The sequence below is a fragment of the Notolabrus celidotus genome, chromosome 10 (assembly GCF_009762535.1).
Source record: "Notolabrus celidotus isolate fNotCel1 chromosome 10, fNotCel1.pri, whole genome shotgun sequence".
Taxonomy (NCBI): domain Eukaryota; kingdom Metazoa; phylum Chordata; class Actinopteri; order Labriformes; family Labridae; genus Notolabrus; species Notolabrus celidotus.
The window spans coordinates 13909015-14186935 of NC_048281.1; the positions used below are offsets into that span (position 1 = coordinate 13909015).

The following is a 277921-nucleotide window of genomic DNA, read 5'->3' on the forward strand; positions in this document are numbered from 1 at the left end:
TGTTAAGACTGATACCGCTCTCATGTCCGTATGTTAGCTAAACAGGCTATGAAGTTTCAAGCATCCTTATGCAAGCTGAGCTTACACAAAGACAACATGGAAAATCAACTCCTTCTGACACTTTCTTTTGTGCTCACAAATCAACACAGCTTTATTTCAAGAGGAGCGGCTGTTGTGTGTGTCACATTATGAGAAAATTAAGCTATTTAGTGTTTCCAGTATTTAGACCAAACAAAGCTAACTGGCTGCTAGCTTTGCATTTGAATTAGTGTACAGACATGAAAGTGGTATCAATCTTCTAGTCTGTTTATCAGCTAAAAAGCAGAGCATCACATTTTCACAAGTCAAGCTAATGCTTTTATTATTAGTCAATTATTTTTGAAAACCATATAACCTTTTTCAAATCATGTCAAGCATAGGTTCAGCTGATTTTATAAGACATTTTAAGCTTGTAACAGAATATCAGCTGATAATTTAAAATGTATTTAACCAGATGAGACCCATTGAGATCAAGACCTCATTTACATGGGCGACCTGACCAAGAGATCAGCAGCACATGTCAAAATAAATTGCACAACTCAACAGCATGGGGCATATATACAGACAGTATGTAGAAACAATCAATAATTGTCAATCATGGATCGGCTAATAATGATTAACCGATCCATGTTTATCATGCCAGATCTTCCTGACCTTTGTTTGGGTTATGATTCCAGAGAAATAGAACCTATAAACAGTGTGTCTTTCTTGTATGTTTAAACATAGCTGCTATGTTGGATGGTCGAAAAAGCACCAGCTTTCCTCACAAAGATAATTGAGCTGTCATGTGACTAAACTAAGAATGTAGCTAGTCAAAGGACACAACTCCAAAACCCTTATGAAAACACTTGGAATGGAATAGTAGTTAACTAAACTGATTAATGTGTTGTTAAATTTCTATTAAGCGCAGCGACAGAGAAATAAATCTTAATGCCATCTTTCAGTATTTGGTAATGATTTCCTTAATTTGGATTCCGAGTAGCACTGTAAGATATTCATGTGTTGAAGCAACGCTACTTTCACAATTTATTTTCCCTTTGTGTCTGAAGACAGACTTGACAGGGCAGTCTGGGAGCCTTTTGCAAAAACGCTGTCCTTTAAACATTGTTCTGCTCCCTTTTGCGTAGCCGTGTGACAGTGCTGACTGCATTTAGTTTTTATGCAGACCCACAGGAATTAACACTCCTTTTATTGACCCCGTCTGACAGAAAAATTCCAGACTACACAGACATTTTATTTTGAGTGCTTGTTAAAAAGGTGTTACTTATGGCATTCTCCTTCGGGAGCAGTTCAAATGCACGCCAATCTGTCAATCACGATTGATGTTTCACGCCATGAGAGGGATATAGCATGAGGGACTGATCCGGCAGGACTTCACACAGGTTTCACTTTGTGTTACTGGGTCATGACACACTTTCCACACTTTGAATTGAGCAAAAATAGTCCTCTGCACGCCTTTTTAGTGACAAAGTGGGCCAGTATCTGCATAAAGTGGGAAAGCTAATGCGCTCTGTCATATGCTCAAAAGTCCTACGTCTAAAAAGCTTCCCCCTTTAAGTGCTTTTGTCTGCCATCACAAATAAGATGGAATGTTTAAAGGTGAGACAGAGAGGGAAAGGAGCAGCAGACAGTGAGTATAGAAGCATGGCCAGCCTTTTAGAATCGATAGACAGTTTATTGAATCAATACACAGTTTGGTGTTGTGTGAAACCTGTCTGTCTGACAGTAACGGTAGATGTTGAATAGGATGGCCGATTAAGTGTCATGCACCATCCTTCGGCTTTTCAGACACAACAGGCCTCCACACTGTTCAGCTGTTCCACGCTGTGAAGGGAACGGAAAAGGTAAGAATGTGAGAAAGCTTGTGTATAGAGCACATTGAATGTTAAGCTTTATATTTTGTATCCCTGTGAAAAAGAGGAGTTCTCGCTTACTGTCAGTTCTGCCGTTAATAAAGCAGAACATTTAGTGAAAGTTGTTTTCAGAGTTGATTAGTTTTTTGAGTTTGTCTTAACTAGAGAATTAGTGACCTGCATAATTATTATGCAGTGTTATTTTGCCACAAGAAGCCGTTGGTGCCTGTCAAATTAAATTCATTATCCAAATCAACTCCCAGAAACATCTTTGCGATGTCGATCTACAATGTCACAATTCACAGGGGTTTTGTTTGTTAGAGTTACTCATCCTTGTGATGTACTGCAGTTGTGACTGTACAAAACCTCCCTACTTTGCATTCAAAAACATTCCAAAATTCTCGATTTCAGTCTCAAAATGTTGCATTTGTGACAAACGTCGTCAAAACCCACAAGACACAAAATACACCAGAAAGTGACAAAGTTGTTATTCTGAAATTTCACATATTGCAGCAGCTCTTCTAACATTAAAGCCCTTATATACCCATGGTCCACCCAGGTGTTTTCACATTCACATTCTGGCTGATTAAAGCCCGCCTGAGGACTGTGTGGGTGTGAGCAGACGAGTGCTCAGCTGACATCTCTCTCACTCTGCTGTCAGTTTTATTGCACCTGTTAGGGTCAGTCAATTTACACCTTTATGAATATTAGTACACCCAGTTTGGAGACCTCACAAAATTCACAGCAAAGGTCCACCCAACAGAGATCTGCTGCACTAAAATAACTGAAAACACCTGTGCTGGGACTTTTGGATCAGGGGTGTCTGGGCAGCAATGACAGCACCATGTATGTAAACAGAATGTGTTAACTCTTAAGCTCTCGTTTTATGGTGAATTTAGCACCGTTGTTTGATGGTATGCCTTGTGTTATAATAGTGTTGAGCTGCATTTATTTTACATGCAACATCTTTCTAATACTAGTTGTTTCTGTTGTTGTTGTTGTTGTTGTTGTTGTTGTTGTTGTTGTTGTTTTTGTTTTTGTTGTTGTTTCTATCAGCTCCTGGCTATATAAAGTTTCCAAATTTTGGATTCCTTTGCAAATGCCATTACTATACAAAATGGCTATTTTTATAGCAATTTATAATGTGACGCCTCAGTAATAACTGACCAACAACAGGATAGAGCTCTGTGGGGAAACTAACATGAGTGTTACATTGTGAGTCAGTATATGGTAATTCTAGGTATCAGCACTTATATTGAACTCTTTACTGAAAGCATAAGGTTGAAGTAAGCTCTACTATTACTTCAACCTTACTGCATCACCAAGGCAGCCATTACTGAACAATAATGATGGATTATTTTCATATGACTACTGACTACTTCAACAACAATGGCATTGATGTCACAGTTCATTCTAACTTCACATTAGCTAGCGAACATACAGTTTTTACAGTTGTGTTTGTGTGCGTGCTTGTCTTGGATATTCTCAGTTACTCTCTGATGATGGGGCTTATTAGGTTGAATTATGAAGAGAAAGAAGAAAGTGAGAAAATATATTATATATTTATAAATATATTATATTTACTTGAAATATGGCCAGATATTCTCGTTTATTTTCACTATCCATTGTTTTATTGATGTCTTATTAAGCAGGGAGTGGTGAAATATCAAATTCTCAATGTTTACTTCCTGCAGGTTGTAAATGACATGGTAACGTTTCAGTTTCTCACACTGAGCTTGTTATCACAGGGAAATTGCCATCACAGGGAAATAGTCTATTGGCAATAGAGGACAAATTTAAGATAGTTTCCTGTCCAAAAATGTGTGGCCAAGGTCCATGTCTGCAGTCCCTTCTCAAATTCCAATCCACTTGCTGATCCTGCCAATATGCATGCATTTGATTCTAGGATGAAAAAAACTTGTCCTGCTTACTCTGAACTGTCCAACATAGAACTCAGTGCAAACATACGCATCAACATTGGGTTTCAATTTGTTTTTGTGGGTCATAAAAAAAGCATTCTCAGTGTACCAACACTGTTTCACAGCCAGTTTAAAACTACTCACAGTTTGTTTTAGCTTACTAGAAACTTTCTTATATTTTATTTATAACACAGACTCTATATAGATATCTCAGGACTGCTATGGGTAAATAAACAAACACACTAATAATTTATGATATTGATCGGTCCATTGTTATTAAGTTTCCCACCTCTAAATTAGCACTGAAACTCAAATTACTCCTGAGATGCCTTTGTTTCTGTCTTTAACACTTCTCCATAACAAAGAGCTTTTTGCAGTCGTGCAGTGTTTTGCAGTAATTGGATATTTTGATGTGTTTACTGTTACTCTGTTTAAACATGCTACATATGGATTTTCCCCATTCTACTGATGTGCTTCAGTTTCGGCTGCATTGAAACGCTTGAAGAAGAATGTTTATTAAGGTAGCCAGGGATGACTAAGCCGCAGTGTTATCATTGCATTACACAGATCAGTCAATAAATGTTGAATGTGTCTCACTGTGACTTGGAATGAAGTAGACTCGGACATCTGCTGGTTACAAATCAGCAAAGGTAGCAAACAGCAATAGACGCTTAAGGTTCGCTGGTTGTATCAGCTGATAGAAAGGGAAATTCCAAGTCTCTCTTTTTTTTCTGTGCTGAAAATCTTTAATCTTAGTTTGGGTACATAGGTTAAGCTGTTTGCATGAAACTTTGATACCCGCCTCAAATGAGAAGCACTGTCATCATAAATAAAGCATTTAAGAGAATATCCTTATCCACCTATCATGCTTTTCCCCTACGGATAGATCAGTCCGTTGGCATAAAAGTATGAAAAGCAGCTGCCAGCCACCCCCCTCCCCTTCTCTGAATGAGGAAAAGTAGGTTAACCATAACACTGAGGGAGACGGGTAAATATCACAGCAAGCCAAGCTTCTTACCCTCATAATGAATGCTTTGTCTATAGGCACTGTTGTAGACATTTCATAGCAGCTCCATACATTGACCCAGAAGACTGGTTAACTCAGTAAAGAATGAGATTTAATAGCCACTGATGGCTTATACAGCCATTCATCAGCTGTTTACCACATTGTGAGTGTTATTATGGTGTCCATGACTACCAAAAGCACTTGAATTTATGTACAAGTGTGTATTACTGTTGCTACTGTTCTCATTTCCCCAGCAGCTGCTCGATGAAGCCATCTTGAAAATGAATTTATCAACAACAATGCAATTTTAAAACCCAGCGACTTGACACAGATGTCCCATGGTGCTGTTGTTCCTCAATCACAGTGCATTTATAGATGTGCGATGGATCCATTATGAATGCCCAGTTAAGGTATATTTCCACCAGAGCAGACTGCAATGTTTTAAGAAGTGGTGCCAACTCTAATAATTTTGGCATCCACAGATAGGCATGTAAATAGCATGACCTTACGCCAAGATAAAAATACGATTTGTTTTAAGAAGTGCATGACAAGGTGCCATGGCACTTGAGTGGATTAGCACAACCCCCTGGGAAATCATCAATTTTCAGCTCTTGCATGGGTCTGAATCTAATTGCACGCAGTGGTATTATATCTCACTACACAATCCTGCTCATCGTCACTGTACCTCCTGAAAGCCAGACTAAAAAGATGAGGACCGAGGAGTGTTTCTGTAAAAGCCTTCATGCCCTTGGATGTTTCTATAAATGAACAATAATCGCCCTTTCATTCAGAGTTTTCTACTCATTCCGATCCTGTTTTACAACTTTATACCATACAGGCTGTTGAGCTTTTGAGTGCGCGCGGATAATCATAAAATGTGAGATTGAAAGATGCTTTGCTCTGGGTAACCTCACAGAGTACATTAGTCTAAGCTGAGAACAAAGAAGGAACTGCGAGGGCCAATTTGCAAAGATCCAGTGACCTCTGTGTTCATCCCACAATGATAATAAAAGTCCATAATTAAAGTCAGAAAACTCAGCCTTTGCAAGGCGATACATCTATGCTGATTACAGGTTAAATAGGTCTCAAATTTGACCTGAATGTTAAATACACATCAGCTGGGGCGCTGAATGAAAGCGATAAAACACAATCAAAAAGCTAGTTGACAGGCTACAATGTCGAATGCTAAGCTATCAATCATTTGGCACATCTTTCAACAGCATCCATGCTCTGCTGGGCAAAGGCCTACTTTGTCTTTCCAGGCAATAACTGCAAGTAAATCTGGATGAGTAAATGTTTGGATCAGCGGGAGCCCTAGGATCAAAACTGTTTGTGTTGGAGACGAAACACTGTTTGCAATATTGACCCCAGAGCTGCGCCACTACAGTGAGATCCATCTCTGACAGCTCTGCTTCTTGTCCATCTGGCTGCTCTCCTCCCCAGAATTTGTCACAGTAAAATGTAACATTCTTCAATTAAGTTCTGCAAATATTCATTTCTGGGAAATAATTACGCTGTCAGGCATCCAAAGCCAGATCATGTAAGGTCTGTTTTCTGTTTACCTAAAGCCTAAGCAAAGCCAAAAAGAGGGGAAAAACAGAGGCAGAAAAAACTTAAATGAAGTGCATCTCCATTTCAAAACCTGCTCGCTTTAACTGGCACAGACTGTAGACTCCACATTAGACTCTGATGCAATACTGCCTGTCCAATCCACTCTCATTTCAATTCTCATTGCGGCCTGTCTGCAACAAGGACGCAGAATCTGACCCAGAAAAAAAAACAAAAACACACTATGAGTCTAATTGTTCTGACTGTAATAACCTCTACGAGACGTCTACCTCCTCAAAGTCACTTATTTTACTGCAGATAAAACAAGTTTTAACAGCATCAATTGAAAGCCTCCCTGACAGACTGTGTGGCTCTCTCCAAGCCCCGAATCCTTATCACCAAATCCCTGGCAGGATTTCATGCAATTTATGAAGGCAAATGTGTTCTTTTCACTCTTCCCATTCCTGAAAACTCCACATGTGTGGCTGAAAATGGCAGCCAAAGTGGAGTTTCATTCTGGCTTAGATGAGGTGAGGGAGCATTTACATTCCCTTGATCCCTTATTTTTTCTCCCTTTAGTGAGGGATATGAAACGTAACCATCCGGCATGACGCTCAAATCCCGCAATCCTGCCGCTCTATGAACCTCCCTGCTGATTTAAACAAACAAATCATGTCGCTGATTAAACCCAAATCAAATTAAATTAATATTCACTTAATTTAATGTATAATTTATCTGTATTGAATTAAATTGGGAGGCATGTCAGAGGGGTTGGAAATTATTACAACCATGGCAGAGGCAGCAAACCTGTTTCCAGGATTTTTGATTGGTCGACATGCTACCACAGCGCTGCACTGGATATGCACCCGAGGTACAATAAATGAGAAGCTGAACACATTTTGAGCAGCCTTGAACAAACTGAATGTTTATGAGGAGTTTCCTTTGGGGATTTAGTTCTTGCACCAGAGGGTGGAGTGATTGCGTGGGCTCTCGTCATCTTTTTTTTTTTCTTTTTCTCAATCCATTATAAAGACTTTTCCGTCATGTGTGATCCTTTTCCTCCGTCATCTTGAGAAGGGAGATTAGAGCTGGATGTGAATACTCCAAAGTACCACTTTGTTGCATTTTCTTCCCCTTTTTTCATAAACGCTTCCCCTTGCCCTTGATGGAAACGCATCATGAGGTCAAGAAAATGTGCAGTACAGGAATAGTAAGCGAAGAAGAGAGAGAGAGAGAGAAACCACGGTGCTGGAATAATTGGGCTAAAAGTAAACTTGGCTTCAAAAAGAAGTGACAATGGTTGGAAGTGACACCTGAATTGAGTGTCATCTTTAAAATACAGCGGGAGAAAGGACATGTGGGGACAGCAATATCTCCCTTCTTTCAGGACAGTGTGTTTTTCTCCGGCTGAAGGAAATAAAAAGGAGCAGAGAAGACCCTTACAGTCTGTGGGAGTTTCACTACTGACTTCTGACAGACACTGTAAGAACTTTATCTCAAGGCAGTTTTGCATAAAGTGCAGATGTCTCACCCTTTTTCAATGCTAGCCTTTGTTCTAATGGCCTCGGCTCCACAACACATTTCCTCACACAGACTCTCTTTTATCATGAAAAGCTGTAATATGGTAATGTTTTTTCTTACCCAATATGCTAGGCTAAATTTAGCGTTGCACTTTCCACTGAGCCTTGATCACCTCCTCTTCCCAAAAATAAAATAAAAAAGCAATTATTTTGTCAGCATTCAAAAACTACTAGTCGGCAGAAAGCTCAGATAGCACTCTGATCCCTGAAACTCTTGCCTTGCTTCACCTTCTCAGGCTGGAAACTGATAGGAATCAGCTCTGCAGTGCAAGGGGAAATTGGCCATTTCAGAGGAAGAAAACTACAGTAATAACCTTGTATCTTTTGACAAACAGTGGGGAGCAGAATTATAGAGAATTTATCAAAACAGGACCTTGATAGAAATTCAAGTTTACAGCTGTTGGGTGAGATTTATATATATATAAGTATGTTTGTGTTTGTGTGTGTGTGTGTGCAAGCTTTTTCATTCTATTCACACAGAATGGCACAAACATGTTAATACACCTGACCGACAAATATGCAAAATATCACACAAAACACCTTCCCCCACACCTAATTCATCCTCTCATCCACCCACACCACCTCGCTCACCACTTTTACAGCTTCTCAACCTAACAATTATCACCTCCAAGCGGTCTCTGCCCAGAATCCACACACACCATGTACATTTATGACAAAATAATAATCCTTTGCATTGTTGTGTGATGGCTTAGCCCCAAACTTCATTTGGTTTGCATTTCCTACCCCTTGTGGAGAGGAAGAAAAAACAGAGCGAAACAAAGGAGAATAAATTATCTGACGTCTGAGACAACTTCTTACAGAATTTTATTTTATTTAGCTGTCGCACGACATGTGGGAATTTTTGGAGATCCCCCCAACTGATTCAAAGGAGGACTACATCCAGAGGAAAGTGTTTAACATGAATGAAACACAGCATCGCTGGCAGACAGAGAGAGAGTAACTCATCATCTGGAAGTTCCTATGACATGACAAGAAGTTGTAAATAGAGAAATATAAGACAGGTATAGATTCATAGTCTCAAGATTCATGCTGTGAAGGAGCTGTGAAGTATTTGAAATCAAAAGTCATAGACTGTACATTAGAAGTGGCTGTAGCCTCAGGTTTTTAAAGTGAAGCCATCACAGGTAAGCCTAACTCCTGTAGTCTTTGCTCTGACCAGCAGAGACTCAACTCTCAACTTGTGCCACAAGACGACTGCTTGTATTAAACCAAATGATAAAATGAGTCTACTTCCCAGCACCTCAGTAAACATTTCCCTATTGACTTTAAGGCCTAAGGGGTTGTGTTCATTAACACCTTTTTTGTGTGTTGGCAGTGCCCACAACCTCAATTTCAGAGTGCCTCTCACAGGGTTGCAAATGTTGTTCTATGGCACCTCTGCTTTCCTCGGTAGTGACCATAAAGTCTGTTTTTAAATGCTCTGCATGTTGCATATTTGGTTTCTTTCAATGGCATTTTACAAAGGGGACATACAACTGATGAAAATCATTAGCATTAGCAACAGCTTTAAACCTGAGATATCATACCCCCAAAAAACAAGAGTTGATCAGGACCTTTGGCTTTGTTATTGACAAAATTGATATCAGAAGTCCCGCCCATTCTTAATTTTGATTGGTTGATGATGGGTAAGTGACACTGTCAAGCGTGGCAGTGTTCCAAGAATCGAATCAGCCAATCAATTAAGCAATCAATCTTTATTTGTATAGCACCAAGTCACAACAAACGTTATCTCAAGATGCTTTTACAGAGCAGGTCTAGACCGTTATTTTTGTCAAATTATTAACAAAGACCCAACATCAAGACAGGATAAGATCCAGTCCCCTCTCACAGACAGGACTCAGTCTTATCTCATCTTTATCCACCATGAGCATTGCACCATGCAGTATTTAGCTAGTTTCAGCGACAAGGAAAAACTTCCTTTTAACAGGCAGAAACCTCGAGCAGAACCGGACTCATGTTAGACAGCCATCTGCCTCGACCAAGTTGGGGTTGGAAAAAAGGAAAGAGGAGAATAAGAGAGAGAGAGATGATAGTGATAAGATGGATAGTAGTCAGTAATTGGTGGATGCAGGCACTTAAGTCACCTTCAAGATAGCATGATGTTCATATTTTGAATAAAGTCTCATTTAGAGTACATTGTTAAGAAAGTAGGGTATGTTTTGGGGCGCGGCCACCTGTGTTTGACCTACCATGGTCGTTGATAGTAAGTAGAATGGTTATCCAACCTTTCGTCCAAATATGATCAGACGTATGGTTCCTAAAAACATAGAAAACAACGGCCTAAATGCTAAACTCAAGGCTTCACAAGGCAAAGTTTCTGACTGACAAGTTGCTACAATGGACACTTGTGACTGAGGATAAAGAGGCAAGAAAGTGCATACCATCTATTGTCCAAATCTGAGACCTTTCTCAAACCAAACTTCCAACTTCCACTCTGTTACCAAGGGAACCCCAATTGGAGCTACTGAGTGTCTTCCATGACAAACACAACCAGGTGTTCCACATGGTCGGTTAGAGAGTGTCTGACATGCTTTTGGAGGGTTTAGCAACCCATTCTAACGCCAGGTTTTGAGCAGCACTCAATGCGACAGACCCTCCAAGTGAGCGTGCAAACAGAGGGGAAGTATGTTAGGAGAGGGAGTAAGGGGCGACTTGCAAGAAGGCCATTGGTCACTTATGGTTCCAAAAAAACAAGATGGCGACCACAAACATGTTAAGCTTGCTGTTTTATAAACTAATAGGCTGAGTCATGGTGGGTAAAGTTGCTTCCTTTGTACAGTCTGTGGTTTCAAAGCAGCTGTATCTCTCAGCTATCAACCCATCATACAGTATCACACAGATTTTGTATTCTCAACGACTGTGTGTGATCTGGAAATTATTATTTTCTCTAAAATGTATTTAAAGATCCAGGTAGGTAGAGTTTGTGTGCAAACGCTGTCGGTCATTTACCGAAACCATGTCTCAGTGTATCACCACTCAGGAAGTCAAAAAGTTAACAAGCAACACAGAGACCACATCTCCTGTGTGTGACCTTGCTCAGTCAGAACAACCTCTGCTGACAAACCTGATGTGACATTTGGAGTGTCTTGGGTTATTCTGTGAATGAGAGTTCAATCATGGCATCATTAATGGGTTTGGAGTGGGGCCAGTCATTCATGACACTGCGCTTTTAGAGCTTTGCCAGAAATCTCTGTGCTGAAATGAGAAGGTTGTAGATATTTTCCATGGAGCTTTTTTTCCTCTGACCAGAGGGGGCTTTTGATTAATGGCTTTCACCCTGCAAAGCCATTTCAGTAATCCAAAAGAATAATCTTCTCATGTCTTTGAAACCTTAAACTGAGCAGGTTGACGGTGCCCTCCTGGTCAATTACTGCGCTAATTAGTATTTATGGTTTTTTGTCAGCTAAGAATTTCCAACTCAATTGATTTGCCTTTTTTCTTTCTATTTGTTTTTGGGCACAAGTTTTTTTAGTGTTTTGTTTCAGTCCATCTCTGCTTATGCAATAAGAACCACATGTATGAATAGGCTGTAGATCTAGAGAGGCTATTTTGCATGATTATATTTACTTGGGTCTAGTGGCGCCTTATCCAACAAAAGCAATTTACAGGCATATTGATCATAGGCTGTTTTATTAGTCAACAAAATCACTTTTTATTATCCAAGGATTTCTTCAACTCCGGGGAGCTGCAGTGTTGACTGATCCTGATTTGTGTGTGCTCAATATATTGTTTTCTGTTTTTATTTCTTTTGAACTTCATGTCTCCCAAAACCCTCTCCAGACTCTTGTACGGCTTTATAAAAAATACCCCCCAAAATCCATCTCAGTAAGTAAATATAACTGCTTCCCTTCAAAGCCTGTAGAGTGCCTCTCTTGACTCGCATTGACTGGGCATCGCCTCCGAGACTCAGCCCTGGCGCTTTACACCGCCAGTGTTAACGCCAATTAAACCCCTGGCATCCCCAACCCAACCTCACCCCACCCCTGTCATTCCTCACATTCTGTGACATATGAGTGATAACACAGACCCTTACCTTCAGCTCTCATCTGACGCACATTAAATGGCACTAGACCCTGGCGTTTCCTGACATTTTGCAGCAATCGATTGCAATTTAATCAGTGTGAGCATGCTTCTATCAGCCACGCTTGCACCAGCTGTTTTTCAGTGTTACCTGGCCGGAGCAGTGCATAGTATGGGGGCAAAATAACATTAACAGCAATTTCAAGAGCTAACAATGTGAGGGAAAAAAAAACAAGACAAAATCACAGCATCAGAGTTGACAATAATAATCACAGACTTGATGTTCCTGTGGAAGCATATTTCCATTCAATTTGCACGGTGTTAGATTTATTGTCTGTTCATAACACTCATTACTTCCTCTCTCCCTCCCTCCTTCTCTGTCTGTCGGTCTCAGTGTGTGTATCTCTCTCTTCCCCTCTGGTGGTAAGTGCAATAATTATCCCATTATTCTTTGAAGTCTTGGTAAAATCCAAGGCCCCTAAACAATCCCCAAACATATGAATACATGGTCCTTTTAAGTATCTGGGGTCCTATGAGGTGGCCCACAGCTAGAATATTCTCTCTTTGAATTTCCAACAGGTCAAAATAAACCCCCAAAAGAATAATGTTTTAAGGAAGTTAAAAAGTGTACAGCGTGTCATTTCCAGGAGCTTAAACGACACACAAACCTCTTCTTTGAGCAAAGGTGTACTGAGGCCAACTTCCAATCATTATCTCTGAACTGGAAGCGATGTGTGACTATTGAATTCTCACAACACCACCGCCGCTTGCTTTAGGAAGTCTTTAAGCGACCGCACAAACACACACAGATGCCTCAAGGTAACCATAAATAAAGTCGGTGGAGCTGAGCTCTCAGATGAACAGACCGAGGGATTCAAGAGAGTGCCTGGCACCAATTTCTAAATGAATTAATAGGGTGATAATGTGTTAAAATGAAAATTTGTCTCTATTTTCGGAAGACGTCGAGGAGTTGTATCGCCGTTTTGCAGATTCTCACACATTCACACGTGTGAGCACACAGACACAAGTTATTATCCCCTCATCCTTTGAATATGCAATTAAGTATGCAGCAGACTGTCATCTTGTACAGCGTACTGAGGCAAAAATGAATACACCGGCATGTGTTCCTATTTCTATGCATATCCAGATGAAGTATTGATTATGAATGGCAGCAAGAAACCCGAGCTATTAGGTGGAATAACATTTCGCAAACATGCACTCTCACCTTAATTGACTTGAGACATTAATACGTCAGTGATGTACAACGCAGAGAGTACTGGCTGCCACTAGGTATTACTCTGGGTTACTGCCTAAGGCTATACAAATATGAGCTGAAAATGAAAGCAACTCCATAACAGTTTGGATGGTGGATGGTCTGATGAACGTGATAGAAATACTCAAGCTGTTTATGTCGTCTCAGCTGCTGCTCTTCCTTCCTTTTGCATTATAACTAAATCCACATGGGAGCCGACAGAGAGGTGATGGTCAGCTGAATGATCACAACTGGTGCGTAACAGGGACATAACACACAACAGGCTGCAGCAACGCATGTCGATGCATGCGTGCAAACACTTACAAACTCTTAAACATGCAGAGGCGCATGCATGGCAAAACACACATGCACACGCATGCACACCGAGGGCTAATTATGATATGTAAACAAACATGTGTCCTATCATTAAATGCAAGCTAAATGAGTCAAACACATGCAGCACCATAACTTATTCAACACAGAGAATCAGTGTGAGTAGGATGCTATCATGGCTGCAAATGATCACCCAAAAGATGTGAGCAGAGGGGTGTCATTAAAGGCACAATGTGTGTTACCGTGGCAACATCATAGAGGCCTCCATTTTTTTAATGCCATGGTTGTGAACAATCAACATTGCACCCAATCCCCCTGAGAATTAAAGGCACACAGCTAAATAAAGCTTGAGTACCCTGCTGCCGCGCTTTTTACAATCCCACTGTTTGCCTCTTCTCTGTGGGGAATTCGGTAACAACCTGTATCTGTGGGGAGAAGTAGCAACACTCCACAATCAAAGTAGCCCGGTGTTAGCCAGAATTTTAATTTTAAAACAATTACTCCAAAAACAAAACGGCAAAACTGTCACATTTGGATCGCAGCACATGTAGGTCACTGTAAATGACTGACAACAAACTGCTGCTGTGTCCCTGCTCACTTGCGTCCTGATTTAACTCAATCACAAAGCTAACATATTCTTACTCCTCTTCCAATTTCATTACATGTCCTTTCTCAAGCTTGGTTAAATGTAACCAAGTTGAACTCCCCACACAGTTACTTTTCCATTATGTTCCACAACGACCTCTCTGACCAAGGTAATTACCTCTGCTCTTGAGTCATCGGGAGTCAAAGATAAAGCCCGCAGAGATCTTTCGGCATCAGATTAGCACTGTGGTTTTTGCAATCCTCGGAGAGCTAACGGCTAACGGGTTGTTCGTTCTTGGCTGCGCACGGCGATCTGGCCTTGTTTGTTTGTTCATTAGCATTTGATCTGTCAGCCGGAGAAAAGATGTCTTTAGTTTTGCAAGAGAGTCTTGTCAGCATGAGGAACAGAGATAAGGTGAATGTAGTATTTAATTAAGAAGGGAAGGAAGCCCGCCGGGTATCTGGGAACATACAGACACCTCACAGCAATTGACCTTAGTGAACATGTCAAGACTTTATCTTGCTCCCATCAGCCTCGAGCAGGAGTTGTGAAGACAGTAAATAGCTTTCAGACAGCACTCTGATTTCAACAACCCGAGCGTGCAGCATCTTTAACTGATATTTGTCAGCCCAGTGAGGCTACATGATTTCACTCTCAGTGTTTCTAAAACACTTGAACGCTAATTAATGTGCGTCTTGCTTTTCCCCTGCACAACCAATTGAACTTTTTGCTGTTTTCTTTCAAGATTGCACAGGATGCATCATCAAATTAGCAGAAAAAATATTTCCTGGAGCTGTGCTGCTAGCATTAGGCAGACTTTAAAGGGGGAGTGCACTCTGAACAGAATCCACAACCTGAAATGATTGAACAATAAAGCTGTTGATATCAAACACAAATTGTCATGCCAAGCTGCAAAATTTAAAACAAGCACTGAGGATTAAATGGCATGATGGTTTGTTGGTGAGTTTTTTGGGAGTTTTATTTGACATTTTCAGCTTGAATTAATTTTATATTTACTCCAGCTGTGAGTCCTTTAATGTCCCAGTGTCACAGTGAAAGGAAGGAACAAAGGAGGGAGGAGTGGAGGTAAACTAACATGATTCTTGCGCAAGTCAGCAGTGACACCTAGAGGTTTGCTGTAGAACTACACCTTCTTTTCTGAAAGTCAGGTTAACAAAGGTAACTGCAGATTACAGACAAAACAACACCTGACTAGATTATTGATGCAAGTTTTCTGTTAATACATCTTTTATTGAATTTATGGGATTTTCATAAAAATGTTGCAGCTGTTAAAGATAAAAAATATTTTCCCCAGTGTGTGTGTGTGTGTGTGTGTGTCAAAGATCAAGTGGAAGCAAATGGAAGTCACTGCAAGCAATTTCACTGTGGTTCCTTCGAACTGTATGAAACAGAAATGAATCTGTCGGACTCAAGGATAAACCAATAGCTTTTCAATTTTGTCCATGACTGCGAGTGATAATTGTTTCTCAGTTCTTGTTGACCTTAGACAACAAGTCGCAGCCTGCATGAGTCACCCTCAGATGTTCATTCACCTCTTCAGTCTCAAGTCAACCAGTAACAAGGTTTATCAACTTAAAAGCAGTCCAGCCTTTCTTTTGTCAGTTTCTAACCTCTTTAGAAAACATGGAGCGCATTCTCATTTGACCCGACCTGAGAGGAAAATAATGATTTTTACTTTTTTTTATGTTTTCACCTTGTACCTCTCTTTCCATCCAATTACGCAGAGACACAGCTCGAGCGGAGGCTGACTATTCTTTGCCAACTGCCATGTCCTTGTCATCTGCATAGCTGAAACTCTTTTAAAAACTAGTCTGTAATTTGAATATTGTGGGAAATAAAAAATACTCATGACATTCTTCCTTGTATTCTTCAAAACTCTAAGCTGTGTCAGACAGCCCCATTGTGTTCAAACATCTTAAGACTGGCATCATTAACCAAACATCACAATCCTCAATGCCTCTTTAATCAACTATTTGCTAATTTTCTTTTATATCCCTTTCTCCCTTTGTGATTCATGAATCCGACCAACAGGTGGTGCCAGAGCAGCTGCATAAAAACAAAGCACTCTGATGTTGATGTTTTGAGCAGTATCCACACTAGGGTTTATGGACCACAGTTGGTCTTCGAAATTTTTTCAAGAGGTCTGGTGTTTGTTACTGAAACTTCACCAACTGGAGGGAATGAATGACTTCAAAGCCAGAAGTGCAACCCAGCTCTTAACCAGACACTTCAAAGGACTAAGTGTACACCCAAAGTAGAGTATGACGACAGTGCATTGATAGGACCTTTATTTAATCTCATTTTACTTTATGCTACTGAGCATGTGGGATTATGCTCACTTGGACTACTTATTTTAGTATTTCAAATCTTATATGGGTTCAACAGACTTATATTACTTCTTGATTTAGCTCTTTAAAAGCACAAGTAAACAAACACAACTAAGACTTTGGGAAAATAAATCTAAGACACCACAGGAGCTGGTTTAAAAAGAGATCCACCTCTGCAGGTTGTTGAGCGTTTGACAGGAGATGTGTTTGGTCAAATGTCAATTCTAACAATGGGAAGTCTGCTGAAGGTCAAACAGAATACGCCCGGCAGAGAAGTTCAATATCAGTTCAGGGTGCCAAGTGGGAGGTGTTAAGAGGAATGTCTGGGGTTTGGATGAAGAGCGTGCAGTTTGTTGGAGTCATGTTGGGTGAAAAAGGTTGCAGGGGGAGCTTGAAAGATGAAGAAGCAGCATGTTGCTTCTAAACAGGCAAGAGGAGAAGAGTGGCCAGATAGAAACTACAGAAAATAAAGTTTGAGTGATTTCAAGAAAGTTTGTGTCATATCTAAACTTGTTAAAAGAAAATAAAGTTTGGCCTTTACAGAGTGTGAAGACATGGCAGAAGTCACAGAGGTGTCACCAACTTGTCTCTGAACAGTGGCGCCTCCAAGGGGGTGCCAATGCCACCCCTGAAATATCACTGATCCCCCCTGTGGCCACCCCAGATCTGATAGGTACGTGGTTCATTAATTGAATCTCTGACATCAAAGTGTCAGCGAAAGCAGCATAAGATGATACGTTTCACTGTGCACCACCAAAGTTTGCTGCCCTGGAGATAACAGCAGGGAGGCGATGTTAAATATTAAATTACATCAAATTACAGAAAATATTCCTTCTTGTGCCCACCCACCTCTCCTCTTTATCCATCTGTCTGCCCCTTTTTCTGCTCAGCTGGTGTCAGTGTTAAGAAACCCTTTTTTAATCTAAACAATATTGTGTCCAGATAAGATCAACACCCGAAGGCTGAAGGCATCCTCTGAGAATTAACGTATAGAATGGAGTCATTGTAGGCTTTAAGTAAATGATTTCACTGATTAAATAACATCAGGTTACGTCAGATAAATTCCATTATGATCTCTCTCTCTCTCTCTCTCTCTCTCTCTCTCTCTCTCTCTCTCTCTCTCTCTCTCTCTCTCTCTCTCTCTCTCTCTCTCTCTCTCTAACGCAGTTACTGGTATTTGAAAATGAAGCCTTACGGACCCATTTCTAATGTAAGATCACTCTCTTAAACCTTACCCTGAAATAACTCCTCTTCTATAGACATAGCAAACAGTCTGTTAAATGGTGATTAATTTATTATATTGACGTATATATCAATGTATAATTCACAGTAGATCACACATCTCTTCACCCATTCCACTGAAGATTCGATCCATATAACTTTTATAAAGCGTACACATTATAATACAAGAGAGTTCATGGCCTTAATTTGGATCAAACCTGTGGTAGAGACAAGGCTGACAGCAGCATCTAAGCCTTTGTGAATGTGATGTCGGAAATGTCATGCAGACGTCTTGTTTCTTGTGTGAAGCGAGCGTAATACAACAGCATAACAGAGTTCATGAAATTCATTGATGGATTTTGGTTTTGGTGTGCCACATCAAGATTGTCAGTGGCACCATCTGGCCACCCCTATAGAAAATTTCAGGGGGCGTCACTGTCTCTGAAGAGGCACCGGCTGTTTTCGAAACCACCTGCTACATACTACCTATGAATGTAGTATGCAGTATTTACTGCACACTGCATACTGTGGGTTTGTAGCAAGTAAGTAGTATGACTGTTCTGTTGGATCTGTTTTACAGTACGCTGGATTAAGCCTTGCTGTATTTCCGGTTTCAGACAGCGGAAGTAAAAAACGACCAAGCTGGTAGCGAAACTGCTTCTTTAGCATCCACTTATAATTTAAAAAGTTAAGAAGTGGTTTAGAGTGAATTTAATAATTTTCACAGCACCTAAACACTGAGTGCCCCCTGTCAAATACATAAAAAAGAGGCGGTACATCAGTGCTGTGCATTGTGGGAAACAGTACGCGAGGGAGACTGGTCTGCTGCATACTGAGAAATGTTCCTGAATCAGTACGACATCTGTTTTGGCATACTGCAGATTTTGCTCTTGTTCACATACTGCATACTACATACTGAGTTTTGGCCAAATCAGTACATACTACTAGTATAGTCAGTCACCATATTGGAAATTCTGACTCAACCTGACCTCCAACTTATCTAAAATCCACCAAAGAGTTGGAGTTCAGGACATACACTCGCCACCTGGCAAACAACTGCAATGCACCCATCTTCAGTCAAATTAGCCACGCCTCCTACTATGCCAAATTTTGTGTAACCCTTATCCATAATTTAATCAAAAACAGATGAGATACAAGAAAAAAAAGTGGTCACAAATGTAGAAGTGAGGTAAAGAGATTAAAAACGGTGATTGAACCAGGCTGTAAACATGGGCACTCTTACATGGGCTCAAATGGGGTTTTCTTGGCTTTAGAGCAAGCCCCAAGTGGACACTAAAGGAACAGCAGTTTATTTGCACTTCTACATTTACACCTTGTTTTGTCAGCAAAGGTTTTGCATGAAGGAAACAAACATGAAGTATCACTGAAGTGAAAAAAATTGTTACCCAGCTGTGCAAAATAGTAATTTCTTATTGGTCCAAAGCCCATAACGATAGTAATTATTTTTCAATACGCTAGGGGACAGCCTGATCACACACTTCCTATCCAATCAATCTGTGGAAAGGAGTCAGACACATTTCACCTCTGCCTGTCAACACTGCCCAGAAAAAGTTAGCTTGTTGGCTTTCTAAATCGGTAACATTGTGGCCAAAGTGTTAGTTTCTGTCTCCAGCTGATTTTGAGAGTGAGGAGGTAATGACAGCTACTGGGCACAGATTTCAGATCACCCGAGGAGCTACTGGACCCCAGCCATCTCTAAAAGGGAAAAGTGGAGCAAAATCCTGTCCTGCAGTGGGGGACAGGCAACAGCAGCATAGCTGGTGAGTGCATCTCTAAGCTGCTGTAACTTACTCCAGAAGCAGTAGTGTTAACAGCAACAAGGTTAAAAGTTGTGACATTTGCCTCTGTACCTTTTAAAAGTGTGTCAACGGCAAAGCTCAGAGAAGGAGAGCTGAATGAGGACGGAAATGTCAACATTAATATTCATACGGCCGTCCCATTCACTTCATTTAACTTGACCTCCAATAGTACTGTTCTGTTTAAGGTGAATTCCGACAAATAGGATGACAAATGTTTTAAGCTCCAGTGTAAGTTGAAAAGTTCAGTTTGATGTTCATTTGTCCTGCAAAGAGGCTGATAAGAATCTGACACCATGGAGGCCTTACTAACAGTTGGTTTTGAGGGACTGATTATTCTAGCTGCATAAATAAATCATTTTTATATCAATAAAATCATCTATTTATTTGTATTCTGTGTCAACTTGTTTACGTCTTCATTAATGTATAGTGAGCAGGTGGTTATTCAAATTACAATCACTTCAGGGACAGTCAAGCACCTTGGGGTGTTGCTCACCCTGTCTGGGTTCTAATTTGCATATCCACCAGTTCACCATTATTCCTTAATGTATATCACCTGTACTCATGTGATGTCAGTATCTTATTAAATAATTTATCACTTAGGAAGTACATGTAAGATCGCTCTATAGTTGAAACAATGACTCAAAAAGTCAGTTGTTTCTTCCTATCTGTCCAAGCTTAAAGACTTAACTCTGTTTAGTCAGTCACTCAGTTATGCAAAAACATTGTAAACACCACAAACCTTTAGAAAAACTTCCCAGTTCATGAAATGTACCATCTCATGAGCACATGCATGCAGCATCATATGATAATGGGCAAATGATAAGCCCAATATTATATTCTGAATTAAAAAATGCATTCAAATTAATAAGGCATATAAGGCAAATACATTGCGCTGGATAATAAAGGATTCAACAGCCGCGAGTACGGAAAATTACATTTAATTATCTTGGGATTATTACTGCAGAGCTTCTGTGCAGCAGAGATGAAAACCATGTTGCATTCTGCTTTTATTTATGGAGCTGCCTGCTGTGAAGGAAGCTGCCCTGGGCACTCAGGGATCCAAGTGGGGGGGGTGAGGTGGCTGATAATGTGGCCATCATCTTTTTCTCCCCGCTCCTCCTTGGGGGGAGCACAGATACCCGGGGAGGTATGTTCTCAGACTGCCCGCTGTTACATTTCTTGTATCTAAAGATGTTTTTCATGCTCCTACAAACTCCCTCGCATTTCTCTGCTGTAGCCTGTCCTCAGCCTTCCTCGTGTAACAGTCTTTTTTTCTTTTAACCTTCCTGATCTTCCTCTCCAGCTTCTTCTGTACCCACCGCAGTTGCTCTTACAGTCCCTGACATAAAGTACCTCTTTTTGCCGTTCAGTGGAGCCTACAGTTTAGGGGGGATCTTGGACTTGTTGGAGAAACACAGCACCTCCCTGGTGGATACTGAGTTCTGAGAGATTATGCATGATGCAGTGTGTCTGGGCTCTCTTCAATGTCGTCCCCTTTCGTTTTCCTGGTTAAATTCTTTAAAGTAGCTGTTTAAAGTCTCACCTGACCTTCTTTTTACTGTCAGTGCAGATACTTCTACACAGGCCTGGAAATTCATTTTTAACTCCTTTGCAAGGTGCAAGCAAGGAAACAATGATCAAAGGAGTTTTCCTTTTCTTTTGCAATCTATAAATAGGTCACTTGTGCAAATATTCACAAGGACAGTAGCTTTAGAGTTGTAAAGACTAAGATCAGACTTAAAAAAAACATGCATAATGTTCTGACTTGAAGGTCTTAAAAGGCTCTGTGTTGTCTTGTTGTGTGCTGTGTAACATCCACTCTGATGCAACAAAGGCTTGTGGGAGCCCCTGACAGCTATGTTCCTGCCAGACTACGGTAGAACAGTTCACTTGGATGCCGAGTGTTCTTGTAAGCTCCAGCTGGACACAGTTGACAAAGTGAGGACGCACCATCTGCAAGGAACATATATCAGAGGCACTACCCATCATCCTCGGCTCCAGCTTCATTTGTGTATTCCTGACCTTGGAGCACATAATTGTTAGTCATCATCATTTTCTTGCAGTCATTTGTTATTCTGATTCCTCAGGTGCATGTGTGAGCGTGAGTCTGTGTTTGTGTGTATGTGTGTTAAGAGAGTGCCATCCCCTCCTCCCAGTTGGTGAAGATTATGTTCAGTGTCGTGAAAGACTCCGTGAGACATTAAATGAGGCTCGTATCATGCATCGCCTGCATGTGCCTCATGGTCCCTCTGCTCATTGTGACCAGAGATAAACATGGATTATCATACTGCACAGCTGCAAACATGTGTGCGCACATACACAAAGTGTTAACACGCAAAATCATGCGACATAATCTGAAAGAATATTTGATTAAAATTAAAAATTGTTCTCACTCAGACACTGGCGGCGGCTGCTATTTTGGTCAAAATAAGATATAAACCAGCTGCACAATTTGCATCAAACATCAATGCTAATATATGCAGAAATAGTGGTGTAATGATGGGGTTTATCCAATGCTAAGGCTCTAGCCCAATATGCAGCGCAAACCTCTGAAGGCAGGGGAAACAGAAGCACAAATGAATTGCATGCAGCATGAATACAGTCCTCATACTCTTTAATATGAGCCACAGGCAGTGTCCCTGATGTGCCTGCTCTCGTCCCATGTGAGCCAGAGCCAAGTGGAGAGGATGATGGATACGACTCCACGAGGACACCACCGTATACAACGATACTTGACATGTTTCTTCATGAGTGATGGTACATTGGGTTGAGATGGGACATGGCTGATATTTTACTCTACCTTTTGCTCTGTGACTAAACCTCCACCACGCTTTGTATGTGACATACGCACCGCAGGTTCAGATGCCACAGCTGATATATTAAAATGAAGGAGCTGAATAATGCACTCTAATTATACCTCTGTGAACTCATAACAGTGCTGTTTGGTTTTCATTAAGATTAGGTGGAAATGCACTCTGAGTGACTCCAGTCTTGGTTTTTAATTTGAATAAACCAACAGGCAGATATTTCCACGTTTTGGGAGGTTTTATTTCAATGTTTTTCTACAGTAGAAGTTGATCAATACACAGCTTTCTGCTGGGAAATTCCTGGTGGGTTCAGGTAGTGGGTGACAATATTATTAAGGGTGTACTGCACAGGATATATCAGCACTGACATGCTGCTTTTGAAGGGTTGAAATAGGATCAGTGTGACAGTTCACTGAGAGGTTTACTGTCACATGGATTTTGACTGAACACTGACCGAGTATTAAAAAACCTGACCTTTGACCTGCAGGATAGATTTGGAAAGAGAAATGCACTGTGACCAGATCAACAGTTTAACCTACTGTTTTTTTTAATCTTTTTTTTTAAAGGTGAGAAGTCTAAAAATAGCACTGATGTTGCGTTCAAACCCGCACTCCCAGTGTGATGTTGCACGGATGTAATGAGTTCACATCAGGTCAAAACTCATGCTCATTGTCACCCATTTTTAAGTCTGTTTGACTCTCTCCCCAGCTACCTAACAACACAGGATAGACAGATTATGTTTGTTCTCTCAGAGGATGAATAACATGATAAGCGGTTTAAGAGACCGCTTGAGATGCGCGCGCCTACTCCGGTGAATTATTGATTTTTTTTTTTTCGGGTACTGTTTCCAGAAGGTAGGTCAACATCTTTTGAGGGGGATGTATCTCTGTAGGATGCTCCAGTGAGCTGATTCTTTGTGCATGAAATGACTTGACAACCTCCCGACCGCCGAGTTGTGCGTGCGTGCCTACGTGCGTGCGTGAGAGGGAGATAGAGAGAGAAAGAGAGAGCGTCCACACAGGGAGAGAGAGAGAGAAAGAGAGACAGGGGGAGTAAGCAACTTTGTTACCAGGCATAGCTGTGTCTCCTCCGGCGCAGCGTGGCTAAAAGAGAAGCATTTGGCAGTTATGGTTGATCAGCGATTCTTGCATCCTCTCCGGTGCGTTAGAGAAGTATGCGAACGCGCTCGCGTTAAATAGATCCTGTTTCCTCTTTCGCCTTCACGGATTAAGAGATGAGAGACGCGCCGAAACACCTAACGAGCCTACATCTTCATCAATGTGCGTGAGGTATGTGTTTGTACCAGGAGTTAGACAGAAATTATGCAGGCTGTCTCCTGTCAGACAAGGCGTGCTCTGTGATGCACAATCCCCAGCTAACATTGTGTTAATTTGCAAAGCTTTCTATTCAAACTAGTGTCTAATTGCATTTTTAATGTCTTAACTAGCAAACACTGTGAGGCTTCCTTCCCGCTCACAGCAGATTGAGAGCATTGTTTTGTGCTTATGTCTCGCTTTGACCTTGCTTTTTGTTATTTTTATAGCTCGAAGGAGTTGCTTTCTGCCCTGCTTTGTTTGAGCCATTTTATATCAGCAGCCAACAAAGCCAGAAGTTACCTCTGGGTAACAGCAAATGAAGCTTTGACTCATGCAGGCTGCAGCTTGCTCTGTGAGTGTATGCGTGTGTGTGCGTGTGTGTGTGTGTGTGTTTGTGTGGAAGTTGCTTTCACTGCCTACTGTTTTGACATCACCATGTGTGTGTCTTTTATTTCTAGATGACATTGAGGATTTCTTAGCCGGACTGTGAGCTTGGCCATCATTTTCGCAGGAAAATGCATCTTTGGATTACGTTTGTTTTGCTAAGTGCAACGTCAGTGTGCACTGTGGAGATGTTTGGCAGCTATGGAGAGATTTGTCAAAGACTGTGTGCCTGTGAGGAGAGAGAGGGGATACTGACAGTGAGCTGTGAAAACAGAGGAATTGAAAGTCTCTCAGACATAAGCCCAGTGTACTTCCCCCAGTATCATCTGCTGCTTACAGGGAACAGGCTGAAAAAGCTGTCTGCCAATGATTTTGTCGACTACAAAGGACTTACAATACTACATCTTGGAAATAACGACATATTTGAGGTTGAAGCAGGAGCTTTTAATGGACTTCAGGGATTAAAACGATTACATCTCAACAATAACAAAATCGATGCCTTGAGGGAAGAGTTTTTCTTCGGACTTGAAAGTCTGGAGTATCTTCAAATTGATTATAATTCTATCACTCATGTGGCGACTAATGCCTTCAGCAGACTTCGACAACTGGAGGTCCTGATCCTAAATGACAACTTAATATCGACTCTGCCTGTGAACATTTTCCAGTATGTGCCGTTGACTCATTTGGACTTGCGGGGGAATCAACTGAAAGTGCTTCCATACTCGGGTCTGCTGGAGCACATGAACAGTGTCGTGGAGCTGCAGCTGGAGGAGAACCCATGGAACTGCTCCTGCGAGTTAATTGCTCTGAAAACCTGGCTGGAGAGCATTTCTTACACAGCTTTGGTCGGCGATGTTGTTTGCGAGTTCCCTTTCCGGCTTCATGGGAGAGATCTCGATGAGGTATCAAAACAGGAGTTATGCCCGAGGAGAGCCATCGCTGAATACGAGATGCCACCACTGCCACATCTGAGCACCGATGCATACCATAGGACACCGCCATCTTTAGTCACGGCTTCCTTAACCTCATCTGGGATTGCACGGTCCTCATCAAGACCCACAAAGGGACCACGCCAGTCAGGAAAATTAAAATCAAGACCGACTGCTCGTAGCCCGTCGAACAAACCACAAAATTATGGCCAGATCATTTCATATCAAACCAAATCCCCTGTGCCTTTAGACTGTCCAGCTGCCTGTACCTGCAATCTCCAAATTTCAGATCTAGGTTTGAATGTGAACTGTCAGGAGCGGAAGATTGAGCATATCTCTGACTTAGAACCCAAACCTTATAATCCCAAAAAGATGTACCTTACAGGGAATTACATCCCGGTGGTTCGTCGGTCAGATTTCATTGAGGCAACTGGATTAGATTTGCTTCATCTTGGTAACAATCGGATTTCTCGGATCCACGACAGAGCTTTTGGTGATTTGACACATTTAAGGAGACTTTACCTAAACGGGAATCTGATCGACCATCTTACAGCTGGTATGTTCTACGGTTTGGAGAGCCTGCAGTTCCTATATTTAGAATACAACGTCATTAAAGAGGTTACTGCTGACACCTTTCAGAATGTGCCCAAACTTCAGCTTCTTTTTCTGAACAACAACCTTTTAAAAACACTTCCAGTAGGATCATTTATTGGCCTGACGTTAGCCAGACTAAATCTTCGGAACAACCATCTGAGGTATCTGCCGGTTAGTGGGGTCTTAGATCAGCTTACAGCCCTGGTGCAGGTCGATTTGTACGAGAATCCTTGGGATTGCTCTTGCAGCATACTGGAGCTGAAGATGTGGCTTGAGCAGCTTAGCACAGGCACAGTTGTAAACAATGTCATCTGTGGCTCCCCTAAGAAGCTAGCTGGGGAGGATATGAGATACATCAAGACAGCTAATTTCTGCCCTAATAACTCTGATGTACTTGCCTCCATGATCCCACCCTCAGAAGAATCTTTTCCTGGCAGCACTATCACCATAGAAACATCCTTGGACTCAGACACACAATACAGCACCATCCCTTTATCTGTGATGATTCTTGCCCTTCTCCTCATGTTCATTGTGTCCGTGTTTGTGGCTGCGGGAATGTTCGTGGCAATGAAAAAGAGACGACAAAAGAGTCAAAACAAGCATAATAACTCGATGAATGCTTGCATCAGCTCACTTAACATTGAGTATGGCCTCTACAAAAAGGGAGCCATTCCCAAAGTCAGGACATCTGCTGGGCATGTATATGAGTACATCCCACCTCCTGCAGACTCCACATGTAGAACTGCTGCCCACACCCCCACAAGCAGCAAGTCCGTGGATGGACTCAGAGACTTCGACGAGTTGAGCGGCCCTTTTCTGAGTAACTTGGATGAAGAGGCAGCCAGTAATGTGATAAGCTCAGAATACAGTGCCGCTACTCCAGAGCCTCTTAATAAGCCCTCCACCCCCCACCAAGATGATCTGTGTTACTACAGGGACGTACTAGAGCCTGACAAGCACACACGCTACAGCAATACATTACCATGCAAGCATACGGCGCCCTCGTCGAGTCAGTATACCTCAGACTTTGATGCAAGGCATCAGTATGTCCCCCCGGACAGAGTGCAACAGACAATACTGTATTGTACAGCACCAAGTACTGTATATGTGGAGCCCAACAGGAGTGAGTACTGGGAACTGAAAGCAAAGCTTCACATTGATCCAGATTATCTTGAGGTTCTAGAAAAACGAACAACTTTTACACAGTTTTGAAAGACTGAGCCACAGGATGGCCTGCATGGATGCACTGATGTAATGTGTCCATCTTAATCAGGAAACAGACCATGTTGAAACAGACTCTGAGAGCTGCAGTTTGCATTTCTTAGTATCACGCCATACAGGATTGAATATTAAAGTGGAACACTACTCATCGGAGAATCACTTAACCCTTGATCCCTGTGGTGTTACACAGTGTGTTTGAATTCTGTAAATATGAACAAGCAACCAGAGATTCAGGGCTCTTCTGACTCACCGCGCCATAAAAATACACCCTGAGGCTGCGTCATTGACAATAATGAGAGTCAGAGATTTCACCTCAGATTAGCTACAGTCCATGGGTGTTAATGAATCGAGCATATCTCCTCTAATCCCAAAATAAATCAGGATTTTCTTACAGTTATATTTTCTCCTAGTTCTGTCTTTTCAGATTTATTCAAACCGAAACTCATACATGAGACTAAATTGAATTAATTCCGCAACTTGAACCTTGGTGTAGGTGTTTAAAAAAAAAGGTCACGTGGCCTTCACATCTGTTTTGGAAAGTGTGCATCAGTGAAAAATGACAGATTTAGTGAGGTGGTTTGTCTCCCAGAATGCACAGCTCTGGGATGATCATATTAAATGCATGAGGTTATAAAATGAATTTGGATGTAATACCATAAATCATAGATTATGAAGCCAGTAAATCTCTGCTCTCTCTCTCTTGTATGCAGATTTTGGGGAGAATAACTCATGTATCCTGCAACTAAACTGACCCAGTGCTCAAACTGTAATCTGGTGGTTGTGGTGAAACTGCAGAGCCTCCCCCAACTCCCAAACCACTGCACTTGTGGATTGTGGACACATATTGCACTTTTATTGAGTTAAATATTTATGTATTGAAACTGTACTCCGAAATGTAACTAAGACACTATAATCCCCACTGTGTCCAGATGGATTGCAACTGAAGCAGGGTTAGATGCAGGTCTATATCATTAGTCACAAATTGGTCACACAGCTTGAAAACATGTTGTTGAAAACTGGTGAAATGGTCCTTTTTTTTGCACCACAACCAAAGCTCTTGAGACATAAAGATCAGATAATAATATATGCAAAATTTGACCCTCAGATGAAACACATTAAAGCACATTGTGCTTTAATTTTTTCTACCTTTACATCCTCTTAATCATTTGTTTTCAAATGCCCTCACTTATTGTCCCAGTTGCAATGCATTTGAGTAGATGTGCAATATAACAAGAGTCTATATTACATCCCCATATACCCATAACAACTCAAATCTGTCCACATGATACATTTTAAATCACTATTTTTATACAAATATGTCTTTTATTTCAGTTTTTCTGTTACGACAAATGCACTATTGACTTCTCCAGGTCAACAATGATGTCACTTTCTGAAATGCACCGTATGGAAACACAGGCACATAGCCATAAAAGTAGGTTTGATAACCGCATATATCAAAGTTACACATGCTACAGAATCTAGCACTATGCATAGATAAAGAGTTAACATGGACAATCTGTACAAAAGCCAACAGTTCATCCCTGTCTGTCACTATTCATAATGCTCATAAATAAGGTATTTTATGATGTGATCACAACCCATAACTGCTTATTAGAGGTGGAACTTTCAGAGGTACTTTGTACCTAATTAAGGATGTTTTTTAATTTTTCTAAAGCTTCATATGTTTGAAATAACAGCCGCTTTAAGGGGAACTGAGTGGATTCATGTGTATTGCATAAGAGTGATAAACACTGTCTCATTAGCTGGCTTTGTTTGTTTCATCTATTTGGCGTGGGTATGAAATGTTTGAAGTGTGGCAACTTCACTGCAATCAGCAAGTCTCACTTTCTCCCTTTTAAGTCTGAGGTTGATGGGTAATGTAACAAAAGGTGCAAAAGGTCTTTATCAGCTTTCGCTGTTACATGAAAAGCACAACGAATGAATGCTGTAGTTGAATGAATAGAGTGGTTTTTATGCATAAATATGTTCTATGCTCTATACTAATCCTAACACATCATCCAGCCATAATGCAGTCTGAACAATTTCTGGGTCAATAGTGTAAGCCCAGAGATCTGACTTCCCTTCAGAGTTTAATACACAGAGTAAATGCACATCATATGCAGTATTATGCACTAAACCTGTCATCTTAAGTCAGCTAATTAGAGGATACGGTGCATCTGGATCCTGTCTGCATGTCATCATGTATTACACTGCAGTATTAGTCATTCTTTTTACCCAGAATGCAGGCAGGGTTCTTGCCTTTTACATGTTCAGAGTCATTTTGTGATTATTTTGTCACTTGACCTGTGACCGCTCTTCGGGAAGTCATCAGAACAAATGAAACAACACTATATGTGAAGGGGTTTCTTGTGGTAAACAGGATGTTGCTGTGAAATCAACGGTGGAAACAGGAAACACTTAAGCCTAAACGCATGCACAGATGGAAACACCTAAAATGTTTTTAATGTAAACAGTGGCCAAATTTGTGTTAATCATTTCAGTTCTAAGCTGATATAGGTTTTAAATTTTGTACAGCCAATTCAACAAATTAGAAGATAACACGTCACAGCAAGGCGAATAAATGAGTTTGCCTGGGGACAAAAAGCCAACTGTTTTCACTTGTATTTGTCATGATGAGTCTTTCTACCAATTTTGCAAAGGTGGCTGTGTATTGCAACAGTTTTTACTGTAAATAACAGAAATTTGTACAATGTTGTCCTCTTTGAGCTTTTTGTAATCAATGACCAAATGCAGATTTCTGTCACATAAAATAATACAAATACTGCTAATCCAAAAATGTGTTCAATTAAAATGTAACTGTCCTGTGTTTATGTGCAAAGAACAGGTCCAGTCAGTGTCTTATTCTTATTCTCATGGTTGCTTTGTTTTGATTTTCATATAAAACAGTACTTTTCTATGTCAAACTCTGATTGTAAATAGAACACTTCATCAGCATTTCAATGCAAACTTGCATCGGCACTGAAAAGCAAAAACTGGTCTCCTATTGCAAAAACACAGTGCGACTCTGAATATGTGGGGTAAATATATCAACAATGTGCTGTTTCTTTAGTTGTTAGCTGATGAATAAAAGATATGCATTCATTTGGTATAACCTTGTTTTTGTGTTCCCTTCAAAACATGGCGTGTGCAGTAAATGTCAGAGTGCACAGGGATTGAAACAGAGTTTCAAATGTTGTACAAAACCCCAAAGGCATTTGTCAGAATATTATGAAAATTGCAATATCCTGCTCAAATGTTCAGATGAACCAATTTTCATGGTTTCAATTAGGCAAATGGGAAATAAGAGAGAGGGCTGAGTTTTATAATCAACATGGTGGAGTAGTAGGTACTTAATGCTTAATTTTTAGTCAGACTCACCCGAAGACATTTTGACTCAGAGCTTAAACAATCAATTCTGTCTGAACAAATCAGCTGATTATCCGATGCCCAAAGTGTTCAAACAGCAGCACAAATAGCAGCTTCAGAACGGGCCTGGGGCAGTATTACTAAATGAACTTAACCAAATCTGAGTGTCTTGTACATGTTTGAACTCAAAGTGTTTGATCCCCAGCTTCACAAAGTGTTAGTGTTGATGTGCATGATGCTGGCATAAGGAGATCTGAATACATCCTTATAAACACATCTGTAGATGCTAGCCAAAAAAAACAAACCTGTAGTCTTAGCAGAGGTAGCTTTCTGGAAGCCCAGTATCCATGGTAACATCCAATTACCGCACCTGACACAGAAAACACTCCAGAGAGGGGATATTAAGCTGAAAAGAGGGGGAAATAATTTGTTACTCAGCTTTTTGACCCTTATGTTATAAGTAGATGTTTCACTGGTATAAACTGGACATTTGAAAAGAGAAACTACAACTTGCATGGAATAGATCTCCCTGCATTGCATTAGTCAGGACTGACTCATACAGAATCTGTGTCTGAAAAGTGCCAATTTTTATTTTGAAAAAAATAACCACTCAAACAATAAGGCAAGTAACCACTGTTAATCACCTTTGACTCGTGTGTTTGTCAGACTGATGGTGTTATGTTGCTTAGATGCTTGAATTCTGATGGGGAGCAGGAAATTAGGGCAGATCTACATTATGTAAGCTTGAAGAGATGTGTCAGGCTGTGTGAAGACAGCATATGACTGTTAGCATCCACCAAAGGAAAAAAACCTTTACTATCTGCTTACATGAGGCAAGCCCACTCATTAGAAATACCAGTGACTCAACCCCTCTTGATATGTCTCTCTTTTCTTTTATTAGCAGAGAGCAGAATCTCACATCTGTCGACACGTGTATGGCTTCCAGTTGTTCATGTCAGACTCTGTGTGTCTTTCCCTCAAGCTTTTTCAGTCTTCTGTTTCCCTGTTCGGCAATGCCCCGTTTTTCTCCTTCTCACTTTGTATGTGTGTTCGCGTGTGTGTGTATGTGTGTGTCTGGCTGCATAAATTATTGACTCAGAGTGTTTTCATGCCTGCCTCAAGACTCCAACCACCCAGTGTAGCAAGACCTTTATCCTCTCTTTTCGACTTTCAACATTTTTGATTCAAAACATTCACGCAGCTCAGCAGCAAGGTAAAGGATTCAGAAATAATTGATGCATTACATCCAGGAACATAAACTGTCATTTAACTGTTTCCGGTGTGCTTAGGTGTATTAGTGTAAGGGATGAAGCCTAACAAGGTGTCTGTTTACAGGACAACAGATGGTCCTGACCTAATTTTTTGTTTGACAACAAGGCCATAATCCTAATTACACCACTGTCACTTGCTAAATAGTGAAAATATTGCTTTGTTTTGACATGCAGTTTGCTATTTTTTAACACATATCAGAGGGAGTGATAGCACTGCTGCAATTTGGTTATTAAAGATGACCAGCATGCTGATATTCAGTATAACATATTAAGTAAGAATATAATTGAATACAAAATAATTGGTGATTCATTTTTGTTTCATATTGGAACTTGTTTAGATCTGAACTGTCTCTAGACAACGCAAACATTTTCCTACACTCTTACTAGTAGGCTAACAGATTCCATGCAACAACTATCAGAGTGCTGACTCCCAAAGCTGGAAATCTCATAACATTTCTCACAGTCTAATGTTTAAAAAAAAAAACATGTGGGACTACAGGACGCTAGTCAAGCGAAACTTTGCTAGCAGCTTAGTAAATCCATCTTTTCTATTTAAAGATTTTTTTAAAAACTGGCCACAAATAGCTGCTGATAATTTTAGGTTACAGAAATAATGGTTGGTGGTATGGCTAACTATGCATTCCCAAGCTATTGCTTATCAAACCACTTAGTTACTGTGGTGCACGCATGCTAGTTTGCATGTTAGCTAGCGCTAGCTTGAACCTCCACGGACTCAATACTGAGCATATGTTAGCTTTAACTTACACACGTGTTAGGTAAATACAGTCACAATACAGTCACACAGGAACTGAGGCAGATAAGCTGACAGATAGCAAAAAATCTCTCAAACTGCTGTGCTGGGCACAAACACAGGAACCCTCTGTTAGACATTAGAAGTTCCCTTGCTGTTGTTTTGACTAAAAGTAACTACTGTTGAACTAAGTTTATCTGTGGAAAAGAGTCATGAAGGTCGTACATGCACTTAAGCTGTGTAAAGTGGTCTGTTGTCAGACATTAGCATACTTTATTCACTAAACATCTGCCAAAATAAATGTGCTTATGTTGAGGAAAGGGAGGAGCAAGCTGCTACTCAAGTACCAGACTTATTCTGCTTATCTAACCATCTTATCTGTACTGAACTGTGCTAACATTGTGTGACTGTGTTACATACAGTGGCATGGTAACGGTAATGGCAAATTTGTGTGCATAATTTTCCAACATTGTAAACACCAGATTTGTAATTGAAATCTGCTAAAATTATTAACAGCCTTAAGGTTTCATCAAAGATTTAAAATATTTGTTCAAGGAGATCGGTTCTTATCTTATTATTTTCTAATTCACTGGAGTCGTAGCTCACTACTCCAGGAAACAGCACAGGTCTAAGCTACAACTAAGCGGCAACCTCCGGTCTCAAACTATGAAGCCCATGTGGAAGTGTTATAAACAGCAGTTCATTGAGAATCCGCTTGAGGCTGGCTGCAGAAACACTGGAAACTACATAGACACCAATTCAAAAAAGAAGATCTTTACAGCATTAATAAACATGTTTACAGGCTGGTTCAAAAAACAGCTTGGCTACAGTAGCTAATTTCTCTACTGGCACACACTGTATGGGGTGAATTTTTTCTAACGCAACGGTTCAGAAGATATTAAGATTATGAGTTTTTGCCCAAATAAGGACATGACTGACTTGACTCCCGGATGGGAACACATAGCTGTTGGCTAAGAGGCTCAAACTCTGCCTCTTTACGTCACACTCTGCCTGGTTGTGTTCCGCATTTCCAACATGGCTGCCGCCAATGATTGGCTTCAAAATAGCACTTCAGGAACAGATTGGTGACACTACGTCCATTATTTATACAGTCTAAGGCTACAACTTAGCAACTGGAGATATTTTAGTTCTCAGAGCAGCTCATTTCAGGACTTTGTCTCAGCTGTTAGCTGCAAAGCTAGTACTATGCTAGCAAGATTAAAAGTCAATTACAATTAAATAAATGTAATTGGACAGTATTTTCAACAACAAATCTAGCTAGCTAGTGAGCCAGCCATGTCGTATTCCCCAATCAATTGTATGAAGAAATTACACGTTATGTTTGCTGTTGGTTGCAGCATGAAGTGGAGATTGTAACAGTAAATGTCATATGATAACTGGGTATACTTCCTATTTGTTGTACTTAGCTGTTCCAGTGTAAATGAGGAATATAAGTTATTGCAATTGTTTATCATATTAGAGACAGGCTGATACGTAGCCAGTGTATTCATTTTTAAACAGTGAACAGACAGTTTACAGATACGACTTCATTACTGTTCAATTTTCTGGAAATAATTGCACCCTGCAGTCAATCAGAATCCGGTATCCTCCCACACTGTGGTATAAGTTCGGGTAATATATTTTTCCTGAGATTGATTTGAAGAGAAATAACATGCTACTGGGCTAGAATGGTATTAACACACCCAGAGAGGGGGATTTGGATTTGCGATGTGCTAAACTTTGCCAGTATATTAACAACAACTGGAAACAGAACGTGTGAGACAGACTAATATTTATGAGGGCTTATCCAGGCTTATGACTGCCAACCTGAAAAAAGTGACAAAATCCCTCTTCATCCTCCCATTTTTAGTTCTCTCTACACTAAACACGAAAATGATATTTCACATCCAGAAAAAAGAAAAGCTTCAGCAGAAAAGAGAGATGTTGTGTTGAGAATACAGTGAATTGATGTTTATAAGAGGCTTTCACAGCTCTTGAACGCTCTGTAATACAATGTCATGCATAATATCATTCTCTGAGATTTCCTGCCAGTATACACACAAATTAACAATATTCTCCAAATTCGAATGATCCACTCTGAATATCATGTTTTCCCTCCTTCAGCCACCAGCATACTGTGCAGCTTTTCTGCTGCCCTGAGTCGCTCGTCTCGCATTAACCTCGGTGCATGACCGTTATCCGCCCTCTTTTTATCAGCCACTTTTCCTCATGGCTCTTCAGCACATCAAGGGCACGTCCTTCTCTGTATTCTAGCCTGAAGTGTCTCTATAGCAGGCTGCCAGGCTTGAAGGCCTGTAATATATACTGGAAACAAACAGGGCACAATGTACAACACACTATGTCTGTGAATATGGTGTGAAATATGTGTTTAACATCCACATACTGAACCTGTTTTTTGTCTCATGTTGGGGTTTCTTTTTCTTTCTGAGCCCACCAGCATGATTCACTGCAGCAGTGTCTCCTCCTGATTTGAAATAGATGTGACCTGAAAGGGCCCTGTTTGCATCTTCCTCTCTCACTTCCTTATTCAATGATGAAGCTGACCTAACTAAACAATAATGCTACACTGGAGATTAGACACAGTAAAAAACAAAAAAAGGCAGGATTTTCCTCGGAAGCAATGGCTGCCGATCAAAAATTGTAGGACACGAATATACATTTACGTTTAAAGTCTGGTAATAAAGTAAGCACTTACAAAAGAAAGCAGCTGCAACAATTATAGATTTGATTTGTACTGTTTCATACAATCCCTTCTTTAGTAGCATGATTCTTCGACACAGAGTTAATTCTGCCTTGCCTGTAAAGCTTTTTGAATCAAGTGCTGTGATGTGTAAGTGAACTCGTACAGATTGCTCGTGTACTTTGGCAGCCTTGAATTTAAATGCAGCTACTGCAGCACAAAGGCACATTCCCTCCTTCTCATCCTGACCATTTCATAAAACCAAACCGACAGCTAGAGGAAGGCAGCTCACCGCTCGCCTTTGTTCAAATGTTTGTTCATTCTGACGTGTAGCAGTTCGTCTGACCAAACCTCTCTGTAGCTGGAGAGACTAACTTTAATAATTTCATGAGTACTTCTTCAAAATGTCAAAAGTGACAGAAGAAGTTTTACTTTTTAGCTTCATTGATTCAACCCTACATTCCCTCTGTTGGGCTTGTATTCAAGCCATATCATACATTTTGTGGTTCTGAGTTTTTAGTGTTGTATTTATTATAATTTGATAGCTGTCACTTCACATGATGATGTATAGGCACTGAAAAGTATAAAGTGCCAGAAAGTATAAGCCTCTGCTTTCTAGAATTTTAGGAAAGTGCTTATTTTTTTACTTTTTTTATTTATTTCAAGTTCTGGGTGAACGTGTTTGATGCCCTATCTTCTCACCGGCGTCGTGTTATGGCTGAATGAAACCATATGTCGATAATAGAAGCAAAATCCTTTAACAAGTTCCTCTTTTTTTAGAAGTGCAAGGATACTTTTCTCGCCCTGGCACAGTGTCAGTTTAATGATGCGACACCTTCTGAGCTAATAAAGGTTGCAGTACCTTGCTCAAGGACACAGCAGCAGAATAAACACTTCAGGTGACAGGCAGACCTACTGTGACCCATGTCATCACGACCACACATACTTTCAGCCTCTGGCATGGTATTTTCGTGGCATAGGACTTGTTTTATAAAAGTGCAAGCCTAACACACCACACACAGGCTACTGTCACCTTAAATCATTGTTTTCATAGAGTTGTCTCTTACAAAACTGTAAATAACTTCCAGTGATTCTTTATTTTCCTTCTTTTTTTTTTATCCCCCTGCTGTCTTTCTTTGGCTACCAGCACTTAACAGAGTTTCTTGGTCCAAAGAGATGGGCTGTTTTAGCAGCACTCTATATTTAAAACTTTAAAGTCATTGGCCATTAGATTCATTTATTTCAGACAGGAAATTTGATTGGATAAGAGGCATTCCATGTGTCCAGATATAGATTACACCATTACAAGAACTTTTAATTAATGTATTATGACAAATGGTCAGAATATATCAATTAATCAATCTGTATTTGTATAGCGCCAAATCACAACAAACGTTATCTCAAGACGCTTTTACAAACATAGAAGATCTAGACCATACTCTATGTTAAATTATTAACAAAGACCCAACATCAAGACAGGGTAAGACTCAGTCTTATCTCATCTTGATCCACCATGAGCATTGCACCTCACAGTATTTAGCTAGTTACAGCGGCAAAGAAAAACTTCCTTTTAACAGGCAGAAACCTCCACCAGACTCAGCCATCTGCCTCAACCGAGTTGGGTTTTTGAAAGAGGGATAGAGGAGACTCTATGAAGTAGCTGCTCTGCTGTTAACAAGTGTTGGTGTTAAAAATGAAGCCAATGTGAAAGTGCAAAATTTTCATTTCTTTGAGTGTCCACTTAGGACCGGCTCTAAACGTCAAAAGCCTCATTTGGCCCCATATAAAAATACCTATTTTTACAGCCAGCTGTTTTTGCGTTGTTGGTGTATTTTCCAAATAAAAAATGGACAAATAATACAGCTTGCTTTGTGGTAAATGGCACAAACAGGCCGTCTGAGATTTTTTTTTCATTCTGTATATTTATAGTATTACTGTGATAATGTTTTTCACTAGGTAGCTTGTGGACTGCACTTGGCGTACCTGGCTTTTGCTTGTTTAATTTTACATGCACTTAGCATACACTCATTCATTTGTTGACCAGACATTAGGAGCCAGGGTTGTTGCTGGCTTTTCCCTGGAGAGATTATGACAGATGGTAGTGACGAGAAGACTGACTGATTGAAGTAACATGGTATGTGTCAATCACCTTCCACACTTTACTAGGAGCTGGGTGAACAAGTGGCAAATATACTGCGTACCACAAGATCTCTTATTCTTTTGTCTGATAACCAACAATTGTAGTCAGGCACCACACACTAATAGAATCTCACTTTATGGGAAACAAAACAGTAAACAAGCTCATTCATCAGCTAATGAGTTAGCCGTGGGTGTTGACTGTTCAGCTGAAAAACTTGGCATTTGCCAACCCCTCGCTCCTCTCCAGCTCCACCCTCTCCTCCCCATATGGTCACATTTGGCTCTAGAAAACAAACAAGGCAGCAGCAAATTCCCAATATCAAAGCTATGCTGAATATACATAACAGTTAAATCAGATACAAAATATTCAATTTAAATAGTACCTTTAAAACAGGGGTTTACAAAGTACTTTGACATCCAAGCAAAATTAAACACAGTGACAACAAGAGGTGACGCCAAAGTGGCTTGGTCCATCATTTATACAGTCTGTTATAGACCATATCAAAAATGAGTGTAAGCTCTGTGGCATCAAAAATCTTTTTCTGAAGAGGCCGTTTACATAGCCCAACAATTATGGGCGCCATATTGGAAATTCCGAATCAAGCTAAACTTCAATAAACTTGTAAAACAGGCAAAAAGGTGGAGCTGAGGTGGGCTTTTAAGCTTGATTTATACTTTGTGATCCCCACACATCAGCCGTACATCGGCTGTGTATTTCATCTCCTCGGACGTCTACTCTCTATTCTTCCCTGGAATCATTGCTGTATGATAAACAGCAACATGTATCAGCTGTAAATTAACATAATACGCTCGGAATGGCTGTGAAAAAGTAACCGGAGAACGAAGCGGCCTCCTGGTGAGCAGTTACAGTCATTCCTCTAGTAATGCAAATGAATGTGTAACTCTTAGCCGTTATATCATCTTACCCAATGTGTTATAAAAAATGTATGTTCTGTGTAAACGAATATAGAAATGAACTACCCTAAAAATGAACCAGGCAGTAGGCATGTTTAATTTTGCTGAGAAAATGAGCATTTAAAGACGGGACCTAATGGGAATTCCTTGGCTTTTGCAGCCAGTCTAAAGTGAGCCCTAGAGTTAATGCAGTTTTTTGTACTTCTGCATTGGCTCCAATTCTCATCACCAGAGGTATCTGCTTGGTAGACGTGCACAACGTGGCAAGGCTGCAGGAAAATGTATGTATTGTTTGGCAAAAGTCCATTTTGAATGAAGTTGTGGGAGTTCTGTTGGCAGGCCTTAATGAATAATTAAGTTAACACAAAATGATCAGATTTTGCTTTTTTGAGTGAACTACTATAAGCATCCAGAAGAGCTATATATGAGCAGTATCACACTCCAGGCTATGTTGTTGTACTTGATATCAACACCAAAAATTTGACGTTCTAATATTCAGTACAAGGCAGAACCTCCGGTGTAATATTGCTAAAGTTTAACCTCGCCTTTCAGAGCATGTCAGAATATTCAAACTCAGACATTTATGTAGCTTAACCCCAAAAGAAAAACTTTCCTCCTGGTTGGGCTGGTGGAAACTCAGACGCTGTTATACTTAAACTTGAGGGTAACTTTTCACAGTCTATAGTTCAAGGCATAGTGAGACTCTCATGTCATACTCAGCTGTCATGACAGCCCGAGCGTGTGCTGCGGTTCCTAAAAGCACTTTTCTGTGTTTCTGTCTCTCTTGAGCATCCTTGTGGGATTTACAACAAGCTACAATGGATCCAGACAGATGGCAAGGTGGGGGTGTTGGGTAAGCATCCTATGAACCCAAGGGAGAGCTGCCATATACAAGCTGTCAAACAAATGTCTTCACCCGCAGTTTCATTTGTTTAAATATAATGAGATCCTGACTTTGATTTTAATTTACAAAATTGTTCAGACATCCAAAAGAAAACCGCAGATACAGCATTAAAGCTAAAAGTATTTGGTTCTTGTTAAGAAGTGTATGCATACACTCCCTTATTAATTAAATAGTTTTTGTGCCGACAGCATCATCACATCCTCCATGAAAGCATAAGGGCAGCAAGGCCATCAGGAATTTACATAAAGTGAAGTAGCAAATAGGTCATGAATATCATTAATATTCAAAAAGCTGCACTTCAAAGAGTGGTATCTCAATGCCTCAGCATTAACTACATTTGACCATTCATGTATTTCCTCATTAAGCACACTGGGAAGCATTATTTGCTGAAGGCTGTGTACTGCACGCTGGTGGCAACTGCATCAAAACAGTTCTTTTAAGCCCCCCCTCTTTGTGTTAAGTATCGGGCTGCTATACACAACTCCTAACAAGGCAAAAGACTAAGATGAGCCGCCAGTGTGTGTCAGCTTTCATAATGCTGATGAAGCTCACAGCGATTTATGTAAGACACCACTTCACTCGTTCACTCTTGACTGGATAATTGACAGGCTATTGTTGGTTGACAGCCAACATTTCCCAGATTTCCTAAAAGAAGTGTCAAATTTATCCAGCCAACCACTAAAAGACTTCGGCACTTTTGACAAGGAGTGTTGATTTTTGTACAAACAAATGCGTATGCCTTTAGAATAACAAAAAGAAGATGCCCTAACAAGATAGAAAATACTCAAAATGCAGCTTTTAAATTTGCCCTCGTCTTTTGAATGCTTCACTATGTTGATGAAACATAGCTTAAGTTCTTTGGAGATTGTGAATATTTTGAATGATACAGGAAGATCTTTTTACAGACCTTTATTTGACCTCAGATACAAGGCAACTTAGAAAACGTGGCAGTTAATATGTTGAATCATTTCATTCAAGTGTTTTTGAAAAGAAACGTTGTCATATTACATCCTTTTAAAATGTGACAGATGACTCTTGAACTAAATGGATTTAGATTTCAACATAATGAGTGTATACGTGTCTCTGCTGAGGCAAAACTCATTTGTATTTCTGAATAGCCTACCTCTCATTTCTCCTGTATCAGCTCTCTGGATGTCAGTGTTTGTATGCCTTTAACCAGTTTAATTCTAGTCTTACATATCTCAGCTACTACATTAATCTGATTAGATGCTTTACAAAAACGTGTTCATCTTTGGTAATTCCTTGATTTTTCCCTGTGTACCACCAGAAGCAACTCTGTGATCCCTAACTGGGAGTTTGAATGATTCTGTTGACCTGACTTCTCCTTTAGTGCCTCCATGAAGTTGGCATTTTGTGATTTTAAGTGACAGGTGTCAAAATCTATTTAAATGGATTGCAATAAAATGGTAAAGACCTTCATATCCCCTTCAAGACTGTCATCACTTTGCTGAAGAGTATATGTTAGTATGTCAAGTGGCTGCGTTTAGATGATACTTGACAAACATTGTAGCCTACATACGAAGCGTCACCTGGCTAGTGTGAGGATTATGTTGCCATGTCAGTATTATGCTCACCAGTGTTCCTACTCACTCATGCATCAAGGAGCCAGGGGTGTGTTCAGAGGGGGGCCAGGGTGGTGTGTCCCCCCCAATTAAAATTGGATTTACTAGCCCAGGTGCTACACCAAAATTCAGAACTATGATTTGGTATTTGCCCTAGCAGAGGGGGGACAATCATCTAGTTTGTATATCTCACACAAGCACCAACCAGAGAGCTTTCTGTTTTTATGTACCTAAACTGTGGAACTATCTGCCTGTCTGAACTTCAGAATGGCGAGCTCTCTGGGTGTTTTTAAAAGTAAACTTAAGACTTTTTAATCTAGCTTTTTAACTTGGAGGGATTTATTTATAGCTCTGGACTGCATTATTATAATGATTGTTTTATTTCTTTTTTTTTCTTGTACCTATCTGATATTTTTAATTTGAACTTTTTTTCCTACTCCTTCCCATTTTATGAATTTTCAAGTATTTGATTTTAGATTATTTTTAAGTATTTTATTTATGATCATGTCTTTTTTTATTCTACCATTTTTGTTGTTTTCTGTCTCTCTGCCTCTTTGTGGAGCGATTTGGCTGCATGCTTGTATGTATGTGTTGGAGCCATGAAGGGATTCAAGTGTTTATATAATGTTATTTTGAGGTTTAGGGTAGGATTTTGTTTGTATACTTTTTGCTGTGTTATTTTTGTTGTTTGTTTACAATATGGTTTATTGTGGGATCAGTTAATTAGGTTATTTACTGGTCATGTGTTAGGGGCAGGGATATTGAGTTCATTTAGGCCACCTGTGTTCTTTTGTTTGCAGGTAGAGAGAGGGGGTGAGCTGGGTCTCTGTACTTTTTGTTGCAGCTATTTACTCTATCTCTTAGTTTACGCTTATTCTCGCTATTTTCTGTTTGTGCACTTTATCATGAGTTGATTATCATTTTTTGTTAATAAAAGGTTAAACTTACTTTTTTGTGCAATAGGGATTTTTGCTTTTAGCGCGTATGACAATAACTAGGCCCAACATCAGCCTCTCAGCGGCTTTTGGCTCTGTGTAGTCGCTACAATATGAAAGGTGCTATATAAAAAAAGTTGATTTTAGTTGACTAGTGTGACTGTGTTTCAACTGGCTGCTAGAAGCTTTCTTTACATGTAAATGTGGCATCTGTCCTTTTTGGGTACTTAGAGTTCTAGAAAAATACTTCACATCTATTTCACAGGGGAGAAATCAGTCCATCAAAAATTGCAGTTGCAATTGTTTCTTTTTTGCAATTTGACCATGTGCATGAGTTTGCATGTACTTTTTTTAACACTTCTGTGAGGAAATTCTGGTTTGTGTTGATTGTAGCGCCCCCACTGTGGAAAAATATGTACTTCTCCTTGACGATTTTGTCCTATACATGCCAAAGCAGCATTTTCTGACCAAAGTTTCCTCCGGCTTTCTTTCGAAAGTCAAACATATCCCTCATAGTGAATATGTGCTGTTCAAAAGGCTGATCATTTAGCATGCTGTCTATCCTGGTGTGATACCTACCCCCTTGCAGAGGTAACAGGCATTAAAAAATACAATATTTTCAATACAATGATTAAAAATGTTCAATCTTATACACCTGTGATCCAAAAAGAGTGGTGTCATTATTAAGTAAGGCCACAGAATTACAACTGCCCTGAAACCAACTTTTCACTACTATATATAAAAATTAATGTATGACATGCAGGCATAACACTAGGTTCAAAGAGAAAAATAAGCAGAAAAAGAGCCCTGCTTACACTAAACATAAAAGTGTCATATGGCTGACGTTAGCACTAAAAATCTTCAGCACACATCCAAAGAGAACACTGCCAATCCCTGATGAACCCTGAACACAGCTGCATGTGCAACTGCAGCATCAGCTATTATTATTTAGGTGACTGCAGGCCTGACAACCTCCATACAGATCACTTAACACAATATACAGACTGAGCAAGAAAGACAGAGGAAGAAACATCCTTCACATGCAGGCTTGTTGAAGCATTGGGGATGTGATGGTCTTTTCTGATGAAAAAAAAGAAAGATATTCCTTGTTATGACTGAGGGGTAATCTGGTTGCAGATGTGTTTGTTTACTGTCACAGAGCTTATCAGCACAGGCACAGAGGCCCCTTAAAAATACAGCTTTCTTGCGAGGACACACTCAGGTGTAAACTTGGTGATCACCCTTGTGGAAAGCGTGAGGGAAGGTATTTGCATCTACTTTGTAGCACCACCAAGCAAAGCCACCTGCTGCAGCTGAGCTCACAGAGAGTCCTCGGAGCAGTTTGGAGTTGACAGCTGAAAGCAAACAAACTAAAAGGTAATAGATTTAAAGTGACGCTAAAATTATTACAAATTCCCAAACAATGTGTGATATCAAATCAGTCTCCACTGTGGTTTGCAATATGCAAGTCAGAAGAATGTCAGATGAATTATTCACGGACACTATTTTAGATTTCACAATGCCTGTTAATAATTCATCACATATCCTGCATATTTGAAAACACCTGGGTTTGTGGGCGGTTTACATACATATTTATAGTTTCTTTTAATTCAAAAATTTCAAATTCAACACCTAACCCTCAGTCTAGACAAGCACGCCTGCACAAAAATAAAAACATGTAAGAAAAACTAGACCAAAGATCCAGTCTTCTTTTTATCCCTGTCCTTTAAAAAGTCATGCAGTGAAGTACACCAGACCTTTATAAGCTTGCAATCGATTCCTGGAAGATTATAAAACTCAAACGAGCAGATTACAACACATTTCTTCCTCTATAATCCCAGTGTTGATTGCAATCTTGATGGGTTTCTTTTTTCCCACAGGGAGAGTCCTTGCGCTGGTTACGACGCAGTTAAACTCCTCACCTAGCCACTGGCTAGCAGATCAAAGCAGCATCCACTCACAGGAAAACAGTCGAGCTGGGAAAAAAAGGTTGGTTGCTATGGCAACTTAAACCACTTCTTGTATGGTCTCTCGCTACAATTTTATTATTAGGACAGGAGCGTATTAACTACATTAATCAGGCGGGTGTTTATAGTGCAACAACACCTGCTGTGCTGATTGCAGATGGCAGAGCAGGTTCTGTTTATGGATTCTTTGTGATTCACAGATATTACAGACACTATTATGCACCTAAAGACACTATGAAATGTATTTTAGTGAGATTGCATCGAAAAAGAAAAACATTCGACACAGCATGTGTATCATTATTTGGGTCAGGTTATATGTAAACACATGGTTTTTCATGCATGTATGTATGACTCACATGCATGCATGTATGTCCTCCTGGCCTTCCCAGGAGACAGCATGTCCATGGCACAGGAAGCTGGCAACATCAAATATTCACTCATTGGATTTTCCACACTTGGACTAAGAGTGTCCTTGGAAGTCTGAAATCTCCTGTATAATTAAGTTGTCCGGATTAAAGCAGGAATGCGGCCTAATCAGCGGCAGGATACGTTGATAAGCATTAAGCCATGGAGGCAGAAATTATTAAGAACCACTCCTGATCGCAAGGTCCCATAATGCATCAATCCTGGAAAATGAGGTCACCCACATACAGTCTCCATACAGTCAAATACATTAAATATGTGGTCTTGACAGCTGTGGAAACATGTATTAGCTTAGGATGGTGGATGTACATAACAGGAGGAATGAAGACAATAAAAATGCCCTTAGTCCAAAAAAACGTCATCAATGTTTGTTGGTTTTATTCCTGGAAATGTAAAAGACTATGCCGGTATAACACAAGCCAGTTGGAACTGCAGCTTCCAAGAGGTTTGACATTTCCTGGGAACTTAAAATAGCTCCTATTTCCCACTCTCTGTTTTAAATGTGAAGCTTCCTCACTGTGTTTTTGTTATCCTGCCCTGACATTTGTCCTCTACCTTTGGGTAGATGCTCTTATTTACTTTCCTTCCTGGCCTTTTGAAATCTAAGCACCCATCTCAAATGCTCCTTTCAGTGTGATAGCTACACTTTGCCACCTTCTGCAGCACAGAAGAAAATGTCCCTCTTGAACACCTCTCCTATCAGAATGGCTATTAGTCATTATTTGTCATGAGGTGGGTATGACTCAGGACAGCATGGTACTCCTGTTCGAGTCCACTCTGGAAGTGAACTACATAGACGCTACAACACAGCTGCTATTTCCATTTCTCTTTCTCCCCCGCCTCTGCCACGGTCATGAAATGGAAATGTTCGACAATAATGTGCAGCAGAGCACAATGTTTTGCAATGTCAAAGCAATATGAATGTACTGTAAGATCCATCCATTATTTATATAGAGAAGTTGGAACATTGGAAAGATTTTAAATTTCTCCAGCTCCTTCATCCAGTGTCTTTCCCAGCATGCCTGGTAACCCTGATGATATAATGTTGTAAGGACAGACCTCATTTACAAACAGCACCGGGGGAAGAGTCTTTTTTTTTCTTACTTGTGGGCTTTGTCAAGAGTGTCTGTCTCTGGATTCACCCTCCTACACGTCTTAATACCTGGTGCGTGTGTGTTGGAGATAATGGAATTAATCATTGCGTAATCACTAACACAGGCAAAGCTTTCGAGGGTCTAATTACAGACTAAAATATAGATTCCCATTAAGCAGAAGATAGGTTCCATTGATGTGGACGGGTTTAATTCATGCTCAGGGGTTAGCTGTGCATCAGCATTAACATTTAATACACTTCTTAAATGAATGAGTCACATCCTGAACACGGATACATCCCACTTTCGCAATCCTGTAAACTGTAATTTTATCTTACATTAACTGCAAAGTTGAGACCAAGAATCTGAAGTGGATTTCATTAAATATGAAACGTTGTTTTTTACATCATGTAGGAATCAACTTTCATGTCTGGATGTTCGTTCCCACTCCTGATGTTGCAACTGCTGCATCACCTCTCTGTAACACTGCACACACACATTACAGAAACACAATACGATTGTCAAAGAGAAGGACCACATGTCCTCAATCTGCCTTATTCAAGCCATGTTTTAACTGCCAGCATTATATATAGTCACATATTGATACCAACCTGGAGGCTACATGTCTGTTTACTTGATGAGCTCTTAGAGTGGGAGACGGGAAACAGGGAGAAAAAGGCAGGATAAACATAAGCATGATGAGAGGAGCCGCTCAGTGCTCCACTTCCTCCATTGGGAATCCGATTTTAGTTTGAGGACAAAGTCGCTTAAGCATTTCAAGAATTCATGGATAACTAAGATGTTCCAGTAGCAAGTGGATTTTCAACTCAAAGCCAGACTATAGAACTGATTAAACTCAATAAAACACGTCTGGGACCTAAATAATGCTGCTGTGTCATCATCAAGCCGGCATCTTACACACATTAATGATTTTCCTTCACTTCTTTGCCAAGAGAGAGCTGATTGTGCCAGAATACAACATTATAAACCCATTCTTTAAAGGTCTGAACATACTTAAAGGTCTTTTACTGACAAATACCTAATCCTCTTGACTATACAAGTGCATTTCAACCTCAGCAAGTGCACTGTGTCTTTAATGCTTTAATATATGCTTCTGGTGCGCTGAGCTTGTGCTAAAGTTGCCCAAATAAGGATGTCATTGATCCATGAAAAAATTGAAACTCCTGCTCTGTCAGATGCAGTTGTTTCTCATCTTCACTCATCCTGCAGAGTAAGATAGCTAAACACTGATATGAGTCAGACTGAAGTTCCACAGAAGTGACGTCGCTGTCCTGAACATCTCTTTGTCTTAATAACAGAAAGAGAACAACTTGTTTCATATCCAAGTAAGAAGTAAAATCTTTCTTACATCCCTCTGTAGCTTAAAAAAAACTCATTAGATCCTTCTTCTGTATCTCTGTAACATTTTACATCTTAATATTGTTATCAAAATACAAATTGAATATCTAGAAGTCAACAATTATTGATCATCTGCCGCTCTTCTCTCACTCTATGGCTCTCCGTGTCCTTGAAGCATTTGTTTTGGTTTAGCTTCAGCTGTTATCAACTCTGTAACCTTGTTATCAGCACAAACAGGCAGCTGTGTGCTCCCTGCCCAGCGCCAAGTGGCAGACACAGTCTATTGCTCTCTTAACGTTGTCTGCTTAAGACAGGACTGTCAAACTTCTGCTGTGCCTAGCCAACACAGTAAATGGTAGAATAGTGCGGCGAAATCGTTCTGCCACTGAGCGGACATCGGAAGTGGTCAAAGAGACGTAAGAGAATCAAAACAACGCCACTGTGAACATCAGAGCCGGTAGGAAGGGACAATGCTCTGTGGGTGTGTGCCTGCATGGTTGTGTGTGAGGCTCGCACTGCTTGATTACACCCTCTGCGTGGATTTTTATGCTGTATAAAATCATAATTATTATAAGAAGTACAAGGGCACAATGATGGCAGGGTCTCTACCAACCCTTCATACTGTAGAGGGCTGGATAAGCCCAAAACAGAATTTAATGCAGCTGCCAAATTCTTTTAGTGCCTTTTTTCAGCTGGTTGCCCTCCCTTAAGTTGGCTGAAAATTCAATTAATGCTGGTTTAAAGCTCCTGTGACGACTTTTTTTTGCTGTTATGATATACAATAGAATAAATAACTTCGACCAGAGGAACTTTACCTTGGAACTAGGGACTTTACCCCTGAACTGCGTGCGTTTCGACCGGTGGACCCAAGGTGTAAATTTAGTTCAGGGGTAGATAATCTCCCCCTTAAAAAGCCCCTGCTAGGAGGGTAGTACTTTTCAAAGGCCCTGGTGCTTTGGGGGGCAGGGCCTGCAATGCTGAACATGTCTGATTGGTAGATTACCTGCAGTGTTTTTATTCCACCCGCCGTCCACGATAACATCACACACATCTGTGATTTACTTGATTTCTCTTTCTTTCATTAGTTTTTATTTGTTCTATCTTTTTTGTATGTGTGTGTACTTTTCAAAAGAAGAAGCTGTGATTCACTTGATTTAGCAGCTTGTAACAGTAGTCTTCTCACAGCCCACCGTGAATGCGTCTCTCCTGGTGTTACGGTTTTAAAAGTGACCCTGTAAACTGGAGACCTTTAGCTGAACAAGTCAGTGTTTGTGGAGTTTACACAGTTGTTGAAACACAGAGGGAGTTCCTGGGAATGCAAATTAGTTTAGTTTTTATTAAGTTTTCAAAATATCCTCATCAGATATTTAATGATCGTCTAAAGACGTTTATGAGGGATGTATCCGGCTGAAAGTCTGCAAGGTTGCTGTTTAAACCAAAACACCGGCCAATCTCTGCCACGGCTTTTTGAATTAAATAGGATTTTAAAGCCGCGTTATAACGTCTTTGCTACTCGCGTTTATCTCCTCTCACGTGTTGATTTTAGTGAATCCATCTGTGATGAAATATAGCGCCATATAAAACAGCACGAGTTGAGTCTCTTCATGCTAACATGCTAAATATTGTGTTGCTCATAATGATACCTGCCTGTCCGTCTGCTTTTATGGTGTCATCTGTGATGAATGGCATTCGTCTTTGTTTTACTGCCCTCTACTGGTCTGGTGGTGTAGTGCATTTACTTTTATTTTTTCTCTATACATCACTGGCCTGATTTGCACAATCTACCTGGGACTTCAGCCCCCGGTCGAAACAGTGGGGGGCACAGGGACCTTTTAGTTCAGGGTAAAGTAGTTTTAGGGGCTAAAAGACGCCAGGACTCTTGGTCGAAATGCACCTTGACTGATCTTGTGTAAGATGCTTAATTCTGATTGGTCAAAACCCCTTGATAACCCCTTGACAACGGTTATTAACTTTCACAATGCCAGAGACAAACTGATCACACGTCATGTCAAATCAATCCGCGTAAAAGAGTTCCAGCACATTTTGCTTCTGCTTGTTGATACCATAGACCATAAGGCCATCAAAACAATGTGGCCAAAACATTAGTTTTCGGTTCGCATGCTAAATCGGCAAGCTACGACCATTTCGTTTCGGATCCTGTCCAGCAATATTAACAACAGCAGTGGTCGCTACAAAGAAAGTTAAATCCTGAATCATGAGTGACGGTGATGTTAGCTGCAGTGTTTACAGTTGTGACATTTGCCTCGTTTATTTTTAAAGGTGTGTGAACCGCAGAGCTCAGAGAAGAAGGAGAGCTGAATGAGGACAGTTTCATGTTAAACCGACCACAACAGGCAGATAAGAATTCATCACCATGGAACGCTAACTGCCGAGGAATCACAGGGACTATTTTTTTTTAAACTGTTTACATATATAATTTTGATCAATAAAATAATGTTTTAGTCAATGTCTTTTGCAAACGTATCTAAGTTAGTAGCCGGATAATAAGCAGGATAATGTATGATTAGCAGGTAGTAATGGCAAAAATAGAATCCGGACAGGGTGAGACAAGACCCTGACGCAAAGCGGCTTCTGATAACCATACATTTTCCCTTACTTAATGACTACACTGATAACTTTTCTGCATTGTTTTTGCGTCTGTAAGCAAACCACAGAGAGGAAAGATGTACTGCTTTGTCCACAGGAGGTGTCTAAATTCACACAAACCAAAAGTTCCTCACAGGACCTTTAAAGTAAAAATCTCAAGATTTTTATGTTTCAAGACTGAGTGACATCTGTTCTTACTTGTTGTAATGGAAAGTATGTTTTATAAACACAGGATCCAATCCTAAAGTTTGAAACACAGCATAGACCAGCAGGGCAGCGAACACATGTTGAGCCGTTCCTCTGTCAGAAAGACAACACAAGTTGTAAATCTGACAGGGATCTCATAAAAACTTCAAGCTGTGCTTTATCTTTTTAAGAAAAGAAGACAGTTAGCACTGTTCCCTGACACCAGCTTTTGTCTTCCTCATCACGTCCAAATTCATGTCCATCATTTCCTGTGATACCCTTGTGCACCGGTTGCAAATTTGAAACCCAGAGCGAGGAAAACTCAGGCAATTACAGCAGGAAATGACAGAATGGCTTCCAGTGCCAAAATGACATCTTAAAATGAATGTCATTTACATATAAATATGGGATTTGATTAAATGACAAAGCTTAATGTTAGAAATGTAAGATGGGTCACAGTCCTGTCAAGCAATAAACCTAAACTGACCTTGAAATGCCACCAGATATAGCAGCCGGAATCTACACGATTACAGCCTTTAATAACAGCATGAAGCTGCTGCAAACACTATAGCAGAACAGCATTACAGAGTCTCTGCTTTACAATGCCACTCTGGTTAGTGAGCTCACATCAATCCTGCTTTGAGCTGTACTGATCTGTGTCGCTAAGTGATGAGTGTGGAGGGACAGCAGTGTGGTTATGCAACACAATACAGCTTGCAAAAGTGTCATCTTGAACTTGGGGGACACATAATGTTAATTAGCTTGTAAAAAACACACAACTTTTTCTTTTCAATAGCTTTTATCTTTTACAAGCTCACTAAAAAATAATCCCTGCAGTGTGATCAAGGGGATATTTTAATTACCAAAGTATATGCTTTAATTACTGGAATTTTTCCATTGCAAATGTTTATCTCTGCTGAACTTTTGAACTGAGCATCCGAGCTGCATGTTATTAATATTTCTGTTGTTTCTGTTCATCCGTCTCTCTTTAATGTGCCTTGAGGTTATGGGAGATTTTTTCATGGGCCGATTGCTCGTATTTCCGTGGAGGATAAGACTAAGAAAAGCAAGACTTGTACACGGATATCTATGTCATGTGTAATTCATTAATGGATTTTAAATGTGTCTGTTAGATGGTTATATATGTTTCTCTACATTTGAGACTACATTTTGAGTAAAAGTGCCTGAAGTTCTTCTAAAACATCCTTTTACTTTTTGTTTTAAAGGCGGCAGAAATACTGCACCAATTATCCAAATCCAGCCAAATCCTCTGCGCTCTCGAGGTGAAGAGGTTTATCCCCTAATAACTGAGGAACCAGGGAAATCTTGAACCTGGTTAACTTAATAAAAGTCTATCAATAGCGGCTAAGACAAGCCCTGAATGCAAACACCCCTATCAGCCGTGCCCCTGCAGCAGTTGGTTTAGCAGGGAGTGTGTGTTTGGAATCTTAACGGCGAGGATCCAGACGCATTATTGAATGCCACTGAAGGGGTCAGAGAGAAAGGTGCACTGGTGGGGAGTGATACAGACACACTGAGCGCGCTAGCAGCACCATCATCGTGCACAATTGTGATCAGGATCATTCGCCATCACTCTCCAGGGAAATTTGCATTCCTCTAGTTAATCCGTACCTGTTTTCTGACCCCACAGTAACAAGTCCATGAAGTGTTGCAGTCTGTGACGTGCTATTAGAACTGTTGCATTGACTCTTAAAGAATATGAGACATAAGGATTTGTCTGCTCCATACAAAACGTTAAATTAAGGCATTAGAGCAAGCAGACAGTAATATCTCTATGTTTGAGATAACTTTAGAAATGTTGATTCAAGTTTAGCCCACATTCACAACGCACTGGATTAGCTCGCCGGCTGAGGAAAGCACAAGAATTGAAATGCAAATAAGACGAGGATTACTGAGAGAGCATTCAGCCTAGCAGAGCCTCCTCCATTAACGGGTGAAGAACTGGCCACATCTGAAAATAGCGTCTAAGCCTAATGATTATTTTTGTTTAGAGAAGTTAATAACTCTTGTCATCAGTGATTCAGAAAAAAATAAGAAAATGTTTCACACCTTGCTGGCTCTAAATACATTATAACTACAGCATAATGATGCAATCTGAGCCAGTAATCCTCCTCCCTATTACTCCACACAATAATAAAAGTGCTGCACTGTGCGGGTAGTCTCTATTCCCTACACTTGCTTCCTCTTGTTAGAACTTGAAAATATATGAAGGCAGATGTAACAATGATGAGATGGAATACTGGATTTATTTTGCAAGTCAAGGAGTTGCATCTGGATCCAAAGAAAATGGAGCTAAATGAGAAACTGAATCATCTCAACTTCAAAAGCTTGCTTCCTGCACACCGAGAAGTGTGAAATTTGTAGCTGCAGGGGTGGCACCGACTTGAAAGTAACCAAATATGAATTCTCTTTTATAGTTTTTCAGATCTGAGAAGAACAAGAGGAGTGTTTACTGACTTTTGTCTGCTATAATAAAAATGCAATTACAGACTCCCAATGTGTTTCAGTCTCTTTTGTTGGGTCTGCAGATGAATTATTTAAGCATTATTGAAAGCGTTGTGTAATATTGACAAAATGTAAAACTCTATCCCTTTTGATTCATTTTTTCCAGACTTGTTAAAATTTTTCTTTCATTGATGCACTCATTGATTTTACATACATAAAAAGTTACATAAAGATATTCTCCTAACATACTGAGGACTACTTCATTGGTCAGTGTGCAGTTCCCAAAGTCTGGAGCGCCCTCTGCTGGCAGAAAGCAAATACAGCACAACATCTCTCTATCATTTCAGCCTCTTTTTATCCATCCTGATTGAGACGCAATGGCAACAGAGCAACCAGCGCGTCCCCCTTTCCCAGCAGCTTCCTCCAAATCCTCCTGGGGGAAAATCTAGTACTCCCACGCACGCTGGCAGATATCATGTTGTTGACTGAATTTGTATTTCCTACTGCTCCATTCCTTCCTGCCTTCCTCTGCTTTTCTCGACTCCCTTCAGGGAGCAACTCCAAGAAAGTGAAGTTCAGGGACAGGAGTGGAAACATTTAGATTTTATTATAAAAAGTCTCTGAACATTACTGATGTGATGCTAACTGAAGTTTTCGGTCCAATAACCAATTATAAAACCAAGCAATCAAGTTCTGTTTCAGTTCTACATTTTATGAAGTGGATGGGGTGAGTCATAGGCCAGACAAATGTTTGTACTTTCCTTGTTTACTGGAGGACATTCTGTTTAATTCTCTCAGTGGGGAAAATTCAGATGATCAAATCAGATATTCATCTAGTGTCGGCTAAAACAGACATGGCATTGAAAAGAGCGATCCCTGTAGGATGTCTTTGCCTTTCTTTCAGACAAATCTATCCCAATAGGATACCTTAAAGCTGTTTTTGTTTTCCAACAGCACAAACATCAGTTTCTGGGTCACTGAGAGGAAGTAGGGAAAGAAGAAACATTTTAAGAGAAACACAACACACCTGTCGTCTCTCCTGCGTGTCCTCACAGCGAGGTCTCATCACAGTTTTGTCTTCAAGGAGTGAAAAGGATATCCTGCTCACGGATGCTTTAGAAACCTTGATACGGAGGTCTAAAACACACAAAGATTTTCACATAGAATTTTTGTTTTTTGCAGATTTGATATCAATTTGTTTGGCACCAAATCACAAAAAACGTCATCTCATGACGTTTTTACAAACACAGCAGGTCTAGTCCATACTCAGAGACCCAACACCAAGACAGGATAAGACTCAGTCTTATCTCATCTTAATCCACCATGAGCATTGCAACTCGCAGTATTTAACTAGTTATAGCGGCAAGGAAAAACTTCCCCTTAACAGGCAGAAACCTTGAGCAGAACCAGACTCATGTTAGACAGCCATCTGCCTCGACCGAAGATGTTGTGCATTAAAAACACAACTTACCCTAAATTCTTTTGAAAGGTGTGGGTCATTTTAGACTTGTATATTTCTAGTTGTGAATTCTGAAGCATAAAACATGGCCATAAATGTCCTTTCTTGTCAAAAAAACATAAATCTCAAGTTCTAATAAAAACCATCGTGCATATAACACACCCATGCTTGGTATTAGGTCTCAATGAAAACTAATATCTTGTGAAATGTGTTCCTACTTTGGAAAAATGTACCTGATTTATTGCGTGCTTCTGAGAGCCGGGCTGTCCACCTGCAATATTTTTAAAAGCTGTTAGAATAATATAAAACCCAGAAACTTATTAAAAACTTTACTTGATTTAAATGTGACAGCTCTTAACTGCAAAAAAAATATTTGATGTCGTTTCAATTTTCTTACTCTAAACCATGTTTGCACAAGCTCATTGAATGACATCCTGAAAATAACCTGTCAAAGAAGTTCTTTCTACCTCCAAATTGAAATTCTAAAACAATCTGTGGACATTTCTTATTTTGTAAGAAAAGAAGAATGACAGACTGACAGGTGATTAATTCAGCAGATCTCTTCGGTTCAGTATCTTGGAATCACTCAGGTACTTAATGATCCTGTTTCTTTTTCCAATCAGGTAATTAAACATAACTTAAAACAGAATATCAGGGATGTACTGTCAATTAAAGCTTATACAAGAGAAGGAATCCACACACTTTGAACAATATTTATTTTATGTTAGACATCTTCAGTCTTCTGATTGTGAAAGCAGTATGCAATTCTTAAAACTTAACATCAGTATTATATTGGCAGCAGATTCTTCTTAAACACCCAGCAAAACATTTTGTTCCCCACTCATTGAAAGGAAGAACAATGAAATGTGCATTTTTAGATAAAGACTTCAGGAGTGTTGTGAACAAATCCTGCAGATATGAAGCACTGCATCCATCTGCTTTGTGATAACATCTGCTACAGATGCTGAAATTAAATAGTGACCATTCACTATGGTTCATCATTCTCTTCTTTTATACTGAAATGAAGCAGGAAGTTTAAGACTTTCATTCAAACTCTCAAAGCAGACGGAGGAGCAGCCAAAATACCAAAAATCCGACAAAATAGAAGAAGTCCGCTTCAGTTGAGAAGATCGAGTTTGGCCTTTGATGTGCAAAGTGGCCAGTAATCTCATAACTCCCCAGATAGATGCACTGACCTCTGAGGGCCATCGTGCATGAGTGAATGTGATACCAAAACAATGTTTTTTTTATGCTCTTACAAAAGGCACAAGAAAAACTATGCAGCAAGTCTGAAAACATGACATGAGGGAAATTCCTGCCTCAGATTATGATAAAGTACCAAAAAGTTGACCCAAACAGATTTTTCTCAAATGTCCTGAAATGTCACATATCTGAAAAAGTAAACCTCTATCCTTCTCAACAGAGCGTTTTCTGTGCTTGGCACAAATAAAATAAACAACAGATTTTCCAGAGGCCAAAAGGCCTCAGTGAGTTCATTATAGTAATAGCACAGTATAGTATTGACTCAGTGGTCAGAGTTTGCTGATATTTCTTTTGGCTCTTGGAGGTGTCAGGCTGTCGTAGACTTTGCAGTGCAGGTACGCCAGTTTCTCTGCCCTGCTTTTCCTCAGCATGGGAGACCACTCCCGATGGCCGAGCTCTACAACCTGGTATCCTGCCAGCTTCAACTGCCTCCTCTTCATCACATGGAGCCCCAACAACTGCTGGGATTGGTAGCAGTAGTGGTTTCTGCTGGGGACTTGGATAGCAACTTTGACTGTGCTTTTGGAGTCCTGAGAGGCTAAACCCTGACTGCTGGGTTTGATAAGAGCCTCTGTAATGTCACTGGTGAGTTGTAGTCCTGTATTAAAGAGTTTCTCGCTCTCATCTGGCTCTTCTCTGTGGAGAGGTATTGGCTTTAATGTCGGAGACGGGGTTAAAGGATCTGAAGTCATTTTGGTATTCATTAGCTGTGCTAATAGATTGTCTGTTAAAGTCACTCCTGTGAAATGCTTCTTTCCCCAACCCTGGTCAGAAGGAAATTTAGATGGATCTCTCTCTGGGGATGGAGTGTATAAGTGGGATTCTGAGTTCACAGGTATAGGCTGTCCTGTGGAGTCGAGGTGTATTTCCAGGTCGATGGACCGAGTGTGGGGCAGAATCATTCTCTTGTGTACGTATGTCTCTCCTCCAAGTAGATCCTGCAGAGACGATTCTGCCTCCTGCACCTCTGGTTTCTGGCAAACATCTGACTGAGCAAACTTCCACAGCTTCTGCGCCACCCCCTCTCTCAGTTCACTGCTCAGCCGAGGCCCAGTCCAGTGAGGTAGCTCCAGAGCAACAGCTCCATCTAAAGTCAACAAGTCTTTTTTCAGATCTACTTGTTTGGATTTAAGTGCTAAGTTGACAAATTCAGGACTCAAAGCTAGCTCAATAAGGTCTTGTGGGAACTGAGAGACAAAGATTAGTCCTAGAAGACCAGTAAGAAGATGCTCTGGGTATCGCTGGAATTCCACTTTCCTCTGCCTCAGGGTATCTGTTAGACTCGAATAGAAGCCTGGGCTCTGATGGGGGAGAAACTGTAATGTCCCAAAGGCCCACAACAGTTTGCAGGAGTCTTTAATCCTGCAGTGCGGCGCAACAGAGGGAACCCTCTGAGCAATCGCCATGAGGATGTTATCATTGCGATAGTGCAGCGCTGAGCAGGTGAGTGCCACATGCATCAGACCCTGGACACCCATCTTGGGGGCTTGACGGGGTACTTCCTGGGCAATCGCCTCCATCCATTGCCTATGATACAAGTAGCTAAAACGCATGTATTTCAGCACATTCACCATGGCGAACGCACTCATGTCCTCCACAAAAGAGTGCGCCTTATCAACAACACAAGTCACTGCACTCTCAGACAGCGAAGTCTGGGATTTGAAGAGCCCAAGGCAGACAGTACCGACCTCCTCTGGGTACAGTTGTGGTAAATGACGCATGAGAAGCTGCTCCAGAGGACGGATCAAGTCTTTTGGGCACTCTCTGCCCTCTCCCATTATATACAACAGTTGTACCAGCTCAGGGACTCCAATTTGCCCCAGATTCAGAAGCACTGAATCATACAGGTGTGCTAAGAACTGGGGGACTTGTTTCCCAATGCAGCGCAATAAGTCAGCGGCAAACAACAGCTGGTGTAAAGTCATCCAAGTGGCCCGGCGGCTCAGCTCAGCCTCGTACAGACTGAGAACAGTGTGGGCTGAGGGTATGTCTAGCCATACCAACGACTGCAGCACCTCCAGCAGCTCGGCCTCAGTAAAGAGGCGAAGATTCTCCACAGAATATCGAAGTAGCATGATGAAGCGCTGGTCGCCCCTCACTAATGACACCCAGTCTGGGTGCAAGCCGCTGAGCTCTGTAAAAATCTGAGACACATTAGCTGGTTTCATGCTGCCCTTTAAAACAGCCACTTTCTTCAGCAGCAGCACAGCCTCTTCCCATTTGATGCTGCAAGGCCTCTGGGTAAGGTCAAGGGTGGTGGAGGCATACGCTGCCCTACATTTGAGGAAGGCACGTGGATCTACTTTAACATCTGTTGGTGTGGGTTTTCTGTGGTGCGGTGACACTGACGGGATCCCCTTTTCAGGGCTTTTGTTGAAGGCCAAGTCAAGGAGTGTGTTTTTAGAGCTGGAGAGATACCGCGAGCAACTCACGCTGTAGCGATTGCTCTGTTGCCAGAAGGAAGGTGGGAGGGCAGAAAGACACTGCTCATCCTCCTCGTTATCCGTGTGGCTCCAGGAGGCTGCAGAGTTCCACGCAGAGTGATGATACGATGTAGGGTTGTAATGTAGCCTATATCCTTCAAGTATAGAGGATTCCTGGAGTAGCGATACTGCTTCCTTTCCCTCATGATCATCAGTCTCATCCACTCGTTTGACTTGCACGTGCCGAGCCTGGACGAAGTCCTTCCTCAACCCTGGGAGACAGCGCAGCCTGGGCACCCGTCGACACAGCACACAGGCAGCCATCAATCGTCCAGACTAATTAGAGAAAGGAGAGACATTAAAAAAAAGCCGTCACATGCCAACACAGATTTTTGAAAAGTCTAATTAGGCCGTTTCACGTCCTAATAGAAAGAAGTTTGGGACATTTTTATTTATTTTGTTTATACTCTATTTCAGAAAAACAAAAAAGTCATGTAAAATACTCTGGCTGAACTTGGAGAATGAATAACTAACCACTGGGAAAGTCATTCTGCCCTCTAAAGGATGCCTCAGACTGGAAGCCATCTAACAGTCAAAAATCTCCAGACATGTGACTCCTTGAGCCATGAAACTTGGCAGGAGCAGAGAGAAAATAGTGCAAAATAGATCCAAATGACCAAAAGGCAACAGCTGGTCTGTTATTTTTTTAAATCACTTAAAAACCAAAAATAAATAGCAAAATGGGGCCCGACACAACAGTCACCTAAAGTTTATGCAAACCCTTTAAGGATGTCGCTGTGGTTTAGCTTCTATAGTGTAGTGCATTCAGCTTTATAACAACATTGTGAGAGATATGTGCTTTATAGTGATAATGCACTATTGTGTAGTTGTTTTTTATAGTGTATTCGTTTAGCTTTAAATATTTTAATATTGTACTGTTCATTTCACTGAGAAGGTACCCATGTTGTTGTATAGTGGTTATGTATTTTTGTGTAGCTGTTTGTACGACGTACTGTTTGTTTGTTTGTTTGTTTTTTGGGGGGGGGTTAAGTTATATTTTGGGGGGGCATTTTCGCCTTTAATGGACAGGACAGCTGAAGAGAGACAGGAAATATGGGGAGCAGAGAGTGGGAGAAGATTTGCAGGGAGTTGAACCTGCAACCTCTGCGACTATAGCCTCTGTATATGGGGCTACAGATGCAAATTAGCTCATAGCTAACTCATGTACAGCTTAATGTATGTACACTGTCCCTGTCGAAATACACAAATATAGAAAATTTGAAAAAAAGGTTCATAAAGTTGTAGTTTTCTGTCAAATACAGAATCTCAATGTGAACTTTTAAAGTTTTTTAAGAGAGTCGACGGGTACTTTATGTGGCATTTTTGTGTTTTCAGTTCTTCCCACTTTCTCCTCATGTTTAATTTATAGGATATGAGACTTGCTTTACCATGTTTTTCTGGGATTGTGATTCCACCACAATTTTTTTTTCTGGGATGTCCAAAACCACTAGCTATAAAAAATAATACAAGAGTACAGATTTGAGGCACTTCATTCTGATTTAGTTGTACACTATTATGTTTGAATGAAATGCATAAACCTGTAGTCAAGTATATGAATAATAGTAGACTTACATCATCTGACACTAGCATTAAAGATGTGTGTGTTGGACTGAATAATTTGTGCAGTAACAGTGACAATAAAGCACAGCAGATGTAAAAACAAAGTTAATGACAAATAAAAGACTCTAAACATTCAGTGTAGGTTGCTACTTACAAAAATTAATATAGCCTAGTCATTAAAAATATTATCACTGATCAAGATGAATCCCAATGACTGATGTTGGTAAAGATAATATGCAACACCAAGTTTTTTTAATTTGAAACAAACAAAAAAGTTAACCAGGCAAGGACATGACACTATAAACTCATCATTCAGCCCTTTCATGCCTTTATCATCATCTTTCTCTACTGCTGTTTTGTCTGCTTTGTAGCACCTATTACAACTCTCCCTGTAGTTTCTTCTTCTTTCTTCTACCTTCTTAACATCCTAATGAATCTGTCTTATCAGAATTCATTTTGGTTCAACTGCTCATTGCATGTTTTGTATATTATTGTCCACTGGTTTTAAAATGCCATTAAATGTTTATGTCTGCCTTTCAACAACACTTTAAAATGCATCTGTGTTTGCTGTTTCATGATTGAAACTACCTTGACTTGACTAGAATCTACACCCTGACTAAAGGTACATACTGCAATTTCAAATAATCACTCTGATGGTCATACAAGACGACTGTAGCTTGATATCCAAGCCAAAATTCAAGCAAATGCTGTTTGTTGTGCTGATAGTCCTTGATATCAGAGATCCCTCGTTCAACTGGCTTTAAGTTCATATTTTTGACAGAGAGAAAATTCATGGTATGGTAATTGTTCAAGGTTTTTCTCTACTATGCATATTGACATTAACCCTGTTTGCACTCCACAACAGGGAAATGACACATTTCAGAATGTAAATGTGGTTTCAGCCAGCAGCTAACGTTCACGAGGATTTAGGCTTAAGTTGCTAGAAGATCGCTACAAAAAATAATAATAATTGTCATTTCTAAATGACTTCCCTGAATCCAGACAGTTCTACTCACCTTCTACTCTCCAGCATCTATCCGGACCAGTTATTTACAGTGAGTATACCTATGGAACATATGAAGTTTAACCGAGGGAAGTGGGGCAGCAAACAGGCATGCTGCAATCACACCAGAAGTCAAGTATTACAGCCTTCAAAATAAAATCAACTTCATCATCATGTGACCAACAACGCCGTAAAAATAGCTTACACGTGAAGATGCGATGTAACAATTATAAAAAAAGGTAATGAAAATGTAGTTATTACCATTGTTTAGTGAGATTAACTGTCATAACGGATTATATAATGTACGTTGTATTACATTATTTTGATAGGTTGCTTTCACTTCCGTAGAGAGAAGCCAGAAGCGTTCAGGGCATGACCTACGGTCCCCGGGTAGGCTCAAAAGTGGCGACGACGAAATGCAAAACTTAATACAGAAAATATCATTCAAATAAGTCGGAAGGGTTCTACTACAGTGAATGTTAAAAAAAACCGACAACCCTTTTTTTTTTAAACAAATTGAATTATTTTTAAAAATAAATTACAAAAACGCAAGCTCCGTTTTTTTTATTATTATACGAGCACATTGAGATAACCCTCACACCATGTTTTATTTTTTATGCATAAGATAAGATAGGATAAGATAAGATAAGATATTCCTTTATTCGTCCCACAACGGGGAAATTTAAAGTGTTACAACAGCGAAGTACATATTGCAAAGCAGTATAAAGTAAACAAGAGCATATATGGCAATTATTAAAAAGTTATTAGCAATTCAAATTAGAGAAGTAAAAATAAGCATATCATACAAGGTGAAAATGTGCACAGACTTGTAGCATAGGTATAAAACAATTGCTTTATATTATTATTGTTGTATATTTTTCTTTACATTAATGTACAGAACAGAACTATTTGGATAATGGCACTCCCTGCCACTGAAAATTAGACAGTCCACAACCTTAACAGCTTTTAAATCCTCACTGAAAACATTTTCATATAAGAAGGCATATCTCCACCCCTAATTCTTGAATTTGCTCTGCATTCAGATGTCTTATTTTGCTGTCTTTTTTCTGCCCGTTTTTTCTGCTTTTTAATTGTCTGCTTTTTGTTGTGAAGCATTTTGTAACCTTTTAAGAAAAGTTCTATATAAATAAAGTGTATTATTATATTATTATAACTGAGAAAATGAGTAGAACAAAAGTATTGCACATGTAAGAAAAGAGGGATGAGTAATTATTGCACGTTATTAAATAGACGGGGAGATATTGCACATGAATCCGTTTTGGTGAGGTTATTGTTGTTGATTGTAGAGTCTGACCACTGCAGGAAGAAAAGACAGCATAGTCCTTGTATTTTGGAAACATGAGTACTACAGGACAATAGTATGGGACATTTCAGCTGAACAATTCATTCAGCGCAACCACATGCTAATCTTTTTCAAATAGTAGTGGTACCTGTTATGATTTTAGAGTTACAGTCCCATTAAACCTCACTACACTAATAAAGTTACGCCTTGAATCTGTTTCAATCTGAGAATTGTGATAGTCAATCATTTTGATTATTTTTTGTTTTTTCTGTACAAATGGGATTTAAACTTTAAAAAGCAATGATACTGTGATCAAAGTACTTATTCACTGTTATAATGAACCCTGACAACATATCAGCGTCTGTGTTAAAAGTGATTGATTGTTTCGTTATGGTACCTAATTCAAATAAATTCTGCACAGAGATGTAAGAGAACTGATGTTAAATGTACTCTTACTCAAACAAAGTCTTAAAAGTAAAGACTGATGAACCCTAATTAAGACTTATCATTAAATAGTAAACTATCTTATGTTTCTCTCAGCACTAACCTTTTTTTATTTACCAGTGACAGCATGCTATTTTATGTTAAATCTCCACAGTGTTTTTTTTGTAACAGTAACATATCTAAAAACTGTTTAAATTTTCAGTTGGAAGCAACAGCTGAGCATGCCTGCACTATTGTGAACTTTCAGATGCATCTGTTTTCTATTTCATCAAAGTCAATTTCGTTATACAATGATGGAAACTAATTTCTAACCACTGCTGTCTTTGCATTAAGAATATTTCAAACCATATACTCTTTATTTTGAATTGCATTTTGTATCTTCAATCATCTCAGAATTCTTCTTGGTAATAGCTCCGGCAACAAAACATTCCTTTAAAAGATAAACACTCTCTTCATAGTTTTTTTCTTTTGTTTCCCTCCCTGTGGACAAATTAATGTCCAGGCTCCATCTAAGAAAAAAGTTAAGGGTTCTTAAATGTTACATTTATGTTAGATTATGCATGAAGTGAAAGAAACTACCATGTGCTACATAAATTAATACATGAATAAAATCAAAACTCAAACAGCATCAGAAAATCAATTGTTTGCCATTCCTGCTTCCTTAATATTTCACTGTTAGTCATTGCTTCAGCTCTCAAACAAAGGTGAAGATTTTAAGTTGAGATGCCTCATACTTGACAATATCACTTCTTTTGATTAAGGTGTTAAAAGTTGTAAACTTATGTATAAATTATTTCAATTTTGCTGTCAGTAAATTTCCCCATAGTTTAAACAAAACTAAAAGAGCAGTGTTTTACTTTTTTAAATCCAATGTTAATCTTAAGCACAACTTTAAAATGCTATTTTAAATCTGTTTGAACAGCAGGGAAACTTTGAATGCTGTGCCCCCATTGTTTGATTTTACACATGACTGAATCCAGGGGTGAAAGGTGAACTAGCTGGAGCCACAGTCCTAAGAAAGACAATTCCCCGCATTTCTGCTTTAAGGGAAGAAAATTCCTCACATCCATTCAGTGGGAGGAGCCTTAGCTAAAGACACTTCGGTGGCAGAAACATTCATTTATTTTTGTCTCTGCTTGAATCTATTAGTTCCTCTTCTTACCGACTTGTTCAAAGTGGATATAATAAAGTTTTAAAACGATTCTATCACAGTTAGGGATTGATTCATAGAATAAATGCTCTAATGTGGCTTGTGGTTAGAGTGTAATTTGTTGGCTCAAAGAAACACAAAGCTGGCTGGATACAGAAACGGCTTTCATTTAAATTTAAATTACACATTTGAATACTTCTTGTTTGAAAATGTTAATACAAAGATGATGAAACGAATAACATTTTGCTTTCACCGAGAAGAGAGATGCTTCTGCAAAGGCTGGAGAAAATATAAGGAATGTTTGTGTTCAATTAAAAGTATATACCAACACTTTATAATTACATTTTTAAACAGCTGATGATTATGTTTTTGAAATTAGGCATTTTTTCATTTCGTTTTTTTCCCCATCAGAACTTTTTTCCTCTCTGGATGAACTTTTCTTTGACATTTTGAAACTCTTATATTACTGATATTTTTGTTTGTTTCTTTTTGTATATGTTTAGTTTAGTTTTGTAAGTGTTAAGATAATTCAAAGCTTGATATGTCCCACAGCTACAAATAAGAAAAAACGATTACAACTCATGAAACTTTTGATGCTAAATTTTGAAAAAAAAAAAATTCTGTTTGCCATAACAAAGATCAAAATAATGCAGCTGAAATATTAAATACAGATCATTCCTTTGGAAAGATAAATCAGATTGAAATCATATTTTCCAAAGAGAAATTATAGACTATTTATTAAAGTGCAATAATTACCAATCCCTCTTTTCTTACATGTGCAATACGTTTTTTCTACTCATCTTCTCAGTTCTGTTCTGTACATTGTTTTATACAATGCTACAAGTCTGTGCACATTTTTCACCTTGTCACTGGTTTTGTAAATATTTGTAAATTGACTTATTTAGTTTTGTATATATGTTGTAAGATATGCTTATTTTTACTTCTTTAATTCTAATTGCTAATAACTTTTTAATAACTGCTATATATGCTCTTGTTTGCTTTATACTGTTTTGCACCATCTACGTTGCTTCTGTAACACTTAAATTTCCCTATTGTGGGACGAATAAAGGATTATCTTATCTTATCTCTTGTATAATATGAGATCATAAAAAATATTTGAGAGTAATCTTCGTTAGTATTATTTGTCTATTTATTTCATATTTTTTGTACATATTAAAGCTATTTAATCAAACATCACGTAAAAGAAAATTAGGAATCAATTTGAAAAACTCCATAACTCTTGAGTTGTGTAACTTTTATGTTGTCCCCCCCCCCCTAGATTAAAACATATTTGAGTCTTTGCTTTTATCTCTGTATCGTTTGGGGTTATTTTATTTATGAAAACTAACTTCTTAGTAAAAACATTTCACTACCCCTGCTTGTTAATCAACAGTGTAAATCCAGTGAAACTTGAGAGTCTCACTTGGAGAGGAAGTAGTTGATTTATGCTAATGAAGGAGTTGGGGTTTAGCTACGCTGGCTGGGAGCCGCCCTTCATTCACCACATGGTTGAACCCAGACTCCACTCGCGCCACTTTCGCAATCTTACTACGATTCCCAAACTCCTTGCAAATCAAAATAGGAGCACATGGTTGGGTTTTCTGGATTATGCGTCCTACCTGTGACACTATTTGTACAGTCTTTTTTTCTTTTCTCAGTTTTGCAGATACCCATGAAACAGTGTGAGTAAACGGTAAGTCTGATCAAGTGAGTGAAGATGGTGGATTTTTTAGAAGCTAGTGTCTTATTACGCGCATGTTATTGGCAAGAAACCTGTTGTTAGCTTTCGCGGGAGATGTGGTAAACGGCAGGAAAGTGAAAAGCTCTGCATTGTATGCGACACATGAGCCACACGTTCGTGTTTTCTGTGGGGAAGAAGGTTTAATTCGTCAGTTTCCGCATTTGAAAACAATGTTGTAAGGGGCGCATGGCAACCTCTCCTCCATGGTTGGAGAATGAGGGAGATTTGAAAAGCATGTGTTGCTGCTGCTGCAGCTCTTACTCGGTACCTCGGGGAAGTGAAAATTAGGCGTCACACACTTTATTTGTAGCTTTAACTTATAGACTCTTGACAGAGCCTGTATGTTGGTAGGATTTGTAAGTTTGCTGTGTGTTTGTGCGCTGCAGTGTACACTTAGAAAGTGCCTGTAGAACAAAGCAACAGCACATGGGGTTGAAGCAGGCCGCGCGCCTTTGCGTTAGCCTGCTGCTAACTCTTCACACTCCGAACGGGACGATACATTAAGTTAACATTTTTAACATTGGCTCGACTGTCCATGTACTATGCTTAAGTTAAGTGGGAATCCCCATGTTTACAAGCACTCTGTAGCACATTGGGGTGAAATAGGAGCTAGCCTGTGTAAAAAAAGCGTTAGCAATGCGGCTATTTAGCTAGATAAGATAATGTTCCGAAGTGGACAGAGTGTTTCAGTCCACGCTCTTAGTGTGTCTTTTAGGTATTTTACCATCCTTTAATATGACTGATGCGTGGCAGCACACTTGTCTCTTGAGTTATCGTATTTCTCTGAAAGCTAACCGTACTCACAGGTTACACGCGCTAGCCGCTTTTGCTAGCACATGCTCGCCTTTGGAGTGTTTTGATGGAGCCCTCATCGGGTACAGTCTTTGGGTTCTACTAGCTTGTTGTGTGCTGGATTCTGAGTTTGCAGTAGCTCGTATCATACGCTTGGTGCGCCTGGTGACACAAATGAGCGCACGCCTCACATGCACCTGATGATAGTGTTCGTGTGTATATATTATCTCGTCTTAATGAAGATGTGTGTGTGTGAGGAGAATCTCTACGCCATGGAAAGAGATTTATTAAACGCTCAAAATGCGGACTCCTGGGCGCCATGTTAGTGCGTGGGGGAGGGGTATAGCAATGTGACTGGAGCGCAAGTGTTGCTTTCCGCAAACGTTACTAGTCCCTGCTTTTACTCGGGGTTACCATTGAACTTTGTCAGTACATTGCGACATGTGGTAGTGTGTTGTTTTTATTTCATGAACCCAAGCTTTCTAGCAGACATGCGCTCTTATCACTTCTTTCTGCATCAAAGTACTCTGAGATGAGCAATTAGGCGGGTTGGAGGATGCCACCGTCCTCCATACATGAGGGCTTTGTGCAAAGGCGGGTGTACCAGATTGTTTAATAAGTTGCAAGACGACCAAACATGACTGTATAAAACATATATTGCTTTAGCGTCACTTTTAAGTAACATGCTCAAAAGATTTGCCGCCACAACTTAAAGTGTTCTGATGCAATGTTCCGAATTACATAAGAAAATAAGGTGCTTTGACAAACACATGAAGGAAAACTTGGAGAAACTCTTTCTGCATCTCTAGATGATTTGTTTTTGAAAATTCCTGACATGTTTGTGGTGGAGAGGACTTGTTTCCCAACAGGTGAACATTTACTATTAACCCCACTTCTTGTGTTTACAAAACAGGAACAACATGGCAGAAGTCCTTCTGAGTTGAATAAACCACTAAGCCTTACTGCATACACATGATCAAGTTACTAGCAATTTGAAGTAGTGCATTAGTAATTCACAAGTTAAATTTAAAGATGAGCAGTCTTCTTTTCAATCCATGTGTTATCATTTATCAGACAAAATGCTTTAGACTCTCTGTTTTCAGCGTATCTAGTTGTTTGCCTGTAAGATTGAGTACATTCAAAACGGAAATTGGTCATATCACCAACAAGCATCTTCTGTTTTATGATGTTAATATTCATTTTATACAATTTCTTGAAATCCTGTATTATTGCTGACATACTATTAAAACTGTCTCCTTTATGTTTGCAGACCCCGGTGCACATCTACCTCATCTGGAAAGACCCTCATTGTGGATATACAGACACCCCTATTTGTTCTCTGAATGCAATCCTCCCTGAGAACAGCTTGGAATCACTGTAGTGTCAAAGTGCTTACAGTGCAGGTAGTTTAATAAAATCTACTGCAGTGAAGGCACTTTCAGCACTATTCTGATGATGGCAAGTAAAAGCAGGTTTATTCACATACACAAACAGCTTATCCAGGATTGACACATGTTGGAGGACCTCATCTCCATGCTGCTGATGGTTTTGGCGCCCTACAGTTCCTGTTGCATGAAAATATCTCTAGCCCGACCCTTTTTATGAAACATGCTTGATGTTTGTAAAGCATCATACATGCTGTCACTGACATTTCAGCAAAAATACAAGACATGCACAAATCATTGATGAACCAGGTATCCAGCATCACATCAACTAGTGCTTATGCTAAGGTGCATCTAGTGCAGATAGTGAAGTAGACTAGCACCTACTGCCCTAAGTGCTCCTTCTGGCATAAAGAGCTGGGACTCTCATCTGCTGTGTGTTTATGTTTATACAGTCTGTGTGTCTATTAATGCAGTACACTGCATACTGTAATTGTGGCAGTTCTCTGTTAGTTTTGCATAGTTGCGCTGCGAGAAAAAAAACAAGTTGTGCAAATCTATGCAAAACTGATGGTGGCCTGTGTTTCCATCTAAATCCTCTTGGTGAACATATTTTCCTCCTTAATGGTCCAACAGGTCTCAATGCGGCCGTTTTGAAAAGGTTTCAGTAGTACTAAAGTGCTTATAGTGCAGGTAGTTTTATGAAATTCTACTGCAATGTGAGCACTTAAAGTACTCCTAGACTTATGTTCTTCCCAGAAAACTGCAGAAGTATCTCACGCACATGGGTCTCTGGTTAGTTTTGCTGGTTTGCTTTCAGCTTTTCACTGTACTGCTGTGCAAATCCATGCAAAACTGATCATAGAACTGAAAAAAATCCAGCAGAGGTGATCCCTTTCTGTGCAGGTTGGGAGAGGTAGCAATGCTGTATGTGAGTGTGGTATTGCACTTGTCCCGGCCTGTTGAGGAAATGGGGAATTATTCTGCACAGGTTGTCCCTCATCTCCATCTAGAACTGACACATCCTAGCTGTCTGTATGCTGAACATAATTGGATGGTGACAAGGATTATTACCCGTTTGTCACCAACTTTTCCCAGTTGCTTACTGTCTGATGTAATCAAATGGTTACATCTAATAACTTTATTTACTTAAAACAATTGAAATCATGTTATTTTAATACAATTCTTTCTTACTGTAGCAAAAAGTGTGTAAACCATGCACTATTTTTGTTTTTGATGAATCTTAAATTGAAATAAAATTGTGCAATTGGCTAAATCATTTGTTTATTTTCATTTCGGAACAACACACAACAGTTTGAAAGAGAATTGTTGCACCCCGTATCTATATTACCCTCAATTCACTGTAAGCTCTTTTGTAATTGTCAAAAGCCCTTCATTATTAATATATTCCTGCTTTTGATGGTCTAACTGTTTTTCAAGACAAGTTGAAACACTTCAGAAAGATGTTAGACTTTTTCATACCCTCATTTTTTAATAAACCTGATCTGCAGAGTTCAGTTTTCACATTATACCTGCATGAAAATATAAAATCAAAGCAACACAATACATGCCCAAAAAAAGGAAAACCAAATTACACACCAATGTGTTAGATACTACATGCCAAAAAATGTCCATATCTTAATGCAGATTAGAATAAATAATTAAACCTGTGTCATCAATGAGATAAGAACTGATGATTGAAACTGTTGAACAGTCAAACTATTGGGAACTCGCCTTTACTTCTTTATTCAGATCCCCATTAGCTGCCATTAACGCAGCAGCTACTCTTCCTGGGGTCCACATAAAACAAACACAACATAATAAGTATACATGAAATAAAATACAGAAAATGCTACAAACATGAAATACAAAAACAGACAATGGTTGGAAGTTGCACGGGCTGCAACAAAGTGGAGGGAAGACAGCTTTAGTTGCACCTCGAAACAACTATAACCTCTGGTGTCAGTAATGCTTAGACATTAATATAAGGTTGACAAGCATCAATTGTGTCTAAATGATTTTTTTCTGCATACACATTGTACCTTTTGAGTGAAGTTGCAGTTTTCAGAATGCAATTGAGCCTTCAACCAGCAGAGGGAGGTATCTGTACACTTAATGAAGTCTGCTCATTCCAGTTAAGTGCTGTACATACTGCATTTAATAAAAGGTCAATGAAATATGAGTGCAAACTGAATGAAACTGAACACAGTGTGTCTTAAATATTTCAACTTGAGAATATTTCATGTGTAAGTGAGCAGCGTGACTGTTGTCTTTTGAATTAGCACTTCAGTCAACAAGGGGAAAAGAAACATTAAAAATGAATTGCATCTCCAAGTGTTGAACTTTTTTAAATAGGATAAAAGATGTGATGTATTGTGGGTTTCTCTTATTCAAAATACCTCAGCCTCTGTGTCTTCAGCTGTGCCATTTTTAGAACTGATACTTTGTTTTCTGTTGTTTTCTGTTCCTCCAACCTATATATCACTCTCACAAGCAGAGATGTGCCACTACATAACTAGAACACTCCACCTAACCCACACACTACACACAATCACACTAACACATCCACTAACCAGCCAACCTCTGTCCACTGAGCAGAGTTTTCATTATTTGGCATTGTATGGTAGTCTGGCAGACAGAGAGCGTTCACTGAAGTGTTCACCTTTCATTATCATGTTCGCCTTACTTGACAGTCAAGATAAATGAGAAGCATCCAGAAAGGACATGAACTCAAAGATGCAGTTCTGTGTGTCAGCCTATGCTGATTGCACTAGCAACCCCTATTTACTGTGATGTCTGGAAAAGCGTATGCCTTTATTAGACAAAGTGCTGCGTGATTGCCAGTTGACAGGTAGATGGCACCTACAGGGGCGTCACAAGTAATTCTAGGCCCCATTAAAAGACACCACATTGGCCCCACCTACACAGAGGGACCAAAATTCAGGATCAATGATATTTCCAAGCAACAACTGCATTCAAATTTAATTTTACAAACACCTAACATTTACACATCAACATGTGGATAGGAAGATAAAAATGAATGCACACCACTTCAGTTGCAATAAAACATACAGAGTGCTTTATGCTCCCTGCTAAACTTGTCTCTAACTTACTTATAACTCTTGTCACTCAAGGCATGACAGCAAGTTTCTGTTTCAAAGCCACAACAAACCTTTACTATGGGGAAAAATATGTTTTAAATGTTGTTTAGATGAAACAATAAAGATTGAATAAACCATCCTGGCACAAACTCCTCTGATTCCCTAGGGGAGAGTGCAGCATGCTGAAAGACATGAAACACTTGAAGAATCAAGGCACATCAGTGAAGATGTGTCCACATAGGTCATCAGATGTAGGTTCACACTGTATATGACTGTGTGGTGTATGTTAGAAGCATGTATGTTCGTATGTACGTACAATTGCAAACAATAACTATATCTTCATTTCAGGCCTACCAAGGGCTCCTTCTGTCATTGAGGCCCTGGGTAAGTTTTTCCCTTCACCATGATGCCTATCAACACCAAGTATCTAAGGTTTAGTAGTACTAATAAGGCGCTATTCCATGTTTCAAAGGCAGAGACTTCAAATCAAACACACAGAAGAAGATCGTCTTTTTCCCATTCATTTCTATGTGGTTTCCAGTGTTTCTGCATCCAGCCTCAAGCGGATTTTCAGTCCCTGTCAATACTGTGATTGACAGTATTGACAGACTTTAGCTTTAAGTGCTATTGCACAATCTCAGGGTTTATTGCTGAAGACTGTCCATCTTGTTTGAATAAAAACATTATTTTTCAATCAGGGGTCACACATTCAGTTCATGAAGTAAACATTTAAAAGGTCTTAAAATATTCTAATTTGATCTCCTATGAAATCATACCCTGCCAATGATGAATCATGCTGAACGGATGACTGCACGTGCAGGTTATTAAATACTTCAATATGTTGTTTGGGACATGCTGTCATATTACATTTTGCTCTGAGATGGTGATAAGAGAATATGTGATGAGCTATTAGTAATAGCCATGGGAAATGAACACCTGTCTCTTTGCAGATGCCATTTGTCTCAAGTCATTCAAAGGGAGACTCTAATTAAGACACAATCCTCTCAGCACAAAAGTGCTCTTTGCTGGATGTGTTGGGCTTTCTGCCTTCTGCCTGATTGCGCTGTTCATCTCATAAAAGTATTCCTCCCTAATCTGTATTCAGAGTTCAGCCCCTCTCTTTTGCTCTCCCTCTCTCTTTCTAGCCTTTTCTCTTTCATCCATGGGCAGAAATGATAGAATCTTTACTAGCCCCTTAACCCCTGGCTGGTATTTTTCAGCTCAGGCTTATGCAAAAGTGACCTTTTATTGTGAACAGTTATTGCCCTCACTCTCCCTGAATTAGAGGGGATGATATAGTGCACACTCACCAGATAAACAAGGCTGTACATTCACTCTCTGGTTGTTGTGTGCTCTCCTTTCTTCCCAGTAATAACTATAAATCTAGCACCAAAAAGGGAATGCAATATTTTGTGATTTCTCAATTATTGGACTTATGGGAGTCTGTTTGGTCATGTTTGTTTGGTTTTCTGGTGTAATAAATGATGGGATTTCATCCAAAATGATACAGAAAGTGGGTGAATGATTTGAAATCTGCAGGGAGTTTTGATAAACATTTGATAGCCAAGATTCTCTTCATACGGCCTCAAACACTTAATCAGCATAAGTCCTGAACAAACACACTTGTCATAATAGTAATTACCCACCACCAGCTGCGTCTGCTTATATCTACAGATTAATATGAAGCACTCATAATGGTCACACTTAATGTGCTACCAATTTGTTTTCTCCACTTTAACCCACAGAGCTCTATCTGTACAAGCGCTTTCATGGTTAACTGGGTGTGACTGATTTAAGACAAACCTGGTTAGCTCCTCGTAGCACTTGTAGGCCTGATTAAATATTCAGAGGGGACCTTGTGTGTGTTGATGTTGTGTCTCAGGGGATTGTTTAATTCTGCTAACAGACACAAAAAAGGCCTGTGTCAGCCGTGCTGCTGAGGCTGCATTTCACTGCTGGCATCCACTGTGATGGGGGTCTGATCCTTCAGCCGACCTCTGCGAGTTAACCGGCGCTCCTACTCCAGGATGGTGCCCGACCGTAGAGTGAACTCCACTTTTACGTATGCATATGGCACGCCGCAGCTGTCAATTTATGCTAATACACTTTTGAATTAGCCATGAAAAACAATTAATTTTCTGAGCAGGTTGATGAGGAGTTTTCACCAGGAGCTTAATCACAATCTTTTGTGCTGCAACACTTGCTGACTGTGTGGCTCGTGGAGCAAGACACGGACAGAATTCAAAGAATGTCCACTCGAGATTAGGAAACATACTCTTGCCTGCTTAATATACTGCTCACACACACTGCATGCATTGTGATGTCAAGCTGGACCCTTGTGATTTATTTGCTTTTGTAATAATCATATCAGTTACTTTAAGTAGGCGATTCTTGCTTGTTATACAGACTTACACATCTTACAAAATAAAGGATTTCTCACGGGTTACAATATTTGACAACCACAGTAGATAATATGCATATTAAAGTACTCAAACTTCTTTTAGACCTTGACTGAGCTTATGTATTATTTATGATACAGTATTTCAGCTAAACTTAGAAACCAGACATTATCTCACTATCTGTTTTCAGAAGACACAATGATGTTTCATCCGTATACATTTTTTCTTACAAGAAATACTATTACAGTGTAATAACTCCTGTATAATAGGACACAGATGTTGAATTTAGGTAATAAACGACACTTGTGAGTGATGTTTGGAGCTCACAGAAAAAAAAAGACCATGTAACATAAAAAATATGGGTCAGTGTGAGGATAATTGTTGTAAGCTAAAGGGCCCCAGAGGCACTGTGCTCAAGAGACAGCACTGCTGTGGTTATAGACTGGCCTGCTAAATCACACAAAATGTCTTTGACCACTCTTTTTCACAGCCACCAATCTGTGTCCTATTTTCACTCAGCCCTACTGTCACCTGTCCCTCATTTCCTCTCCTTGGGGAGTCAAAGTTCCCTTTGGCTTAAAAACCTCTCCAATCTTTTTTTCATCTACTCATTTCCACTAGAGGCCAGGCAGTGAGATGGCTCTGGCAGAGGTTTCAAGCACTGCAGATGTTGAAGCACCGAGTGCTTCTCCATTTCCTGGCCCTGCAGTTCATGAGACTGTCACAGGGTTGTAACTGGGATGAGAGCAAATTCTAGTCCAGTGATAAACTGAATTTTTGATTGTGAAGCAGCATTTTATCGAACAAATGAAATGATGCTGCTCACAACATTCCTTTGGTGTAGCAGCTGTCTCTCCTTTTTTTCTAATTTCTGCCCCAATTACACAACTGAGGAAAAAAACCAAAATGAATGTTGATTATGGGTATGGGTGCTACAAAGGTCACATGACAATAGTCACTCATCGTATCATAGTATGGTGTAAACCATCAACAAAGGGCTTGTGATTCCATTTTGACCATTGGCACTGCAACACTTTCCTCTGCTATCCAGTATTCCTCGGGTAGTTTCATGCAATATTTAAGTCTCATATATTTTTAAAATTTGATTTGATTATATGTATTCTATTATGCATAGTGAGACATCCATCTGCCTCACATTTTTAGATTGTACGATATTTACATGTGTTGAAATATTTTCAAATGAAACCAGGGATATTATTTGATATTGGTAAAGACTATCACATACTGATTAATTCAGTAATGATGACACTAACATTGGGGGGGCTGCGTGTTGCCTAAGATGAAGGATAATGACAACAATGAGGAGGAGGGTGACAAAGGGGGCTGTCTAAACAAGCTCCATCAAAAATGGTATAGCACTTTTCTAGTCTTTCTGACCACTCAAAGCGCTTTTACACTACTCGTCACATTCACCCATTCACACCACATTCACTCACTGATGGTAGAGGCTTCTATACAGTAGGGACCATCAGTATTAGCTAATCTCATAAACAGCAATTTGGGGTTCAGTGTCTTGCCCAAGAACACTTCAGCATGTGACTGTCAGAGATGGGATCGAACCACCAACCTTCCAATTGATAGACAACCGACTCTACCCACTGAGCCAAAGCCGCAAGTGTAGTGACCGAAAAATTAACTACTTCTGTCATATAGTGTTAGCCTTACTAACATTATCTACAGCTGGTGGGCAGCTGCTAACAAGCAGACGTAACATGTTGCCACTGCCAGAGTAAAAGAGACAAAAGTGGTAATCATAATCTTATCTGTGCCACAGTAGCTTTTGTATATGGTAACCAACTGTCCAGTATAAGCCAGGACATCCTGTATTCCTGACTAAATTGATTTGTCCCAAACTGGACGCCCATTGTCGCAAATGTTGATGTTACATCTCTGCAATCACTGAACAACACTTTACTGAGCCTAGATCAGATCTGACACAGACAGTGGTCCATTATGTACTTATCATGTCTATCATGTAGCAACTGTCATCCAATCACAGCCCCCCACAGGTGCATATATACCAGCTGAAAGAAGTTTCTTTTATGAATAGTGCTGTTAAAGTGACTTGTGGCACATAAGTATGCATAAAAATATGGATAAAACAGCAAAAAAAGAAAAGACTTTGCAACCACAACAAGCATAGGAAGCAAAGATGAGTTAAGTCGGTCAGTAGCAACTCAACAAACGCCTTTTGCACTTTATGCTGCGGGGTGTTTTCAATGAGCCTTGGAGATGAGCATGACCTAACACAGCATACTGCTGCAGAGATGCTCCAGAAGGCCACGCTCGCCAAAGGTGCAAGCAATAATGGTGCACTTTTTGGGGCACAAGACTGCCTGAAGCTGGCAAGAGCAGTAGCCTAAGAAGTATGCATGGAAAAAGTAAACTTGGTGAGTCATGCTTTTCTTTTGGGAGCGAGGCATGTCACCCTCTTTGTTGACCTGCCAGAGGTCAAGACTGGGGTGACTTGTGGTGTTTGTTGACACATTTTGTATGCATTGGATTGTCCACTCAAAAGTTACAGAATGTATTTTGCTTGTGTAGTTTACTCAGTCATTTTTATTTCTTTTCAGCAAAACTGAGATTTATTGGGTGATATTGTTTGTTGTTTTATTTTCCTTCCAAAATCATTATTAACAATCACAGTTTCTCAGCAATGCATCTGATCAGAAAACACCTGACACCTATCAAAGCTTTTGTGTGACCTATTTAACGTCTTCAGTAGAGATATCTGCCTGCTGCTGTAAACGGGTTGATAAGAGCAATGGGACTGAACTAAATAGTAGAGATGTGAGCTATAAAACTGAGAAAGCAGACGGCTGAGAGACACTTAGATTTACTGAGGAGCTGAGTAACTCTGAGAGTGCAGTGGTACATTTCTGTGCACAAATTGAAATACCTACAACCCTTATTTTTCTTTCACTTAACAGCACATTTGTGGTCAGGCTTTGCAAATCCTTGACCATGGTGGCATATGAGAAAATAGAGATATTTTAATTATTTTATAACAATCATTGCCAGCAGTTTCAGAGAGATATGAAACACCTTTTTCTGTTAGATCAAAAATTGAAGCCTTTTATATAATTACATTTGTAAGTCTTACTGAATATAATGAATCTCCATCATGTTTTCAGCAGTTACGTTTGTAGTGAATTTATAAAGTCAATTTTTCCCTCAGTAATACAGCACAGCAAGGCTGGTTCAACTTTCATGGATCACAGCCATTACTGTGAAATTCAGCCATACCTCACTGCAAAATAAAATGACTTTACTGGATTATCTGTTTTATGGGAAAGCTCTCAAAATGTAGCATTTTAGCTTCCAGACTGAGTTCTTTTGGGGAAGTCTACTGGATTCTGTCTAACATTGAGGCAGGATGTTTTCAGAACAAATACAGCCAACGTCTTCAGAAGGCTTCTGAATGGCAGATGGCGGATCAAGTGAGAATCAATACAGAAATCCTTTTGATGTATGTCCTCTTTAGAACAGCGAGGGAGAACACTTTGATGTGAAGATCTTAATTAAACCTAAAAGTAAATTGGTTTACGGTAAACATGGTCTTACATTTGACTGACTTTTACCACGATGATAAAATGGAAGCCACAGCTTCTTATCTGTTTACCGTGAGAACGTCACCATTACATGATTACATACCACATTTTCTGTTCCACTTCAACCTACTGTGAGAGCTGAAGGCATATTCACACATTCACAAGAATAGCACACATACTGACACAGCCTCATGCATGGTGTCTCATGTTTCTGTCACCTTACGCTTTGTCCTCAGTTGCACCACTTGTCATGGCCAACAGCAACATAGAAATGTTAGAAAAAAGAATGACAGAACATTGCATGCCACTTTGACAGTGTGCCTGTTAGACACACACCACATTCTTGGAGAAATATGTATTTATTTTCCAGCAGACAAAGAAGAGGAAAGAGCCTTTTCAGCCAGTTCTTATGTTTTATAATGGTAACATGAAACATTGGCTTAGCCTTATCTCATTTAAGGCATTCCACGGCGAGAGTTATGTTCAGTCGAAGAGAGGCAAAGCTTTCTTTTTTGTCCTGAGCATAACTCATTTCACCTCAAAGAGCTTCTCCTCTCGCAGCACGTACTTGAAGAGAAACTCCATATTAATCTTGTAACTTCGCCATTCATGGACCATAATATATCCACAAGAATGCCACATTGACAACAGATCAACCAAAAGCACTCCTCTGTTTTTATCGTTGGCTGCGGTATAAATGCACTGTGTAAATTAAATTTGCTTACAGTGGTTGTAGCTGTGTGTTTTAGCCTCCCTCTCTGGCTCTCGTCCTGAGCTCTGCCTGCTGGGGCTTTGCAGGAATGTTGTGAAGCCAGGTCACCCAAGGTAACATGCATTGACCCACTGTCAGGCCAGGGTTTGTCTGCCTTAATGAGTACTGACAGATGTTGCACCACGCACATTAATTGTTGCCTGTACCATTAAGGGATAAAGTTAAAAGCTGCGTGCAAAGCAGTTGCGGGTTCTTCAACACATGTGCCCTGAACCTGGACCATCTGTGGTGGGGACATCGTCTCATCTGCTGATTTTTTTTCCTTTGTCTTTCTGCACATAATATGAAATGTGTGATGCAGAGGTTCGTGTGAAATCAGACTTGGTTGCAGCGGAGATTTATTGACAGTTCAAATGGCACATTGATTTTCTCAGAGGAAACTGACTGAGAGGAGAAAGACATGAGCCTCTTAGCGGTGTCTCATTAATTAATAATTAGACTCAGAGGGGGAGGGAAGTGGTCTTGTAGCTGTGAATCTTATGAGCTGTTGCGGGCACTGTGGGTGAGAGTCATGAATCCTCAGTGAATTATAATACATGACTGTTTGTCAGATATAGTTAAGCAACAATTTGATAACAGACACATGCACCTTTGGTGTGCTTTGGAATGCAATTGCATGTGGTAAAAAACAACCCCTTTGCTCTGTTGAATGAACAAAACTGGCACCACTGTTGTTACTTCTAGATGCATAATGCTGAAAAAACATAAGAGCATTTGCAATCTTCCTCCCATCTCACTCAGAGAAAATATGTTTACCCATCCACTGTGGCCAATGAATTATATATTTTGTCATCAAACAGCGATTCCCCTCTGAGCTACTATTAGATTACTGTGTTTCCTAATTACTCAGCCTGTATTAGCATATTTTTTTTCACTTCCATCCTCTGAAAGTTTTACAAAGTAAAGCTGCGAGCGATTATCTGTCACCATCTTCCGTCTGGAGGATTGACGCTTTGACCCCACTTGTCTGAAAATCACACTTGACACTTGTACTCCTGCAGGCAATGTCAAATGAGACAGCTGGGGCCGACTGTGGATGACACGCACCACTGACGGCTGCTAAAGATGTACCATTTGTCTGAAAAACTAATATTTCCATTCAGCATCGGCACCCTGTTCCACTACATTTCATATTTGCTGCAAGGCAGATCTGAATGCAGGCTGGTTTGGGAAGATCTCCTTGGTACTGACATGCCCTTTGTCCTAGATATAAGAACCAGCTTTTCTGCTAATGTGATCCAAAGAGAGCTCATGGAGTCAGCTTGAGATTTAGGGTTTGCAGGCATTTTGACAAGAAAACTGGCAATGCTGCAAGGCTAAATCTAGAAGAGGACGTCTGTGGTTTGCCCAGCAGAGAGAGACAGCCATCACAGTGCATCAGGCCAGACATTGTGAAGACAGTAAAGTTTATGATGGCTTACTACCCTGGCCAAAACCTGCAACCATTTCACGACATACCAGAAATTAAACTGCATTCTTTTACACAATTTACTTTTCAATATATGGCCTGTAATTGTAAGGATCCAAATTGCTTTGTGCATGCATTTCATTGTAACAGAAGAGAGGAAATCAAAGAATCCCAACAGTAGCCATGCGTGGGACTACATAAAAACAGGAGGCTTGAGGAGCTTATTGATGAATTAGTGGGTGGATTGTATTCCAGGCATATCTAAACCTGAGGTGGCTCTAAAATGTTTTGTTTCAGGTTGGTTTTTAACACAAAAAACAAAAATCTATATCATCCAAAGAAACTTTCATCTCAAGGAATGGCTAAAAAAAAAAAGCTTCATTTTGAGTAAATGTCCCTTTAATCAGCCATTTTGGATTCTACCTAAAGACTAGAGCATCTCTAATGAGGCCTATCTGTTGTTCTGCAAAGGAATAGCCTCTGTCTTAACCTCCATCATCTGCAGTAAAAGTAATACAGGCTGTGACTTAATGAGCTGTAACCTCTGCAGCAACGCCATATTGGTAATGGAGCATGGACGGAGCAAGTTCACATCATCTCACTGTGACTGAGCAAAAGTCCCAGAGAAGCCAGGTTAGTTTGTAAATGAAGAATGATGTGGATTTTAGTTTGGGATGGGCAAATGCATCGGCCTGCCTGGCTTCAGAACAAGAGTCTTGATTACAGATGTTACACTCGAAGCGGGATAAGAAAGACTACGCTTTAGTTTGCACAGTGTGTATTAGATTGCACTTTACGAGCAGTGGGAATAATAAAATGAAGCCACAAATATAATTAGTACTTGCTTGTAACCATTCTCCTGCATTGTTATGCTTTAGCAGCACTTCTACTCCTTGTTATAACTGACCAGGTATTGTGTAAGTTACAGAAAAAATCCTCTCTCTGCATTGACCTAACATTTTTTTACTTCCCCCAGCCCATACATATTTGTCTTGAAACAGGTACAACTAAATCTATTTTTATACTAAATAATTTGACTTTAATCTGCAGGCTGTAATCTGAAGCATTACTAAATCCTACACAGCAAGCCAACAATTACTTTTGGTCAGTGCTGGTATTACATAAAAAGTATAAATATCCCCACATAAACTAAAAAATCTGGCATCCATCAGCTGGACCTTGTGGTTACCAAGGAAAAGGCAAGGAAACTGGAAGCCATAGGACCACCACACACATACACACACATACACACACGCACAAGGGCATACACCCAGCAAGCCAAACTTGACTACCACCAAATGCAGGGTATAGAAAACGTGCACACTTAAATGAACTCAGTGACATCCACCCTAGAATTTTTGAAGTATTTGACCAGGAGTCAGCAGGACAACACTACGACTGGATGAAACCAACTGAAAGTTAATTTTGTAAAGGTTCAGAATAAAACATTGTGAAAGAATAAAGGCAAAAGACGAGGGCTGTTTCTGAGTCCTTTAATGGGAACAGAGATTAAGTTGAATTGAGGTCAAACACACTCTTTAGGAGGCTAACAAAAAGACCCACAGACTATGTTTTATGTTTTAGTGAGATTAGTGGTCTTAATAGATGTAAGAATGACTTAATGCGGCATTAAAACATAATAACAATAACAGTTGTTAGGAAAAAGGATAACTGTCATAGGTTCTGTGTGACGTCCAAGTGATTAGAACTGCCTTCCATATTTAAATAAATCAGAAATATCCAAAAATACAAGTCAAGTGATTCACAGATACTTCCTCATAGCCACTGTGTACTTACTGAATGCCAATGACTATCGAAAAATGTGTCTCACTGCTTTGTTATATTCTCCAGAAAGGACAGACTGCCTGCAGAGGAGATACAGAGGAGGTAGGGCTGTATGCGAGAGCTTTCAGGGCTATCACATAACCAGCTTTTAATGATGGGAAATAACACACATCCTCAAGTCTATGCTGTAATTTTAAGAATTACTTGACCCATCTTCCATCTCAGCCTCAATTAAAGGGTATGATGAGGTTACTTCTGCCTTATAGTGAGCCAAATTGTAGTAATAAGTATACTCATAGGTATAAGTTGCTTAGGGCTTCAAACCTAACTTTCCCCCCCAAAAAAACAGACCGGAAAATGTTCTAAATTCCCATCAAGTTGTACATATCTTCTTCATTAGATCTCTGCCCTGATCCATTGATCCTCTCTTTTAATTAGCTGGTTTACTGGCTGGCTTATTTATTTTAATTACAGGCCAAAGGAAAATGCCGGAAACCTGTCGATTGCTGATGCAACTTTCTTGGCTACAGACAGAAGTCAATTAAAAGGTCATTAATTCTCTAATTCCATTTCTTCTTGCCCTTGAATTACATCATGTTTTGTCTTTGACTGCAGCAGGATTGATTCAACTACAGTGTGGAATTACACAACTCTGCTGCAAGTTATCTTCATTTACCAAATAATCTGTAACCTCAACCAACCCTATATGGATGTCAGATAGAGTCAATTGGCTTTTTAGATCAAATACTTTAGCGGCATTCACAATATAATTGTGCAAAAAAAGCCATTGCCAAGAAAGTTTGCTAACCCCCCAAAAACACACTAAAAGTCAAACCAAATAAATAAAGACATGATAAATCTATGAGCAGCCTTTAATTATCCTTCAGATATTTGTGTGTGGCCCATAATGTGCTTTGCTAGTTTAAACACAGTGACACTAAGACTCACAATGGCTTAATTATTGCACTTCAAATCACTTATCATTCCATCTCTATGTTATTGTCTAGCATCAAATCATAGTACATCATATAATACTGTATTATTTTATATTATATTATATTATATTATATTATATTATATTATATTATATTATATTAGATAACTTTATTGATCCCCTGTGGGGGGAAATTCGTATGCCACAAGGGTCTGTTCACAGAATCAACAAACAATAAACATACAGTCACAAAACAGGATATCACATCATATCATACCATATAATTCTATACAAATCTGAATTTAAATGTTTTAAAGATAAACCCTTGGGATGCAGTATCTCATTTTTTGTATTATAATATTTCATATCGTACCATATTGTATCCTATCATATCACATCTCTTTGTGTAATATCGTATCATACACTACCAGTTTGTACTACCCAAGTCTACCGTCCTGTAACATAACATATTCCATTGTAATGTATCATAACGTAATGTATCATATATCATTTTGTGTCGTATCGTATTGTATCATATATTGTATCATGTATTGCATCATATCACATCACATCACATCACATCATATCACATCACATCACATCACATCATATCACATCAAATCATATCACATCGCATTGGATCGCATTGTAGCAGCGTATCCTCTGCTATCTGCATCATATCCTGTCCTATCTTATTGTGTCGTATTGTATTGTATTGCATCTTATTGTTTTGTATTGTATCATATCGCATCATATTGTATTGCATCGCATCGTATCATATTGCATCACATCACATATCACATCGTGTTGGATCGCTTCATAACAGCGTATCTTCTGCTATCGCATCGTATCATATCCTATCCTATCATATTGGATCCCATCGTATCATATCGTATCGTATTGTATCGTATTGTATCGAATTGTATTGCATATTATCGTATTGTATCGTATTGTATCGCATATTATCGTATTGTATCGTATCATATCGTATTGTATCGTATCATATCGTATCGCATCTTATCGTATCGTACCGTATTGTATCGTATCGTATCGTATCGTATCATATCATATCGTATCGTATCGTATCGTATCATATCGTATCGTATCGTATCGTATCATATCGTATTGTATTGTATCATATCGTATCGCATCTTATCGTATCGTACCGTATTGTATTGTATCATATCGTATCGCATCTTATCGTATCGTACCGTATTGTATCGTATCGTATCGTATCGTATCGTATCGTATCTTATCGTATCGTATTGTATCGTATCATATCTTATCGTATCACATCTTATCGCATCGTATTGCATTGTATTGTATCACATCTTATTGTTTCGTATTGTATCGTATCGCATCGTATTGTATCGCATCGCAATATCATATTGCATAGTATTGCATAAGTGTCATGTGGTATCTTATTGTATCATGTGTTGTTATGTGATGTGGTATATCATATTTATCACATCAAAACATCACCTATCATTTTATATTTTATTGTATCATGTCGTATTGTATGGTATCTAGAGTTTCTAATTTTGGCTTATTTCATCACATTGTTTCCTTTTGTGTGTAATTAATTGTATAATATTGTATCATATGGCATTATTCATATTGTACTATAATGTGTCCTATCGTATCGCATCATATCATCTTATCGTATTGTGAAGCACCATTCAGTACTACCACCCTGTACTGTACAGTAATGTACCGTATTCCGTCATATTGTACCATATCCTATCCTATCGTATAGTAGGGTAGTACATTGTGTTGCATTGTATTTTATTTTATCTCATTGTATGTTCTCCTGATATGTAAGTAAAAAAAGAACATGATAAAAAATAAAAATAAGTAGCTCTCAAAAATGTATTCAATTTCTCGACAGCATGTTCAGCATTATTCAATTTGCTGAAACTGCCACTTTGATGGCTTAGCCAAAGGAGCACATGTTGAGTGCCGCAGCACAAAGTGGCAGCCATACATTTGAGCTCAATCTCAAGTTTTTCTTTATTACTGAAATGAGGAGTTTGGAGTATAAACTTTCTGCTTGAATTAGTTTGTGACATTCAAATAAAAAGTCATCTGATTAAAAATGTGGACCCTCTGCTCAGAACACTGAAGCTGATAGTGTTTCAAACTTGTCAATTATATCAAGGATCCCTTAAAGTTTCTTCCCTTACATCCAACTTTCCTTCATTCAAAGGGTTTTTCCATTTTTGTTGCAAGTAGTTTGATGTTTGAAATTGAATGTATTCTTGATGAGGAGAGCTGGGAATTGGCTGGCTGTCAGATCAGCACCATTATCTGCCTTTTAGGTTTGAAGCAAATTAGACTTGGGGTCCCTGAGGTGCCTGGACCCTTGCATGCTTGCAGTGTGTGAATTCTCACTGCGTGTCACTTCCTTGATGGAAATTCACTTTAATCTGAAGAAGATTCATGACCCCCTCCGGACTTGTTCACAGCTCTTTTTGATTTGTTTTCAGGCCATGTAAGATAGCACGTTTTTTCACCTGAATCTGAAAAATGCTCAAGCGCATAAGTTAAATACCTGATGACATTTTTGACCAATTATTAATCTGGTGCAAGCTCACAAAAATGATGAAGCCATCACACCAAATGAAACATGAGTGCAACCTTAACACATTGCAATACTTTGATGTTGCAACATGAACCAGTAGCATGTCAGAATTTAAAATTAAGATACAAAACCTGGGAAAAATGATAACTGTAGGCTGCATGTGTGCTATCTACATTTCATTGAAAACAAAAAGATGTAATTCATACAGCAATGGAGATTTATCTTGGTGCATGAATTGGGAACACTGCATCCATATTGTGTCGCTGGCTTCTCAGGGTAATTTGATTGTGTTTATCTTCAGAGGTGTGCCAGTGCAATTTGGTGACGCACCTAGGGTAGAGACTACTATGCAAAATTCTCCAGCTGGTAAATCTGTGGAATGTACAATCCAATTTCTGTGATAGCCTAGCACATAAAGGCCACATAAAGCTGCTTTTACAAAAGAGAATACATGCTTTAAAGAATATGCTGGGGGGGGGGGGGTTCTTTAGACAACTCAGCTTACATTTTAGAAGTTGTTTTGATTGATTGCTCAGAGAAAAAGGCCACAGAATCAAGTGTAGAACTGTTATAGTTTGCTTCCCGACCCTGGTGTTGGGTTCTGTTTTGTTCAAAATGCATGATTTTTAAGTGGAGCTGAGTTATTTTTTGTTTTGGAATCTACAACTTGCCTTGGTGACAAGAAAGAACCCCAACCCCCTGAACATGCTCACACATTACCACACCCACACACAGAGTCTTTTCAAGCTGCTTCAGAAACATGCCTGTGAACTCACATGAAACACGCTTTCACCACCCTCACTTGGACATTTCAGACACAGCACAGCTCCGATCTTGCTGCTTTTCCACCGCTCCCATCCATCTTGTCTTATCTGTGTTTATAAGCCATCAGGTGCGTTGTGTCTTACCCATTCCCACAGGTAATTTGACTCACAATATATTTTCAGAACATCTTCCAGGCGCCCAGAATAGTCCAAATCATTACGCTTTCTGGCAGCAGGAGCGAAAGGATTAAACCAGAGAGGAGCCAAGGAGTGTCAGGATTTGGTTTGTTTGTCCCAGCTGTGTTGTTTACAGGCCTCTATACTATAGTCTACAGACAGCAAAGAGAAGTCTGGGTCCAGGGAGCTTTGTCAAGCCTATCTCCCCTCGCACTTATTTGCAGGCTGTGTGTGTCCGCCATCGGAGAGTGATTGACCACTAGCCTTAGATTGAAATTGATTGCATAAGGGCTGTAACAAAGAAAGAGTGTTGATATTCTGGTAGCAGCGGTGCAGGAGTGTCACAGGATGGGATGCTGCTGTCACCAGAACAACTGGGTTCTATATTAACGTATTGTCCGGTAGTCAGATCCCTAAGATCAGACTAGGCCTTTGATCCCAGAGATACTGTGTTTCTAATTGGGTTGTATTGATCGCTCCTGCTCAGACTCATGACTGCACAGTCATGATGAATGTCAGTCTGCTGTGCTGAATGAAAAAACTGAAGACTGAAGAAACCAGCCGAATGTTGCCTCCAGTTCAGCATCAGCTCGATTGTCTGAGTGATAGTTGGTGTCATGTTCTAGACGCTTTGATAAGAATTAAACTTAAGTAGCAAAAAATACGTCATCACCTTCTCTTTTAGATTTGTCTCACTGCTGTTGGAAGACTTTATATTTAACCAGTTCAAGGTCCAGAATAGAGCTATCATGACATCTAATTTTGCATTGCACAATTAACGGGCCATAAAAAAATAACAAAATTGATTACTGTGATATTTGTGGAAAACTTGGTTTGACTGGCGCTATCTGTCAAATTACGGAAAGGAAAGGAAATCATCCATTTCGAATGATATTCAAAGTTATGCTTCGTCTGCATCACCAGCCCCATGACAGAAACTTCTAATTATATTAACAACAAATTGTAAAACACTAAACACCCTGTTTGTTGACGACATGTCATGCAGAATTTCTTAGAACTTCTTTTTATGAAATCAGATCAAAAGACGAAGCGGCAACCTCCGGTCTAAAAATATGAGTCCAATGCGGAAGTGCTAAAAACTGCAGTTCATCAAGGATCCGCTTGAGGCTGGCCCCGGAAGTACCGCAAGTCAAATACACATGAATGGGAAAAGGCTGATCTTTACAGCAGAAATAAACATGTTTACAGCCTGGTACAAAAGACGAGTGTAGTCTGGATAGCTCATTTTCTCGATAGTCTCTCAGTGTGAGGGGGTGAGTTTTTTTCAAATGCGGCGATTTCGAAGATATTGAGATTACTAGTCTTCCAATGAGAGGCACAGCTGACTGCGGGAACACTGAAGCTGTTGGCTAGGAGGCTCAAACTCTGCCTCTTTACATCACAATCGCTCGACAGCAGCAATATGGCTGCCGCTGACGATTGGCCTCAAAACAACTCTTCAGAAACAAATGGGTGACGTCACGGATCCTACATCCATATCTTATACAGTCTATGATTTGCACTGCAGTAGTAACCACACACTGCAGTAAAAAGGCTAGCTAGCTAGTAACTGTGTCTTCTTCTGCTGCTGCAGCTTCCTCTTTGTATTTAATGGTTCTGGCTTCAAATCCCACTAAGGGCTGTAAATGTGAGATGGGAATGTAACTGTTTCCTCACATTGTGGTTGACCAGTGCTTTAAACTAATACAACAATAGTTTTGTGGATATGACAGCTGCCTTTCAATGCAAGGCTCCTGGGTTTCGAATCCCAAACATGGACTTAACATGGGAGATGTAAATAAAACACATACCTTACACTGTAATCAGAGCTGTTTTTTTGTAAGTGCATGGTAAAATGTGATAAGTTACATCTGTCTTAAAAAAGAAAAATCGTATTTCACACGCTAAAAGTTCGTTTTTCCTGAGGTGAATTGCCAGTTTTTCGTTTTTTTGTTTAAATCACCAACAATATTTTATAAAGAGAGTTAACTGTGCACATGTGAGTGTTCTTAATTACTGAAAGCAGCATATCTAATTTAGATAGAGCAAATAAAAGTAAATGAAGTAAATGAATAAAGCAAACACGCATTTGTTATACGAAGAAATACGCTGACAGTTTGCGCAGCTCAGCATAATTTCAAAACAGGGATTGATGCAGGTAGAGAGAAATGTAACACACATTTTAGATGTCATATCTAATTTAACGATCTTAATATTGATCTGCCACAGACAGATGTACTTGCTGCACCGCACCCCACACTGGCATGAATACTTGGGTACACAAGCTGAGACCTGGATTTGAATGTATCCTCCACCCACGTCCAGATTGATAAATGCCGACCTTCGCGTGGAAATGGTTGTACACCCAGTTTCCGGTTGTACGCACGTTTGATAAACAAGGTCCAATGTGTTTGAGCTGTGCTTTTAAACTAATACAACAAAATAGTGTATTGAAAAGACCCCATGAAGCAAGCACTTCCAAGCCGCTCTGTGGTGTTGTGGATATGACTGCTGCCTTTCAATGCGAGAATGCTGGGGTCAAATCTTAGACATGGGAGATCGAAATAAAACACTTACCTTACACTGTTATCTGAACTGTAGTTTTGAAGTACAATATCCAAATGATGGAATGAAAAAAACTACAAAAGAAATCAATTCCAATCACCTCCGGGGTGTTGAGGATAGACCTGCTACCTTTCAATCTGATACTCCTGGGTTCAAAACCCACTATGGGCTTCCAATGTGAGATGGTAATGAAACACTTTCCTCACAATGTGGCTGACCTGTTCTTTTAAACTACTACAACACAATGGGGGAATGAAAAGACCAAAGAAAACATGTACTGCCAAGCAGCTCTGCGGTGTGGTGGACAGGGCTGCTGCCTTTCAGTTTGATGGTTCTGGGTTCAAGTCAAGTGCAGAGAAAGTGGAAGGAGGGGGAAGCCCGCCTTCTCCATTCGAACAAATGTAGCTCTAGCTAAAGTTCAGACAGGAAGACTTATAAAAGCAATCACAGCAGTTGTTTAACTCTCCTCTCCCTCGTTCAACAGCTCACCCACTTCCAGCTGCATGCTCTGGAGCTGTCATTGGTTAATCAGCGGCGGCTGTCATCCAATAGCTCAGTCTATCAACTTTCTGCTGTCTTTTTAAATGTGTCTCTCTCTCCAGCTAGTTTCTTCTTGCATTGATGGTGTGCACCCCTCCACCTCCCCATAATTCTTCAATTCCTGGAATTCATCAACCACCACCACCAGTGTCTGGACTCCATGGGGGATTTCTTCTGCTGCCAAATTCAGACATCCTACGCTCACAAAATTATCCCCATAGAGTCCTTACGCCAAAGATTTCTGTCAAATTTCATTATTCATTAAGATGTACTAAGTAACCTTTAATCTTCAAACTGTCTCTCCTGATTGAAATGAAACATGGGTCAAACTCGAAAATTGAAATACACATGAAATACATATTCCTCAAATATGCTTTTTGTCTCAGCAGTTACTTGTAACCATGCTGATTTACATTTAAGTATTCATTTTTCTGAGAAGTTTAGTTTTAGTTAGTTATTTGAAAATTAAATGAGAGTATGTGATATCATAATTGACAGATCTGTTGACGAACATGAGCTCCTTCAGTGTTCTTTACCAGACGAACACAAGAACCTGTTCTACCGTGGAATGTACCGATCTGAGGGATCTCTAACAGGAAATGTGTGTTTTGGTTAGCAGAAAGGGTCAGTCAAGCAACAGCTCTGCCAGCAATATAACTTCTGCACACGCATCAGCTCCACCAGTGCGATATGTCAGTGCCCATGGAGGTCCTCTTTTGGCTCCACATCTCACAGAATGAAGAGATGGGGGTATGCTGTTAATATTAACATACGGTCAGTGGTTTTTCCTTTAAGAGACAGACATAGCTTTACTTACAATCCGTTGTTGAAATGTAAAGCCCTGACTGTATAATATGTGGCATTTATGAACAGTTGAATGAGATGTGAAGGATAAACCTAATCTGGCCCTGAAGCTCATTGATTTTACATTGCATTTGTTATTTGACATTTGTGTGTGTCTATAGATTTACACACCCCTCATTTTCCTGACATCTTGTGTGCCATTATGCCTCAGCTCCTGTGAGCAATTGACATTAACTAATCACTCAGCTTAGTGCATGTCTTAGAGAATTCATTTGACATTTAAAACAATCACCATGTTGTACATACATGCACGACATCACTTGGATCTGTACTGAAAGTTGCATGGTTCCATTGACGCTGACGCAGGCTCCATCTGAGAGTGTGTGCCACTGACTCATTATGCTGCATTAGATGCCCCAGGAGGGGGGAGGGGGCAAAGCTTGAAGGATTGCACAGCATATTAAATCTGTCTCGCTGAATATCAGTAGAATGAAACCTTCCCGTGAAGCTCCGAATGCAGATGTTAAATAACAAGGCACAAGTTGGAGAGGAATGACTTTTAACTCGCATGCAATCCAGGGACATGAAGTGCAGGCAACGAAATGAAAGATAAAGAAGCAGGTTAATGTGATGTTAATTTTAGTTTGAATGGGTGAATTTTGTCCCTTTGTGAGTCACTGTTTTGAATGCAAAAATAATTAATCGCAGAAGAAAACATATTAACTCATCATTTAATCCAATTACGAACACCTGCGTAAGTAATCAATCTTCTGATGTTTGCTAACTCTGCAGAAACACAGTGAAACGATCTTAATTTCTGCTGAGTGTTTGCACTCGAAACAACGCTTTTAAAACAACCCGCCCATAAAAGAGTCCAGACTAGACTGGGGCAGCCGAGGCCATTAGACCGAGGATAAATCATTGAAATGGTCCAGTTTAATGACAAGACACTTATCTTTATGTGCTAATCTGCCCAGCTTTATTGCTCTGGCCTGGCTGTTTGGTAGTGTTTGCAGGTTCTGTCAGGCGGAAGTCCTCCCAGTTTAAAGCGTCACATTCAGATGAGACTGAAATCTAATGTTATGAGAATGCTGATTCTCTCTTGAAATCAGCTGACTACAGGGAGGAAGAAGTTTGGGCGTTGATAGATCTGAGAGGGTACTGATCCAGAGCTGTAAATTTTGATGTTAGAATTTCTGCTTTAATGTACATTATGATACTTTTTTCATAAGCCTCTGCAACTTTCCATTCAGGCAAACGCCGGATTCATCATGGAGAAAATCAGTTGTGTTGTTTGCTGTATTTGCATAATGTAACTGTTTATTGTTCTCCATTATATAATGGATCCATTTCTCATAGTCAGCCAAAGACATGCCCCAAAGACATGTTTGTTTCGAATGCAATGAAAAATCGCTGAGGTGATGAGGACTGAGTAATGAAAATTCAGGCTTTCTTTGCCTCGGGCTGCTGGAGAATGAGTGGGACCTCTCTGGCCATGGAAACTTTATTGGTGAACCTCATCAGGAGAGGTGTGCTGACGCTGTTGAAGAAAGAAGAATTTTATCACACATGCTAGTCAAAAGTTATCTGAATATATGACTTTAAGGGAATTAATCAACACCTCACAGTTCACACAAGTTATTTTTGCACCAGATGGTGCATATGTCAAAAACATCTACTCTACAGCAGTACAGTGATCACCACTATGATCTTGAACTTAGTGGAATAGTAGTTTCATCCCTGGCACAAAGAATGTGGAAGACACAGAAAGGATAGACTCTGTCTTTAATTATATTTATTTTAAACGGCATTAGCAGCCTCAGTTAATTGCACTTACACAGCTATGACTGACGCATGCAACACTTTTCAGCCACGATGGCATCTAGTATTTTTTCCTTGTTAGCAGAGGTATGCACTCCCTAAAACGAAACTGCCATTTTAGATGCCAATCTCGAACCAGCCATCTGACAACGACATGGTCTCTGGGATCGATGGTCATTTTTTTGAAGGACTTATGATATAGCAAGCATTTTGCAATAAAAGACCTCAACCATAACTTCTGTTTTTCTGTGTTGCCTCTTTTCACAGTCTGATCACCCTGAAAAGTGAGACTGTGCATTGAGAAATGTCATTTGAGAGCACATTATTAGCTGCACTTGCATGCAAGGGTTCGTTTCAAGGTATTAATTAAAGCTAAATCAGAGTCAGATGACCATGGATGGGTTACAGGATTACATTACAGTGAATGTGTTCTCATCCTTCATTCTTCACTCACACTGTTTATGTGCATAAAGCCAAAGCCCTCTGAAGTAAGTAAGTAATTATATACTTATTATTGGACAACAAAGTACTATCTTACAACCAGAACACTTCTGATACTGAAATCTGGCCCTGTACTTTCAATCACATGACAAATGTATCCTCCCAATGTGGTTGGTTTATTCAAGCTGCTAGATTCCTGGTCCTTCTCTCTGCTCTGCCATTGCCACCACTGCCCTACATAAGTACTGTGCTCAACCTTTCAGCCCCAACACCACACCAACATCCCCCCTGCTGGCTCTGCCTAGGGGTTAAGGATATTAACCCATCATTCCTGAATTACAGCATGCAAAAAATAAAACTGCAGAAGTGTTAGGCAGCAGTGTGAATTTGTATGGTGCGCCGTTAGTACCAAAACAAAAGCTTCATAAAGCAATACGGAAATCCAATCCATAGTCTGTCAGCACTATAGACTGTATATATAATGGACAGTGTTGCTCTACCTTTTCCCATTGTACGGTTTTGAAGCCAAAATATCCTGTTCCAGAAAGCTGCCATCTTTTACATTTTCTCCAGCCAGAGTCTGCGCAGTAGGGAATTTGTGTGTTTCCACAGTAACAAGCTCCGCCCTACAGCGTACCATCCCAAGGTCCTACGGAGTTTCTTCGAAAGCTGTCAATCAAAGCAAACCCAGAAGTAAAACCCCGTTTTTTAACCTCTGATAACTAACTAAAATAACTTTTCAGAAAAAAGAGGCCTTGAACTCAAAACAGTCAAATAATAACTACATATCACCACAGCATATGGATGTGAGAAACATTTGTACGACGTGTATTTATTTTTTAAAGTTTGAACAGGAGACAGAGTTTTTGACCTATACTGCAGCCAGCCACTAGAGGGAGCAGTTTTTGTGGCAGCCTCACCTTGAGCCGAGCGACACATTTTACATACAGTCTATGGTCAGCACTGACTCCAACTGGTTACTAGCCGGACTGCCTGCTGTAAAGATATTGGAAAGGCAGTTTAGGAGGCCATAAAGAGATTTCACAACACTCCGAGACAGTACTGACCCAGTCTATGGACAAGTTAAGTTGCTATTGCTAAATCTGTATCGCTTTATGAAGCTTTTATTTTGGTATTTCTGCTAGGCTGCAGAGTGAATTTGCATATTAGCTAAATATTTAGGATCACAGAGCAACATTTAACATTCAGATTTAACAATCAACATTTCTATGTAAAATTTAACATTTAGATTTAACATTTAGATTTATATTCAACATTTATTTTAGATTTAGATTTAATAGTGATAGTAACAAATCAATTTTTCACAACCAAATTAAATGTGAAGAAGATCACAAATATTGCTCTAAATGTGACATAAAATGTGACTTTAGACTATGTCTTTATGACAATTTGGAGCTACATGTGGAGAATTGTTGCTGTTATTTTCAGTTTGCACAACTTTAAAAATGGCGCCCGATAAAGGTTATCAGGTCAGAAACTAGCCGCCAAAGACAGTCTACATTCAGCTGCTGCAATAAACATTTCAAACCATTAAAATGTGAGTCGTCTGACTCAGCTGTCTGAACTTTATCCTTATTGGTAGTATATTTGTAAGATTTACTTGTCTTTTGTCAGATTTTTTGTTCTTGGAATTGGGTGTTTTTCATGAGGAAATAATCAAGGTTTGCCACATTTCATCCAAATATTAAGGTTTCTTTTTTACTCTGTCATTTTTGAAACCAGCTAATAAACATCCCAATATTAATGAATGACAACAGCACATTATTACCAGTTCTTGAGTCTGCACTGTAAGATATGCAACAAGGAAAAACTCTCAGTGAAGCTGTAGAACACGCTGATTTAATTAGAAACACTTGATGTGATTTCAGGAGGCAGCAATTAGTTTTGTTTCATTTGTTGAATGTAATTAGTTTTTTCTAGACATGATTATGGTCCTCGTTATAGAAAAGTGTACAAGTGAAACATTTTTGCTTTCAGTTTTTTTTAAATCAAGTTAACCATGCAGGAGTACAATTTAAACTAATATTGCCATGTAATGAAATCTACATAATTTACATCAGCATTGCATCCCATTAAGATACCTTGTTATTGCAGCTTCCATGTAGAACTGAGACTCATAAAACCAAATAGATTTGACAATAAGATAAAGATAAATAAATAAATATCTATTTGCATGACATCTTTTAAGTTTATGTTGTGTATCTTTTACAGTCAAACAGCCTAACAGGAGATACAACTGTCTCAACTTACAAGTGTCGGGACTCAATCTGTCCTTAAAAGGGTTCATTAGTTCATTTTGTCAGGAAAAAGATACCTTGGTCAACCTGATCTGGGTGGATAGTTGGCAGAAAATGCGTGTTCCAGTTACACAATCTGTTGACAGTATACAAGAAGGTAGCCAGGTATGAAGCAAGACCACCAGGGCCAAAGGTTGTCTCCACCAAGCAGTGACGTTGCTGAAAGGCCATATAAAGCAGAGAAGAGTGTGTGAGGCGGGTTCTTTGGTTTAGTTTGTCTTGCAGAGATTTGAACTGTATTCTGTATCTTCAATAAACCCGCAAAGGCTGCAAGTTGATTCTGTCTCCGTGTTATTTAATTAACATCGGGAAATTTCTCAACACAAGTTTTACCAAATTAATGGCATGGCTGACTTGATTGAAAGGGGGGCACCCTGTAGCTTTTAGCATAGAGGCTAAAAAGCCCGCCTCAACTCTACGTCTTTGTGTCATACTAGATCAACCGAAATTAGGTTGGGTTAGCATTTCAATATGGCAACCGCTAATGATCTGCTTCTAAACACTGCTTCAGAAACAAATGAGTCACGTCACGTAGTATTATACAGTCTATGGTGCAATCTAATAAAGGCAGAAAATGGCCAAAAATGAAACTTAACAATATAGTTACCATTGCTACATTTTTTGTTCGTCCAGCAAGTAGGCTGATAAGAATCGGCTACACTTTAAAAAGTAGACACCAATTACATAAGGACTAGTGACATCGACCTGTCCTTCCACCCACCGTTATGGGGAATGTAAGATCTATCTACGATAAGGTGGACGAGCTAACCCAGCACCAGAGGGAATACTGGCAGAGTAGCATCATGCTAACAGAGCTAACACTGGACATGAACGCCACATTGGAAGGATTTCACCTGCTGTGGGTGGACAGGATACAGGAGAGCAAGACTGAACTAACTGGGGAAGAAGGCCAGCTCAGTCCTGGACCCTGTGGAGGTGGTGGCTGACAGGAGAATTATGGCCAAGCTGTCGTCTCTGATGGACATTTTTTTTCTATATATATTCTTGCTGAAATTCTTGTACTGTACACCTTTTTGTTTGCTGCTGTAACTCCATGAATTTCCTCATTGTGGGACGAATAAAGGAGTATCTTATCTTATCTGAACAGGTGGTTGCACAAATTAGAATCCTAACAGGGTGAGCAGGACCTTAACCTGAGGCATGACAATGTTTACCACTTAAAAAAGGTATTTATTTTAAAACGGATTATCATTGACGTGGCATAGTCCACCTGAAATTGCAGACTTGTTATGTTGAAGTAGTTTGTGAGCTTCAGTAAGCACAAGGTTGTGTACAACCTCATGCTTTTAGTAAAGACACCCAGGGTGAAGTAGTCTCAGCTGGAGGTCTAGGCAATAGCAATTCAAGAGGAGCTCTACAAGTGTTACAATAGAACAGAGTAAACCTCAGCTAGTCTTGCACACAGTGGAGGGTTTGGTGCCTGGTAACTCATTTCACTGAAGGACTGTCTAATTGTTTTGATGACTAATTTAGCTTTGTGGAAGCCGGTGTTTGTTTACTCCTCTCCCTGTGGGTCCTCTGTGTCTTTGCTGAGACACAGCAGCTTGTTTCATTGGGAGTGTATTAAGTGTCCCTGTCCTCTGAGCATCTGTTCCCTGCAGCAGGAGATGTTACATCTACCCACAGCTCCAGACTACTCATGTTTTTACATCTCAGAGAAAATCTGAATGGGGACACAGTTGCAGAAGAAATAAGCTTATACAGCAACCCATACAGACAATTTCTCCCAGGAAGCATTTCAATTTTTCGATGCAGGAAAATAAAACTAAATATAGACATCAAATGAGATTTTTTTTGGGAGAAAAACAGTAAAACTTTTTTTCATATGCACTTATTTCCCAGTCTTTAAATGTTCAGAGTACCCCCCCCCCCCCCCCCCCCCCCCAGTGAAGAGTGGGTTGGTTTGGCAGGTTTAGAAGTTCACTGCATATAGTAGTTGAAAGCAGATGATTTATAGCTCACTCTTCAGAGGCTCTCAGTTTGAAGTAGGTTGGTTTGTGGTGACTCTTAAGCTTGAAGTGGGAAGAAAAAACAGATTTAAACTTTTAAAAGGTATTCTTATTATAAATGTCCTGTTTATTGTACTTTAAGGGGGTGTTTACAAGGTCTGTGCTGTTTACTGCAGAACAAACTCTTTGGCTTGGAGATCATCATGTATTTTTAAAAATTGGAGGAAGCAGCTCTCATTCAATATATTAACTTTTTTACGCGAGTGTTTTTACAAGACATAAAACAGGCCTCCCACAACATTATAATACCAAGACAGTATATACTCTGAAATAACATTTGTCTAAATAATGATTAAAGTCAATTATACATTTTTGTGCAACTGCTGGGATTGTAAAATATTACTTGATCATACAATGCATAAATGTTGGACAACATGACCATGCTCCAAACCGAAGCCAAAACATCCGGAGCTCCCTTTACCGACTGGCTTCTGGATAGGTCATAAAGCCAATCTCCTCCATGTTGACATGGATGGACGTGGATGTGCACTCAAAGGCAAAAGTAAGCTTTGAATGCACTTCCAGTAGCATTTTCTCTGCCATTAGAGCTAGTTTTCACCATGCTTATTTATGTTCTAGTGTTCTTTTTTCTGGGAAGTTTAGTTTTGATTAGTTCTTTGATGGGGTATAACATCATGATGGACAGCGCTGTTGACAAATAGGCTTCCTGTGGCACTAGGGACTAGTAAAGGACTAGCAGTGTCGATAGAAACACATGATAGAAAGGGTTACTAAACTTTCAGTTAATCTGAGTGTGTTTGTGTTTCAGACTGACACAAAAAGCTCTTACACTGTAGACCAACCAATAGTTGTTTTGCTGTATGCTATCTTTGGTAAATGGTAAATGGACTGTGTTTATGTAGCGCTTTCTCTACCTTTTTGACCACTCAAAGCGCTCTTACATTACATTCACAACACATTCATACATTGGTGGCACATTGTATAAATAAGCTTCATGTTTGTCCAACTGGAGGAGACGCAGCAGCATAGCCCGTCTTTAGATATAGTATATTTTCTTGACAGGCTATAATAGTGGGTAGGATTATCTGGTACACTCTTCAGTTGGCTCAGATCATATCTCATAGGCAAAGACCAGGCTGTTTCCATGGTTGACCATAAATCTCAACGGATCGCCTTGACATGTGGAGTTCCCCAGGGTTCGATTCTTGTACCACTATTAATCAACCTGCGTGGTCATGCTCCCTCAAGGTCATATCATACAAGACAGTAATGGTTCTAATCACAGTGACACAGACTACACCTAGGTTCACTCAGCTCCTCTGCCAATTGAATCAGGCCCTTTAGAATATCTCCAGTGATGCTTGGATGAAGTAAAGAGCAATACAACTACCTTTAATTAAACAAAGAGAAGACAAAAATCATTGGGTTTGGTGACTTAGGGTTGAAGCTCATTTTAATTCCAGTGATATACAGAAGAAAAAGAAGTTAGAAATGTTTGAGCTGACTAAGATCAGAGGTCAAGCGTCCTCATAAAAGAAATAACTAAATCAGCATTTTGTGTGCAGTCCAGACAAGACATATAAAAACTAATCATGCCTCTGGACTGGACTTCACAAAAAGACCCACACTTAAAGCTGCTGTTGGTAGTCACAGAGTAAACATCTGTTCAAAGAGAGGGATTTTGAATGTCAACACTATCCCTCCAAACCAGATTTCCTCTTAGCCCCCCAACACAGATCGGTGTGTGCATTCATGATAGTGCTGGACTCATAACCAATCAGAGGACCTATAGGGTCCGCCCCTTAACCAATTAGGACGGAGGATTGGAGGTTAGCTATGATTGGTCCGTCATAATGGGAATGAGGGGAATAATAACATTGCTTGATACAAAGGCATTGGAAAACGCAGAGATTTCGCCATAATCTCAAATTACTTCACTTACTGACGAGTACCGATGGATATTATGACCTTTTCTCCAAACCCATCAGGAAAAAAGGAACATTTTTTACACCATTCCTACCAACAGCAGCTTAAGCATAAATTAATCCTAAGTATTTGATATGTAACTTGTATAAATCAAATCAGTCTATATTTATGTGTACAGGGTTTAAGCTACCTATTGACTTATGATATGATAACATTACATCTTTATGACCTATGGTGAGTGCTTTTTGAATTCCAAAACTGTATTTTTAAACCATCCAGATGAACTGATCTGATTGCGGGTTGCAATATGAGAGAGCATTTAGAAGAGTTAGTAAGGATGCTCATCCAAAATAGCTGAAAATGTTAATGAACCATCCACTCTGTAGTATTTTCAGTATGGTCAACAGTGGCATACTCAGGTTGTTTGAGGAACAGGAGCAAAAAAGAAAGGGCACCTCCTTTCAAACACCTGGTACTCACAGTTTAGAGTGAAATGTATTTAGGCAGCATTAACAGGAAAAGGTTTGGGGTCCTCCCCCAGAAAATTTTGAGCAGCTAACACTGAATTCCTGCATTTTGGTGAATATTTAATTAATTGAATTATGGGAAAGGAATACACAAAACTATTTATTTATTTATATATTATTGATTATAGTACAAAATTAACACAACATAATGAAGTACATAGGTATCCATAGGGCACTTTTTTTTTTTTACGTTTTATACACTTGAGGGGTATCTGGAGGGCACTTTTTTGTGTGTTATGCACTTTAGGGTTATCAAGAGGGCACTTTTTTGTGTTATGCACTTTAGGGTTATCAAGGGGCCGCACTCCCCTGACCCCTCGAGTACACCACTGGTGGTGAATTACATGAATTACAGAAATAAGTATGACTTAACATCACAGTGAATTAATAAATAATTGGTTCATGAGACTGTCTCAGTGTGCGGCTTTGGCCATAACAAATACACATTTATGATATACAAAACCTCCCAAAACTAACGTCCCCCAAGGATACTGTCTGGGTCTCCCACTGTTTAGCCATTTTACACACAACTGTGCTTCAAATTATATCAACAATGACACACTAAAGTAATAGGACTGGAAAGTGTTAAGAGGGCCTATACTGGACCGACATGGATTATCTAGCCTTGTATGGTTTAATAAAACTTTTTGTTGACTTTGGGGAGACAAGGAATTTTACTCCCCCTCCAAAGATGGGTCCCATTAGAAGGTGAAACTAAGCTTTCAGCGGATCCGGTGCTGAGATGAATCATATCATTTGACATTCATTAACACGTCAAAAAAGAACAACAACAGGAGCTTGGAGTCAGTTTAAGCAGTTGACATTATCTGCCTGGTTTTATTAGATCATGCTGTCAGCTCTGGGATCTCATCACCTCCATGTCTGACACCTTTGTCGTTGCCTTGAATAAATACGTTTTTTTTTCTCCATTATATGAGGAGGGAGCAGCTGCCACAACTACAGGCATTTCAGACTGTGGATATTGGGGAGATATCAAAGCCCTTTTTAATGCCAGCCAGACAGAGTACTTTGTTCCATCCAACAATGAATAGTTTCCATGTTTGTTTTGTCATGACTCTAAAGAGGACAAGTAATCAGGTCAGCTGATTTTAATTGCTCGTCAATATTCTTCATGGTGACCGTCAATTTTCCTTCTGAATTAAAAAACCCTTTTCTCTTTCCCCTTATTAAAACTAATTAGAACTTATTTTACTCTTCTTTTGTAGTCACACATGCATTCATTGTAAACTAATACCTTAAAAAACACATTAGGGTTGGCACAAATTTGTGAAGTCAGTCAAATATGCAATCCTTACGTGCACACAATAACATTAATTTGGTTGAGGTAATAGATCAACTTGAAATTTGACTTTATAATCTCACTTTATGTATTTTCCAAAGGTATGAGGGGCTTCATGTACTTTGCCAGGCTATATTTGAACCAACTCCACTAAGTTCAAAATATAACATGCCTCTTTTTCTTGGTTGTATATTCTTATTAAGAGGCTGTCCCTAGTATGCCTAATCATGTGTTCTTCACTGGTATTGTCAAGTGTTTGGATTAAATTCTATTTGTTGCCTCCTGCTCTGTCAAGTGTTTGCCAAAGTTATAGTTTAGTCAACTTGGTGGCTGCAGTGTTTACTCTTCTGCCAAGTTATTTTTGTGCTTTGGCCAAGATAATAAAACTCCATTTTTAAATCATCTTCAGTCCCCTGCTTTTAAACTGCACTTGAATTTCCGATTGACCATTTTTTACACCTTCCTTTGGAGCAGAAGTGGATATACGACTGGCTGGAATGAGACCCCGGATAGGCTTATAACGCACACAGAGGGAGACAGCATTTCTAGCTGGTCTGGGAGTGTCTGGGAATCCTAAAAGAGCTGGAATAAGTTGCTGGAGAAAAACATGTTTTGGCAACCCAATGTATCTGAAAATAGAAAATACATACATCACAAGAGGCATGCGCAGGCAGCACTGAAGGCAGCACATATCCCCCCCACACACACATACACTTATACTCTTACTGAAAACCTTCCTGCAGTGTCTCACAGTCTCGTTGGCGACTTGACAGTTAGCTGAGGCTTTCCCATGAAATTAATTTTTTCATTGTATTAAAAAGTTTTCATTTGAATGAAACTGTCTCTCATGTCTCAAAGTAGGATACATTAATTAACCGAGACATGTACAGGTCAAAAAGTCTCATTAAAAAAGGAGCGCAGAGGATTCATGATGGGGAGCAGTTGGATGGCTTCGACCAACACTGTCAGACTGTAAGACTACATTTGTGCCTTAGATTCATAAAAATAATGTATTCAATTAGAATATATGTGTACATATATACATTATATTAAGCTATGTTTCTGGGCATTTTGCCTTTAATGGATAGGAAAGCTGGAGAGAGACAAGAAATGTGGGGAATAGAGAGAGGGACTATGGTCTCTGTATCTAGGCCGCACTCAGACCCCTATAGGCCAACGGCGCCCCAGAATATTTCTAATATTTGCAAAGACCGTTTGAAAATTAATCTAAACAAAGAAAACCTGTTCAACACAACCCCATTGCACAATCTGCACTTATTAATTTGAATATTTGATGCAAATATATTCCCTCTGCAGCAATTCCCTCTGAAACAAGCCAATGTCACTTCAAAGAACCTCTCAAAATGTGGTGTCCCATACCAATAGGAACCCTTTGAACAGTGATGGCAGCCATGTTAATCCACTGTTGATCTACCCTTGGATCAAGCTGTTCCAAAATCAATAAAGCCCATGAAAGCTGGCCTTCTGGTCTCCATCACATCCTTTACATCCTCTAGCTAATATACTTCAATACAATGGAATGTGGAAAAAAAAACTGTTGGCATTTACATTATGTGGATTTAGTAAAATCTCCATCACTGGATACAGAATGTATCAAAACGGGGGATATTCATATGATGCTCAAGCATGAAAAAATAAGAAAATCCACTATATTCTGTTTTTTATTTATTCAGTCACTTAGATATAATATGTGCTCAAATTTGGTAGCCTAATAGTTGTGGTGCATATTCCACACTACTGGAAGGTAAAAAACAGGCTAAATTAATCTCCCCCACCATGACAGGTAGCAAAGGTATAGTTCCTATGCTTGATGTGACATCAAAATACACATAATTAGCCATAGAAAACATGGCTAAGGGCTCAGAAGCAGTAAACATGAGATATGCCTCATTCTACGGAACACACTTTAGTATCTTAATTAGGCTAATACCCTAGCTAACGTTAGCCCACTTATGAGCTTTATGCTACCAATATGTAGCTTCTGGGTTACCTTATTGCGTCCAAAACCATAGACTGTATAATAATGGACGTAGTATCTGTGACGTCACCCATCTGTTTGTGAAGCGCTGTTGAGCGATTGTGACGTAAAGAGGCAGGCTTTGAGCCTCCTCGCCAACAGCTACAATGTTCCCACCTGTCAATCAAGTCAGCTGTGCCTCTCATTGGAAGACTTGTTATTTAAATATCTTATAAATTGCTGCGTTAGAAAAAAATTCACCCCCGTACAGTGTGTGTGACGATCGAGAAATGAGCTATCCAGACTACACTCTTTTGTTCCAGGCTGTAAACATGTTTATTTCTGCTGTAAAGATCGTCTTTTTTTAATTGGTGTGTATGTGGTTTCTGGTACTTCCAGAGCCAGCCTCAAGTGGATCCTCGATGAACTGCATTTTTTAGCACTTCCGCATTGGACTCATATTTTTAGACCGGAGGTTGCCGCTTGGCTTCAACACATTTTCCAAATTTCCTTACATGTCTATTTGAATTACAGCATTGCGTTGTTTTTTTCTGCTTATGTGAAAACCCCTACAGAAATAATTTATTTTGAAACTTCCAATTCAAATAAAATATATATATCCCATATCATGCATTTGACGTGATTATTATATGATGATTATTATCTATTTTTTTATCTTTTAGTAGGTGCCAACCATAGACTGTATATTAAAGGTACCAACGTGCAGCCCCCACTGACATGGATGAGGCTTGACTCCACTCCATATTTTGTTTCTCGCTCAGCCTCGCCAGTATATCTGATCTGAACACCGCGCGCTCCTCTCCACACAGCATTTCCACTCCAGCACAGCGACCAGAAGCTTCGTCTGTCTGACAGAAGTTGAGTCAACACGCTGGGAAACGTGCCTCCTGGATTTATCTGGCACCTCCACACTCACTGTCTTTTTTTTGTGCAGCTCCGGGGGACTTTTCCTTATCATTGTCGCTTACCGTCGACCCCGTTCTGCTCTTGGACATGTGTTTATATTGGCACTAATAGTTGAGTTGCAACCATTAACCGCCCGGTCATTAAGTACCTGCAGATCTGCTGCAGGGGAGTTTCAGCAGCACGCGGGACCCTACAGAGAATAAGGATATTCTCACAACGTGAACAATGCTCAGAATACAGACTATCATTTGCACTTTTTCTGTGCTGTCTGTTGCAGCCAGAGCTGATTTTAAAGCGCGGAATTGCAGCGAGGTGAGGGAGGCTTGCACCGGGAGAGGCTTCAGCTTCGCGCATGTTCCTCTTCAGGAGATCCCAGGTAAGGCTGGACTAAATGACACCTGTCAATCAGACTCGGTAAACATAGCCAGAGTCGTGTAAATAGATGCACTTTGCAGATAGAAATATGTCTTTGAGTGGAAAAGTTAAATTTCTCAATTTATCAAGTGAAAGATTTATTATGATGCATTCTTTAACATGAGGGCTTTATAGATGTAGCATACTGTGAGCCTATCACTGCATCAGACCAACCGGTTACATCTATATCACCTGTCAAAGTTGCTTCCACTGAACTCAGCCAAAGTTTACACACAGGAGATTTCTCAATTACCCAAAATATTCCTAAATCACTTGACTGAATGTGCAACCTCCTGCACCCTTAAGCTGGCCACAGCAAAGTGACAGCCCTTCCCCTCATTTGAAACACCAGAGCACACAATCCTGAGGCTATCAGTTTATAAGAGACTACATTCATGCTGCGATAACAATATATCCCATCAGCCGGCATCAATAACTCAGTGATTGTGCTAAGACTCCCCCCAGGCAGCAGCAGATGTGGTGAGATCTGTCTGCCTGTGTCCAGTAGAGGTCTCTGACTGTGCAAACCAAGCAGAGATAATGAATGGTCAGCTCTGCAGGTTAACTCCTGCTGGCCTGTGAAAAGGAAGTGATAAGGTGAAATGCTTTGGCAGCAGTCTATAACTAGGATGAGTCACCCATTGTGCATAATTACAGAAGCTTCCCTTTTGAGCAATTAATTTAAATACCGTTTTAATAACTTATAAAGGAATTTATGCCTCTTTGCATTACGGATGCATGACTCTGGAGCCTATGAAGAAGACTGTGACTATAAAGATGCAATTCAATTTGAGTAACTGTCAGGAAATATAAACTAAAGAAAGAGTTAGAAAACTGTATGAAATTAAGATATTACAGAAGTGGACAAAACTTACTGTTGAAGCGGTTCAGGATATTTGAATAGAAAGAGAGGCCCTGTAAGTGTCAGCTATTAAATTCATATACTTTCCATAATACTTGCACGTTTGTGCAATGTAAATATGTCTAAATCTGCAGAGAAGTCAACAGGAATGAAATGTGTTTTATTCCAGATGATTCTTCTCTCTACGTCGTCATTATTATGCTCTAGAGCCAGCAGTTCTCCCTATAAAGCCATGAATCTGGCACAAGTAAAAGGCTGCATATTTGATAACAGGCGCACCTGTTCAGAGCTTGGTTGAATAACTACCTGATTAAAGTCCCTGACATCACAACTAATCTGCCAAATGAGTGCAGAATTCAATCTCTCTCATCTCCGAGTGATGTCACCCTGAATGAATGTCTTTTGATCTGCTCTATGAATGAGCCATAACCTTACATGTCTGCCGGATAGACAAGGCATTATCAACAGCTCAGCAAATTCACACACTGATGGCCGTGCCCTTCAAGACTTCGCCACTTATTGCCTCCTCTCACTCATGCAAACAACAATCGAGCTTAGACACATCATGACGAAAGTATTGAAGTACCTTTCATTTAAAGGTTAATTGAATAGCTTGCCATTTTAAGTGTCCATTCAAACCTTCTCACAACATGTTATTTAACTTTAATTAAATTGTTTCCTGTGTGCTGACAGAGGGCAGATTGACACTTTAAGTCTCTCTTAAAGCTCCAGTGAGGAATTTAAAGCTGGTTATGAAACAGAATGAAATCAGTACTGATGCCTCTTAATCATCTACAAAAGCAAACAAGACCTTCAGCTTAAAGATTGCCTTTTTCCATAAAGTTATTTTTAATGCCCTGAGTCGGCTGCTGCAGCGTAGGTGTCAGATAAAGTTATTATCGTAAAACTTGGTGTATAAGACGCACTTTTAACAACTTTTTCATCATCTAAAAAGTGAGCTACATCCTATGTACCGGTGCAGTCAATATACCAGCATAAATTGGAAAGAGGTATTCTGTTGTGCTACAGTATTTTACTCAAAAGACCGCTTCAGTTAGCAAAGCATGGACAAGGTTATGTTTTTGAGCATTTTTGCTTTTATTGGATAGGACAGCTGAAGAGAGACAGGAAATGTGGGAAGGAGAGAGTGGGGGAAGACCAAGCAGCAACCTCTAGTCTCAAAATATGAAGCCCATGTGGAAGTGTTATAAACTGCAATTCATCGAGAATCCGCTTGAGGCTGGCTGCAGAAACACTGGAAATCACATTCACCAATTCAAAAAAGACAATCTTTGCAGCATTAATAAACATGTTTACAGGCTGGTTCAAAAAACGGCTTGGCCCTTCGAAGCTAATTTCTCTATCGGCACACACTGTACGGTGGGTGATTTTTTTCTAACGTGACGGTTCAGAAGATATTAAGATTACGAGTTTTTGCCCAAATAAGGACATGACTGACTTGACTCCCGGACGGAAACACATAGCTGTTGGCTAGGAGGCTCAAACTCCGCCCCTTTACGTCACTCTATGCCTGATTGAGTTCCACATTTCCAATATGGCTGCCGCCGTCGAATGGCTTCAAAACAGCGCTCAGGAACAGATGGGTGACATCACGGATACTACGTCCATTATTTATACAGTCTATGGGGAAGACGTGCAGCAAATGGTAGAGGTCAGGAATCGAACATGCGACCGCTGCCACGAGGACTATAGCCTTTGTATATCAATCAGTCAATCAATCTTTATTTATATAGCGCCAAATCCCAACAAACGTTATCTCGACGCTTTTGCAAACATAGGAGGTCTGGACCGTACTCTATGTTAAATTATTAACAAAGACCCAACATCAAGACAGGATAAAACTCAGTCTTATCTCATGTTAATCCACCATGAGCATTGCACCTCGCAGTATGTAGCTAGTTACAGCGGCAAGGAAAAATCTCCTTTAACAGGCAGAAACCTCTGAGTGCACACTTAAACCGCATGGCCAGAGGCGTCACTATTACTGCTTTTTCCCCTTCATTAGGTTATAATCATGCATTTAAAGAAAAAGGTGGCATACTATTAAGTAAATACATCTTGTAGACTGCTGGTTTGATTAAAAAAAAACTCCTCAATTTAAGACAACAAGTGACCAGTGGAGGGGTCCGTCCGTACCTCACAACTATCAACACTACTTTAAGCTGTGTCCAACTGCTGTATGGGTAGAAGGCAGGATGGTGAAAACAGATGACACTCGGGAGAGCTGCACAGCTGCATAGAAACTGCACATTGCTGAATGCAATGGAAGTTCTTCATACAGGAACCCAGTTTAAACCCTTTTTTTGGGAGCCCCCAAAACAGACTGTCTTATCTATTAGTGCAACTTCTATTCCAAATTTTACTGTAACGGCATGCTGCAGAAACAGCCGGTTTTACATTTTCTACTGCAAAGATTCACAGTGAGTTTTATGTTCGACTGTTAAGAAAACACTACTTTACTGCACTGAACACAGGAGGCAACAGAATCCACACAAGCCAAAATTTCCTTTCAGGAGCTTTACAGTACAGTTTTACCTATACAAAAGTCAAGTAAGATAAGAAAAACATAATCATTGTTGAGATCTATGAAATCTAGAAAAAGGAACATGTTTGAGCTGATATATATTTTCATTTAATTGACATTTGCTTGAGTGCACTGTTTCCAATAAATCAATCAATTTATCACATTTTGAAACTACGTATAATCTTCCATAGCATCCATTGACAAAATGTATATGTGCTTTCCACTCCTTTAAGTGCACCCAGTCAGTATATTACCCACTCCAAGAGATTTTCTGTGTAGTCCAAGCCTTTGTGCAACATTTATATGTATTTATTCCATGCAGCAGGTTTAATATGAGCTGTTGCGGAGCTGACACTGCAGGGGTTAACAGCGCCCATGTGGCAGCCTGGGAGCATCTCCAGTGATGACATTACTTTTCAGATAATATTCCTTATACTTGTGGATTAGCAGCTCCTTGTGGGACTCTGCTTTGAGAGGCTCTCAGGCTTCTCGTGTAGCTTATTGTTTCTGTCAGCCGTATAGCTGCCATCACTCTGGTAACTCTGATTATTTGCAAGAAAAAACATCAGCCCTCATGTTAGCGGTCAGACTCGTCAAAGAAGCTTTCACTTCATCTTCATGCTGTATGTTCATGTCAGACTGCTGCTCTGTGCTGTGAGATTTCTGGAAATCTGATGCATGGTATTCAAAGTGTTCAACAGAAACATGTGTGGCTGTCGCTGCTTTTAGTGTAAGATGTCTTCAGTGACTATGTTGGACATCTGTTGAAAACAAAATGTGTGCCACTGATTTTGATCCCATCATACTGCATGTTTTGTGGCCAATATAAGATCTAAGTATACCCATTACAGATAGAGAAATATCAGGTAGTTCTGTCCTCAAATACACTCCTCAACCACTGCTGCAGGATTTCATAAAAAGCGTAGTATCCCAGTATTCTGTTGTTCCTTTTGTTTGGTCAAACAGAAGCAACCAGGTCAGGTGAAATGACTGCAGGGTTATGACAGAAATGTTGTTATGATCCGAAGCCTAAAGGCTCAGCGGGTGCAGTAATTCCACAAGACTAAGCCGATGCTTCTGCCTGCTGACCAAGCCGCACTGGAAGCTGTCAACAGCTACAAGGTGGAGGCATTTAGAGCATGAGAGCATGAACTTGTGGATTGCTCTTCAAGTCTTTGAGTGTTTGCACATCTAAAAACACCCTGATAATCTCCCCCTCCATAGCTGATTTATATTTAATTCAACTGCAAAACACATTCACGTAATTTTAGCTTTATTTGTTGCTCTAGTTAAAGATCAAACCTGCACTCAGCCTTGCCCCCCTGCTGTCTCAGTTTCACTCTAGATTACCAAACGTCTGAGACAAGATGGGAAGATATGGAAATGGAGTCACAGAGCAGACTGCTGGATTCAATGGAACTTCTTAGCATGTCACACTCTGTGCTATCGTTTGACGTCCAGCTCTGTTTACTCCCTGCCAGGAGGTGGAGGTGGGACAGAAATAACGGCGCTGATATTTTATGTGATCCTCAGCCGCCTGCACAACGATGCAAATGATCTCTGGTGGAGCGTGTGATGTGCACAGGTTCTCTGCTGTCATGTAACGGGATGGAGAGGATTAAAAAGGGCTAAATGGGAGTGCATTCAGAGGGAAGGGCCGGTTGTTACCCCCCTTCAGCATACGCCTTTATTACTGTGATGCATTGTCAGATTATTGCGACCTTCCTGTCAGTCTCATGCAGAAACAGATTGAGAAATACAGCCATGGCAGTGAATTAATGATGGCTTGATTGTTTCCATCCCATCTGCAGGCATCAAAATATTTGTGATAAAATATCTAATAATTGCCCTTTATGGAATTATTGTTTACTATATGGTAGCACTTGTATTTTAGGCTGTATCCTGCAACATAATGTAATGTGAATGTTCCCCACTGAGAGGCAGAGGGGGGAGGCACTATCAGGGGAGAATCATCCAAACAATCATCATTTTCTCCCGCTGCAGAGGGGATTTCTCAAACGCCGCCTCCATCTCTGTGTCATCAATCATGCTCATGAATGCCAAAATGGCCTTGTGATGGCTCCTCTCTGCAGGTGGTCCCTCTGAGAGCCGCAGGAAACATTGTGTCCTGCAAATGGTTGTGGAGCTGCATGGAGAGCAGAGCAACACAACACTCAAAGCATATTAGAAAGATAAAGGATGGAAATGTTTGATCGATTTAATTATTTTTATACGGTTTGTTGTTCTATATTTAAACGTAAGAGATCATTTTTGCATAATGATAAGATCTACTTTTATATATTGATTGAGAGAAAGAGAGAGAGAAACTTCTAGTCAGATTTGTAACACTTTTCTCACCTCTCATGTGTAACAGTGTCAAGCTCATTTTGAATGAAGGGCAGAGGCAAATAAAAGAAGTGAAAAGGGCACCAGCTGCATGCAGGGCAGCATACGCCAATGAAACTTGTTGTAGAATTGAGATGTAAAGCAGCCTGTAGCACAGCCTGTAATGCTCCCTATCTTGCTGTGTTCACTTGAGGCATTCCCATTTTGCCCCATAATTTTGGCTTTCTCCCTTTCAAGAGTGCCCTGTAGGGCATATTATTATGTTCTCTCAACATGAAGAGTGTCCCGGGTGCACTTGGCCAATGTAATTGCATTCCCTTTTTTATTTCTTAAAATAATTTTGTTGCTTTTAAACATATCTAGGTTTTTTATTCCTTATGTGTTTTATTAGTTTTCTGTTTTGATTTTTTCTGCTTACATGTGGTGTCAGCCTCAGAGGGTCTTATTGTTGATGTATTATATTCGGTCAATTACACAAATGGAAGTTGACATATATAGAAAGTTTGATTGATTGTTAATTGAACATCAGGTCTTAATGTTACAGATCCTGTAACACTCAAGTGTCTCTTCTTACTTGAGTTCTCCTTTTGTTCCTTCCCTAGCAAAAGTACAGAAGCTCATTTATCCGTGTTTGACTTTCAGCATGTGACCCCCTCTATCCAACGCTTTTACAAACAATCCTCTATGTTAAATTATTAACAAAGACCTCAAAATCAAGACAGGATACGATCCAGTCCCCTCTTACTGATAGGACTCGTCTCATCTCATCTCAATCTACCATGAGCATTGCACCTCGCAGTATTTAGCTAGTTACAGCGGCAAGGTAAAACTTCCTTTTAACAGACAGAAACCTCAAGCAGAACCAGACTCATGTTAGACAGCCATCTGCCTCAACCGAGTTGGGGTTGGAAAGAGGGATTGAGGGAAAAAGAGAGAGAGAGAGAGAGAGAGAGAGAGAGAGAGAGAGAGAGCGATGATAGTGATGAGACGGATAATAGTAGTAGTAGTACTAGTAGAAGCTGTTGCTGCTACTGGAGGCTGGAGAAGCTGGAGTCTGGAACCTCCACAGCAGCAGGACATCTGCAGCAAAGACTCGAATCAAAATATGAAGACGGTTAATTTTGTGTGCATATGTTGGTAACAATGTCAATCAAATGTAAACAAACTACACCCATACAGTCATTAAAAAGAAGATATTTATTGAATATGAAACTGAATAATTGAAACTCGGCTTTAACTTCACTTTCAGCATCTAGTCATAAATATGTATTGTTATTGAGAACTAAGATCTGATCACCTTAGAACATGAATAAATTTACATTTTTTTCTATAGGGTGATTGAAACAGGGCAGATTTGATAAATGTTTGGTGTAATGTTCGTTTTTGTTTTTTTTGTAGACTTTTCTCCATTTTTTGGTAGATGAAACTCTGATCTGTTGTTGAATATTTATCTCATCATCAGTTTTGCAGCAAAGCTCTGTTTCTGCTCCCAAAAGGAAGATAACATTTGAGTTTCTTTGGAAAAGTACAGAAATGTCTTCAGGGTTTCGTTTTTTTTCACAACACCAAAAGTAGCTTCTGGATAATATTTTCTAAACCTTAATCCTGTCTATGACCCAAACTTTCTATTTATTCTGTTTGTGGCCTTCAGCAGGGCTTATGTCCAACCCTCTGTTGCTCATAACCCTGGTTGCTGAAATGTGAATACAGCCTAAACAATTTAAAACATGCAGGGGCTTTGGCTGCCAATTGAGCACCTATTAGCAATGCTGTTTGTTTTGTTAATTCCCAGTGCATGTAATGTGAATAAGGGAATCATTATTCTGCTATTTTCAGTTCAATTTCCTTTATTTACACATAAAAGGCTGCTTCTAAGAGTCATTTCTGAATACATTATGTTTGGGAACACAAACACATGAAAGAGTCTCTGGTTTATTGGAGCTTGACCAAATTAAGTTAACCTGACGCGCCTTTAATTACACAGTTCATCAGCAGCGGCTGTCATACAGGTTGCTGAAGGAGCGATGCTGGAAACACAGCCATGAAGAATGAATGTTTGTCAGACTCATTGGAGATAAAACCACTGTTAAAAACAAGGAAATGGATAAGCAATTCCCCTGAGAGCACATGGCAATAGCTATTTAATGGTTGAAGAGAAATTTGAATGTCAAAGAATGAGCGTTCCTGCTGTCAACAAGAGATTGAATAGATGTAATTTTGATCTATTAGTTCCTGTCAACAACTGCCCAATTAAATTCCAACCTGGAGCCACTGAGAAGCAGCTCTTTGTTCCTTGTTTCAGAGACCACTTGAGCACACTCCTTTTTATCCCTTATCTTTTTACGTTTAGCCACTGAAGACTACAGTTAATGCAAGCTACATACCTGATTTGTTAATTAATTATAACACATCACACATAATGTAAGAGAAAATGTAGACTGACTGGATAGTTATGCAAATGAGAATCCCAACAGGGTGAGCAGGACCCTGACCTATGACATAAACAAGTTGACTCAAAATATTCATTCAAACATTAGCTTGCTTATAAATGAACAAGACTTCTGCAGGAATATAGGTTGTTGTTTCTTTCCTCATTCAGCTCTCCTTTATCTTCGGGCTTTGCAGTTTGATACATTATTTGTCTTTATTTCACGATTCTCAAGACCATCCTGAGAATGAAATTAACATTTTTGCCACAGTGTCAACAGGCAGAGATTAAATGCGCCTGACTCCTTGTCACAGACTGGTCTGATATGACGTGTGTTATCAGTTTGTCCCTGGCACAACTTGTACTGTTGAGATTTATCCCCTGGGGTGTAGGGTTTAGACCAATCAGAATCAAGTATTCCACACAGCCAGGTAATACTTTATTTATTACACACCTGTATTGAATATCCAGGTTTATTACTCTATCACTACTGCCAAAAGTCTTTCTCTATATTTCTCTGTGGCAGACGGCTGCTATCAAGAACAGACTGTTACTTGGGACAAGGCTCTGATCTAGGCTGTGATCTAGGCTCTGGAGGACTATTAATCCGTAGACAGAAGTACAGTCACATAGACATCAATCTGTTAATCATTAAAAAAAGAGATAAAAACAGAGCAGGATGGGTTCAATGACACAAAAGACTGTAGGCTCAAAGAAAATCAGGCAAAACTGAAGAAGAGAGAGTAAATAATAGATAGAATACAATGTGGAAAAGATTGCGTTTGAAGACTACTGAATAGAAGAGAAAGTCATAGGACTTCAGTTGTGGCAAACTCAATCTGGTTCTTTTAGGGATTGTCCAGACCTGTTCACCTCGTCTTAAATTGAAAGTTCAGTTTTATTTGAGTTAAAACGACAAAATAGACTTTGAAGATGGCTCTAGATATTACTGTTGCCACTATAGCAGTTACAACAGTAGGATCTGAAGGAATATATCCCTACTGGAAGAAATACCATCCCTTCAAATGAATTTCAACTTTTGCAAGTCGAAATTTCGAGTCAAGTCATTGATGTCTTGGGCAAGTAACTAAACTTGATATTATACAGTGAGCCCCAAAGTGTGAGACAAGGACCCCCAGCTGTAAAGGTTCAATTTCACTGTAACAACCCACTCACTGTACGCTATCCCTTAAGTCTTTTTCAACCTGATTCACTTGAGGCAGTAACATTGTTCCCTACTTCTAAGCTCAAAATGGAACTTTTCATTCCCTCAAATCAAACTGTAAAGTACTTCAGAGGTGTAACTTTGGATTAAGTTTGAGATTGTCTGTCATATTTCACTGTAACTCTGCCAGCAAATCCCAGACTTCTGCTTTTCTGGATGTATAAGATGATCACACGGACATATTTGGCACATGTCTGTTGGTTGATATCTGACTGCATTGTCTGATTCTATTATATTTACCAGACTTGTTTACACACTTTCACCATCTGGTCTCAAGCCTTCAGGACTGACTCTCTAGAAAACAATCCCCAGTGATCAATGTGCTTTTCTTCATTGACACGAGGATCAGTGTCATGGCTTTTAGCTGTGATGCGTATCTGGTTCTTTTCCCCGACCCCTCATCTGCCTGTCAAAACGTAGCCCATCGTGAAACAAAGCCCCCCTCCAATGCTTCTCTGCTGTCGTTGGATCTATCTTTAGCCTCACGTCTGCAACTCCTGCCTTGTTGACAACGTCTGACTAGACATGATGTGCAACTGGAGAGGATGTTTGCCTTTACACAGGACGTTTCAGTGTGCTTGGTCTCTGGAAGTGGACATGGGGAGCACATAGAGGACACTTGACTGTCGCAACGGGATCAGAGCTAATAATTGCCAATGTCAGTAAAGTGAACTGTAAATGCTGACTGAAAGGTAATGATCAGTGCAGGTCTCCAGGCACCTCCAGGTTTCCAAACCAGCTGCAACCTGTAGTGCTGCCTCTGCCATGCTCCACTTAGCAAACTTGTCGCAGAGGAGAGTGGCTTGCCTAGCTCCCGTCTCGGTCTCGGGGGCTTCCAGGCGTGCTGCCCATGTGGATCGAATATCCACACTAGTCCTCTCATGCCTCTGCTAGGCCTTTTTATTACATGCCCCTCCAATAAATATCAAAGGCAGACATAGTGCTACATGTGCTGATTATGTGCTGCTTGTCATTCTAAAATGTGCTGCACATGGTGTTAGGGAAAGCCATACATTAATCTCAGCTCTAGTGCTACTGGGGCACTTTGCAGAACGGTATGTATGGCACATGAATATTCCTCAGCTATTACCCTTGAGGTCAAACGTATTGTACTTTTTGGTCGTAAATTTATCTTGTTGGCAAAGATTTATACCAGGAACAGACTAGTCTTTGTGTTCTTATGTGTAGGGGACTGCCTCACTGTACCTTGTTGTACAGGGCCAAAACTTATTTTCGTTATTAATTCATCTGCTGATAACTTTTTCCGAAGCCAGAGGTAAAATTTTCAGTTATCTATGCTGTCTGACCATCATCCAAATGGAAAAATCTGACAGTTTATTGACCCTTTTCCCTGAACAAGCCTCAAATAAAAAAAATGGAAAGACAAAAAAGATGAGTCACATTTCTGGCTCCACAGTGTAGTCAATGGTTATCTGGATATCCAAGAATCAAGGTCAACTTTTATAGGCTAACTAGCCACCATAGACCATAGACTGTATGCAACATAGTTGTAATCTCAGTGATGTCACTCACTAATATCTGAAATGGCGTTGTGATGCCCAAAGATGGATATTGAATATCCTCATTTCAGCTATCTTCAGGCTATAGAAAAAATGAGGGACGTTCCAAAGCAACTCAGTTCCTAGTCTTTCAATGGATATAATCTGGATATAATCTGTCATCTGTGCTTCAATGGAAATCCAACTAGCCCACTAATCCTAAAGTAAGAAAACACTGAGAAAACAACCAAAATTTAGCATGATTTATTTAACATAGCTAAACATTAGATCCCAGCGGGTAAACACTGTCAAATTGGTTTGCAGAGTGTGGCTAACATTAGAAGAGCCAGCACCGCTAGCCTTTCAGTCCACCTTGCAGGTTAACATCCACATGCCTGTGCTGGTTACGCAGAGTGGTAAATGGATGTGTACTTTTTAAAAAAAAAATATTTTATTTGTAACTTTTGTAATGTAACAAGACAAAAATGGATGTGTACTTATATAGCGCTTTTCTAGGACCCTTTAGCATGTGACTGCTGTAGCTTGGATCAAACCGCCAACTTTCCAATTGATTGACAACCGACTGTACCCACTGAGCAACAGCCACCCCAGTTTAAGCGTACACACAACTTTATATCCATTTTCTAGACCACATGCTGCCACACCACAACGTGCCACTGGATGTAATCTGTCATCTGTGCTTGTTTAAATCTGGGTAGTAGAGCATTGTAGCATTTTGGCAATACTTTGTAACTTGGTGACTGTGCTACAGCTTGGATGCAACATTTGAGCAACATTTCTGGCCTACCATGATAAAAAAATATTAGTATTTCATTTAACTGACTAGTAATTCTGGTGCAGACTAGCAAGAGTGACGACATTTAATTGTTAGTCCACTAAACGTGCACGTCCGTACCATAGACTGTATATACAATGGACAGTGTTGCTTCGCCTTTTCCCGTTGTACGGTTTTGAAGCCAAAATAACCCAGTTTGAATGCGCAGCCATTGTGCAGCCAGAGTTTGCGCAGTAGAGAATTTTTGTGTTGCCATGGTAATTTCTGTGTTGCCACAGTAAGGATTCCTGCCCTACAGCGTACCGTCAAGAGATGCTATAGAGCTTCTCTCTACAGCAGCTGTCAATCAAAGTGAATCCCGAAGTAAAACCCCGTTTTTTTAAACCCTACTAACTACAAAAAAAAGAGAAACTTTTCAGAAAAAATAGGCCTTGAACACAAAACAGTCAAATAATAACTACATATCACCACAGCATACGGATGTGAGAAAAATGTGTACAACGTGTATTTATTTTTTAAAGTTTGACGGCAGCCCCATTCAAATGAATGGGGGAGACAGAGTTTTTGACCTATACTGCAGCCAGCCACTAAGGGGAGAAGCTTTTGTGGAAGCCTCACTTCCAGCCGAGCGATCGGACGTCCATTTTTTTTTTTACAGTCTATGGTCCCTACTGAAAACCAGCACCACAGTTGAGGCCATAGCATTTCTGCATTAGGATTGCAACAGTGTATGCCTTTCAAGCCTAAGAATAGGGGTCATTTTCAGCTTCAGACACAGCTTTGTAATAAAGTTTTATGATTTGGGGACCGCCCTGTGATAGGTTGGCGACCTGTCCAGGGTGTGCCCTGCCTCCCGCCCGAAGCCAGCTGGGATAGGCTCCAGCCCCCCGTGACCCCTAACGGGATAAGCGGTCAAGATTACGGATGGATGGATGGATTTGGGGACCATCAACCTGAAAGCAACATACCTCAAAACTATATTCCCACAAATACCCCTTCAAAACATTTTCCTCACAGTTACAGAGGACAGTTCTGTGTTTATATTTCACTCATCAAAGGCATTTTTTAAAATCTTACATAAATATTTCAATATAACAGTGTGCCATTGAGTCAACATTTGGCTGTTTTATCATGCATACAGCCTTGCTCATGATATGTTGCAGTGGAATATCTTGACATACTCAAAAAAAATAATACTGACACATTTGTGAAGCGCATGAAACCGTTCCAACATCTTTATTCCTGTCCTTTTTCCCTTCACGCTGACTCTCCTGAGGATGTAGAATACCATCATACCATTGTACTGCGCCGCTTTTATTGTCGACTGTTTTATGTCAGTGAGAATTCATTTCCTCTTGAACCTGTCCTCATTCACCCAAGGACATACACTCCTCTGTATCTGCATCCCCCAGTTGTTTAAAACAGGAGCCTGCCTTTCATTATGACTTCTGACATGACCCAAAATGTGATCGGAATAATGTCATTCAGTTTTTTGATTGATGCCAGCTCTCACTTGAGCTAGAAAACTTTGCTATTCTGTACACAAAACTCTCCAGAGACATTATTAAAAGTGTAAAGAAAAGACAGCGCAGAGCAGAGGTTTAAGGATTCATGCTGATCTTCATATACATTGAATCCCTCTCTTATGTACTGTAGCTCCCGAGGATATCATCTCTTTTTCATACATATAGTTTTCTTGTCAAAGTGTGATTATCCATCAGTCAGGGACTATGTCTGAGTATGCTGTAGAGTCAAGGGTGAAACACAAACTGTGAATGGCTTCAACATTTAAACCATGAAGTGCCTGAGATGACTGAAAGCATGTGACATTGAGTGAATATGACGAGTGTGAGAAAAAACAGTGATTCACAGCAACCTCTGGCAACATCGTGATTTAACAAGCAGGAGGAATAAGTGAGCAAATACAGTGTATATACAGTCAGACAGAATAAGACCCTAACAGTGTATTATAATGAGACAAGATGTGCATGAAGCCAGAATAAAAACGTGCATATTTATTTATTCACGCAGTATATCCACCCACTTATTTTGTTCCAGTTAAACTCATTAACTCATTCTTTTTTTTGCATTTGTGCACAAACTCATGGTTAGCCTGTCAATGCTCACATCATGACATAACACATTTTCCAGCATTGTTAATTTGCATCCTGTCTGCACTGTATGCTACTTTGTGCTTGTGTCACTGCAACGGGTTCAATCATGTGTTTTGGCTCCAGTCACACAGAAAAGGCTTGCCTAAATCTCTTTAGCCTGGATTGTGACAAGATCTTTATCAGGGTGAACATATGTAGGGAATCATTTAAACCCATCAGTGAGAAGCTCTAATTAGGTTATGTAGAAGCTGTCTGAACAACAGCAGAAATAAACAGCACCCATGTTAAACTCGAAATAAGTGTAGTACTTTGTTGGAGCTCTGAATAGATGAAGGCCTATCCTGTTGCCCATCTGGCAGGGCAGGAAATTAGATTAGCCTTGGATAGGCTTGGATAAGGGTTCTATTGGGTAAGAGGACTGACCCTAGTAAACTTCAACAGAGATGTTTTAGACCAGAGAGCAAAGTAAAAAACTGGATTTGATGACTTACTCCTTTTTTGTTTATTTTTGTATGTTTCCCAGTTTTACGAATTTTCTTCGTCAACTATCTGCCCGTAAAGAGCGCAACTCCAAATTCAACTGGGTGATTATGATAAAAAGATCAGTTTATACTGCTTTAAGTCATGCAAATGGAATGCCCTTGTGGAGGTTCTTGATTAGCCAAAAGGAACTTTGTTTTAATTTTGCTATGAGGGGTGGGAACATAGACTGTATAAAATATGGACATAGTATCCGTGAAGTCACCCATCTGTTCCTGAACGCTGTTTTGGAGCCAATCGACGGCAGCAGCCATATTGGAAATGTGGAACTCAACCAGGCAGAGTGTGATGTAAAGAGGCAGAGTTTGAGCCTCCTAGCCAACAGCTATGTGTTCCCGTCCGGGGGTCCAGTCAGTCATGTCCCTATTTGGGCAAAAACTCGTAATCTTAATATCTTCTGAACCGTCATGTTAGAAAAAAATTCACCCCCGTGCAGTGTGTGCCGATAGAGAAATTAGCTATGTCTTTTTTGAATTGGTGTCTATGTGGTTTCCAGTGTTTCTGCAGCCAGCCTCAAGCGGATTCTCGATGAACTGCAGTTTATAACACTTCCACATGGGCGTCATAGTTTGAGACCGGAGGTTGCCGCTTGGGTGGGAATCATGATTCAATACGATACGATACAGAACAATTCAATAGGGTACGCTGCGATGCAATGTGTTATGGTACATTATGATACGATACAATATGATATGGTAAGGTACGAAACAATACAATACAATATGATACTATACAGTTATATTAGATACGGTACGGTACAATACCATGTGATACAATATGATACTGTACGATACCATGCCATGCAATATGATACGATACGAAACAATACATTTGGTCCACAATAATGTTTATATTACAATACAGTAATACCTTGATAATTTATATTTTGCAAGACAACCATATGACTCTCCCTGCAGACTTGAATACATCATCCACTTTTCCTCTCATCTCAGCATAAAGAGCTGGAGTATCTTTTTCTTTCATCTTTTTGGTTTTAAAGGAGCTAGCCTATGTCTCAATTTACTTCCACCGCTGTCCGATATCAATCTGTCTTCTTCTTATGGTACCGCTCTCAACTTCTTTTGTAGCCAATTAACTTCGGTTCATGTCACCCTCCTTGATGACATTAGTGCCAGCAGATGGGGTCATGGGGATGTGAGGCAGTATCACACAGGTCAGGACACTGGTATTTCCATATCATTATTTCATCCCAGCCATGGCCACTATCACATGGAGCAACTATGAATCAATAAAGATAATGTTTTCAGTTTGGCTTTGTTGAATGGATGGCACATAAAACAAAGATGTGAATGCTATGGCTTGTTTGGAAATTGGGAGACACTTGGACTCACTTCACATATGATTTTCTTGAGAGTGAGTGTGTTTTTGAATAAGTGAACAAGCTGTGGACAATTTAGCTAAGTCTCCTCACTAATTTATTAATGACTGAAACAGCTTTAACACGGTGAGAGTTTTAGTTATTTAAGCCAAACATGTAAAGTCAGGAAGGGACATCTTTATCCGAAATGAAAGACTTTGCAGTTGCCTCTCGGTATTGAATTAATGTGACAAGGAAGAAGAAACTGTGTGAGTGTTGCTTCAGGTGCACAAAAAGTTTGTCGTGGGAAACTGTGGGACACAGCAGATGGCAGAGCACATATGCTGAGGGTTTTCTGGCCAGGTACACCGATGAACTCCTCTGAGAGCGGGACTACCTGTGCTGGTATTCAAAGGAACTCAAATGCACCCCCAGTGATGTCCTTTTTTGGACCCTGATAAATGATTGCACTCAGCAGATTGTATTACTGACTAATTAAACATGTCTAAAGTTATGTTACAGGTTCATCTGAAGGGACGTGAATGTGTTGAATGTGTGTCATATTTGACTACTTTGATCACAGCCTCCCTTTGTCACCTTCTCTCCGGGTTTTGTCACATTTCAGCTGCTTAATTAATGGAAATAAAGACCAAGAAGCACTGCAGTGTAATTATAACATCCACCTATTTCTGAATTATGTCACTCACAGTAGAAATACTATCGCTGTAACTTTATGTAACTTGAAATATTTTGTGTAACAGGTGGACTCTGCAGGCCTGATCTTTGTTTAGGCTTTATTTGTGTTTTTCTTACATTCTGAGTTACATATTGTACTCAATTGAATGGTCGTGGAATACCCCCCCACACATCAGGATGTAAAGTCAGGGTTCACGATATATCACTGAAATAAAAAACAACAGTATACATACATATATATATACATCTACACGGGTGCATACATGGACACACGTGTCAAAATATACACCAATAATACAAAATTGCAGGCCTGATCTTTGATGCAAGGCTGCAAGATGTTAAAGAAAAGACTCAAATGTAGTTTTACATGTGGATTTGCTACACGGGTCATTGTTTTAAGTAAGGGATAATGTCTGGTTAGCAGGTAGTTATGGGAAATTAAATTCCGACAGGGGTTCTTTTTCCCTAACTACCTGCAAACCAGGCATTATACCATTTATTACTCTGCTAATAACTTCAAATACAAACACAGTGGCAAAAGACCTTGAATAAAAGATCATTTTATTGATTAAAAATGATTTATACATATTGTTTTGAAAAGTAGTTCCTTTGATTCGACTGCAACGTTAACGTTCGATGGATTCTTCTCTGCCGGTTGCGGTCAATTTAACATGAAACTGTCCTCATTCAGCTCTCCTTCTTCTCTGAGTGCTGCGGTTCACGCACCTTTAAAAATAAACGAGGCAAATTTCACAACTTTGAACACTGCAGCTATCATCCCCACCACTCATGATTTCAGTTTCTTTGTAGCGATCGGTAACTCAAAGTTGCTCTCACCTGCTCTGCTATTCGCTAGGAATGCTGGACAGGATCCGAGGATGTAAATATCCATGTTATTTATCCAGTCGCATTAGCATACTAATCAAAACTGACGTTTTAAGATAAGATAAGATAGTCCTTTACTCGTCCCACAACGGGGAAATTCAAGTGTCACAGCAGCAAAGTAGACAGTGCAAAAAAAATATAAAGCAAACAAGAGCCTATAAAGTAACAATTATTAGTTATTAGCAATTAAAATTAAAATTAAAGAGGTAAAAGATAAGCATATCTTAAAATCACACACACACACATATATATATATATATATATATATATATATATATATATATATATTATTGTTTATATAGTCTGACCACTGCAGGAAGAAAAGACCTGCGGTATCTCTCCGTGAGACACCGCTGGTGAAGAAGTCTGTCACTGAACGAGCTACTAATTGTTGTTATGGTCTCCTGGAGGGGGTGTGACATGTTGTCCATCAGAGAAGATAGCTTTGCTATCATCCTCCTGTCAGCCACCACCTCCACAGGGTCCAGTGGGCAGCCCAGGACAGAGTTGGCCTTCTTCACCAGTCTGTTCAGCTTTAGCCACATTGTTTTGATGTGAACGGAAGCTAACGATTTTACCTCACCTTACGGTTTATGGTGTCAACAAGCAGATGCAAAAAGTGCCGGAACTCTTTACCACGGATTGATTTGACATGACGTGATCAGTTTGCCACTGGTGGTGCTCATATTAGTGAAAGTTAACAACCATTGTTAAGGGGACGTCAAGGAGTTTTGACCAATCAGAATCAAGCATCTTACACAATGGGAAGATCAGTATGAAAGCCGGGTAATAATGAATTATAAAGAGGTTCTAAAAGATCCAAATAAAGTTTGTTGAATATTCTGAACACTTACCACTGACAACTTATCCCATTGACATTGTAACTGCATTCACTAATATAATTAAGACAGAAATGCCACTATAAAATGACAGATATAGATTATAAAAATGAGAACATGTCAGCAGTGTGAAGCCAGAATTCATATATGCTTTGCAGCGCCTCATCAGCGCGGATAATAGGCAAGCTGATTTGATTGACACTCCATTTGATTACAGGGATGGAAGTGACGTGAAATAATTGCGACTTGTGATGACAGCCTGTACAGTAAAGGTGTTAATAAATCAGCGAGTGCATACATAATCAACTTCCTTCATTAACTCAGCTTTACAGATTCCACAGTGTTAGTGTTTTAAATGCGGTGACATAACATTAGTAATGTATAACCGGCTGCTTGTTTGGTTATTAGTATGCTAATGTGAGTGGCATATATTAACTTGTATGCATGTTAAACATGAGACAGTGCTATTGCTCAATGTAAACAGAGGTTATGCATCTTTCCTGGATGAAAGTAAGGAGAAGGTAAGCGTGAGGTTAGGCTGGGACAAGTCTTTCCTATCTCCTTTACAGTTTTCTTAATTCCCAATGACTTGACAAGGCCAGCTTCAATACAATGCAGCATCAGGTAGAAACTGAACTTTGGCGCCATGCCAGCTAAAAGACAAAACCCATCAGCGTAAGTCTTAGCTCAATGCACATCTAATAAGTAAAGAAATAAGTTATCCCAATGTTCCGCTATGAGATTGACACGGTAAACACATTTGCTTTCACAAGTGTTTCCACAAAGTGTTTGAAACTGTCACACTCAAACTGTTCTGCTTTTCAGTCTGAAAGCTGAGACCTGGGGTGTTAGAGCTGCTAAAACTTTGTACCTTTAGTTAAAGCAACAAAGGGAAAAATTTTTAATTATTCACAGTTATTCAGATTATTTTGTAAAAAAAAATATGCCTATTTTATGGTGTGTCTCCAACAGAGGAAGAAAACACAGAAATAGATTAGTTAATTTGACATTTAGAAAGCACAACAAGCTGTTAAACATTTCACCTCTGCCCAAAGCTACTGCAATTACAGTAGACTTTAAGTGGTAAGGTGTAGCAGTTTGCAATAAACATATATTGGAGAAACTACAGATCTGTATCAGGGCCAGTTCACACTTTATTATGATAAAGTGGCTCATTTTCACAGAAATGTTATGGAACTGTACAATGTCTCATGGAAAATCTTGCATCTCCAACACTCTTTCCTTTAAGAACCAGTTAACTTTAACTGTTAAAGTCTTCGATAAGTATTCAGAAGTGAGACTTACGACTTTTGACTTCTAGGAACATAGAGGGCAAAAGAATCATTGGCAGAGAAGTAACCATATCCTGCAGGACTGTTCAAGAAGTCCCTGCTTCATTGTACTCCTATTCTTTGGTGGTGGGTTGAAGTTTTAGTTTTAAAAATATAAGCACCAACAGCAACTGATAAGCAAGTGTTATTGACAAAAAAAAGAGCATTGTGCTTCTCCCAGATAACTCCTTATTTAGCTCCAAGATGATGCTCCAAGATGATGAATCATATAACACCAGAAAAGAGAGCTAAATACAAGATAATGTTCTCTGTAGATGCACATTCACTGGTGTTTTAGACCTGCAAAACTGTTAACTCCAAATTCCACAGTCATGTGTTTGTCCATTTGGAAGGAGATTAGTTTAACTTCCAATAATTAAAATATGCATTGGCTACCTCAAATGTTTTCTAACTAAATATTAAAATTAAATTTAGATCAACCTAAATAAATGAACCATTCTCATATTCAATGTTTTAGACATGACTAAATACAAATACTGAAGTACTGCATTGAATATGCATGAAAACTGAAGTTAATGACCCCCTTAAAAAATCTTATGTAACACACAACATCTCAGTGTCACTGCAACAATGACAAAATGAATGCAAAGCCAACCAAAAATTTTAAATCTTCAACAGGGTTGTAAATGGTATTTATATAAAAAGTGAGAAACAAAAAAAAAAAGCTATGAAGAAAAGTTAAAGAACTGGTTCAATTCTCGAGCCTGCACAGTTGGTTTATTCTTGCTTTTGTGAGAGTGCATGTCAAAATGTCACAGAAATGGTCAAAAATAGCCCCACTGTAATTAAAAGCCGTAATGGAGGGGTGGGAGTTGAAAGGGAAGCTAATCGACCATCCAACGACACTCAGCTAGCACTTCTGACAGAGCAGGCCTACAAGTAGCACTGACATGATTTTACAAATTAAAATCACTCTTTTTGGCTGTAAATTTGTAAAATCCAACAGCTATCATATTTAATCATCCCATTTAAGGCAAATAAATTGACTTTTCAAGTATTGATTACTTAGAGAGGAAAAGTTGGGTTTGATGACATATCAGAAACGCTGACTTGGATTGCATGAGGGGTATGTCCTTGTTTGATTGACAGCAGCCTTCCAACAGTCCTCTCATCGTCTACTAGCTTGGGAACCTATAAAGTACAAACAAAGAAATGAAAAAACTACTGAAAGTTGGTTCAGTGATACATGTCATGGGCAGAAAGTGTTCTTAAGAAACCATTCGAGTTGTTGAGCACAACAGCATATACAAGGACTGATGTAACATACAAGTTAGCTAGCTAGCAATCTACCAAGTAGCGTGTGCCTGCAGCCCTATCACCCTCTGCTCTGCAGGAACACAGGCTGCTTTCGAAACTGCCTCGTATACTAGTATTACGTACTGATTCGGCCAAAATTCAGTATGCAGTATGTGAACAAGAGCAAAATCTGCTGTATGCCAAAACTACCCGGATTGCGTACAGATTCGGGGACATTTCTCAGTGTGCAGTGGACCAGTCTCCCTCGCGTACTGTTTCCCACAATGCATAGCGCTAACGTTCCACTTCTTATTTTATTAATTATATGATGGGGGCACTCAGTTTTTAGGTGCAATGAAAATGATTAAATTCCATATAAATCACTTCTTAACTTTTTAAATTCTAAGTGGATTCTAGAGAAGCAGTTTCGCGATCAGGCCATTGTTTAATTCCGCTTTCCGAAACCGGAAATCCAGCAAGGCCTAACCCAGTATACTGCAGAACAGATCCAACAGAACAGTCATAATACATACTAAATTCAAATACATTATGCAGTATGTCGTATGTACTGCATACTACATTCGTAGGTTGTATGTAGCAGGCGGTTTCGAAAACAGCCATGGTTTTGGAATCTACCAAGCCTTTAACGTTAGCAACTCTCTTTTCCCCCATGAAGTGAAATAAATGTTTTTGGTTTGTTCAACAAGCTAGGTGAGATATACAGTGTGGGTTTCCTTCTTTTTACATTTAATAAAGACTTGAGGGAATTTGAGAAAAGGTAAGACTGTAGATTTGATCTGTTGTTCTTTGGTTGCTATGGTTGTACGGTTGCTTCAAAGGCGTTCTGACAGCTATTTTGGATTCCTCTGCGGTTTCTGGCATGTGTATATCTTTGCATTTTGGTGTGTCCCAGTGGTTGGCAACATGTGTTTTCATGCATGGCAAAGGGATGAGCTTTTCCCAAACAGTTCATGGCGGTAGCAGACGGAGCAGAAAAAATTTGATATATATTTCTCATGACTCAAAAATAGTTATTTGATTAATTCTGAGCTCCAGGAATTCAATTTGTAGATAGACTCCAAATAACAAACTATGCATACTGTAGTACCACTGCCATAATGTAGCATAATAATGGTGTTCCTCAGCACAAAGACTATGCTGTATCAGGGTTTCTTTTTGGCAATATTGTTGTTAGTGTGAGCTAAATATAAGATTCATGCTTTTTCCTCTGCTGTAAAGAAATGTCTGGTCCAGGGTCCATCCTGTCTCTTGCTAATGTGTGGACTGTGCTCCGGCAGAAAGATTGTCTGTGAGGCCACAGTGCTGTTTTAACCTTGGCAAGTAAGGTCAGGGCACTTTGCTGAGTGGTGAAGTCCCTTGAAAGCACCTTCCCCTATGTTGTTATATGACAGGCTTTTATTTTAAAGTGATGTTTGGCTCTGTTGAGACTGCTTCTCACACAGTAGGATTGTTGCGTCCGGATTGATTTTTCTCTTCCTGCTCTTGACATATCTGATGAAAAGTCTGCACTTAAATTGTAGTACGGCCTGAGGGACTAACCAGGGGACAGTTTATGAAATTGATGAGGATCCTACACCCATTTTTATTTATGTCTTCACTTTTTAATGAGGCATAAATAAAACAAGAATCCACGTTGTGAAGTTTAACATCTAAAAGACAAATTTCACTCTATACAAAGTAAAAGACAGTTCCTGGTAAATGCAGCCTTTCTTTTTCCACCCTGTGTTTTATTCTTTGCATTTTGAACCTAATCAAACAAAAACATTCCCTTGCTACATCCTACTTTTATGGAGTTTATTTGTCTATGGTAAAGTAAGATTAGTGTTCAATTTATTTCAGGAAAAAAAAGCTATTACTCTGTGTTTCTCTCACCACCAAAGCAGTCTTCTCAGCTTCTCTCACAGCCTCCTGGGCCAAACACACACACACACACACACACACACACACACACACACACACACACACACACACACACACACACACACACACACACACACACACACACACACACAAACACACACACTAATAAACACACAGAAGCACATCTTGCACCTACACACAGTCATTTGTATTCTTACTGAACATAATTTAATTAATGATAACAGCATTAAACTCAGTTTATCTTACATGCTTTGTCCACAGATAATAAGCCTAACAGATATACAGTATGACTTTCCTATAGCGAAACATACTGATAATATTTGTACTGAAAACCTATATTTTCTCCCTTGCAGAAAACCCACATGAATTCCTCCTGACCTCCTGTAAAATTTTCCAAACCCACATTTTAGCATGTGCAAAGTACATGTGGGTGAAGACATGTGATATTCTTGTGGTTTTGTCTTACAGCTTCATACCAGTGTTGTAGTCAGCTTGAACAGTATGTGAAAGAATAATTTATTCGATGTAGGGTATTATTTTAAGCACACTGCATGCTGAAAGTGTGTGAAAAAACAACCTCATGTTAGGTCTGCTTTTCATAGATTTCAGCCATGTCTGAACAAAATGTAAAGCTGGGTCAGGTGTCAACGTGAATACTTGCTATAACATGACCTACATCACACACTCACTTGTGAAGTGGTGCCTTCGCTGCTTCCATTTGCAGTCCGTGATTGCCAAATACGGTTGAATGAAAAGCTTCCTCTTATACATTTTGTCACACACTATGGTCGCCGTTCTGACTCTTTATCTACTGCCATCTGCTCTCATCTGCAAGACTCAGGCACAGCACATCCTCGCTCATTTGCCACAGTCTTCAGAAGTGCAACAGACTGCAGCTATAATGCACAATCTCTGCTTCTTCAACTGCATTCATGCATCATTACATGGAATTTCTACTGCTGCAAGCTTAGTCATACCCAAGGAACATATTAATAATGAATGCCTGCTTTATTGAATGCACATCAATCTAAACTACCTCTCATGCATCTGTTATTAAATACATTACATGTCAGATTCATGCGTGAAGAGCAGCCTGTAAGTCTTTTTTTTCTGCTGTCTGGGGTTGCTCAGGCAGGTTTTTTTTATTTTAACAGTTGACGCATTATGCACAAGGTTGGGGTATTCGAAGACATTGATCTGCTGTGTTATGCTATGCAATTTCCCCTCGGGGATAAACAAAGCACTCTATCTACATACTAGCTATCAAATAAATACCCTCTAATCATTGAGGTTTACATGAAACGATTATGAATCAGGTTATTTTGCTGGTCCACAGAAATGTACAGGAACTGGCATACTCACGTAGAAATGTTGCTACTATACCATGCAGGGAACAGCTGTTTTATGATCATTTGTACATATTCGTGGTCTTTTAAAAACTTCGCCCCCCTGTCACCATTTGTAAATGATCTCATACTCATGTCATATTAGCACTCACACAGCACAGTGCTCGCTAAGTGAAATCCATTTCTAGTTCGGCTGCTGTGCAGTCTATCTGTTGCTGCATGCCGGGAGAATTTCACAGCTCCCATCTGCTTACAGCTGCTTGTCTGATTGGAAGCTCACGCTCATTGTTGATGATGTACATTAGATCTGCATTTTCTGTGGGGAAACTGGTTTCATGGTGAGAAGAAATGGGATTATGATGTACGTGCAGGGGAAACAATCCAAATATGAATGAAATGGCAGAAATATCACTACATGAATGATATGACTTGCACTACATAACCAAGATACGGGTTGCTTTCTAATTTAACTTACAAAGGGAATCTTTGTGAAAGGTGCCACTGCTAACTACAATGCATATGTAAATTTCACATCACATTCATTGTGAGCAGAGTCCGATATAAGCATCCAATCCTGATCTTATGCATGTTGAGTATCTGAGTCTTCTCTTTTCATTTTCTCCTGCTTTTAGAGTACTTCAAATTGCGAGAGGTTGCTTGCTAACCACATTAGACTAGCAAGCTGCAACAGAACACCCCCAAATCAAGATGTCAGGGTTATATTTTCTCATCGTGGGCACTCTCCATCGTTTTAGGGTGTGAAATGAAGAACTTAATGCCTTAACAGACCTAGTCTGCTCTATCTATGCCTCTATTCAAATGGCTTCTAAGAAAATGGAATGATGTAGACCATTAACTTTTGATTCACTTCAGTATTTCTCCAATGTCATCAATTATTTACTGAGTGAGGGAATATTTTATCAGCTCTCTCCTATGATTTAACTTTGATAACTCCTTGTCAACTACACTTTCTAATGTCAGACCAATTGAGGAACGCCACTGTAATTCCTCATTTACACACAATCACATTCACAACACAGACAGCACAAATCACTGTTCTGCCATGTCCAATTCTGAAACCAAGATCTAATTTTCTTGCAATTAAAAAATCCTGTGAATATGCACATCTCATTTCACAAGGGTTTAAACGGCCCCTGATGAGGGTTTAACGTTGCTGACACTTTGAAAGCCAGTTGTGGTGGGGGCAACCGCTCTGAAAAGTCAAAGGTTATGTAGAGGAGCATTGACTATAATTAATCAGCATGTGGTTTATGCAGGACGTCTTTAATTCTCTCATTATTTTTGAGAGTGTTGAATGTTTTAAAGGATATGTAACCAACTGATTTCTCCCAGTGTTATGAAAGGAATAATGACAAACAATGTCCATTATCAGGAATTCGTGGTAGATGTGGAGGCCTGCACTTGCTACTTTGGGGTTACTATCATGCTACAGCAAAATGGCACTACTGAGTTAAACCAAAGACAAATCATTTATTTTTGGAGCATTTTTTAATAAATAAGCTTACGTTTTTTTCTGAGCCATAAAGTTTTAGATGAACATCAACACATTGATACCATGCCAAAAAAAACCATTACCATCCCATGAGGTGCTCCTGTAAAATAACGTTCACTTATCAAGACCTGGACTGAAGTAAGAAGTGTCAAAGCCTTGAACATAGCATGCAGTTGACAGACATTAAATACAATTTAACAGTATGTTTTCAAAAAAAATAGATGGTGTCATAGAACCCAAATCAACATCAAGGATTATTAAAAGATAGTCAGCTGTTTTGTACCAACCAAAGCTAATTCGATATGGAAAGGAATGATAGGGGATCATCACCTGTGTGATAAAATCAATAGGATGTCCCGATCTCAAACTCAACTATCAGATTGGAGCCGATCTGGATGTTTTTTAATTGATCAGTGATCGCCATTTCAGCTGCTAATCTCATCCGATCATTTAGGTCCACTGTCACTGAACACAATTTGCAGCTGAAGGCTAACACGAGTGTAATTGAGCGTTCTGTGTTCGCTTAACAGTGTATACAAAATGAGAAAATAATAAATGAGACATGGATGTAGAACTCAAGCCATGATTTAAATGTTATTGTAGAACTCATATGTGCACCGCCAGAACATAGAGCCAGACACATTACAGATAAAAACATTTGCTTTACCCACCCTACCGTAACTTTCCAGGGACATAAGGTCCCAAAAGGCGAAAACATAAACCAAACACAGGACAGTCTAAGCATTTGCATCTGCTGTGTGCGATACAGAGAGTGCACGGCAGAACTAGCGACCATATCAAGACAGAAATGCCATCCCGTCATATAACATAAATTATCGTGCGGGTTGATATTCTGCATTTTGACGCATATCGGCATCTGCCTTTTTTAAAAATCCGACGGCTGATAAGAGATCAAATTCAAAATGGGTTATTTTGGCTCAAAAGTCACTAAATCACGTGGCAGAAATTACACCGTCTGCAGAAACCGTAGCCTAGATTGCGTTCCATTTCTCCTGCAGTTTCTCATCACAGGAGACGAGCTGAGCAGCATCCGTTGTGGTCCCTACAATTACTAGTGATTTAAAACTCATACAACCCCACTTCAAAAACACTGAAATACCCCCATAAAACAAAGATAAATGAAAGATTAACATTTCAGTTATATTGACATTTTGGAAAACTTTATTTACTGTAGAAAACTTTAGAGAGCTATTTGTTTATTTGTCTAAGTTTTCATTTAACTTATAAGACATGTAGCTGAGCCTGGGAGCTCCCTGCACTTTGTGTTAGAATTTTGAAACAAAGATTTCTATTGTCTAAGATAAAAAAAAAACTTTAACATTTTGCAAATCTGAAAAGCTGTTTAATAAACATATGCTTAAAGGCATTTAAACAAAGTTAAGTGTTGGAGTTTGTATTATTCAAAATGTTGACGCCAATATTTCCCCTTTTACTGGAAATAAATATCGGCTCCAAATATCGGTTATCGGTCTCCTTGACTACTAATAATCGGTATCGGCCTTGAAAAAACCATATCGGTCTATCTCTATACAAAACCATAAGTAATGCATATCCGCACTTTAAAAACACATCACCCAGGCTAAACAACTCTGCTCTTCAACCAAATGGGACACTTGTGCTTCCCTCTCACACACACTCATACGTGAACATATGAACCCAGCCAAACGGTCGCATGGTGAAATATATATTTCCACATGAAGCACAGTTAAAACAAACGTGATGTGCTTTCAAATAGAATTTGTAGTGACAATAGCAGATGAGGCTTTCAGTGGGTGTCTAAAACAGTGTCTCCACACACTTGTCTTTTGAACCTCAGCAGCTAGTGTGGTCTCAAGGGGGCTTTGGTCCATCTCCTTCTCCTGCTTGGTCTTTGTTTCAGATTTGTAGTGTGGGTTTGTAGATTGTCTGTGATTTCCTGCTTATTGAAAATTTCATTTTTTAGCTTTGTGATACTCTCATTGTGCACATTGATAATGTGATTAGCTTCTTCTAGTTCACAGTCAAGGTCACATACTTTAAGTCATCAATACGTTCCCTTTGTTCCTTCGTCAGAGACTTGTGTTGAGCCAGCTCATTTGCTAGGACCTCATTATTATATTTCAGAAGTTCTTCATGCTCCTCCTTCTTTTGCAGTGCATGCTCGAACAACTGGATCCCTGTCTTCATCTCCTCTATAAAAGATTGAGCCTGCAACCTGTCGGTCGTGCTGATCTCCTTTGCTTCCTTCAGTTTACTCTTGAATGCACGCACTTCTTCCTGGAGAACTGTATTCTTAGATTCAAGGTTTGCAAGCTCCTCAGTCATACATTGGTTCTGGTCATTTAGAAATAACTTGTCCTGTTCTAGGTTCTTTATGAGAGCGTTTCTTTCTTCCAGGATCGTCTCTTCATCAGACAAGAGTTCCCGAGCCAGGTCCCCCTTAATGTCAGTGTTCTCACTGACCACCTCCTGTAGCCTCCTGTCCTTATCTCTTACATTGTTGTTTGTTAACTCAAAGACTCTCTCCTTTAATTGTAGAGACTCCTGCATCCTGGTGCCCTTATCCTATATTTTCAGCTTGAATCTTCGCCACCATCCATGAATACCCTTCCGTCACTCGAGTTGTTCCCAACACTACATCTTCCGTTTGTAATTCGTGTTCACTCCTTTCCTTAGCCTCTTTAAGAGGCGGTTTCCTGAAAGGGTTTGTCTCTACAAAAAGGCAAGTCCTCGAGTCTATCAACCCCAGCTGATCCTCTTGGATCTTTTTTGCACCTATTGTCCAGGTCTTTCTCGCCTTCGGTCGTCTTTCGTTGAACTGTAGGGACCTGAGCTCTGCCACACCCGCCTTGAATTGCTCATCCTGATAGTTCACAGGCTCAGGAAGTCCTCCCAGCTCTGTCAGCTTCTTGTCCTTCGGCCTCCCAGTGTACTTCTTCTTTCTCCTTCTAACAGGGTATTTCAGCTTCAACTGATCCATTTGTTCTTCTATTTTCCTGTCCATCTCCCTCATCTCTGTTTCAAGCTGCTCCTGATGGATCACATACTCAGGAATTCCTCCCAGCTCTGCCACACTGACACTGCAAGAGTCCTCTGGTGAATTATTGGCATGAGAGTTCCTTTGAGACATATTTGTATACAAGCAAAGTTACTGCTAAATAATTAAACAATAAAATAAGTTCTATTACAATGAAAGTTAAAGACAAAAGAAGTGAAATATGGAAAATTCACTGCAATAAAAAGTAATGATACCGGTCCTGTTTATACAAACCAATGTTCGTTGGTTTATAGGGTGACATTGGTGATGTCATAACCGATCAATGTTTGTCCAACACTCACCTGAGAAATCAAAGCCAAAGGAGCTTCTCGACTGCTGGCATGCCAGTCTAGTACCTGCACTCTTGTTCTACGAAGCCACGCTGTTGTAACACATGCAGAATGTGGCATGGCATTGTCTTGCTGAAATAGGCAGGGACGTCCCTGAAAAAGACGTTGCTTGGATGCAGTGTTGCTTTCGTCAATGATGTAAACATGGCTCTGAAATTTGAAATGTTGACTCGTCAGACCACGGCAAACTTTTCCACTTTGTGTCAGTCCATCTCAGATGAGCTAGGGTCCAGAGAAGCCGGACGCGTTTCTGGTTGTTGTTGATATATGGCTTTCTCTTTGCATGGTCGAGTTTTAACTCGTGTGGTGTGGTGGTTGACATTACTTTCCCGACTCTCATACAGTGCTTGTGTGTGTGTGTGTGTGTGTGTGTGTGTGTGTGTGTGTGTGTGTGTGTGTGTGTGTGTGTGTGTGTGCGCGTGTGTGTGTGTGTGTGTGTGTGTGTGTGCGTTCGTTTTAACAATGTGATGATTTAATTGGGACCTGCCAAGGGACTGCAGATGTGAATTAGCTTCAAGCTAACTCTGGATGCATCAACTGGTGACATTTATGTTAGATATTGTACATGGTTCCTTTACAAATAAATCAAATAAATAAATAAATAATTGGGATGAAATGATTCATTTGATTCATCCCAGGCTCTAAGTTGTCATACTCTCCTTGTTGGTCAAAGAAGGTTGAAGCCATTCACGGTTTTCACAAGATTGTTAACAAATATCAATACGTTGAAAACAGAGGCTCCTACCAACTCCTATTGCTATGGTTACTCAGTGTAGAGACACGCTGAAAGTATTTAGCGAGGTCAATAATTTAGAACTCTGGGCGAGCACTTTCACTGGACCTACTGAGAAAGTTTATATTGTCATGAATTTATAGATGCCCTGCAGCCAATCAGAACAGTTTCCCATCGCACCATTGATGTATGATAATGTTCCATTGATTTGTACAGAAACCTTTGACTTTACACAATGAAAATAATCACATTCTTATAAGGGCAAGGGTTAGCATATTTTTAGCAAGCAACATTATGTGGAGTTACAGGTCATGAGAAGCATAACTGGCACATATACATGTAGAAACATCTCATAGGACCTATATAAAATTGTAGATACTTCCTGTGCAAGCAAATATTTCTTCATGCAGCACACCTCCGGCGTTACTGTCCACGAAAGAGAGTCATCTCAAAACTTCTGCCTAACTTTTGCTAACTCTAAGCTGATGTTGTCATGTTGGTGAGGATGCTGATATTTTAGCAGTTAGAAATCAGAAGAGATGTTAAACTGTACATCTGCTGGGGTTAACTGTATGCCTGCCATGAAAGACAGGTACAGGCTTTGCAGCAATCACTACAGCATGGCAAGGTTTAAGGAAACCATCAATTTGAACACATACTGCAGACATCCTAGATTTAATTAGGTACACAGTAGTCCCCAGTTTCATTTAATGCTATATACTTAAGTCATGTTTCAAGTATAAACATTGTCTATTGTCACTTTCACTTTTGTTACAAGTTTTAAAATGTTGTTTTTTAATCTGTTTTTGCAGGTGAGCACCTTCGTGTGTGTCCCCAGGGAAGCACATGTTGCACCCAGGAAATGGAGGACAAATTCGGCCAACAGAGCAAACTGGACTTTGAGATTCTGGTTGATGAAATGAGCCATGAGTTACGAAGCACTTTTGTTTCCAGACATAAAAGATTTGATGGTAAGGGTTTTGTTTTTTTTACCTTCTTGCTCTTCTGCAGATTTATTCTTCTCACTTATTAATTATTTCCAACAGTGTTAATGGTCATACACCGCAGAACAAAATGCTACATTGAGTCAAATCAAAGGATGGAGACTGTATGTGTTAATTTGAAAAGGTTCACTGTTTGTTCTTCTGAAGCTGTCCTCCCCCGTGAGGAGACAAGATGTGAAAATCTCATTAATATGCCTTGGAGTGGAGAACCCTCTTGTTGGATTAGTCAAACATGGCTCCTTGCACAGCAGATTGGCAGCTTGAACAGCAGCACAGAGCCAAACTCTACATTATTAAGCTTGTTTGTTGGTCTTGTGCTGTGTGTGATCTCGCTTCAGCTCTTATTGCGACTCTCTTGACCGCCACATAGTCACTGAGCCTCTGCTGAGGAGGGGGGTGGGGTAGATGCTCTCATTACAGAGCCCAGCCTCACTCTACCTCTCCACTTTTCCCCCTTTGGTGTCCTCCTCTGTGGAGTCTGCTTCTCCTAGTTACAGTTTAATGAGAAATAATAATCCCTCCAGCTTCAGACATTACACTGTGTGGGAAGCAGTGGCTGTATCACAGTGGACAATGGTGAAGGGTTGTGGAGGTGAATATTGTTAAGCATGGCCACCTGTCAGCATTGTCTTACGATTTATTAGGAAAGCAGCATTGAACCTTTTCATGAGTCACTTAGAAACCCTTGAAAGAAACTACTTTTGTTCCCTCTTCACTCTCCTGAAGGAAAAGGCACAAAGCTTGTTTCTCATTTGTTAGATGAATTGGATTACGGTACGGCTGAGAGTGATAAGACTCATAATCAACAACTTGATTTAAAACACAAGATCAGATTTGGCTGAGGTTAATCATAGCTGGAAGTCATTATGAAGGCAAATATAGATAAAATAAAACTAAGCTGAGTCTTAAAAATAATTATTTTCCAGACAACATCTTTAAATATTGTAAAATGTTATTCCATAAAATGTTACACTCTTTACTTTGATCATTTTTTTAGCATGATGACTACATTATGACAACATAATTACATTTTTAAGTTTGATTTCTATCAGCAAAGTAAAAATCTTATAACCATGCTGAGTATTTTCTGCTCTTTATTTTAAATCCACTTACTTTACTTACCTGTAGAATCCAGATTGCTGCACGACCATCTTTCTATGAAAATACAGCAGAGGAACAGAAACCTTCTGTCTTGTATTACCTCTGTATCCCAAACTTTTATACGGTATCATAATTACACTGCTGGTTAACTGCTGGTTCATAACACAAGACCTATTACAACAGATTGAGATCACGTCCTTATATAATGTTAGATCTTTTCACTGTGGACCATAGGGCTACACATAATGACATTTTCATTGTTTAATATTGTTTGGTTGATTACTGTTTTTTTGTTTGGCCCATAAAATGTCATCCAGGTTCTCCAAAGCCCAAGACAATATTCCCAAATGTCTTGTTATGTCCACCACCTAAAGATATTCAGGTTTTGATAAATATACAAAAATGTCTCAGTAAAGAAGATGGAATCATCATACTCTGTGTCCCTAAATATTACAGTATTATGTTTCAACGCTTTTTGTCCAATTCTTTAAGTCAATTTCTCTCATCCTAAATGAAAGTTGTCAAGTTTTGCGCAAACGTCCACTCAGGTTCTAGAATATAAAAATTAGACCTTGATGGTCAAAGGTTATTTAATCTCCATCCCAGTTTTTCTCATCATCCCCCAGACACAGAAACACAGTTGTACCATGAACACGAGTGGATGCACAGCAGCTGGGCTTATTTTTTTTGTAGATGATGTAATTCTGTTTTGGAACATAACTTGAACTGGTGAATTAGTTATCAATATAGTTGGCCATTACTTAATTAATTTAAAACTAATGTATTGATAACATCATAATAAATCTTTACTGGTTTACATCATAGACTGTATAATTAATGGACATATCACCCATCTGTTTCTGAAGCACTGTTTTGAAGCAAATCATTTGTGGGAGCCATATTGGAAATGTTAAACTCAACCTAACTTCTGTTGAGCTAGTGTGAGGTAAAGAGGCAGGCTTTGAGCCTCCTCACTTACAGCTGCAGTGTTCCAGCCTGTCAATCAAGTCAGCTGTGCCTCTCATAATGAAAAACTTGTAATCTTAATATCTTTGAAAATGCCGGGATATGAAAGAATTCACCCCCTGTACAGTGTGTGCCGATCAAGAAATGAGCTATCCAGACTACACTTGTTTTTGTACCAGGCTGTAAACATGTTTATTTCTGCTGTAAAGATCAGCTCTTTTGAATTGGTATATGTATGTGGTTTCTGCTACTTCAGGAGCCAGCTTCAAGCAGACACTCGAAAAACTGCAGTTTTTAAGACTTTGGCATTGGCTTCAATTCTCGGGGCCAGAGGTTGACGCTTGGTTTTCATCCAAAATGTTAGATAAATTCATCACCATGAATAAACACTTTGTCCTGATGCCTTAATCTCCAATACTTCTATTATGAAATATTTCTACGATAAAGGCAAGAGCATAGATTGGTAGAATGGGCTGTCTGAATATGTTCAGTGTCAACAAGTGAAGAAGTTGGGATGAAAAATAGCGCAATTTAATACTCACCAGTCAATGCCTTGTCTTTCAATGCTCATCCTTTTCAATCTTTCCGACATGTTATATGAAATGAATACTCTACAGTTACAGCATGTGACTCTCAGATGATGCTCATTGCCCAGAAACTCAATGTCACAGCGCTTGGTTGATGACTGTCATCTTTTTTTTTCCTTTCCTTTTTTTCCAGGAAACTTCTTTAAGCTCACATGTGATTCCTGGAAGCTTGCATAAATAAATAAGTGTTATTTTGATCAGCTGCTGTCAGGATTGAGGATGTCAAAAGGAGGACTCCAGTGAGGGAGGAGATGGGATTTGTGCAGCAGCACTTAGATGCATGACTCCAGGCGCCCCCTCTCTCCTCTTGGGGTTTGCTGCCACTCTCCATAATTTCATCACTGTCAAAGCAGAGGCCAGATGCAGGTTCCAGGCCTGTAGCCCTCAGCTGACAAGGGACTCAGTGTCTGCTGGGGGTTTCGATTGGCCATCCGCTCAGGGATTCTGAAATATTGACTGCTCGATTTTGATGTCACCCTTAACTTTGTGGATCATTCACTAAATCAGTTGTGTGGTTATTAGTTTTCAGATGTGATTCAACCAGCAAGTTGATGTTAGGCAGAAATGCATCTTTGAAATATTACAAGTATATGTGAATTCTGCGTTTCGCTAAAAACAAAACTAGATCAGCTTTTATAAAATAACTGATGTTATTGATACTGGCTCAAAGCACAAAGATCCAAACAACTCAGAGCTATTAGTTCCTTAAGATGCTCTTTACCATCTCTTTAGCACCTGGCTCTGGAGTTCCTCCTACACAGAGTCAGTGTATCTGTGTATCTTCTTTTCGTTATGCAGAGTTTGTGTTGAGTGTTGCTGGAGCTGACAGTAGCTGGCCAGCCCACGCATACCTGACACTACAGCCTGTGTGTCACAGTGAGAGGGCACAGTCTCAACTATGCAGAGACCAGCCAAGCAGCAACACAGAAATATCCATAACAACCCATGTTATACAGTACAGCTGTGTGAATGTAAGAAAGAAAGAGCATCATCAGGAAGTATCACGTCAGGAATGCAGTCAGGCTGTGAGAGGACGTGTGTTTTTACAGTCATCATAAGGCAGAGCATTTTCAAAACTGCTCACATAAAGTGGATACATGTCCAGCACAGAGAATTCTGTTCTTTTTAGTTTAACAGTAAATCAGTGGTATTAATAGACAGTCAATTGTTGGCCTCCCTCTGACCGTGAACACCATAGTGCTGGGTTGCCTCGCAGAATATTAATGTGGTCAATCCTCCACAATTGATCTTCTGTGGATTACTGACTCACACGCTGTTATTGCTGGTCAACAGTCTCCTGGCAGTCCATTAAACATTTAGCAGCTGACATAAAATGCAAAATTAGATATACATTTTCTCACAACAAATACCGCTGAGTCATGATCGACACCAATGTTAAACCCATCATTGGAAAACCACATAAAATCCTATTGTAATTAGAAGTAGCAGTTGCAGTGTTTACCATGAAAATTTTTTTTCAATTTCTGGCAGTTCACCTCCCCTCCTTCTCATTATAGGTATTACAATCCATAAAAACAGTGGTCAGGAAACTATTGCATTAGCTCATTAGCTCCCAGGAACACATTTGAAACCTGTGCATGCAGAATGTCTTCTAGATGCACACCCAGGAGGAAAGCGCTGTCTTAGAAGACAACTTTCCAGGGAAAATAATACCTTTTGGCTGATTTGCAAGTTGCAAATGTTTGGCTTGTTGAGATGCAGGTTTGACTTTGCCTGACCTGTGGCTCTCCACTGGATTATGTTATGCATTTGTAAGCATTCTTCCGTTTTAAACACTTTTTGCTAGGGTATTTTGGAACTCCTTCAATTTGCAAGAAACGGGCTGAACTTGCATTAATTCCTGAGAATAAAAATGAAATTCCTTCAACAACTAGCTGATACCAAAGTGCTGCTTATCAAATAAAAATAACAGCCTTGCTGTTGCATGCATCTACCAACCATTCGAGGTTGCGGTCTAAATCCACGGTTCTTTTTTCTTCCTAAGAGCAGCATGAATATGGCCTGGGAGGGAGTTTTTGTAGGAATACAATACCCTAAAACAGAACGGCATAAGTATGCCTTAAGCCGGGGAGGTTACACCAAAGTTACATCATTGACTGTATAAAAAGATGGACAACATGACAGCTCCTCAAAAGTAAAGTCAAAACATCCTGATCACCCCAGTAACTTGCTGCAATATAAAGTTTGCCTCCTCCATATTAACAGATAGGACATGGGTCAGACTTTAAAGTTAGAATTGTGTCAAATACATTTTTCTCAAACATGGTCTCAAACATGGAAATTTAATTGGTTCTTATTGTGCATATTTATGTCCAAGTGTTTATTTTGAATTTAGTTTTCACTAGATATTTGATGCTATGAATGAGGGATAAAGTGTAGTGCAGTATGTACATTTGAACCCCACACGTTTTAGTTCAGTTGAAAGTGGTGCTAAAATGCATCTCCTCATTATTTTAACTATTAAGATGTTTGTTTGAAATGATCTTTCCATTAACATAAAAATCATAAGCATATTGCTAAAACCATGTAATTTAATCTTTGAGTGGAAGTAGGCTTTTGTGCCAAATTTGATGACATTTCCTCAAATTCTTTCATTAGTTATTGCAACCTCAGGAACTGGACCCTCATGAATTTCCTTGTTACTGTTTTACAGAGTAGAGCCACATGCTCACTGGAATGACATTTGTGCATGGCTTTAATTAATTTGAGTCTAGCATCTGATGTTAAGGTCAAATACCAATAAAAGAAGCCCATTGAGATGTCTATGCCAAATGAGATGTCTATGTTAAACACATATCTGCCAGCATTCAATTATCAATGAAAACCCATAATGATCTCACATAAGGATACATTATGTCCTTATCTTAGACCATGTAAGAAACTATTTGCTCTTTAACCAGCATTTGTTGAAGTGCCCTTGAGCAGAGCACTTAATTAGAAAATACTGCCATTCATAGAAAAGGCTGTGCTGTGCTTGCCAGCTACCTGGTGAGGATGTGTGTGACTAGATGAATGGGAAGCTGGGTGGTGCTGAAAAGGGCATGCCTGCTCAGCAAACCCTTCCTCTGTTTGGAAGTCCTATTGGAATAACCAGTATCCAGACTGGAAGAGAAGGTATGAGTGGATGCTCCTCTGCGGATGCAAACACTGTATGGTTTTGTTAGTGCAATAACTATTCTCTGTAAGATATCTGATGGACCAGCCTTTTGGATAAACTTGAGAACAAAATGGAATACTTTTCAAAAGAATGAGGTATTGTTACTTTCAAACAATACAGGATTTCATTAAAAAGCATTGTACTGGACCTTTTGGGGGGGATATCAATGAAGCTATTACCATTTATTCTTATCATTTGTCAGACTGCTTTTAACAGCCACTTTGCGACTCACAATAGGGAGGCCTCAGGAACTATTACAAGAAAATTTAGACGCTAAAGGTTGGCCTGTCATGTTCTCTATTGCAGCAAAGCACTAGCAGCTTTATGTAGACCGGCACTTCCTGTCAGACCAATCATGACCCAGCTTTTGATTGACATGCAGAATTAGAAGTGCTCTTTTTGGCAGCGAAATTGCCACTTCCATGTGCAGGATTGAGAGCTCAATGAGTCTGCATACAAAGTTGATGGCTTTATGCATTTTGTGCTAATGACCGAAGGAGAGATGGGTTCCTTCTCTGATTGGCCCAAGTCCTTTAGAAGAGACACAAAGTGTCTCTGTTGTAGATAACTAATTGTTAAATCTGCTGCATGAAGTCCAAACGAGTCCATTTTGCAGATCACTGAAGGAAGCTTCACACAGAAAGTACAGATTGTTTCCTAAATGTGTTTCTGGCAGGATTGTGTTTCACTAGAACACATCTGATAAATCATCAGGATATTAACACGCTTTCTGTTTGTGTATTTAGCCTCATTAGGCACTCTTTATTAGTTTTTGGCTTTGAAATCAAACGCAGAACTCAAAGTAATTAAAACAGCAGACAAAAGTCATCGCACTGGAGCTCCAAAAAACAGTCCTTAGAATGATGGAACATTGTCATGCCTCTGCACAGGGGATAGCTGTGTACAGGGTGTCTCTGCTGGAGATAACAGCGAAAATAAAGCCACTTTCTGTCAGCCCCAGTCCTGTGAAGGTAATATCAGAAGAACACCTTGAGCAAATATCTTTAAATTTGGTACACTTGGACTCAGGGACTAACTGATTAGATTTTGGTGGTCATACATCAGAGTTTATGGCCATAGCTTGGAGCTCGTGAGGAGTTTTTAGCTCATTCTAAAACAGAGTTCTACTTACAATGATGCAAGCAAGGCCATCAGTGAGAAGATCCAATCAGGAAATATGTACAGCGAGTAAAATGTGACTGTTATCAATCAATCTTAATTTGAATAGCGCCAAATCATAACACATTATCTCAAGACACTTTTAAAAACATAGCAGGTCTAAACCGTACTCTATGTTTAATTATTAACAAAGACTCAAGACCGGATAAGATCCAGTCCCCTCCTACTAACAGGACTGGATCGAATGTCATCTTAATCCACAATGAGCATTGCACCTTGCAGTATTTTGCTAGCTACAGTGGCAAGGAAGAACTTCCTTATAACAGGCAGAAACCTCAAGCAGAACCAGACTGTTAGACAGCCATCTGCTTCAATTGAGTTGGGGTTGGACAGAGGGATAGAGGGGAATAAGAAAGAGCGAGCAATGATAGTGATGTTAAAAGAAGCAGGTTTAGATTTTTTGTCAAGATTATCAAATAGATTAGAGTTATCACTTTGTCCACAGGGGGCGCCAAAAATCACACAAACAGAAAGTTCCTCTCAGGTGCAATATTGTTTTTATGCTAGTTATAACACAAATTCATACACGTTTTATGGATTCAAATTTTAACATGATACATCGAGCGGAAGTTGGTCATGATTTTAAAGCACTGCCTTGAGTTTGACTACATCTCTTACTTTTGGAAGTTTACTTTCCAAATTTTCCGAACAGACATTCTTCACTTCTATGTCCCTCCTGTAACTTTCAGTGTGATCTCTTCTTGAACACCTCCTGCATCTGCCAATGTTTAGTTTTCTGGGTAACGTAGTCTTTCAAAAACTTGACATTCAATGCAAAATGTGTGAAAGTAAATTGTTGCCTAACTGGTTTGTGAAGACATCCAACACCAGCTGGTAATTCTAGTTTTATATGCAGCACTTTAGCATTCACCAGTCCCTCAAGGAGTTTCAGATTTTAAATTTGCAGGAATGAATGCAAATTCAGCCAGTTTCCCTCACTTTTGAGCTGTTCCAAAATATTCCTGCTAACTCTATTTGAAAAGGAAAAATGCTTACAAATGCATAACATAGTCCAGTCCCGAGTCAACCTTATTAGCCTAGATCCGACAAAGTCCGCCCTGAACCCTAACAGCCCTAATACAGATATCTGTATTTGTCCACAGGACACAATTTCCTTCTCAGGCAGAGCCTCCTTCCTATGTGTGTGTTAATATGGGTTTCTGCATGCAGAGATGTCAAATGTGGTCCTGAAAGCTAATGCCATAGTTTCCTGACCACACTTTCTTTTTAATATTTAAAATCCTTAATACTCAAATGAGTAAGAGGGAATTGTGGTGGAAAAAACAGCCTCATTTACCTTCCTCAGTTATGACTGGTCACAGTTCAAAAGACTTTGCAGTAATTAATTCTGCAGGCCACGTCCCTGTGAGGCTCCTCCATAGTAAATACTATTCCATCCAAAGCTGTCTCAATCTGCCATGGCCTTACAACCAATCAAGTCATATCAAATCAAGACTGCAGAGTCTCTACTGCCTACAAAAACTTGGCTTGTCTTTTCTTCCACTAAGATTTAAAATAGAAGCGCTCTGTTTAAAGATTACTGAAAAACTTGACTGCTGACATCCCTGACATCTAGGAGAGCTTTACTCAGGAGGTATCTTTGAGAGCAACTAGCACAGAAACACAGGCTTTGTCTTTATCACAAAGAGAGCATCTCAGTATAACTTCAGCTCCGGCTCTGATTCCTCACTGCTTGCAGAGTTGTTTATATGTAATGTGATGGGGGCAAAAGACTCAGCTCTGTCCAGCTTTTAAAATCGTATCCTTCTGTTTGCAGCTCTTGTGGACAAACCTCTTAATTACCAAAATGTGTTAAGGATTTATACAAGCTTTCCTGATCATTTATAGTCTCTGACATATCACTACATTTGCTTTTGTAGATTAGTTCCCTCTTATGCATTTGCACTAATGAGATTAAGTTGTCTCTTTTAAACCAAATATCCCAGCCAGTGAATTACTGTGGTCATCCATAATGTCATTATTTATCATAATCCCACCAAAACAGAGCTTAGAGTTATATCAAATACAAACAGTTCACATTAACACTGAATTTTCCTTCATTACTTTCGATGTATTCAATTATTTTAGCAGAGGCATTGGCCTGAGAACTTGACTGCATTAAGATTTTTTTCACATTATTTTAAATGAAATTAATTAGTGCAGCAGTCATTAATCAGTGTGTCTGTTGCTCAGCACCACTGACGACTAAAAACAAGTAACTGGAGCACAAACCATGCCTGGAGCTCTGCGTGTTAAAATGTCTGCTCACTGTCGTCTTTCATTTGATAGACTCATTCCAATACAAAAAGAAAATGTATAATTACCAAACTTACTCGCAAACATCCTAAGTCCTTCATACTATATAAAAGAAAAAGTCATGCACTTTAAAGATGGCACAAAAACGCGTGAAAGTGAATCTAATTTTATCAGATCCCTGAGGAAGTTACCGCTCAGTGCTACCTGATAAGACGTGCTAATGAATGATAATTAATTGTGATAAGAATAGAGAGAGCGAGCCTTAAACAAGCATGAAGCCTATGATGAATCAAAAGCAGTTTTTGGTCTGAATAGATTAATGCAGGATTAAGATCTAGCATTTCTTCTGTTGCGAATGTGACCTTTACCCTCCAAGCCAACATCAAGTGAGCTATCATAGCTGCTGGTTGCGGCTAAAAATACATTTGTCTCAATCAGATAATAACATTATAAAGAAAACATCCTGTGTGTCCTACCACCTTGGAGATGAAGTGTTTTTATTCTTGATTTTTAAAACTCTATCCGTTTACTCACGTAGGTGCACAAAAGGGGGGCAGCTCTTGATTGAAGTAATCAGATGTAATTTTGTTTCATATCACTAACAATCACATTTTTTTTGTTTCTCTGAAGCTGTAATCAGTAACACTACCTGCATAGCTGAGCTCTTATGACCACTTCAAATCCATTACAGTTTGGGTCAGGGCCATGCTTATGTGTGATTGTACTCTGCATGGCTCAGAGAGACAGGTATGTGATGAGAGTGTGTCATATGACCTAGCTACGATTAACTGCTTTGCAAATGCAAGTACAAAACACTGATTGTGTGATATCCAAGGGCTGTAGGCAGTTACTGGAAAATGCAGTCAAGTCTTGATCGTTCATACTGTCTTAATAGTCTGCCAAGCTGATGACAGACAAGAACCACGAGTATCAATGTGGTATCAATGGCTGACATGCTGTTGCAGGAACACTCATGCAGCTCATTATTTTTAATTACCCTCACCTCTCTCTTTTACTTCTGGTCTCAGTCCACACTGCCACTGCCCTTTCCAGCAGCCTGTACCTCAGTGACACCAGAGACCATCAAGCTGCACTAATCAATTTCATATTAACAATGGGTCAAATGCTAAAGTTGATGAACCCATGTATAATTATTACCCCAGTCTTTACAGTCTATCAGTTTTATGGAGGTTTTGGAGTTCTTGTTTTTAGGATTTTTTAGCCAACATCAGCAGACTGACAAAGTTAGCAGCTAGTTGATGATCATATTGCAGCATTAAGCACAATGTGAACATAAGGCCTCAAAGGACTCACGGTGGCCAGAAATACAGCCCCAATGAATCGCTCGTCTGCGAGGTATATTTGTGTAAGTATGCAGCTGTTTGCCCACATTGTTTGCCAGATTAACTTTATGAAGTGATAATATGTCAATTTCCTGTTTACAGCTCTCTACGCTGTGGCCAAAAAAATCAATAAACGCTGCTTAAAATCTTTCGATCCGGTATGTTACCACACACGTGACAGTAACTGAAGCATAAAATATATTTGCAATCCAATTTGTGCGCTTCAGCACTCTTTATGGGATTGTAGTCTCCTCTGACTATTCTTAAACTATTTCACTTTGCAGTGAAATCTGCAGAGTTCTGATGCCTGTTCAAATTTTAATACCAGTCCTTGAAAACCAGGACTGTCATTATGGAGAGCAGATGGTCAGAATTATTAGCATCTCATCCTCAATTGCTGGGGAGTCATGGAGGTCATGAGGTGAACAACAAGTGGGGCTCGAAAAGAAGGGTGCAGAAAGGCTGCAAACCTCACAGACAAACTCCTATTGTGAAATCAATCATATTGAAAGATATTTATTGCACTTCATTTGGCAGCCTCCTGCTCCCAGCATACGGAGCAGTAGTCTGGTGTGAATCTATACATAGGGAATCTTTCAGCCATGCATCTTTCTATCAGGGAACAGAAATGTGTTTGCGGTTTACAGATGAGAAGAGGACAATGCAGACCTCATACAGTGCAAACAAAGAACTTATTGCTTTTCAGAAATATATATGGAAGGCTCCCATTGCAATGTCCAAAGAAAACTGCAGGAGATGAAAAAATCTGGAACGCTGTGAAGCTCCTTCAAAATAAAATCAACACCAAAGACTTTCATTGTTTTACTATTTTTGATTTTTTTGTCTTTGAAGGTGTGTTTGCTTGTTGGCCTCCAATCAAGCAGACTACTGTTTAAATGGCTTCCATCTCGCCACTGGACACATTTGAAGTACCATACTGATCAGATGATAAGGCTGCCTTTTTAAAAGATTTCCTTTAAATACATCTGAAAAAGTGTGATCATGTTATATTTCTGGTCTAGACTTTTTACTGCCAATATCTGTTCACAAAAAACAAGAACAGTGCTACTAATCTGCAGAGGAAGTGTATCCCTCATGACTCACGGCCAAATCCCACTGGATCCGTGTACTGTCTGTCTCCGATCCATCACAGCACAGGAGTTGATAGGTTTCTATTGTACTGTAGTCAATGTGTTAACTCCCACTGGATCCGCTCCGTTACGTTCCAGCTGCGTCTCTGATCCGGCAAGTCAAAGCCCTCCGGATCAGAGACGTAAGACTTGTATTTTTGCCAGATGCCGGAGCACATCGCGTCAATCTCAACAGAGAAGATCAAGTGGGACAGGAAGTCAGGCACCAAAACAAAATTAAACATCCGGTTAATTTTCAGAATAAAACACTCTGTGTTATCACCAGATCGTTCTTCACTGAATTATGACAACAAACTGTCATAATGAGCGAAGCCAGGCCTGGAGTCAACAGGTCAGAGGTTTTCAGAGGCCCATCAAGACAACATGAATGAGGAGAGGAGTCGGATATTCATTAATGCAGTGATTACTGCGGGAAAACCTCGGCCACATGACTCCAGCTGTTCGGCGGTCCTGCTGCGTGCTGCGTTCTGAAAACGCAACATTTGGGTGTTGACTGATGAGAGAGCACGGAGCCAGACCACAGCGTATCAGAGACAGACCAGACACGGATCCTGTGGAAGTCCCAGGTTGGGTCAGCTGTTACTCACAACCACAGCACCATGGGGATGAAAGATGGAGAGGCCCAGTGATTGTCCAAAACAAAGAGGCTCAGAAGTCAGTGAAGATGACCAACAACTGAGCTTAGAGTTAGGATGTTGATTTTATTACTGCAGAGTAATTAAACAACTATTAAGCAGCTAAGAACGATGGTGTCACAGATAACGAGAGCTGTCATCCAGCTGAAGCCTTTGAGATCACCAAAGAGGCCACATAAATCATAACTGACGACCTACAGGTCAATTAAAAATGTTTTGCCACAAGCTCTTAATTTACACGTTTTTACATTTGAATTGATTTAAACTCAAAGATACTGAGAATACTTCATTTAAAACTTTATTCAAAAACAACATACCTTGTCAAGAACCAGTATAAAAGTTGCAGCACAAGCGTCTTGATGCTGCAACTTTTGTACCGGTTCTTGACTATGGTGATCTCTTGTACATGCACATCAGTGCTCAGTGTCTTCAAATGAGTAATGCAGCTTACCATGCTTCCACGAGGTTCATTACCAATTGTAAAGCTCTGACTCACCATTGTGAGTTGTACTCCCGGGTTGGATGGCCGTCTCTGTTGACCCGTAGGTTGGTACCATATGTAAAAAATATGGACGTAGTATCCGTGACGTCACCCATCTGTTTCTGAAGAGCTGTTTTGAAGCCAATCGGGAGCGGCAGCCATATTGCTTCTGTCGAGCCAGTGTGACGTAAAGAGGCGGGCTTTGAGCCTCCTAGCCAACAGCTACAGTGTTCCTGCAGGCAGCTGAGCCTCTCATAGGAAGACTAGTAATCTCAATAACTTCGAAATTGCCGAATTAGAAAAAAATTCACCCCCCTCACAGTGAGAGGACATCGAGAAATGAGCTATTCAGACTACACTCGTCTTTTGTACCAGGCTGTAAACATGTTTATTAATGCTGCAAAGATCGTCTTTTTCCCATTCATGTGTATGTGACTTCCGGTACTTCCGGAGCAGCCTCAAGCGGATCCTCGATGAACTGCAGCTTCTAACACTTCCACATTGACTCATATTTTTAGACCGGAGGTTGCCGCTTGGTTGGTACATTGGTATATTTTCATTTATAAGGCAATTCTTGGTCTACTACCACACGTTCTCTTCACTTTTATCATACAGAAAAGTGCAAGGGAGTATTTAAAGCTGGGGTTGGCAGTCTCGGAAAACTAGCATGAATTTGAATGTAGCATTTCCTCAGGACTCCGTCTAACCCCTCCCCTCCTCCCTCAGAGCTCCTCCAAAACGACGCCCCCCCCCTCCCGCTCACATGCACGAGCAGGACGGGATTTGAATGGTTTAAAATTTTGGCACCCAAAAAAGGCTGATTGGTTGGTGTTTTCCTAGGTTTACTCTGGCTGTAGATAGCAGCTTTTTTTTGCTCTTTTTTAAGAACACATTATGTATTGATTGTCATCAGGACATAAAGATCATTTTAACCAGTATAACAAAAAGTGTATCTAAATCTGATTACCAACCCCAGCTTTAATGCGCTCCCAGGACTTTTTAATTTTTTTTGTCCCAAAAGCTCAAACAGAAATTGGGAAAAGGACTTGTAGGTATTCTGCACCCACAACCTGGAATTTATTGCAGAATAGCTTGACACTCAAGGAGTTGGTGTCACTAAATGTTTTTTAAATCTAAAATGCAAGAATAAAGTAGAATCTGTAGGATGTTGTTGTTTTTAGTGTACATTGTTATACAACGGCCTTCTAGGTAATTGTTCTTCCAGTGACAAATATTGTGCTTGTGCTGGTACTTTGTACTTTGGTTCAAGGGAACTTTGTGTTTTTCATTGCTGACTGTCTTGGCCAGGTCTCCCTCTGATCTCAATGGGACCAATCCGGTTAAAATAAGGTTGAATAAATAAAAATTAAAAAATACCTTGTTTCAATCATTGAAAACCAAGAAAACAAACAAACAAGATCTGGTCTCAAATAATTATTTTTCCAAAAGTTCAATTTAAAAAGGGAGTTGTCTTTAAATCAGAACATTACAGTAATTTGCTGCATTTCTATTGTAATACACATTTAAGGAAGGTTCCCAGTGCATCAGCTCCGTATGTGCAATGCAGGGTACCTACACAGTCACACATGAACAGAAGCCAGACATGAAGTAACCCTTTTTTTCTCTTCCTCTTTACCCAGAATTTTTCCTGGAGTTGCTGGAGAACACGGAGAGGTCCCTGAACGAGATGTTTGTGAGGACTTATGGCAAGCCTTACATGCAGAACTCAGAGGTCTTTGAGAACCTGTTTGCAGAGCTGAAGCGCTATTACACGGGAGGAAACGTTAACCTGGAGGAAATGCTTAATGACTTTTGGTCGCGGCTACTGGAGCGCATGTTCACGCTGCTCAACTCCCAGTATGTCATCACCGAGGACTATCTGGAGTGTATCAGCAAGTACACGGAAGAGCTGAAGCCCTTTGGAGACGTGCCCAGGAAGCTCAAGGCTCAGGTTACCCGGGCATTCATCGCTGCACGCACATTTGTCCAGGGGCTCTCTGTGGGCCGGGAGGTTGCCCAGAGAGTGTCTAAGGTAAAAATGCTCTTTGCATAAATAAACCTTAAATCTGACTGGATTAAAACACACAAATCAACTGCATAATGTTGTCACAGGACCACACTTCATTTACTTTCTTCTGCTTTTTCTCCTGGAAAATATTTAGCATGTGACCTCAGCTGAATATTAAAAGCTGCTCAAACATACACACATTTCAACAAGCCCAAGGTCTTGTTTGGTGATTCTACAGCAAGCACACATTCTATCCTTGTCTTTTTGCTCTGTGAACAAGTTTAACTTTTCCGCCCAGTATATGCTCTCTCGGTGCATTTCTTCAGGAAGTTTGCTGCTCGAGGCGGTTCAGGTGCTGTCTAGAAAACAGTGTTGAAGGCTATGTGGAAGGCTCAGGAGAGAAACGGCCAGACAAAGAAAAGGAGAGAAAGTTCTATCATCACTGTTTAATTCTCTTTTGTTTAATATTTGTTAAACAAGAATCCATTAATCAGGCCGTTCTGTTTGACGCAATGTTTTCTTGAACTAGCTTCTGCAGTGTAACATTCTGTCCTGGGAGGGGGTGTCATTTTGATCATGTTCAAAGTTAGATTAAAGGGAAAGTAAAAGGCTAAGGCCTGGATTAAGTTACACTCAACAACAACTAAGCTCTCTTTACACACTTTCTTACAGGGTAGAGAAAAGCACAGACACACATCATGCTGCAAATCACTGTTTTTCTCTCTACTGTACTGGCATAGCTCCGATTATCAAAACTATGAGAAATATTTATAGACCTACTGTACAGAATAGAAACAGAATGCAATGGAAATATAATAACCCTCAATCATCAGAGACGGGGAAGAAAAAAAAACAACATTTATTTTCTCGTCGTCCCACCATGTTGCACTCAGTGAACTCCAATCATGCTCCCCCCTTGCCAGTAGTAATGTCGAGGCTCATTTACAAGCAGCCGCTGAGGATGTGTTGTTAGTATGCGTTTACTGAGTTACACTCCGCGTTTCTTACAAGCCAGCATGTCCCAGCTTCACCTCTTGACATTTCAGTGAGACTTGAGATCCAGGTCATGTGTCTGGGACTGCAGCCCTTTGATCCCCAGGGTATAAACTCATCAGGAGGGATTGGGTGTAAGCATAATGGAATAAGACACCCTGCTGGAAGGTGTCTGTTGCTCGGCTCCTCTTAGATGTGACATCCATGTTTATTGCTGCTGGGATATATATTGAATTAAAGAAGATGATGTAGTACTTTATTGCTTTTCACAGCTTAGGAGACAAAACACAAAACCCGGCGGAGCTTTGACGAGACAGTAACAACTGTGAAGTCTGTGTCTCACAAAGTTTATCCCTATTCATTAACCATGCAGTACATCTGCTTCAGTTGACTGCAAGTGATTAAAAACACATTATTATCCTTCTTCTTAAGTGATACTTAAAATATTCCAAAACTAAAAATAATACTTAATCTGACAACATTCATACGCATCTCATGGAAATGAATTCACAGAGGTAAAAGTGAAAACAATATGGGTACTTTGCTGTGTCTCTATTACAGTAAAGGAGACAGTTGACTGGCTGCATCAACTTTGTAAATGAAAATGCTATGGTGTTGGACAGTTAGTTAAGTCCTCAGTACAGTGGCTGTGAAGTGCAATGCAAATTCATAAAGAATGAAACACTTTTACAAAGTTAGAGACAAATTTAAATTTTGGAAAACATTTTTACATTATATAAAACAAGGCGACATTAGCAAAACACTTTCACCAAGGCCAAAACAAATTTACATTTCAAGAAAACAAATTTACGAAATAAAAAAAAAACATCTTCTACAAGTGGTGAGAAAATTTCAGAAGTGATGGAACATTTTTGCCAGTCCTGAAACAAATTCTGACTGAAAAGGAATTTTCCAACGATTTTCAAAATAAAGGACGCCTGTAATAAAAGCCAGGGAATTAATATTTATTTGACATTAACAGCCCTGTTTCCACTAAAATATTTTGATTCAGACTGATAACCTCATAATGTGTTCCTGCCAATCAAAGCTATATCTGATTTGGAATTTCAAAATAAATGTATATGCTAAATTTCCAATGGTTTTTATTTTGAAATTCCAAATCAGATATAGCTGTGATTGGCAGGGACACATTTTGAGTTGTTGTCTTATCAGTCTGAATCAATATATTTAAGTGGAGACAGGGTTGTTAATGTCAAATATATATTTATTCCCTGGTGGTTGCACATTTTCATATTACAGACGTCCTTTATTTTGAAAATCATTGGTACATTCAATTTCCGTCAGAATCTGCCGTTTGTAATTTTGTTTGAGGACCGGTAAAAAAGTGTCTCTGATTTTGTAAAAAAAAAATTCTTGAAATATTAATCTGTTTTGGCCTTGATAAAAGTGTTTTGCTAATGTCATTTTGTTTTATAAAATGTAAAAAATTTTTCCAAAATGTAAATTTGTCTGCGTCATTGTAAAAGTGTTTCATCCTTTGTTGATTTGCATTGCACTTCTTAGCCACCATAACTTGGAAGACTGACTCTTAGAGGCTACACAAATACAGCCACTCATCTCTTTATGAGTCTTACCCCTCTACTGAGAAAGAGGTAGGGGTCCAGGCACATCTAGCATCAAAACATATCATCACACCATGTCAGTCCTATATGTTGCAGACTTTGAAAAGATCATCCGGTTTCTCTCCCCCGGGCTTGTCTACTGTAACTCACTTTATTCTGCCGTTAGTGGATAAAACGTCCACCAACTACAGCTAAGACAAAACGTTGCTGCCAGACTTCTCTCACATTCTCAACAAAATTGACCATAATAAACCAATCTTTTCTGCAGTGCACTTTCCTGTCCGTTCTCTAATTGATTTTAAGACTTTATTGCTTGTTTTTAAAAGCTTTGCTTGGTCAGACTCTTGCTCTGTGATCAGATAATTCCCTGTAAGGCTGATCGCTGTTTGAGATCTTTTGGCAAGGTTCTTTTTACCCTTTCAGAGTGTAAAGAAAGTCTGTTTGTCACAGAGATTGGCTGGATTTCTGCTGTCTCATCAGGCAGCCAAAGTTGTCTTCTTTGAAATCTTAATTTTGTTTTGTTGTTGGAACTGTCCTTTGATTGGGATCTTTATCTTATTTTTCAGACCATAAGCATTTTCTGTTAAAAGCAAACTAAAAGCCAGAGTTTGCTCAGCTATCATACAACCTTAATTCAACTGATGATATGTTGTGTTAAAAAAAAAGTCAAGGTATTATTGTGGTAGGAATAAAACCCATGTGGAACCGATTTTCTCTTATCACACAAGCCCTAAAGACTATATACACAAACTAGTAAACACTCCATCTTTTATGTTTGAACTGAATTTTCCTACCTTGATTGTAGGGATTCACAATATTATCAGCATCATATCAGTATCTACAGATAAAAGCTTAAAAGTTAATTAAGGGGCTCAGCAGATAAGAACATGTTTGCTGATATGTATGACCTTTAAATTGACGCTTTGATAATGGGCCTATTATGCCAACTTACTTGCACCAGCCATGAGCTTATGGAGGTATTTTGATGTGTCAAAAACAGACGGCATAATAGCGATCTGCAATGCTTGTGAAACACAGGTGAACACTGCCAATTTAATTGTGCATCCTCAAGCTCCTCAAGTTTCTGAAAAGTAACCTCAGTAACCTCGACTTCTTCCTCTTTATTTACACTTGAGAGATCATTGATGGCCAACCCTCATTTACAATGAGTTACAGAGGCACTTCAGTCTTTTGAAAAGATGAGGGCTTGCCTGGCTTCAGATGTACTTGGAGCTTTACTACACCAAGATGTCACTATGGATATATTTTTGAAGATTTTAAGCTTACAAGTTTTGCCTAAAATAAGGGCATGGCTGACTTGATTGACAGGTGGGCACCCTGTAGCTGTTAGCGAAGAGGCTAAATGCCCGCCTCTGTTCCCCACATTATCTTGGATGAAGTTAGGTTGAGTTCAGCATTTCCATTATGTCACCTGCTGACTATTGGATTCAAAACAACACTTCAGAAACAGATGGGTCATGTCACAGATACTAAGCCCATTTTTTATACAGTCTATGATTCTATGTTACAACGAGTGTAAGTGTTTGTCTTGTTTTATGCCTGTTTCTTAAACAAATAGTAATGCCTAAATAGTAAATAATAGTACAGAAGAGACTTTGTGTTCTTTGCATTGTAAAACAGTGTATATATATCTTGGTATAAGTCTCAGCCAATATCATTTTGAGAATATTGGCATTTTGGATTTCGGGTAAGATCCGGCATTGTGCATCCCTACTTGATTGTTTGTTGATACCAGAGGACTGTGATGTTTTGTGTCCATGTTTTGCGTACTGTAGATACATACATTTTTAATTTAAGGCAAAGCAAAAGATGACCATATGTGATAGAAATTTCCTCCCTCCAGAATCGTCTCTGAGTTTGCTGAATTGCTAAGAAACTTTTCATCCAAAACAACAATCAGCACATCCATCTGTAGGACAAGAGCTAGATGCCAGGAGTGTTTGTTCATCCTTTATATGTAAAATTACTTTTGTACAAGTGCTTAGAGTTTAATTTGCATCTTTGTAAAAGAAATGAGACATGAGTAAGTGCCTGCACGCTGTGTCTCTGTATCCTGAAAATGTAGCTTTTCAAAAGATACTTAATAAGATGCTTGCTGGTGCTTCATGTAACAGAGGAAAAAGTCCATTAGCCGCGACCCAGGAGCTTTGGCTTCAAACATCTTGACAGGTCTCCAGAGTGCGAGCCGTTGAGTGCCGGGGATAAGAATGTTGAGTACAGCACACTCTTTAGAAATCATCTAATAAAATCATTTTTACTAGGTCACGCTGTCAAGTTTGTATTTGCTATCTGAAGTATCAGTATCCTACCCTACGCATGGCACAACAGTCAATCACTGATAAGATGCTGCAACTTGGAACGCACACAGTCCACACATGTGGCCTGAATGAAAGTGGAGGATGGCTGTTCCCTCGCTATCGTAACACAAAACGCACAAAAAGATAAGACATTTGTTTATAGTGTGCCTGCAGCAGGCTGTACAAAGTCAAGTGAGTTTCATAGACAACAATAGAAACATTTTAAATTCCATCATTCAAGGCTTACTACATTATTGTTTGACAATGATCTGTTTAACCATTGAGTTTCATTCAAGGTGAGATTGAACAATGTATATCTACATCAGCACATCAGAAACCTCTTTGAAAAGCATTAAGTCAATCCAACTGAGATTTCAGGAGCTTACATTTGGATACAATGGAAAATTCTGTCAGAGAAACACACAATTAATGCTACAATAGATTTCTAAATTGACTCATTACTATGTCATTTTCCACTGTCTTTTAAATGTATGAAGGATATAATTAATGCTACCAAATTAATTACATTTTGACCAACTGAAGTAAGCCTGTTGCTTTTACCAGGTCTACTCTATTAACTGAAATACTGCACTGAGATACTTTTAATCAAAGGGCTCTTTAAAATAACTGAAACAGAAGCTGTAGCTTTTAATCAATTTTCCCGGTTGGTTTTATACAGGATTTAATATTATTTTTGATATTACTGCCCTGCATTTGTTAACAATAAACATTTTGTGATCAAATTTTTCTTTTTTTGTTTCCATATAATTAAGTAAAAAAAAATACAAAAAAATAAAGTATGAATAGACATATGGACATTACAAAAAATAGAGTGCATGTTCACATACCTATACAAAGGTTTATGTACAAATACCATGAATACACAATTAAGATAGAATAATAATGATAGTAATAATCATAATAAATTAATAGAATATACAAAAAAACCCCAAAAAAACCACACAAAACAAAACAAAACAAACCCCAAATAAAACCCTCCCATTCCCCGGATCCAGAACTACAAACCTCAGTTACATGTTACACCTGAAACCCACGGAGGCTGGTTAGAAGTAAATACCACGCCTCTTTTGTCTTTTGCTCCGTGGACTCTGGCTATAGACAACACCAGATAAACAATGTCCAAATATGTCAGAGCCCATGCTCGGAAAGAGAGTGAGTGTGGAGGTTTCCAACGTGTGGCCACTAGTTTTTTTCCAGCCGTGATTCAAGCCAACAATGCTCTTTTCTTGTCCTGGGTCAGGCCCAGCTTTGGGAAATCATTCAAAAAGAAAATAGCTGGCAAACAGGGCAACCTGATCTTAAACAAATTAGAAAGATTCGAGGCAACCATCTTCCAAAACTTGGACACTGGTGTACACTCCCAAAACATATGAAAAAAACTACTAACCACTTTGGAAGAAAAAAAAGTGCATATAGGGTCATTAATAACCTTTATCATATGAAGCTTCCTAGGAGTTAAATATCTCCTGTGTATATAATTGAAATGTATTTGCTGGTGATCAGGATTCCACTCAAATGTAGGTTTTAGATCTGGAATATCTTTCCTCCAATAAACAATAAACATTTAAAGCTCTCAGAAGCCTCTTTCTCTTTTCACATATGCACCCTGGGAATTTTCTTAAAATTATAAGGAGCTCAACTCAAAGACATTTTCCAAAATTGCTGATTTTTACACATTACACTGCAAGAGCCACAGTGTATTGTTCACAACATGATGGCAGACAAAGCAACAGAGTCCAGTGCAATGTTGACAAGTTTTTGCATTTCTATCTATCTATAGTAGATGTAAACAGAAAGGTGTTTTTCAACCTTGGATGCTGTTATTCAACCTGTTACGTGGCGCACTTCCTTACCTACTCGCTTGCTTTCAAGAATATTTCATGCTACATTCTCACGTGGAAATGTTCCAAGATGAAAGCTGTGGGGCTAGACTTTTTTTGACTGGGGTTGCCAAACTGACTTTTGAGGGGGTGGTATGAAATATTTGTTCACACAGAAATAAATGAATGGCATTTATTTAACATGTAAAACTAGTCTGCTTACACTATTGACATGGAAGTGTCCAAAATATGTAATATTCTTGTTTGTAATGTTTGAACAGTAAAAGGTAACACAGCAGAGTGGAAAGATTTACATTTTATAAAAAATCTTAAAATCTTTTAGGACTCAAAACAAATATATTTGTCACAATTCAAAGTCCTAAAAAAATTAAACGTGCTACATGTAAATAGAAAAACAGCTAGAAGCAGCCTGCTGCAACACTGCCCAAATAGTTGAGTTGATCAAAAGGACTTCCTCTGACTAGGCAAAAAGCCAATCATAGTTTAGGATTTTGGGGTGGCCGCTGTTGTGGCCAATCAGATTTGAAAAAGGTTTTAGCCACCCCCTGGATCTCCCTGACTGGAAAAATTCTGATCCAAGTCAAGGTATTAAATTCGGCCGGTCACACATGCAGCCAACCCAGAAAATGTTCTGGAGTTTTTTGTAGCCCTGTGCATGAATGTTAGCTATAAAGTAAGTAACAGAATCCAATTCTTCAAGTGTTGAAGATCAGTGAACTGTTTTTGGTGTAAAAAAAATATCACTATGTGGAAAAAGTGCACAAGCCAGACTCTTATACATCGCAATTCCTGTCAAATTTATTTACCAATCAACAAAATTATATATTCCTTTGTGTTTTTGAGCTTTTTGAGGCCGGCCGGCTTGTGAAGTGTTTTTACTTGTAAGTATCAAAAGATAGAGTGAAGTGCCAAACACGTTTTATCACACATCTCAGATGTGGGGAGATAATCTGTGAAAACACACTTAGGGAATATTGCCAGTGATATTTATGCGTATCTTGTTTGTACTGTGTTATTTATAAGTCGGGTTTTGTTTCTATGGACTTAGACATGATGCAACTTTACAGTCCTCTTCAAACTGCACCTGTCACACACCAACAAAACATGTTTTTTTACATTTGAACTTCTTCAAATGAAAAATACAAACATGGATAACTGAAATATAAAGTGCTAGACAGCAGATAAATATTTCTCTTTGCTTAATATTTGATATTTAAATGCGGGTTGAATTGGGCTTCGAGTATCAACACACACTGGTTGACGATGCTCAGAAACCTTCACAACACTTTGGTCAACATCCAACATCTGTCTAAACTCTGTGTCTGAGTGTTTCTTTCTTTACCTGATGAACTGACAGCAGCATCCTGATAAGACTGCTGTTTTCAAAGTTTTCAAACTATAACAAGAAATGGCTCACTATTAATAACTGACAAGCAAGTGAATTCAGATGGAGTTAAATACAGTCCAAAGAAAATTGACTTGATGTTAACATTAAAACACAAAATGTGGTTCAAGTTGTTTCTGATTTTGAAGAAGTTGTGCTAATGACATCTGTCACACTGTTCTTGCAGGTAAGCAGCACTCCAGCATGTATCCGAGCACTGACCAAGCTGCTGTACTGCCCCTTTTGTCAGGGCATGCCAGCAGTTAAATCCTGTAAGAACTACTGCCTGAACGTCATGAAGGGCTGCTTAGCCAATCAAGCTGATCTGGACCCTGAGTGGAACCTGTACATTGGTAAGTCTTCTCAAAGCAAAACTCCGACCTTTATTTATCTGGATCCTGCTGTTCTGTTATTTCCTGTGAAGCATTGCTGCATGACTCCACAATATGGTTGAAGGAAACCAGTGTTTTCGGAAGAAAAGCATAAAAGCTTGTCTAATACAGTCCCTCCAGGAAGTTGTGATTTCGCGATTGCAACTATCAACGCAAATTCAACCAATCAGCGCGATTTTTTCGTGGCCATGCAATTTTATACAATCACCGCAACTTTCCCGCAAATTTGACCAATTACCTTAATCTCAGCCCCTGTACGTTATTGATTATGTCATCAATTTGACTTCCTTGGAACATAAGTCCTCACTTGATCAGCACTTTCCAACAACAAAACATGTACAGAGAACGGGTGAAAAGAGGAGACAGCAGGCAGGACAAGTGACGATGACAACGTTGTTATTTATAGATTGAGGGGCTCAGTGTTCGCTTGGTCACCTACCTGTAGCAGGTGTGCTTTATGAACCAGCTCTCCCTCCTCCATGCGTCTGTCTCATCTTCATTGAGGATTTTTACCCCCAGTGTGTGTTAGTGACAAAGACATAACCGGGGGACGTCTGTTTAATATTTGATGTTTGACGTTGTTGCCGTGGTTACCATAAAAAGCTCTGTGTGTCTACAGCTTGATTTAATCCAGTTTGGTGAAACATCAGACACATTTAGTAAGTTTGGATTAACTCCTTGTCATCAAAGATGCAGATTCATTTTAGAGTGCCGTGAACTGACTGTGCCTCAGTCGCTGCGAGGTGCATTCAGGGACCGTCGTAAATGTGCAATACATGTGCATTTTTCTGTGAATCAAGAGAATCAAAATACAGTCACAGTGGCCACATCAAGAATGTTTTCTAAAAACAACTGTAATTTAGCATATTTACTTGCCCCTGAGATGTTATTGGGGGAAAAAAGCAAAAAAAGAAAATCACAACTCTCACCGCAATTTTTACAAAAAGCTTTTGCAAAATCAGGCTTTTTGGGCCGCAACAATCACAAAAAAATCCCGCGAAATCCTGGAGGGACTGCTTATAGCGCTCGTGATAAAGACACATTTTGTGTTCAATCATCTTCATCAGCTAGCACTTTTTTTCTTAACACAGCAGTAAATGTTCAGAGAAAGCTAAAGCTTCTAAATGTGTTTGAAGCTGCAAATTACAATTTGGAAATGTGCAAAGCTGCAGACTGTGATGTTGATTGAAAGAGATCTACATTAGCTGCAAGCAACACTTATAAGGTGTGACCGGAATAAAAGTAATCACGCAAATTTAGCAGAATTAGCTTTGCAACAGTTTTCCTTTGGGTTCATGAAGGAGTAGAGAATCATAGTGATAATAAATGGATACTCAGGGTACTTTGAAGCTGATGTGTTCTGGATGTGAGCAAAGGAAATATGAATAACTGAAAACCTAGTGGAGCCTGCTGAATACTTGCAGTAATGTTGGATTTTGGATTCCAAGGAAATATATTTACTTACCTTACCATCCATCTGAATTTATGTGGTTCAAGTGTCATTATCTGACATTTACAAGAGGTTAATTTTCCCCGATAGTCAAGTTTCTTATATGATTAAATGTATTATGAAAAGATAATGTATAGTGAATGGGTTGTTCATTATTGCGACTGGGTGAGCAGGACCACAGCACAATGGAGGAGTTGTTTCCCACTAACACTTATGGTGTTGGTGTGGTTGACAAGTCTTCATCTCTCTCTCTCTCTCTGTCTCTCTCTCTCTCTCTCTCTCTCTCTCTCTCTCTCTGACATGACATGAGCACTACATATTTGTGCGTCGATGTGTCTGTGACACGCAGCAATTCTCCCTCGAAATGCTTGAAGGCAGTGCGGTCTCTCTGATAGTTGGTCGCCTGCTTCTGGCCCCGCTACGATCTCTGTTTACTTTTCCACAGCGATTCAGAGCATGTTATGTTAATCTACAGCTGCTACATGTTGCTGTTTATCATTCAGACATAATTACAGGGAAGAATAGAGAGGAGGAGATGAAATACACGGCCGATGTGGATTGTAGGACAGGATCTTGCTTTACTTTCCCCTCTCAGAGATGGTATGGGCTCAGTAGCTCCTCAGGCTTCTCTCACATGTGTGACCTTTAACTGTATTTATTTCTGACTGATAGACCAGCTTTAGACAGAATCCTGCATTTGTGCCACAGTGTCAACAGGCAGAGGTGAAATGTTTTAGACTACTGTCTGCAAAATAATTTGAAATATGTGTGTAACTAGGTTATCCCTGGTGGCGTTTTTATTGTTGAGTACTAAACATAGTTTTTATGAGATTTTGACCAATCAGAATCAAGTATTTAACACAGCCAGGTAGGTTTTTAGAAAGCTGGGTGATATTATTGTGGGTTTCCTTTTTGCCTTAGCAAGCTAGCTAAAATGGTTTTGTTCAAAATGTAAGAAGAGGTTAAAATGTTTACCTTGTCAGTATGAAGGATTACAGAAATAGGTGTTATGTTATGAAGTCTGACTTTCTATTTTCAGAGGGGTTACAGCTGCTGCTGTGTTGTTATCATGTCTTGACAACATCAGTCCCATTGACACACACACACACACACACACACACACACACACACACACACAGAGAGAGAGAGAGACAGAAGCCCTCAGATAAAAAGGTGCTTTATTTGTCATTCTTCTATCAACATTTTCCAGCATAAAAAGAAAGAATTTATTCATGGGATTCTGCTCCCCTGCTGGGCTAAATGGAGACTTGTAATAGGGCAGAAATGCACCACGGGGAGTGTCAAGTTTTGTGAGAAGGGAAGTTCAGTGGGAACTTGTTCTTCTCAGAGAATAAGTACAAACACAAATTTAATATTTATGTTTCCGTTCAATATTTCATACACTGCCTAACAGAGATGATTCCTGCTGTCATTTAGATAGACCCATCCTGTAAATGGTGAGAGTAAAAAAGTAGTGAGGACCACCACTACGAATTTAAATTGTATAGCTGAGGCTTTTTAAAGAAAATGTGATGTATGTTTTACAAAATAATCTGAACTTCTAAACAGAAATATAGTTATTATATAACATTTATTGATATGTTCTTTCAAGAAATGACCATTTGTAGCCAAAAAGAGATGCATGTTTGTTTCTATTTGACAGAAGGAATCGTCCGACTAACTGAGGTGTTAACACAAATTTCACAAATCAAACATAATTTGGTGTAAACATTGTTGGTGTAAACGTAAACCCCCAGGTTGGGCGTCAGTTTAGCTGGCAGATGGCAACATATGTTTGTGAATTCAAATAGCATTGTTGAGATAAAATCAATCAATTTTCATTTTTGAGCGATCATTCCCGAACAGTAAGGTCAAATCCCTCTCAAGGTTGCCTGTTTTTTGTATTTAAATCAGAAAATGTCACAAAACAGGAGCTAAAGATACTCTTACTTTATTTCAGGGTTTTAGTTTGACCACTGCTGACGGAAGTTGTGTGTGACTGAGAGAACCTGTCTGCATGACTGAGTCTACCTCCAGCAATCACTCACCTTTCAGCTCTTGTTTGGTCCTGCATTTCTACTTTTTCATAACTTGGCTTGCTTGATGTACAGTCAATCTTTGGCATTTGGCCATTTCACGCAGTGCATATAGTGTACAACCGTCTCGTGTAAGCTTGTGACCTTGGAGAGACTGCACAAAGTTTTGTGCCAGTCTTTGTGAGAGCCTCTGGGACTCTTTGAACTTGCAAAACAAAACAATAAGGTTGAAAGCTGCTATGAGTTTTAAAATAGAGAGTTAATTCTCAGTAGGGTCAGCAGCACGTCCGACAATATGACAAAGTACTCTAAGGAAAATTAAGCATCCAGGTAACGAGCAGTCTTGGTGTCACTCCTACACTAACATAACACAGCTGCAAGAGGAGACAGAAGGGACAGAGTGAAGTTCACCTTTGGCTCCTTTCACACAAAATCAGACCATGTGGCTCTGCACAGCAGGGATGTTCAAAGTTGTGGGTTTGACTGTTTCTGTTGTTTTTTTCTTCTGCCTATGAAACTAACCACCATGAGAAAATCTGAACATACCTTTTTATTTTCTGATGAAGTCTTTTTTTTAATTTATTTTGCTTCACTAAAGCTTTTTACTCGTTTCATTCACACTGTTGCTAACTCAACCATCACTTGTCTCTATTTTTTATAACTGCAAAAGGCCAACCTTTGAACTGCATCTGCCAGTGTTAGGCAGCATGACGTAAGAAAACAAGTACACTAGTATCGTGCAGAATTACGAAAGTTATAGTGATAATCAATCAATCAATCATTATTTGTATAGCACCAAATCACAAGAAATCGTATCTCAAGACACTTTTACAAACATAGCAGGTCTAGACCGTACTCTATGTTAAATTATTAACAAAGACCAAACACCAAGATTCAGTCTTATCTCATCTAAATCCACCATGAGCATTGCACCTCGCAGTATTAAGCTAGTTACAGCAGCGAGGAAAAACGTCCTTTTAACAGGCAGAAACCTCGAGCAGAGCCAGACTCATGGTCGACAGCTATCTGCCTCGACTGAGTTGGGGTTGGAAAGAGGGATAGAGGAGAATAAGAGGGAGCAGGAGGACATCTACAACAGTGACTCAGAGGAACCTACGAGACAATGGAGCTCAGGGACTCCAGAAAGGTCTATGGTTAGTAACTTTCAATTGGACAGGGAGAGATAAAGTAAGTGATTGGGGGGTTGTGGGGAGGAGGATGAGATAGGATCCCAGTGTGTCAGTGCGCCTCTTCCATCCGGCAGTCTAAGCCTATAGCAGCATAACTAAGAGCTGGTCAAAGCCTGAGCCAGCTCTAACTGTAAGCTTTATCAAAAAGGAAAGTTTTAAGCCTACACTTAAAAGTAGAGAGGGTGTCTACCTCCCGGACCCTGACTGGTAGATGATTCCAAAGGAAATTATTGGTACATTTTTTAACTCCAAATAGGAGGGTCAGTGATATTTGGATTATGTTATTTTCAGGAGCAGCTGTCGGCCTCATGAGAACTTTATCAGAAAATGAAACATGATTTTTTGATAGAAGTTTGGATGTTTATGATATGATAAGAAATAGCAGGAAATGCTTAGATGATTATCAAGCACAGTCCAAATTGACCAATAGAGCTTGCTATTGTGGGTTGCCCTTAAAATCCCATTTGAAGCCAGGAAAAAACCCTGAAAGCAACCAGTTAAATCAGATTACTGCAATAGTGTAATACAATATGTACTCTACCTCGATCCATGCTGTCTGACAGTTTATTTCTGTGACTCCACATCGCACGACAGCCTGGACAGAGCAAAATTTGTGTTTGTTTGCTGTGGATACATGAATTCACTGATGTCAGTGTGGAAGGAGATCTGTTTCAAGATTGATATATGGTGCCCCGAATGTCTCTATGTGTCATCAAGCACAGGGCAGAGCAGCTGCAGTGCGGCAGTCTAAAGGACAAGACTGACAGATGCCAGAGTGGGTCATGTTAGAGATATTTTACATCACAGCAGGGGTGAAGTGGAGTATAAATGCTGATTAATGAGATTTAACAATCCCTCAAAATCTTGAAAGAGCATGTATTCAGACTGTAGAAATTTGTTTTTTTTCACTTAAGGCCTGCAAACAGATAATCCAACACAAGTATGGTAATCCATTTAACATGGTCAATTTCTGCAGATTTTATGGGACAGACAAGAAGTAGGAGTTTATTTAAATTATAGATTAATATCCTATCCGTTAAAACCAAGTTAGTTCATGTGGAGAAAGGTTAAATAACTGTATGTTTGTGTTGTTTTAGTTTCAACTCCATTTATACAACAGTGCAGTGATCCTTTTGATATACAACACAAATTCCCCAAAAGTTAGAACACTTTAAAATGTTAATAAAAGCTGAATTTGATGTTTTGCTGTTCATTTTGAACCCTATGTTTAATTGAAAATAGTGTAAAGACAATATATATCAAATGTCAAAACTGAAATGTTATTGTTTTATAGAAATATGTGCCCATTTTAAAGTTGATGCCAGTAACACATTTACAAAAAAGTTGGTATAGGGCATGTTTACCATTGTGTTGCATCACCTCTTCTCTTAGAAACACCATGTAAAAGTTTGGGAGCACAGGAGACCAGTTTGTCCAGTTTTGAGAGGTAAAATGTTGTCCCTTTTTTGTCTGAGTGTTTTCAGCAGATCACAATTTAATTTGATTTAATTTAATTTAATTTGAGTTTATTTGATTAGGACAATGCACATTAATCAACATTTCAACAGTCAATGTAAATATGCTGGAATTAGCACAATAGCTAAATTTCATCCGTAGTCCTAAGGCAGGTACTCGCATAAAACATAAAACAACAAGTCTTAAAATTACAGGATGTCACAAAACAGTTAACAGGACACTACACGAACTGACTTACAAACAGATTTTACATACAACACGTTTGTGACACTATAAAAACAAGATGTAAGGTGAGGCCAAAGCCCCCGGGAACGGGCATCAAGTGTGGAAACAAATTATTCATGTGTGCATGACTGGTTTGTTTTTAATGTTTAACTGTTTTTTTAAAGGTACATTAGTTTTTAAGCTCCCTGATGTGAGCTGGTAGTTTGTCCCAGGACTGTGTGCCTCTGACAGACACCACCATTTGGCTGAATTTGGTTTTTCGTCTCGGCACATCACAGTTCCCTCTAGTTTCTACTCTAGTATTTATCATATTGTGGGTTTTTTTTATATAAATTTGAGCAATGATGGAGGGGCAAGTCCATTTAAAACTTTAAAAACCAGACAGATGTCAGTGTAGGTTTGAACATTTTCAATGTTTTAAATATTATACTTATACAAGTCGGGACTGCAGGCAGGGTCAGGGTAGTTTAGGACCCTGACCCTTGTACTACTGAGCCGTGCTCTTGTAGTATGTGCAGAATGTGGTTTGGCATTGTCTGGCATTGAAATATGTAAGATCCCCCCTGAAAAAGGCATTGTCTAGATGGCAGCATATGTTGCTCCAAAACCTGTACATATTGTTCAGCATTAATGTTGCCTTCCCAGATGTCTAAGCTAGTCCTGTCATTCATCTCCATACCATGCACTGTGAACTGATAACAAGGCAGGTGGTCCCTGCCCTCTTTAGAGCTGGGAATGCAGCGTCCATGATTTGCAAAAAGAATGTCAAATTTTGATACATCAGACCACAGAACAGTTTTTTACTTCACATTAGTTCTTCTTAAATGGGCTCGGGACCAGAGAAGTCAGTATTTGTGGATCAAGTGGAATTTCTTCAATCTCACTTGTTGGGGGTACATCCTTGGATCCCCTCAGTATTCCAATTGTAGAAAATTTCAGGATTGCATATTTGTAAGAGGCATAAGAATTGAAAAACCCCAAATCTCACTGTCAAGATAATGTCATCTGCATATAGAGTTATTTTTTATAGATAGATATCATGTAACTTCTTCGGGTGCTCCTCATACGCACTGTATTTCTTTGCTTGTCTACCATTCCCAGCGAGTGCTACATGACACACAAGCAATGCAGATCAGTCTGTTTCTTCTGTTGCTTTTAAAGACCACAATTGCATGAAATGAGTTGCTACGAGACATGCCTGCCACCGCTCACATTTACCAAGCCACCAACAAAGTAAGACAGGGCAGAAGCTACGATAATGTCCATTAATGACAGCTTCAACACGCAAGGCAGCAAATTCATCTGAGCTGTCAGTCTTTTTGTTTGTATGTGTTACGATGTTACTCTCCACCCATCAATTTAAAAAACACTTATCTTGTTCAGGGCTGTGTGGGTTGCTTGAGGGACACCTTGAAGTACTTCAGAGAGATAACACAAATAAACAAATATATTAACACTCACATTCACACCTACACAAAGAGAGAGACACCATTTCACCTCAGCTGCATTTATTTGTACTGCGTGGGAAAAAAACACTCTGAAACTAGGAAGAAAAATAAACTAACTCAAAGCTTCAGTGCCTCTGTGAATAGATTGAAATTTACAGCACATCATTGTCAGCAATACCACCACATTTACACAGATGAAGCATGGATTCCAGCCTAAGCAGAAGTTTCTATATTTACCCAGCTTAAAGAGAATGAAACTCAGACATAGCTCCACTGGAACTGAAAAACTTCTCCTCGCCACTATTAATCCTGAAGCAACGTCCGTTTTGTCTTCATCAGGACTCTTGTCAATTGGAATATTGTTCCTCTGTGTAGATTAAATGCCATTTCAATATCTTCCGGCTCTGACATTTCATGCTCATTATAGGATGAAAGATTTTCATTTAGCTTAAGGTCTAACCACAAAACAAGTATTGACTCTGCTCTTAGTGTTAAATTGCCAGGAGGCCTCTTTCATGTTCAGCACAGACTTACAGATTAGTGTAATGTGTGATGCCATAAAGATAAAGAGTACGGTAATATGAACCATACCAGGCTGTTTTGTCTTTGTTTATGTGGTCCAGTTAACTTAAAATGAGTTATATCAGCTCTGTGAAAATGAATAAGAAGCTTTGGCTTTAGGGCTCAGAGAGAAAATGGAACAAACACCTGAGGTGTCTGACACAGAGCTACCACAGACATGAAGCTAAGATATTCATCTTGATTCCTGCGGCATCCATTCAGACCAACATCATATACCTGCTCCACTGGCCAGAGAAGACAAGATATTGGAGAGGTGAAAACTAATCCAACCAAAGAGCGAGAAATCCTTAAAACCTAGAGGCTATGCTGCAGTGATAGCAATGATTTTTCTCTGCTACAGTTCCTCACAGAGCCCATCCACCAGCAGGAAATAACACCCCCTGATGAAAAAAAAAATCTCAACTGGTGACAAAACTTGGGCAAAAAATAAGAAAGGTGCCACTTCACATTCACCAAGACCTCACCTTCATTTATCCTTAGAAGTGTGAGGCAGAAAGAGACTGTAGTGACACCACCTGAGGCAGGCAAAAACGTGTGTTTGAGGAGTAGCTGCACAGCCATATATTGCCCAGAAATTTGAATGTTTCAAAAGTCTGTGAATTTATTTGCCAGTTTTCTGCTTCAGTGCTGGTTTCATAATGCAAGAAAAAATAGCTTGTTCAAGTCCTATTTTAAGTTGAAGACCCAATTTAGTAAAAATTATCGAGCCAATAATGGCAGCTCTATGTGGCATCCCCAATTTTATCAGTTATTTGTTTAAAGTATGGACCTGCATTTCCATAATGAAATCATTGTTGGTGCCCATAAACAGCACATAAACAGATCAGCAATATTATGACCACCTGCCTAATGTGGTGAAGCTCCCCTTCTCATCAGGTCAAGGCCAATAAAGCAGGACCTCATGAGACATGGACTCTACCTGACTTCTGAAGGTATACTGTGGTATCTGGCACCAGAAATTTAGCAGCAGATTAAAGGATGCTCAGAAGTACTCATTCAAATGGAGGTTTTAATTCAGATTAAGCGACTAGTCTTAAGCGACTAGTCGAAGGTAGAAAGCACTAAATGCAATCAAAATTGAGAACAATGTATAACCCCTAAACACTGGATAAACAGAGTCTGTGGGTAAAACTGTCTCATTGGTTTTCTGAGTGTGCAAAGTTTGCACCACTAGCTTTTTCTCCCCCCCCTGCATCTTAATCAGGTTAACCTGACACAGCCTACTTTACTGTATTTTCTAAGTCATAATTCCGCCAAACTGCACGGTGAGAGATGAGCGTGTCATCTGTCATCTGTGCTTGTTTACATCCAGGTAGTAGTTCTCCAAGTTGTGAGGTGGGGCTTCCATGGATCAGACTTGGTTGTCCAGCACATCCCACAGGCACTCGATGGGATTAAGATCTGGGGAATTTAGCAACCAAGTCAACATTGTGGTGTTTCTCCAGGCAGCTTTCACTGCTTTGTAGACAAGTTCTGATGCTCATGTGCGCATTGTAGGGCAGATTGTCTGACCTATCCGCAGCTATGCAACCCCTTAAGCTAAAAACGACGATGCATTGTGTTCTGACACCTTCCTATCAGAACCATCATTCATCATTCCCATCATTAACCTTTTCAGCAGTTTGAGCTCCAGCAGCTCTACTGTTGAATCATACCACACAGGCCAGCATTCCCCCTCCCCCAAAATGCTCCAATAAGCCTTGGCCTCCATTAACCACATCCCCGATTTTCCCTCCTTGCACCACTATTGGTAGGCACTGACCACTGCAGACTGAGTTTTGGAGATGCTTTAACCCAGTAGTCTGGCCCTTGTCAAAGTCGCTCACAGCCTTATGCTTGCCCATTTTTTCTGCTTCCAACACATTAACTTCAAGAATAAAATGATCACTTGCTGCCTCACACAACCCAGCCTCTGACAGGAGCCATTGTAAAGAGATACTTAATGTTTTTCTCATCACCTGTCAGTGATCATAATGTTACTTTCTTGCTTGTGTTGTGTTGCCTGAGCCAGGACATTACTTAGACAAGCAAATAAATGGTGAAACCAAGCTGAATCAAGGCTTCCAAAGACCAACATCATTATACCCTTGACTCACATTGTTATTTCTGATTAATTTGGAAAGGTGCTGTTCCTGGAACTAATATAGATGTACTTCCTGACAGTCATCTCATTAATAAAATTGCTATGAAACAATTTTGCGCAGAAGTGTCACTTAATATTTGTTCATACAGCAGTAAAATGATACCTTCTGCATAGTTTAACAGAGCAAGAACGTCAGTCTATAATTTGTAATTCTTCCTTCATGTTACACTGAATAAATTAAATCGGAATAAATCATACAGTAGATTAAACGGGCTCTGCTGAGTAGCCAGTCTTTCATCCATTCCCAATGGAGGACAAATCCATGCTGACCTCTCATCATTTTGCTTCTAAGGACACTCAGAGCTTTAATTATTAAAACACGGCTAATTACTGAGTGTTTTGAGCAGTGTCTTTTACACAATCCTGTAGTTATTTCATTAGAAACACCATCATTTGATCAAAAAAATGTAAATTCTGTAGCTTTGCGATTATAAACCTGCATTTTTAAAAAGGAGTCTTTGTGACGGTTTTAATGGTGGGATTAGATTTTAATTCCCTAAATTAGATGAAGCATGAAACGACAGATGAACAGCTGTCAGTCTATTTCCCGCACCTGAGAATCCAACACCAAACATAACCAAGGTCCTCTGGGATATATAATAGAGCATTACGCCTCCTGCATAAATTACCAGTTATCTGTTTTTAGATGATCACTTTGACAATGTTTACTCGTCTTTGTGTTGCTTTAAAGATGCCTCAGGTTTGGTATTCATTTTGTTTTTGTGTAAACAGTCTGAAACAGGCTGTTCTTAACCCGTTTTGATGTTATTCATCAGGCTGTCTGCACAAATGTCTCTTTCCTCCTAGGTCGTTTGAATATCAGTCACATGCTGTGTTGATGAATATTGTCCACCGCAGTTTACACCCCACATGTCATCATAATTTTTCCGCTTTGACAGGTAGTTGACACCCTTGATGGAGCTGTTTCTCCAGCACCTTCACAGTATTCACAGGGAGACTCCCGGTTGGCCTTAAGTAATTGAACCTCTTGACTCATGCACATTTAAATGCAATCTTCCGACATTGGTTTTTAACAGGCGGTTGTTGTTCTCTCTGGTGAGACTTGTCACCACATTGGAAGTGATGTGCATTGATTGTTTCAGCTTATTTCTTTTTAATTAGGTGATTTGTTTCACTTGGTCACTGGGGCTAGCAACAACCTTAATGTTTGTAAAATTCAAGCCAGCAAAATATCCTCTTCACAGCTCCTAATGAATAAAAACAATGAGATGAAGAAGCATTCTCTAGCAAATGGAAAGAGTACAGCCAGACAGGCAGACTCTGAAACAGAGCAAATTTGCTACTAATAAGGATGCTCATGAGTTTAAACTCTGTCTTTTTACAAGCATAAATTCAAACTTATTTAAACTTTACTACAATTAACACAAGTTCCATCTACATTCCCTCCTACTCAGTGGGTTAAAACATGCATTAATCAGTCAATCAGAGTGGGTCAATGAATATCATTGATCCCAGCTCGCTGACCTTTTCTTCTGTCCGTGTGTTGTAGATAAAACCTGATTTTAGTGACCACTCTTTTATTAAACATAGCAGTCTGATTCAGAGTTATTTATGTTTAAAGTAGATTCAACAGACGCCCTTGGCTGAACTGACAAAGAAAAAGAGACAGAAAGTGCAAGAGTGGGCGAGTGAAAGAGTAAGAGCATTGAAAGAGTAAAAAGTTGCCTTTGCTTTGTACTTACAGTAATGTCTTTAATATAGGGAACAGTCATAAACTTGAGTCTCTGTGAACTGTGACAGGCAGCAATTAACCTGTGACAGCAGTCTGCCATGAGTCAGTTACAGGAGAAAAATTGAAAAGCTTTACACTGACAAATGTAGTTATACGACACTGTAAAAACACCCAGCTTTAATTGAAATTCTGTCATCGGATTGTTTCTGCTGCTTCTGTATCGTCATTCCTACAGAACCAGATTTGACCAGTTTCAGTTTCTTTTCTATTGAAAGAGTAGGAAACTGTTGACTATCAAGTATTCTCCTACCTCTTTTGGACCTTCTCAAACACTTACTTCTAATTATAGAGTTGTGAAAAGACTGCGTAGATGCTTTTCATTTCTGTCCCCAGTGAGTTCCTTAACAAGCCCTCAGGGTTTTTTAATCCCACCTACGCATTTTCATATTCAAACGTCTATATCCTATTTACCGTAAAAAAACAAAAAACATAAGTTCCACTGGTGTCTGTTATTGTGGGGCTCCCAGAGGGAAAAGGTTTTAACTAGTTCCTGTGTTAAGAATTTTATTGCGTTCAGTAGCATTCAGTTTCTGTGTACATGTGTAGCTCTTATCTATTATCACCACCCCGCTAGCTACCTGAACAAGAGTTGAGCACAGCATCCCACTGATAGTTGTGAAGTACTGCTCGCAACCAATTCGCTGTGACTCACGCCACCCCCATTTGTTGGTCACTTGTGTCAATTACCATAACACAATAGATAACCTCTCAATATGATTACATACTGATATAATGATTGCACCGGTGTATTGAATGCAACATACGTTTTTTAGATGACAAAAAAGGTATTAAAAGTGTAATTCATTGAGCCTTGTTTTTGCACACATGTAGAGTAAAAGTATAAGTGGAGTATCAAAGCGAGGGGAGTTTTTTTTTTTTTTTTCAATTGTGCAAGAAATGTGTTTTACAAGAAAGGGTGACCGATTGATAGTAGATAGAGTAACACGTAAACAAGGCACGAATATGGACAACAATTTAAAAACAAAAGCCGAGGCAAAAACAAAAACATAACCAAACAAACAAAAGAGACAAATAAAGAAAATCAATTCATGTTTTAAAAAAAATAAAAAACAGAGCAGATACAGAGCCCATACAAAGTAAGCCATGAAAGAGGGAGAAAACCAAAATAATAATAATAATAATAATAATAATAATAATAATAATAATAATAATAATAATAATAATAATAATAATAATGTGAATTTAAATAAATATATCATATCAATAATAATAACAAAACAGATAAGGCTGGATGGCAAAGTCCTAACTGTTAATTTCAGGGGGTTAATACAAACAATATAAATATATAATATATAATATATAATAAATTAAAAGATAATAATATATATATATATATATAAACACATCAGGGGTTAGTGTTTGTGTGGGAAGATTAAAGGTATGATGGTTACTCAATATCTTCCAATGCATTCCAAAAATGAGAAGCAAAAGTGGAAAGATTGATTAGATTGTAAGGAGTAAAGAATTATTTATTACTATTTATTTTTTCCTTTTTCCTCATTAATTGGTGCTAAACAATAATTTCTTATTGCTATTGGTAATAGAAGCTTGGTATGTGAGCTTTGACTAGAAGGGGGATAGAGAGGGAGAAGGAGAGAAAAGTAGATTGAGAAATTAAGACAGGAAACAGTCAAACAGTCAAGATTAACTAATTATATAAAAGCATATATATTCATATACATATATGTAGACATAAAATAAAAATAACAACTACATGAGTTAGTTTGACTCAGTGGTGCCTTATGTAGAGAGGCTACAGTCCTTGAAGCAGGCAGGTTTCATACCGACCTTCAGGTCAGAAGTCATTCACAAACATTCACTGTCCAGTGTCTTACTCTATCCACTTCCCTACCTTTCAGTAAGACATAACAGCTTCAAAATACACTCTTTAAAAGGATGTAAGTCAATCATGCTTCAAATCAGGATGATAAGAACTTACTGCTCTGATAGAAATTATGTTTGATATTAATTCAAATTTCCCTCAGTCATAGATGAGGCCAGCTCTGAAATCTGCTCTACAGCCAGTTACCAGGGGGGCTCTAAAAGCTTTGGCTTCACTGGATAGCTGCTGTTCTGTCCAATGTTTCATACAGGCTGTTGTTGTAAAGAAAAGAACAACCCTGATCAGGTTGAAGTTTATATTTATATGAAAGCAAAACACTTCAGTAAATCAACAGTAGCTGAAAAAATCTACAGTGTTACACCACAGCACAGCGAATAATGGATTAACTGTCTTCTGTTTAATAGACAAAGACAAAGACACTGATGATAGTTTTCTCTAATTCAACATGATGAATAATTCTAACCAGTTTCTTTATTAATATGATGTGATGCCACTGTTGTTCACAACATGATGCACATGTTTTTTTTTTTAAAAAAGCTTTATCTGAAGGGGCCGTTTTAAAAATCTGGGCCCTCTTTATCACAGCAAAGCTGACTGATGCATGCCTGTCATGAACTACGTAGACCTGTTCCAACTTAAGACTTGTGATGAATATTGTCTGGCACACAGCGACTGATTCCTATGATTGTCTACAGATTTCTTGATGAGAATCTGTGCTTTGTTCTTCCTGCATTCTGCATCATCAAGGATTTATTAGATGACCCCAAAAATAAAAGGAGAAAAAAAGCCGCCTTCCCTCTGATGTGTGCCCTAATAACACATCTGATTGCGCAATCAGAGCTACAGAGGGTTCGAAATCAGAGAGCTTGAGCCCTCAAAAGCGGCAAAATTCAGCCACAGGTCTTTGTATTTTGTTGGTTTTACAGCTCCTGAACAATTAAACACCAGAAGCTAAAGAATGAAGATTAATTTTATGTTTAGGCCTCTTATATGACTCAGTATTGTTGTGGTCACCTAGCATGGGGTCCAATGTATTGTTAAAAAGACACTGCTAAGTATACCTCCCACCTAGCTGCATCCGTTTTATGTGTGTTTCGAAGTCTGAATTTCTATCAATAGATGCTTTTGAACATTTGAACAGCAGCTGCTTCCTAAAAGCCAGCAGCCTCTTGAGATGAAGAGATTCTTCATTTGTGCTTTATTGATTTGTCATCAAGTGCATTTAAGACAATCAGACTTAGTTTGTAACCCAGTTCTTGCACTGAAGACTCGTCTTCAAGGCAATTTTTGCCACACTTTGTGTGGATGCCATGTAGGTATTGATATAGAAGGTAAGCAAAACAACAAATTGTCTCGATGCAACACATCCTAAAAATTCTGAAGTCTGGGAGCATTTAACACCCAATGCTGCAAATAAAAGGTTTGACTGCAAAAAACTTAAAGCAGGCCTTGCTTGTCATGGGAGTACGTCAGTAATGCTCAAGCTTTCCAGGAGAAGGCACATTGGACAAATTTCTTTAAAATCAACCGTGAAATACAACATGACAGTCCAAAGTTTTGTGATTTTCCTCTTGTTTACATTTAAAATTCTTCACTTTAAAATCTTTTCCCTACAAAACCATAACTTCTCCTCTTCTTCCCATCTTCTTTTCTTTCTGCTCTTACCAGTTGGCATTGGAGCTCACTCTTATCATTATTCTATAGTGACCAAGTTCCACATCAAAGCTACATCATGTGTTTTACATTAACACAAGTCATGTTTGAAGCCAAGACAGAAATATTATGGCTCGAGTTAAGACTTTTATTGGCATTTTCTGAGTTTAAAAGGGTAATTTTAAATTGAAAAGCTGACAAATAAGAGCTATTAAGTTAATGTGCAATTCATTTTCCAATAAGACGAGGGTAGCCATGCCTATTCTCCATACAAACCCTGTGCAGTTCAGCATTTTCAGGGCTCAGCCTCCTGGGCATAAAAACACAGTCAGCGTCAGCTGTTTTATAGCACTGAAATCACAGAGCTCTCAGTTGAAAAAAGTTCAACTTTTGGAACACTGCTGTGCTTGTCGATGTTTCATCTCTATAACCGCCCAATCAAAATCAAGAAGAAGAGGGGCTTTTGTTATAAACTTTGTCAACAACAATGGCAGTTTGTGCAAAGGAGATCATAACCACGCTAGCTTGTCGAGGGTACTCGGGTGCAATTGATATTAACTTTATTCTGACTCTATAAACCTTACTCAGAAGAACAGAGAAAGGGTGAAAAATAAGTGAAAACTTCCTTTAACCTAGATTCAATTTAAAAAGAACACACTTTTGTGGCATGCTCTTTTTTCCTGCATAGTTTTGATTCGTCTTGCAACATACTAAAGCATCAGCTATTTTGAAATGGTACAAAGTTGGTGTGATATAAGTACATTTTCAGCTTCCATTGAAAAAATAATGAATGTTTTTAAATCAAAAACAACCTTTGCCTCAAACTTCTGTAAGACTATAATTACATTTTATTATATTGGAAGGGAAATATGCTTTGATTTGCCCTTTTTGTGTTAAATTTTAACTTCATTAATTGTTAATGAGTCGTTTCTGCTCCTAGCTGTGAGACATCTTCAAATAATGGGTAGAAAAAATGGCTTTGCATTATATACCTACCTTTCTCTCCACACATAGAGGAGTTACTTCTGGCCCCAGCCAATGCTACAAATAATGTAGAACATATTTGAGCTCCTTCAACAGGGCACAGAGACTGATCTTTGTGCTTCTGCTCCGTTTTTTTTGTGCAAAGGAATCTGAAGCAACAACATTAATTTCCATTCGGTTCTACAGTTCTCTGCTTGTCTAATCACTCACAGTTTCATGAAGATGTGGTTGAGTGGATCTTATTAGAGATTCAGTTCCCACCTGAGCAATTACCAATCTGCAGAAAGAGAGAAATTTTGCGAGGAGTGAGAAATTAGTCGCTCTGTTCTATTTATGAGCACAAAGCATATCTTTGTCTTTGCTCAGAGCTGCTCAATTGCCGTCTCTATTGAGCCTGACCGGGTCTCATCTGATGTGCTCCGTTACATGTTGCTTTTACAAAGTGCATACAAGGATGCTACCAAGGGGAGGGAAAATCTCTTTGACATATTTATTTGCAAAATACTTTTAATGCTGTTGTCAGCATCCAAAGAAAGAAATTCCATGACATCTCCAACCCCATTAGTAACCAGATCTGCTTGTAAATTCCTCATTACTGAGTTATGCTGCTTTGTTTCATTAGGAGTGCCGCTCCAGTGTATGTCATTCACATGAGCTGCCTTTCATACAGTGTGGAGAGCTGTTATCACCACCGTGCAAAAATAGTAATAAAGGAAAATTAGTTATAATGAGTGCATCAGGCTTTATTTTCAACAAATCTGAGAGTCAACAGCCATGCTTGCACCTCTCTAAATCATGGCATGCTTTCAGCGACAGTGCTTACATACGTAAGTTTAGCAGGTAATGTTCACAAATTAAGCATATACAGTATATAGCTTCTGACATCTCCTCTTGATGGTCAAAAGAATTTCTGTTCATGGTGGCTCCACAGATAACGAATTTCCATGCCCAAGTTGAGCGTGCATTTGTGACACTGCAACTCTCTAGTATTAGTTTTTTCTGTATGGGTGACAACAATAAAGATTGTAATTTAAAATGTCGCGGCTGTCTTGCTGAAACCTTGTATCTCCAAAACTACAGCTTCTCAGGAAATTTAAAAAAACCTGTTCAGGGTTTTTTGAATAACACTGAACAGGATTCAGTAACAATCTCTTTGTAATGCTTTTCATTGGCTGAAACCTTGTGATGTCCACTGATAAGCACTAATCGTGACCAAAAATATTAGTTTTTCAATGAATGAATAAATAAATAAATAAATAAATACTGAAATTCGGAGATACAAGGTTTATGCCTGACAGCAGCAGTATGCAACTTTTTGCTGTGGAACCATGCACTCTTTCTGAGTTTTGAAGGTGCTGATAGGATAAAGTAGATGGGTTGACTTTCATCCTGCTGGGTTGTAATCTACTGCGTCATCATAAAAATAACATATGCATAATTTACTTTGGGAAACACTCCAAATTTGTTTTAGTTAGAGCAGCAAATACATGGTTTCTATTTAGAAAAAACATTTGTGTTCTGGCTATATTAAGTATATGTTGAGTAATTTGCGCAAATAAGGAACATGGCTTACTCACTAAGTTCAAAACGTTTCATACAGTCTCCAAAGTGATCGTCCTATTTTAATCATTGAAACTGCCTGAATCATTGGATTTTTTCTCTCTTTTTACCACAATGATTGACTAAGATAACACATTGGACAGGAATACCTGTACTTGAGAATCCGTCTGAGGTATTTCAGTCCTGACCACCATTTTTAGACCCTGCCATCCATCAAGTCAACCATCAAGTCAACCATCAAGTCAACCATCAAGTCAACCATCAAGTCAACCATCAAGTCAACCATCAAGTCAACCATCAAGTCAACCATCCATCAAGCCAACCATAAAGCCAGCCAACCAACCAACCAACCAACCAACCAACCAACCAACCATCCATCCATCCATCCATCCATCCATCCATCCATCCATCCATCCATCCATCCATCCATCCATCCAGCCATTCATCAAGCCAACCATCCATGTATCCATCTAGCCATCATCAGACTGGATACAAAATGTAATCCCTGCAGCCAGCTCTGGGTCTACACTTTGATTTCCTCCCAGGTGGACATGCCCAGAAAACCTCCAAAGGGAGGCTTCTGGGAGGCATCCTAATCAGATGTGTGAACCATATCAACAGGCTCTTTCGAAAGATGCGAAAGAGTAGCAGCTCTACTCCAAGCTCCATCTGTAAGTAATGAGCTCCTGACCCTATCTCGAAGGCTAATCCCAGCCACCCTTCGGAGGATGCCTATTTCGGCTACTCGTATCCACAATCTCATTCTTCAGTCACTAACCGAAGCTCATGACCAGAGGTGAGGGGTGGAATGTAGATTTGAATCGAAAGCTTTGGCTTCGGGCTCACTCTATATGTCCGGTCTAGACGAGTCAAGCCAGTATAGAAAAAAACTTGTAGAGACAGTCCTTTGTACTGAAACTAACTAAAACTGACCTCACCCAGATATAATTTACTTACAGCGGAGAGCTCCGATGTTTGAGCTCCTTTGCAACACCTCCCCAAGACTCCCAACATTATCCAACATACTGGCTCTCACATTTGCTTTTATTCATAAGGAATAGAAGAGCAGCAAGAGTTTAATGGAGATCTTTTAGTTTAGTATTTATGAGTGTGTTATAGGTAAGAGTATTTCCACAGCAGAGCAGAGGAGCTCTGTTAGAACAAGGCTGATTCTTCACGTTCAGCTGTAATCAAGCTGGCAGGAGCTGCTGCGAACACACGCCTATACATCCGCATCACAGCGCGTCCCAGAATTTATGCTCCACATCTTGTTGGGGAAAAAAACTCTCTTTGTGTATCGTGTTCATATCTAATCTTGATATGCTCTTTGTGATGCTTCTCTCTGCAGAGGATACTTTTGATTTGCAGTATGCTGTCCTCTCTGTGGCTGCCCTTAACAAGTCACTAGAGGTTTAAGAGGAAGACGAGTATTTCCAACAGCTTGTCAGTGGTCGTCATGCAGAAATGTGTCTATAGGAGGTTTTTTCTTCTTTTTAGCAAAAAAAAATAATTTAGAAAATCCTTTAGGGTTTGGATGAAAAGCTAATTTCTTTGTTAGTCTGAGGTTGCTGTCTCGGATTACCTTTCATTAATGTTTCCAAAATAAAAGCTTCTTTTTTGTGTTTACCGTTACGGTGTTTTGAGGTGTGCCTATGTAGGAACATATACAAGGACCCGTGTTTGTGTGTGTTCAAGGACTCTTTTGATCATGACAGCTTGTGACCAAGGAGCAACATGCTGTTTTTTTTTCTTCCCCACTTCTAAACCATTTCATACAGCACCATTAGTTGGTTGACTGAACCACAGATGAGCTATGCTTTGCAGAATCCAAATTACACTGGGGCCATTTTTCATCCTGTGGAGCTCTTCACAGGCAAAGAGCCGTAGATGGGCCTGTTCACTTTCCTTATTTGTCCTTGTCTGCTGGAGGTTGCCTCTGGCTGACATAGCCTGAATTTAAGTGGACATCAATCTCGATAAGGAGCCCAGAGTAATATCACCTCCTCTGATTTTTCTTCTTTCTCTTTTTATATTTTTTAGCTGTTAAGCTGGACAGCTAAAATAAGCGTGTTTCACACCACAAACTTAATCATTAACCTCCAATATATGTGGTTCACAGCACGCTTTCTTTTAGTTTTACATGCCTCTATTCAGTAAAGCTAAGTCTCAATATCTGCTTTCAAATCCCCTCGGTGCAGAATCCAACATGACGCGTTTATTTGCATGGCTGTTGGGTGATGATAAAAAGATTTCCTGCGGCTGGCCAGTGGCCTATCTTAACACCACCAAAGTGATGCAGGGAGAATTTGGCTCGGAGTGGCAAACATGCCTCAGTGGACCAGACTCCATGCACTCCTCATAAATGAGGGTCATTAATTCTCCATGTAGGTAGAGTTTTTCTGCATGGGGTGCAGGAGCCGATCTTCCTCTGGGAAGAAGCTGTATCCTTGCCTGACTCGACCCAATCAGCAACAACTGTCTCCCATTTTTCCTCCCCTCTCATCTCTTTCTGCTCTTCCTCGCTTGTGCATAAACTTCCCAGCTGCTACTGTTTGTTGAGCCCATCTGATAAGTTGCAGATAAGTCAGTATTGTTGGGAAAGATTGCCATCGTCTGTGATGCTAGAGGCACTCTTCTTGGCTCTTATTTTGAAATGTGAGTTTTTCCCAGTTGGATCCCTTTGACCTAAATTCAGTATTTGCACTTGACAGCTTTTGAGCTAACACTTGAATTTAGATTTTGTGTGTGTGTGGTTCTGACAAAGTAAGCAGACATACCTGAGGCAGCTGAATGAATTTACATCATAATTAGATTAAATAGTGAGCTGTATAGCAGTGCCAAATTCCAAATATTTTCAAGAAACACAAAAAAGTCTGCACAAGTGACAGATGAGTATCAAACAAACAATATAACTACTGATCAGCTCTTGGCCAAGTAGTGGAAGATTGTGTTTGATTTTTCTGCCAGTGCAGGTGTCATCTACACTTGGACCATATGGTAGCACAGAAGTACGATTGAAGTGCTACTGTAGGAAATCATTTGGCACAGACACAGTCCGTATATTAAAAATCTCAGCGAGCATCACAGGCTATTTGTAATCCTCAGTGTAAACAAACAGAAGAGCTCTTCAAAGGCTCAGACCTTGACATAATTGGAAGGGAAATGGAGCCAGAGCAGAGCTAATGTTTCGCAGCCCTTTTCCTCTAACGTTTGTGATCTCAGGTCCCTGAAGAATGGAGAGCTGGACGACCTGTTATCAAAGAACTGGGAAGTCATTGGGATTTTCTTCCCCAAAGAACAGTCTTTCTCTTGTAAATCTTTTTTTTGGCTACCCATACCAAGTATTTGTTTCCATAAAGGCCCATTGTTATTACACACATGGTTTTACAAAATGTAAGTCACAGCTTTTGGTCTGTTATCTCGAATATACCTCTACCTACACAGCTTGGGGAAGAAACTTTACCCTTCCCATGTAATTGGTCAGGCAATTGGAAGAGAAGCCAAAAGAAATAAATTCTAGGAATAAGTTCTCATCAAAGGACTACCAGGGCACTGATTCTGATTTAGGGATGTTCCAAAACAACTCATTTCCAAGTCAATTAGATAGAAATTCCAAATTGAGCCCATCTGTTTTACACGGCCAAACACTGTTCACAACCATACTGTGAAGTCTTTTTAACAGCTTTTTAGAAACAGTCACTTTTAAAGGTGACATATCATGCAAAATCGAATTTTTAATGGTTCTCTACCTGAAATATGTGTCCCAGGCATGTCTACAAACCCCCCTAAAATGAAAAAAATCCATTCTGCCCCTGTTTTGATTTCCCCACTTTTCTGTAAATGTGTGTGAAACGAGCCGTTTCAGACTTCCGTGTTTTTGTTACATCACAACAATATCCGGTCTGTAACGGAAGTCAGAGCTTGGAGCTTGTTCAGCCTATAGACTGTATAAAATACAACTCAACCCCTCCTCTGTTTTTCATTACCTGCACACATGTGTGCTAACAAGGAGCTTAGGAGGGAGGCATGCTAGTTGTAGGCTGTCTTAATAAACACAAAGGTCGGTTTTACTCCCCACGTCTGCAGATTTGAAGATCTAGTGGATGATTTTTATTTTTCATGGATAAGTGCTAGCGCTAGTTAGCATAGCCACATAGCTACATGTTAGTAGCTGTGTACCAAGACACACGTCGACATACTGACAAATAAAACAACAAGAAACACTAAATATGTGACCAATCGTTCAGAAAGGTCCTGCTGCAGGCGCCTCTCCGTCAGGATCAGATTCTGGATCAAATTCAGAGGGTTGAAGTAACACGGTCTGTAAGCAGTGTGTATATTCAGCCAACATGTAAACATTAGATCAACGTGCTGGACAGCCGAGGGCACATCCACTTCCTGAGGGGGCGTGGTCAGAGGGAAAACAGACCGTTCTGAACAGGGCTGAAGAAGAGGGTTTCTCAGGAATGCCAAAATCTGATTTCAAAGTGTTTTTTGAGCATAAACTTTAAAGACATGTCTTGGGGACCTCTTAGACCAATATATTTTGATGAAAAAGAGCGTAATATGTCACCTTTAAACAGAAAAAGAACAGCTATTGCTTTATAGACACTTTATGACTGCAAGCCACAAGACAAAAGTTAATATTTCAAATGAACAAATTGCTACTGAAATGTGGGGCCTCCTGCTACATGTATAACAAACACACACAAAACATGACATCAAATAACTAAATAAAAAAATATACATACATATAAAATCATATTCAGTCGTCTGAAAATCACCAATTATATACCTACAAAAATTATCACACTTAGGCCGGCATTAACATCAGCATCAAATAGCCCGTGCACAGTGCACACACACACACACACACACACACACACACACACACACACACACACACACACACATATTATGTGGTACTTACTTGACTGTTGCAACATTTTTGTCGGTCAATTAACATGTCAACATGCTCTGGTGAAAGTCAAGACCTTAGTCAATAATGAGACCAGCAGCTGGAAAAAACCCTCCAAGCTAGCACTGATTTTGCAAGCACACAGAGATAGCAATGCTGGTGTTTCAGTTTAACACGCTACTGTGTTAACTGGGGACTTTTCAACCAATATGTCTCTGGTTCTTGTTGTTACGGCTGTTTAAAATGGAAAGAGTAGCTGTTGTAAAAACAACAACTTCAAACCCATTTGACTGAAAGTCACAAGTTAACAGGGTCACTTTTTAAAACTGGAACACACGGTATAGTTTTGGAAAGCACTATGCCTTCCCATTCCAGCTTCCCCACTGCCTATATTATGAGCTAATACAAAATATTAGTAATTCATTTAACAGATTTATAATTCTGGTGCCGACTAGCAATGGGGACCAAGTTTAATCATTTAGATGACTAAATGGGCATACCCCTTATCAGAGTCCATATATTAGCATGTTCCCCTAAAACCTGGTAGGACTACATTAGATTGGTGCATGGGGTGGCTGATAGACATAAAAACACTCCAAAAACTCAGTATAAAAATGTTCAAATACATTAAGGAAAACCCTTACATACAATGTTCTGGTATTGTTTTTCCTGATACATGCATAGAAGCAGGAAATATGAAATAAAAACACAAAAAAATAAATATTCTAATTTCCCAAGAACCCAAAATATTCTTTTGAAATACATTCTGCTTATTTAATTTTTAAAACAGATAAGAAGAATCAAAAGGCAGTCACAAAAAATGTAAGAATCCTGTGTTTCTACAGTCTCAAGATGACAGGATGACCTTCTTTCATAAGGAGGTAATTGAAGAGTCATTATGATAGCCTGCTGGTGAGGTCTTGTCCTGGGAGGTCTGTGGATGGAGAAACGTCTTCGGACAGACTGAGTAAGTGCTGCCTCCGGATCTGTCTCCCGATCTGGGACTTTCTCATTTATGAGTTAGTGGTTTGGTAACGTCCAACTCCCTGTGGCAGGCCATTTAAATACAGCACTGCCATTACAGAGACTGTGACACATTAGTATGTAAACCCTTTAGCTCTGATTCATGGCGGTGTCAATTAGCTCTCTTGGCTTAAAGGGCAACAGCAGTTGTTGAGCTAAAATGGTTTGAGCCTCAGAACAATCAGCACCATCACAGTTGTAAATGCTACATCTTTGGAATACAACATCACGTATAAAAACTATAAGAGGTGTTAATTAAAAGTGATGACAACAAATGGACTCTGTGGAGACTATAATGCAAAGTGTCTCATGTCCAACGAGGCCTTCTGGCTTGTGTCCACACATTGATATTAATGAATCACTAACCTTATAGTATTCACAGCCTGCAGCCGATGCAAATAAGTGCTTGGCTTTCTAAAGTTCTATTAAATCAATGACTCATGATCAGCGCTTTTCGAAGCATGCAGTACAACAAAATTTGTTGACGTGATTGAGTCGATCTACATAAAAATTGAATTTGCCCCAAGAAGCTTTCATGCTCCATAAGTGTGTGTTAGTGTTGGTAATCAAAAGGCAAGGCAACAGTTTGCTGTTTAAAGCTTTGACCTTTAGTGAAATGATGCATTAAAAGCTAACAATTACTCTCATTATCGATTTTTTTTTTATGTACTGAAAAATAAGTCATTTAAAATTTTCAAAGAAGTGAAAAATGCGAAAATGCAACATCACACAAAAAAAAACAAAGCTGGAAAAGGAACATATCTATAAATATTACAATGTATGTTGCAATCTTCACAGATTCAGGCAATGTACAGTACAAAACCACCATTTCTCAGGTTCCCTGTGCAATCAACCTGCCTCTTTTTTCTTGTTTCTTTGCAAGCTGAGACATCCTTGCATGCTGCAACTTAAAAAAAAAAAACACAAGCAGCTTTAGAAAACAGAAATGAATGAAGAAAACACATTTGCCAGTTTGACAAGTTATGCATTACATTTTGTGAAGCCTTTCCGATGCAGAGGACAGGAGCAAATATAGAAAACCCACATAAACAAAATGTATTATGTAAAACACCTGCAGACAGAAAAAAAACAAGCAAATGCAGCAGCAATGCAAATCTATACATCTGAACTGGACTGTAACAACAAAGATATGTTTGTGTGGAGATGAGTTGAAACCTTTTTTCGCTGCTTTTTTTAAGGATATTTTTTTGCACTTGCACTGAATTTCTGAACTCGTGAACTCTCTAAAGTTTCAGATGGATTTTTTTCAATGCTAAAATAATGTTATAATTTCATGTTATCATAACACATAACACAATTTTATTATGAGTTTAAGGCTCTTTTGAAGCACTCGGTTGGGGATTAGAAATATTGTATCATGGTGCGTTTTTAGCCTTTTTGTATTTCGAAAGCAAAGTTCCTACACAAAAATAACTAAACCATCATCTGTTTAATGTTTTATCTAGATATATTTTCATACAATTTTCTCTCATCTGATTCTAATTTGGATACCTTTACTTTGGTATTTGCCCACCAACATCTTGATTGATTTTGGTAGCTAATTGGTCACTATATCATATGGTAACTCGATGGTCACATTCTAATCAATACTCAATAACACAGTTAGGTAGTTGTGCAGTTTGATACTGATACTGGTAAATTGCTATTGCAGACACCTCACAACTGAAACAACTTTAAGGTCTTTGTACAGTTGTCCAACATTGACTGTATACCTCTATGGACAGTCCACCCATTGTGAAATGTGAAGCCAAAATACTGCTCCAATATGGACTAACATATGGTGCGTTTCCACCAAGTGGTCCGATTTGGTTCTTAATGTTTGGTATGATTTGGTACAGTAACCCTGATCTTGTTTGTGTTTCCCTGCCAATTGTATCCTTAGGTGCTTTACACAGGAAGCCTGTTGGCTGCGTGACAGTTCTGGAATGGCTTGATTTCTTTTTAGCATCCCTTTTGATAGATCAGACCGTTTATTCTGCTGGCATCAAATAAAAAATTAAAACTTTGCATATAATAATAAATAACAGCATAACAAGAACTTATTGCTACAACAGAACAGATGTTTTTGGAACAATGCATTTGAGGTGTAATTTAATTATCTAGTTTGATTCATGTAACATCTGTCTAAATGGAGGGGGCGGGATTCCAAACTTTAACTGCAGCCAGGGGAAGTGCTAAAAGCTTTGGCTTCACTCTGGGTAGTTGTTGTGCGGTCCATTATTTTACACAGTCTACATTGTTCAATGTAACTGAATGCTAATTTATGTGGACTACTGTACAATAACAGGTAATAGTGATTATGTTATTCATCACTATCATCTCTCTCTCTCTCTCTCTCTCTCTCTCTCTCTCTCTCTCTCTCTCTCTCTCTCTCTCTCTCTCTCTCTCTCTCTCTCTCTCTCTCTCTCTCTCTCTCTCTCTCTCTCTTATTCTCCCCTATCCCTCTTTCCAACCCCGACTCAGTCAGGGCAGGCGGCTGTCTAACATGAGTCTGGTTCTGCTCGAGGTTTCTGCCTGTTAAAGGAAGTTTTTCCTTGCCGCTGTAACTAGTTAAATACTGAGAGGTGCAATGCTCATGGTGGATTAAGATGAGATAAGATCGAGTCCTGTCAGTAAGAGGGGACTGGATTGATCCTGTCTTGATGTTGGGTCTTTGTTAATTATTCAACATAGAGTACGGTCTAGACCTGCTATGTTTGTAAAAGCGTCTTACAATAACGTTTGTTGTGATTTGGCACTATACAAATTAAGATTGATTGATTGATTGATTGATTGATTGATTGATTGATTGATTGATTGATTGATTGATTGATTGATTGATTGATTGATTGATTGATTGATACAAAAAATAATTAAGCAGCACATTTAGCAACTGGTGGGATCAAAATGAAACTACAGTCAAATTGAATTAGTTAATATCTCTACTAATCCCTCTACATTTTTAATTTCCAACCCTAAAGTTTGATTGTATTTGAAATATTAAGACAAATAAAAGACCATGCTCAGCATTTATGTATTAGTAAATGAAAATACTCAACTGTATCGGTATGATCCCCTATGCTTGCTCCTACAGTCATGACGTGACAGGGATGTGTCACTGAGCATGTCAGCGTTACAAGATAATATATCTAATTTAAATGCCATATGGGAATTGAGATTGTTGGTTATGCACCAAAGCAATCATTTCCCGATTAGCTTTGAAATCAGTGCATTAAGTTTTTGTGCTTCTCACTTTAACACAATTTTAAAAAAATGTTTAGCCACTGAATCTTGCTTGTTTGCACCTCTGCTCACCTCCCTCCATCACCTCACCTTGTTCTTTTCTGCTGTTGTGACAGATGCCATGCTGCTGGTGGCACAGAGGCTGGAGGGACCTTTCAACATTGAATCTGTCATGGAGCCTATTGATGTGAAGATTTCAGAGGCCATCATGAATATGCAAGATAACAGTGCCCAGGTCTCCTACAGGGTATGTCAATTACTTTTAAACCCCAGATAACAAAAAAACACCTCACACAGGTTGTTCAAGTCCAGGTTTCGTCCTGCTGTAGAGAAAATAAGAGTGAAGCCTGATTGAGTCAAACTGAGTTGTGTCCAAGGCTGTCTTAAGGTGTATAGACCGACACGTTCTAATTATGTCCAAGTTTAGGCCTCGTATTTGAATTATATGTTTCAGTTTGGTCAGTTAATCTTAGTTCAACTAACAGTAGTTAATGTGTTTCCTGTGTTTTACTGCATTTTTCTTTGCCCACAAAATTGTAGTCAGAAGAAAAAAAAAATGTAGGTGGTTGTGAAGAATTTTTTCTGCCTACACAGATTTGGATGCCAGCTCTCATTCAGAAGTGAAATGCTCTGTTGGCTTTTCCATGCAGCAGATGCAGTTTTGTTTATGGTTTAAGTATATGTGGTATTTTCCCAAAAGCCTGTAAAAACTTAACCCTGTCATCTTAAATAGCACTGGTCACAACCCTGAGCTGAATCACCTATCAACGTGGTCACCCCAACTTGATGAAGAGCACTGTCACGCTGGTAATGTGGAGGGAAATTCGTCACAAGACCTTTACAACAACAGCAACCCCCCTCCTCTATTTTCTGCATCCAATGTAATTTAAACCCCTGACAACCGGGTGCCCATGTTGTTGTGTAATTGCAGGTCTTTCAAGGCTGCGGCCAGCTAAAACCCGCAGGAATGACTAGGTCTGCCCGCGGTGTTTCGGATGTGTTCAACGCTCGCTTCAAGCCGTACAGCCCAGAGGAGCGGCCGACCACTGCAGCTGGCACGAGCCTGGACAGACTGGTAAGCGGACTGAGCCAAAGCTGCTGTTTTCAGGCGAGACAGCGGTTCCCTGTAAACATCATTTGTCTTTCTGACTTGACACTGTTGATTAAAGCTGGTGATTTGCCATGGTAAGCCCCCGGAGCCGGAAATTAATTCTTTGTACTCATCCTCCATTCAGGCCCCCTCTATCGATCCGTGTTTGTTAACGAATCAACAGCTTTACCCCGAGAGGGTAACGGAAGGTGTGCTGCTCTGTGCTCAGCGCCCCTCTCCTCTATCTATACCTGGCAAACAGAGAAGAAAGGACTGAAAGAGTTGACGGATAGATTTTGTGAGGCTGACCATATCAATTGTTTGCTGTAAAGCACACCTTTATTTTCTATCAGATTAGCCACATGTTTGTTGGATTGGATCTTGATACATGGATTTTCATCTCAAACAACCTTGAAGCCTAAAATGCTGCATCAGGGTAAAGGTTAACACGCAGCTGACAGACCAATTCGGCTGAGAGACAGTTCTCATCATGGATTACCTTTGCAGCCACAGTGCCCTTCTTCCCTCCCCTCTAGCCCTTTTCAAAGTGAATCTTTTCAAACTGAACTTCAGATATGCTTCTTTGAAGCTATTTTTATCAAAAACCAAAGAAATATTATTTTTTCATAATGACCCTTTTAGAGCCACAAACTAGTTAGGTTGTAAGCCAGCTTTTTCCACAGTACTTAAAAAATTGTAAACAACACATTGAAGTCCTTTGTCAGGTTAATTATATATTATTTAGTAAATGATTACATAATTCAAAAAGCAGCAGCTTTTCGCCAGAAGGATTTTGGAATCCCAAAACAATAAGTGAAATATTTGCTTCATTCAATACTAATTATGTTTATGCACAATCTCATTCATTCGCCACGCACTTTCTGATGTCCTCTATACAGAGCTTTCCTTTTTAGCTCTGCATGCCCATCAACGAATTTCTCCACCTACACTGAATAATTAAGCCTTTCTGTCTCCCTGCCTTTATGCTGCAAACCAGAGGATTGTTTGGAATGCGATGCAACACAGTGTAAGGTTCAAACATTTCATACCTAATTCCTTTTTTTTTTTAATGCTGGAAGTACTGTCTTTAACTGTTTAATGCAATTTGACTGGAAGCACATAATGTGTTTCATTATTCTGTGGTCGTGGGTGCACAGGAATGTGCTCCAAGCATAAAAGATTTACGGTAAACAAGCACTGTGACCTGTAAATCCCAGTGGTATGCAGCACTTGGTGTGCTAAGTGTCAGTCATTTTGTCATTTTCCTGTCACATGGGAGTCAGTGTCACCCAGTGTCATTGAATTTGCAGTGATGGAGTATTTTGGCTGTATTTTAATAGAGGTCCCGATGCAGGAGCTCTTCAGGGTTCCATAATAGCTTCTGTGGTGTGCTATGGCATTAAAACATCAGCTGCTAAACACTCTATTTTAGAGTGAGTTCCCAATACCACAGGGATTTACTGAACGTATGCAATGGTGTCCTCAGCTAGGGAAGGATTCCTTTGAACAGATCTAACAATAATTTCTGTCATCCACCGTTCTGTGTCTATTCTGGACACTTCCCAGTCCAGCCTATCTTTGCCTTGTAGTTAATGGAGTCAACTCCTTGAGGAAAGCGACCAATCAGCAGGTGACACCGCTCCATCAGAGCTGGCAGAGGGGAGAGCTGTGAAGAGTTGGTGGGGGGAGTGTTACAGCCAGCATCTGCTCTAATGCCGGGGTGAAGTGGGGGCTCCAGACTGCTCATGAATAACCGGGCAATTAGCCTGCAGGGAAATTCTCGCAAGATAGAGCTCAGTGACAGGAGCTTATTTTTGACAAACAGTAACTGCAGTAGTGTGCAGAAGCAGATACTTGCTTTATTTACACTTAAAAATAAAAAAATGGCTATTTATGAGGGAATGTAAAAGAGAGTTTTCTAAAATAACACTCCAGGGGCCGGTAAAGTGGCTTTCTCCAGTCAGACAACCATTATCAATGCCGGTGTGTGCCAGAGGAATCCACGCTGATCATAGTGGCCACGGGAAGCCACAAATCGTGACATTTCTGTAATGTGCTGCAATTAAGGTTGTTCGCTTCATGGTGGGTATAAAATGAGAGTTTGCTTGTTGTCTTTTGGCTCAGCCTGACTCACTTAAGATATTTCATCTGTAATCTTTTGATGACATTTTAGAATGATACATTTTAAAGATACAAGCCAAAACAAGCACTTTAGCTGATTTTTTAGTCACTATTTTGCCAATCTTTAAAGTAAATACTGGAATTTTAAGTAACATTGTGAAAATGTTAGCAAAAAGTTGCCCTTTTATAGATCCAGCAGATACAAAGTAACATTAAAATTCTTTCTGAGTCATGTTTCAAGTATCTTTCACCTTTGTTGTTCAGTCTCCCCTAACTCTTGAGGTAAATGTCTGACTCTTAAGCTGCTAACTGCTCCACTATGTTCACCATCTAGTCGTTAACTTTGTCTGCCTGCTGTTTGGTGCTGTGCAGAAAGTGTCTACTCGGTTTATTAGGGGGCTTTTTTCCCTGAAAACAGCTGCCTGCTGTGTCTGCAAAAAACCCAAAGTGAACCCAAACAGCAAAGTTGCAGGCCTTAACACCAAAACAATGAGCTGAAACATGCTTTAAAGCTCAGCAGAGCTAAGAGAAAGTGCAGAATCAGGTAATAATTGTTTGTGGGTTCTTTGCTACAAAAAGGCTTGTTTAACATCCATGCTGTCCTGTGATCCAATGTAAATAAAAAGGCATTTATTGTTGCTAGACTAAACCTTAGTTTGACTTTGGAGAGAAAACAAGTGTCTTATACTGTAGATGTGTTAAAACTAGAGCAGTGCAGCATGTTCACACGAGAAGACAAGCCTCACTGAGCTTAAACTCCTGGATGAAATAGGAACTCTAGGTCAGGGACAGAGTCTTGGATGAGTGATTAAGACACAACGTTTCTGGTTCAATTTAAGTTTTAGCTCTTTGTTGCATGTTATCACCTTCTCCCTTTCACTGCAATTCTCTCTCTGACTTCACTGGTTGTATTACTTACAGGCAGAAAGCCTTAAAAGTTTGTGCAAAATGATGAGAAAAGAGTGAGTTTTAAAATAATCCTCTTAAGTCTGCAACTATTTGCAGATCGAACGATTAGTCATTCAAGAACAAGATAATTGCCACTTATTTTGATCATTTTATTTCAGCTTTAGTAATTGTTTCAGCACAAATGAAACATTTGCTGATTCAGCTTCCTAAACTGAAGGATTTGCTCCTTTTCTTTCATCAAGGGTCTTTGGTTTTGCGAGTGCTGACAAGTGCTTTGTTTCAGTACAACAGCAGCCAGTTGTTAAACCTCCCAAATTAAAACGGACCCTATGCTGAGCGCTTATACAAAATGATCTTTGCCTATAGTAAATAAAACACAGGGACAGTGATAGAGGATCAGTCAGTCAGCATTTGGTATTCTGAACTCAAAATTGTAAAAGTTATATAAGTTACCGAAACCTTCATGACATGATGAGTCATGTTGTGGAAATATTAAACTGCTTTTACGGTTGCTTTGGGTTTGTTCAGCCAGCATTGAATTATATATGTCGGTTGAGGTCATATGTATTAGATGCCACACACATCTGCTGTGAACTTGTTCCAGCAGCTCAAACCCAAGGATACACTCTCAACAGAACATCACTGGTTTTAAACTTACAGCAAGCAAGAACACAGGAGAATATCAAAATGATGCATACGTGGCCTTCTTATTTGCCTTTAATCAACAACACAATTTTGTGCTTTTTGAAGAGTTCCATGTATTGTTACAGTAACAAAGGCCAGTTGATTGTAACAGCTGACAGAGTAAAAATAAGGTAGTATCAGTGTAAAGATGAAGCATGACGCTATCTGTTGAGGCATCAAGCTCGCATGAGATACTCAAAGCAAAGTTGTTCTTTCGAGTACAGTTAGCATACGCACTTTAGAATGAGAACTTGAAATAGTCCTTTTCTTAAAACACTGTTTTTAATTTGAAAGGTAAGTGCTGAAATTGCTATTGTAAGAAACCTGACTAGACACTGTTAATGCTTACTGAAAAGCAGTGTGGTTTGCATTATTACTGATATACAGTGTGAGTGTGCCTATCAAAGATACCGCTTTATAAAGCCAGCAAAATGGTTCAGTCTTTGCTATGATAGCAGTCAGAAACAAGTAGTGGTGGCATGGCCCCTAAGACTTATATATATATATATATATATATATATATATATATATATATATATATATATATAATATACAGTTGTGCTCATAACTTTACATACCCTGGCAGAATTTGTGATTTTTTTGGGCCATTTTCAGAGAATATGAATAATAAGAGAAAAACTTTTTTTTCACTCATAGTTAGTGGGTTGGTGAAGCAAAATTTTATCAAACAACTGTGTTTACTCTTTTTATATCATAAAGACAACAGAAACTACCCAAGAAACCATAAATTCTGCCAGGGTATGTAAACTAATGAGCACAACTGTATTTATTCATGTATATAAATATATATTTATCAGCAGTGTTAGGTGAATGGTTTACCTGTAAGCCTGGCACAAATGCTTCTTTAATTTAGGATGAATTTGCATAAAGATACATGGACTGTATTTTCACTATGTAAGGATAAGAGATCACTAGCCAGAGAGATGAGAGAGCTGGTCAGTGGGAGCCATCGTTGTTTATGATTTATGAACTCAATTCTTGCTTCTTCTACCCTAATACGTTGTTGGTAATCTTTATTAAAGGGTTTGATCTCTTGAACAGATATTTCTTTGTCACATATGGTATTTTATTGATTAGATGATTGTGCTGTTGGCACTTGAGAGATTACCTATATGATTTATAATAGATTTATTGTGATCCTCTCGGTGCTGTATCTTGCTTTTTTCATGTTATTTTTGTGATTATTCTTTTTAAATTTTGCCTTAAATTTTTAATTATGTAAACGTTGTGTGGATTGTGCACACTTGCATGAGTGGACCCCAGGAAGAGTAGTTGCTACCAAATGTGGATCCAATTAATAGGTAAATAAATAAATAAATACAACTTCGGTCTGTTTTTTTTAAGGTAAACTGGAGGTGAACTGAAAGTTTTGTCACTGATCTGGAGTGTCTTTAATGCCACTCTTTGTAAGTCTGGTACACTTGAGACACACCTCAGAAAGGTAAAGAATAATTACTTTCTGCCTGAAGCTGTCAGTGAGTGTCTTAATTGAAGCTGTTGCCTGTTAGTTATTTCCTCATGCCTGTTTTCTGTATATGAGGTGTACCAGTATAAAGGTGTGAGTCTTGTCTCTCAGCTGCCTCGTGTCGTCATTGATGCAGCAGCGCTTCCTGTATGTGTTTACCCTGCAGCAGGAACATGACTGGGATCCCTGTGAGAGAACATCTTTGTTGTCCCACACACTGTCCCCGTTTACATTCTGGCAGAGGATAATTACCCGTGACAGTGACACTGCTCAGCCCTGTGAAAGCTGACAATAGTTTAAAGTCTCCTTTGATAAAAACTTCTTGTCTTGGTTTAGCGCTAAATTTGTGAGTTAAAGAATGTGCAGAGGATGGCTGGGGAGGACTTGCGTTCAATTCTTGTGTTGCCTATAGAGCAGCCTGGAGAAGTGGGCCCACCTCCAGCTCAATGAGCCATGACTGTTTAATTGCCTGACATTCTGTCAGAGCACACACCCTCAAAGCTTGGAGAGAAATGGAGATTTGAAAGTCCAAAGAGGGGATAAAGGCAAAACAGACTGTCAGAGTTGGAGGCGTATTAAAGATAAGAGGTGGAGCTTTTAATTTGACATTTGTAACAAGTTTGGTGCAGTTCAATTTAGTGTTGTTTCTTTTTGTTTCCCTTGTGTAATACAAGGCTCATATTTTATATGTTTTGCACCATGAACAATAAAAACAAGTCACAAACGAGACTAGACTGTAGAAGGAGTCTGCAGGGAACACTATCTTCATAAATAAATCCCTCGTCCTTGAACTTTTTATTTATGCATTTTATTAGGCCTTCTTTTTACAGACATCATTTTGAGACATGTTTCAGTAATGGTTGAAATTAACTCATTAAAACATCACCAGCAAATGTAATTCATGTGCACACTCTTCCCTAAGTGTTAATAAATGAAAGGCAAGTCATTATGTCCAGCTCTAACATCCATAATGAATTCACAAAGCTCTCTTCTCAGAAAGGGAGCTAGTTTAGTTCATCTATGTTCTTTAGGAGTCATTAAGCTTTTATTTCCAATGAAAAATACCTGGAATTTTAAAAGGCAGTGGTGGATCTGGACTGATCATAACTACTGTCATGTTTTTGTCACAGCCAAAGGAAAACACAGTTTTCATTTCAGATTAAACAGGAGTGTCTCCCAGGAACTACTTCCCAGTAAATGCTCAACCATAATTGAAGAGATGGAGCCTGAAAAACTGCAACACAACTTCTGATTATTGACTGAGCATTATATTGCCTATTTTTCAACCACCTTTATTTCCAAGTCTGATTTTCACCCTATTGTTCCTCAACAGTTTCTCAAAATTATTTTTTTTGCCTTTATGCTCACAAATATGACAGAAGCTCGATGACTGGGCCTAAACATCAAATTGAAAAGCTATGATTGAATACAAATTGTAGCTCCCTTTCATCTGCGCAGATATAATTTACTCTCAACATTCTCCTTTTCTTCGTCTCTGTCTGTCTCAGCCTCGCCAGACGTTGTTTGAATAGTTGGACAAAGTAAATATTTTTCAAAAACCAAAGTCAAAAATTCATTCACAAACACTAAGGCACACACCCCAAGGTTAGTCGAGACTTGCCACAGCAATTCCCGACTCCTGCTCCAAACAGAAAAAAAAGCCTTACAGAATATTGTAGGAAATAATATTCTTGGAAACTGCAATACACTTTTGAGAACACTCGTATTGGTTTCCAATATAGTCAGAGCAGAAATATGTGGGGTTAAATGAGGGTAAAAAACAGAAAACTGTATTTATTTTTCAAGGTTTTCTCTAACTTTGTTTGTACCCTGTGAAACCACTGCAAAGTTAGACGGACCTGTCCAGGCTTTCAATCCAGGACCAAAAAAAACCTCTGCTTTACTTTTAGAAATAGGCACCTGCAGGAATGTGATTGGCCAGGGAGTTAGGACATCTCAAAATATACTCTTATGAAACACTTTTTCAAAGATTTAATTTCAGCACAGAGAAACTTTTCCCTCTTCAGCAGTTGAATGTGAGCCATACTGTCATTCATGCAGAATGTGGTTTGGCATTGTCTTGCTGAAACATGCAAGGTCTTCCCTGAAAGAGGCATTGTCTGGATTGCAGCATGTATTGCCCCAGAACCTGTATATATTTTTCATTATTATTGGTGCTTTCCCAGATGTGTAAGCTACACAAACCATGGGCCCTTATCATAGACTGTATAAAATATGGGCGTAGGATCCATGACATCACTCATCTGTTTCTGAAGATCTCTTTGAGGCCAATTGTCGGCGGCAGCCATATTGCTGCTGTTGAGCCTGTGTGACGTAAAGAGGCAGAGTTTGAACCTCCTAGCCAACAGCTACAGTGTTCCTGCAGGCAGCTGTGCCTCTCATAGGAAGACTCGTAATCTCAATATCTTCAAAATTGCCGCGTTAGTAAAAAATTCATCCCCCTACAGTGTGTGCCGATCGAGAAATGAGCTATCCAGACTACACGCGTCTTTTGTACCAGGCTGTAAACATGTTTATTTCTGCTGTAAAGATCGGCTTTTTCCCATTCATGTGTATGTGGTTTCCAGTACTTCCGGAGCCAGCCTCAAGCGGATCCTCGATGAACTGCAGTTTTTAGCACTTCCACATTGGATTTATGTTTTTAGTCCGGAGGTTGCTGCTTGGCCCATATGCATCAACACCATCACGAATGCTAGCTTTTGAGTTGTGCACTGATAACAACCCAGGTGGTCCCTGCCCTTTTTAGAGCAGGGGATGCAGCGCGTCCATGGTTTCCAAAAAGGATGTCAGATTTTAAATTTGTTGGACCACAGGACAGTTTTGAACTTTGCCTCAGTCCATCTTAAATTGGCTTGGGACCAGAGAAATCACCAGTATTTGTGGATCAAGTGGGATTTCTTCAATCCCACTTGTCAGGGGTGCATCCTGGGAACCCCCAGCAATAAAATTCTAGAACATTTCAGGTGTGCATATTTGAAAGAGGCATCAGCATTGAAAACCCCCAAATTTCACCGTCAAGATAATGTCTTCTGCATACAGAGTTATTTTCTATAGATACGTATATGTGATATTCACTAATGGTGAAATACAATTGGCTCGTGCCTAGGGAAGTTGCCAGCATTTCTGGATCGTGAAGAGCGACAAACTGTGTTCACAGACAATGGTTTTCGAAGTGACTTTGAACCCATGCAGTGATTTCCACTACAGAGTTGTGTCTGTTTTAAACGTAGTGCTGCCTGAGGGCCAACCTGTATTAGTTTTCAGCCTTGTCCCTTTTGTACAGAGATTTCTCTTGATTCTCTTAATCTTTTAATGATAAAATGTACTGTAGATGATGAAATCCCCAAATTCTTTGCAGCTTACTGGTGTGGAACATTATTTTGAAATTGTTAAACTGTTACTCGCCCAGTCTCTCACAGAGTGATGAATCTCTTTCCATCTTTACTTCTTAAAAAAACTCAGCCTCTCTGGAATGTTAAAGCTCCTGTGAGGCGTTTTTAATTGGTCATGAAACGGACTGAAATTAAAATTGAACTTATAAAAACTTTCCAACCTCACACCCACTATTCCTGCAACTCTGAATCATTATATAGTGGCTGTAAATGTATTTCACCACGTTATAATATATTTTGCATCAATCCACAGTTCACATTCACACGCATGATGAACTATGGAGGGTTGATCAGGACAGATCATTGATCAAATGTGATCTATCGCACCACTCGGAGACAGCTCTTAGTGGTCAACTCTGTGTTTGCTGCACAATGAGGGTCAAGTGTTTAACTGATTGGACCCACCAATAGCCTCCTCTCCTACTGAGTCAGCACAAAGGCAGCTTCTGTTATGCGGCTTCTCCAGGTCTGATATTTGTGGTATTGTGCTTATAAATATATCAATAATTGGGAGACACTCAAGCCCAAAGAGACGATCACTCTTCTTGTCTTGGCTCACCTCCTCTGTAAGAAAAGGTGACAGCTTGGAGGATCAATGCATGAGAATTGCTGCTTCACAGCAAGAAAGTTCAGAACTATTTTTTCTTTGATTCTAGTTTCTTGGAACGGTCTTGTATGGGTCAATAATCTGCTGTTAGGTGTAGCTGTGTGATTGTCTGTCTGTGTTTGTTAGTGTTTGCATTGTGAGACAGCAGTGATGTGGCCAGGGTTTTACCTGCTTTGAGCCAATACATGAGCTCCAGCCAACCATGACTCTGATAAGGAGTAAGTGTGTGAATGAGTAAAAGGTGCAAAAAGGCAGTTTTTGGGGGGGTCTGTGTGGCTACGATCTAAAAGGGTTGCCCAGAATAGTCTATCAAGCTTCAAACTGGATCTGCTTTCACACATGGAGAGGGATTTGAAATGGTGATATCACTTTTATCCTCCGCTCCCTTTCATGTTAGGATAAATTATTCTCTCTCACAGTTAGTTCAGTGATGACTTGTAACAGTATACCACTTAGTAAAATTGAATATCCATGCATAAAGTATTTTTCTCTTTCTTATTTTATGTCCGGTAGGAAACACTGACTAAAACATCCATGTGTGGTTTTCAAAGTCAGTTGTCTGGAAAAAAAAACAACGAAAAAACACAACCACTCCTTTCCCAAAATCTTGACCCTAACATTATACTCCTGACGTCCAGGAACAAGTCAAGCCAGTGAAACATTCTTGTTTTGGATACAGCTTAATGGAAGCAAAGTGAGCCTGTCCACAGCTCTGTTCTCTGAGGAGTTGTATCAACTACGTCTGCCCAAACTCTGCAATTATGTAGATTCCACAGATTCTAACCTAACTCGTACGTTTTCTTCCTAAGACCACGCAAAGATAAAGTATATATGTGGCAATAGAGTTCAGGGGATGGTTTCACAATAAAATAAAGACTTATTTTTTTCTTCAACCCTCTCATTCTTTAGTTATTTATTGATGAAGAAAGGTGAATCAATGAATATACATAGAAAATTAACTGTAGTGACTGTACAAGTAGAAGGCAGATAGACCTGTCCTACATTTTCCATTCATGTTTATCTCAATATAGGGGTTATATATATTGCAATATGTTATAATGTTTTACGTGCAATTGTGGGAAACCATGATATGAAGAAAACACTGCCATTAGGGTCAAATCAGAACTTTTAAATGGTGTCATTAGAGAGAACTCTACATTTATTTTAAAATCCTAAACAATAAATCTACTTTTTGTGTAGTCTGAAAAAAAAATTGACATTTTCCATGTTTGAGAAAAATATCTTTAAAGTGAACTAAAATTGTTAATGATGTAATGTGCTTGAGAATCGAAACAAGGAACCTTTGAGTCAACCTATGACAATGATTCCTTGTGCCCCTCTTTGGATATGACAATGACCGGCACAAGCAACCCAAAAGCATGACTCAGTAGAAATAATAAAAGAGGCTCTTTATTAGAGTAGGCAAGAAACAAAGTACTAAACCAAAAATCACAGCTTAGCTGGAAAATGCTGGGAAAAAAAGGCAAGAACAAAAAACCTCAGCAATGCTGGAAAAAACTCAGAAACAAACTTGACAGACATGGACTTGGTCGTCTCTAGACATCAGCACAACACACAACAATGTGGCACAAGACAGAGGGAGACACAGACCATAGACTGTATAAAATATGGATGTAGGATCTGTGACGTCACCATCTGTTTCAGAGGAGCTGTTTTGAGGCCAATAATCGGCAGCAGCCCTGTTGCTTCTGTCGAGCCAGTGTGATGTAAAGAGGCGGGCTTTGAGCCTCCTCGCCAACAGCTACAGTGCTGTCCCTCTCATTGGAAGACTCGTAATCTCAATATCTTCGAAATTGCCACGTTAGAAAAAATCTAGACTACACTCGTCTTTTGTACCAGGCTGTAAACATGTTTATTTCTGCTGTAAAGCTTGTCTTCTTTGAGTGGCTGTGTTTGTGGTTTCTGGTACTTCTGGAGCCAGCCTCAAGTGGATCCTCGATGAACTGCAGTTTTTAGCACTTTCGCATTGGACTCATATTTTAAGACCGGAGGTTGCCGCTTGATGCAGACCTTTATACATAAGATAATGGGGCACAGGTTGAAACAATGAGGGGCGGGGGAGACAATCACAACGGCGGGAAAACACCAGGGCAGGAAGTGAAATTGCCTGAAATGAGAGGAGAGTCGTGACTACAAAATAAAAGCGGACATCATAAACATGAAAGACAAGACTGAAGCAAAAGTGAAAACTTAACATAGATGACAAGACATGACAGGATATTTCTTTTGATATACTTCCAGTCTATCATTTCACCTGACAGCTTGCTTTTGCAACTAAGCATATTACGGTAACAAACGGTAACTTTACAAGGACTTTCAATCAGGGATCCATAATGGGTTTTTTTGTGTCAAGAAGAAGTTAGGGATAATATTTAGTTTGCCGATGGTTATGCTAAATACAATACTGAAAGGGTGAGACAAGACCCCATTGCAAAACAGAATGTGTGTAGACGTTGCATCATACAGATCAGGACATTTTTGCCAACTCAGGATACTATTCCAACTGATTGAGTCGTTGGTCTCAAGTGGGCCACCATGTGATTTATTAGCTTTTGGGTTGCCTCTGGTAAATCTTCTGCAGTTGTCTAATGCCTGTTGAATTGATGCTCCAGCACTTGTTTTTTTTTTTGATGCTACCTTTGCTTTGTATATCTTTAATATACAGTATATTCATAGTGATGATGAATGTTCAGATAACTTCAAATATTTGTGGTGTAGGGTATGGATTAAGCCCAATGGCTAATTGCGCAACCATATAGTGGGTGGCCTGGGTTCGATTCCAGCCTGCAGCCCATTCCTGCATGTCAACCCCCTACTTTCTCCCTGTTTCCTACCATATCCACTGCCCTCTCCGCCACAAATAAAGGTGTAAAAGCCCCAAAATATCCTTTAAAATATATATATTTGTGGTGTTAAAACTTATTGCTTTTGTGAGACTCTTGGCACGTTTTGCAAATTGCTGTCTTATTATACACCGGTGACACTGATGTTTATTGTCATCAGCTTTTTACGGCTGTGCTCGGTCCTCTTCTCTATGTGCAATGGCAGATTTCATTCTGCCTATTTTGTCTGAATTTGAAGTGTTGTCAATACGTTAAATGAAAGCAACTTTTATCAGTTATTTTCATTGTTTATCTGATAATTATTGAATGGCTAATAATTTATCAGATTGATATATATCCTGCTTACTAGATTACTACTAATAAGTTATGAGTACTTGTTCCCTCTCAGGCTAACCACCCTCAGGCTCACCACCTGTGCAGTAAACAGCAGTCATGGCTCTCTCTTGGTCCGTGGTCAGACATGATGTTTTCTTGGACAGCTGTGTTTATTGTTGGTAAAGTAGGAGAGAAAGTACCTTCTATTTCTGAGAATGTTGCTTGGGTCTGACAGCAAATGTGAACCTTTCACCACAATCTACATTTCACAACAGGCAGACGCCTAAAGGCACAGACTTATGTGCATCTGTATTGTTTGTTCACTCTGCAGTGCAAGTACAGTATGTTCTCTGAGTCTCAGACCAGGCATCATGCAAGAAGGTTCTACTTTTATCTACTGACTCAGTGTCCATCAGCCACAGGTCTTTGAAATTATATTTTTTCAAGCTTTATGTTTGTGTTTCAGGTTTACAGCTCGTCACCAGTTTGGGAAAACGGGGAAGCTTGGGTGGAGCTGGTGTGGGACAGGGTTGGATGCCAGTAAATGATATCCCTGGGATTTCCCATAAAAATGTCTGCAGTAACCAGGGGTTTTTAACATTTAAGGCATGTTTATGCACAGAACACCAAATCATTCACTTCATAAATCATGTCAATCTCTTTGCTCAGTGATGGAATCGGAATCTCCCATGATATAAAATCAATGACCGCTCCTTTAGACACAGTCCCAGTTAGACTGTGCTCAACACAGCACTCCAAAAAAGTCACAATTACAGTTTCCTTGTGTGTGTTTTTTTCTCCTCACCTTTAGCATACTGTTATTAACAGTTTACTACTTACACGTGAACTAATGGTAGGAGGATTAGAGTAAACAGCATTTCACAACAAGTGCAGTGGGTAATGTTAAATTTCATATATGGGAAGTAATCCACCAGGAGACATTCCTGGACGGTAGTAAGTTAAAAATCATATGAAACTTGTTTATTTTGATATGTAGTAAAAATGTGCTAATATCTATAAGAGGAGTTGAAACTACATGCAGCAATCACTTTTGGAGTTTGAATATTGCATTAATAACAACAGCACATGATCCACTTGATGAGTTGAGCTTATTGGAGAAAAGACAGGGATTTTAGAGGCATAGGAACTCCAGTTTGCTCAGCCTTCAAGAGATTTCTTTGGCCAGAGGATCTACAATTTAATTAAGTTCTGTCTACACTGTAGCTTGTAGCCACAGTTCACAGTGATGATGTATTTGTCTAAAACAGGCTGGATAGAAGAGTTAGGGCTATATTGTCTGAATTCTAATTATTCTAACAGACAGTGGTAATGTGTGATAGACCTTTAGGTCCCCCCTCAGAGGAAGATCCTGCATTATTGATGTTTGTTAATGAATGATCTGAATTCAGATTGGTCTGCACTCACAAAGAGGGTGGACTTTAACTTACTTAAATTTAAAATAACTCACTTGAAACGTAATACGTCCATATTTTGGTGGATCTACTTCACCGACCTAACGTACATTAAACCTTAATCACTTGCTCTGTCGTTCAAAACACATCTTATTTTTTCGGTTGCCAGAAATGTAAGATATCCGGTGAATAAAACATCTGTTACGCACACAAATGTAGTGGAAGTGATTAAAGATGCAAAGTTTGTATGCCAGGTTCAAATGTGGAGTACTGCTAGCTTCTAATAGCTACATTTCTCAAAAACAGCCCACTGCAGGTTCATAAAAATCGATTCACATGTCATGAGTTTAATCCTCAGACCCACAACAAGCAGAGAGAGCACACTCCTGTACAGTTGTTAACTCAATCAGACCCATCGTTGACGACTCTCCAGTGAGGCATTTACGGTAAAACCTGAGACTGCTCCAGCTGAGCTGGCGACACTTCAGATGGTCATTTCACCGATTAGCTTCTAGTTGTCACCGTGGGTGCTTGTGTAAGTGTGGAGCTTTCAAGATAAAGGTTTAACAAGGTCAGCCTGTGTGGGTGTGTAACCATGCACATGAGTCTGGATCCTTCAGAGTAAGGCTGCACAAAGAACACAATATCATCGTTTTCAGAATTAACACCTGGGAAAAAAAATTCTGAATTTATTGCATGAAATAAAAAGTGCTTCATGCAAAAAGGGATGCCTTTTCACTCAGGTACTTTGTACCTGTTTGCATGAAGACCTTGGTATGCTTTCACACTATGTTGATGCAGTCAGATAAGGCTTAAACAAACTTTCAGCTGTCCTCAGATTAATTGGTGTCTATTCAGTGTTAAAAAAAACTGTTTATTAGGTTTATTTGGATTAAGGAAGATCATGATATTAACATAGATCTTGTGTTCAACATGGGACACATCTTAGAAAATGTGGGTCAAAGCTTAGATACACTCTTTGATATCTGTTCCATTATCACACTCAACATTGTTAGCGCAGCATTGAACACTGTTGTCTTACATCACGTACGTATATTTCTCATATCATGCAGGTTTACTTCAGAGCATCCTGTTTGATAATCATGCTGATCACTTAACTTACTTTATTGGAAAGTGAACACAACACTGTAAGTATACATGACCACACCCACAAGAACGCAGCTGAGTCGTCAGGGTGTGAACATATCACATGTGACATCAAAAAGATGACAGAGTGGAGGCTCTAAGCGTGTTTCTTTGACAAGTCTCACCTTCAGAGAGAGAGAGTAAAAGCTGAGTATGTCGCTGAATACTTAGCAGAGCCCCTCCTCATTACACGGCCAAACCTTTGTGTCATATAGAAGGTCATAATTAAATCAAATGTCTGACGAACATGCAGGGTGACGTCTCCCTCAGCGACATATCTCCATCAGGCTATCAGAGCACCGAGCTCACAGCCGTTCAGTGCACCGAAGCTCTCTGACCTTGTTCATGTCGTGATAAAGACATCACACGTGGTGAATTAAGCCAAAAGGTGCAACAACAATAGAATACTTATCACACACTCTTCACTGTTGTCATTCACGAGGCAGCACCAGAAATGTTGTCAAGGAGACAGGATGAATGAGAACGTTGTGACCTTATAGAGTCTATAACATATTAAACATTTTAAAAGAATCAGAATCAGAATCAGAATCAGCTTTATTCGCCAAGTATGCTTGAACACACAAGGAATTTGACTTTAGTAAACTGTGCTCTCTTTGTACAAGGCATAAGAATAGGAATAAGAATAAGAACTACAATGAAAAATAATATAAAAATTTAATAACAATAACCTTAGCTATAAATACAAAGAAACAACAAATAGGCATGACTAATATGTACAGGCTAAAATAATATGATAAAGTGCAGTGGTGAGTTGCAGAGGTAGTTTTACATTATAAAATAGAAGTTAAATAATACAAAAAATAGAAATATGGAATTCTGCTTGAGAATTGTTGCATTGTGTATCTACATGTATATTTACAGAGAGTATTTATCTGACAGGTATGACACTGTTATGGTTTAGTGTTAATCAGAGTGACAGCCTGGGGGAAGAAACTGTTCTTATGACGGGTTGTTTTGGCACACAGTGATCTGTAGCGCCTGCCGGAGGGGAGGAGTTTGAAGAATTTGTGTCCAGGGTGTGAGGGGTCAGCGGTGATGCTACCTGCCCGTTTCCTGGCCCGGGACCGGTACAAGTCCTGGATGGGGGGCAGGTCGACACCGATGATTTTTTCTGCAGTCCTTATAGTCCGTTGCAGTCTGTGTTTGTCTAGTCTGGTTGCAGAGCCAAACCAGACAGTGATGGAGGTACACAGAACAGACTGGATGATGGAGGTGTAGAACATGATCAGCAGCTCCTGGGGCAGGTTGCACTTCCTGAGCTGACGCAGGAAGTACATCCTCTGCTGGGCCTTTTTTCTGATTGTGTCTATATGGGAGGTCCACCTCAGGTCCCGGGAAATAGTGGATCCCAGGAACCTGAAAGAGTCCACAGTAGACACAGTGCTGTTCAGGATGGTGGGGGGGGGGGGGCCTTCTCCTGAAGTCCACTGTCATCTCTACCGTCTTGAGCGGGTTCAGCTCCAGATGGTTCTGACTACACCAGAGAGCCAGCTGTTCCACCTCCTGTCTGTAAGCAGACTCGTCTCCGTCCTGGATGAGACCGATGACGGTGGTGTCGTCTGCGAACTTCAGGAGTTTCACCGAGGGGTCTCCTGAGGTGCAGTCATTGGTGTAGAGGGAGAAGAGAAGTGGGGAGAGAACACATCCCTGTGGGGCGCCAGTGCTGATGGTCCGGGTGCTGGATTTGATGCTCCCCAGCCTCACCTGCTGTCTCCTGTCCGTCAGGAAGTTGGTGATCCACTGACAGATGGAAAAAAAAAGAGGAGTTTTATAAGAAGTAACAAGTCACCAGTATAAAAATTCTCTGCTGGACTTTTTCTTTACTAAGACATATTCAGTCATATTTCATGCATGGATTCGTGTCTTTGTAGTGAGAAACCAAGGATAGCATTTCTGACACTCACTCTTCACAAATTTTAGTCAAGATGGTTGAAAAGTACATTTCAAAAAGAAGAACCTTTGTCCGTATCACAAAGAACGCAAGCTCTTTAAACCACATTGAAGCTAACTCGTAAGAGCCAGTTGAGGAGAAACATTTCTACACAAAGGGAGTGAGACTCTTTAATCTGACAACTCCATTTTAGTTACAGCAAGTGTAGCAGCAACTTCTTAGATCAACTTACAAGCAACAGGGTGACTGATCGCTGGGTAAATAGCCATCAAACACATTTCACATCTCTACTACTGCTCATATTTAAAAATACTGTTTTCTAAAAATGTTAATAACATTTCATTTGTTTGAAGGTATGATTTCAGTGGAGTGTACTGAGTAGCAACTACCTTCTTAAATACGTGATTTACCAACTTAATAATGTAGAAGAAATTATAATTAACTGACCGAAATGAAGACAGGAATTAAACTAGAGTTAAGAGGGAAGCCTGCAGTTAATCAAGTTCACTTCATAAAGTGTGATAACATTAGTATACTTACATATTTTACAATAAAGAAAAACATGTAATAGTGACAAAGAAGCCCAAATTGGGTTTTTTTTAAACACAGGACATTGTTTTGATGGAAAACTAATCCCAAATGTTAAGTTGTAATCATGTGACGAAAACATGATTATGAGATAAAAAGACAAAATTATTGGATCAATGTTAAAGATAATACTCTCATAATTCTTTTTTATCTCATATTTTTTGACTTTGTATCTCATTATTCTGACTTTTTGTCTTAGAACTATGATTTCTAATCTCGTAATTTTTACTTTTAAATCACATCATTTTGAATTTTTTATGTCATTATTCTGACATTTTGGCTCATAATTATGACATTTAAACTCAAATATGACATTACATGATTTTATCCCAGAATTATGACTGCTCATCTTATACAGTTCTAGATTTTTCAAATTATTCCTTTATCTTGGCATTTTCACCATTAATGATAGGAAAGCTTAAGAGAGATAGGAAATGTGTGGAGTAGAGAGTGGGGGAAGACCAGAGACCTCCACTGTATACAGGGCACGCTTAGACCAGTGGTTCTCAAAGTGGGGTCCTGGGACCCCTGGGGGTTCGTGTACCATAGCGTGAGGGTCCGTGAAATAGTTACAATACATTTCTAATAAATTATAAAGCTTTGCTGTGTCATTAAAAACAGCATATAGACCATTGTTATGATACCATTTAGTGGCTCGAAGGGATATGCCAGTCTTGCTACTGTTAATTTTCTGAAAGCTTTTAAGATCAATTACTTGAAAAGTATAAATGCTGTCATGTTGAGTCCACAAGGAATGAAATGACCCTCTGTTTTAAAGTATACAAGTGGTATTTACTTGATTCAAATTGAAGTGTTATCTGTTTATCACTATGGAACAGGTCTGAAGTATTTACATTGATACGTTTTACAATACAAATAGTTTCAAGGGCATCTAAGAGTGCAAATGGTTGTAAGCATGTGCTTAATCTATGTTACAATTATGTGGGGGTCCTTGGAAAATGTTCTCCCCTGTAGGCTATGGGGTCCCTGGCTCCAAAATGTTTGAGAACGCCTGGCTTAGACCACTAGGCCCCCAGCGCCCAATAAATGTGGCATTTTATCTCATATTTATGACTTTTTATCTCATATGACCTTTAAATGAATAATTTCGACTTTTTATCTCACTTTTTATCTTATATTTGGCACACAATATGGGGCGGCTGTGGCTCAGTGGGTGGACTCGGTCATTTATCAATCGGAACGTTGGCGGTTCGATAACAGCTCTGGCAGTGACATGCTGAGACACTGAACCCCAAAGTGCTCCCTCTGTTGTTCAGCGGTGTGTAAATGTGTACCAATGAGATTAGCTAACACTGATGGTCCCTTACTATAGCAGCCTCTACCATCAGTGAGTGAGTGAGTGAGTGTGAATGGGTGAATGTGACAAGTAGCATAAAAGCGCTTTGAGTGGTCAGAAAGACTAGTACAAGTCCATTTACCATTTACCATTTTATCATAATTTAGATTTTTATTTCATAATTGTGACATTTAATCGTGTATTCATGACTTACTATCTCATACTAACAGGGTTACATTTGGGTTTTTGTTTTTATTTTGGCTATGTGCTCTGTTTTTTTCCCCCTTGCTGGGACTGAGCTTCCATATATTTTACTGAAACATTCAACAAAGAAAGAAAAAAAAACTCAACTCTAAGGTCAACTTAATATCTCCTGTCTGAGGGTGTCAAAGCTGCATGCCTGTCTCAGCACTCCTCAGTGTTGTAAATAGAGGCCCCGTCTCTGCTGGGTCCCTTAGACTTTCTTTTTGAGGTCATAGAAAAACTGATAACTTCTAGAGGTTTGTATTTCAAAGTTCTAGGTTATTTGAATAGTGTTTCTATAATACTAAATCTATTTGTGATGTTGCTCACAGACTGGAAAAGTCTCAAAGTGTAAAATCTGAAAAAGTATACAAAATCAACAAAATGTTACTATTGTATGTCTGTCTGGCATTTAAATATGCTGTGTATCTTGGTATTGTACCTAGAAAAGGAAAAACATATGCAGGCAAGCTGAACAAAAAAAAAACAAGAGTGGATCTACCAGATAACATCTGGAGATGGTGAGACATATGCACAGTGTCTCCTTATGCTTGAAAAATATGCCCAGGAAGAAAGTTCACCTGAAGCTACCTCTTCCTGCGGTCTTAAACAAGTCTGACAGAAAGCGACAGATGACCCATCGTCTAGACTGGAGAAGAGCTGATTTGCATCTACCCACTGGAAAAAAACAAGACAGATGCAGTCACATCTGTGATCAGAGTTATGAAGACGCATACATAAACAATGTCATTTCTTGATGGATACAGACATTCAAAATGACAAGTGTAAATGTGCTCTGTTTACGATATGTTTACTATAATACTGATGTCTCCGTCTGAGTTATAAAAGCAAACAGGACCAGCAGAAGATTGAATCTCTCTAGTGATTATTGTGATTATTTCTCTAAAGCAGTATGTTTGCCTGTCATCACTTATGCCACCTGGTTGGAGTCCATTAAAGGGATTTATAGCAACAATACTGAAAAACAAAATGCCAAAAATGTATGTTATTATTCTGAAAAACATAATTTATATAGAGGAGAGTAAAAGCAAAGGGATAAGAGGTTCTCACAAACCAAAAGTTCTTCAGAGTTACTTTAAAGGTCCTGTTAGGAACTTTTGAGAATGGGGCAATTTTGGCGACACCTATGGACAAAGCAGCACAATATAACTCTTTGCTTTTCTTGTCCTGTAAATGTAAATGTATGTAGTGTATTCTGACTGCAACTCATATTAAAACTGTGATGAAGATTTTTTTTTTAAAAGGCGCTTATTGCAGCAATGCCTAATGTGACACCTACCCCACATCAGTGTCAGTTATGGCAGACATTAACAAATCTTTGCAGAAGAAATGAGTCATCACACTCATGGTGTTGTTTGCTTTAACATATTCAAGCGTCAGTGTTAATTTCAGTCTGTCTCCTTACTGGCTGACAACTTTTGTCAGGAGCATTAGATTAAAACAGATTTAAAGACAGAGAAGTGTTGAAGACTTAATTTGCTCACAATGGAAAATATCATATCATTAACATTCACTTAAAGTAGTTCAGGCTTTATCATTATCATATGTTAGGATTCTGATTATCATCAGTAAAGCTTCAATCAATCAATCAATCTTTATTTGTATAGCCCCAAATCACAACAAACATTATTTCAAGACGCTTTTACAAACATAGCAAGTCTAGACTGTACTCTATGTTAAATTATTAACAAAGACCCAACATTAAGACAAAACAAGATAAGATCCAGTCCCCTCTTATTGACAGGACTCAATCTTACCTCATCTTATTCCACCATGAGCATTGCACCTCACAGCGGCGAGGAAAAACTTCCTTTTAACAGGCAGAAACCTCGAGCAGAACCAGACTCATGTTAGACAGCCATCTGCTTCGACCGAGTTGGTGTTGGAAAGAGGGATAGAAAGGAATAAGAGAGAGAGTGATGTTAGTGATGAGACGAATAGTAGTAGTAGTAGTAGTAGTAGTAGTAGTAGTAGTAGTAGTTGTTGCCGCTGGAGTCCAGCACATCCACAGCAGTAGGACGTCTACAGCAGCGACTCAGAGGAACCTACGAGACAATGGAGCTCAGGGACTTGTGAATTGTGTAGTTCATGACTTCTAAAGGTAAAATGCGAGGCCTGTTCACCAGTATTTATCATGAAGGGTATTATTTTCTAAATAGAAGGTCAGTGTGTTTTAATAAATTACATTTTACTTGTCCCTTTTTCCTCTGCCACTAATACTAGTGCCATAAAGGCCCAGCTCAGTTCATATCTGTCAATATATTAATGAGGCACATTGGCCCTATTGCTCTCTAGGCTGCGTGTGTCTCTGGGGAACACAGGCAGCGGGGAGAGAGAGAGCGGCCCTGCCCATGATTGCTCTGTTCTCCACATTGCATAGCTTCCCTTTAATCATCTCTCTTTTTCAAACTTCTCGTGTTGTAGCCCCGGGCCAATCACAAGCGCAAACTCACCACCGTTTCATCAATATTCTGTCACTTTCTCTCACCGTGGGATCATTGTGTGATAAATTTCGCTCACCATGATGCACCATATTGCTCCATCGTTTGGATACCGTGGGAATGAGCAAATGGTTTGAGGCAGCGTTGTGCAAAACGGGGCGATGTGTTTATCCTATTGTGCATTGACAGTATGTAAATACTACATGAGCTGCAATACACTCAGTCATTTTTCATTTCTAAGAGGGGAGAACAGATCATTCATTTATTTATTTATTTAAAAGCACATACCAAAAACAAAACAATGCTGCTCAATAACAAGAGCCAGGATTATACAAAAGGGAAGTAAATTTAACAGTGACTAACTACTCTGGTACCTTTAGTGACAAGAAAGGTGCCAAAAAAACACACGGCCGAGTGACCCTCCTAATGAGAAACACTCAACATAAGAACAAAGCCTTAACATTGTTCAGACAAGTGTAAGATACAACTAGACAAAACGAAAAGCTGTGAAGAGAAAGAAATGAGTATAAACAACATTGATTTAAAAATAAATGAAAGAAAGTAGGGAGTCTATCTGATGAAATGAGGATTCTGCTCATAAAGACTTGCTGTCATGATAATAAGTGGATTACACTCAGGATTGGAATCAGCATGATGTTGCATTGCCTAATTGACCAAGCAGAAACTGCATGGCTTGTTTCTGTAATGAATTGAAGCTAGTCTGTCTCATCACTATCATCACTCTCTCTCATATTCTCCTCTGTCCCTCTTCCAAACCCAACTCGGTCAAGGCAGATGGCTGTCTAACATGAGTCTAGTTCTGCTCAAGGTTTCTGCCTGTTAAAAGGAAGTTTTTAATACTGCGAGGTGCAGTGCTCATTGTGGATTAAGATGAGATCAGATTGAGTCCTGTCAGTAAAAGGGGACTGTGATTTGGGCGCTGTACAAATAAAGATCGATTGATTAATTGACAGTGCAGTTTCTTATGTGACTTGGGAATCTGTGAGAAGTCCGCTGAATCAGATGGGGATTTGAGAAAAATGAGTCCTGGAGAAGGCCATTTTGAATACATAGTGAAGACATAATGACGTGTTGAAAGACAATAAAAAATGTTTCAGATAAAAGATGGGGAGAATACATGATGACTGGAAATAGAAACCCAAACTACAGAACATGTTGGAGAATGTGATCATTTTAATAAAATCCCCATTGGTGTTCATTGTAAAGATGCTAGCACCAACAATGTTACAGTTAGAGATACAGTGGGGCAAAAAAGTATTTAGTCAGCCACTGATTTTGCAAGTTCTCCCACTTAGAAAGATGAGAGAGGTCTGTAATTTTCATCAGAGGTACACTTCAACTATGAGAGTAAAATGAGAAAAAAAAATCCAGGAAATCAAATTGTAGGATTTTTAAAGATTTTGTTTGTAAATTATGGTGGAAAATAAGTATTTGGTCAATAACAAAAGTTCTGGTATCTGGTATTTCTGCCCATTCCTCCATGCAGATCTCCTCTAGAGCAGTGATGTTTTGGGGCTGTCACTGGGCAACACAGACTTTCAACTCCCTCCACAAATTTTCTATGGGGTTGAGGTCTGGAGACTGGCTGGGCCACTCCAGGACCTTGAAATGCTTTTTACGGAGCCACTCCTTTGTTGCCCGAGCGGTGTGTTTGGGATCTTTGTCATGCTGGAAGACCCAGCCACGTTCCATCTTCAATGCTCTCACTGATGGAAGGAGGTTTTGGCTTAAAATCTCACGATACATGGCCCCGTTCATTCTTCCCTTAACACGGATCAGTCATCCTGTCCTCTTTGCAGAAAAACAGCCCCAAAGCATGAGGTTTCCACCCCCATGCTTCACAGTAGGTATGGTGTTCTTGGGATGCAACTCAGCATTCTTCTTCCTCAAAACATGACGAGTTTTTACCAAAAGGTTCTATTTTGGTTTCATCTGACCACATGATATTCTCCCAATCCTCTTCTGGATCATCCATATGCTCTCTGGCAAACTTCAGACAGACCTGGACATGTACTGGCTTAAGCAGGGGGACACGCCTGGCACTGCAGGATTTGAGTCCCTCTCGGTGTAGTGTGTTACTGATGGTAGCCTTTGTTACTTTGGTCCCAGCTCTCTGCAGGTCATTCATCAGGTCCCTCCGTGTAGTTCTGGGATTTTTGCTCACTGTTCTCATGATCATTTTGACCCCACGGGATGAGATTTTGCGTGGGGCCCCAGATCGAGGGAGATTATCAATGGTCTTGTATGTCTTCATTTTTCTTACAATTGCTCCCACAGTTGATTTATTCACACCAACCTGCTTGCCTATTGTAGATTCACTCTTCCCAGCCTGGTGCAGGTCCACAATTTTCTTCCTGTGTCCTTCGACACCTCTTTGGTCTTGGCCATGGTTGAGTTTGGAGTCTGACTGTTTGAGGCTGTGGACAGGTGTCTTTGTACAGATAACCAGTTCAAACAGGTGCCATTAATACAGGTAACGAGTGGAGGACAGAAGAGCTTCTTAAAGAAGAAGTTACAGGTCTGTGAGAGCCAGAAATCTTGCTTGTTTGTGGCTGACTAAATACTTATTTTCCACCATAATTTACAAATAAATTCTTTAAAAATCCTACAATGTGATTTCCTGGATTTTTTTTTCTCATTTTGTCTCTCATAGTTGAAGTGTACCTCTGATGAAAATTACTGACCTCTCTCATCTTTCTAAGTGGGAGAACTTGCAAAATCGGTGGCTGACTAAATACTTTTTTGCCCCACTGTATAAAGATAGATGATTGTGTAATACAAGTGTAGATTTTTCGTTGGTAGTAGTTGCTTTGTTCCTCTGATGACTTCAGTATACTTACTAGTGATGTGACTTGTGGTACCTCAATGACTACTACTGAAGGTGTGAACATCATGCATGCACTTTTTATTTATGCTGAGTGATGATGAACTTTACTGAGTTTGATGTTCATTTCAGATACCATTTTTTCCATCTTTATCAGATAGGAAAATACTGGAATCATCAGTGAACAAGATGAATATTGCTCTAGATGAGGTCATGTATAACAGCCAAATTCCACCAGATCTGTGTTCGGTCTGACCCTGATTCGTCACAGGTTGCTATTCTAGTCAATGTTTTAACTTCCATTGGATCCACTGCGTTGTGTTCCGGCTACGGCTCTGATCCAGCAGGTTGGAGCCCTCTGGATCAAATACGCAAGACTTCTGTTTTTGCCAGATGCCTGAGCACGATGCATCAATCTCAACGAAGATCAGGAAAGGAAGTCAGGCACCAAAACAAAATGAAAACATCTGGTTAATTTTCAGAACAAAACACTGTGTTATCACCAGATCATATTTCACTTAACTACAACAACAAACCATCATAATGAGCGGAGTCATGCCTGGAGTCAACAGGTCAGTTTTTTATTGGCTAATAAAGACAACATAGATGAGGAGAGAAGGAGGATAACCATTCATTCAGTAATTACTGCAGGAAAATCCCAGTCACATGACTCCTGCTCCATGCTCTGTTCTGAAAACGCAGCCGGTGGGTGTTGACGAACGCGAGAGCACGGAGCCAGACCGCAGCGGATCGATGCAGACCTGACAAGGATCTGGTGGAAGTTCCAAGTCATTTATTTATTATGGAAAAAGTAAAGACCCCAAGATTGAGCCTTGCAGCATCCCACAAGAAATTGATCTAAAATCAGATGCAGCACAATTCCATGAGACAGATTGCTCTCTTTTGTTGATAAGTAGCTCCTGAACTGTAACTACTCAATTCCATGGAAGTTTCTGCTGTAAAATATCATTAGTGACTGTAGGAAGCACTTTGGATCGATTTACAAACAGTCTGAGTGTAATTTCCTTGTTGCTAAAGGCTCTGTGATCTATCAGAAATTTGGGTGAGAGCCATTGATTGATTCAATCTCGTATCATCATACTGAGAGTTGTATGCTTTTTAGGATCGGGTTCAACAGCAATTTGTTTTTGTATATTGACAACTTAAGCATCAATTTATATAACTTAAATATAGCATAAATACCACTAAAATTACAAAGATAGCTGTGTTATTTTTTAAGTTTAAGATATAATTTGCTTTTCATAATATAACCTGACCTGATCAAACCTTATTAAATCAGCCTGAAGAGACCAAAGTTGTTGATCTGTCATTATGTGTGTGTCTCTTATAACAACATAGCTTCTGCTATTTTTAGAACCAACATTATTTTCTTTCCTTTTTCAAAGTTTTCTCAAGGTACACAGAGACTCACCGTCACATTCAATTAAACGCAGGATGAATTGTTCCTCCTACCACAGTTATGATAGTGTTGAAAGTTGAAATGAAGTTAGATGTATGGGTTGTCAAAGAACTCATATAAACTTGGGGCTCAGCTTTCGCTCTTCCAAGTGCAGCATCAAGACTAACTTTGACAACAAAGTCAGACGTTATTGCAGCAAATCCACTGTGATACACTTAGGCAATTACATTTACACGCAGTATAGACTTTGTCAAGGCAATAGTTTTAAATGTGAAATACTGTGTGCACTCATAAGTGATAAATATTCATTACTGTACTTTATTGTCTGAAAAGTTTCTGTTTCTTTTCCCTCAGTGTCTGACAGATCAGATTTAACATTAAGATGGATCTCACAGCATTTCAGCTACTGTTCTAGTCCGCCATATATAAACAAATACAAAGTAAAAGCCTTTCCGAATAACAATAACATTTCACTTTATGTCAAGTATCCATTCTCAGGAAGCGGCATAATAACCATCTCACAGTGCTGTCCCTGACAGAGCTGTCAGCCGCAGATATAGGAAAAAGATATACACACTGGCCCGGCTGAGGCTTTGTTGAGATGTCATGTTAAATCATGTTTTAGTATTCTGCTGTGGCAGCTTTATGCTGGGACATAATCAGCTGTAATCAAGGGAAACAAGGAGGGCGGCTCCAGCTGAGGGTTGAAAAAACAAGCGAGCCGACCCACAGAATGATTCTAAAAATGGGTTTATCATGAAGACATGGGCGTGTAAGCCGACGGCAGAGGACAGAACCCACCACTTGCACTGTCATATCAAACCACATTTAAGTTTGAGAGTGGTTGTGCTGTTTTCTTTTCCATGTTTTTCTCTGGTGTACCATTCCCATCTGCAGGATAAACAGCTGGGCGATGCCTTTCTCGTCTCATCTGTTGTGAAGTCACAGAGGGGAAACATATTTGCTTTGGCCCTCTGCTGATGGATATTGATTGGATGAAAACAGCCCACATCTATATGCACTCGGGTAGTTACCTGCTCTGACAGTCACCTTTTGAGGTGAATGTTTCCAGACAAGGACAAAGGAGAGCAGACAAAGGGGAGACAAGTGCTACTCAAAACATTAGCGCAGAGGTCGTTTGGTTTGTGTGCTTTGGGAAAGCCAATGTTATTTCTACTCTGCCGATTTTTTAATGCGTTAAAAATGCTTCAGAGCCAGATGGCACGTCTTGGTTGAGAGAATCTGCTGTTTATGGGTAGACCTGAACCAATGACTGTGCTTTATGACGTGTTAGACAGCAGATTAAATAGCCCAGTCCAGGGACAAACACCCAGCGGGCCTCAGCACCCTGATACTCGACACTTTAGCAGTTGACTTTCTGGCTGCATTACCACATAGTGCTCCCAAACTAAGAGAGGATCTTCTAGTAGTTTCAGGGATCTCCTCAGTCAACAATATAACTATCAAGAATGTGATGAAGAGGCAGTGCTATTCTTACAGCGGCCTTCCTCCCTGTGAGAAACTATTCTCTCCGTCCTCAAAGCGGTCACTGGTCAGGGCGAGATTTAACGGCACGGCCAAGGTCTCTGGTATGAGCAGAACCGACTCCCTGACCTCTGTAATTGAGCTGCAGGAAGAATACTGCATTCGTATCAAATGAAAAACTATTTTAATGCAGACAGGACGAGCAGTTGCCAGGGAAAATAAGTTGATCGAGGAGTTGTCTGCCCCTTGTGGTTTGGTGGCGAGACCTGCTGCTGCCGAGTCTATGATTAGATTGAACATGCACTCATTTAGCTCAAAGTTGCAGCAGCAGGATATGCTCGACAGTAACATCCCTGGACAGATGCAGGAAAGGGGTCTGATTGTTAATTTAACAAGAAGGAGGTGTGATTGCTTGTGTCGAATAGAGTGAGTGAGAAAAGAAGAGGATTAGCAGCTGACATGGCAGCCAGCTGTAGATCAACTTTGGCAGCAGAGTCTGCATCATGTGTTCCAAAAGAGGAAAAAGTTCCAATGTTAGCCTGTTCACATGTTTCTTTTTTACTTATTGAAAGGCAGATAGCTCATCCGGGCATGATCTCACGGCCAGATAACAGCTTTAATGCCTCTGACATTGTGCTGTCGCCAGGAGTGAGACTGCTGCTTCAAAGCCGGTGACACGTCAGCTTCTGATCTGAGAATAGGCAAGGGCATCTGCAAAAAATAAAATGAAACGCTGGTCATAGTACACATTTCTGTGCAGAGCTGAAAGGTGGCACACAGCTGCCACAGTGTTAACATGCAAACAGAAAAACCTCATATACTGCCTGTGTGAGCATTCAGCTGCATGCACACAGAAAGACCGGCGATATAAATAATGCAAGAAATACTTTGAGTGTCTGTAAACACACAGACTTTAAGCCTGCTAACACCATTATCTCATCGAGTCATGCTGTTGTTTTTGGAAATCATCATATTCTGTAAACACTTCCTCATGTTTGTCTGTTCAAGCTAGCCAATTAGGATTTTACAGCGGGTAAACACTGTACTGTATACTGTCAGTGTGTTGCATTGGCTTTATTTACAGTGAGAGGGAAGAAAAGATAATTTAAAGGTGAGGTTACTTTGGGATAATAAGCTTTCAGGCTGCTGCTCAGAACAGTTTAATGCTTAATTAATGTTGTGTTGCAGTTCGGCTGCTTGGTAAACTTCCTGTTTGCCTGTTGTTGTGGAGGCAGATGTAGCATGAACAGGGACAGAGCAGAATCATAGAACATTGATTTGGTTATGTTTGTGATTGAATTAATAACTTCTAAAAGATTGAATGCATGTGTGTCATTAGGAGACGTTGCAGCCATTACGGCTTATTTCCGTCTCTGCACTGGAAATGTTTAACACTGAAACAAACACAGAGGCTCTGGAGTCAAGAGGAGATGAGGTAGACTATACACTGTTATATAATGAAAAAATATTTATTTATTACAAAATAAATGTATAATAATAATAATAATATTGATATTATTACACATTTATTTGGTAAAGCGCTTTTCAGAAACTTACAAAAAAGTTATGGCAATAAAATAAAAAAAATATTAGAAATATCCTAACGGAGTGACAGACAAGATCTCTTATCCATAAAGCTCCTTAATAAAGTCGTCAGGTCATCAGTGCATCAGTGTCTGCCCCTATTTTCAACCAAACACAAACCCGCCACATTGTCAGCAAAAAAAGAAAAGCTTGTGCTAGAACCACACAGACTCAATATCAAACCCTGGAACAACAGACAGTGTTATCGCTACAGTCGCAGATGTTTGCCCGTAACAATCTAACACAAACTGAAACAGCAAACAGAAGATGCTACAGAAAAGATATGGGTGATTTTTATCCAAACATGGAGGCATGGTTCATGAACATTTAACAGCTCCATGAAAACTTGAAAAAGAAATCTCACCAGAAAAAGAGGATTGCACAAAACCACAGTTTGAAAAATGTAACCATGAAAGAGTCTCACTTTCATGTAGATAAATAGTTAACATTAGGCAGCATTGTTAATAATGCTAGAAGCAACACTTGCACATTCAGATCTTCTTTGTTTTCTCACAGTGTTTCTGAAACCTCCATTTCTTTTTGGGATAACGACTCAATTTCAAGACCAAGCGCCTTATAGGGAGGGAAGCATAGACTGTATAGATAATGGACATAGTATCCGTGACATCACCCGTCTGTTCCTGAGCGCTGTTTTGAAGCCAATCGACGACGGCAGCCATATTGGAAATGCTGAACTCAACCTAACGTCTGTTGAGTTAGTGTGAGGTAAAGAGGCGGGCTTTGAACCTCCTCGCAAACAGCTACAGTGTTACCGGCTGTCAGTCAAGTCAGTCATGTTCTTAAATGGGCAAAACTCGTAATCTTAATAACTTCTGAACTGTCACGTTAGAAACAAAAATCTGTGTGCCGATAGAGAAATTAGCTACTTTAGACCTAAACTGTTTTTTGAACAAGGCTGTAAACATGTTTATTAATGCTGCAAAGATTGTCTTTTTTTAATTTGTGTGTATGTGGTTTCCAGTGTTTCTGCAGCCAACCTCGACTGGAGGTTGCCGCTTGGAGGGAAGTCAAGATGATTCTAAGGACTCATGACTAACAGGGGCTCTAAACAAATTGGGCAAGGTGCCCATTAATATGTTAGTATGGGGCCCAGAATCCCTGGCAGTGCCCCCAGTTCAATTGAATCGTGGCCGAATGTGTGTTATTTATTTAAAAGGTATTTCAAGTGCTTTGCTATTTGAGTTTCATAACATAACTTTCAGAGTCCAAATAATCCACGATGACGCCTTCTGGCAGCCTATATTCGCTAGCAGTCAGCTGGCTGTGAAACCTTAAATGTCTTTCTTTGTCCTGCGATTGCTCAGAGAAAAACCAAAGACAACAGAGCTACATTGAGGAGGCACAGAGAGAGAGACAAAGTAAAGTAATATATTGATCATGACAGGAAGCCTTGTGACTGAGGGCTGAGAGAGAAAAAAATATGGCTGACGAGGAAAGAACAGAGCGTGCCAAGCAGCACCTTGCTGTAACTTTTGATCTTCAAGGTTCAGAACGATACTTAATCACGTCCGCTCTTCTTTACTTGAGACAGTCGCTCAGACAGCCACCTGCTGTTAGGGCAGCAAATGTGTTGTTCTTGTGCTGCTTTAAAAAAGTCACAGAAAAGCTCTTATTACTCATGTTTGAGTTGCATCAGCTTCCTGAAAACTTCAGGACCTCTCAGTTTAAGAAGTTTTTTCATAGTCTTTACAGCCTTACAATTTGTTGTAAATAAAGGTAAGTGAATATTCTTGATGAACGTACGTCTATAAACACTATTCAAAATGAAAATCCAGGTGACGTGCAAGCTGACGTCCCAGATACCGTTCTACTCTGCCTGAGAACATAGTCTTTAATATAAGAATATCTCTTTAAGATAAGATAAGATATACTTTATTTGTCCCCCATTGGGGGTTATTCTTTTGTTACAGCTCTTTCTTTGAACATCTACTTGAGTCTTTTCTTACATAATTGCAGAGACATTATATAAATTACCTTCAGGAAACATAGAATATAGATGCTGTGATGCATTACACTGAGAGGGAGTAAGGCCATGTACAGCCTGTGGGGCGATCATTCTTCATGTAGACCTTGGAGAAGCAGAAGATATACTCTCCTTTGTTTTAATCTTTAAGTGAAGAGTAGAGGATAGATGCTGATGAACTGTGGCTTCACTAATATATATTTATACATCTAAGAAATAATGGAAGATTATGGAAAAAGGAGAAATAGACTCAGGTTTTATGAAAGTGTTAAAATGTCCTTGAGCACGTTGCTGCTGAAGACCAGCGCGTAGCATTACAGCTCCTCAGGTGTGACTGTGTGAGTTTGGAGTGTGTGTGTGTGTGTGTGTGTGTGTGTGTGTGTGTGTGTGTGTGTGTGTGTGTGTGTGTGTGTGTGTGTGTGGGTGGGTGATTTAAAGGCGGAATTGTTAACTGCATTGTCCATTAAGGTTGACGAGCTGGATTTAAATGCTTTCAGACTTGTATTTCTTTAATGAGCATGAGCAAAATATTCAAGATTAACAGTTTGTAACACACTCAAATTTATTCAGGAACATTTATGGGCGTTGATATCTGTGTTACACTTTCATACAGCTGCAGACACCTGCATAGTGTTTTATTAACCCTTTATTAGCTTACTTCTTAGTAGTTATGCCCATTTCAGCTTGAAGTGGAAAGTTATGAGCTGTATTTTTGAATCCTTTCTCTTTTTCTGAACAAACCTTATCTCCATATTTGAAGATAAATCATTTTATATGACAATAATATTCCCACTCTAAATGTGAGCGTATATCTGTATCCTCTATGCAGTCATATTTCAGTCATTGTTTTGGGTTTGTGTCCGTGAAGAGTGCGTGTGCTGTTGTCGTATTTAGAAGCTGTGTCTGTTGTTACCCAGCACGGTCTGTAATAATCGTTTGTCTTTGCTTTACGAGTTCATGAAGTCATGCGAAGGAAGAATAATGACATAAATGATGATGGTGTGCACCTCCGATGCGTAAACGCTTCTATCAGCTGCCTTGTCAGCCCTCATTACAGAACCGTAGGTATCACACTCTGATAACACCTTTAATGTCAACAGAGATTGCAGCAGCTATCACACATCATGATTACAATCATCTTTTAGGGTGACGGTGAAAACAAATACAGTGCAATATCCTGATGTGAGTGAGGAGGGGGGGAGGCGTTCTGTCTGTGATCTTCATTGTGGTTTTTTAATGAGAATATTAAGCCTGTCAGTAATAGACAGCTGATTATAATGAGGATCTCTGCTCCACACACACTTCCTCTCTCTCACCCCTCATACCATCTCCACACTGGAATTATAATGTGAGGGAGAAGGTCCTCTCTTTGCAGCGGATTGTTGTGACATTTAGCAATACATTAATCATACATGTGTTTGACCCCAGTAATAGATCACATGGAGACTCGTGTGCAGTTTGATGTAGAGAAAAATCATTGTTAAACAATTTAAGCTAAATTAATTATAATGTATTTCCTCAATTTCATCCCTCCTCTGAAGCGTCTCTGGTTGCTCTGGTCCCACATTTCTCAGCAGCGTAGTGCCATCTAGTGTGCAGTGCACCTAGTTGCATGCCAATGCTGCTTTTTGCAGTTGTACTACTTATTTATGTGCAATGCAAAATGAAGTGAGAGCTTAAGTTTTCCTTTTTGGACAAAAAAAACTACATTTTTCCAGAATTTCATATTTTTTTCCTCCAGACATTTCAGATATTTGAGGTATTTGAGGTTCACATAATACTTTAATTTTATTTATTTGTCTTAATAGAGAATTACATACAACTACTAAGAGCATGTGTTGTTATATTTGGTTGAAAAAAGTATCTTTCATCATGCAATGCTCTGTAGAATGCATAAACAGCTGTTTTTATCCAGCAGTTCTGCATGCTTTGAATTACAACAAAATATAATAATTGGCAAGGCAAGTTTATTTATAAAGCACCATTCATACAAAGAGCAATTCAAAGTGCTTTACAGAGTTAAAAAGAAAAACAGAATAGTAACAATCAACAAAAACACACAGCAAACACTTCAAACATTAACATTTTATATGTGGCCAGTTATGTTTTACACCAATTGGTAAGAAAGTCATCTCAGCCAAGAAAAGTTGGACAAATCAAACTCTTTATGTATTTTTTAGAGACCCTAAAAGTGTGCTCCATGCTTATAGTGTAAGTGCTAATTAAACATTCACATTTGTAAAATGTGAGTGGGTCATTACGGGGTTAATTTAGACTTTTCCAGGCCTGGTTTTGCCAGCTGATCCAGACCAAAACTGTGAGTCTCCCCTCGTTTAACCAAACTTAATATGTGAGCTTTAGTCAAACATTGCCAGTCAATCTCTGGCATTGAGCGCAGCCCTGACCCTCTGGGCAGTATCAGAGCTGCTGAAGTGCTTTGGCATCAGTGTGACAGGATTAACACATCAAAAGCAGAGTCGAGGCCTACAGCAGCGTCACACAGGCAGTACAGCACCTTTCATGTTCTGCTCAGGTTCACCACAATTTCACGTAAGCCAACAGCAAGTCAGACGGAAAAAGATAATGGGGCCAACCTGCTGCTATCAGGCTCTCCCTCAGCTTCAGTGAAATATGTCAAATTCTGTGTTTGATGAAAGATTGGGAGTTCAACAGGCTCGAGTCAGGGAACGATATCTGACTGTGTCACATGGCCAGGATGCAAAGGAGCATTTAAGTCTGACACTGAAGCTGAAATTATTGCTGCGAGGCTGCATGGTTTTACTTTTTCATGATGCAAACATTAGATAGTCAACACAGAGGGGAAAAATTAAACCTGGATCATTTTTAGGGGGAGTGGCATGGTTAAAATGTCTCAGGGTTAAACTCCAAGTTTTATAATCCCTTGATAAGATGAGGTAGAAAGTGAAGGTGAGGCAGTTTTATAATCATGTTACAAATGAGATGTATCATGAGAGGTTTTTTAAAGAAGATAAAGGCTCAGTGAAAACACAGTGAACTTTACACCAACCCTTTTATTAAATATATTTAGGAAATATGTCTTCTTGGATGCTTCAATGAAGATATATGACAATATTTAAGAATGGCATAAAGCTTGAAGGCCTGTGGTAGAAATAAACAATTGGGCTGTTTGGGGAAATTGCCATCACATTTAAAAAAAATGGCACCGCTCAAACTCTGATTTATTCTAAATAGAATAGTTTATTCTGTTTATTAATATAACATCTGATTAAAAAGATACTACATTATTTACAGATGTTACAATTTTCAAGGCAAGAGCATTTTCTTATTTAGCTCTTTTAGTGTACCATAATTAAAAATGATCTGTTAGCATGAATGAAATCAAAACAATATAAACAAGTGACGAGTGATAATCGGATTTAAAAGCAAATAAAACGACCAAAAAAAGGGGGAAAAAAGCGGAAAAAGGTGCACTTCAATGTCCTGTGTGTTTATGACAGACTGCTTAATGTCTCCGAGTTTGTCTCTGTATGTATGTGTGTGTGTGTGTGGGTGTGTGTGTATATAATTTGTCTATATATATTTCCCTGCACAAGCTATTTTTTAATGTTGGTGTATTTTGTCATGTGTGTGTCAGTTTATGTTGTTTTTTTCTTTTACTGTGTGTGTGTCTGGGTTGGTTGTTTCTCAGGTTGTATTGACATGAAAGGTTCCCCTTTTTTTCTACATTTCTATATATTCACATTTCTCCTCTCTCCCTGTAAATATGGGACTCTCTCTTTGTCTGTTATGTTTAAAAATCCCATGTGTATTTTCATTTTTTCAAGGAAACCGTTCACTGCGTACACTCTGATATTTGGGGCATGAGGTGAGGAAGTGTAGCTCTGACTCTACCTTCCCAGCGTGTGTCACATTGGGAATAGTGTGTCTCCTCCTCTGGCACACAGCTCTGTGTATGCCAACCCTTCTCCACAGTCTGGCTGAGCTCACTGAGTCTGTTCAGAGCTGTTCTTAATTTAGGATATTACACTGAAGACAGGGTATTAGTTTATCGAACGTCTCTTTTTAGGGTCAGATAGCGTTTAAATTTCCTCTGTGTTGTCTGTGATTTTCAACGGCAACTCTTTAAGCTTTGTCAAACCACAGATTGTGTTTGTTTATACTGCTTTTTTTCCCTCGTGTAATGACCCCTTGTCTCTGCTCAGGTGGTTGACATAAAAGAGAAACTGAAGCTGTCAAAGAAATTTTGGTCCAACCTGCCTGAGGCGATGTGCGTGGAGGACAGAGTGACCGCTGGAAATGCCAGCGATGAGGACTGCTGGAACGGACACACTAAGGGCAGGTAAGTGCACCAGGACCTAGGGGCTCATGCAGGCCAGAACAAAAAGTCTGTTCACTCAACTCATTTAATCAGTGTAATCGTAGAACCAAGGACCTGATTGTTTACTCTCACTGACCTAAATGTAGCCGTGTTTACGGATTGGCCTACTTATTCTGTGATGTAATACAAAATGTGGTCTCCTGAATACGGATTTGAACATTCTCAATTTAGTGTTATGATAACTAACTTGGATTATTTATTTGCATTTTTGTCAAGAATTATATTTTCATTCCACACTCGAATCTAGATCCAGCAGGGTGTGTCCCTTTAATGTCTTCATGAAGAATGCATGAGCGCCTTGAACGTGCCTACAGCAGCGGCTAAGATCACACTAAATTGATTTGCGTTGCTTTTATTCGAGACATCAGCTGTATGATGAAAAAGATGTTCAGCATTCATGAAATTTGAATTCTTCAAATTACCCCTAAAGCTTATAATATGACCATATATATTGCTCCTGCATGTGGCAGCTGCTGCTTTTATGTGACCAAAAAGAAAGGATCAGTCAGACTTTACCTCCTCTTATGGTTCAGGGGTGTATATTAACCCAGAATGATGTGGGCTTAGGGAAAACAAATGCTGTTGTGTAAGTGGATTTATGGAATGCACTCACATGACAGCTTGATGCGTATTTATCAAACAGGAATGCAGGCAGCTGACCATGTTTCCTCAGGAGAAATATCAGAACGTTACTCAACTTGATGAGGTCAAGTGGAGATTTCTCCTGCGCTATTTTATCCTCAGTGGTTCTCAAGTGCTACATGATTTAAAGAACACCACCGTTCAGCTTGTTTCTAGCATTTCCTAAAGAGTTACATTTAAGAGACTTCAAATAAAAAAGGTACATTACATTTTTATTTGTATTTTTCCTTTAAAGGTACTTCCCTGAAGTCCAAAAGGATGGACTCACAAACCAGGTGAATAACCCAGAGATGGTTGTGGACATCACCCGCCCAGACACCTTCATCCGCCAGCAGATCATGGCTCTGCGGGTGATGACAAACAAGTTAAAAAACGCCTACAACGGCAATGACATCTACTTTCAAGACTCAAGTAAGCACTTTTCCCTCTTTTTCACAGGCACAATGCGTCTTTATTTCTTACTCAGGATTCTATTCTTAGCCCTGCCCTCGCTGCCCTGGTCGGTCAAGTTCATGCTCCTGCTTGTCAGTCATCTTGACGAGCTGTCTGCTTTGAAATGCTACCTAACCTTGTGGCAGAGCCAATCAGCGTCAGTGAGAAGGCCGAAGGAGCAAATAATAACCACAGGCTGTTTGTACTATGAAGCAATGAAAAGCCTGTTATGGGCTATTTGGAGGCAACACATTTAGTGTTTGGTGTTTTCAATGATGTGAATAACCTCAAAAGAAGCCAAACACCGAAAGAAAAAATCACTGTTGGCATTTGGATTTAATGGGCTTACAGAGTCACAACACAAACACTCTAATACTTGTATTATATGCATGTTGTAATGGATTGTTAAACCTGTATTAATAGTGTAGCTAGCCTTGGTAGTGGAAACTGGCTATAATCAGTGTTTTGAAGTAATGGACTATCACCTTAAAAGATGACCTGCTTAGCTCGTTAGCATATAGTGACATTGGAATTTGTGTCGCCTTAATAAGTGTAAAGCCCTGAATTCACTCCCCTTTTAGCTCTGTTTTGGGTCTCAACCAACTCCTGAAAAACATTAATTTTACTTCTACTGTCTGTCTCATCACTATCATCGCTCTCTCTCTCTCTTATTCTCCCCTATCCTTATTTCCAACCCAAACTTGGTTCAAGCAGACGGCTGTCTAACATGAGTCTGGTTCTACTTGCAGTTTCTGCCTGTCAAACGGAAGTTTTTTCTTGCCCCTGTGACTAGCTAAATACTGTGAGATGCAATGCTCATGGGGGATTAAGATGAGATAAGATTGAGTCCTGTTAGTAAGAGGGGACTGGATCATATCCTGTTTTGACATTGGGTCTTTGTCAATCATTTAACATAGAGTAGGTCTAGACCTGCTATGTTTGTAAAAGTGTCTTGAGATAGCATTTATTGTGATTTGGCGCTATACAAATAAAGATTGATTCGTTAATACATGGTTAAATGCTTATGTATGTTCACCAAATTTGTGATGTACATCTAACACAGATAATGAAGTGTACATTTTAACTTAAGTTTCAGGCGATCTTTGCGGTGTTACTTGCATACATTCATATCCCAAAGGCAGTGTCAAATGCTATTTAAAGTGCAGCCCTAGAGCTAAGTGTACAGCGCACTCTGGGTTTGTCAAAGCTGGGTGTGACACATGACCTTTAAAGTGAAGTCTTTCAAACCCATGCAGTCATCAGATCACTGTTATATTTTGACAAGAGTAGTAACTGGTTTTTTTTTTATCCTGCGTTTTGTGTGCTCAATCTGGCTCGTGTTCTGTTATGCTGTTGCAGGTGATGAAGGCAGTGGGTCAGGCAGCGGCAGTGGCTGCACAGACGTCTGCCCCACAGACACGGACGATGCCGCCACTGAAGCCCCGGTGGTGGAAGCCGACCGCAGCGGGCCCGTGGATGATTCTGCCCCGCTCCGTGCTCCCTCTGTAGCCCTGCCAACCATGCTGGCCCTCTCAGCCCTGGCACTCCACCGACAATGGAGATAATGCTGGAGGAACCAGCTAAACATGGACAGCAGGGTTCTTTTTTTTCATTTTTGCAGTTTTTGTATTCAGGCAGATTGGAGCTACAGTCGAGCAGACAGTATCCAGGCTGCCGGCCTCACAGCTAGAAGAGTCTGCTCTGAAAAAAGAGAGCAGTCATGCATCACGATTTCCCACTTTCCCAAAGATCGTACAGTGCCATTCTTAGACTTGATATTTTACGGCATCACTCCTCCATCTAAACCTGATGCCGGCCCCACAAACTCTGCTTCAGAGATGTCTTGCACATATGGCAGGTGTTAATGTAGGTCTCCATGTGGAAATTTATAACACGCACTTTGATTGTTTTGAGTTTTTTAATGCAAAAAACTGTTTGTGTGTTTAAAAATGTTGAGAATGTGGTTATTTGATGCATCAAAAAGAGGCACTTGATAACTTTTAATATATGTTTAACAGGATATTTTGAGAAATATATAAAGGGTGATGATCTTAAAGGGGAAAATTCAGGAACATGAGGTTTCACCATTTCATTTTAATTGAATCCATTGTCTCCATTGTCATTAAATCATGTGCCAATCATTGATTTTTGGTTATAAGAAATATCATTATATTCTGATATTTATCTGAGTTGTCATAAATCCATGCAGGCTTTAAACATGTCTTCATTATCAGTTAATATTTCTCTGGGTCTGCTCATAGTTATCCACTTTAACTGTTTAACAGCCGCCTTGTGCTAAAACTCACATTTTGTAAAAAAGGAAATGAAAGTTTAGACCGGCTTTTTTTATTATGCATTTGCCTTGCAACAAATTTATAATCTGCAAATTGTTTGTATATCATGCTGGTTTCTCAGGCTCGGCTTCAGGAGCAGACAGCCTGGACTGAATTAACATGGAGCAATGACCGACATAAAAGAAAGAGGGGCATCACTTTACAGAGATGCCAGCAGAGGAATGGTGGTTCTGTAGTGTTTTGGGGTGCAGGTCCTGATCTCTAATTTGTTTATGCTAGAGATGGATGATAATCTTAAGTAATGTGTTAAAGTAAATAAATTCTTTAACAGAAAGGGTTTAAAGAGGTGCGATGTTACCCAATGTGTCTCCATCTTACCACTAAATAGCATCTGAAACCTGTGTGCCAAGTCAATAAATAAGGGTATATACAAATTGTATTTCTCACAGATATCCAAACTACTCGTAAAACATAGTGCAATTTTATTATAGAGCCTTATAAAGGACACACTAACAGGGACATCACCCAATGGTATACATGGACATGGACCACAATTCAATATAGAACCACTATCACTGAGGAAAGTCTTGTGCTGCTGTAATGTTGATGTGAATTAACTGTAATTAGAGCTTATAAAATTCCCTCTTGCATTATTTTGTCTTTGAAGAAGTATAAATTATTTTATTCCCAGGATTCCTTTATTTGCACAAACAGGGATGAATGGAACAAAACAAAGGTGGCACTTTGGTATATGTAGTTTTTAGCCAAAGCTTATCAAACTACATTCACAGTTTGAATAAACTAGTCATTAAAATGTGCAATGTAGTGATTGAAAAAGCTACAAAGCTGAAATACTAGTGAATAGTATTAAAAAGTGAATTAAAAAGTAGATTTTTGTATTTCTATTTTATCACCACAGTTCCGTAAAAGGTGCAGGACTTATTAAAAAAGAAGTGGCAAACAGCACACGGTGGTTACTGGAAATGCAAAGAAAAGGCACCTAAATTTATCTGTAAAGCTTGAATGGTTGTGTCTGCAGCACAGACAGGCTTGAAGCCAACCACAGTCACCTGTGAAATGAGAATCTGTGGAGACCGGACAGGCCTGAATGCTCTGCTGAAGCTCCTCAGTAGAGCGTACTTACAGAGAATGTGAGAGGCCTGGCACTGCTGAGGAGGGCGGACAAAAAACAGCCGCTATGTACGTCCACTGTTCTCTGAGAGCCCGTCAGCCCCATAGCCACCGGGCCAGCTAAGCTTACATATCCACGGAATTAACCAGTGTTACGCCCTTAGCAGTATATACATGAATATGTGTTGAGCTTTTTTTAATTGTTACACTCATGACAGCTTTTTCATCAGCATTGCAAGAAGAAGAGGTGATGTGTCAAATGTGTCATTTAAAATGATTCTTTATTATGAATAATGATCTTACAGGATGCCCTTTTTATGTTTTGTATCATTGAACTTTTCATGGTAATATTTTTGCAATAAAATATTGAAAATAGATGTCTGTTCGGACAAATTACCTATAAAATAGAAGTAGCAGGAAACGCTGTAAGACAACATTTTTTACAATCAAAGCATTGCAGTATGAGGTCAAATCCTAATGAGGTAAAGTTAGTTACATGTTTGAATTTGAATTCAAACCAAGAGGGCAGAGGAAGTAGTACAGAAAATATGCCTTATTGTTTTTCAGTGCAATTAAGATGATTACATTTGTGTTTTGTTACTGTTCTTGACAATAAATATTTATTAAAAACATCCAAATAGATCTTTATTTGTGGTTTTGTAAAAGAAAGTCAACAAACCGGTTTAAGTTTACATTCATTATGATTAGTCCCATATGAAACCTGTGTTAAATTTCTATCATTACTTTTAATTGGCTACTATCTGATTTATACTATTCTATTTAAATTACGCTTGAAAGCTAGACAGTTACGTTTTTTATTTTTTTACAGGATTATTTTCCTCTTGCCCACAGAGCATTTCAGATCAGCTGCTCCATCTCTCTTAGGTATGTAGAAGGACTGAAGTGCGACAGGTGAACATCTACGCCTCCTCTGTGTACTTTCTAGTTGTGAAGTCTGCTTTTATCAGAGGTTCAAAGCCTCTGTTTCTCCGCTGACGCAGCCAGAGCACAAAGATAAGGAGAAGCACCAGGAGACCGATGAAGATTCCCCCCAGAGTAGAGCCCAGCACAAACACGCTCGGCCCTCCATCTGCCTCTGCAAAGAACAAGTACAGGTGCATATGTTCATTATCATACACTTTTTTCTGCACTCAAAAATCAAATAACAATGACAGTAAGTGTGTTAAAATAGAAATGTTAAAATCACAACAAAGAATACAGCTTTGAATACAGCAGTGACTTGACATTAATCAGCTAGCTTCAAAGCTAATGTTTCTACTGTTGTTTACACCTCAAATCCCAGTCTGTGTAGCTTTTACACCACTACACTTTACATCAAAGCCAGTAACAAGCCTGTATTTTCAAGCTAATACAAAATGAAATAATGACACTGTCATTTACAGGCTGCTGATAATTAGCGGTATTAGCGCCCTACTTTGGTAGGAAGGGCAATCTTTTAGAGACAACAATGTTCTAGAATAATTTTTTTACTAATTAAAAAAAAAAATTCAAAGAAGCTTAACACTCAGTTTTACAATTTGTGTTACAGAGATAAATTGTTTTATTACATCGACTTTGTAATAGGCTAGATTTTGTTAACTCTAGAAAGAGCCATGCTAGCTTTTTGACCCTTTTTCAACATTTCTGCTAACAGGTTGGTCCCGTTTTTATGTTAATGTCACCTGCAAGAGAGTGCTGACAATGTTAGTAAAACCTTAAAGGTTTGACCTTCAAAATTTTGTTTACCTTTTAACACTTGATAGCTTTTAGCCTCTGTGTCTCTATGTCACGCTAATTGACTGCCTGATCGAGTCTTATGCTTACCGTACAAATATGAGTGTGGTATCAATGTTGGTAAGCATTAATGGTTTAACTTAAAGCTAGGGTTGGTAGTAATGGAAAACTAGCATGAATTTGAATGTAGCATTTCCTCAGGACTCCGTCTAACCCCTCCCCTTCTCCCCTCGTAGCTCCTCCAAAACGACAACCCCGCTCACATGCACGAGCACCACTGATTCACGTCCATATGATGATGACTGATTCAAAAACTGTCCTCAGCACATTGTTTGTGTTTTGCAGTACGTCAACTCATGTCTCACTGGATGGGATTTGATTGGTTTCATAAATTGGAACCTAATCACGGCAATTGGTTGGTGTTTTCCCAGGTTTACTCTGGCTGTAGATAGCAGATTTTTTTTTTCAACTCTTTTTTTAAGAACACATTATGTATTAATTGCCATTGGGACATAAAGATCATTTTAACCAGTATAACAAAAAGTGTATCTAAATCTGACAACCAACCCCAGCTTTAAATGATTTTGCTTGCTTGGAAAGAGCTAGCCTTGCTGTTAGCACGATATTAGCCTTTTTGCTAAGTTATGCTAACAAGCTATTAGCTCTTTTTATTTACCAAACTTATATGAAAGCTCTAAACGTTAGTAAACTCAGAGTAAGACTAGCTGTTTACCTCCTTTCCCACCTTATTCCACATATGTTGCTTGGCTAAGCTAAGCTAACGAGTTGTCTCATATTGACTGCATCAGTATGACAGCGGTATAATTTTTAGTAAAGGCTAACTTTGAAGCTTTGTTTTCTTAAGGCAGACCCTAGTTAACTGTTTCCTACTTAATCCAGTCTTTATGCTAAGCTAGGATAACGAGGTGCAGGTTCTAGCATCATAATTACTTTATTGATTAAAGATTATGTTAGCTTTGAACGGACCCAGGTTTGCTGTTTGCTCCTGTTTACAGTCTTTCAACTAAGCTAAACTAACTGGCTCTAATCTCATATTTACTGCTATTAATCCCATTTAACTCTTAGCAATAAAGCATTTAATCACATTGTAATGTCAAAGCAAGAAAAAAGGGGGGAAAATGAAAAGTACACTTGCTTACCATCCAGGACAACAGCATAGGAGTATCCCAGCTGCTCAGATGGAATGTATATGTCCTGGTTTGTGATCGCAGGGAAGAAGGGAACCATGTTGTAGTCCTTGTTGTGACCAATGGGGGCCATCTCATCTGGGTAGGTTGCATTATTGGGAGCAAACCTTTTCATCCACTCGTCAAAAATAGCATCAGTGAAGGCATGGAGTACCTGCAAGTCAAACAACCAGAAACACCACAGTGATTTCAGTAAAAACCACAGTTAACAGTGTCTTTTCAGAGAAAACTTTAAAATAAGAATCTGACCACAAAGATGGGGTCGTTGGCCGCAGAGTGAGACATGGAGCTGGTTCCGTTGAGCACATCGTGGACCAGGTTGTGAAGGTTTGTGACGGAGTCATCAAGTTGTCCATCTGGCTTTTCATAGCCTTCAAGAGCATTTCTGTCACAAAGCAACAAATAAACTTTTCAAAACTTAAAAATTGCTGAGTAGACTGAAATAGCAGACACACAGTTCAACAATACTTAACATACATATGGGCTGTACCTAAAACTGGAGGAGGAGTTTGTGTAGTATGGAGGGCTGTCAAAGTCTCTGATTCCAAGACAGCTTCGGACATCATTCATGGTGGGCAGAGACATGTTACCTCTGTCCGGTATTCCTCTCTCAATGAAACCCTCATTGGTGCCATTACAGAGTGTAACCAGACGGTTGTAGTCATCCAAACTGCAAGAGAAAACCATCAAGATATTGAATGTTAAAGTACTCTATATTGTTTTCATCCAATAATCACAATCTTTTTCTCTTCTGTCTGATTTTTTTTTTATGTTGACCTGTTACATATTGTCCCCCATCGGGAGAATCTGGACTGGCTGCTGATGAAGGAGGGGTTGTTGGGGTCTCTTCCTCCCAGCATGGAGTCGGTACACACATCACACTCTGTCTGCCCTGTGGCAAAGTTCCAATAGGGGATTGCAAAGTTTGGATTGCCAGTCAGCCTCTGGGGAGATCAAATAAGTTTCTGATTGTTACTTTAGATAGGTGATAAATAGTTGTTCATCAATAAGGCTTTTAAGCAGTAATGTGTCCAGGGGGTGGCCATGGATGGCATGTTCTCCTCTTAAATCTGATAAGTCACCGCAGGTCCTACCCTACATTCCTCAATTATGGTTGGCTCTCTGCAGGACTTAAATGAAAACAAGGCTGGTAGTAGCTTTTGTGACATAAAAAGTGGCACAATTTGTATGTGTTGTTACTCTGAAATGTTAAAATATGTTAAATCAAAAACAATCCATCCACACAGAAATATAAAATATGTCTGAAACCTTTTTTAACAGTTGAGAAATGAATGTAGACAAAGAGTGTTCATAAATGCTAATCAGACATGTACTTCATGTCTACCCTGCGTCAGGCCACCCTTGGGTAAGGCCCCCCCCCCTAGTCAAAAAAAGTGTGGACACACCCCTGCCTTGATAAGTACAGTCATCTTTTAACTGTGACTGATCTAGTAAGTCTAGAACAACCCTCACTTGTGAGAGAATACCTCTGATAGGGTGAGTCATTCACTTCAGTATTTACAACTAATCATTTGGTTTTAAATATTAACTCATGTAGTTTTATCGACACTATTCAGTCATGCCAAAAAATATCATAGTTGAACACACACCTGCAGCTCTCTTTCCAAGGTGAGGAGGTGATACCTGTGCCAGGTGATGAATGCTGGTCCTTTATGGGAGAAATCAATGGCTTTGAATGGGCGACCAGGACCTGTAGGGAAAACAAAGTGATCCATGAGTTAATCTATGTGATCACAAGACATTCATGTGCACATTCCACACCAATAGCTGTGAAAGAAATATTAATACTTTGTAATCCATCCAGCTCTGATTTCCCACAAAAATCCTCTAAGTCAAAGTAGAAAAAATGAAATCAAAACACAACCTCCTACCCTTATCAAAATACTCATGGAAAAATAATAAAATAATATACATAAACACAGTAAAACAACCTTTACTTTCAATAACATCAATATACATTTTACAAAGATTTTAAGATTTTGGTTAAACTCTTATAAATTATCCAACTTCACCTTAAGATGTAGCTCTTTTTTAAAATTGTGGATAAAGATGTCATATTAACACATAATTTGTGATTATGTGAGATGTCCCTGAATATTGCTTAAAGTAAGATTACACATTTATTTCTAAGATACTTTAATATTCCTATAAATTGACCCCAAAATTCAAATATCCCTGCAAACAAGCCAAGCACACAAATCTACCACTTACAGTAATTTTTTTGTTAATGATTTCTAAACATCATTAAATTTTTCTTATTATATATTTTTCTGGTCATTTTTGTGATTATAATTCCTTCATGAACTTAAATGAGACAGTTGACCACATGAATCAACAATCTCTTATAGTATTATATCAAGAAATAACATCATTTACCCAGCAGAGTGTCTCTGACAGAATAGTAGTGCTGCCAGACAAATAAGTCATAAATAGAGATGTTGGCAACTTGGGGTTCATTGCCGTTTGGTCCTAAGAGTCCCAGCCAGTGCTCGGTGGCAATAACATAGTCTGGATGGATGCTGGTCTTAGCCAGGTCCAGAGCATCAAGAAACTCCTGGAGCTCCTGGGGGGTAAGGGAATGGATGTCCTTTCGCACCACAGGGGTCTTCCTCTGGTCACAGTTTGGTCCTATCCAGCCAAATTTACACTGACCACAGTCAAAGCCTGAAAAGTTTCCTGTAAAACAGAATGTAACTCCACTTGTTAGATCATTTCTATGCAGAGGATTTTTTAAGTTTAACATGCATCACTGTCTAGCTCACTTGAACGGCATTTTTATAACAGTATACAAGACTCACCATTACATCTACATGTCTGGTTGAAGAATTTGGTCGGCCACCTCTCTCTGTCATCCACATTCCTCAGACTGTACGGTCCTCCCCAGGGTTTCTCGTCCACTTGAACATTCACACAGCTTCCTCTCCCCTGCAACACGCCACACACGTTGGCAGGATCTGAGCCCAGAGCAGGGCAGCACTGCTTGGACAGGATCCCCGGGACTGTGCAGCAAACGCGTGGAAACTGAGCCTCGGCAACCTCCGGCCAGAGCAGCAAACACAAAAGACTAAGACCCAGAGCGTTCTTCATATTTCACCTGTTTGTTTCCGCAATCAGTCAAATCAGTTTGTGCCTCAAATTAGAGCAGAAATGCGGTCGATTAGTTCCCCCAGAAGAGTGTGGAATCTCAGTCTGCTACGGTCCACAGTTGTGTATCTTGAAATTAGATTCAGTAATAGTTTTAAACATCAGTGGAAACAACACTTAAAGCCGAATCATGTTGTGTTCCACTTGGTTTCATGCACATTAAGAAAGCCTCTAATTTCTGCTCTTGCTTTTGTAGAGCTTTGGAAGGATTAAGCCACTGGTCTTGTGATCATCACCTGACGGCAGAGCTGGGAGCTGGACTCAGATCTGGGTGAATAGGGAGGAACAGCCTGGAGGGACTATAAAGTGTTGTGTAGCGACTTTGTTCCAAAGACTGAATTGTGTCTGATTTCATGCCTTGTGGAAAGTACATGACAGAAAGAAAGAAAAACATATAGGATGACACATCAGACGTGTCTTTGATGAAACAGATTGCAATTCCACCTGTAGCCACATTTAGCCAAATGTAAAGTACAGTATATTGAGTATTTATGTATGAAAAAAGATGATGATTTTTGTACCAAATTTTAAGAGAAATATTGTCTCACTGCTCTTTGATTTATTTATCAAGTCACCCTCAGTTCAGCTTCAAAGCCAGGCCCCCAGTGTAAACTGTGGTGTAAGTCTGCATGGGGGGGGGGTAATCACTTAAATCCAGCCACAAATGAGTTTCAGATCTTTTTTGGAACTTGTCTTTAATGAGGGTCTACTCTTATTGTCAGTCAACTTTCCACCCGAGGTCTCAGCTGACACCCTTTGCTGCACATGTGAGCTGAGGAGAATGTAACTGTAAGCACTGTCTTACGCCCTAGTTTTAAAAGATCCAACCCTTTGTTTTTCCAATGGGGAAAAATAATTGAGTACATTCACTCATATGCTGTATTTAAGTTTGGTTTTGAGGTTCTTGAACTTACGTTTTTCCATTTGGTGCTACTTATTACTTCTTACTACTCCCCCACAGTTTTAGGATAAAAAGTTGTCTCTTTACTCCAATACATGTAAGTTGCTTCCATACCGTCCAGATTGAGATAAGCCTGTAAAACACAAATTAAAGTCAAAAATGAATCCACTGCTTTCCAGGGGCAGCATCTAACAGGGGCCCTTTATTGTATGTCACATGTTGTAAAGTAAAAAGCTCTATCAACCACATGTTTCCTGTAAGTGTCTGAATTTAAAATACAAAAGTAAAATTAAAAGAAGCAAAAGTATCCAATTATACTAAAAATTAAAACAGCTCAACAAACATCTTATGCAGAACAGGGCTCTTTCTCCATTCCTCCCTGCATGAATTACTAAATGCCCCAGATTTATCCACTGACCTTTTGGAGGGAGCCCAATTAGGTTAGGAACCCATGGATTAGTGCTAATAAATACAAAGTAGCATAATGCTACACAGGCATTGATGAGCAAGTATAAGCCATAATTTTTCAGAGTGTTCTACTCTACTCTTAGCTCATATTACCAGCATGCATGATGGAAATTTATACTATGCAGACTATGTATTCCCTTTTTTCTTTAGAGATGTTTGACAATACAAGATTATGTGATTTATATTTAATCATCTTAAATTGACCAAAATACTTAAATGGTCCTTGAAGAACAGAGGGCTCAGAGTTTCCTTTTAAGGGTATTAAAAACAAAAACTTCCTCAAAGCATTCAGAATATCCCTCCTTTATTAATAACCGATGGAATAATGGGTCCAACTAAGTAAAAAGGTCTATAAACAGATGATTCTCTGATTACATGACAGGATTTGGGGGCAAAGTGTGACTGTTGAACACTAGAAGCAGAAGAAAGAACAGGGTCTTAATACCATTCACACGGACTGTATTCCCACGGTGGCCATCTTTTTGGTGATGTAACGCTCTGGGTGGGAAGCTCAAATACTGTTATCATTTCTTACTATATTGTGTCCAGGTTCAGGAGCTGTGTAAACTTTGATAATCTGCCACACTTACAGCTCTGCCGCTGATAAGCAGCCACGTGGGGAAATTGATAGTGAAAATCTGGAGGGAGATCAGACCATTTTTAAAAACATATTTGACAGCCCATTAGCTAACAAATCTCATTTGTACTATGTACAATGACAATAAAGGCTTTCAATTAAATTAAATTAAATTTCAATTCAATTCAACATCAGAACACTGCTTACGTTAGCTTTCAGCCACACCCTATTTAACACTGACAATTAAAATTCACAGATACAAAAAGAAAAAATATTAGCACAAACAAGCAATTCTTTTAAAGCTCAGGTGGTATAAAAATTATGCAAATGTTTCTCCTTCCCGTCGTATCTGGGATTAATAAATGTCACTGTTAACTAGGAAACCACGAAAAGCTAACATTAGCTGTTGAAATTAGGTAAACAAAATGCTAACAGTTAGTTTACAACTGTCTTTGTTTTAAGTATAAGTTTAAAAATGCTGTGAAGCAACATTGAAGCGCAGTTGAATTAATTGAATTGAATGCATATTAAGTAGAAACTGTTAATTTATGTTGCCCCAAAGGGGCGTGAGGAGAAAAGGAAATGGCAAATAATAAAGGGATTCTTTGCATGTGCTTTGAAATATAGCCCATTTAATAACTAGAGCAATTTAGGAGCTAGATTAAACAACTGTGTGAGGAAAAGTGCTTTCATTGCTTTTATAACTTAAGAATATTGAAATTCATTTAACAATGATAGCAATACCTTTGCACTTTAAAGGAAACATAAATGGTCTGGCATCTTTAATGTGCTAATTTTGAATTCTGGTAATGGGCTAGTTTTTGGCTTGTTCTGATCAGCCATTGTGTTGGCTTTGTCAAACAGACCTGGCAACCCTGAGTATCCATGGTATTCCATGGTAGCCTGTGTATGGTGAAAATCATACTAGTCAAGGGTTTTCGTCTCCATTAGTTTCTTAAAAGTGTCAAATCAATCTGGGAAAACACAACTAGTTTGTGTATTCTTCTTACTGCTTAGGCTAGTTAGCTTGTTAGCGACCATTTTACTTTGGTGATCAAAAAAATAAATATGTGGGCGAATGGGTTGCTCATTTCAAGCATAAGGATGCTTATTGCCAAGAGGAGGTCATTGAAGGATGAAGAAGATGACTGTAAGTTAGCGTAATTAGCTGAAAGTAAGCTACTTTTGTTATGTGCTGTGTCCCTTTTGCTAACGTTAGCTATAGCTAGCAGGCAGGTTCTAGGTAGCTAGAGATGTGTATTTCTCTTTATAGAGACATTTTTCTTTACTGTATTTAACTCTAGCCAGTACTACAGTTGGTTTTGCTCACAGGTGAAAATATTTTGTAAACATACAGATGCATTTGTGGCCAATTTGAACGTGAGTGTTTAGCATGGTGTAACAATCAGAATCTAATTGTTGTAATCCCTGGTAGTGCCACAAGGTGACGCCACCTTTCTGTGTTGGTCTGTTGTATACAGAGAAGTTGCTGCAGCAGTTGTTACTTACAGGCCGCGCTATTTTCGAAACCGCCTACTATACTTGCAGTACGTACTGATTTGGCCAAAATTCAGTATGTAGTAAGTAGTATGTGAACTAGAGGAAAATCTGCAGTATGCCAAAACTCCCCGGATGTCTACTGATTCAGGAAAATTTCTCAGTATGCATCGGACCAGTCTGCCTCGCGTACTGTTTCCCACATTTCACCGGGCTAACGTTCTGCTTCTTATTTTTTCTTTCTTTTGACAGGGAGCACTCAGTTTTAAGGTGCTGTGAAAATTATTAAATCCCATAAAAGCCACCTCTTAACTTTTAAGTCATAGGTGGTTGCTACAGAAGCAGTTTCGCAATCAGCTTGGATGTTGTTTACTTACGCTTTCCAAAACCAGACATCCAGCTATGCATGGCCCAGCATACTACAAAACAGATCGAACAGAACAGTCAGACTACATACTTCTTTTAAACCCAGTATGTAGTAGGCAACACCTACTGCCTATTACATTCGTAGGTAGTATGCAGCAGTCCGTTTCGAAAACTGCCCCCGTTTTCGAAACCGCCTGCTACATGCAACCTAGTACGTACAGCATACTACATATGTGTTTTAATATAGTCTGTAGCATGACTGTTCTGTTGGATCTATTTTGTAGTATTCTTGGCCAGGCATAGCTGGATGTCCGGTTTCGGAAAGCGGAAGCAAACAACAGCAAAGTTGATCGTAAAACTGCTTCTTTAGCATTCACTTAAACATGGTTTATATGTCACGATGTTGTTAGACTTTTTGACTTGTACTGTAGTTAATTTTTTGTAAAATGCTCTTTGTTTATTATTTTCTTCAGCTTTTGCACCCTTCCCTTTGAAAGATAAAAGCTCAACTTGATTCAACTCCTTATCCTCACCCTAACACTGGAGCATCTATGAGATTGCACTTGTGACTAAAATGAGGAGAATCACCTGCTTTGTGCTTCCATCAGTAGTCCTCACTGGTGATCTTAATGGGGACATTATCACATTGAAAATCAATATGATTCTGAGAAACTTTTCTTTAAATCATCTAATTAAAAAAACAGAAGCTTCAGACATATCAAAGACGCATTGTTGAGAGAGACTCCTTACATTTTTCTCCTTGACCTGCACTGCTGATACATTCCTTTCGCACAGCATGTGACTGCTGACAGTATAAGTACATGTAGAATTAAGAGTTAAGGGCAGGGTTTATCCTACCACACTGAGTAGATGCTATGGACTGCTTTATGTGTTTTTTCCTCACTACATTTGTTGAAATACAAATTTAAGATCAAGATACTTTAAAATTGTTACATTTCTCTAGTTTTCTACAAAGTATCATTCTGCCTCTGTTATCATAATTTGAGCCTTTTTCTTAATTTGAAGGACCTCTTTGGAGTACTACATATGTAAATGTATTGCATTCCAGATATTTCAATTGTCAGATTACCTGCTCACATCCTTTTTATAACATAACTGGAAAAACATGTACTTGAAGTTTCATATATTGCGATAATATGGCTCCATCAAATACTCAGAATGTTATTAAGACTAACTTATGGAATGAAGCCCCAAGGTCTGTATCTAAACTGAACAGTATTACATTTGTTTGTCTTTTATGCTAACATTACAACAAAACAAAAAAAAAACAAGTGTGGAAAATCAGAACTAATGTCCTAAAGGCTCAGTATCAGACAGACATCGGATAGACAGGAGCACGGCGTCTCTGACGGAGAGATCATGTGTGACCACTGAGTCTTTTACACAAGCAGCCCAGTGAGGTTCACTGCGCTCGAGAGGATTAGTGAGCCGAATTCCAGGAAAGAGTCAAATGGAATGTCTCTCGACAGAAATAATTTCACATCATTTTCAGTAAACACGTCAGCAAGTGTGGAAAAACAGAGGAAAATTAAGGAGGAAGCCTTGGGTGGTTCTATGACTCTAATGAAATTACCAAAGACATTATTGTTTTTTGAGTCCCGGTTTGTCATGTGGAGGAAAATCAGATGTTTGTAGACAAAAAAATGAATCTATTCTTCCTGCAGTATAAAACATAAATCAAATTAAAGACAGGTTCAATCTTATGTGAACTATGGTTTTTAAAACATACTTCGAAACTATTTGATGGAAAGCAAAAGAAAAGACACCATGAATGAGTGCTTTCACTACAAATAACATCGCTGCTCATAGACTTATAGATACTTCAGTTATGTTGTGAAGGCCAAAGTCCCTTGATTCACAACAGGTGTGTTATTAAGATACCAGTCAGCGGTACGGTACCTTATAGAAGTACTTGAAGGTAATTGCTGTTGGATGTCTCCCTCGCATGTTTAAGATAAATTAGCTTGTTAAAATGATACAGAAAAATATATTATACTGAAAACACTGGATTTGAAACATCTGAAGAAATAGTATCTGGAAAAATGTTTTTAGATTCTTTTTTTTTTTTTTTAGATTTTATGATCCTTATGTATTTTTTGCAGTTTTCCATCGTAGTATTTTTTTTCAAGATGAGAAGAATTTGAATATTTGAATCATCATTTTGACCTCATTAAAAATGATTAATTACTTCTAACAAGCTGTTGCCTTAATGTCAATTTAATGTTTCATTATTCAAGCAAAATTACCATTCTTCTTTGAGATAATCTGCTTTCAACTCTTTCACTGGTAACTGTACATTTCTTTAACTGAAGACTCAAAAATGTGTAAATAACCAGAATCCATTATTTCTCCTGAAACACAGGATGGTGCCAGAGAGCCACTGAGAAACAAGCTGCTGTGTTTCAAGACAAGATTGGGTGAGTAAAAAGAGTTCTTAATAAAAAGGAGCTTTAGTCTTCATCATAAAAATGTATTAGTTAGTTCAGGAAAGTATGGGATTGTTTATTTTTCTGATAATCTAAAAGAAATTTAAAGAAACAACATGGAGATATAGTATCATACCAAACAAAGGTAGAGTGGCAGGAACAGAGTTTTATTTGCATATCACTTAGTAAACTCTTTGCATCCATTCACTATCTCTCTATAGAGAGTTCCTCTCCAACATAATTTATCTTTAAAGCAGAACAAAAGAAACTGTTGTACGGAGAGTGTTTCAAAAGGAGCTGATGATTCATTTATGAAATTATCCACCTGTTACCATGAGGACGAAGAAATGCATCCATTTGTTTGACAGCCCTGTGAATATTACACTTCACCCACTCTGCATACATTTTCGAGGGGTACCTGTTGGCTAAATAATAGGAGACCTTTTGAAATTTTAATTGTGGATACTTCAGTTACATTTGTAGACCTAAGTGCACTAGGAACTGTTGAAAACCAACCACTATCAATGTAATTGTCTATTTTAATTCTAATATTTAGTTGGCAGTAATGATTTAGTAAATGACATATTATATTAGGATCCACTCCAGAAGCAGCCCTGGGCTGTTTGCTTTCTTCTACATCATTTACAATTGTATTCTATACACACAGTGACTTGCTTTGAGTATTTTTACTTAAAACATTATATTAAATTATTCTTCGATTAAAGCTTGGAAGGACAAAAAAAAAAAAAGCTAAAATGTCCTTGCGGTTCAGACATTTCTTGCTTTATCCTCATTTATTCAAATTGTTACTATAAAGAAGATATAACAAAAGTTATCTGCTGTAACCTTCAAAATAAAAGCCGCCTTTGTTCATGTAGGCTTATATTGTTGAAGGATCATGCGTAAAATGTTCTCCTACTACTTTTATTACAGCTACCAGACCTATTAAATAATTAACAAAATTCTTCTTAATTGCCAATGCTTGTAATTTAACACTGGTATAAAATAAACCAAAGTCATGATGACATTTCTGCCTTATTTTGAAAAGCATGACCAAATTTTTGCTTTTTAATTCAGAAAAGTAACACATCCTAAGGAAACATTTTACCACTTTTTATTGTTTTATTAATTACTTTGCATTTTGGGGTTAATTGTCCCATCTATGCTTCATAAAAACATGGCTAACTATAATTTTTGAGGTGTTTTAGTAATTATTGTTTTTATATTTTTGGGAAAACTAGTCATTTTGTGTAATAGTTTCTCTTTTTGAAGGAAGACTTTTTTTTTCAGGACATCACAAAAAAAAACTGCGAACCATTTAAGAGCAGGTCTTCTAATAGAAGCTATGAAATATTAACAGTCGTTTTTGTGGCAGTGTTAGCATGCCACTTCTGTGTCAGAATATTTCACAGTGAGAGGAAGAGTGATGCTGCTCAGTCAGAGGGTTGGATGCAGTTTCCGTTGACAATAGCAGGGGGGCAGTGTTGCTGTTTCTGGCGACCCCGGTTCACTGGAATAACTGGCCCTAACAGTTTGCATTTCCTTCAGGATGCTCCACGAAATATGCCATGAAATAGTCTAGGATTGGACATCTTTGTACTTTAACTGTCACCATTTCAAATTTCAACCATGCCGAGCGGTGACTGACAGAATATACAGCGGACTGGGTGGTATGCAGCCGTATGAAATGACTAGCCTGCATAGAGTTTTAATCCTCTTTAAGACTCCTATCCATCTCCAAATTAATATCTAGGGGCCACATATTCCTCTGCACTAGTTTGTACTCTGTATAACCCACTTCTCCTGCAAACTGATCAAATTATCCACTGGAAAATAAGATTAATAGTTATGCTGTGAAACACGCTTGAGGTCAATTATTTGGGAGATTCCCGCGATAAACTCATTATGCCATAATGCCGATTGGAGGACGAGCAGCTTGAAGAACAGTGCGGTGGATTAATTGCCATTAAAGGTCAACATGCGTTGAAATTGATGAAGATGCTATCCATTTTCATCAGTATGGAGTTCACAGTATATGGGAAACCTATAATGCTCATTACATGCATTTAAATGAGTCTGTCCTAATTACTAATCAGTCCCTTGTACCATTAGAGATGGAAATTAGAAATACAAAACAGACCCCTGGGCATCATTCACTCAGAATATATTAGAGTTTCTTTTAATACTAGTGTTGGCATTTAGAAGAAGGAAAAAAGCCCTTAAAACTTTGTCAAATATTAGAATATTTCAGGCGAAAGTGTCAGTTTTTATCACTCAAGCTTAAATCTCTGGAAGTGTGTGACACTAAAGAGCACTTGTTTGTGAACATAACAGAGCAGTGTGATATATTTTGTTCATCCGGCTTCTTAAAAAACAAAACTATACTGTTTATTTTGCTATGCCCCAATCAGAATATTGGCTAGACCCTTCAGTGATTCTTTCTTCAGTGATTCCCGCCCACCTCTCTGGCAGCTTACCGATTTACATTTGAGCATAATGCAGGCATTAGAGGAGGCACAAGGCAGCCCTGATAAGTTACAAAGTGCTCCAGGGGTAAACCTCGTAAGAGAGGGTTTGGAGTTATTTACAGCGTTCAAATCCTTCAAAAATTCATGTCTGGAGGATGAGATTGGTTTTGCAGTTGATGCTTTGCACACAAAGCAAACACAATACACGTGGAGGGTGTTTAGCTCCAAATGACCAGATGACATTAATTCTAATTGACTGATCTCATCCCATGCTTAGGACCAGTGTGTGTGATACTGCTCAGGACACAAGGGCCCTGTCAAGGCACAATGTTCCGCACAAAGCAGCAAAACACAAACACTAAAGACTGGCTTAAGAAATGAGGAACACACAGGACTAAAAATGATTTTTAAATGCAATTTAATTTTCAATGAAGCAATACTTAAGTTGTATGGCATTTTCTATTCAGAGATATGTTTTGATTGTGCAATTCTCATAATGAGAGTGCTCGGAAATTGCAGAGCCCTTACAAAGGAGGTTAAAGGCAATGGAATTCCTGCTTATCAGAAATGCTCTCTGTACAGTTGTTCCATTTGAAATGCATTTAATTGCAAATAGAAAAGAGGAGAGAGAAAGGCAACAATGCGAGGGTCTGAAGCATTTTTCTCGTCTGCTTTGAGTGAGCGTATTCAAATCTTTGCAGGGCAGACAATGAAGGAAAGGAATCGTGCTCTGAATAGCCTCCCTCCCTCTCTCTCTCTCTCTCTCTCTCTCTCTCTCTCTCTCTCTCTCTCTCTCTCTCTCTCTCTCTCTCTCTCTCTCTCACTGCCTCTCTCACTGCTTTTCATTCTCGAGCCAATTCACAGCCGTCTTTTTCTCTGCTTGTTTAGGGTGGGCTTTCCACTCACAGCTCAAACTTCCTCGCCACCGTGGAACAACACAATCCACCTGATAGCGCACATATGTTGTCACTCTGCCCCCCCCTCCCTCAGAGACCAGCGCGTCATCTGCATATCGTTGTCCACACAAATCTTCACGCCACACTCAGAGGCCACGTTGGGGTTTTCACCCACTTGTTCGACAAGGATGACACTCCTCACTTTGCATCAGGCTGTTTCCAGGCCTTTCCTCATAAGCCATGGCCAAGCCTTGACCCAGGATCCCGCTCCCTGCTCGCTTCACCGAGGGGAGGAGTATCTGGGGGATCATGGGACACTAAGTGCTTGAAGCCTGCGCCTTTGTTGGGGTAAAGCTTGGGAAGAGAGAACACCCCCAACAGATATGCTGACAGTCTCAGAGAAGCAAGAAGAAGAAGTTGAAGCAAGAAAAGTGCACCCTTCAAACTTTCCAGTGCAGTGCTAGGAATTCTATTTTTTCTCAACAAAGATTTATACATATTTATACAAGCCCAAATACTGATAGGAAGGTGGTCGGAAAAAAAATCTTGGAATTGCAGAGGTAAACTATATGTAAATGCCATAAAGTAATAGACTTGTAGTGCAAATCACACCATTTTATCTTTAATTTTGCTTTCGTACCCTCCCCACTCCCCCCATCCTCTTTCCTCTGGCTTAAAGGTGCATCAGAGATATGCATTTAAGCATATTCAGAACACGGGGCGTGAAATTAAATGTGTGGCAGAGTGAGAAAAATATACAGACGCTGGAGATGCCTTAAAAATAGTCATTTATGCAGATGGAGAGGAGTGAAATCATTTGCAATGGGATGACCCTCTCTCCAAGCATTTCTCCCCTCACTGTTCTTCCCTAATCTTGCACTGTATCTTCATTTTTCATTGAACTCGCCAGTTTGCTGCTAAGCAGCCTTGTAGATAAGGCAAAGTGCTAAAAGGAGACGACAGAAGGAGCTCAGTGGGCCCGTTTCTATTGCACTTTCACCCAAGGCAATGGGCAGAATTTAACGGATTCCTTCCAACATATGTTTTTGCCAGATAAGTAAACAGTGTGTGTCGGAAATGAAAAAAAAGCATTTGCAATTTAATGACATTACAGCTCCCAGCTTAGCCCGCCGTGCTGCGAGGCGAGGAGCAGAGAAAGGGGAGAGCGGAAGAATGGAACCGGGTGTCATCAATGTTTTTTTTTCTTTTCCCTTGCAAGAAGCAGCACTGAATTCTTCTTATTCTTTTCAAACCCCTTCCCTTCTCCATCCCTTCCTGCTATTTTGTTCTCTTGCCCATAGTTTCCTCGCCTTTGTCGGAATGAAATTATCTATTATTTTATTCAGAAAACTTGCCTCCTCTCTGCCATTCTACCCTCTCCAGCATCTGATTCCCTCAGATTTCCTGAGCTAAAAACACATCAACCCTGGCCGAGGGTGCTCTCTCTCTTCCTCTCCCTCCCTCTCACTCCCTCTCCCTCCCCCCCTTCACCCTCCTTTGTCTGGCTTCATCAAAGTGCAATAGATGCTTGGCACAATAAAGAAGAGCAAGCCTCCATGTTGTCATAACGTTGGGACCAGCAGTAGGTGATGAGTTGGAGAGAGAATCACCTCAGAGAGTCTATATATCACCCATCCGTCCTGATGTGAAACTCACTGATTTTCCTCTTTTCTCCCTGCCGGCTGTCAGGCAGCTGCCTTATTATAGAAGGCTAATTGTGCAGGAAAGCAGATTATGAGAGTGGTAGGATGTACTCCTTGACCATGTGCTAATGTGATGACAAGTTTGGGGACCCTCTAAGCAAAAGGCGTCGCACGCCAGGGCACTTTTGGCACCGGCTATAATCTGCCTTTGGTATTAACTCAGCAAACCGGCTTGTTTGAGTATGGATCAATCGCTCGCTCATTATTTTTACAAGAAAGCTTTATATTCAAGGCGCTTTCCTGGTGTTGATCTCTCATTAACCATGCTATGTAAATGCACTGGCAATCCCTGTGTAAGGGATACGTCACCCCAGGGCCTAGGCTTGCAGAAGCATGTTAAGGAGAAGAAGAAGGGGCAGGAAATTTGGGTCAGTCGCCTTCGCCAAAACTTGAATTTCAGGTTTTTCCTTTTTTTTTTTTTTTTTGCTTAAAGCCCCCCTGCTCAGCTTTTCTCTTTTAATGTGTTTTTGTTTGGTGATGTTATGTTTTAAATGTCAGCCCTGGAGCTGTCCAGCAATTTAGGAGGCACAAAAAGCCCTGTCTCAGTGTCGCTTCCAAGTGTTCATGTTACCTCTGTAATCGCTGCTGGCTGCAACATTACACACACTCCATTCACTGCAGGTCTTTTATCACCTCCGAGTGTATTCACCGTACAGGTAGAAGGTTAGATAGGGTCAGAATCAGGTGATAATATTACAGGGCAAATACAATCGCATGATTAGCCGTGTTGAGTTATTAGCCGCCTGCTAAGCTAACTTGTTTTCCGAGCAGAGAGGACGTGACATGTGACACTGGATGTGGAATCTGCATGAATTGAATTGGCTGTCAGGATGCATTGTGCATCAAATTAAGGAGAAAATATTTCAACTTGTTTACTCATTTCTTACACACACATACAAACACGCTGCTCAGACATCTGTTTGCTTGACAAGAGATCAGGTTGCACGTGGTACGAGAAATCCAGGATTCTGCCATATTTGGCTCCACTGAGCGCTGGCATGGTGAATGACGCAACAGGAAAGTGAACCTGACAGCACCAGGCAGCGGCTCGGCGTTTCTTTAGTGCCCTACATACATAAATCTCTTATTATTGCTGTGTGTTAGCGATGTATATTTTTACACCTGTCTGCGCTAATATCAAAGTGTAGAGGTTGGCTTTTAGACATTCAAGTTCATTTGTGTCTCCTGTAAGAGTTTGTATGGGTGCCATCTCTTTGAGGAGTAGAAAAGTATCGCTGCTATTCCCAGGTTTCATTTTTATTTTGAAAAGGCCTGTCAGAGGGCACTGTTGCACTCGACCCATTTTTATTTTTCCTACAACTGTGAATTAAAAAGCTGAAAGTTTGAGACTTGTCCGTAGAGCTGTCATACAGAGCAGCGGGTTCAATGCTACACGCTCCTTCTTAACCATCAGTTTATTTGCGAGCAGTAACTTAGACAGATACGTGCTCTGCAGAAGCTGAATAAAAGCATGTATCTTTCATGTGCATTGAAAAAAAGAAGAACATTTTAAGCGGAGGACCTCTCAGTGGCTCAAAAGCGATAAAGACAGATGTCTCTCTGTCTGCAGGTACTTCACTTTCTCCTAGCCTTGCCACATTTTTTTTTAGCAGCACAGTGAGAGTGAAGGCCAGACTTTTGATTGCTTCCCCCTGTTTCACATCCTTTTATGGACCCCTTTTCTTCCTGCGCACACAAGCAAACAAAGCGAGCATAAATACAATGTTCAAAAGCCATTTACCTTCAAAGTAACCCTTTTTGCAGTAACAAAGAAGACGGAACATTTTTCCACAACACAATGCAACTTGGCACAGCGTGATGATGTGGCTGAAGAGTATACTGGGTGTCTGAAGGACCCTGCCGTGTGATGTCTGGTTGGACCATTCATAATAGATTTGTTCTGAGGACCTTCACATTGCCTCCCAATTAAGGTATGAAGTCATGCTCCTTCATCAGTATAACTAATGGCACGTTTCACGAGGCGGCCATGTTTGGGAGATTAAAGACGTGTTTTTTCACGTGTTGGATTTTCTGCTGAATATGATAAGGTGTCCATACGAATTATTGCTTTCCTGTTGTTGAGGTACGAACACTCAGATTCTTTATATCGTCATCACTGAGGCATCTATATGGTTGTTCCAGTGCATTACAGCATGGCTGCAAAACAGTGTGGGAGAAAAATCTGACAGCTGCAGACACAAGATCAATGTCTACCCTAGAATTCAGCAACAAATAAAATCCACTTTTGATTTTAGACCCAAGATTCTGAGATTATGACACAAAATTTTCCAACATTTTCAGTACTCCATCATTTCAGCACGCAAAGATAAGCTGTCGAAAGACGTAACATTTGGCGAAGATCTATTCCTCCACTGTTAATTATGACAAGACTGCAAAATTTGACTGCTAAACCACGATATCACAATACAAGGTGTGAATCCCAAATCAAGCTTTGCACCCTATAATCCTGTTAAAATGTAATAAATAATCCCTGTGAATTAATGTTGCCAATATTTCATTTTAATAAGTTCTTGTAAAATGGAGACAGAAGCAGAGAGAGAGAGAGAGAGAAAGAGAGAGAGAGAGAGAGAGAAGAAATTGATGGCATTACAGCTCACTCACTTCAAGTGTGGCTGTGAGTGTGCAGGCAGGAGGAAATCATTCCTTCTCATTAAAGGTGCAATCTTGGAGCCCTGCAGATCTTTGTTGTAATAACTGGAGAAAAAATAATCTCTTTTTATTGATAGGCACATGTAGCAGTGAGTATGCCAAGTGACAGGTACTTATCTTTTTTGCCTGTGTCCTGTGTTAAAGGAAGATATAATTCTTTGTGACTGCTCCTCAGGGCATCAGCTCTTCAACTTCATTATTTCGACTCATGATAGATATATTTTTCCTTAAAAACCTGAGAATTAATGGGAGAGCCGGCAATCTCTGCCAGCGGTCATTTGGAAAAGGAACAAAAAATGTCACGTCAGTTTAAAGAAGATTTTTTAAGGCTGCTCGCTAGCATTATTCTAATTTCCTGATGGATTCACAGAGTAATCCAACACCTCATGTTTTAGGTTATTAATGTAATGATTTCAGAGACTACCTGGCAGCTACAGGATCTTTTGAAGAAGAAGTCTAATCGTGTCAAAAATTCAATTGTGTCACCTCGCAACATCTGAACTTCCTTTTTTTCCTGAAGTTAAGTGTGCTTGTATACAGTGTTCTTATATGAAACAGCCTTTATAATGTGGAAACATGCCTGTTAAATCATGCTCCCTCTCATAATACTGGGTATAAGTTGGAGTTATTAGTGCAGTGAGTTCCTTCTGACAGCAGTGGGAGCTTTAGAGTCAGCCAGCCTGATGAGAGTCTGTCTCTCTTATATAGTTTTAAATACAGCGTCTTCATGGTGCTCTTTATTGCACAACTTAAAAATTCACTCTAGTGTATTTAGAGATGATGTGAACATCTATTTCAGACACTTTTTTAAACATTCTATTGTGTATCTTATTTTATAAATGTTTAATTCATTTCACCTTGACTCCATATTTTGATGACAGAAATCAACCGTTGTGTTTTAACCCTAGTTTTACTTCATTTTTTAATCAGACCTCTCTGATGTGATCTGAATATAACCAAATATTGCCATCAAAAATGTTCTTCATTCACTTGTGACCTTATTAAATCAGAGTATTAAAAGTGTCAGTGATATCCAATACACGTCAATATTGAAATGATGTGAGAGGCTTCCATAAAACGTCTTACTTTCACAACTCAACCCCCAAATTCAAAAAAGGGAAGTATCTGTTAAGTATGAAGAAATGCTTTTTTGTTTGCCAACAATATTTTTTGGCCAAAAATATTATTTGATGACAAAAACAAAATCACATACATACATAAGGAATACATATTGAATGCCAGATAATTAACTGTCCCTGTGAGTCCTCTGAATTTGATTGAGTGAGTATAAGTTTATTCAGATGGGCCGTGCATGATACAACCTGTGTTAGCTTTAAAGCTCATTTATATCTTTCAAACCTGCCCTAATATCAGAAACTCAAATAGAGTGGGAAAACTGTTTGTGTGAACACTCTTTTTCAAAGTAGGAAACAGTGCTGCACATAAAAAACAACATACAGATTACATGATGTTGATTTAACCACATTTATGTTACCACGTTAGAAATTTTCTACTTCTAAATGTGTCGTCTACATCAGTATTTCTCATCTTAATTGGGTAAAATGATGGATATTGAACTAACAAATGTTTAATTATTTATGTTTTCTCACCATTATGAAGAGCCCAGGGTCTCCTAGAATCTGAATACAACAATCAGGGTTGGATATTTGCACGTCCACTAAAATTACCTACGTGGCCTTTAAATTTTTGTTTCCATGTGTGTAAACACATTTTTGGAAAGGGCTGAGTTAAAGTGTTCATGTAAGATCAGGTTCTTTGTTTACAGTGTGTTATTGAATGATTATTTGTATCTTGTTTGTATGTCTTTGTCAGTGTTGAGTTTTTTTAAATTCTTGTTGATTCTGTCCATTTTTCAAAGGCTCAACTACAGATTAGAATAAAAATGCAGTGGTATGTGGCATCAGTCTACATGGTTGTCCGCTGCAAAAAAAAATCTTTAAATAAATGAATGAATAAATGATTTTATAAGCTATAATAGAGGTAAAATAAAATAAAGAAATACTCAACTGATGAAAGAAGTGACCTTAAACACGATCCACATACACTGATTAGGAGGAGTGGAGCTGTTATGTTGTTAATGTTCTTGGATGCCAGACATTCTTTCAAGGCAGCTCACTCATCTCACCTCCCTTAACTCAGGATTTACTCACCTTACCCCCACTCCCTCCTACCCCTCCACCCCTCCCTCCTTCCCTCCACCCACCTGCCCCCAAACCTAATCCAAACGCTCCCCTCCCTGAACTCCGGCGGGGGTCCATCGACTTATTGCATTATGTACTATTTAACAAACTTGGACTTCTTAAAGGCAGAGTCAGACTTCAGAGGCTGTGTGCCATGTTTGTAGGGATGGACTGTACAGTACACACACACACACACACACACACACACACACACACACATGCACGCACACACACACACACACACACTTTCTCATTTCTCTCGGTGACCTTGGGCACAGTGACACGTACGGTTTTCAGGCTTTGATTTGCCACGTCGAAGGTGTTGCGGAAAAGGTGCAATGCAAGATAATTTTGGGCATTTTTTCCCTCCTGGGAGCATAGAGAAGTAAGAAATAGAGCAGGAGATTACAGGTAATATGGCACACAGCCTTCATAGACATTCTTGACCCGACCCTGATGATGGAGAGATTGCTGGAGGAGAGACTTTTCACACTTTGATTTGCCTAAAATGAGATGGAGAAGTCAGTGATCAGACTCTTTGAGGTTCTGGCTGTGTATCTCACAAACGCTACGACATCCCAGGTGAGCGAGAAGCAGACTCCTGCAAACAAATAGAGAAAAAATATCCTCAAAGAGTTGATATTGATGTATTATTCATGTCAGAAAAAAATACTAAAATGATCCATCTCCAGCCATTGAAGCCAGGTGATAATCCACGCGCTGGTGGGGCAGCCCGGGGCGAATTAGGGATGAGGAAACCATTGTACATCCCTCTGAGGTCAACATGGTTGAACCGGTGATACATATGTATGTTAATTTGCCTAATCTCACTTCTACAAATGTCTTACAGGCACATAAAGGGTTTAACACTAAGACATAATGATATCAGGGCATCAGACGGGCGGCTTATGAAAACATGAGGCAGACACAGCTTTAAATCTGCTGTTGAGACCTTTGTATCGCCTGTCAGTTTAGCTGCAGTAAATACTGAGGCGAGCTGCAGTACGGTTTTAAAATTTTACTTAACCACATTTATATTTTTTTGGTCTTTCTTTATCAATTCAAAGATATAGTGATCGCTTGAGTCGTTGCTTTTAAATTAAAATAATCCTAATTTTTTTGGCCTTTTCTGCACATACACACACGTATACTCAACATTGTAGAGGTTTAACTTAGACTGATATCATTTGATGGCATAAGTGCCTGTTTATTCTTGATTAAACTGACATAAGTGACTTAGATACATGCAGGTTTTGCATAGAAGGACATCTTAATCTTGTGTTTACACAATATTTTCATCTTTTACACTCCTCCAAGGCCAAAATTTAGGAGAATAAGAACCGACACTCCTGCCTCTGTACATTACGTTTTCTAGTAGCAAGTGTTTACATTTAATCAGAACAACCGCTTAATTTTTTTACACTTTTTATTCTTACATTGTTCAGCATCTTCACCGCTTTACATTTGGGCAAGATCCCAACTGAACCCCAATGCAGACATTTTATCCATCCATCATCTATTCAGCCATATGAGACTAATTCTACTACTTGTATCATGAAGAAGAATATTTGGCAACTTTGTGTACATTTAATTTTAAGACAGGAGAGAAAACTCAAAGGATGCAACCCTCATCCCTCATTTAAAGGTGTTTGGCAAAATAAGAAACTCTGACACATTTTTTAAAATGTTCTCAGTTTTTAAACCAAATTTTTGCCCCTAATTAAACCTGGATGTTTGACTCAAGAGTGAAATCATGTTATAAAATCAAAAAAGAACTTTTCTCCCACTCATTTCCATACTTGCATCCCCACCTTTCACATTCAGTCTCCGTCTTAGTCAGAAAAAAACATAGGCTATCTATTCAAAAGGCATTTAGTCCATTTCTTTCTTGGCCGGTAAACCCATTCATCAATTGTTCTGGCTTGTAGATTGCATTCTAATGCTAATCTAGCGTGTTAAATATCTTTTTGTTCCCCTTTCACCATTTTGTCATTCAGTTTATCCAGTTTTGGCCACCCATTTTATTTATTTATGCGCCTGCTTCTATTCATGCGCTCATGTATTTTTTATTATGTTGTTTCACTGTCATGCAGTGTCAACTCACTCCATTCACTGTGGGCTACTTGAAGGGCTTGCAGGGACAAAGCGTGTACACATTGCACTGCTATTCACTCCGGCCAGCTGGATCGGCTGAAAAAAAAAGCTTGTGAAAAGAAATCCTCCACAACGGACACAGAAGAAGTGCACAATGCTAACAGTTTTCCAAATACCACTGATTGCTTTCATCACAATGAGGGAGAGCAGCCGCTTTTGCTGAGCTCCACTTCAACAAACAACACCCTCACAAAACCTCCCAACCCACGTTTTGTTCCCACACAAAACCTCCTCGACCGTCTAAACGCTCCCAGAGCTGAAAAAAAAGTTCTTTCAGCTTTCTTCCCCCCTTTTTCTTTAGGAAAAAATATAATAAAAAGGCTAAAGAAAGAGAAGAAATGGCCACTGAACTCATAATGCAGGTCCTTTCACTGACTTGACGACCTTTTATTTTACCTTTACCCAAATTATTTTCAATTAAAACTTAACTTTTACATTTTTAATCTCCCGTAATCTATTTAAGTTTTCGGCATTAAAGATTCAACTGAACTGTAATTATTTAAAAAATGAAATTAAACCGCGGGTGAGAAATTCTTGTTATCTAGGCGCCCCAATTTCCCTTTATAACTTGCTGAACGTGAAGTGTAAACGCCACCAGTTTTTGACAGCTTTTTTTATTCAGACTGTAAATGCAACACAAGGTCACTCTGCGCGTCATTTTCGGGGCCAAGAAGGAAGTTCCGTGGAGAGGAGTGATCGGGGTGTCACAATGGAGAACAGAGTGCTCAAAGGGTTTAATTAACCGTGACGGAGATAATTATCCCTGGACTGTCCAAATTAGTTTTGCATAATCGCTCTGATCCTTATGAATTAATCTCTCAGAGCAAGCTAGCAGGACCGGTTAGTTTTAGAGAGAGTACATTACACGTTGTGGATGTTTAAATTTGAATTTTACGCGCACGCGCGCGCACACAGAAAAGCTCAGGTGTACGTGAGAACGTGGCCTCTGTCGGACGGGTGATGCTTTTTGTAATAAATGTTTGTCTCCTCGTGCACACACATTTCACTCCACTTTTTTAAACCCCTCAAAGACGAGCTTGTTCTTTATTTCTCCTCCTTCCTGGGAAAATAAAAGCCTCTAGTACCTCACAGTTTTATCTTCCTCCCTATTCATGATTAAAATTGTGATAAATAAGGTTTTGGCTCTTGATTACAATGGCTTGATTTAGACTCTCCCTCACACACACCCACCAAAGTAATGGCTTCCAAAGCGCGGACAAAAGCGGCCTTTAGAGGATACCTTACACTTCACCTGGACTGCAGGAGGAAAAAAGAAAGATAACAATCTTGTTCATCTCATCAAGAACTACAGCCGCTATTCCCTTCCGTTTCATCCGAATACGCTTTATTGTAGTCCTTCCTGCTCAACAAGTGAACAGTAGCAATAGGCTGAAGTATACAGAACGGAGGTTAAAGAAAACACAAAACATACAAATCTCATAAGAGTTAGTTAAAAATGTTTTTTTTTTCTGCTGCACATGATACGAGGAGTGGGAGTGAGGCATCAATAGAAGATCTTTGAATAACCTTCCATGTGCATTTTAAATTAAACTTTTTTCACTTTGTGTAGGAAGGGAGAAAAAAAACGAAAAGTTGCAATGCACAGGAAATGAAAACCACCTTCGAATAAATTACACTCCCCACGTTTCATGTGCAAATATCACAGAACTAGTCGTGTCCTTTTTAAAATTGTCCGGGTCACCATAGATTCCACTAAACAATAAATATTACAGACATCTATAAAACGGTTTAAAAACTCAAAATATACACCGGATTTCTAGTGAAATTCGTAGGTCTGCTGGCCCTAGATCTCAAACACTAAGCCTATAACGGCAAATAAACTAGAGTCATTTTTATCTGTACACATTTACAGTCAGTGAAGAGGGCAGAAATGTTGTGACAATCCTCCTTGATCCGTGGATAATAACCCATTGAGGAGGAGATGTGGTGATCCCGTGATTGCGTGTGCTGCCCTTCAGTCCAACAAGTTAGTCAAGCAGGTGCAACTTGCAAAAAGATATAAATGGAATAGGGTACCTTTGAAAAAAGTTTTCACATAGAAGGGCAAGCTGCTCTTCTTCCTTTTAGTCTTTTTCCTCTGAGAGCTGATGGCTGAGGAATAATAGATTAGAGAGTTCTCTAAATAAGCATTACCTTAGATAAAGGCAGTAATCAATATACATATGTGATATCTGAGACGACGAGCACTTCATCACATGTACAAGTTTGTGCATGCATAATAAAACTCTTGCATGAATAGCTTTTTTTGATTCTTTTCACATTGTGTTTTCTTGAAGAAGTCCAGTCTGGGCCTATCATAACGCTGCAGCATAGGCAGGGTACGGTTCAAGCTGAGGTTTGCCCATCCCGGGCAGCAGGATGTATGCTAAGGGCGGCTGGAGTCCCGCAGAGGGCCAGCCCGTACAGTTGCAAGGGATCATGTAGCCTGGATTTCCAGGGGACGGGTGCGAGTGAGTGTGGGTGTGCGTCCCGCCACCAGTCCCGGTGGTGAAAGCCGTGGCGCCTCCAGGGTAACCCAACGGGGACGCGTAAGGAAACGAAGGCGGGGAAAGCTCGGTCATCTTTGATCCCAGGTCAAAAAAGGAGTATGGGTTCGTGGACATGGACGGATTGAAGAAAACTCTCGCTGCAGCGGCCGCTGCCGCCGCTGCAGCCTTGTCCGGGTTCACAAGCATGGACTCTGTAAGAACTCCGGAGGAAAGGCCGCTGACTTTAAGCGCGTCGTGCTCCCCGAGGTTATAGGGCACCGGGAACGAAAACTTATCTTTCTTCATGAGAGTCTTGGGCTTCCGCCTCGGTCTGTATTTATAGTCTGGGTGTTCCTTCATGTGCATCGCGCGCAGGCGTTTGGCTTCGTCGATGAATGGCCTCTTCTCAGACTCCGTGAGAAGTTTCCACTCCGCTCCTAGTCTCTTGCTGATCTCAGAGTTGTGCATTTTGGGGTTCTCCTGAGCCATTTTTCTGCGCTGGGCTCTGGACCAGACCATGAAAGCGTTCATCGGGCGTTTTACGTGATCCATTGGTTTAGACATATCGGCACAAACTCTATATGGAAAAATCAGAAATATGACAAAATAAGCTTAAATCATGACAGAATTACACACAGAGCTCCTTATAAAAGTGCAGCATTACAGTTCTGTTCCTTAAAGATTCACAACAGCAGCATCTCAAGCTTTAGTCACTTACTTAAGACTTTAATTCTTCATCCCTCCGCTGATTATCTTCAGTAAAGTAGAAATGGCAGCGTCCTTACGAGTGCGCAACTTTATGTTTTCTGCTCCATGATGGCATCCATCAGTGATACGCCTTTAGCAAAGAAGAGGAGGAGGAAGGAAGAAGAAAAAGCCGCTGTCTTGTTTTCCTCTTGTCGCCTGAGACTGTCAACCACCACTCAGCAGCAGCATTTACGCAAGTGGATGATAACTCCCGCTTGCCCCATGTGAAATACAGGCTTGTGTGGCAGGTAGTGAAAGTGCCTCTGGCGCATGCGCAGTTGTAGTCGGCACAGCGCGCAGACGGCTGCTGAGAGATGTTTGAAATAATCCCACCCTGTTTGAAGAGGAGACGCAGCTCGTATTATATATCTTTATTTATACTATGATTTTTTTATTCTTCATATATCAGAGCGGTGACCTCGGTGTTGTTTGGCCTCATTAGTCTCATTTTCTGATTTACATGTATTCTAATGAGCAGCTATCATGGCAGAATTGTTTAGCTCAATTAAAGTAATTAACTCTTTACTTTGGCGAATGATATACCTGACATACCTGCACGTGCAGCCTCTTATCAACACACTGACAGGCTCGATGAAAGATGAAGCAGAAAGGTGAATATTGTGGAAGTTCAGTCTCAACTTGCATCAGTAGCTATAAGCTAACTTTAAAAGCACGCGCACGCTCCCCTTTTTTCCAACTACGTATCATTACACGGCTAATCACCTCTTCCTCTCCTTCTCTGTCTCATTTGTTTCATTTACAATCAACCCAGCTTGGTGTCACCCACTTTCTCACCCCGGTGTCTCACTGTCTGCCCCCTCTCCCCATGGGTGTCTCTGCCATTGAAAAGTAATGTGTAACAGACGACAAGAGAGGTAAAAGGACGTCTTCTTTAATTTTCTGATATTGTTACATTTGTGCGTAAATACGCAGAATGCCGAGGAGGTCTGAAGTGTTTCTAATCGCGCGCGGTGAAATTAATTACTTTCCTGAAATCCCTCCTTTTCACTTTCACTTCAAACGACTTTCCCAAGGGCAGCGAGTCGACAACTGAAATTAGGTTGTCGAATATTCAACTAAGCAATTACAGTTATCTGCGGGACTTGTTGAGTAAATTGTAGGTTTAAGTGGTTTGTTCTCGCACCTTCTACCGTTGTACGTAATTATATATGTACATAAAAAGGAAATTGAGAAGGGAGGTATCGAACAATATTATAAATGACGAATTAGGATGAAGGTCGAGCGTTTAAATTAGGATATAAATGGATGTCAAATTCAATTCAATGTACTGTTGTTCTGTTTTTACGGTTTAGCCTTATCTGGGGCAGTTTACACAATAAATAAAGCAGACATTTTCATGTAATTATTAATGTTGTTGTTGTAAAATAAAAACAAATACAGGCATTATTATTTTTTAAAATAAATAATTTGTCGGCTCGTTAAAGACCCGATGAAAGTTGAATGATGACGCAAACTCATCCCATCGTGTGGCGCATTTTTTAAAGCCCTTTTCATAGCCTACCTGCACGTGAGCCTGAGGTTGTTTAAATATTTCTGCTAACAAGGATTAAGTTTGTGTTTATTCCCTCTCACCAAGGGTTCGCTCTTTTTTTTGTCTCGAGTAGAGAAACCTGACAAGGTGACGATGATCCGCGCGCCAGGAGGACCAGCTGAGAGACAAACCTGCTGCCTCAAACTGAAGAGCAGCATCTCTCAACAGCGCGCGCTCCTTGTCGGCTTGTCAGTCACCTTGGAGAGCATTACTCCAGTCCCTCCGCACGCGCGTGTGCCTCTCCTGACACGAAGGGTTAAAATGAGGTTAATTAAAAGACGAAGTTGCGGTGAAAAGTTCTTATCGGGAGCTGACAGTTGCAGATGTGCAAAGCAGTACCTGCACACATGCATGCTTTTCACTGCTCCACTGGAGGGGTTACATTTTCCATTTATCTCTCCAGCTCTTTAAATTTTCTTTATTTTGTTCAGCATTGTCTTACATTGTACAGAAATACCCCTTTCACTCTTTTGCTCCTAATTCATGGCCTCCCTTTTTACAGTTACATGTGTAGCAGGATTTCCAGGGCCTGTAGTGGAGCCTGCATTAATGTGAGCAGCGTGTTTCACTGATCAGAACCCCAAGATTTGTTGTATCTATTTCACTAAACACTTATTTTTTATGCAAAGTGAGAAAACGTTTTTTTAAATTTAGTAATTAAATAAAGATCAGATAAATGAGGAAAAAACACACACAAAAAACAATCCAGGGTGTGTTTCCCCCCTCTTTTACCTCTGCCTGGGTGCTGGAAATAACACTTAAATAATTCAAGATGAGTTAGTGAGAGTGGGAGAATTACCTGCCGATAAAGCCCGGGTCCAGCCTCTGAGACGGAGCCAGCACTCCCACCTCACAGCACACTGATGATAAGACTGAATAGAAAAATATCATGCAAATATAGAAGGCAGACAGCAGCAGCAGCAGCAACAACAAGCCCATGGGGACATTTTTCCTTACCGGGAGAGATCGCACACAGTTCACTCTAAAGTGCTAAAGCCATCACTCTGAAATATAGGAGCCCCCCTGGAGGTGTGGGGATCTTCATGATAGCAGCAAACAGTTTATTCTGCTCAACACTCCACTAACTCTGGGAGAAAAGCACAACAAATTATAGAGAGACTTGATGAGGATAATCCCAGTTTGCATAAAAAGCCCTCATGTGTAAAGAATACTGTAGGATGTGTACTCCACCTGCGTTTTCTCTCCAAAATGTGTTCTGTTATTCTCAAAAGTGGTGGTAGAGGGAGGGGAATCAGGTCTCACAATAAATCTAATTCAACTTGACCTCCTCCTATCAGATCTTTTCTTTCAACTCGGGTGGAATAAACAACAATATCTTCTGTTTGCCACTTCAAACACAACAGAGTTTACAGTCACATGAAAGTTTGCTCATTATCAGGGAGGTTTGAAGAAAAGCGAGAGGGAGGGGTCCTGATTGTGTACCTGATGTGGTTTCCTCTCTGCTTGTCTGATCACAGCTCAGCCTGGATCTTCCCCCTTTATTCCCATTTCAGCTTTATATATAAATTTCTGCTCCCATGCAGGCCGAGCCAAGAAAGAGGAAGCAATAAATGTACCTCAAATTAAAAGCTTTCATTTTCATTAATCCTTATATGAAGACGCCAATTGCTCCACTTTTTACAGCTGATTTTCAGATTAAGGGTTTACGCTGCAGATAAACAGCACAAATCTGGAGCAAAATATTTCATTAGTTTTGCTAAAAGCCTTTTAAGACCATGACTGATATAATAACAGCCAAGCTTTAAGGAAGGGAAATCTAATATTGTTTTAAACATAATTACTGTATATTTTCAGTTAACTCTTTTCATCTTGTAGGCCTATTTTTATGGGATGCATTAAATTCCAATTGCAGAAAGGTGTTCATATAAAAGAAATGACTGAATATGAAACAAAATACAAAAAAAAAAATGTAAACACATTTTGTAGCAAAGCAAACATGATGCACACACTACAGGACGAGTATTCCCTGCATGATATGGCGAGTATTGAAAGTCAATTTGTCACCATCACACGCCATTAGCTGCAGAATCTTATCTTAAGTGAGCTTTTGATAAAGTGCTAATGACAAACAGTTTAGGGATCCAATTGATTACTATTTAGAGATGATTGCCTTTAGATTAGAAGTCATTTTGTCTAATGAGGTTTCTTTACAGCGCCTACAATACGTAGAAAACACGCTTAAGTGCAAGGAAACATAATGATCGGATTGGTTCAGAGACAATGGCGACTTCAGCCTCACTCCCAATGAGTCACACAGAATGTCTGAATAAATACATAATTAATGTGAATAAAGTTAATATTTTTTTGTGGTTTAAATATGTGACCTATTTTGCACGTAGTGTTCTCTAAATATATTCAATAAGTGCCAAATTAGTTGTGCAGTTCTTTAATCATTCTAATTATACAGTCTTTATTGCTCCTTAGGGCAGACTTTCGTGTCTTTGTCTCAGTGAGAATTATTCTGGTGGAGAACCAAAATATTTACTCAACCACAACCTAAATATTACGCATATCAAGAGGAATTGAGAAATAATCCTCTCATAGAGCACAGTATTAACTTAATCACATTAGTGGAAATACTATTGATAGTGGTCATGATCCACGGCGAGGGAATCTGGAATTCATAATAAAACAGCCATACAAGATAGAGAACACACTGCAGTGTGTGTTTAAGACTGGGGAGAGGAACAGGCAAATGGCCCTGAGGATGGAGTGTGTGTGAGAGTGTGTGTGAATGACGGGTAAAGAGGGAGGAAGGAGAGGAGTGATTGTCAGTTCAATCTTCGAGGACCTGAACTGACAGATACAACAAAGTTTGAAAGCACATTATGGAGGGAGAAAAGGCTCGCACAGAAGGACGCAGTGTCCGCCAGGGTGATAAGACCTTCATCTTTGAAACCGCTGCTTGTCAAAGTATTATGTGTAATCTCACACTGCAGAATATCTCCCACACCCTGAGGGGCAAACAAAATAGCAGCGGCAATCAAACGACTTCCCGGATCATTAAAAAAATCCCACCTTTCCAAAAAAAAGTCAGATTTTTGAACTCTGATTACTGTCACCCCCTGCAGGGCGTGTGTTTTTAGCTTACATGCACACTCTGTGCTTCAAATCCTCAGATTCTTGTCCCCCTCCAGGCTCTGTAGATGACTTTTCCCATGATAGACTATTTTGAACCATTTAGCGGATATATTATCACCGGCCTTTCTTCCTCATTATACTCCCCTTATCGCCGCAGCATCACTGCAAAGCTCCCAAATAGAGAGTTGTAATTACCCAGACTGCCACCTGATAGTGGCCCCTTCTATCAGCTTTATCACTGCAGGTCCTGCTAACTCATCATAGGGACAGAGGGAAGAATAGGCCCTGCTTGTGGCACAGATAGCTCATCTCTGGGATACATTTATGGTTCCAGTTGGGATCAGAGAAAACTGATGCACCGAGGCAATTTTTTTGTCCACCCCTTCCCTTCAACCTCACAAAGACTGCTCTCTCTCAGTCCTTCTCCGACGCTCTCACTCTTTATGTGGAGACTGAATTGAGGCCGCACCGCAAACAAAAAAAGTGATCCAATCTCCTTGAACCCGTGGCGGCGCAGTAACACGCTATTTGGGCTTTTCATAGTGTGCCGTCGTCCTTCAGAGCAAGGGGAGAGAGGGAAAAATAATCTGAGGGTGACTTCATCTTTAACATCGCACACAACTGACAAACACTGCTGTATAAAAAATCGACAGAATAGTGCTTCCAGCTTATTAACAATCTTTGACCTGTATTGCAAGTTTCCTTGCTGTTGTGAATAGGAAATGAAGAATGCAAAGCTGAGGTTTTGTTGTGCGAACAGAAGATGGAAACACACAAAAAAATGTAGTGGTTGAAGGTTAAGATTTATTCATACTCAGAGCTTTATTTCTTTAAGCACAGGTCTGCAAATATGAAAAGTTAAATATGATCAAATCAATTTGCAAAGCTGTTAAAAACTGTAGTGACAAGTCGGTAATTAAAGAGGACCTTCTGTGACTCTTATTTCTTGAAATCACTGTCTATTGTCTGCTAGTCCTCAAAGCAACTTTTAAAAACAGGAGAAGTAAAATAAAAAAAATCTGCTGTTTTAATTAAGTTTGCACCTCTGACATTTGGACCAAACGATCCTCTGAATAAATATTTCTTTGAACGTAAAAAGCCACTTTGAAGTGTTGTGGAAAATACTTGAGGAGTTCTGAGAGGGGTCTGGAGGAATTTGGTCGATGAATATTGAAATTAAATTTGTACGAAAACTAATTTTAAGCCAACGCCTTGAAGTTTCACTGAGTTACCTTAAAAGAGAAAACGCATACTTTCACTTTTTGCAGCTGAAAAAAATATGGCTGCCATGTTCATTATTAAGATCTTTGCCTTGCTAGATTATGGCACAAAGACAGATGGAGAAGCTCAACCATTCATTCCAGTTGGACTCTACTTTTTAAGTCTATAATTATCTGCTAATTCAGCGTGTGTGTCTGCATTTCCATGATGCATTCACACCTCCTGCATCTCTTCCTGTCGTGTATTGTGCGTGAAGCCATGCACTTCTCTATTACTTGTAACAATGAAAGAGCCTTTGTGCCTCTACTCATCAGTATGTCAAAGAAGCTGCCGAAGTGACTGTGACCTCCATCAAATGGGGAAATTGTGAGGATGCATTGGACCTCTATGGTTCCCATGGCCTGACAGAGGCTCTCGAACGCAGCCTGAAAGGACAAATCAATCTTATTTGAGGAGATTAAGTGACCAAGATAATAACCGTGTCATTGAGAGGGGAGAGGAAAAGTCCCACTTTTCAACAGGAGGGGAATATACGGGTTCCTGCAGATGGCTCATTGTTGAGGCTGAGTGTTACATCTCGCTAGGTGTATAGCCGTGTTGTCTGACAAACTTCAAGGACAGAACATGTGGTGGATTCAACAGCTGGAGCTATGTAACGGCCACATGTTGGAGGAGTTCATTATACCTGACACATAACACGAGAGGAGATTAGTGATGTTCGGACTGCTCATGTGCTCCTTGGATGGTCCCAATTTCCATATTGGGAAGTCTTTCTGATTTTGACGTGTTCACAAGGTATAAGTGGTAATATGGAACCAAAAATGGGGCAATAAAAGAAGATGTATCATATTCTATTGTTTAAAAAATAATGTATGAGGATAGCAACTACTGGTTCAAACTTAAATCATTTTACAACCGACAAATGAGCTGAAAAGTTTTAGAACACGTGACTCAAGGTCTCCCTAATTATGAGTTCAATTACACTGGATTATGTTAGATACACTTAATTGTCTACAAGGAGTCATTTGCCTTGGGCAGCTGTGCATAAGTAAACATGCTGCTTAGTTCAACTTAAAGCTCCTGTGAGGAACTCTCTGTGTTGATTTTGGCGCCCCCTGTGGACAAAGGGATACATTTGTCCTCTTGTCCTGTACATGTATACAAAGTGTCTCCAGACAAAATACTTTCTTCTAACAGTCAAACGTATCACTTACTGGGAATATTTCCTTAGGAATAAATGTATATGACTTAGGCTGTTTTCAAAACCGCTTACTTTACTCGCAGTAAATACTGATTTGGTATGTAGTATGTGAACAGGAGCAAAATCTGCAGTATGCCAAAACTACCCAGATGCCGTCTTGATTCTGGAAAATTTCTCAGTATGCAGCGGACCAGTCTCCCTCACGTACCGTTTCCCACAAAGCACAGAGCTAACGTTCTGCTTCTTCTTTTTTTCTGTATATGACGGGGGACACTCAGTTTTTAGGTGCTGTGAAAATGATTAAATCCCATATAAACCACTTCTTAACTTTTTAAATCATAAGAGGAAGCTAAAGAAGCAGTTTCACTATCAGCTTGGTGGCTGCTTACTTCCACTTTCCCGAAGCTAGAAATGCCTGGCCCAGCATACTGCAGAACAGACCCAAAAGAACAGGCATAGTACGTACTAAATTCAAACACAGTATGCAGTATGCAGTATGCAGTATGCGGTACGCAGTATGCGGTACGCAGTATGCCGTACGCAGTATGCCGTACGCAGTATGCCGTACGCAGTATGCCGTACGCAGTATGCCGTACGCAGTATGCCGTACGCAGTATGCCGTACGCAGTATGCCGTACGCAGTATGCCGTACGCAGTATGCAGTACGCAGTATGCAGTACGCAGTATGCAGTACGCAGTATGCAGTACGCAGTATGCAGTACGCAGTATGCAGTACGCAGTATGCAGTACGCAGTATGCAGTACGCAGTATGCAGTACGCAGTACGCACTGCATTCTACATTCGTAGGTAGTATGTAGCAGGCGCTTTCGAAACAGCCTTAATCTTTAGCATGCTGTCATCTGGACTGACGCCTTACCCCTTGCAGAGTTTACAGGTACCACAAATTACAATAAAGAATTTTTCAGCCTTGTTGCCGATAGTCGTGTTTGCTTTTGTAGGTCATAAAAAGTCATCAGAGTTAATATCAGTCTGTCTCATAACCAGGTAAAAACTTCCTACAGGAGCTTTAATGTGACTTTAACTTAGACACAGCAGCAGCAGCAAAACAAGCAACACATGGATCAAGCATGCTCTGCAGGCACAGACAACTACATGATGTGATGATATGACAATGAATTACAGTTTAACCGACTTGTCAACTTGGCAATTTCTTCCTTTTTCCAGTTGTTCTTTTAGCTTAAAGCTTTCAGTGTTCCATGTCATGAGTTTTTATCTACATGAGTGCAGAGATCATACGTAGTTTTCTTTAAATCCTATTTATGCCAGATTGACAGAAGATACAACCCGGATGTATTTGGCACAGTGAAAAAGAAGAGCAGAAATTCATTCATTTGTTGTTTTTATGTTGTTTTATTCACATCAGTTTTAGCTGCAAAAATAACAGAGAGGATCAAGCTGTCTTAAAGTTATTAAAGGGAGAAAGGAGTATGATCCATAGCAAATATGAAGTATTAATTTTAACAGCAGGGCTATTCACTGCTTCAGAATCAGGGCTGTGCAGTAAGATTCATTTCAACATTTGGATCCAAACAAGTGGGTGTTTATGTGTGTGAAAGTGTGTGTACATGTGTTTCCTATAAGCACTGGCTTGAATGACAATATGATCAATGGGAGGGCAAGTGTCCTGTCAGCACGTCCTGTTCAGGAGGGGTTGGAAGGGTGGGGTGACAGTAGCTGTCTAAGGTGATCTCATTATTTGATGGACACAGCAGTGGAGAGGCCGCATTCATACTGGCCTCTCTCGTGTTGCTCGCTCAATCACGCCATTACTCATGCAGAGCAGCGGAGGCACTTATGGCAAATATTGATCATATTTTGACAGAGTATTCTCCCACCTCTCTATAATCAGCAACACATTACTGCCACACAGCACACGTTACAGCCTCATTAGATGCCGTTGCAGAGGGGTTGCACTTATCAGCATTCTGAAGCAGGCAGCCTGTGTTTGTGCGTTAAGATGTCTGCCTAATGATTTTAACTAATCTGTTTATTTGCAATGTTTATCTAAACACTCGACGAGGGGAGGGATAGTAAAGCAAGGAGCACGGCTTTTCAAAATCAAAGACTTCAAAGCACTAATCGCCTGCGTGAAGATTAATGAATTACTCTTGCAAATGCTCCTCTCAGTTTCACTAGTGCTGTTTTTTTTATGTTTGGCTGAAGTCAATCCCCGTGCAGAGCTGCATGCTGAATAGATAGCTAAACCTAAAAGGCCAGGACCTCTGTGCGAGTCAGATCACCGTCCCATGGGACATTTCTGCTAAAGACGCTGTGACACGTCTAAAGAGCAGAGCTCCACTGAGAGGCCCTGAGGGATGTTTGCATTTGGCAGCACAAGCCAAAAGTCTCCTCCCGGTCCAAATTAAGCCCTGCCAGGGGTCAAGTGAAATCAATATGTTAATCCATAAATTGTCCAGTGTGATAATTACTAAGGGGAACAGTAATTACAAAAGACATTAATTTACTTCTTAGATTTTGTGCCAGGGGAGACTTTCACTCAGGTTTGATTCATCTGGAGGCGAACAATTCACAGAGGAAGCGTCCTTTTTTCAAAGCAGCGGTCGATTCTTTTAAGGAACACTCGGTGCACACAAGCTCTCGAGTCAAAGCACTTTTGGATATGCTGAGGGTTTGTTTGAAGGTTTTTTGAACCCCTGCGTAGTTAGATCCAGGGATCCTACATTGGTCAGTCAGTGATGACAAAGGTTTCACAAAATACACGACAATGTCTCTTGGACATTAGCATAATAATAATATGAAAATCTATACAGGCTGTTAGGGTATAAAACCCTGATATCCTCAGCTAAAGACACATGGAGCGCCACACAAAAGCCACCCTGCTTTAATAGGGCGACAACCTGTATACATTTTGATCTTTTTCTTCCCAGCCACTTTGAGGCATGGCACAAACATTGCACAGGCATTCTTCTCTAAAACCCCAGGTTGCAGCTGGTCTGCCACTTGCTGTGCACTGCCAAGTGCAAGAAATGGGACTCTTTTATCAGGATGGAGCAAATCTGGGCTAATGTGTCTGCTAGAGAGTGTCCCAGGGAGCCCCGCTCTCCCATTCTTTGGCCATTCTTTCCACTTTTCTCCTCTCCTGCTCTTGGGATAATTGCAGTTTAATTGGGTGACAAGAAATGAAAACTGTGTCCACATTATCTAGGATTATCTCTTTTTCCTCCAGCCTGCCATCAATTCAAAGAAGCCCATTTATCAGCGCAGGGAAAGCTGATGCTTGGTCAGCGGAGGAGAGGCTTTGAGCACCAGTTAGCAAAATGAAGAGAGAAAGGGGCTGAGAGCAATGGGAGGGGGCCTGACAGCAAAGAAAAATACTCTTTGTATCTTATTGTTGCTGCACATTCATCTTCAAGATGCATATCTTTTGCGCACTCTAAATCAATAATCTTCCAAAGATTTTCTTCCTCCCCCAAAAAGTATACACAGAAATAAAACAGTTTCAGTTCTGTCTTTGTCACACAGCAATACTTTGCAGGTTTTGTTTTCAAGTTTCTCGAAACCTACAACACGTCACATCACTTTAGCATCCAGGAGGAAACATGTCAATGAATACCAATAAGTCTTGTAGCATTGTAAGCTTAGATGTGCTTTATACCCAGCTTCATTCATTTCATCAGCAGTCTTGAATTCTGCACAGCAAGGTTGTAATATTGAGTCGTACTCAGGCCAGCCACGCTCGGCTCACATTCTTCTTTGTTTGAGCTGTTCTCAACCTTAAAAGCCTCTTTCAGGGCACATGAATGCATTTCATTTTCTCTTTGAAAACTTTGCTCTGATAGCCAAAAAAGGGAAGGTTGTTTAGAGAAGGAAGGAGAGACAATGAGGGAAAAATGAAAGCTTTCAGATTCCATTATGAGCATTGCCCTCCATTCTTTTCAGCTATTTATACTGTACCTTTTCCTTTACAATAAGTCCCCTCTGCCTAAATGTGCCTCCTAGTCGCTGGAGCACAGTTCTAAAAGGACCCTGCGTCGGGTTATGGTAATACAGTAAATACTACAAAAATGATGGAGAGGCATTCAGAGGGAGGATCAGGGTAAAGAGAGCAGATTAGAAAATGGCTTTATTAATACTTTGCTAGCCTCTGCACACAAGTAGATGAAAGAAGGAGACCTTGCCAATGCACCACACACTGTATGTACCTATTCAGTCTCAGGTGCAACATTTAAGATGGCCTGATCATTTGGTGGAAAAGAGCGGGCTTTGTGTAGCACTAAAGCATGAAAATCTGCTGTACAATGGCCGAGCTGGAGTGCCTTCCACTCTGAATGCAACAGGGGAACTAAAGACAACACAATGCGTCTGAAGGTTGCAGGATGGATCGTGTGTGATCGGCGTGTGCATGTGCATGTGCATTGATTGCACATAGTGGAAAGATAAAATGATTCAAGCATTGCAAAAAATGACATATGTCATTAAAAAAAAGTAGTGGAAAACTGACCATAAAAACATAGAGTGAATACCAGTTGTTCTTATGTGTCAAATCTAAAGAAATGACAGTATTCATCATTGATATTCATGATGATTTTTGCAGCTTGGCCTCTTCAGAGATCACTTAATTCATCTCTCTTTTATAGATGCTAGGCTTTTTTATGGTCTCTGAAGGACTCTGTTAGGTGTTCACATGTTTCTTTGGACACCCCAATTACCAGGTTTATTGTTAGCCAGTTGCCTGTTTAGGTAATGTGCAAAGGTTTAGGCGTGTGTTTACATTGCTTTGTCAATGTACGGTACATTTGTGGAGGTGGGGAAGTTGCTATTTGACATTCAGTGTGTTCAGGAGCTTTAAAGCTACTGTGAAAAGTTGTAAGCTGGACATGACATGATAAGAAATGAATGAAGATGTCTCACAAGCAAACAAGGCCATCAGGATAAAGATGAACTATTTCTATAGTTGAACTTTAATAGCTGAAACCACTGGAAGGATGGGGTGGGGGTAGGTGCCAGACACAGCCATTTGTACATTTCCCACAGCAGAGTTTTTCTCAGTAAGTCATGCATTTGACTTTGAAATATGGCGGCGTACAGTACAAAATCAGCAAAGGGAAAAAAGGCATTATTTTGTCCATTGGAGGGCACCAAAATCACCACCAAGCAAAATTTCTTCACTGGAGCTCTAAGTTTAAATGTAAATACAGAGTATTTTCACCAGCAACCAGAGTCCAGACTCTCAAATGTGAAATCTTGCTCAATCAAACTTCAGAGTAAACACTCAAGCTCAACATGGCTAGCTGCTTGGTTACCTGGTACATCCATTGCTGTAGCATTTTCTGCTTAGCTCTTATCCTCGTCAGTTTTGTTTTACAAGACATGTTCTTTGAATGTTGTTGCCACAAATCAACAACTTGGTTCTCTAATTCTGACGTCAAATTGAGTTTATACCTTGCGTTTCATCTTGTTGTCATGGTTGTGTTTGTTGTGCTTCCTTCTTCAGTCGGCTTGCTTCCTGATTGGCTATAGTTTTATTTCACGTGACAATACTCAGAGTTCGTGCTTGGCTGTCCTGGGATTCCCCCCGCACAACAGGATTTCTGATCATGAATATCGAGCATGTTTAATATTTTCGATTTCAAATCAGGGCGGCCCGATCGTCTTCTGATTGAATTGGGGAAAATAGCATCACTCTTAACACCCAGGAAACAGGAATTCCTTGCATCACAGGAAATTCTGACAAGATAATCGTAAGAACCGTCATAGAATTGGGCTTTTGCTGACTTTTGTTTTATTGGGGGAATCAGGCCCAAAAACGTCCAAATGATCTTGTAGTGTGAGACCCCTTGACTGTACGTGGATAGAAACTAATGGAATGTTCCACTAAATTACAGATAAAAAAATGAACCAAATATATTTATTTTTTGACGATCAAGACAAGTTACACCTGTTTCTGAGAAACGTGAAACCAAGTGTGACAGTTAGGCGAGAGGGGAGCAAATATTTCCCCAGACTTTCCGAGTTATTGTTCAGACTGTAGGGGGCTTTACCATAATGTTACCTGCCAAAAAACACCTCTATTTTTCTAACGTCACATTAAAGCTCCTGTGTGCAACTTTCAGTCTGTATTGATTTTGGCTCCCCCTGTGGACAAAGCAGTGATCACCCTGCTAAATCTCTGCCATGAAAAAAACCCTTTACACATTATTTTTGGGCTAAACATTTATGTTAGGTTTAGTTTTAAAACAGAGATAGGATCATATTACATTTAAAGTAGTGGATGGGTAAAATGAGAGGGGGGGGGGGGTATTTTTCTTATCAGTCAGTCATTACTAAGGTAGTATACAGTGAATAAAATAGTTATCTCTTCTTGCTTATCCTGTAATTTTAAATAAATTGGCACTTTTGATTACAACAGTAGGAGGAATACCTGCTGTAGCATCAGGTCCTTGCAGGGTCTGTGTCTGTGGTGAATGTCTGCCACATTCATCCAGTCAGTGTTAATCATTTTTTCACAGGGCAGCAGTATCAAATTGCTAAAGGAGAATTGCTTCAGCCTGGTCAGTGCGAGGAGCAGTTTGTCTAATCAGAGTGCAAATAAGGTTTGATCAGTGTCCAGTGTAATCTGGCCCACAAGCAGCATTTACGGCACTAAATCAAGCATCGGGGAAGCTGCAGGTGCTGCCTCACAGACAGGCCTCCCCCCGAGGGCCCTGTGCCGGGGAATAAACAGCAAATAAATGGCAGTGCTGGGAGAGCGATGAGCTGATTAACTCACTGCAGGGCAGTTTCTCATTATCCCCTTAACCCAGACGGAGACCTGCCCAATCTTACACCCTGTCTCAGTTACAGTAGGGCGCTGTCCTGCGTCAGCCCGCCTGACATTGTCTGGGCTATACTTTCAGTGAGATAGAGGCTGTGTGGATAATGTATAAAAAAGGGGGAATATGTGTGCGCATGTGTGTGTGCTGTGTGTGTGTGTGTGCTGTGTGGTCCATCTCTGGGGAGGCTGCTAATGTGTCAGCTCCATGGCTCATTTCTTTCAATTACAGCAGCCGGACCAGCAGAGCCCACCAGCGGTCCACTGACAGCTCCATATGGGTCCCATCAGCGCTTATCACGGGCCACTCGTGGATAATTCATTTACCCTTCATTGGACGTGACATATTAGCATCAACAAAAGCAGTTCTATATCACACATTTCACACATTGTTAATTAAGAGCAGGTTATCCAGACAGTTATTTGGGATGCTAAATTATTCTATTCAAACAGAGGTGAGGTTATTTAACTGGGCCACAGAAAAAAAGCTTTTATTTTGTAGTAAAAATACATAAAAAATTAGATTTAGTTTTTTTTTAAAGGAAATATATCCTTGTAAAAAAGTAAAAACTTTTAACTTAAATTCCAAATTAAAGATGAATTAAATGTCTTCAAATAGAGAAGTATAATTTTTCTATTGTAAAATGTTGATTTAGCATGTAACCTGAATATAAAGCATCCTCACTCATACTGAAATGAGCTGCTCTGTTTTCCATTGTGCCCTCCCCTTGTGGTTTCAAAGCGAATTAATTAACATGATACAGAAATAGGTAGAATGCAAATGTTGCAGCCCTCACTTTATGCCTGGGTTTCCTTTTGTTCCCCTTTATTGTACCAAATTATTTAATTGGGTCTCTCTGATTGTGCGCAGACACAGGAAGGAACACAGGCCATTGTTAGCCTCCATACAAGCCACAATACGGTATCAAATTCAATTCCCATCAAAACGGCAGGCTGCTGTAGAGCCCACAGCGGCCCCGGAGATTAATGAAGATCTGCATCAAGGCAAAGCGCTGGTCTGAGATGGGAGATTTCTCTCAAATAAAAGACCCCTTCACCAAGAACAAAGGGGGCCCTGAAAAGCAACGGGATGTTCTGAGAGGATGAAATAAATCAAAACAAAGACGAGAGTTTGGGGTGGGGAGGGGGGGGGGGCGCTCTGAACAGATTTTTTTTCTTCACTTAATTCAATCAACAAGTTGAAATACTGGATATATAATGACATGAAACAATACAAATATCAATACTTTACTATCAATTTTACACCTGTTAACAGAGTGAAGTCTCCTGTAAGAGTCTCGTTCCAACAGCACAAAAAGGGAACATTTTCACAAATTTAGACTACACTTTCTAAAACCATACCTCACTTTTAAGCGCCATTGTGCAGGTATGAATAGATTGTGAAGAAAAACATGTCACTCACTGCCTTAAAGAATCAAACAAGTCACGGTTCACCTTGATTGCCGGGTGTTCATCAAAGCGTGAGGGACTAAACAGCCAGAGTGAAAGGAATAACTGACGGCGTCTGAACCAAATTAATACACAGGGCTCTCTTGCTTTTGTTCTTTCAATTAACAGTCATCTGAGGAGAGACACACTCCAACTGTATTCAGAGTGTGTGAATGGATTTCTTCTCCTCACTCGCTTTGTATGAACTGCAACAACTGGCTGACTTGTTCTCTGAATGCGGCGTGTCGACAGGTGGGCTCTTTCAACTCGACTCAGCACAACACTTGTTTTGTTTTTGCCTGAGAGACTCCAGACTGCATGTTGGACTCTCGTCAGCTTTTGAGCTGTCTGATAAGCACAAATAAGAAGTTTTTTTTCTTAAGCTAGACATGCAGTGCTTCATTTTCTAACACATCAGATTTTTATCGCCAGTATGAACAAAAGTCACGAGAGAAAGAAAACCTTTTTACATTATCATAACTTGGTGCCACGATTCCAAAAGAGAGGAAAAATCCGCCACAAAGGAAATATTTGAAGATTTAGGTCGTTACCATCTAAACACAGCACTCCACTCTTTCACATTCAGCACATGGCGAGTCCCAGCTCGCCATATTTACTTCATTTTCTCCGATTCATAGATGCTGCTCGCTGGACCAGAACATTCCAGCTGCCACCTCAACATCTCATTATTTTTTTGAAATATCAAGCTTGTATCTTCTTGATAAATAATTCGCAGTAGTATAATGTATCGGACTAAAACATATTTTCAGGGAGGGCATTGGGGTTAAAGTGCCAATCTCACCTTTTTAATTTTTTTCCGCCCTGAAGACAGAGATTTCCATATATAGAGTGACCATGGTTTGTGTTGTACACGAGCAATCGGGATGAAGCGCACGGCGACACATATTGCTGTCAGAGATTGGAAATGAGGCCTGCTAACCTGTAGGCAGCCTCCCCAGACCAATCAGCTTTACACATTGCCAATGCATTTGCCGCCTGGAAAAAGAATTGTGACTGTGAAGTTTTTATCGGAGTAGTTGACAAACATTACTCTTTAATGCAGTTTTGTAGAAATGCATTCTTATCCCTCTTGGAAGGCATTTATCTACTTGAAACCTGCAAAACGGTTGCCACAGGGAAGGATTTCTTTTAATAGACTACAATAGGCTCAGTATGGGACACATTCTGATTTTTGTGATAGATAGGGGGCCCGGCCATATATTCATGGGAAATTGTTTATCTTCAAGCAGGCGGACTGAAAGGGCCATTTTTACAATAGCATTTCAACTTTCATCTGAAATGATTCTTTTGACTCGTATAAATTGTCGGGTGGAATTTCAGACAGGTGCTTTTCATGGAAAATATCAATCTGCAGAAAGGAGATGTCACAAAACATGAATACAAACCACCCTGAAGAAGGGAAAAATGAGAGAAAACTGTGAGTGTTTGCTAAAATTTTTTATTCTTGATACATTTAAACGCACATATTTCCATTTTTAATGATATAAATTGCATATTAATATTTATACTCAAGTAAGTAGAGGTTCTGCTTTGCTTATAAACGTAGAAGAGAACCAGCCCTCTGTGGTAGGCAGAGGTCCCACGAGGTCTGCTATTCACATGGACCAACATTGTGTTACCGTGCCGTCTCTCTGGCCTTCCCCGCTCAGACCTCTTTTTTTTTTTTTTTTCTTGTGAGGTCCTTGTGCAGCTTGAGCTGGGCCTTTCCCCGGCCTGTCTCTGAAACAGAAGCTAGCAACCCGGCAACAACAATGTAAGAGCAGGGCCTGAAGACGGGGGGCCTTGTGCGCTCTTAACGCCACTCTCAGGAAGCTGGGGGACAATAAATCAATGGACTGTCCCTCTCCAGTAGGGGCCAAATGTAAACAAATTGAAAAGGACAGAGAACAAAACAGATTGGTGACTGAAACAGACAAACTCAATGGGGGCACAGCTACAAATGAAATGCCTTTGTGGTCGTTTCCTTCCAGCCTTCAGCGTGATGTGTGTGTGCCATTCTCGGCAACATGACATGTGATAGAAACTTCAAATACCCCCCCTAAAAAAAAATAACAGGTGCAAAGGATTCTTGCTGGATTCTTTAAATTTCGCTTTAAGTACATGCATAAAAATGAACATCTGCAATGCAAGGAGATGTATTCAGCGTTGCAGGTGCTCTAATTTGTCTGCGCACTTCCTCTCAGAGGCCTATGTCAACGAGCCAAAGCAACATCTCACACACGGCGCTCAAGGGCACACGCACAGAACTCATGTGCATGTCAGAGCTGCGTGCCACAAGTTAAATTAATGAATCTTTTAAAAGGTTTAGGTTTTTTTTAATGAGAGAATCTGTTGTAGCTTTTTTATCAAACCTCTTCATATTTCACTGAGGTGGAATGGTGCACCACATTTGCAAGGCAGAACTAATGCTATATAAATCTCAAGTAATAAGCAGGCCCTGGGGACATCATCTAAATGAAGATTTTACACCAATTTAAACCTGCCTGCAATTTGATTCCCGCCTTAAGTGCATTTGTTTAACAGGTGCTGGAGATGTGAGCGTTTCCCTCCAAAGTGTCGCTATGTCTCCTTTATTAATTTCTGGATTGAGAGTGGGCGGGGGAGTATGAAGAGAAAGGGGAGTTGACAAACACTAATCAAAGGTTGAGAGTGGGTTGATTCTACCATAGAACCAATGTACTTTTGCTTCATTTGCAAACTAATGATTTTAAGCCCCCACAATCTGTTTGAGGTCAGCTCCTGTGTATTTTGGATACGCTTGACTATTAGCATCACTGAAAGCTTCAGATGTGTCAAGCCCGCTCCCCCTCCAGTGATAGTCACCTACTTTAATTTCCCTGCAGGCCTCAGAGGGGGATGAATTCAACTAAAATCACAAGCTGTTTTGTTGGCAATCCTTTGTGGCCTATAATGAATCTAATGAATATAAAGAGAGGGAAAGAGAGGGAGGGAGGAGGGAGGGGGAAAGGGATGGAGGCGAATACATTTCAACCACGCTGTGTTGCTTTTACTTGACGATTTGTGACCCTCAACAATGGGACAATGGCAAGTGTTTTTGTACCCTTAATTTGCCTTTGTGTTTCAGCTTCATCTCTTTCAGCGCAGAGCATTGAGAGTCGTCAGTTGAAGAATAACTGCTGACTCCACGGTCCGGCACACAAAGGGGAGGTTTTAAGATGAATCCCTAACTATCAGCCCGGCCAGAGAAGCAGAAAGGGAAAGGGGCTCAGAGGCAACAACGGGCAAGTCAAAGGTAGAATTAGCAGAGAGAGAGAGAGAGAGAGAGAGAGAGAGAGAGAGAGAGAGAGAGAGAGAGAGAGAGAGAGAGAGAGAGAGAGGAGGGGAGGGGGGGTTCACAAACAGGCCTGAGGCACTTCCTCTCTCGTCTAACACTCCACAAACAGCGTTTCCAGCTCTTAAAAAGCTGCTGAACATTTGTACTCAGCCTCAGAGAGGTGTTTGGCACATGAATTAGAGTGGCTCATCTGATAAGAGCGCAGGCTAGTGAAGGTAGAGGCCTGGTGGAGTTGTGGCGCTGCTGTTAAATAAAGTTGGCATGTTTCTGATTTCACAGGCCCCTCAGGTGGCAGGATCGTATTAACAGCCTTGTTGTTCTCACATCCAACCCAAATTCAGGTCAGGACTTCAACTTAGAGGGACCACTGTTCCTTAACACTTGGATCTATTGAGCAGGGCTGCATGGTAAACTGTAGCTTCATCGTTGAGCACAATAAACTCGTTGTGAAAGTCTAAATTTAAATGATTACGTAAGAAAAATATGGACGTTTTGGAAAACACAGGTATGGTGTGAAGCTAATAATACGTTCTTTTTAGCATGCCTCGTGTTGTTACTACAATATTCAACAGCGTAATCATACAGTGCATATTTTTCTCATGCCGTGCACACCTACTGTTCAACAAGCACAAAAACACCAATAATGAAGCACAAAATGACCCCGTCTAAAGTAAAAAAAATTCAGCACATGAACTTTTAAGAGCCATAGTGCACGCCTGGTAGATGATAAAAAAGTTCTGTGTCACTGGTCCATGCCGGTATGCTCCCCAGTCCCCGTAATGATTTCTATTCATAAACATGCAGTGTGCTATCCTCCACCTGGCAGCTGCCTCTGTGCATATGAGATTACTATTATGCATCTTCCAATCCCAGGGATAAACATCTCTCCACTTTTGAAGTTTGCAAGCACAAGGCATATTTTAGCGCCATACTTCTTAAGCATCCCTTCAGGTATCACTTGCAATCTTTTCTCATTCTATATACATTGTTCAACTTTAATGGGTATCTAATTTGTGTTATCAGCTTACAGGGGCAGTAAGTAATAATTTGCATGGCTGCCCTAAGCAAATATGCTTCCATAAGCATCCCATAGTATAGACACTAGAATGGATTAACCTCCATATTGGCTATGCCCCGACGGTCAACACTTTTTTAAAAGAAATAAGTAGAACAGATAGTTTAGTTTGGTGGCAATCATGCTGTGAAAAAAAATGTCTGGATTTGCCACAAAGCGCTTCTACTTTCAGATTCTATGTTGGATAAAATCCATGAACCTGCAGCAACAAGGAAATTACATCTGTGGATATTTATTTCCAGCAATGTCAAAGACAGTTGAGACCCCACGCTGGAACAAACTCATAAAAGAGGTCTTTGCTGAAGTTATTTTATTCTCTGGTGACATACAGAGTGTTTTCTCACAAGTGGCCTCTTGTAGATCCAGTAGTCCCCCTAACCTGGCCACACAATAAGAGTGACTGAATGTCCTATATGTGGTCTTTCTTTCTGTCTTGGAAAGTATTCATGCCTTCTTCAGCTATTTTTCTTGCCAAAGAAGGGATGAGAAGCCTAGGCAGTGTGAAGGTCAGGTGTTTTTTTACATGTCAGGTGTACACACAGGTTATCAGCGTTGATTATTTCACAACTACGACTCCTCAAGGAAAGCTCAGAAAAGCTTTTTGATTTGTCTGAGAGCTCTTTACCCCCTGACAAGGTCTCACCAGTCTGTCACATGGACAACAGGTCTTTGAATTTCAAAAGGCAGTTACACTCCAGTATAAATTCAGTATTGATACTGGTGGGAGTAAACATCCTCAGTCCAGAGCTGAAGCTAAATCAACATTAGCCTGCACATGTGTGCCGTGTGCTCACAGTGGCACTACAGGGTAAAACGGGGATACATCCAGGAGAGTAGCTTGATATTCTACTGGCTTGCATCAGGCATGTGTGTTCCGCTTGTTAGCTTAGTAGACAGTTAATTGCCATGGTGGGTGGTTAGAGTGCTAGGAGCCTGATCTTAGGAATATGTCATATTTGTTAATCGGACATGCAGATGCAAATAATGTGTGACAGACTGTGACCAACGCAACCGGAACATAAATGCTGTTAACTTCAGAAATGTTCTTGGCTGGGAAATATTACTGTATAAAGGCTATAAAGACAACCCACTGTTTATCTATTTATTTATTTTGTTTAGCTATTTCTGTGCACCGGCCAATATGACAAAAGATGTGTGATAACAACAAAATAAAAAAAGAAATCCTGCTGAAGTAGTAGCGTGCCAGATTAGGCTTTGTAGTGGGCTCTGTTTACTACAATCCCACGCTAGTTGGGAATTGTTGGCCTGATTACATTATCTGGTGCAAAGAATTTGTGTAAACCAAGTGAAATCTGAAGCATGCACACCATGAAGGGAAGGAACACTCAGCCTAATTCATATTCCTAGAAGGATTTGTAATTTGCAAAACATATCAGATATCTGACAGGAGGGCACAGCCTCTTTAAAACTATGCTATTCAAACTTGCGCACAGTTTGAAAAGCTCGTCCATAAAGATTGATTAAAGTTGTAAAGATTTTGCATCAAAAGGAGGGTTCTGATTAAAGCTGCTGCTCTTTTGCATCCATTCGGTAATCTCTCTCTCTCTCTCTCTCTCTCTCTCTCTCTCTCTCTCTCTGTGAAATTGTTGTTAATGCGGAAATAATATCAATGCAAACTATATTAATAACCATGGGTAGAGTGGTCGGAGCAATGTCACTTAATCAATGAAAACAAATCATGCACACCTTGCTATGATTATCCGGAGGAGTGTGAATATTAATGCCTCGCTCTGAATCAATGTTAGGGTTGCATATATTGCCTCCTGTGTTTACTCATGGTTAAGACATTTCTTTCTTTTATATTTCTGCTGCAGCCCCCAAGAGGGATCGATGCAATACTAAATAGAGATATGATACCAGCTATTATAGTAATTCAACAGTAGCAACAAAACAGCAGTGATTGTGTTATTGTAAACTGTAGAGACGGGATAGTCAAATTTCAATTAACTTTGGTTTGTATTTGCTGATATTAATTAAGAGGGCTTGAAGAGGGACACAAAAGAGATAGGTTCATTGTCTCGGATTATTCTCATGAAAGTAGCATTAGTATGTAGCACGACGCTAACTAATTAACCGGCATGGAAGGCAAGGCATTACACTGGGAACCTTTTGATTTGTGGGAGGTAATAGCATTGGGCAAGAAGCAGATTCTTTATTTCATTATTTGATAAGGAGGCCTTTAATGAAAATATCAGCCCAGGAGCAATGCAAGTCAAAATCACCACTAAAAAAAAGTACGCTCTTCCAGGAGTAAAGTTACAGGCGTTGAATTACCTCATGACTACAGTTCATTAAATAAAATGTGAAACACACCTGGTGGGCTAATGGAGGTTAAATGTACAAGCAGCAGCACGAGAGCGAGGAGATGTGGCAGGCAAAGACAAAGCAGCATCAAGCCTCTCTCTGCGGGTTAATGAAACGCCTACTGCTAAGTGTTACAGAGGATGAGACTCCGGCACAGCGATGTGACGGTGTTGTATCAGTGTCACTGAGAGCAATCATAACATTCCTTTCCTCCGACATCCAAAAGGTTGTTTTAAATTCCCTCCGCAGCAGAATGCTTTAGGGTTCAAACACACCAAATCTCTCAACAATAATGGGCCGACTATCAGTTACATCACTCACCTGTAATCATTGGCCCGCATTAAAAGCATCTTTTTTTCTGTTCTGCATACTTGACTGTGCATGCTTTTGAAATGGGTATAATGTAATCTGTGCCGCAGATATCTTCTGCTATTGTGCATCTATCAGAGACGTAAATGGTCAGGCCTATCAGTTACTCTCTGGAGGTGATGTTCGCTCCCTAGAACAATGCTACAAACAGATGAAGGCTATAATGTGCTGCCCATTCCTGCTCTCTCAGTTTTCAGGGTTATTTTGTTGTCTTGTGGAAAAACATTTAAGGTCGTGCCAACTTTCTTCTTTTTTTTCCTGGAGGAGGAGGAAGGTGAGGAGGAAGAGGAGGAGGATGGAGAAGCTTAGTTTTTCAATCAAACTGAAGTCAGTGTGAGAAATTAACTTTTCTAAGTGCTCTGGCAGGAACCTGGAGAAGTTTTCAAGCAGTAGAAGAGGGATACCCTGTGAAACATAAACTAGAAGATCAGAAAATAAGGCTTACATTGCTCAAAACAAATGGCCTGATTTGTTCCAATACAGTTGTGATTCAAACACAGAAGTCCATGTTAAAGTAACTGACGTGAGTCACATGACTTCAAACTTACAGACGTTTCATTTTGACATTATCGTTGAGATTTTAAAGTTTTCATTATTTAACTCGGATGTGTGTCAGATTAGCTACCAGGCTGTCCGTCTGTATTACCCCGTTTATTTTCACACTGACAGTCTGAAGAATAAAGACACAGGCTTTAAATACATCTCCGCCACTGGAAAGCCATTCTTCAGCAGATGGGCAACAGATAATGTCAGCCTAATCTTTCAAAGCAACAGTATCAACTTTACTACTTGTTTATCAGGGAAAAAAGGGAATGATAGTCAGAGATTAGGATTCAAAATCCGCTTTGAGGTTGAGGTTAAATCTCTTTTCCAAACTTTTTAAAAATTATTTTATTCCTGGGAAGAAAAAAAAAACATGAAAAAACTCTAAGTCCTGAAAATTAAATTATCCAGGTGTGACTTTTTCATGCAAAAAACTGTATCAAAAGAAGGAACTGCAAAGTTTAACTTTGAAAGCAGAGGAAGGAGCCATTTGAGTAATTAGAGCTGGAGATGAAATGGGCCAGTTAGTAAACTCTGTGCCACTTTATCAGGCATCTCCAGCATTGTCCGAAGGGAGTTAACTTTTAGACTGTTTACTAGCTCAAAGGCCAGGCATGCATCTAAAGCCACATAGGCAAGATAATGTATCCCAGGCTACAAAAGCGGGCAAATCACTGTGCATTAAGACTGGACACACAATAGACAACAATGGCTTGCATAAACACTATTTAGAACTATTCACATGGCATTGAAGAGATGGGCGTCGACTCACTATTGCGGCAAAGCCAGCGCATTGTGCTGAGGTGAAAAGAAGTCTAATGAACAGGAAGCCTTATTTGAGAGAGCTGACAGTAACCATACAACAGCCACATTGTGCGCTTGCCACCAACCCTGTGGGTCTCTACATTAGGAGAAATGATGAGAAAGTAACCCGAAAAGACACAGTGGGCCCTTGGACCCACGTAAATGCAAGCAGACCATAATGGGGGGACACAAGCTGTCCCCACCTTTACCCAAAAGCTGCACGTTTACATGCACCGAACATCAACCGCTCTCATGGTGGAGGATAAAAGCCCCCTGGCCAGATGGAACTTTGAAGTGCATTTGGGTTAGTTTACCACCAAAGAGTGCAATTTTAGTGCAGCCGCACTTAAAATATATGTCATACATTTTAAATTATATCAAACTCTGCAGGGGAAGTTTGAAATTCTAGAGTTTGGCGGACCAGACCTCCTCCTCCTCCTCCTCCTCCTCCTCCTCACACACTCACACATTCACACTCACATTATGCCCCCTGCCTCAAGCTTCATCAATCTTCCACAAAGGGATGACATCACCAATAAGCACGGCCTTTTGTAGCTTTAAGCAATAAGCCTTATTTACTGATGAGATAAGCCCTCCGCTATTGTCTCGCCCTGCACTTTTCTCCTTACTCTCGCAGTTGAGGAATCAAACAGCACTTTTGGAAGGTGACAGAGCATGCCCGGGATTTAAGGCTAAAGCATGCAAAGAGGTTTCTTAGAACATATTAGCCCTTTAAGCTCAAAGCAGCAGGGGCAGGTACATTCCAAAAATCCAGGATGACACCTGTGTTATTGATTTTTTGCTTCAACACATTATTAATGATTTGTTAAAGAAAGATGTTTCTCCTTACGTAAGATATTTTAACTTGCAGTGAAATTATCCAGTGGTTTTTAAATACACTCAGACACAACAGAGCTTGAAACAAACCACAGCCTGGAGAATTTACGAAGCATAATTATCCATTACACACGTGACCTATAATAACTGTTTGTAGCAGTATTAGTGGGCCGCTCTGAATCCAGTCGGAGGTGGTCACTAAACTGCTGAGGCACCGTGATGCAGTGTGGCTTATTAGACCGCACACGTGCATGCTGGGAAGTTGGTCAAACTTATTGCAGTTAATGTTTGTTTGTGTTTCTGCGAGTTATACAAGTTGGAAATTTGCCAAGTTTTCCACTTTTGCAAAGTGTCGTACGAAGAAGTAGTTCTAACTAGGTTGTTGCAACAATCTGGGATATAGAGCATCAACATATTCCAAATTGAGGACCTATTTTTAACAAGATAAAAAGCCATTTTCTAACACACTGCATCCAGTGTCAGCACATGTATCTTAAAAAAACGTGCTATTTGTTGTTTGTTTTTCTGAGCCTCACACAGAGTCATGTCGGGCCTTGGGAAACTTGTCAGATATTCAGTTTGTAGTCACTTTAGAAAAGGCTGAGCGCAGTCTCTGGGGAATCGCTTCAGTCTCCCCCCCCTCCTCCTCCTACATAAACACCCCCCCTCCACCCCATGTCAGCAGCCAGGAACAAAGCCGCCATAGTCAATTCTCCTAATTTCACTGCAGCCTGTCGAAATCCTGTTCTCCCTTTTCTCCTTCTCTTCAACAAGTACTTTATGCCGGGATCAGTCAGGTCTGAGTCGCCCACAAAAACCTGAGGCTCTCGCTTCATCGTCTTTCAGCGCCGAGTTTGACACTCCCCAACTCCCTGCCATTCAGGCGCCTGCACCGTGCAATTTGTTTCCATTTGTCAAACAGCGGTATCCATCACAAAAGAAAATGCTGGCACAACAGAAAGTTTGCGGAAAAACATTGTCTCCTCCAACCAAAATGGCCTTCAGACTACTTATTTATCACCCTGCAACAAAACCACCTTAAACAATTTCCACCTCTTTGACTTGTTATGGATACTTGTTACATTATTCTTCTCCCAACTGACAATAAAACATCTTTAACTGAACACAACACATATCACAGCCTCAAATCAGCACTATCACTCTTTTCTTGAAATGCTGCAGCATGAATCCATCATTTCATTCTCTGCCTCCACATTGTGCTGACTCTTATTTTGTGTTTTTATTTCTTTGGGATTAAACTTCATTGTGTGGAAAGCCAGGTTTCTCACATTTATTTATTAAAGCTATATCAGCACTATGTTGACAGCGCTTCTATTTGCACACCTATTCAGATATGTCTTTAAATGATGCTATTATTTAGCTTCGTAGGAAGGTATCTGGTTAATAATACTTATTGTGCAAACTTTGTTGTCACCATTCTTGTGCTGGCTGTTATCGAGCGGAGAGCAGAGAGGATATATGCTGACTCTGATGTAGATAGTGCCATGAGTATTGCTATTGTGGCAGCTGCCGTGTGGTGCAGTCCCTGATAGGGTTTGGGATGCTGTCAATGCTGTGTCAGGTGCATTAGCACCTCAGAGACCCATGATGCTCCAGCTGCTATGTGCCCGTGTCTCCCCGGGCCCTGGCCGCCAGCCCGACACCCGACACAAAGTAATCACAGATCACAGCGTTTAATCACTGAAACAAGCACTCCAGAGGACCCCACTGTCAATATCCCACTCTCTCATTATCTGTTTGGATTGCACATCCACACTGTCAGATAAACAGAGTGGAAAATTAAGATTAAAAATATGGTAATTTCATTTCAGGCAGCAGGCTCCTCTCACTGGCCCATTATGCTATTGATTACCTCTGAATTCAATTTCTCTTTTCAATGTAAACTTTAATCTATTCGTGGGCCAACAATTCAACTCCCCGGGGGCTATTTGAGAGTAAGTAACCATTTAATATGACTCTGGCTGAAGATTCACTGGCTTTAATGAATTGTGTAAATCACTCAGCTTTTAAAGGAACTGGTGTCTCGCAGTTCACGACCTAAATCTGGCCTTGGTTAAATACCGCCTTTTATACCCAGCTAAGTGTTTTTACTGACAGCCATCTATGAATGTGTAATCTGCTGTTGTCGGCATACAGGGAAATTAAGCAGCTCTTTTTTAATTGAGCTGCTGATGACAAAATTACATTTTAATTGGGACTTAATCGCTATATTGCGCTACCAACACGCAGAAATAATAGAGTAAAGAGCTGTGATAATTTACCTCCATGAAACTGAATGT

General features: G+C 39.7%; 5 protein-coding genes and 1 long non-coding RNA gene across 10 annotated transcripts; 3 read left to right on the forward strand and 3 right to left on the reverse strand.

The window, feature by feature from the left end:
- The first annotated feature begins 23312 nt into the window (after positions 1-23312).
- On the forward strand, positions 23313-29906 carry slitrk5b (SLIT and NTRK-like family, member 5b). Of its 2 annotated transcripts, none has more exons than XM_034693787.1 (2): positions 23313-23642; positions 24128-29906. In XM_034693787.1, the coding sequence occupies exon 2, from the start codon at positions 24185-24187 to the stop codon at positions 26786-26788; it is 2604 nt and encodes an 867-aa protein (XP_034549678.1). In that variant the 5' UTR covers positions 23313-23642; positions 24128-24184; the 3' UTR covers positions 26789-29906. The 2 variants fall into 2 exon arrangements, with proteins under 2 accessions (XP_034549678.1, XP_034549679.1); XM_034693788.1 differs by having other exon boundaries at positions 23334-23633.
- A 23713-nt stretch (positions 29907-53619) lies between these two features.
- On the reverse strand, positions 53620-64800 carry LOC117820116 (FAST kinase domain-containing protein 5, mitochondrial). Of its 3 annotated transcripts, none has more exons than XM_034693786.1 (2): positions 64672-64800; positions 53620-56942 (listed from the first exon to the last, which is right to left on the reverse strand). In XM_034693786.1, exon 2 carries the CDS (start codon positions 56928-56930, stop codon positions 54453-54455), a length of 2478 nt encoding a protein of 825 aa, XP_034549677.1. In that variant the 5' UTR covers positions 56931-56942; positions 64672-64800; the 3' UTR covers positions 53620-54452. The 3 variants fall into 3 exon arrangements, with proteins under 3 accessions (XP_034549677.1, XP_034549676.1, XP_034549675.1); XM_034693785.1 differs by lacking the exon at positions 64672-64800 and adding an exon at positions 59243-59373; XM_034693784.1 differs by lacking the exon at positions 64672-64800 and adding an exon at positions 58055-58111.
- LOC117820118 lies at positions 63537-67317 on the forward strand. Its single transcript, XR_004632696.1, has 2 exons — positions 63537-63819; positions 65930-67317. It is a non-coding gene; the product is annotated as an uncharacterized LOC117820118 (long non-coding RNA).
- A 33161-nt stretch (positions 67318-100478) lies between these two features.
- On the forward strand, positions 100479-223975 carry LOC117820808 (glypican-6-like). Of its 2 annotated transcripts, none has more exons than XM_034694748.1 (9): positions 100479-101048; positions 131461-131619; positions 146170-146561; positions 154865-155030; positions 182734-182864; positions 183549-183692; positions 218669-218805; positions 219722-219897; positions 221278-223975. In XM_034694748.1, exons 1-9 carry the CDS (start codon positions 100898-100900, stop codon positions 221481-221483), a joined length of 1662 nt encoding a protein of 553 aa, XP_034550639.1. In that variant the 5' UTR covers positions 100479-100897; the 3' UTR covers positions 221484-223975. The 2 variants fall into 2 exon arrangements, with proteins under 2 accessions (XP_034550639.1, XP_034550640.1); XM_034694749.1 differs by lacking the exon at positions 100479-101048 and adding an exon at positions 131256-131331.
- Positions 223580-229889, reverse strand: dct (dopachrome tautomerase). The gene is made up of 8 exons (XM_034694750.1): positions 229105-229889; positions 228683-228982; positions 227896-227996; positions 227063-227229; positions 226776-226955; positions 226535-226670; positions 226238-226439; positions 223580-224439 (listed from the first exon to the last, which is right to left on the reverse strand). The coding sequence occupies exons 1-8, from the start codon at positions 229391-229393 to the stop codon at positions 224264-224266; spliced, it is 1551 nt and encodes a 516-aa protein (XP_034550641.1). The 5' UTR covers positions 229394-229889; the 3' UTR covers positions 223580-224263.
- An 18939-nt stretch (positions 229890-248828) lies between these two features.
- On the reverse strand, positions 248829-251457 carry sox21b (SRY-box transcription factor 21b). Its single transcript, XM_034694159.1, has 2 exons — positions 251006-251457; positions 248829-250864 (listed from the first exon to the last, which is right to left on the reverse strand). Exon 2 carries the CDS (start codon positions 250849-250851, stop codon positions 250114-250116), a length of 738 nt encoding a protein of 245 aa, XP_034550050.1. The 5' UTR covers positions 250852-250864; positions 251006-251457; the 3' UTR covers positions 248829-250113.
- Positions 251458-277921: the final 26464 nt, after the last annotated feature.

Excerpts from the sequence above, each read along its gene's own strand:
- slitrk5b (XM_034693787.1), top strand. The coding sequence starts at position 24,185 with ATGCATCTTTGGATTACGTTTGTTTTGCTAAGTGCAACGTCAGTGTGC.
- sox21b (XM_034694159.1), bottom strand. The coding sequence starts at position 250,851 with ATGTCTAAACCAATGGATCACGTAAAACGCCCGATGAACGCTTTCATG.
- dct (XM_034694750.1), bottom strand. The coding sequence starts at position 229,393 with ATGAAGAACGCTCTGGGTCTTAGTCTTTTGTGTTTGCTGCTCTGGCCG. Across the intron at positions 227,230-227,895 it reads CCTTGGAAAGAGAGCTGCAG|AGGCTGACTGGCAATCCAAA; the intron begins GTGTGTGTTCAA and ends TGATCTCCCCAG. Across the intron at positions 226,671-226,775 it reads AACTCCTCCTCCAGTTTTAG|AAATGCTCTTGAAGGCTATG; the intron begins GTACAGCCCATA and ends GCTTTGTGACAG.
- LOC117820808 (XM_034694748.1), top strand. The coding sequence starts at position 100,898 with ATGCTCAGAATACAGACTATCATTTGCACTTTTTCTGTGCTGTCTGTT. Across the intron at positions 101,049-131,460 it reads TCCTCTTCAGGAGATCCCAG|GTGAGCACCTTCGTGTGTGT; the intron begins GTAAGGCTGGAC and ends CTGTTTTTGCAG. Across the intron at positions 182,865-183,548 it reads GTGCCCAGGTCTCCTACAGG|GTCTTTCAAGGCTGCGGCCA; the intron begins GTATGTCAATTA and ends GTGTAATTGCAG.